Source organism: Eulemur rufifrons, chromosome 2 (assembly GCF_041146395.1).
Source record: "Eulemur rufifrons isolate Redbay chromosome 2, OSU_ERuf_1, whole genome shotgun sequence".
Taxonomy (NCBI): Eukaryota; Metazoa; Chordata; class Mammalia; order Primates; family Lemuridae; genus Eulemur; species Eulemur rufifrons.
This window is the reverse complement of record NC_090984.1, coordinates 13,750,731-14,039,088: the sequence shown is the minus strand read 5'-3', so window position 1 is coordinate 14,039,088 and position 288,358 is coordinate 13,750,731. Positions and strand designations below refer to the sequence as shown.

Below are 288,358 nucleotides of genomic sequence, written 5' to 3'. Positions count from 1 at the left end.
CAGAGTGCTAGGATTACAGGTGCGAGCCACTTATTTCTTATCTATTTTAAGTGAATAGGGTTAAGATAATGAAAGATGACATTACAATCCCTCTTCTCTCTTACTGGTTTTAAAATAGCAAGATGACCGTAGGTTAAGAAAGTTCATACAGAAGTATTTAACAAGAGAGAACAAAAAGTGGATAAACACATGAAAATATTGAATTCTTTGGAAATGAATTTTTTTTATTTCAGCATACTATGGGGGTACAAATGTTTAGGTTATGTATATTTCCCTTGCCCCCCCCAAGGCAGAGCTTCAAGCGTGTCCATCCCCCAGATAGTGCGCATTGCACTCTTTATGTGTGTATACAGCCATCCCCTCTATCCCATCCCATCTGCCCAATGCCCGATAAACGTGATTCCTATATGTGTACTTAGGTGTTGATCAGTGAAACCAATTTGATGCTGAGTATATGTGGTGCTTATTTTTCCATTCTTGGGATACTACACCTAGTAGAATTAAATATCTTTTTTCCCAAATAAACCTTTTGCACTCCTCTAAATTAAGTATCAATATGGAATACCCTCTCCATGTATTAAAGGATGGGTGAAATCCAACTAAATATACTGAGATTATACTTATACACTAGTGCTTTGTCATGACATTGTAATTTCTCAGAATTCTATTAAAAATCAAGGTTTCGGCCAGGTGTGGTGGCTCATGCCTATAATCCTATCCCTCTAGGAGACAGAGGTGGGAGGATCGCTTGAGGTCAGGAGCAAGAGTGAGACTCCATCTCTACAATAAAGAGAAAAATTAGCTGGGCGTGGTGGCGCATGCCTATAGTCCCAGCTACTCAGGAGACTAAGACAGGAGGATCGCTCCAGCCCAGGTGTTTGAAGCTGCAGTGAGCTATCATGATCCACTGTATTATAGCCCAGGGGACAGAGGAAGACTTTAACTCAAAAAAATATTTAATTAATTAATTAATTTAAAAAGTCAAGATCTATAATTTCAACCCATAGCCCCTGAAAGTGAAGAAAAATGTATATAGAAATTATGGTGATGAAATTTTAAAGGATGATTATGATGTATGCAGATCTGTCTGGATTGATCAGAGACAGAATGGTCACAGAGAACTGGTTAGACTCTGCTGTATAAAGTATACCTAGCAAAGATTAAGGTTCAGGGAACATTTAATGACTCTTAGAGAGGAAAGCCCTGTGTGTTTGCTTTTTAAAATAACATACCTATATTTTTAAATAAATTATTTATACACACACATATAAATTCTATGTTCACACCAAAAATGGGTTTTGGACTACTTAGATATCATGGATATTATACAAAGATGACTTTGTTCACACCTAAGAAGACTGGAAGACAATTAGAGAACAATGATGTGTCCAGGTGTGCAAGGTATATGAAATGCAGATGGGCAGACACAGACGGAGAACAGCGCATGGTGTGCACCTGGCCTCTAGGGTCAGGGAGCAGCTATCCCACATTGCTCCCTTTTAGAGTCTTGGTCTGTAAGGATTTAAGTGTCTGGGGATCACAGTGATGATAAAAATTCCTTGGCTAATGAGGAACATTGGAAATGAGCCCCTAGGGATACAAAGTCAGCAATGTCTCTATGACCACCTCATTCGTCAGTTCTTCCCTAGCAAAGAAATAGCACACCTTAGCCCAGGCCTGCAACCCCGTCACTTTGGGAGGCTGAAGCAGGAGGATCACTTGAGGCCAGGAGTTTGAGACCAGCCTGAGCAACATAGCGAGACCCCATCTCTACGGAAGAAAGAAAGAAAGAAAGAAAGAAAGAAAGAAAGAGAGAAAGAGAGAAAGAGAGAAAGAGAGAAAGAGAGAAAGAGAGGAAGGGAGCAAGGAAGGAAGGAAGAGCCCACCTCAGCCTCTTCCAATAGCTGATTGCTCTTGCCTGGGATCCCAGGGTCTCATTCAGTTCCTCTGTCCTTCGTGAAGACATCTCTTCCATATGATACATCTAGAGCTACCAAGCAACATTCTACTGTGATGCCAACCAGGTACCCTAAGACACCCTTCGTAAATGTTCAGACATGAACTGGGTGTTCTACTATAATTTCATCCAGATGGGAAACTGTGAAAACAGTACATATATTGAATGATCAGTTCCTAGTTACCCTTGTGTCTCCTGCCGAACTGTCCGTGATTCTCTTCATATGATTTCTTGTATCTTTGCACTGATACTCAAGGTACTTGTCAACTTCTAATCTCATACCTCAGTTTCTACCATGGCCAAGACCATTTCTGTCCTGAGTAAAAATCTGCCTCTTCTAAAGCAGAATGACTGTTAGGAAATTCTCTGACACATACCAGCAGTCCTGTGGCTGCAGGGAGCAAGACATTTGGTCAACGTCAGCTTGTCTTCCCATTCCTGGTTCTTGATATATCTTCCTAGTATCTCTGTTTCCTGGCTGTGTGGTCTCTGGGGATCCATGTAGAATTTTAAAGCTGCCTCCCTAGTCTGTTTCTCTTTATAAAATTACCAAACGTTTTATATAATCAGAACAGCAAGGATGGTGTTATTTTATTTTAGAGACAGAGTCTCGCACTGTTGCCCCACACTGCAGGGCAGTGGTGTCATCACAGCTCACAGCAACCTCAGACTCCTGGGCTCAAATGGTCCTCTGCCACAGCTTCTGGAGTAGCTGGGACTACAAATGCTCACCACTACGCCCACCTAATTTTTCTATTTTTTTTAGAGATTGGGTTGGACTACATTGTCCAGACTGGTCTCCAACTCCTGAGCTCAAGCAATCCTCCCAGAGTGCTGGGATTACAGATGTGTACCAGTGCACCCAGCCAAGGATGGTGTAATTTTAAAAATAATCACTCCTTAACCCTTTCCAGAATTTACATTGTTGACCCTCTGCTATTTAAGCTTTACGTTTTGCAAAAACAACAAAACATTATACAGAAAAAAGGCTTTTGTATCCCTCTCTACTAGGTCTCCTTCACTTGCAAAGACTGTGTTTCTGTCTGGGGCTGTTTCATCTGCTGCTGTAATAAGTGCACATATTACGGTCCTGTTCTCCCATCTTTTCATCAGATTCATCAGTAACATGGAACCCAGAAATGAAACGACTGTTTCAGAATTCCTTCTGCTGGAGCTGACGCAGGATGCAGAACTGCAGCCCGTCCTCTTCAGCCTGTTCCTGTCCATGTACCTGGTCACTGTCCTCGGAAACCTGCTCATCATCATGGCTGTCATCTCGGACTCCCACCTCCACACTCCCATGTACCTCTTCCTCTCCAATCTTTCCCTCACTGACATCTGTTTAAGCACAGCCACCGTCCCAAAGATGCTGGCAAACATCCGAACTCGGAGTCAGAGCATCACGTATGCAGGCTGCCTCACCCAGATGTGCTTTGTTCTGGGTTCTGCTACTTTGGAAAATTTTCTCCTGGCAGTAATGGCTTATGACCGCTTTGTGGCCATCTGTCATCCTCTGAGATACGCGGTCATCATGAACCTTCGTCTCTGTGGCTTCTTGATCCTTTTGTCCCTGTCTGTTAGCATCATGGATACCCTGCTCCATGATCTGATGATCTTGCGGCTGTCCTTCTGCACACACCTGGAGATACCCCTCTTCTTCTGCGAGGTTGTGCAAGTCATCAAGCTCGCGTGTTCTGATACTCTCATCAATAACATCCTGATATATTTTGCAGCTGGCGTGTTGGGAGGTGTTCCTCTGTCTGGGATCATTTTCTCTTATACTCAGATTGCCTCCTCTGTTTTGAGAATGGCATCTTCAAGTGGAAAGTATAAAGCTTTCTCCACCTGTGGCTCTCACCTCTCGGTTGTGTCCTTGTTCTACGGGACAGCTTTTGGTGTGTACGTCAGTTCTGCATTTACGCCCTCTCCCAGGAAGTCGGCAGTGGCTTCGATGATGTACACTGTGGTCACTCCCATGATGAACCCCTTCATCTACAGCCTAAGGAACAGGGACATGACAGAAGCTATAAGGAAACTCTTGGGTAGGAGACCTTCTCTTCTATGATTGCATCATCTGTTTGGGTCTAGGGTTTCCAGAACGAGTCAGAGCGAAATGCATACTGGTGGCTGACTCTTCTCATCACCAAGTTATTCTAAAAGGACTAGTTCACATAATGGGTAAGCACATTTTAACTTGCCTTGAAACCTGATCTGCTTTTTGTATAGCTCTGGGATGTTTCGAACATGAGTTCTATTCCCTATCCTGAGTGTGTTTGGTCATTGCCCATAGAAACCAAACCTGATCATGAGTTCTTGTGATAGTGATTTTGTGGGGAATGGACTCGATAGAAGGGACATGGGAGATGTTGGATGGGGCAGGCAAAGGATCAAACTGAGGCTGTGGTTAGCAGAGACCGGATTCTGCCTGATCTCATGAATAGGGCCATGCGGATTGCACCCCAGGGTTACGGCTACTATGAGATATGGGTGCTGATCTTTTGTTGCCCAATTCAGTAATTGCTATGACTGGTCTCTGTGCAGGGCAACGTGAACATCAGCAATACTGAGCTTCATTGTCAATAAAGCTGCTATAATTAGATTCTTATGGTGGTTTGGGATATTTGGACTTGATCAGTGGGGAAGCTCCTATTTCTAAGAAAGAAACCCTGTTTCAATCATGCATACGCAATAACAGCACTGTCTTTCATTACAAGGATGTCAGAGTAGGCAATGTACAGGAACAATAGTGTAGGGGTTTATCCTGTCCTTCCTGATGCAGTTTCACGCTAGGACTGGTTTTCCCATGGACCCACACAGCTGTGAAAGATGCATCATGATGCCCGGAGACAGAAAACTGACTGTCCTTCTGTGGGCCTGCAAGGAACAGAAACTCTATGTAGAACAGACATTTTTTTTTTTTTTTTTTTTTTTTTTTTTTTTTGGAGACAGAGTCTCACTCTGTCACCTTGTGTAGAGTGCAGTGGTGTCATCATAGCTCACTATAACCTCCAGCTCCTGGGCTCAAGTGATCCTCCTACCTCAGCCTCCCCAGTAGGTACACTACAGTCTACACCCAGCTAATTGTCCTATATTTTGTAGAGATGGCATCTTGCTCCTCCTCTGGCTGGTCTTGAACTCCTGGACTCAAGCGATCCTCCTGCCTCGGCCTCCCAAAGTGCTGAGATTACAGGCGCAAACCACTGTGCCCAGCAGGTATATTCATAATCTTATACTCTCATTGGTCTCCCATATTTTTACCACTTACTTCAGCAATTAAATTTGTTTTATTGTTTTACCAGCTGCTTTTTCTGTTCTGAGCAATAGAATGTAACAAATAATTTCTAGGTAGTCTGGGCAAAAGCTGGTATATGCTTCTGACATATTATTGACTTTGAAAACTTCTCATTGATTTTTGCTAAGAGTATATCTGAGTTTGCCCTTTTCCCCTAAGCTGTCTTCCCTTATATTTCTTTCTGATCTTAAGTAGAGTCCACACAGACAAATATAATTGAAAAAATTCATCATGTGTTTGACATCTTTGAGGATTGGCTGATGTCTTAGGACTCTCCAGTAAACTTTTTAATGTTTCTTTATGAGAAGAGTTATTTTCTGGTGAACTACTTTGCTTTGAGAAGGAGATGTTGAGTGTAGCACAAGAGACAAATAAAGGAAATTAAGTTAGGAAGATTTGGGGCAATACTTTCTCCATTACCTCAAAAAAAGTGGAGCCATAACAAGAATGATCTGTGTGGGTATGGGTTAAACAGTAGAGTCTCAAAGAGGCATCAGTGTGATGGCTGGAGATGGCTGCTGTGGTCTTCAGGGGAGATTTATCCGGCTGTGTTATTTTTAGCACCACGCCTGGGAAACATCTCTCTGCAGGTCACTCAGTGTCTTCTTGCACCATTTCTTGTTTGGTGTCCTTAGAGCAGCTTTAGACATGAATCACCTGAGCCCTTTGTACTGCAGGTTCTCTTAGGTCACTCAGGAACTACACACACTAAACCTCTGAGAGACACGTGAGGGATGAGAATTTTTACTAAGCTCCTTGTAAGACTCCGATGACTTCTGAAGTCTGAGACTTGTGATTTTACTATAAGAACACATGAAACTGGGAATACAGAAGGCCTTTCCTTAATTTTACTTGTTAATTGTCGCACACAAAATAGTGCATAAAATCGATCTGCAGTTCTGAGGGAAGCCACTGCACTCTAACACAATGGTTGGGCATGGTGCCTCACACCCGTAATCCTAGCACTCTGGGAGGCTTAGGTTGGAGTATCCCTTGAGCTCAGGAGTTTGAGACCAGCCTGAGCAAAACTGGAGACCCTGTCCGTATAAAAAATAGAAATATTAGCCAGGCATGGTGGTGCATGCCTGTAGTCACAGCTATTGGAGAGGCTGAGGCAGGAGGATCGCTTGAGCCCAGGAGTTTGAGGTTCCTGGGAGCTATGGTGATGCCACTGCACTCTAGCCAGGGCAACAGAATGAGAACTTGTCTCAAAAAGAAGAAAAAGAAGAAGAAGAAGAGGAAGAGGAAGAAAGAAGACTAGCACAATAATGATAATTATACCTATTTGAGGTTTAAAAAAAAAATAAAACAATGCTGTCATCACAGAACCCACCTGAAGGGTCTCCCACTGTTATCTCCCTATTCCCTCCCAGTGGAAAACACCATCTTGAGTTCCATTTTATCATTCTCTTTGATCTTCTTTAGGTTGATTTCTATGCAATTGCCGGTATTTGAGAATATTTGCTGTATAAAACTGGCAATAGGATTAAACCTCGTTGTCTTAGCACCTTATCATTGTTTGTACTCTTACCCAATATATAAATTTGCCTCTTACCAAACTGGTGAAATGTTAAATCTTAATGTATGAGTTTTTTGTTCTGATTCTTTTTTTCATAATTGTACTTTTGGCCTTCAATCATATTGTTGGGTGTAGCAGTAACTAACTTATTTCCAACACTCTGTATGTTTACTTATGTGCAATAATTCTCCAATCAGGTAGCTTTTCTGATATTGGTGGAAATTTTATTTATTTATAGCTATTTTTCTACTATGAATAAAGCTGTTTGAACATTCTTACATATACCTTCTTCTAAAATGTGTGAGAGTGTTTATGGATGAGATGGGATTATTGGGTATATAGGAATACGTATGCTTCCTGGGGTAGTTCCAAAGGGTTTTCTTAAGTGGTTGAACCAATTTATATGAAAAGTTCCTGTTGACACAATACCTTGACCAACACATTTTCATACGTACTGAGCATCTATCAGGTATAAAAATTATTTCATTGATTGACATATTTCTTGTTATTATAAGTTCTTTTCACTGATTTTGGGAACGTTTATTTTCCTCTTTGTTAGATATCTGATTGTGGTATTTCTACTGAGCTATTTATGTTTTTCTTATTAATTCATGAGTTCTTTATGTAATCAGAGTATTAGTTTTATATGCATTGAAAATTTCCTTATGTTTGTGGATTTTTTGGATATCTGTTTTTAAAATTGAAAAAGTATTTTTTTGTTTTTTATGTTCTTAGAGACAAGGTCTTGCTCTGTTGCCCAGACTGGAGTGCAGTGATGTGATTATAGCTCACTGTAACCTCAGATTCGTGGGCTCAAGGAATCCTCGTGCCTCAGCCTCCTGATTCGCTGGGACTACAGGTGTGTGGCACCACGCCCAGCTAATTTTTAAATTTTTTTTTTGTAGAAACAAGGTCTCACTTTGTTGCTCATGCTGGTCACAAACTCCTGGGCTCAAGCAATCCTCTAGCCTTGGCCTACCAGAGTACTGAGATGTTCTTTTTTAAATGCTTAGTTTTCTGTTCAGAGGCTCTGAGAATGCTAAATATACTCATGTTTAGCACTTTTAAAACTTTATTTAAAAAGTTAGCACACGTGCACTTCCACGTTTATTACAGCATTATTCACTTAAGCCAAGAGACGGAATCAACCTAAGTGTTCATCAACAAATGAGTGGATAAGGAAAATATGGTCAACTTTTAAAAAGAAAGATATTCTGTCATTTGCCATAATATGGGTAAACATGCAGGGCATTACACTAAGTGAAATAAGCCAGGCACAGAAAGACAAATGTCATGTGATCTCACGTATATGTGAAATCTAAAAAAAAGGTTAATTTTGTAGAAGTGGAGAGTAGAATGGTGATTACCAGAGGCTGGGAGGATGGGGAAGGTATAGTTAAAGGAGAGATGTTAGCAAAATGGTACAAAGTTTTAGCTAGACAAAAGTAATAACTTTTTCAAATCTATTGCACTGCATAACTATAGTTAATAATTAGGTAATTTCTATTCCAAAATCAGTAACAGAGTATATTTTGAATGCTCTCACCACTAAAAAAAAATTATGCGAGGTGATGGATATGTGAATTAGCTTGATTTAATCATCCTATAATGTACACACATATCAAAACATCATGTTGTGCTCCATACATACATACAATTATTATTTGTTTATTAAACATAAAATAAAAAATTATCCTGCAGTCAAATGTGGGTTTTGAGTAATGTTCTTTGAATTGCAACATATGGATAAATTCCTGTAACTCCCACCACAATCGGGATGTAGAGCAGTTACATCACCCCTGGATAAATCACCCCATGCCCACTCTTCTCAGGAACACACTCTGCGATGTCTCATGCCTGGGAACTATTGACTTGTTCTCCATACCTACAGTTTTGTCTTTTTCATAATATCCTATAAGTGGCTCCATATGTTCCCCAAATCTGCTCAGGGATACTTATGGCAGCTTCATTCATAATTGATAAAATATGAAACAACCCAAACGTTCTTCCATGGGGAATGGATGAATACATCGTGGTCTATTCTAATCGAATACAACATAGCAAGAAAAAGGCAGGAGCTACTGATACACGCAGCAACTTGTATGAGTATCAAAGGCAGACTCCAAAAGCAGACATTTTAAAATCATTATCATGCCACTTTTATAAGTGTAATGTCACCCAGAATGGATTTATGTTGTGATGATTGAGTTTGTAGATTCATCCTTTGAGAATCATTTTCCCCCTGGGTGTTTAAATTTTGATTTGCAGATTCTACTTGAATTACTATAGGTGTTTCCCTCTCTCTCTTCCCATGCATGCGTTTGCTATTTATCAGCTAACGGATTCACAGTTATCTTTATCAGTCACCAGTCCTTTAAAATCGAGTTCCACCTAATGACTGATCCTGCTACTTGGTGACATTTGACACTATCAAAGGATTCAGCCATGGAGCCAGCAGGGAGCTTGGTTCAGTTCTTCCTTGAAGGATTTTCTTTAAACTCCCAGCCATTCTAGGTCCAGTTGTAAGTCAGGGCAGTGTCCACAACCATTGTGATCACTCACACTTCTTTTTTTAAAATTTTTATTTCAGCATATTACCGGGGTACGAAGGTTTAGGTTACATATATTGCCTTTGCCCCACCCGAGTCAGAGCTTCAAGCATGTCTATCCCCCAGATGATGTGCACCTCAACCATTAGGTGTGGGTTTACTCATCCCCACCTCCCTGCTAGTGGTAACACTCAAATTTCTTTTATTTAAAGTTTTTAATTTTTAATGATTATAGGTACATAGTAGTTGTATATATTTACAAGGGACATATGAAGTTTTACAGAGGAATGGATAAAGAAATTGGGGTACATAAACACAATGGAATATTATATAGTCATAAAAAAGAATGAAATTCTGCCATTTGCAACACCATGGTTGGAACTGGAAAACATCATGTTAAGCGAAATAAAACAGGCACACAAAAACAAATCTCACATGTTCTCACTCATAAGTGGGAGCTAAATATTAAAAACAATTGATCTCACTCACATTTCTGAATTACAAAGCTCTACCTGTGCTCTTGACTTTTTATATTTTATATCTCTATGTCTTTTTCTATTTTATTTCCTATCTATTTGAAGTGGATAGGGTTAAGATAATGAAAGATGACATTACAATGCCCTCTCCTCTCTTACTGGTTTTAAAATAGCAAGACTACCATAGGTTAAGAAAGTTCATACAGAAGTATTTAATAAGAGAGAACAATAAATTGATAAATTTTCATGTGTTTATCAATTTATTGTTCTGTCTTGTTAAATACTTCTGTATGAACTTTCTTACCATTCGATCCAGCAATCCCATTATTGGGCATCTACCCAGAAGAACAAAAGTCATTCTATAAAAAAGACACCTGCACCCGAATGTTTATAACAGCACAATTCACAATTGCAAAGATGTGGAAACAACCCAAATGCCCATCTATTCATGAATGGATTAGTAAAATGTGGTATAAGTATACCATGGAGTATTACTCAGCTATAAGAAATAACGGTGATATGGCAACTCTTTTGTTCTCCTGGAGAGAGTTGGAACCCATTCTATTAAGTGAAGTATCCCAAGAACGGAAAAATAAGCACCGCATGTACTCACCAGCAAATTGGTTTCCCTGATCATCACCTAAGTGCACATTTAGGAATAACAACAATTGGGTATTGGACAGAGGTGGGGTGGGGGCAGGGGATGGGTGCATACCTACATGATGAGTGCGATGTGCACTGCCTGGGGAATGGACACGCCTGAAGCTCTGACTAGGGGGGATGGGAGGGGGATGGTCAATATATATAACCTGAACTTTTGTACCCCCATAATAAGCTGAAATTTACAAAAATGAATAAGTAAACAAAAAAGAGAAAATATTGAATTCTTTCAAAATAAAATTTTCTTAATTTCAGCATATTATGGAGGTACAAATGTTTAGGTTATGTGTATTGCCCTTGCCCCCGCCTCCCCCGCAACCAAGTCAGATCTTCAAGTATGTCCATCCCCCAGACAGTGCGCATCACACTCTTTGTGTATGTATACACCCATCTCCTCCTCCCCCGTCCCATCTGCCCGACGCCCAACAAATGTGATCCTATATGTGCACTTAGGTGTTGATCAGTGAAACCAATTTGATGCTGAGTACATGTGGTGCTTATTTTTCCATTCTTGGGATACTACACCTAGTAGAATTAAATGTCTTTTTTCCCCAATAAACCTTTTGCACTCCTGTAATAAAGTATCAAAATGGAATACCCTCTCCATGTATTACAGGATCAGGAAAATCTAACTAAATATACTGGCATTATACTTATACATGAGTGCTTTGCCATGATATTGTAATTTCTCAGAATTCTACTAAAAATCAAGGTCTAGGCCAGGTGTGGTGGCTCAAGCCTGTAATCATGGCACCCTGGGAGAGAGAGGCAAAGGATCATTTGAGGTCAGGGGCAAGACTGAGACTCCATCTCTACAAAAAATACAAAAATGAGCAGGGCATGGTGGTGCATGCCTATAGTCCCTCCTACTCAGGAGGCCAAGGCAGGAGGATCACTGGAGCTCAGGAGTTTGAAGCTGCAGCGAGCTATGATGATGCCACTGTACTCTAGCAAAGGGGACAGAGCAAGATCTTGTCTCAAAATATTAATTAATTAATTAATTAATTAAAAAAAAACAACATCTATAATTTCAACCCATACTCCCTAAACATGAAGAAAAATGTATATGGAAACTATGGGGATGAAATTTTAAAAGATGATTATGATCTGTGCAGATCTGTCTCGATTGATCAGAGACAGAATGGTCACAGAGAACTGGTTAGACTATGCTGTATAAAGTATACCCAGCAAAGATTAAGGTTCAGGGAACATTTAGTGACTCTTAAAGAGGAAAGCCCTGTGTGTTTGCTTTTTAAAATACCGTACCTATATTTTTAAATAAATTATTTATACACACACATAAACTCTAGGTTCACACCAAAAATGGGTTTCAGACTATTTAGATATCATGGATATTATACAAAGATGACTTTGTTCACATCTAAGAAGACTGGAAGACAATTAGAGAAGAATGATGTGTCCAGGTGTGCAAGGTATATGAAATGCAGGTGGGCAGACACAGACGGAGAACAGCACATGGTGTGCACCTGGCCTCCAGGGACAGGGAAGCAGCCATCCCACATTGCTCCCTTTTAGAGTCTTGGTCTGTAAGGATTTAAGTGTCCGGGGATCACAGTCATGATAAAAATTCCTTGGCTAATGAGGAACTTTGGAAATTGAGCCTCTGGGGAAAAAATGTCTGTAATGTCTCTATGACCACCTCATTCGTCAGTTCTTCCCTAGCAAAGAAATAGCACACCTCAGCCCAGGCCTGCAACCCCACCACTTTGAAAGGCTGAGCAGCAGGATCGCTTGAGGCCAGGAGTTTGAGACCAACCTGGGCAACATAGCGAGACCCCATCTCTATAAAACAAAGAAAGAAAAAAGAAAGAAAGATCCCCGGAACAGAGTGAGGTAGGAGCTACTGATACACGCAGCAACTTGTATGAGTATCAAAGGCAGGCAGACTCCAAAAGCAGACATTTTAAAATCATTATCATGCCACTTTTATAAGTGTAATGTCACCTGGAATGGATTTATGTTGTGATGATTGAGTTTGTAGATTCATCCTTTGAGGATCATTTTTCCCCTGGGTATTTAAATTTTGATTTGCAGATTCTACTTGAATTACTATAGGTGTTTCCCTCTCTCTCTTCCCATGCATGCGTTCGTTATTTCTCAGCTAACGGATTCACAGTTATCTTTATCAGTCACCAGTCCTTTAAAATCGAGTTCCACCTAATGACTGATCCTGCTACTTGGTGACATTTGACACTATCAAAGGATTCAGCCATGGAGCCAGCAGGGAGCTTGGTTCAGTTCTTCCTTAAAGGATTTTTTTTAACTCCCAGCCATTCTAGGTCCAGTTGTAAGTCAGAGCAGTGTCCACAACCATTGTGATCACTCACACTTCTTTTTTTTAATTTTTTTTATTTTAGCATAATACCGGGGTACAAAGGTTTAGGTTACATATATTGCCTTTGCCCCATCCGAGTCAGAGCTTCAAGCGTGTCTATCCCCCAGACAATGTGCACCGCAACCATTAGGTGTGGGTTTACTCATCCCCACCTCCCTGCTGGTGGTAACACTCAAATTTCTTTTTTTTTAAAGTTTTTAATTTTTAATGATTATAGGTACATAGTAGTTGTATATATTTACAGGGGACATATGAAGTTTTACAGAGGAATGGATAAAGAAATTGGGGTACATAAACACAATGGAATATTATATAGTCATAAAAAAGAATGAAATTCTGCCATTTGCAACACCATGGTTGGAACTGGAAAACATCATGTTAAGCGAAATAAAACAGGCACACAAAAACAAATCTCACATGTTCTCACTCATAAGTGGGAGCTAAGTATTAAAAACAATTGATCTCACTCACATTTCTGAGTTACAAAGCTCTACCTGTGCTCTTGACTTTTTATATTTTATATCTCTATGTCTTTTTCTATTTTATTTCTTATCTATTTGAAGTGGACAGGGTTAAGATAATGAAAGATGACATTATAATGCCCTCTCCTCTCTTACTGGTTTTAAAATAGCAAGACTACCGTAGGTTAAGAAAGTTCATACAGAAGTATTTAACAAGAGAGAACAATAAATTGATGAATTTTCATGTGTTTATCAATTTATTGTTCTCTCTTGTTAAATACTTCTGTATGAACTTTCTTACCATTCGATCCAGCAATCCCAATATTGGGCATCTACCCAGAAGAACAAAAGTCATTCTGTAAAAAAGACACCTGCACCCGAATGTTTATAGCAGCACAATTCTCAATTGCAAAGATGTGGAAACAACCCAAATGCCCATCAATTCATGAATGGATTAGCAAGATGTGGTATACGTATACTATGGAATATTACTCAGCTATAAGAAATAACGGCGATATGGCATCTCTTTGGTTCTCCTGAGGAGAGTTGGAACCCATTCTATTAAGTGCAGTATCCAAAGAATGGAAAAATAAGCACCACATGTACTCACCAGCAAATTGGTTTCCCTGATCATCACCTAGTGCACATTTGGGAATAACACCAATTGGGTATTGGACAGAGGTGGGGGTGGGGGGAGGGGATGGGTGCATACCTACATGATGAGTGCGATGTGTACTATCTGGGGAATGGACATGCTTGAAGCTCCAACTCGGGGGGATGGGAGGGGCATGGTCAACATATATAACCTGAACTTTTGTACCCCCATAATAAGCTGAAATTTACAAAAATGAATAGATAAACAAAAAAGAGAAAATATTGAATTCTTTCAAATTAAAATTTTCTTAATTTCAGCATATTACGGAGGTACAAATGTTTAGGTTATGTGTATTGCCCTTGCCCCCGCCTCCCCCCCCACCAAGTCAGATCTTCAAGTATGTCCATCCCCCAGAGAGTGCGCATCACACTCTTTGTGTATGTATACACCCATCCCCTCCTCCCCTGTCCCATCTGCCCGACGCCCAACAAATGTGATCCTATATGTGCACTTAGGTGTTGATCAGTGAAACCAATTTGATGGTGAGTACATGTGGTGCTTATTTTTCCATTCTTGGGATACTTCACCTAGTAGAATTAAATGTCTTTTTCCCCCAATAAACCTTTTGCACTCCTGTAATGAAGTATCAAAATGGAATACCCTCTCCATGTATTACAGAATCAGGAAAATCTCACTAAATATACTGGCATTATACTTATACACGAGTGCTTTGCCATGATATTGTAATTTCTCAGAATTCTACTAAAAATCAAGGTCTAGGCCAGGTGTGGTGGCTCAAGCCTGTAATCATGGCACTCTGGGAGAGAGAGGCAAAGGATCACTTGAGGTCAGGGGCAAGACTGAGACTCCATCTCTACAAAAAATACAAAAATGAGCAGGGCATGGTGGTGCATGCCTATAGTCCCACCTACTTGGGAGGCCGAGGCAGGAGGATCACTGGAGCTCAGGAATTTGAAGCTGCAGCGAGCTATGATGATGCCATTGCACTCTAGCCCGGGGGACAGAGCAAGATCTTGTCTCAAAATATTAATTAGTTAATTAATTAATTAAAAAAATCAAGACCTATAATTTCAACCCATACTCCCTAAACATGAAGAAAAATGTATATGGAAACTATGGGGATGAAATTTTAAAAGATGATTATGATCTATGCAGATCTGTCTCAATTGATCAGAGACAGAATGGTCACAGAGAACTGGTTAGACTATGCTGTATAAAGTATACCCAGCAAAGATTAAGGTTCAGGGAACATTTAGTGACTCTTAAAGAGGAAAGCCCTGTGTGTTTGCTTTTTAAAATAACATACCTATATTTTTAAATAAATTACTTATGCACACACACAAACTCTATGTTCACACCAAAAATGGGTTTCAGACTATTTAGATATCATGAATATTATACAAAGATGACTTTGTTCACACCTAAGAAGACTGGAAGACAATTAGAGAAGAATGATGTGTCCAGGTGTGCAAGGTATATGAAATGCAGGTGGGCAGACACAGACGGAGAGCAGCGCATGGTGTGCACCTGGCCTCCAGGGTCAGGGAAGAAGCTATCACACATTTCTCCCTTTTAGAGTCTTGGTCTGTAAGGATTTAAGCGTCTGGGGATCACAGTGATGATAAAAATTCCTTGGCTAATGAGGAACTTTGGAAATTGAGCCTCTGGGGAAACAAAGTCCGTAATGTCTCTATGACCACCTCATTTGTCAGTTCTTCCCTAGCAAAGAAATAGCACACCTCAGCCCAGGCCTGCAACCCCACCACTTTGAGAGGCTGAGCAGCAGGATCGCTTGAGGCCAGGAGTTTGAGACCAGCCTGGGCAACATAGCGAGACCCGTCTCTATAAAACAAAGAAAGAAAGAGCGAGCCCACCTGAGCCTCTTCCTATAGCTGATTGCTCTTGCCTGGGATCCCAGAGTCTCACTCAGTTCCTCTGCACTTCGTGAAGACATCTCTTCCATACGATACATCTAGAGATATCAAGCATCATTCCACTGTGATGCCAACCAGGTACCGCAAGATACCCTTAGTAAATGTTCAGGTATCAACTGGGGGTTTTACTGCAATTTCATCCAGATGGGAAACTGTGAAAAAAGTACACATATTGAATGATCAGACCCTATTTACCCTTGGGTCTCCTGCTGAACTGTCCATCATTGTCTTCATATGTTTTCTTGTATGTTTTCACTGATAATCAAGGTACTTGTCATCTGCTAATCTCATACCTCAGTTTCTACCATAGCCAGGACCACTTTTGTCCCGAGTTAAAATCTGCCTCTTAAAGCAGAGTGACTATTAGGAAATTCTCTGATATGTACCAGCAGTCCTGTGGCTGCAAGGAGAAATACGTTACCTGGTCTTCCCATTCCTGGTTCTTGATATATCTTCCTATTATCTCTGTTTCCTGGCTGTGTGGTCTCTGGGGATCCATGTAGAATTCTAAAGCTGCCTCCCTAGTCTGTTTCTCTTTATAAAATTACCAAACATTTTAGATAATCAGAGCAGCCAGGATGGTGTTACTTAATATTATTTTAGATACAGAGTCTCACTCAGTGGATTCATCACAGCTCACAGCAACCTCAGACTCTTGGGCTCAAAGGATCCTCCTGCCTCAGCTTCCTGAGTAGCTGGGACTATAGGTGCTAACCATCACACCCAGCTAATTTTTTATTTTTTTTTTTGCGATGGGGTCTGACTATGTTGTCCAGGATGGTCTCCAACTCCTGAGCTTATGTCAGCCAGCACACCCAGCCAAGGATCATGTAATTTTAAAAATAATCACTCCTTAACCCTTTCCAGAACTTATATTGTTGACCCTCTGCTATTTAAGCTTTAGGTTTTGCAAAAAAAACAAAAAAAACAAAAACATTATACAGAGAAAAAGCTTTTGTATCCCTCTCCACTAGGTCTCCTTAACTTGCATAGATGGTGTTTCTGTCTGGTGATGTTTCATCTGCTGCTCTAGAAAGCGCACATTTTACGGGCTTGTTCTCCCATCTTTTTCATCAGATTCATCAACAACATGAAACCCAGAAATGAAACGACTGTTTCAGAATTCCTTCTGCTGGAGCTGACACAGGATGCAGAACTGCAGCCCGTCCTCTTCAGCCTGTTCCTGTCCATGTACCTGGTCACCGTCCTCGGAAACCTGCTCATCATCTTGGCTGTCATCTCGGACTCCCACCTCCACACCCCCATGTACCTCTTCCTCTCCAATCTCTCCCTCGCTGACATCTGTTTAAGCACAGCCACCGTCCCAAAGATGCTGGCAAACATCCGAACACGGAGTCAGAGCATCACGTATGCAGGCTGCCTCACCCAGACGTGCTTCCTTCTGGTATCTGCTAGTTTGGAAAGTTTCCTTCTTGCAGTCATGGCTTATGACCGCTATGTGGCCATCTGTCACCCTCTGAGATACACAGACATGATGACTCCTCGTCTGTGTGGTCTGCTGGTTTCACTTTCCCTGACCATTTGCTCCGCGGATGCCCTGCTCCACAGCCTGATGCTGCTGCGGCTGTCCTTCTGCACAGACCTGGAAATCTCCCTTTTCTTCTGCGAAGTCGTTCAGGTCGTCAAGCTCGCGTGCTCCGATACCCTCGTCAACAACCTTCTGATCTATTTTGCAGCTTGCACCTTGGGTGGCATTCCTCTGTCTGGCATCATTTTTTCTTACACTCAAATAGCCTCCTCCATTTTGAAAATGCCAGCGTCGGGCAGAAAGTATAAAGCCTTTTCCACCTGTGGGTCTCACCTGTCAGTTGTTTCCCTGTTCTATGGGACAGGTTTGGGGGTGTACATCAGTTCTGCAGTTTCTGACTCTTCAAGGAGAACTGCGGTGGCTTCAGTGATGTACACTGTGGTCACTCCCGTATTGAACCCCTTCATCTACAGCCTGAGGAACAAGGACATGAAGGGAGCCCTGTGCAAACTCGTAGGCAGGAGACCTTCTCTTCTCTGATTGTCTTGTCTGCTTTGGACGGGGTTTCAAAATGAGTCAGATGGACCAAAATACGAGTGCGCTAGAATGCCTGATTCTTCCATCTCTGTGTCCTTCTATATTAACGAGATAACAAAATGGGTAAGTAAATTTTAACTTGGGGGTTGAAACCTCATGTGCTCTTTGTACACCTATGTGATTTTACAAAACTGGGTTCCATTCTCTAAGCTCAGTTTCTTTGGTTGGAGTCCATGGACACTGAACACTGGGCAAGGCTTATAGTGATGCTGCTGGAATGTTCTCAGATAAAAGAATAGTTGAAGAAGTTGGATAAACAAGCCTGGGATCATAGCAGAGATTCAATTCTGGCCCCCCTCCCCCCCCCCCCCGCGGTTACAGCCATGTGCATTGCACCCCAGATGTAAGCTATCGTGAAATGTGGGAGATGTTCTTTTGTGCCTCGAATCAGTAATTCTCAAGATCTGTCACTGGTAAACCATATCTGTGCAGGGCCACCTACCCCAGTATCCACAACACTCAGTCTCATCACCTAAAACGCTGCTATAATTAGATGATCTCAGTGGTTTGAGATGCTGGTGAGACATTTGACCTTGATCAGTGAGAAAGCCTTTGTTTCTAATAAAACAAAGAGACTATAATAGTTCACAAACAAAAAGGAGAATTATCTTTTATTACAAGGACTTCCGAGGTAGGGAATGTAAAGGAAAATTCATTTAATCCTCCATGGGGTGGCTTTGTGCTAGGATAGCTTCCCTCCTAGACCTGTATTGCTGCAGGAATCCCACACCCAGACTTAATGTCCAGAGACAGAAATCTGACCGACTTTCCCTTGGGTCTATTGATAATTAAATTTGTACAGAGTCATTCAGAACATAGGCCCTCCAAATCTTATTACTGACAATTGGATTATATACCCCCTGTTTAATCTAATTCCTGGTGTGGGGAAAGCCTTACCCTGAACATACGTAGTGTGCAATGCCTGTTGCATAGTCCACTCCTGTAAGCAGTATAAACACTTAGCACGATGTCTGTAAACTTAGTACGTACTCATTAAAATTTATCTGGTATTGTTGGATTCCATATTTGCCTGTATTCATACTCTTGAAAATCTATAGTCTTATGCATTTTTCCTACATTCTTCAGCAACTAAATTTGTTTCCTTTTATTGTTACATTAATTAGGTGCCATTTCTAGTCTGAGTAATATTAAATATGTATGGTGGGCAGGGCAAATGTATGTAATCCTTTTCTGGCATTTTTATCTGCTTTCAAATCTTCTCACTGATTTATTTCTAAGAATGTGTCTGGGTTTTCACTTTTTTAATTTCAAAATATAAAGGGGGTACAAAAGTTTTAGGGTACATGATCGATTTTGTAATGCTTGAGTCCCAGCTGTAACTGTGCCCATCACCCAAGTAGTGTTCATAGTACCCATTAGGTAGGGTTTTTTCTCCTCTCCTCCTCCCCCATCTCCCTTGGTTGATTTCCAATGAGTTTTCACGTTTTTTAGTCATCTTATCTTGCTGTGTTTCTTACTCATTTCTGGTGGAGTTCACACAGAGAATCATAGTTAAATAAAATTGATTGTATCATTGTTGTCTTAGAGAAACGCAACTCCTCAAATAAGGTCTCATTTCTTCAACCAATTATCATGATAATCTTAGTAATAATAACAAGGATTTCATATTTACCAAGTATAACTTCCCTGCTAAACATTTGTACCAAGTGTTTTCAGTCCCACAAATGTAAAGGCTTTGAGGTGTTAGGTGGACTTTGCTCGATGCTCTTTCTTCTTCCTCTTGTTACTCCCACGGCTACCAAGAAGCCTGGACACTTGTGTTGGCAGATGTGTCTTTGTCGTTCTGCAATTCAGGTTAGGACATGCTAACAAACTGTTGCTCTTTTTTTCTTTGTTTTTTTAGTTTTTTCAATCCGCACATATTTCATCTTTCTTCCTATGCCTCCATTTTGCTAAAAAAATATATATGCAAGATATCACCTTAGGAGGGAAAGATTTAATCTCAAGCAATTTTGTAGAAAGAAAGCATCATTGAAATATTAATCATAGTGCCTTGAGGTTTTCAGAAGCATATTGCCAGGTCCTGAGTGTGAGCTCTGTTTTGATGTTGTCACTTGCTAGATTCTACCCATGATGCGGTCAGAGTGTTGATGACCTTGAATATTGGGAAAAGCATCTGTGGCTTTACTGAGGTGGACGTTTTCAAATGGTAAGTAATGGAATTTTTTTGACCCTTCCGTAGGCCTAATTCTATACTACTCAGAGGTTGCATCTCCACTGGGTGCTGTGGCTCACGCCTGTAATCCCAGCACTCTGGGAGGCTGAGGCAGGACGATCACTTGAGCTCAGGAGTTCAAGACTGACCTGAGCAAGAGTGAGACCCTGTCTCTACTATAAATAGAAAATTTGGCCAGGCGTGGTGGTGCATGCCTATAGTCCCAACTACTGGGGAGGCTGAGGCAGGAGGATGGCTTGAGCCCAGGAATTGGAGGCTGCAGTGAGCTGTGATGACACCACTGCACCCTACCCAGGGCGACAGAGTGAGACTCTGTCACCAAAAAAATTTAAAAAAGGAAACAGAAGGCACATCTCATGGTGGCATATGATCAAGTGCAAAGTCTGACATCCTGACTTCAAATATATGAATTTTTATTTAAAAAATTAAAAAACCGTCTCGAGCTCTCTCATCCTGCTGTAACTATAGTCTCATTCTCTTATCCTTTTATAGCAAAACTCCTCAAAGGAGATCTCTCTACTCACTCTCTCCAATTCTTCTCCTCCCAGATATTCCAGAGGTTAATCCAGTCAGGCTTTGACAAGATTTCTCATCCAGTACGTTAATATTTGTCCTCACTAATCAGCAGTCAGGTGTCTACTCCTGAACTCAGTTTGCTGACTTCTGCTGCTCTATGATGTGCAGAATATTACAAATCCATCCCAATCCAAGAGTCAGCTTGGCTAAATTCTTCCTGGGAGGCTTTTCTCAAACTTCCAGGTGTTCTAAGTCCACAGTCATGAGTTTAGGCAGTGTTCAACACTTGAGTTGGCCCATATTTCTCAAATAACAAGTTCTACCTCTGCCCTTGGTGACAAATCTCCTCCTGTGACATTTAGTTCTCATTACCTAGAAAGAGTAAGTGCTTTCTTGCTGATGGACATAAATTCATAGACCCCTTGGCTTCTGCCCACTCACCAAGTTATGTTTGAGTTCTATTTTATTTATTTATTTTTTTTGGTGCCTAGAACATTTTGTCTTATTTTTACATATTAATATTCTCTTTGTGGTATATGTAAATTTTACCTTGTTTTATAAATCCATTGATTTCTTTGTGTACCTTATTATCCGTGTTTTTCAAAATGAAGGAATTACGGTGGTGAACAAAGTCATTACAATTCCATCTTGTCATGTTTCAAATAATATATCTTATAAATTAGAAACTCACATAGAGTTAACAGGTTGTAAAATAAATTGATCCACATGATACTAGTGAAGTCCTTAAGTATAAAAAGTTTTAAAATAAATATTAACATGGAGTACCTTCTCTACTTATTAAGTGATGGTTGAAGTCTAGCCAAATCTAAATATTTGCAAACTATACATTCAACAAAGGACTAACATCCAGAATCTATGAAGAACTCAAACAAATCAGAAAGAAAAATTAAACAACCCCAAACAGAAAGTGGACAAAAGACATGAACAGAAGTTTTTCAAAAGAAGATAGACAAATCACCAACAAATACTTAAAAAAATGCTCAACATCACAAATCATCAGGGAAATACAAATTATTAATAAAGCCACCATGGGCTGCCACCTCACCCCTGTCAGAATGGCCACTATTAAAATATCAAAAAACGGTAGATGTTGATGTGGATGCAGAGAGAAAGGAACGCTTATACACTGTTGGTGGGACTGCAAATTAGTACAAACTCTGTGGAAACCAGTATGGAGATTCCTTGAAGAAATAAATGCAGGCTTGCTGTTCAATCCAGCAATTCCCCTAGTTGGTGTCTATCTAAAGGAAAAGAAGTCATTTTATGAAAAAGACACTTGTACTCCAATGTTTATCGCAGCACAATTCACAATTGCAAAGATGTGATTCAACCTAAGTGCCCATCAGTTCCTGAGTGCATAAACAAAATGTGGTATGTATATACCACGGAGTACTACTCAGCCATGAAAGGAATGAAATAATGTCATTGGCAGCAACTTGGATGTATCTGGAGACCATTATCCTAAGGGAAGGATCTCAGGAATGGAAAACCAAACACCGTATGTTCTCACTAATAAGTGGGAGCTAAACACATGGGCACAGAGAGATATAAGGAATCTTGGAAACCAAGAAGGAGGAAGGGTGAGAGAGGGGTGAGAGATAAAAACTTACCTATTGGGTACAATGAACACTATTCTGGTGACAGGCACACCAAAAGCCCTGAGTTCAGTAGCATACAAGGTATCTGCGTAACAAAATCATATTTATCCCCTTGATATTTTGAAATATAAACAAATAAAAATAAATCTCTCCAAATATACTGAGAGAATGAACATATTTCTATACTACTGCCTTTCAATGATTTTGTAATTGAATTATACCCTAACTAAAAATGCAGAACTCGGCCGGGCGCGGTGGCTCACGCCTGTAATCCTAGCACTCTGGGAGGCCGAGGTGGGCGGATCGTTTGAGCTCAGGAGTTCGAGACCAGCCTGAGCAAGAGCGAGACCCCACCTCTACTAAAAATAGAAAGAAATTATATGGACAGCTAAAAATATATATAGAAAAAATTAGCCAGGCATGGTGGCGCATGCCTGTAGTCCCAGCTACTCGGGAGGCTGAGACAGGAGGATAGCTTGAGCTCAGGAGTTTGAGGTTGCTGTGAGCTAGGCTGACGCCACGGCACTCACTCTAACCTGGGCAACAGAGTGAGACTCTGTCTCAAAAAAAAAAAAATGCAGAACTCTAATTTCAAATCAAATCTCCTAATGTGAAGAAAAATGTACATTGAAACCATTGTGACAAAACCCTGAAAAAGTATTTATTAAACTCTAAATAGGGAATAATGGTCCTGTCTATATTTTTGGCAGTCAGTATTGATCAAAGAGAACATATTAGAATATATTAGACAATATATTACAATTTACCCTGTAAAATATAAAGAACAAAAATTACAGTTCAGCAAACATTCAATGACTCTTAAGAAGAGACACCCTAATGTTTGCATTTTTACAATATCTTAGCTAATGTTTGTGATTACAGTTGACCCTTGGACAATACAGAGGTTAGGGGTGCCAACCCCCTGCACAGTTGAAAATCTGTATTTAACTTTTGGCTCCCCCAAAACTTAACTACTAATAACCTACTGTTGATTGGAAGCCTTACCAATAACATAAAAAGTCAATTAACACATATTTTTTTTCCACTCAGTCTTCCAATGAAACACGTATTTTGTTTGTTATACGTACTACATACCATATTCATACAATAAAGTAAGCTAGAGAAAATGTTATTGGGAAAATCATAAGGAAGAAAAATATATTTACTCTTAATGAAAATATATTTCATTAAGTGGAAGTGGACCATCATAAAGGTCTTCATCCTCATCATCTTCACATTGAGTAGGCTGAGGGGGAAGAGGAAGAGGAGGGTTGAACTTGCTGTCTCAGGGGTGGCAGACAGGGAGGAGGGGGAAGGGGAGGCGGGAAAGACAGGCACACTCAGTATGACTTTCCTGAAAAAAAAAAAATCCACATATAAATGGATCCACACAGTTCAAACTGGTGTTGTTTGGTGTTGGTCAACTGTATGTTATCTGGACTCATACATGTACTCACAAACACATAGATAGATAGATAGATAGATAGATATTTTCAGACCTGAAATGGGAACCAGGCATCCTGATATCATCAGACAGAGATGCCTTTGTGTGTAACTAAAAGGGACACTGGTATTTATTAGGGAAGTAGTAGGTGTGCAAGATCCAAGGAGCAGAGCTGAGCGGTAGCAATGGAAAGAATGAGATGGTGCACACCCCGTCTCTGCCATCCTGGACTCCTCACTTCTATGGTCTTTAAGGATACACACTCTGGGGATCAGAATGATGGTAAAATAGCTGCTGTAATGAGGAGCTTTGGATATTGAGCCCTCAGGGACACAGAGACTGCTGTGAGTGAGCCTGTGACCACCTCCCTTAACAGCACTTGCCCAATCAAGGATCCACAGCAGAGCCTCCTTCCAGAGATGATGCTTCATGACCAAGAGCACCCCATTGACTCATTCAGTCTGTCCACCCTCCCCGAGGCTAGATCATCCATCTTCAATATCCAGGTGAGATGTGGAGCATCATTCCTCCTGAAGCCACCTAGCTAACCTAAAGTCCTTTAGCTAATGCTTTGGAAATGAGGGCAGGTTTTTTACTAGAATTTCATTCTGGGGCAGCAGTGAAGAGAGTACATGCATAAGATGATTAGAAACAAGTCTCCCATGAGCCTCCTATCTTTTTTTTCTCCCTTTCTTTTGTCTTTTTTTTTGTTTAGAGACAGAGTCTCACTCTGTCACCCAGGCTGGAGTGCAGTGGCATGATCATAGCTCACTGCAGCCTCCAACTGTTGAGCTCAAGTGATCCTCCCACCTTAGCCTTCCAAGTGGCTGGGAGTACAGGCACATACCACCACACTCAGACACTTTTTAAAATTTTTTTGTAGAGATGGGATCTCGCTATGTTGTCCCGCCTGGTCTTGAACTCCTGGCCTCAAGCCATCCTCCTGCCTCAGTCTCCCAAAAGTGCTGGGATACCAGGCTCACATGAATATCAATATCATCGATGCTTCTTTCCTTATTTTTCTACACAATCAAGGTTCCCAGAAGGAGTTTTAGTAAATAAACTCTTCCCTGATATTGGCATTTATCCTGTTAGGAATATGGTCTCTTTCCTCAACTGACCCAAGGTATCCTTTCCTTCTCAGGAGTAAAGAGTGCCACCTGCAATTATTCACGATAAAAAAATAAAAAGACACAAAAGGAAATGTCAGTGTGCAGGTCTGAAGTGCCAAGCACCATGTTGGTTGCTTTGGTTTTATTCATTTCTCATCATGAAATGTCCCCGAAGGTGTTTTTCTCCACCTTCATTATAAGTATAATTGATGATTAAAATGTGTCTATATTTAAGTTATTGAACGTGATGGTTTGATATATGTGTACATTGTAAAATGATTATCACAATCAGACTAATTAATACATCCATCATGAGGTTTCCTTTATAAAGGATTAGGACAAATAGGACACCTGGGCTTCTTATACAGTTGAATTTTTTCCCCACTCACAAAGCAAGTGCTGGATCTTGGACTAAATTCAGAATGTGTGAGTCTAATATTACACCAGACCATAAAAGCCGTCAGAGCTACTTCTGACTCCCCCTGGAAAGGGAGACCAATGCTGTACAGAAACACTTCGGCTTGGGTGCCTGATTATCTTATAAGTAACTTATAAGTTCGTGTTATCAGTCTCTATCTTCTGAAGACCAACAAATTGTTTTTATTTTCATGTGCTTTCTTAGGAGTCGATGTAGTTCATTCTTTCTCTCACTTAACTGCTTTCTAAAAAGAGGATATAGGACCCATCACCTTAAAGGAAGACATTCCTTGGGATGAGACAGAGAATCTCATAGATACAGTTACCCGTTTTCTCTTAGAATTAATTGCTAAAAGGTCAGGTGCAGCAGCTCACACCTGTATCCCCAGCACTTTGGGAGGTGGAGGTGGGAGGCTCGCTGGAGGCCAGGCACTCGAGACCAGCCTGGGCAACATAGTGAGACCCTGAGTCTACCAAAAACAAAAATTAAAAAAATGAGCTGGATGTGGTGGCGCACACTTGTAGTCCCAGGTACCTGAGAGGCTGAGTGAGGAGGATCGTTTGAGCCCAGGGGTTCAAGGCTGCAGAGAGCTGTGATCTTGCCACTGCACTCTAGCCTGGGTGACAAAAGGAAACTTTTCTGTAAAAAAAATTAAAAATTAAAAAAATTAATTGCTAAAGGAGATGACTTGAATTTCCACAAAAGAGTCTTATGAACTTCCAATTTAAAGGCCACATGTTCTAATCTTTGCTCAGGTTCACCTGGATGGCTACCATCCACCTGCTACGACTAAGTTCATGGATAGATAGGTGAGCATGCCTTCTAGGCAAGGGAACTACTTGGGGCTTTGTTCAGGAAGAAAATATTGAAATTATAAAAGGAAATTATGAGATCTGAGTGATCATTAGAAATACTAATTCTGTACTCTTCAGAGAGGCATTAACAATGATTGGTCAAGAGAGTCAACTCAGTAGTTCAATGACTGGAGCTCAAACCCAGTCTCTGCCAATCTGTGTATTTCACATGCGTGATGTAACCTCACCTTACCTAAATGATAAAGGGTAAAGGGTAAAGGGTAGGGGTGAGGGTACACACCTGTCATTTGACAAGGTCTTCGGATGCTTCTGAGACAATTCAAAGTTTCGGAACCCTTACTCTAGAAGACAGATCTCAAAACTTAATTTTCATCCTTGTGTTTGTTTGGGGGCTTAGGATAATTCTGATTGACAAGTCATGTCTTAGACTTTGTTTCACCCTCAGCACATAGAACAATGCGTGAAACAGATTTAGAGTTTAATAAAATCTTGTTTCAATAAAGGAAATGGAGGAAAGAGCAGAATGCATCAGAAAAAAAAATCTAGAGAGTTTGCGAAAGCACAGACCGATGGTTCTCATCCCCCGTGTGTATCCACAAGAAGTCTGGATTTGGAACTAAAATTTGCATTTCTAACATGTTTCCAAGTGATGCTGCTGGTTCTTACATTTTATTGTGTTTTGCTGCATCTTTTTGTCAGATTCATCAGTAACATGGAACCCAGAAACCGAACAGCTGTTTCAGAATTCTTTCTCCTGGGACTGACAGAGGATCCAGAACTGCAACCCCTTTTCTTCAGCCTGTTCCTGTCCACGTACCTGGTCACGGTGCTCGGAAACCTGCTCATCGTGCTGGCCGTCAGCTCTGACTCCCACCTCCACACCCCCATGTACTTCTTCCTCTCCAACCTGTCCTTGGCTGACATCAGTTTAAGCACAACCACCATCCCAAAGATGCTGGTGAACATCCAAGCTCAGGACCAGAGCATCACATACGTGGGCTGCATCACCCAAGCCTGCTTTGTCTTGGTTTTTGCTGGCTTGGAAAATTGTCTCCTGGGAGCAATGGCCTATGATCGCTATGTGGCCATTTGTAACCCCCTAAGGTACACAATCATCATGAACACCCGCCTCTGTGGCCTGATGATTCTACTCTCTCTGTGTCTCAGTGTCGTGGATGCCCTGCTGCTCAGTGTCATGGTCTTGCCACTGTCCTTCTGCACACGCCTGGAGATACCCCTCTTCTTCTGTGAGCTTGCCCAGGTCCTCAAACTCGCCTGTTCTGATACCCTCATCAATAACATCCTGATATATTTTGCAGCTGCCGTGTTCGGAGGTGTTCCTCTGTCTGGGATCATTTTCTCTTATTTTCAAATTGCCTCCTCTGTTTTGAGAATGGCATCAGCAAGTGGAAAGTATAAGGCTTTCTCCACCTGTGGGTCTCACCTCTCAGTTGTGTCCTTGTTCTATGGGACAGGTTTGGGGGTGTACGTCAGTTCTGCATTTACACACTCTCCCAGAAAGACTGCAGTGGCTTCGATGATGTACACTATTGTCACTCCCATGATGAACCCCTTCATCTACAGCCTAAGGAACAGGGACATGTCAGAAGCTATAAGGAAACTCTTGGGTAGGAGACCTTCTTTTCTATGATTGCATCATCTGTTTGGGGCTAGGGTTTCCAGAACGAGTCAGAGCGAAATGCATACTGGTGGCTGACTCTTCTCATCACCAAGTTATTCTAAAAGGACTAGTTCACATAATGGGTAAGCGCATTTTAACTTGGCCTGAAACCTGATTTCCTTTTTGTACAGCTCTGGGATGTTTCGAACAGGAGTTATTCCCTATCCTCAGTGTGTTTGGTCATTGCCCATAGAAAACAAACCTGATCATGAGTTCTTGTTATAGCGATTTTGTGGGGAATGGGCTTGTTACAAGGGACATAGGAGATGTTGGATGGGGCAGGGAAAGGATCAAAATGAGGCTGTGGTTAGCAGAGAACGGATTCTGCCCGATCTCACGAATAGGTCCATGTTAATTGCACCCAGATTTAAGGCTACTATGAGATATGGGTGCTGATCTTTCATTGCCCCATTCAGTAATTCCTGTGGCTGGTCTCTGTGCAGGGCAACATGAACACCAGCAATACGGAACTTCATTATCAATAAAGCTGCTGTAATTAGATTATTATGGTGGTTTGAGATATTTGGACTTGAACAGTGGGAAAGCTCCTGTTTCTAAGAAAGAAACCCTGATTCAATCATGCGTATGCAGTAAGAGCACTGTCTTTCATTACAAGGATGTCAGAGTAGGGAATGTACAGGAACAATAGTGTAGGGGTTTATCCTGTCCTTCCTGATGCAGTTTCACGCTAGGACTGGTTTTCCCAGGGACCCACACAGCTGTGAAAGATGCATCAAGATGCCCGGAGACTGTCCTTCTGGGGGCCTGCTAGGAATAGAAACTCTATGTAGAACAGACATTTATTTATTTATTTATTTATTTTTGAGACAGAATCTCACTCTGTCACCTTGGGTAGAGTGCAGTGGTGTCATCATCGGTCACTGCAATCTCCAGCTCCTGGGCTCAAGTGATCCTCCTGCCTCAGCCTCCCCAGTAGCTAGGACTAAAGGCATGCGCCACCACACCCAGCTAATTTTCCCATATTTTGTAGAGATGCGGTCTCGCCCCTGCTCAGGCTGGTCTCGCACTCCTGGCCTCAAGCAACCCTCCTGCCTTGGCCTCCCAAAATACTGGGATTACAGACGCAAACCACTGTGCCCAGCAGGTACATTCATAATCTTATAATCTCATTGGTCTCCCCTATTTTTACCACTTAGTTCAGCAGTTAGATTTGTTTTATTTTTTTACCAGCTGCTTTTTCTGTTCTGAGAATTAGGATAAAATAAATAATTACTAGGTAATCTAAGCAAAAGGTGGTATTTTATTCTGGCATATTTTTGGCTTTGAAATCTTTTCATTGATTTATTTGTTAAGAATGTGTCTGAGTTTACCCTTTTCCCCTAAGCTGTCTTCCCTTGTTGTGTTTCTTACTGATCATTAGTGGAGTCCACACAGAGAAACAAAATTGAATAAAATTCATCATGTGTTTGACATCTTAGAGGGTTGGCTGACGACTTAGGACCCTCCTGTAAACTTTTTATTTTTTATTTTATTTTTTATTTTTAGACAGAGTCTCACTCTGTTGCCCAGGCTACAGTGCCATGGCATCAGCCTATCTCACAGCAACCTCATACTCCTGGGCTCAAGTGATCCTTCTACCTCAGCCTCTGAGTAGCTGGGAATAAGCACATGCACCACAATGCCCAGCTAAGTTTTTCTATAATGTTTTTAGTTGTTCATATAATTTCTTTCTATTTTTATTTTATTTTATTTTTTACTAGAGATGGGGGTCTCACTCTTGCTCAGGCTGGTCTTGAACTCCTGAGATAAAACGATCCAGCCTCCACTGCCTTCCAGAGTGCTAGGATTATAGGCATGAGCCACCGAGCCAAGCCACTCCTGTAAACTTTTTAATATGTCTTTATGAGGAAAGTTATTTTCAGGAAAACTACTTTGCTTTGAGAAGGTGATGTTGAGTGTAGGACAAGACAAAAATAAAGGGAATTAAGTTAGCAAGATCTGGGGCAATACTTTCCCCATTGGCTCAAAAGAGTGGAGCCATCGATAAGAATTATCTGCGTGGGTATGGGTTAAACAGTAGGGACTCAAAGAGGCATCAGTGTGATGGCTGGAGATGGCTGCTGTGGTCTTCAATGGAGATTGATCCGGCTGTGTTATTTTCAGCACCACGCCTGGGAAACAGCTCCCTGCAGGTCACTCAGTGTCTTCTTACACAGGTTCTTGTTTGGTGTCCATAGAACAGTTTCAGAGATGAATCACCTGAGCCCTTTGTACTGCAAGTTCTCTTAGGTCACTCAGGAACTACACACACTAAACCTCTGAGAGACACTTGAGGGATGAGAATTTTTACTAAGCACATGATAAGACTCTGTTTATCTCTGAATTCTGAGACCGGTGACTTTTACATTAGAACACATGAAAACGTGCGTAGGTAGAATTAGGAATACAGAAAGCCTTTCCTTAATTTTACTTGTTAATTATCATACACAACATAGTGCATAAAATCGACCTGTAGTTCTGAGAGAAGCCACTGCACTCTAACATGATGGTTGGGCATGGTGCCTCACACCTGTAATCCTAGCACTCTGGGAGGCTGAAGAGGGAGGATCACTTGAGCTGAGGAGTTTGAGAGCAGCCTGGGCAAAAGCAGAGACCCTGTACATACAATAAAATAGAAAAATTAGCCAGGCATGGTGGTGCATGCCTGTAGTTGCAGCTACTGGGGAGGCTGAGGCAGGAGGATCACTTGAGCCCATGAGTTTGGGGTTGCTATGAGGTATGTTGATGCCACTGCACTCTAGCCAGGGCAACAGAATGAGACCTTGTCTCAAAAAAGAAAAGAAGAAGAAGAAGAAGAGGAGGAGGAGGAGGAGGAGGAGGAAGAGGAGGAGGAAGGGGAGGAAGAAGAAGACGAAAAAGAAGGCCAGCACAATAATGATAATTATACCTATCTGGGGTTTAAAAAAAAATAAAGCAATGCTGTCATCAAAGAACCCACCTGAAGAGTCTCCCACTGTTATCTCCCTGTTCCCTCCCAGTGGTAAACACCATCTTGAGATTCATTTTATCATTCTTTTTGATCTTCCTTAGGTTGATTTCTATGAAATTGCCAGTATTTGAGAATATTTGCTGTATAAAACTGGCAATAGGATTAAACCTCATCGTCTTAGCACCTTATCATTGTTTGTATTCTTACCCTATTTATAAATTTGCCTCTTACCAAACCTGTGAAATGTTGAAACTTAATGTATGAGTTTTTTGTTCTGATTCTTTTTTTCATAATTGTAATTTTGGCCTTCAATCATATTGTTGGGTGTAGCAGTAAGCTAACTTACCACCAATACTCTGTATTTTTACTTATGTGCAATAATTCTCCAATCAGGTAGCTTTTCTGATACTGGTGGAAATTTTATTGGTTTGTAACTATTTTTCTACCATGAATAAAGCTGTTTGAACATTCTTATATATACCTTCTTCTAAAAATGTGAGAGTTTTTATGGATGAGATGGGATTATTGGGTATACAGGAATACGTATGCTTCCTGGGGTAGTTCCAAAGGGTTTTCCTAAGTGGTTGAACTGCTTTATATGAAAAGTTCCTGTTGACACAATATCTTCACCAACACATTTTCATATATACTGAAAATCTATCAGGTATAAAAATTATTTCATTGATTGACATATTTCTTGTTATTGTAAGTTCTTTTCACCTATTTGGGGAACATTTATTTTCCTCTTTGTTACATATATGTTTGTGGTATTTCTACTGAACTATTTATGTTTTTCTTATTAATTCATGAGTTCTTTATATAATCAGAGTATTAGTTTTATATGCATTGAAAATTTCCTTATGTGTGAGAATTTTTTGGATATCCTTTTTTAAAATTAAAAAAAAAATGTATTTTTTGTTTTTTATGCTTTTAGAGATAAGCTCTTGCTCTGTTGCCCAGACTGGAATGCAGTGATGTGATTATAACTCACTCTAACCTCAAATTCGTGAGTTCAAGGTGTCCTCGTGCCTCAGCCTCCTGAGTGGCTTGGACTACAGGTGTGTGCCACCACTTTCAGCTAATTTTTTAATTTTTTTGTAGACGGGGTCTCACTGTGTTGTTCAGGCTGATCTGGAACTCCAGGGCTCAAGCAATCCTCCAGCCTTGGCCTCCCAGAGCACTGAGATGTCCTTTTTGAAATGCTTAGTTTTCTGTTCAGAGGCTCTCAGAATGCTAAATGTACTCATGTTTAGCTCTTTTAAAATTTTATTTTAAAAGTTAGCATAAGACAAAAACATACTCTGGGGAAAAGATTCCTTATTCAGTAAATGGTGCTGGGAAAACTGGATAGCCACATGTAGAAGACTAAAACAGGACACACAGCTTTCACCTCTTACAAAAATCAATTCACGGTGGATAACAGACTTAAACCTTAGGTCGGAAACTATTAGAATTCTAGAAGAAAACGTAGGAAAGACTCTTACAGACATTGGCCTAGGCAAAGAATTTATGGAGAAGACCCCTAAGGCAATCACAGCAACAACAAAAATAAATGAATGGGACCTGATCAAATTAAAAAGCTTCTGCACAGCCAAAGAAACAGTCACGAGAGTAAACAGACAACCTACAGAATGGGAAAAACTTTTCACATCCTACACATCAGATAAAGGACTGATAACAAGAATCTATTTAGAACTCAGGAAAATCAGTAAGAAAAAATCAAACAACCCTATCAAAAAGTGGGCAAAGGACATGAATAGAAATTTTTCAAAAGAAGATATAAAAATGGCTAACAAACATATGAAAATATGTTCAACATCTCTAATCATCAGGGAAATGCAAATCAAAACCACAATGAGATATCACTTAACTCTAGTGAGAATGGCCTTCATCAAAAAGTCGCAAAACAATACATGTTTGCGTGGATGCGGAGAGACAGGAACACTCATACACTGCTGGTGGGACTGTAAACTAGTGCAACCCCTGTGGAAAACAATATGGAGATACCTTAAACAGATTCAAGTAGACCTACCATTCGATCCAGCAATCCCATTATTGGGCATCTACCCAGAAGAACAAAAATCATTCTATAAAAAAGACACCTGCACCCGAATGTTTATAGCAGCACAATTCACGATTGCAAAGATGTGGAAACAACCCAAATGCCCATCAATTCATGAATGGATTAGCAAAATGTGGTATATGTATACTATGGAATATTACTCAGCTATAAGAAATAACGGCAATATGGCATCTCTTTGGTTCTCCTGGAGAGAGTTGGAACCCATTCTATTAAGTGCAGTATCCCAAGAATGGAAAAATAAGCACCACATGTACTCACCAGCAAACTGGTTTCCCTGATCATCACCTAAGTGCACATTTGGGAATAACACCAATTGGGTATCGGACAGAGGTGGGGGCTGGGGGGAAGGGATGGGTGCATACCTACTTGATGAGTGCGATGCGCACTGCCTGGAGAATGGACACGCATGAAGCTCAGACTCGGGGGGATGGGGGGGCATGGTCAATATATATAACCTGAACTTTGTACCCCCATAATGAGCTGAAATAAAAAAAAAGTTAGCATACGTGCACTTCCACGATTATTATAGCATTATTCACAGTAGCCAAGAGACAGAATCAAACTAAGTGTTCATCAACAAATGAGTGGATAAGGAAAATATGGTCAACTTTTAAAAAGAAAGAAATTCTGTCATTTGCCATAATATGGGTAAACATGGAAGGCATTATCCTAAGTGAAATAAGCCAGGCACAGAAAGACAAATATCACATGATCTCACATATATGTGAAATCTAAAAAAAGTTAAATTCATGGAAGTGAAGAGTAGAATGGTGATTACCAGAGCTGGGAGGACGGGGAAGGTATAGTTAAAGGAGAGATGTTAGCAAAATGGTACAAAGTTTTAGCTAGACAAAAGTAATAAGTTTTTCAAATCTATTACAGAGCACAACTATAGTTAATAATTATGTAATTTCTATTTCAAAATTGGTAACAGAGTACATTTTGAATGCTCTCACCAAAAAAAAAATATGCGAGGTGATGGATGTGTGAATTAGCTTGATTCAATCATCCTATAGTGTACACATATATCAAAACATCATGTTGTACTCCATACATATATGCAATTATTATTTGTTTATTGAAAAAAAAATAAAAAATTATCCTACACTAAAATGTGGGTTTTGAGTAATGTTCTTTGAATTGTAACATATGGATGGACTCCTGTAACTCCCACCACAATCGGGATGTAGAGCAGTTACATCACCCCTGGATAAACCACCCCGTGCCCCCTCTTCGCAGGAACACACTCTGCGATGTCTCATGCCTGGGAACTATTGACCTGTTCTCCATACCTACAGTTTTGTCTTTTTCATAATATCCTATAAGTGGCTCCATATGTTCCCCAAATCTGCTCAGGGATACTTATGGCAGCTTCATTCATAATTGATAAAATATGAAACCACCCAAATGTTCTTCCATGGGGAATGGATGAATACATCGTGGTCTATTCTAATCGAATACAACATAGCAAGAAAAAGGTAGGAGCTACTGATACACGCAGCAACTTGTATGAGTATCAAAGGCAGGCAGACTCCAAAAGCAGACATTTTAAAATCATTATCATGCCACTTTTATAAGTGTAATGTCACCCAGAATGGATTTATGTTGTGATGATTGAGTTTGTAGATTCATCCTTTGAGGATCATTTTTCCCCTGGGTATTTAAATTTTGATTTGCAGATTCTACTTGAATTACTATAGGTGTTTCCCTCTCTCTCTTCCCATGCATGCGTTCGTTATTTCTCAGCTAACGGATTCACAGTTATCTTTATCAGTCACCAGTCCTTTAAAATCGAGTTCCACCTAATGACTGATCCTGCTACTTGGTGACATTTGACACTATCAAAGGATTCAGCCATGGAGCCAGCAGGGAGCTTGGTTCAGTTCTTCCTTAAAGGATTTTTTTTAACTCCCAGCCATTCTAGGTCCAGTTGTAAGTCAGAGCAGTGTCCACAACCATTGTGATCACTCACACTTCTTTTTTTTAATTTTTTTTATTTTAGCATAATACCGGGGTACAAAGGTTTAGGTTACATATATTGCCTTTGCCCCATCCGAGTCAGAGCTTCAAGCGTGTCTATCCCCCAGACAATGTGCACCGCAACCATTAGGTGTGGGTTTACTCATCCCCACCTCCCTGCTGGTGGTAACACTCAAATTTCTTTTTTTTTAAAGTTTTTAATTTTTAATGATTATAGGTACATAGTAGTTGTATATATTTACAGGGGACATATGAAGTTTTACAGAGGAATGGATAAAGAAATTGGGGTACATAAACACAATGGAATATTATATAGTCATAAAAAAGAATGAAATTCTGCCATTTGCAACACCATGGTTGGAACTGGAAAACATCATGTTAAGCGAAATAAAACAGGCACACAAAAACAAATCTCACATGTTCTCACTCATAAGTGGGAGCTAAGTATTAAAAACAATTGATCTCACTCACATTTCTGAGTTACAAAGCTCTACCTGTGCTCTTGACTTTTTATATTTTATATCTCTATGTCTTTTTCTATTTTATTTCTTATCTATTTGAAGTGGACAGGGTTAAGATAATGAAAGATGACATTATAATGCCCTCTCCTCTCTTACTGGTTTTAAAATAGCAAGACTACCGTAGGTTAAGAAAGTTCATACAGAAGTATTTAACAAGAGAGAACAATAAATTGATGAATTTTCATGTGTTTATCAATTTATTGTTCTCTCTTGTTAAATACTTCTGTATGAACTTTCTTACCATTCGATCCAGCAATCCCAATATTGGGCATCTACCCAGAAGAACAAAAGTCATTCTGTAAAAAAGACACCTGCACCCGAATGTTTATAGCAGCACAATTCTCAATTGCAAAGATGTGGAAACAACCCAAATGCCCATCAATTCATGAATGGATTAGCAAGATGTGGTATACGTATACTATGGAATATTACTCAGCTATAAGAAATAACGGCGATATGGCATCTCTTTGGTTCTCCTGAGGAGAGTTGGAACCCATTCTATTAAGTGCAGTATCCAAAGAATGGAAAAATAAGCACCACATGTACTCACCAGCAAATTGGTTTCCCTGATCATCACCTAGTGCACATTTGGGAATAACACCAATTGGGTATTGGACAGAGGTGGGGGTGGGGGGAGGGGATGGGTGCATACCTACATGATGAGTGCGATGTGTACTATCTGGGGAATGGACATGCTTGAAGCTCCAACTCGGGGGGATGGGAGGGGCATGGTCAACATATATAACCTGAACTTTTGTACCCCCATAATAAGCTGAAATTTACAAAAATGAATAGATAAACAAAAAAGAGAAAATATTGAATTCTTTCAAATTAAAATTTTCTTAATTTCAGCATATTACGGAGGTACAAATGTTTAGGTTATGTGTATTGCCCTTGCCCCCGCCTCCCCCCCCACCAAGTCAGATCTTCAAGTATGTCCATCCCCCAGAGAGTGCGCATCACACTCTTTGTGTATGTATACACCCATCCCCTCCTCCCCTGTCCCATCTGCCCGACGCCCAACAAATGTGATCCTATATGTGCACTTAGGTGTTGATCAGTGAAACCAATTTGATGGTGAGTACATGTGGTGCTTATTTTTCCATTCTTGGGATACTTCACCTAGTAGAATTAAATGTCTTTTTCCCCCAATAAACCTTTTGCACTCCTGTAATGAAGTATCAAAATGGAATACCCTCTCCATGTATTACAGAATCAGGAAAATCTCACTAAATATACTGGCATTATACTTATACACGAGTGCTTTGCCATGATATTGTAATTTCTCAGAATTCTACTAAAAATCAAGGTCTAGGCCAGGTGTGGTGGCTCAAGCCTGTAATCATGGCACTCTGGGAGAGAGAGGCAAAGGATCACTTGAGGTCAGGGGCAAGACTGAGACTCCATCTCTACAAAAAATACAAAAATGAGCAGGGCATGGTGGTGCATGCCTATAGTCCCACCTACTTGGGAGGCCGAGGCAGGAGGATCACTGGAGCTCAGGAATTTGAAGCTGCAGCGAGCTATGATGATGCCATTGCACTCTAGCCCGGGGGACAGAGCAAGATCTTGTCTCAAAATATTAATTAGTTAATTAATTAATTAAAAAAATCAAGACCTATAATTTCAACCCATACTCCCTAAACATGAAGAAAAATGTATATGGAAACTATGGGGATGAAATTTTAAAAGATGATTATGATCTATGCAGATCTGTCTCAATTGATCAGAGACAGAATGGTCACAGAGAACTGGTTAGACTATGCTGTATAAAGTATACCCAGCAAAGATTAAGGTTCAGGGAACATTTAGTGACTCTTAAAGAGGAAAGCCCTGTGTGTTTGCTTTTTAAAATAACATACCTATATTTTTAAATAAATTACTTATGCACACACACAAACTCTATGTTCACACCAAAAATGGGTTTCAGACTATTTAGATATCATGAATATTATACAAAGATGACTTTGTTCACACCTAAGAAGACTGGAAGACAATTAGAGAAGAATGATGTGTCCAGGTGTGCAAGGTATATGAAATGCAGGTGGGCAGACACAGACGGAGAGCAGCGCATGGTGTGCACCTGGCCTCCAGGGTCAGGGAAGAAGCTATCACACATTTCTCCCTTTTAGAGTCTTGGTCTGTAAGGATTTAAGCGTCTGGGGATCACAGTGATGATAAAAATTCCTTGGCTAATGAGGAACTTTGGAAATTGAGCCTCTGGGGAAACAAAGTCCGTAATGTCTCTATGACCACCTCATTTGTCAGTTCTTCCCTAGCAAAGAAATAGCACACCTCAGCCCAGGCCTGCAACCCCACCACTTTGAGAGGCTGAGCAGCAGGATCGCTTGAGGCCAGGAGTTTGAGACCAGCCTGGGCAACATAGCGAGACCCGTCTCTATAAAACAAAGAAAGAAAGAGCGAGCCCACCTGAGCCTCTTCCTATAGCTGATTGCTCTTGCCTGGGATCCCAGAGTCTCACTCAGTTCCTCTGCACTTCGTGAAGACATCTCTTCCATACGATACATCTAGAGATATCAAGCATCATTCCACTGTGATGCCAACCAGGTACCGCAAGATACCCTTAGTAAATGTTCAGGTATCAACTGGGGGTTTTACTGCAATTTCATCCAGATGGGAAACTGTGAAAAAAGTACACATATTGAATGATCAGACCCTATTTACCCTTGGGTCTCCTGCTGAACTGTCCATCATTGTCTTCATATGTTTTCTTGTATGTTTTCACTGATAATCAAGGTACTTGTCATCTGCTAATCTCATACCTCAGTTTCTACCATAGCCAGGACCACTTTTGTCCCGAGTTAAAATCTGCCTCTTAAAGCAGAGTGACTATTAGGAAATTCTCTGATATGTACCAGCAGTCCTGTGGCTGCAAGGAGAAATACGTTACCTGGTCTTCCCATTCCTGGTTCTTGATATATCTTCCTATTATCTCTGTTTCCTGGCTGTGTGGTCTCTGGGGATCCATGTAGAATTCTAAAGCTGCCTCCCTAGTCTGTTTCTCTTTATAAAATTACCAAACATTTTAGATAATCAGAGCAGCCAGGATGGTGTTACTTAATATTATTTTAGATACAGAGTCTCACTCAGTGGATTCATCACAGCTCACAGCAACCTCAGACTCTTGGGCTCAAAGGATCCTCCTGCCTCAGCTTCCTGAGTAGCTGGGACTATAGGTGCTAACCATCACACCCAGCTAATTTTTTATTTTTTTTTTTGCGATGGGGTCTGACTATGTTGTCCAGGATGGTCTCCAACTCCTGAGCTTATGTCAGCCAGCACACCCAGCCAAGGATCATGTAATTTTAAAAATAATCACTCCTTAACCCTTTCCAGAACTTATATTGTTGACCCTCTGCTATTTAAGCTTTAGGTTTTGCAAAAAAAACAAAAAAAACAAAAACATTATACAGAGAAAAAGCTTTTGTATCCCTCTCCACTAGGTCTCCTTAACTTGCATAGATGGTGTTTCTGTCTGGTGATGTTTCATCTGCTGCTCTAGAAAGCGCACATTTTACGGGCTTGTTCTCCCATCTTTTTCATCAGATTCATCAACAACATGAAACCCAGAAATGAAACGACTGTTTCAGAATTCCTTCTGCTGGAGCTGACACAGGATGCAGAACTGCAGCCCGTCCTCTTCAGCCTGTTCCTGTCCATGTACCTGGTCACCGTCCTCGGAAACCTGCTCATCATCTTGGCTGTCATCTCGGACTCCCACCTCCACACCCCCATGTACCTCTTCCTCTCCAATCTCTCCCTCGCTGACATCTGTTTAAGCACAGCCACCGTCCCAAAGATGCTGGCAAACATCCGAACACGGAGTCAGAGCATCACGTATGCAGGCTGCCTCACCCAGACGTGCTTCCTTCTGGTATCTGCCAGTTTGGAAAGTTTCCTTCTTGCAGTCATGGCTTATGACCGCTATGTGGCCATCTGTCACCCTCTGAGATACACAGACATGATGACTCCTCGTCTGTGTGGTCTGCTGGTTTCACTTTCCCTGACCATTTGCTCCGCGGATGCCCTGCTCCACAGCCTGATGCTGCTGCGGCTGTCCTTCTGCACAGACCTGGAAATCTCCCTTTTCTTCTGCGAAGTCGTTCAGGTCGTCAAGCTCGCGTGCTCCGATACCCTCGTCAACAACCTTCTCATCTATTTTGCAGCTTGCACCTTGGGTGGCATTCCTCTGTCTGGCATCATTTGTTCTTACACTCAAATAGCCTCCTCCATTTTGAAAATGCCAGCGTCGGGCAGAAAGTATAAAGCCTTTTCCACCTGTGGGTCTCACCTGTCGGTTGTTTCCCTGTTCTATGGGACAGGTTTGGGGGTGTACATCAGTTCTGCAGTTTCTGACTCTTCAAGGAGGACTGCGGTGGCTTCAGTGATGTACACTGTGGTCACTCCCGTATTGAACCCCTTCATCTACAGCCTGAGGAACAAGGACATGAAGGGAGCCCTGTGCAAACTCGTAGGCAGGAGACCTTCTCTTCTCTGATTGTCTTGTCTGCTTTGGACGGGGTTTCAAAATGAGTCAGATGGACCAAAATACGAGTGCACTAGAATGCCTGATTCTTCCATCTCTGTGTCCTTCTATATTAACGAGATAACAAAATGGGTAAGTAAATTTTAACTTGGGAGTTGAAACCTCATGTGCTCTTTGTACACCTATGTGATTTTACAAAACTGGGTTCCATTCTCTAAGCTCAGTTTCTTTGGTTGGAGTCCATGGACACTGAAGACTGGGCAAGGCTTATAGCGATGCTGCCAGAATGTTCTCAGATAAAAGAATAGTTGAAGAAGTTGGATAAACAAGCCTGGGATCATAGCAGAGATTTAATTCTGCCTCCCCCTGCGGTTACAGCCATGTGCATTGCACCCCAGATGTAAGCTATCGTGAAATGTGGGAGATGTTCTTTCGTACCTCGAATCAGTAATTCTCAAGATCTGTCACTGGTAAACCATATCTGTGCAGGGCCACCTACCCCAGTATCCACAACACTCAGTCTCATCACCTAAGACGCTTCTATAATTAGATGATCTCAGTGGTTTGAGATGCTGGTGAGACATTTGACCTTGATCAGTGAGAAAGCCTTTGTTTCTAATAAGACAAAGAGACTATAATAGTTCACAAACAAAAAGGAGAATTATCTTTTATTACAAGAAATTCCAAGATAGGGAATGTAGAGGAAAATTCATTTACTCCTCCATGGGGTGGCTTTGTGCTAGGATGGCTTCCCTCCTAGACCTGTATTGCTGCAGAGATGCAGGAATCCCACACCCAGACCTAATGTCCAGAGACAGAAATCTGACTGTCTTTCCCTTGGGTCTATTGATAATTAACATTGTGCAGAGTCATCCAGAACTTATTACTGACAATTGGATTATATACCCCTTTTTTAATCTAATTCCTGATGTGGGGAAAGCCTTAGCCTAAACATACAGAGTGTGCAATGCCTGTTGCGTAGTCCACCCCCGTAAGCAGTATAAACACTTAGCAAAATGTCTGTAACTTAGTAAATACTCAATAAAATTTATCTGGTATCATTGGGTTCCATATTTTGCCTATATTCATAATCTTGAAAACCTATAGTCTCACATATTTTTCCTACATTCTTCAGCAACTAAATTTGTTTCCTTTTACTGTTATAATGTTAGGCGCCTTTTCTAGTCTGAGTAATATTAAAAATATAAATACTTAAGAGGTGGGCAGGCCAAAGGTTGGTAATCCTTTTCTGGCATTTTTATCTGCTTTGAAATCTTCTCACTGATTTATTTGTAAGAATGTGTCCGGGTTTTGCCTTTTTTAATTTCAAAATATTAAGGGGGTACAAATGTTTTAGGGTATCTGATCGATTTTGTAATGCTTGAGTCCCAGCTGTAACTGTGCGCATCACCCAAATAGTGTTCATACTACCAATTAGGTAGGGTTTTTTTCTCCTCTCCTCCTCCCCCATCTCCCTTGGTTGATTTCCAATCAGTTTTCACGTGTTTTAGTCATCTTATCTTGCTGTGTTTCTTACTCATTTCTGGTAGAGTTCACACAGAGAATCATAGTTAAAGAAAATTGATTGTATCATTGTTATCTTAGAGAAATACAATTCCTCAAATAAGGTCTCATTTCTTCAACCAGTTATCATGATAATCTTATGTAATAATAACAATGACTTCATATTTACCTGCTAAGCAATTTGTATCAAGTGTTTTCAGTCCCACAAATGTAAAGGCTTTTGAGCCGTTAGGTGGACTTTGCTCGATGCTCTTTCTTCTTCCTGTTTTTACTCCCATGGCTACCAAGAAGCCTGGACATTTGTGTTGGCAGATGTGTCTTTGTCGTTCTGCAATTCAGGTTAGGACACGCTAACAAACTGTTGCTATTTTTTCTTTATCTATTTTTTTTTTAGTTTTTTTCAATCCCCACATATTTCATCTTTCTTCTATGCCTCCATTTTGCTAAAAAATATATATACAAGATATCACTTTAGGAGGTAATGATTTAATCTCAAGTAATTTGGTATAAAGAAAGCATCATCGAAATATTAGTCATAGTGCCGTGTGGTTTTCAGAAGCATATTGCCAGGTCCTGCATGTGAGCTCTGTTTTGATGCTGTCACTTGCTAGACTCTACCCATGACACAGTCAGAGTGTTGAAGACCTTGAACATTGGGGAAAGCATCTGTGGCTTTACTTAGGTGGACGTTTTCCAATGGTAAGTGATGGAATTTTTTTGACCCTTCAGTAGGCCTAATTCCATACTGTTCAGAGGTTGCATCTCCACTGGGTGCAGCGGCTCACACCTGTAATCCCAGCACTCTGGGAGGCTGAGGCAGGAGGATCACTTGAGCTCAGGAGTTCAAGACCGGCCTGAGCAAGAGTGAGACCTTGTCTCTACTGCAAATATAAAATTTGACCAGGCGTGGTGGTGCGTGCCTACAGTCCCAGCTACTTGGGAGGACAAGGCAGGTTGATCGCTTGAGCCCAGGAGTTGGAGGCTGCAGTGAGCTGTGATGACACCACTGCACTCTGGCCAGGGCAACAGAGTGAGACTCTGTCACAAAAAAAAGTTTAAAAAAGGAAACAGAAGGCACATCTCATGGTGGCATATGATCAAGTGCAAAGTCTGACATCCTGACTTGAAATGTACATGAATTTTTATTTAAAAAATTAAAAAAGCCTCTCCAGTCCTCTCATCCTGCTCTAGCTATTGTCTCATTCTCTTATCCTTTTATGGCAAAACTCTTCAAAGGAGATCTCTCTACTCACTCTCTCCAATTCTTCTCCTCCCAGATATTTCAGAGGTTAATCCAGTCAGGCTTTGACAAGATTTCTCATCCAGTACGTTAATATTTGTCCTCACTAATCAGCAGTCAGGTGTCTACTCCTGAACTCAGTTTGCTGACTTCTGCTGCTCTATGATGCGCAGAATATTACAAATCCATCCCAATCCTAGAGTCAGCTTGGCTAAATTCTTCCTGGGAGGCTTTTCTCAAACTTCCAGGTGTTCTAAGTCCACAGTCATGAGTTTAGGCAGTGTTCAACACTTGAGTTGGCCCATATTTCTCAAATAACAAGTTCTACCTCTGCCCTTGGTGACAAATGTCCTCCTGTGACATTTAGTTCTCATTACCTAGAAAGAGTAAGTGCTTTCTTGCTGATGGACATAAATTCATAGACCCCTTGGCTTCTGCCCACTCACCAAGTTATGTTTGAGTTCTATTTTATTTATTTATTTTTTTTTTTTGGTGCCTAGAACATTTTGTCTTATTTTTACATATTAATATTCTCTTTGTGGTATACGTAAATTTTACCTTGTTTTATAAATCCATTGATTTCTTTGTGTACCTTATTATCCGTGTTTTTCAAAATGAAGGAGTTACGGTGGTGAACAAAGTCATTACAATTCCATCTTGTCATGTTTCAAATAATATATCTTATAAATTAGAAACTCACATAGAGTTAACAGGTTGTAAAATAAATTGATCCACATGATAAAAGTAAAGTCCTTAAATATAAAAAGTTTTAAAATAAATATTAGCATGGAGTACCTTCTCTACTTATTAAGTGATGGTTGAAGTCTAGCCAAATCTAAATATTTGCAAACTATACATTCAACAAAGGACTAACATCCAGAATCTATGAAGAACTCAAACAAATCAGAAAGAAAAATTAAACAACCCCAATTAGAAAGTGGACAAAAGACATGAACAGAAGTTTTTCAAAAGAAGATAGACAAATCACCAACAGACATTTTAAAAAATGCTCAACATCACAAATCAGCAGGGAAATACAAATTATTAATAAGACCACCATGGGCTGCCACCTCACCCCTGTCAGAATGGCCACTATTAAAAAATCAAAAAACAGTAGATGTTGGCATGGATGCAGAGAGAAAGGAACGCTTATACACTGTTGGTGGGACTGCAAATTAGTACAAACTCTGTGGAAACCAGTATGGAGATTCCCTGAAGAAATAAATGCAGGCTTGCTGTTCAATCCAGCAAAACCACTAGTGGGTATCTATGTAAAGGAAAAGAAGTCATTTTATGAAAAAGATACCTGTACTCCAATGTTTATCGCAGCACAATTCACAATTGCAAAGATGTGATTCAACCTAAGTGCCCATCAATTTCTGAGTGCATAAACAAAATGTGGTATGTATATACCATGGAGTACTACTCAGCCATGAAAGGAATGAAATAATGTCATTGGCAGCAACCTGGATGTATCTGGAGACCATTATCCTAAGGGAAGGATCTCAGGAATGGAAAACTAAACACCGTATGTTCTCACTAATAAGTGGGAGCTAAACACATGGGCACAGAGAGATATAAAGAATCTTGGAAACCAAGAAGGGGGAAGGGTTAGAGAGGGGTGAGAGATAAAAACTTACCTATTAGGTACAATGAACACTATTCTGGTGACAGGCACACCAAAAGCCCTGAGTTCAGCAGCATACAAGGTATCCATGTAACAAAAACATTTGTATCCCCTTAATATTTTGAAATATAAACAAATAAAAATAAATCTATCCAAATATACTGAGAGAATGAACATATTTCTATACTACTGCCTTTCAATGATTTTGTAATTGAATTATACCCTAACTAAAAATGAAGAACCGTAATTTCCACTCAAATCTCCTAATGTAAAGTACAATGTACATTGAAACTATTGTGACAAAACCTGGAAAAAGTATTTATTAAACTCTAAACAGGGAATAATGGTCCTGTCTATATTTTTGGCAGTCAGTACTGATCAGAGAGAACATATTAGAATATATTAGAGAATATATTACATTTTACCCTGTAAAATATAAAGAATAAAAATTGCAGTACAGCAAACATTCAATGACTCTTAAGAAGAGACACCCTAATGTTTGCATTTTTGCAATATCTTAGCTAATGTTTGTAATTATAGTTGACCCTTGGACAATGCAGGGGTTAGGGGTGCCAACCCCCTTCACAGTTGAAAATCTGTATTTAACTTTTGGCTCCCCCAAAACTTAACTACTAATAGCCTATTGTTGACTGGAAGCCTTACCAATAACATCAGAAGTCAATTAACACATATTTTTTCCACTCATTCTTCCAATGAAACACATATTTTGTATATTATATGTACTACATACCACATTCATATAATAAAGTAAGCTAGAGAAAACGTTATTAGAAAAATCATAAGGAAGCAAAAATGTATTTACTCTTAATGAAAATGTATTTCATTAAGCAGAAGTGGACCATGATAAAGGTCTTCATCCTCATCATCTTCACATTGAGTAGGCAGAGGAGGAGTAGGAAGAGGAGGGTTGGATTGCTGTCTCAGGGGTGTCAGACGGAGAGGAGGGGGAAGGGCAGGCAGGAAAGACAGGCACACTCAGTATGACTTTTACTGAAAAAAAAAATCCACGTATAAGTGTATCCACACAGTTCAAACTGGTGTTGTTTGGTGTTGGTCAACTGTATGTTATTTGGACTCATGCATGTACTCACAAACACATAGATAGATAGATAGATAGATAGATAGATAGATATTTTCAGACCAGAACTGGGAACCAGGCATCCTGATATCATCAGACAGAGATGCCTTTGTGTGTAACTAAAAGGGACACTGGTATTTATTAGGGAAGTAGTAGGTGTGCAAGATCCAAGGAGCAGAGCTGAGCGGTAGCAATGGAAAGAATTGAATGGTGCACACCCCGTCTCCGCCATCCTGGACTCCTCACTTCTATGGTCTTGGTCTTTAAGGATACACACTCTGGGGATCAGAATGATGGTAAAATAGCTGCTGTAATGAGGAGCTTTGGATATTGAGCCCTGAGGGATACAGAGATTGCTGTGAGTGAGCCTGTGACCACCTCCCTTAACAGCACCTGCCTAGTCAGGGAGCCACACCAGAGCCTCCTTCCAGAGATGATGCTTCATGACCTAGAGCACCCCGTTGACTCACTCAGGCTGCCCGCACTTCCCAAGGCTAGATCGTCCATCTTCAATATCCAGGTGAGATGTTGAGCATCATTCCTCTTGAAGCCACCTAGCTAACCTAAAGTCCTTTAGCTAATGCTTTGGAAATGAGGGCAGGTTTTTTACTAGAATTTCATTCTGGGGCAGCAGTGAAGAGAGTACATGCATAAGATGATTAGAAACAAGTCTCCTATGAGCCTCCTACCTATCTTTTTTTTTTTTTTCTCCTTTTCTTTTGTCTTTTTCTTTGGTTAAAGACAGAGTCTCACTCTATCATCTAGGTTTTTTGGCAGTGGCATGATCATAGCTCACTGCAGCCTCCAACTCCTGAGCTCAGGTGATCCTCCCACCTTAGCCTTCCAAGTGGCTGGGAGTACAGGCACACACCACCACACTCAGACACTTTTTAAATTTTTTTGGTAGAGATGGGGTCTCACTATGTTGTCCCACCTGGTCTTGAACTCCTGGCCTCAAGCCATCCTCCTGCCTCAGCCTACCAAAGTGCTGGGATTCCAGGCTCACATGAATATCAATTTCATCGATGTTTCTTTTCTTATTTTTCTACACAATCAAGATTCCCAGAAGGAGTTTTAGCAAATAAACTCTTCCCTGATATTTGCATTTATCCTGTTAGGAGTATGGTCTCTTTCCTCAACTGACCCAAGGTATCCTTTCCTTCTCAGGAGTAAAAAGTGCTACCTGCAATTATTCATGATAGAAAAATAAATAGACACAAAAGGGAATGTCAGTATGCAGGTCTAATGTGCCAAGGACCTTGTTGGTTGCTTTGGTTTTATTCCTTTCTCATCATGAAATGTCCCTGAAGGTGTTTTTCTCCACCTTCATTATAAGTATAATTGATGATTAAAAAGTGTCTATATTTAAGATATAGAACGTGATGCTTGGATACATGTGTACATTGTAAAATGATTATCACAATCAGACTAATTAATACATCCATCATGAGGTTTCCTTTATACAAATACGACACCGAGGCTTCTCATACAGTTGATTTTTTTTCCCCACTCACAAAGCAAGTGCTGGATCTTGGATTAAATTCAGAGTGTGTGAGTCTAATATTACACCAGATGATAAAGGCTGTCAGAGCTACTTCTGACTCCCCCTGGAAAGGGAGACCAATGCTGTGCAGAGACACTTCTGCTTGGGTGCCTGATTATCTTTTAAGTAACTTATAAGTTGGTGTTATCAGTCTCTATCTTCTGAAGACCAAAAAATTGTTTTTATTTTCATGTGCTTTCTTAGGAGTCGATGTAGTTCATTCTTTCTCTCACTTAACTGCTTTCTAAAAAGAGGATATAGCACTCGTCACCTTAAAGGAAGAAATTCCTCGGGATGAGACAGAGAATCTCATAGATACAGTTACCCGTTTTCTCTCAGAATTAATTGCTAAAAGGTCAGGTGCAGTGGCTCACACCTGCATTCCCAGCACTTTGGGAAGTGGAAGCGGAGGCTCGCTTGAGGCCAGGCACTTGAGACCAGCCTGGGCAACATAGTGACACCCTGACTCTACAAAAAATAAAAATAAAAAACATAAGCTTGGTGTGGTGGCACACACTTGTAGTCCCAGCTACCTGGGAAGCTGAGGCAGAAGGATCATTTGAGCCCAGCGTTTCAAGGCTGCAGAGAGCTATGATCTCACCACTGTACTCTAGCCTGGGTGACAAAGGGAAACCTTTCTTTAAAAAAAATTAAAAATTAAAAAAATTAATTGCTAAAAGAGATGACTTGAATTTCCATGAACGAGTTTATGAACTTCAAGTTTAAAGGCCACATGTTCTAATCTTTGCTCAGGTCCACCTGGATGGCTACCATCCACCTACTACGACTAAGTTCATGGTTAGATAGCTGAGCATGCCTTCTAGGCAAGGGAAAGACTTGGGGCTTTGTTCAGGAAGAAAATATTGAAATCATAAACGTAAATTTATGACATCTGAGTGATCATTAGAAATACTAATTCTGTACTCTTCAGAGAGGCATTAACAGTGATTGGTCAAGAGAGTTGACTCAGTATGCAATGACTGGAGCTCAAACCCAGTCTCTGCCAATCTGTGTATTTCACATTCGTGATATAACCTCACCTTACCTAAATGATTAACGGTAAAGGGTAAAGGCTAGGGGTGATGGTACACACCTGTCATTAGACAAGGCCTCCGGGTCGTTCTGAGATAGTTCAAAGTTTGGGAACCGTTGCTCTAGAAGACAGATCTCATAACTTCATTCTCGTCCTTGTGTGTGTTTGGGGGCTTAGGATAATTCTGATTGACAAGTCATGTCTTAGACTTTGTTTCATCCTCAGCACTTAGAACCATACATGAAACAGACTTAAAGTTTAATAAAATCTTGTTTCAATAAAGGAAATGGAGGAAAGAGCAGAATGCATCAAAAAAAAAAATCTAGAGACTTTGCGAAAGGACAGACCGATGGTTCTCATCGCCCGTGTGTATCCACAAGAAGTCTGGATTTGGAACTAAAATTTGCATTTCCAAGTGATGCTGCTGGTTCATACATTTTATTGTGTTTCGCTACATGTTTTTCATCAGATTCATCAGTAACATGGAACCCAGAAACCGAACAGCTGTTTCAGAATTCTTTCTCCTGGGTCTCACAGAGGATCCAGAACTGCAACCCCTTTTCTTCAGCCTGTTCCTGTCCATGTACCTGGTCACGGTGCTCGGAAACCTGCTCATCGTGCTGGCCGTCAGCTCTGACTCCCACCTCCACACCCCCATGTACTTCTTCCTCTCCAACCTGTCCTTGGCTGACATCGGTTTAAGCACAACCACCATCCCAAAGATGCTGGTGAACATCCAAGCTCAGGACCAGAGCATCACATACGTGGGCTGCATCACCCAGGTCTGCTTCGTCTTGGTTTTTGCTGGCTTGGAAAATTGTCTCCTGGGAGCAATGGCCTATGATCGCTATGTGGCCATTTGTAACCCCCTAAGGTACACAATCATCATGAACGACCGCCTCTGTGGCCTGATGATTCTACTCTCTCTGTGTCTCAGTGTCGTGGATGCCCTGCTGCTCAGTGTCATGGTCTTGCCGCTGTCCTTCTGCACACGCCTGGAGATACCCCTCTTCTTCTGTGAACTTGCCCAGGTCCTCAAGCTCGCCTGTTCTGATACCCTCATCAACAACATCCTGATATATTTTGCATTTTGTATATTTGGAGGTGTTCCTCTGTCTGGGATCATTTTCTCGTATACTCAGATAGTCTCCTCTGTTTTGAGAATGGCATCAGCAAGTGGAAAGTATAAAGCTTTCTCCACCTGTGGGTCTCACCTCTCTGTGGTGTTCTTGTTCTATGGGACAAGTTTGGGGGTGTACATCAGTTCTGCTCTTACTGACTCACCCAGGAAGACTGCAGTGGCCTCAGTGATGTACTGTGTGGTCCCTCAAATGGTAAACCCCTTTATCTACAGTCTGAGGAACAAAGACATGAAGGAAACCTTGAGGAAACTTATGGGGAGGATACCTTCTCTTCTGTGATGTGACATTTGCTTTGGACTTGGGTGCCAAGAGCTAGTCAAAGTGACAGAACACCCGGTGAGCCAGAATGTCCGAACCTTCCATCGCCAAGTTCTTGTACAATGTCTAGATGGCATAAGGAGTAAGTACGTTTCTACGTTGGCTGGAAATCTGACTTTGCTTTTTTGTCTGTGTCAGGTTTCAGTCTGCAACTGTCGGTTCTTGGCTGAAGAATGACCAGACACACCACAGTTAGGCAAGCACGAAAATGAGGTTTATTAAGGAGAGAAAGATAGGATTCTAGGGCAAGAGCAAGATATAGGTTTACAGAGCATGGTACATACGCCATGAATGAGGACTGGACCCACTGTCACAGCTGGGCAGGCAACAGGAAGGGCAAAGAAAAAGACATTGGCTATGGTCTGCATCTGGTTTTATAATGCCTGGATAGGGACCTCCCTCGTGGTTCAGAGGTCACCATGGAACCACTTTGATTGGAGAGTTGGGAGTCACAGGACCTGAGCCTTAACTACACATGTGAGTTCTAGGTCACTTTCCAGACTTTATGGTACCCATGTGGCTTGGCCCGTGGGCTAGCGAGTCCTCCGCATTCTTTTGCAGCTGGCGTGCCAAGTTCTGATCCGCAGATCCACAGGATATTCCCTCCTCCCCCAGGCATGGAGAATCAGCGTTGGGCAGGACCCAGATGGGGGCAGCAGCACCCACTTTTGTCCTTAGGAGAGCCGGAATCCCTTGCTATCTACCTAACATCTAGATCTGTGATGATTGACAAATGATTTCAATTCTCTAGACTTAATTTCTTTCCTGGGGTCATAGAATCAGAGTCTGAGCCTGATTGGTTTTTTTTTCCATAGGCCAGTCTCAGAAAAAGAAAAGTTGCAGAGGGTGGGTAGCTCAGGAAAAAGATCTAAGTGAGCCTCTTGTTGTATCTTCCACCTTATTGCATAATTAGCGTCATGTCAATTGCACACCAGCTGCAGGTCTGCGGTGGAGCCATGGAGCTAAGATTTTATGCCCAATTTAGCAATTAGCAGGGCCAATCACTGGAAAACTATATTCTTCTGAGACAACATTAGCATCTGCCATACTCAGTTTTATCATCTAAAAATTAGCACAATTGGATTAGCTCACTGGTTTGAGATGATTGTAAGATATTTGAACATCATCGGTTTGAAAATCCATCAGTTTACGATTCCAGTTTTAAAAAACGAGCCCTAAGTCTTCTTTTGTTGTTGTCGTTTTGTTTTGTTTTAACTTCTCTTACTGTCCCTCCCAAAGAAGCTTCACTCTTACTCGAACAATAGAGTTACCTCTCGTTACAAGGACTCCAGAGGTAGGAAATGCACCAGAATAGGGAGGAGGACTTTATTCAGTCCCCATGCGGTGGTGTCACCATACTACTGATTTTCTTCAAGGCCACCGGGTGCTTGCAGCAGATGCAAGTGTCATATCCAGAGGTGATTCCCAGAGACCAAAAACGGAGCGCCCTTCCCTGGGTCAGCTGATAATAGTTTTTTCTAAAGAGTCAACCAGAAGACACCTGTGTCATGAGTTGAATGTCGGCCCTTGACACTATATATCCACATCCTAATGCTTTCACTTGTGAATATTAACTTATTTGACAAAAGGGCGAATGTTACCTCTTTGGGAAAAGGGTCTTTGCGTAGGAGTCCTGGATTACCTAGGTGGTCCCTGAAAGGATGGTGGGTCTCCTGAGAGGAAATAAATCAGCTCTCTTCCTCCCTCTCCACCTAGCTAACAGGGGCCCTGCTGAGCTCTGAACATCTCAAAGGAGCCCAGCAGACAAAAAAAGGAAATGTAAATTTTTTACAATTGCTAAACCCATTGCCTAAAACTGCCTGTTAGTGTCTGTTTCTATAGCCTGGAGGAGTTCCTGAGAAGCTCCTGGATGACACCATGGGGGACAATCTCCAGACATCAAACCCAGCCCAAAATCATATCTTTAGGGCAAGGTCACTTTATCCCTAAATCAAAAGGAACAGGATGCAGCAGTTTCACACAGCAGATTCCATTGTCATCTGCTTGCAGTTAAGAAGAAGAGAAGGAGCAGATACAGTAATTTACAACAATTAACTATTTTTCTCTTCATCCCTGTAAGAGCAGCAAGCCACCCACCTGGCCTCACTGCTGGCATCCCCCTTCTCTTTCCTTGGGATGCCGTGCCCTCTATCTGCTCTCCCCCACCCCCCAATAAAGTGGCATAAATAAATATATATAATTTAAAAATAAAATACAGGTTCTATAGTTTTGCCTTTTATGTTTGAGGCATGAAACCGTTGGAGTTTGTTTTGTTCTGCCTTTGATGTGAGACAGGAATGTAAATTCATTTGATGGTCTGGCCCTTTTATTAAACAGTTCAAGCATTGGCTGCAATGCCCATTCAACAATAAATAAACTGTTTATGTGTGCATATTTTTTGGACTCTCTTTTCTGAAAAATAGTGCAGTGGAATCTATCCCTGCACTAATATCACACGTCTTAATAATTGTAGCACACCAGTCAGTGAGTTGTGGTAACAAACAAACCCCAAACTTGTTTTAATTAGAAGCGCAAAGGTCCATTTATTACGGAATATTGACTATATTATCACTTTTTTTAAATTTCAGCATACTATAAGGATACAAACGTTTTGGTTACATTTTATGTCTTTGCCTCACCCAAGTGAGGTTTAGAGGCTTGCTCTTCCCCTCTACAAAGCACACTGCGTCCATTAGTTGTGAGTTTACCCCACCCCTCACCCCCCTAATCCCTAGAGAATATTACTACCGTGTGAGCACCATAGTGTTGATCAGTTAGTGCCAATTTGATGGCGAGTACATGTGGAGGCTATTCCTCCGATCTTGTGATACCTCACTGCGGATAATGGGCTCAAGCTCAATCCTGGAAAATATAAGAGGTGCTAGATCACTGTCGTTTGTTATAATTGAGTAATATTCCATTGTATACATATACCAAATTTTAGTAATCCACTCACGGATTGACGGGCACTCGGGTTGTTTCCACATCCTTGCAATAGTGAATTGTGCTGCCATAAACATTCAGGTGCAGATATCTTTATTATAGAGTGACTTTTGCTCTTTGGGGAAGATGCCTAGTAGTGCTATTGCTGGATCAAATGGTATTTCTATTATTTATTACTTTTATTCATGCAGTAATATATATATATACACACACATTTATAAATTAATTATATTTTAAGCTGAAATGTAGTGTAAGTCTTACTGCTATTGCTTGCTAGGATAGGGTGCCTTTAAAGGTATCTAGAGAAAGAGGTGTAGGGTCTAGTACGGAGGGAAGGTGTGTCCAGAGGTGAAGGCATACGTGATGGATGTGTATAAAAAGAGATGAGAAAAGAGGATGGCAGGCTCCTAGTATTTCAGGGTGAGGGAATGAGCCAGCACCAAGTTGCTAAAGGTAAGGAACTTATGAAATTCAAGTCCATTTCCTCTGGCCAGGCACTGTGGCTCACGCCTATAACCCTAGCACTCTGGGAGGTTAAGGCGAGAGGATCCCTTGAGGTCAGGACCTTGAGACCAACCTGAGCAAGAGCAAGACCCCGTCTCTACTAAAAATAAAAAGAAATTAGTCAGACAACTAAAAATAGAAAAAATTAGCTGGGTGTGGTGGTGCATGCCTGTAGTCGCAGCTACTTGGGAGGCTGAGGTAGGAGGATTGCTTGAGTCCAGGAGTTTGAGGTTGCTGTGAGCTAGGCTGATGCCACGGCACTCTAGCCCAGGCAACAGAGCAAGACCGTGTCTCAAAGACAAACAAACTCAATAATAAAAATCACACACAAAAACTGGCAAATATTTGAACAGATACTTCACCAAAGAAGGCATACATGGCAAATGAACACATGAAAATATGCCCAACCCCATTAGTCTCTAGGCAAACACAAATTAAAACCACAATGAATATAACTATGCACTTTTAGACAGGCTATAATTAAAAAGACTAACAACACCAAATGTTATCAAGGATGCGGAGGAACCCAGATTCTCATACAATGCTGGTGAGGATATTTACCGGCACAGCCGTGTTAGAAAACACTTAGGCCATTTCTGAATCGGTTAATCTAACACTGACCTTATGATCCAACCATTTCACTCCTCAGTATTCACCCAAGAGAAATGAGAATGTAGGTCTCTACAAAAGATTTGTTCACAAATGTTCATAGCCATTTTATTTATAATAATCCAAAACTGAAAATGTCTATCAACAGGTGAATGGATGTACAAATCATAGAACAGCCAAGCAATGGAATATTACTCAATAATAAAAAGTAATAAACTTATTGATACAACAAAATGGATGAATCTCAAAACAAGTATGCTCAATGAAAGAACATAGGCAAAAAAGAGTTCTACAAAGAGACAAGAAATTTTTTGCAGGTGATGATACGCCCATTATGAATTTTGACAATTTCTGAGAGAGAGAGAGGCATCAAAATATATAAAATTGTACGGTTTAAATATATGCAACTTACTGTATATCAGTTAGATCTCAATAAAGCTGTTAACAACAGCAACAAAAATGCCATTCTGCATTTGATTTCACAATATATTATTAACTGTTGAATATAATATGCACAAGCATAATTAACGTATCACAAGCAATCCATAGAATTAGCCCTTAGTGTTTACATTTTTAGCATACATTCATTATATTGTCACGTGTATTTATAGAGGTTATATATGTCTGTATTTGCACCTATATTTAAATAAACATAATTATGAGCTTAAAAGTGGTGTCAGTCTTCCTGATATTATTGTTAGGATACGGCTGCCTTTAAATATACCAAAAAGAAAGAGTAGAATACAATGACAGAAGGAAGGTGTGCTGAGATGAGCAAAGTACTTGAAATGGGTGTAAGCCAAGGATCGTTCGGGGAAGAAAATAACAGCTACTTGGCCTCTTAGGGTGAGAGTTTCAGCCAAAGCAAACTTCTTCATCTCCCAGGCTTGCTCCTTAAGGATTTGTACTGCCCTGTAACCACATGAGAGTCAAAGCGTTCGACTAATGAGGAACTTTGGATATTGAAGTCCCAAGGGCCACAGAGACCGCAAATAGTCTGCCTGTGACCACCCGCTCAACGTCCGTGTCCACACCAGTGTGCAGCACACCTGAGCCTAGACCCAAGGACCCTCATTTCTGCACAAGAGCCAGGAGCTTCACTGTCCTCCTGGGCTCCCCGAGTGCAGAGCTTCCCTCGCTCTCCTCCACATCCAGGGAAGAACTGGATGTCATTCCTTGGTGTTGACACCCAGGTAATCTGAAGTCTCCTAGTTTATGTTTTGCAAATAGTGGTGAGGTGAGGCCATGCCAAAGACAGACAAAACTAGGTCACCTGTGAGGTGTCTGCCTAATTGTCCAACATCTTCTTCACATGATTTCATTTGCACCAAAACCTAAGCAGCTCTCATTCTGCTCATCTCCTGCTCTGACCCTAAAGTCCAGGGACCTTTTCTAACCTCAACAGCAATCGACTCTTGCTCAAATTTGAAGGGATGTTCTAGAATTCTCTAACATTTTCTTCAATTTATTTGGCAACGGGCAAATGTATGTGGCCAGCTTCTTTTTACTTGTCCATAAGGCTCGTACTACGCCTTATTTTTGAGAGAGAGGAGGTTGGGAACCAGGTAGATCCCAAGACCACACTCCATTCTACTTTTTTTTCATTATTAATCTATGAAATATTTAAAATTTCAAAAGGCAGATCAGCACAAATAGAACAGCTAAGCATGTCTCCATGCTTCCAGAATTAGCAAATGTTGATATTATGCCTACAGAGTTCTTTCCTTAAAGTAACAAAATAGCATGTGTAAATATAGCATACACTTTGTGTTTCCTTCCTTTCTCTTTCCTTTCACAGGGGAGTAGTTTTTAATTTGATTGTTCTCCGTATGTTGTTTTAAATCATTAATGGGGGGGGAAGGAGGTGGGTGTATACATACATAAAGAGTAGATGCGCACCATCTAGTGGATGGACACACTTGAAGCTCTGATTCGGGGTTGGGGGGGAGGGGGGAGGAGCGAGGGCAATATATGTAACCTAAACTTTTGTACCCCCACAATATGCTGAAATAAAAAAATAAAAATAAATTGTTTCATACACGATACATTTACATGTGTGTATGTGTGCATGACAAAAATGCTTCTCAGTTGGAGAAAAGATAGTGATATAGTAAGATATTGGAATAAGGTAAAGTAGTTAAAGTTAATGGAGCAAAGAAAAATGTACCAAGACCGAAAAGTGTTTAAACCTATTTTTTAAAACCAGCTAGAAAATGCTATGTACAGTGTAGAAAGTTTTAATGTGCAAAACAAGAATATGGTTTATAGATAAATGCATACTCAATGTATTGAAAGCACAAGGAAATAATGCCTCCAACTGCAGTTTAGTAGTTCTCTCGGGGGAAGGGAAAACATACAATTCTTGTAGGATTGAGGATATGGAAAAATAAATATGTATTATTTTATTTCTTTAACAGTGTCTAACACAAAAATGGCAATATGTTTTAATCCAATAGTGAGTGATGGATACCCAGGTCTTTAATGTCTTCACCATAATTTTTAAAAATTCAAAATTTTTTATAAGAAATTAAAACTTTATTATCTGTGGTATCTTAAAATTTATTTAAACTTTGTCATTTCTTTTTTTTTTTCCACTACAACATGGGCTTTAATAAAAAAACAAACAAACAAAAAAACTCAGAAACAACCCAAATGTACATTAATGATGAAATGGTTTTAAAAACACACAGTACATCCTTTTAACAGAATTCTATGAAGTTTTTAAAACGAGAGAAGACCACACGCACTGACCTATAGAGATTTCCAGGGCATAGTAAATAAAAGTGAAAAGTACTACTAATAGTATAATAAAAAAATAAATAAACTTTGTCATTTCTATGATGTCTTCTTAGGCAAATTACTTTTTTAAGTTTGTTTTTTGCTTGTTATTTTTAATTGACATGTAATAGCTGTATATATTTGTGGGGTACAGAATGATATTTTGATACATGAATACAATGTATAATCATCAAATCAGGGTAATTAGCATAATGATCACTTCAAACATTTCTCATTTCTTTGTCTTAGAAACATTCAAAATTCTCTCTTCTAGCTATTTGGAAATATACAATAAATTATCATTAATTATAGTCTCCCTGAAGTGTTATAGGATACTAGAACTTATTCCTCCTATCCAGCTATAAATTATGGCAAATTACTTTTCTCTTTTAGGTTTTCATTATTTGTGTTGCTCTATCTAGGTCTAATTTATTTATTTTAGTGGCTGGACATTTTATCACATGTCCATGAGAAACAAACATGAATGTCACTGATGTTCATTGGGGGGTTCGCTCTTCCTGCTTCACGGTGCCTGCACGGTTCTCTGTGGGAGTTTCAGTCCGTCAGTTCTTTCCTGAAACGTGCAGTTATTGAACTAAGGATGTTCTTTCTTTTATACATCTTGCCCTTCTTTACGGCCACCGCTTCCCTTCTACAATATAATGAACATGCCGGGTAGCTCATTCACGTCCATGGCAGAACCAAGTCACAATTGAATATGTTAAGAGTCCTGCATATAACAAGCACTGTGCTTAATGATTTTGTCTTCTCATTACTCACCCTCATAACATTCCCATAAGGTTTTATGATCCTTTCCCATTCTACAAATAAGGAAACTGAGACTTCTTGCAGAGTTGAAAAAAAAAAAAACACATTTTCTTATTTACAAAGTAAGCACTGGAGCTGGAATTAAACTCAGGCATGTGTGTCTGGCTCGAAATCTTGATTGACACTGTTACTGCTGATTCAGATTTTTTTCCTTTTTTTTTTTTTTAATTTCAAAGGATTACAGGGGTACAATTCTTTCCCGTTACATAGATCACTTTGTATAATGCTTGAGTCACACTTATAAGTGTGCCTGTCACCCAGATAGTGTTCACTGTGCCCGTTTGGTAGGATTTCTCCCATCCCGTCCTCCCCGCTGCCCCCTGCTCCGTTTGCGTTGAGTTTTACTTCCCTCTGTGCACAGGTGGGCTCTTCATTTGGTTTTCCTGCCTGTTTGAGGCTTCGGAGAATTCTCAAGGAAAAAGCTATATGTTGTTTCCTATTTGATTCCTAATAGTTGATACAATGTGGGAAAAGAGTAGACATTCGATAGATAAAATTTGGGTAATGGAGTAGTGTATGAAAGTAGACAGAAAGAAAAGTGGTTGAGGAAGGAACAGAGAGGGACAGAGGGCAGAGGGCATGGTTAGTATTATTGACTTCTCGATATAGAGAGTGAAGGTTTCTAAAGTAAGGGATCTTTGTACCTCTGTTATCTGTTCCATCACCTGTTTTTCCCCCCTGTCAGATTCCTCAACAACATGGAAGCAGAAAACCAAACAGCCGTCTCAGATTTCCTCCTCCTGGGACTCTCAGATGACCCAGAACTGCAGCCCGTCCTCTTCGGGCTGTTCCTGTCTGTGTACCTGGTCACGGTGCTCGGGAACCTGCTCATCGTCCTGGCTGTCACCTCTGATGCCCACCTGCACACGCCCATGTACTTCTTCCTCTCCAACCTGTCCTTCATTGACATCTGTTTCAGCAGTACCACCGTCCCTAAGATGCTGGTGAACATTCGGAGACAGAGCAAATCCATCAGTTACACGGGCTGCCTCACCCAGGTCTGCTTTGTCCTGGCTTTCGCGGGATTGGAGAACTTTCTCCTTGCAGCAATGGCCTATGACCGCTATGTGGCCATCTGCCATCCACTGAGGTACACGCACATCATGAATCCCTGGCTGTGTGGGTCGCTGATGTTAAGCTCTCTGATCGTCAGCGTTGGAGACGCCCTCCTCCACAGCCTGATGGTCTTGCAGCTGTCCTTCTGCGCAGACCTGGAGATCTCCCACTTCTTCTGTGAACTTGCGCAAGTCCTCAAGCTCGCCTGCTCCGATACCTTCATTAACAACGTCCTGGTGTATGCAGTGACTAGCGTATTGGGGGGCGTTCCTCTCCTCGGCATTATTTTCTCTTATGCTCAAATTGTCTCCTCCATCCTGAGGATGCCATCCCCGGGGGGGAAGTATAAAGCTTTCTCAACCTGTGGATCCCACCTCTCGGTTGTTTTATTGTTCTACGGGACGGCTTTTGGGGTGTACATTAGTTCCGTAGTTACAGATGCTTCCACCAAGACTGCAGCAGCCTCGGTGATGTACACGGTGGTCCCTCCAATGATGAACCCCTTTATCTACAGCCTGAGGAACAGGGACATGAAGGGCGCCCTGAGGAAACTCATCGGAAGAACATCTTTTTGGTGATTGTGTGATCTGCCTTGAACTTTGGCTTCTAGAATGAGAGAACATACAGGGACACTGAAAGAGCCCAGATGGTGGATCTTCTGTCACCAAGTTATTGTTCTCAATAGTGAGACACGATTGTGGCATAGGACAGTTTAACTTAGGCTTCAGAGAACCATGGTCCTCTCTAGCTTTGGGGTTTTTGACAATTTATGTCACCTCTCTGTGCTTGATTTTTTGGGGGGGTCAGGATGCATAAAAGCTAAATCTCAGAAAAGGATTCTTGCTGTAGTGACTTCGGGAAGCATGTTTATAGGACGGCACTAGTGCCAATGGGAGGATAAGACAGGGAAGGAAATCAGGAAAGACATGATCAAGTAAATAAAACAATAAAAGGTGGCTTAGGTGATATTGCTGTCCAACTGGAGGAAAACCAAATTAGACCTCTCCATACCAGCATGTACAGAAGCCCATTCTTAATAGGTTAATGTTTCCAATAATCAACATACTGTAATCAAAACTTAGATTATACATAAAACTAAATTCAAATAAAATTTAAGAGCACATAGGAATAACTTTTGGGTTGTGGAGACTTTTTCAGGTAAGACATGAAATCTGCACCTGTAAGTTTACAGATGGATCTATGTAACGCAGGTAACTCAGGTAATTTAATATGTTCAGTATGGAAAACACAAACCAATACAATATGACAAAGCCAAGTTTGGGAAGATAGTATGTATTACAATAACTGATAAAATGTTAATATCTCTGCTATGCAGATAGCTGCACAAATAGACAAGTAAAGGGAAAACAAATATTAAAATGCACAAAAGCTATAAATATGCAATCTGTTTGGAAGAAATCCAAATGCCCAATAAATATGTGAACATTAAGACAGACAGTGCAAACTAAAATAATTTTCAGAATATAGAAAGAGCTTATATAAGACTGGGCAACAGAGCAAGACCCTGTCTCAGAAAAAAAAAACACTCAGAGCTTATATAAATCAAGGAAAAAATACAAACCACCTATGACTGCCTTAATAGGTTGCCCCAAACTTGGTGACTTAAGACAACAGAAATTCATCCTTTCTCAGCTCTGGATTCCAGAAGCCCAAAATCAAGGTGTTGGTAAGGCTGAGTTACCTCCAAAGGTAATGGAGGAGAATCTTTCCTTGTCTCTTCTGACTTCTGGTGGCTCCAAGCATTCTTTGGCTTGTGGCTACAAAACTTGAATTTCAGCACCCATTTTTACACGGCCTTTCCTTTTCTCTGTGTCTTATAAGGACACGTGTCACCCAGATGATTCAGGATGACCTAGTCTCAAGGTCGTTAACTTAATTACTTTTTTTTATTATTTCAGAATATTATGGGGGTACAAAGGCTTTGGTTACATAAATTGCCTTTGCACCACCTGAGGGAGAGCTACAAGTGTGTCCATCCCCCAGACAGCATGCCCTGCACCGGTTAGGTGTGAATTTACCCATCTTCTCCTCCCCCCCCACCTGCCTGACACCTGACGAATGTTACTTCCATATGTGCACATAAATGTTGATCATTTAGTACAAATTTGATGGTGAGTACATGTGGTGCTTGTTTTTCCCTTCTTGTGATACTTCACTTAGAAGAATGGGCTCCAGCTCCATCCAGGATAATACAAGAGGTGTTAGATCACCATTGTTTTATGGCTGAGTAGAACTCCATGGTATACACATAATACCACATTTTATTAATCTACTCATGCATTGATGGGCACTTGGGTTGTTTCCACATCTTTTCATCTTTCCACATCTTTAATGACCTTTTTTCCAAATAAAGTGAAATTCACAGGTTCCAGAGGTTAGGATGTGGACATGTGTTTTTGGGGGGGGCCACCATTCAACTCACACCACCCTCTAGAAAAATAAACAAAAAACAATAGACTGTTCACACAAGAGAAAATGCAAATGGAATAAACATGAAAAGATAGTCAACCCTAGTAATCAGCAAATGCAAATTTAAACAACGATAGAGATCCTATTTGGAGATTCTATTCCAGTTCTATCAGCTTGCCAGAAGATAGACTCTTAATGCTCACTGTGGGGAAAAATGTAACTCTAAAGTATTACTGGTAAGAATTTTTATAGCTGCTTTGGGAAACAATTTGGCAGTATCCATTAAAATAAAAAATACATGTAACCTTGGACAATGTTATGGACTGAATGTTTTTGTCACCTCCAAAATTCGTATGTTGAAGCCCTAATCTCCAATGTGATGGTGTTTGGAGATGGGGCCTTAGGAGATAATTACATTTAGATGAATTCATGACAGGTGGGACCCCCCCCACCCCCGCAAGATGAGATTAGTGTTCTTATAAGAAGGGAGAGACCACATCTACATATAATGGCCAACCAAAAGCACGGAATACAATTGGCACCCAAATTTTGTGATTTGACGTATCATTTTTCCAGGATCTAGAGCTCTTGGAGAAATAGATACTGCCAGGTCTGAGACAGAAAATATTCTAGATGAGCCCAGGATACCTTGTAGTGGCAGATATCACTAACCAGTTCTACCGATGTCACGTCAAAAGGATTCAGGGGCCAACCTGGAAGACTCCTACTGACAACATATCAGACAATATTAACATCAACAGGAATAATAGCTGTCATGGAGAATCAGTAAAAATGTTAAAAATCCACGTATTTATAATGATGGTTTAAAAAAGAGAAAGGAAACTCATTCATTGATCACCTTGGGGGATGCTAGGGAACCACGTTATTATTTTGAAAGCCAATCAATAAAAGAATTTAAAGATTCAAGCATTCTTGCTAACTTTCCTATACAAACAGTCCTTCAGGATAATCAGAAGTTTCTTTTTGTAGAAATATTCCAGCTAATACGTGAAAGTCTCCTAGAATATCCTCATTTTGTAATCCATCATGAAATTATGAATCAAGGCCATGATCCTCAATGGCTGGTAATGTCACGAGACAAGGGACAACAGAAAACGCCAGTTATTGAGGAAAGTCTACAACACAATCTATCCTTTCCCCTCAAAACTCAAGCCTCAACCTAATCTAGTATCTAGATCTAAATGTCAATGTGCAATTACAATTAAAAGAGGCAAGTGTCAAACGATGGCAAACAAAATCAACCAGGCAAATTTAGACCATTTCTTCAAAAAATAAATTTCAAAGGGGATAAACAAAAGGGAAGAGAAACATAAAGATTGAAAAAAACCCTGAAGCTGGGCTCAGTGGCTCATGCCTATAATCCTAGTGCTCTTGGAGGCCAAGGCGGGAAGATCGCTTGAGCCCAGGAGTTGGAGGTTACAGTGAACTAGGATGGTGCCACTGCACTGCAGCCTGGGTGACAGAGCAAGACGCTGTCTTAAAAAAAAAAAGAAAGAAAGAAAGAAAAGAAGAAGAGGAGGAGGGGGAGGGGGAGAGGGAGAAGGAGGAGGAAGAAGAAGAAAAAGAAAAGAGGCTTTACTTTTTTAGAGACATCCCCAAATCATATGATATATGGAATTTGCTCTGGAATGACCCTGGGGAAGAAGTTAAAGTAGGTAGAATACTGACAAAACAAGACCTTGATTTGATAATTGTTGAAGTTGAGGGGATAGTTGCACGGGGTTTTGATATATTAAACCAAGGCGTGTGAAAAAGTAGCCAACTTTCTTGGCTAAAAATGATAGAATACTGGCAATTTCACATGGCTCAACCTAGAACTTATGCTCTTTACTTGTATTTATATTTGGGGTAGTTACATAACTAAAGGCTTTTAAAAAACGGGTCCTTAATGTATCCATGAGATCCGTGAGTGTTTATTGAATAGACACCGAACCCAATCTGGGCATGACCTCATACAACTGAATCCCTAAAAATGCAAAGGTAAAGACTCGTAATAGTGGCACCATGGTACCAAGAACCTTCAGTGAGAATCTGGTGGCAGACGTGGTCAGTGACCACTCTCTTTGTGCACGCCCATCTGGGTAAAGTCTAGTTCATCTCTTTGCAGAACCAGAAGGAAGCCGTGGTGCCATTTGCAGAAAGTTGCCTATGTGGGTTCCGTGGCAGCAGCCTTGTTTCTTGGTGACACATCGCTAGCCGAATGGAGGGAGATATCTAGACTGTTTCTTGGTTATTTAAGTGCTGAGGAATTCTGGCTTCAGATAAGAATGGGGTCTTCCAATATGAGAAGCCCCAGGCCTTGGAAAGACAGAGTTTAGGAGACAAAGAGAGTTTGTTCCCAGAGGAAAGAGGGCAGCAGAGAAAGTTGGGAAACATGCAGCGGAGCCCTAAGTTGCCTTGTTGCCTCCAAAAGACCTAAAATGGTCCATACAGCCTTCTTACTGCCATGTCCCAGCCCCCACAGGAAACTGAACTATTCAGGGAATAGAGGTGAAATTGGACAATTTGTCTAACAAGGACCCTTGGGAACTGACTTCTCACTGGTCTCTAAATTGTAAATATTCCCTCAGTTCCTACAACGTATCCCCCACCCTAGCTTTTCTTCTCTGGGCCAGGAGGACACCTTACCTGTGCTTCTGTGAGGCATCAGTCTGGCCCAAAGATCTAACTTCATCACCTGGTACTTTCCTGGAGGCAGAGTCAGCTTCCTTCTTGTCTATCACAAAGAAGGAAACTGAGCCAGTTTAAGTCATGCCTGAGTGATGTGTCAAGAGAAACAAAGACAGCCCAGTAAGTGACTTGGGGGGTTGTGGGGGAGGCTGAACAAATGTTGGCAGAATTAGTAAGGGGCAAGCTCTGTGATCCCAGAGACCCTAGAAGAGTATATCCAAATCAGCACCCACTTGTCATAGGGCAACATCATAGCTCACTGCAGCCTCAAACTCCTGAGCTCAAGAAATCCTCCTGCCTCAGTCTCCTGAGCAGTTGGGACTACAGGTACATGCCACGATGCCCGGCTAATTTTCTATTTTTTGTAGAGATGGGGAGGGTCTCACTCTTGCACAGGCTGGTCTCAGACTCCTGAGCTCAAACAATCCTCACATCTCGGCCTCCCAAAGTGCTGGGATTACAGGCGTGAGCCACCGTGCCCAGCCAAACATGATTTTTTAGTACCGTTCTTTTTAGCGACCGGACCTTCTTTTCCAAGCCGACTTGAGTGCCTGAAGGAACAGAGGAGTTCCCACAACACTTCTGTAGGCAGAAGTTTGGTTTCTTCTCATGGTTGGGTCTCCGAAGCCCTTGGAGATGTCTGATCTCTTCAGGCTGAGAGAACTTAGATATAGAGTCTGGGGGTCCGGATGGGATAGGAGTGGTGCTTCCTTGAGCAGAGGCTCATCAGGATTAAGGGAACACACAAATCGGCCAGTTCCTGAGACTCAAAGTTTCCTCAAGAGCTGTGGAAGAACAAGGAATAACAGAGTAAGTCAGCGAAAGTTTAGGTGTCAGGGCAGGAAATTGTCTGAGATCAATTCATGGGTCGTGGAGCATTCGATAGCTTCTCTTGGGATATTAAAAAAAATTCTGACTCTTTTCAAAGTTTTTATTTGACATGATAATTGCACATTTTCAATGGGTTACACAGGGATGTTTCAATACATGCAATGTGTAGTGACCAGATCAGAGGTAATTAGCATATTCAACATCTCAAATATTTATCATTTGTGTTGGGAACATTCAGTATCCTTCTTCTAGCTATTTGAAACTGCGTAACATACTATTGTTAACTATAGTCATCCTACAGTGGCATAGAGCACTAGAACTTATTCCTCCCATCTAGCTCTAATTTTGTGTCTTTTTATGGCTGAATAGTATCCATCGTGTATCTACACCACATTTTCTTTATCCATTCATCTGTTGTTGGACATCTAGGTGGATCCCATATCTTGTCTATACTGAATACTGCTGCAATAAACATGAAAGCGCAGACATCTCCTCAATATACTGGTTTCCCTTCCTTTGGATAAGTGCCCCATAGTGTGATTACTGAATTATACGGTAGTTCTGTTTGTAGTTTAAACTTCTGACTCTGAGTTGGATGATGATACTCAGAGGTAGGATGTTGTCAGTGCCACAGGGCGGCATGAGCCTCCAATGTGATGTCAGGACAGAGAATAAAAAACTACCTCTGACATGTAGTGAGTGCCCTCTGCCCGCTGGAGAGGGGAGGTTTGACGGAAGATGGTTAGGGGGCAAGAAACTCCAGAAACTCCAGAAAGAGAGGCACCATGGCTCTGTGGAAAGGCTGTGAACTTTGGACTCAGGCAGATGCACATTTGGAACCCAGCCCGATCAGTTGATATTGGTGGGAGCCTGCCCACATCCGAGCTCCTCTCAAGGCCTCAGACATCTCATCTGTAAAATGGGGACCACAACACTTGTCTCACTGTTTGTTATTAGGATGACATGTCATTTATGCAAAGTGTCTAGGACAGCATTTGGCACATATTAGGATTTTATTAACTATTACAGAATGTGTAGAAAGATGGACACAGGAAGTAGCAGGAAAGCATAGGTTTTGAGGGGTCCCAGCATATCGCCCCAAATAGCTGGGGTAAAATATACTTGTGGGAGGGTTATCGGTAGCTAAAATAAGTACAGATTTGCAAAAAAGATGAAGGAGACTTTTTTGGGGTTCCCAGATCTTTTTTTTTTAATTTTTTTTTAATTTCAGCATATTACGGGGGTACAAATGTTTAGGTTACATATATTGTCTTTGCCCCACCTGAGTCAGAGCTTCAAGCATGTCCGCTCCCCAGACAGTGAGCACCACACCCATTAGGTGCAGGAGATTTTTTGGGGTGCAGGTAAACATTTGTTCAAATTTTGTTCAGTAGGCAAGTGTGAGCAACTCAGGGCTCTTGTGTAGATACCAGATTTTCCAGAAATCACCGCCTGATGCAACTATGTTTTCTGAGTGCTCTCAGAATCCCCAGAGCAAATCTCTATTAAGGCCACTTCCCCATAATCTGATGCATGTGACTTAGAGTCCTTCTCCCTCACTAAACCGTGAATTCATTAGTTCACTCACAATTCATGAAATACAGAGATTAGGAGGAGCATATGGTATAGATTTAGACTGGTTGGGTTAATGCTGCCACCTACTCTCATTTGATTTTTTTTTTTTTTTTTTTTTAGAGGCAGAGTCTCTCTCTGTCACAAAGGCTGGGAGTACAAACGGTTAGGGTGCATATAATTGCCTTTGCACCACCCAAGCAGCTCTTCTTATCTTGGACTTTAAGCTATGCATAAACCCTGAGAAGGCATGCAAAGAGATTTTTATCTCTTTGCTTCTTTTTAATCTCCATTCCTGACTTCAAGTAGTTTGACCAAAATCTCTATTTCTCTTGTACCCCTGACTACCAATATAAAATATATGCAGTCCATGTCCACCACTTTAGTGGTTACATCTGAACTTTAATCACGTACACTCAGTGTAGGAAGTCCAAAATACTCAATAGATCTAGTCTTCTGCAAATCGATATAAAAACCTTACTTTTTCATTCTTATTCTGCTTCTTACATATCACTGTTGCTTAGTATTTTAATCTGCCTTGTTTACATACTCTGATTGGTATTAAGAAGTTATTTATTTATTTATTTGAGACAAAGTCTTGCACTTTTGCCCAGCCTGATCTTGAACATCTGGGCTCAAGCGGTCTTTCTGCTCAGCTTCCCAAGTAGCTGAGACTATAGGTGCGCACTTGCACACCTGGCTAATTTTTTCTATTTTTAGTAGAGACCAGGGTCTTGCTCTTGGCTCAGGCTGGCCTCGATCTCCTGAGCTTAGGTGATCCTCTCACCTTGGCCTCCCGGAGTGCTAGGGTTGCAGGCGTGAGCCACCTCACCGAGCCAACTTCCCCCTTTCAATACTTCCAGAGGAACCACACCCATGGAATCAAGGAACCAAACCAGCGCATCTGAATTCATCCTCCTCGGACTTTCAGAAAAGCCAGCGCAAGAGACCCTTCTCTTTTCCCTGTTCCTCTGCACGTACGTGGTCACAGTGGTGGGGAACTTGTTGATCATCCTGGCCGTCAGCACAGACCCCCAGCTCCACACGCCGATGTATTTCTTCCTGGCCAACCTCTCCCTGGTTGATTTCTGCCTGGCCACCGACACCGTCCCCAAGATGCTTGTGAACATCCAAACCAGAAGCAAGTCCATCTCTTATCCTTGCTGTCTGATCCAGATGTACTTTTTCCACTTCTTTGGCATCATGGACAGCGTCTTAATCGCCGTGATGGCTTATGACAGGTTCGTGGCCATCTGCCACCCCTTGCACTATACCACCATCATGAGCCCCGGCCTCTGTGGCCTGCTGGCCGGCGGTCCGTGGGTGTTTTCTTGTTTCATCTCCTTCACCCACGTCCTCCTGATGGCCCGCCTGGTTTTCTGTGGCAACAACGAGCTTCCCCACTACTTCTGCGACCTTACTCCCCTTCTCCGACTCTCGTGTACGGACACGACGGTGAACAGGGTCTTTGTACTCGTCGTGGCGGCGATGGTGATAGCCACACCTTTCATCTGCATTTTGGCCTCCTACGCTCGCATCATCATGGCCGTGATGAAGGTCCCCTCCGCAGACGGCAGGAAGAAAGCCTTCTCCACCTGCAGCTCCCACCTGTCCGTGGTTGCCCTCTTCTACGGGACCACCATCGGGGTCTATCTTTGTCCCTCTTCCGTCCGCACAGCTGTGAAGGAGAAAGCCTCTGCCGTCATGTACACGGCGGTCACCCCCATGCTGAACCCCTTCATCTACAGCCTTCGGAACAGAGACCTGAAGAGAGCCCTGAGGAAGCTCGTCAACAGAAAGATCGCCTCCTCTTCCTGACCTCGAGGTGGCTGGGGGAACCTCCAGGGAGTAGAATCTAAACATCTGGGGGTCTTGGGCTAACGTTGGAAGAGTGAATCACCATCGGATTGGCATATGTCTTCTTAGCCAAAGAGAAAGTACCAACCAATTGAGTCACAAGTCTCTAAGCCAGAAGGAAACTGAGGCACGTCTCAATCGCCATATATGTCCATGCAACGCAGCTAAAGAGTGGCGTTGCTTGTAATAGATGTGACATCTATGCATTGCATGTTTTAACCACCTGACCGTGTTTCTTCAAATTGTCTCATTTCATCATTCTAAAGTCCCCAGGAAAGAAGGAAATTATGTTTATGTCTTTTGTGGAGTAATCCTCATCTTTGAAGATTTACAACTAAAATGAAGTGAGCAGTGACTTTGAAGGGGCCAGGAATTTTCAAGTGGTGCTAAGGGGCTGACATCATCTTAAGCAGAATGGCTTTGAGTCATTTTATATCTTGTTTGCTTTTGTAACTTTTCTTCTAAGATGATTAAATTCTAATTTCTCAGATGAACAGACCTCCAGACTTGGCCTTGCTCTAGATTGCTCTCTCTCTCTCCCTCTCTTTAAGAAAGACAGTGTCTTGCTCTGTCACCAGGCTAGAGTGCAGTATTGTCATCATCACAGCTGACTGCAGCCTCGAACTCCTGGGCTCAAGCAATCCTCTGACCTCAGCCTCCCAAGTAGCTGGGACCACAGAAATGCACACCACCATGCCCAGCTAATTTTTAAAATTTTTTTGTAGAGATGGGTTTTTGCTATGTTACTTATGCCGGTCTCAAACTCCTGGGCTAGAGCAATCCTCCTGCCTCAGCCTCCCAAAGTGCTGAGCTTACAGGCATAAGCCACTGAGCCCAGCCGGATTTCTATCAATAAAAACGTAGGTCAAAGAGACAAAGAAAATCCACTTTCTTGTGGATTTTCTCGTGACTAAAATGCAGAATTTAACAATCTTGGAAGGTGAGAGGATCGCTTGAGCCCAGGAGTTTGAAGCTGTAGTGAGCTATGGTTGCACCTGTGAGTAGCCACTGTGCTCCAGCCTGAGCAATATAGCAAGATCCCAACTCAAAAAAAAATTAAATAATTTTAAAAATAAAATAAAAAAGAATATTGGAGTTTGCCACAGGGAGTCCAGGAGTAACCAAAAATCACATGAAAATGGAACCACAGCTCTGTCTCCTTGCAATTTCTCTAGATCCTACTGCTACATGCATGGGAGTGGTTACAGGGCTGGTTGTAAGAAGGTTGGAATTGCCAGAGACTTGGGAAATCATTACAACTTCGAGGGTGCATCCTAGAAATGTGTGAAAACCTCTCTTTCTGTATCCAGCTCAAGCTGAAGCATTTATTTAGCTCCTTCCTCCCCTGTGGGACAAGAAATACCACAAGCATCAATAAAAATCTCTTAAGATTTTGTCAGCCAAACAAAAAGACCTCTGTCTTGTTCTGTGTTAGGAAATAAAAACACAACTCCAGCAGAGGTTCATTCTGGTAGCTCTTGCAAGAAAAATCTAGGGATGATGAAATATTTGAGGAATGCTAGGCGGAGAAGTGTTTTAGAACCAACCTGAGAGTTTGACCTTCCTTCTAAGAGCCAGGCAGTTAATTTGAGACCTCCAGGGACCACAGTCAGGGAGCAGGTGGACGCAATGCATGCCCCGCCACCCTTGCCACCACCATGAACTCTAGGGGAGTGAGATGGGGTATGCTAGCAAAAAGTTGTGGGGACACACGGAGGAAGGGAAGAAAAAGATTTAGACTATGCACCAAGAGACCAAGAAATCACCATCAACTTCCATCATTTGTTGGTATTGATATACGTTTCATTCAATCACTCAACAAATATTTACCATGTTTCTACTCTACGCCAGCCATTATTCTAAGCCCTGGGGGTAACATGGTACACAGGAGAGACAAAACCCTCACCCCGGTGACTATAGAGGGGTGGCACAAGAAAGTTTTGTGGATGATGGAACTGTTCTATAGCCTGATGGCAGAGGAGCAACTTTGAAGGAGCCGAAATTTTTTTAATACACATATTTTTTTAGGAGATGGGGTCTCACTTGGTCACCCAGGCTAGAGTGCAGTGGCATCATCATAGCTCTCTACAACCTTGAACTCCTGGGTTCAAGCGATCCTCCTGCCTCAGTCTCCTGAGTAGCTGGGACTATAGGTGCATGCCAGTATGCCTGGCTAATTTTTTTTTTTTTTTTTTTAGAGATGAGGTCTCAGTATGTTGTCTGGGCTGGTCTTGAACTCCTGGCCTCAAGCGATCCTCCCAGCTCAGCCTCCCAAAGTGCTGGGATTACAGACATGAGCCATTGCGCCCAACCATAGGAGCTGAAAATTTTAAATGGCGTTTTTGCCCAGATTGCAGAAATGTCTGCATGGGCTCAAATTCCGAGAACTGTATACTCATACCAAGAAAAGTCAGTTTTACTGATGTTAATGCTTAAACATAAAGTTATTGAGCAATACAAAACAACCCTTCCCAATCCAATAGGGAAAATGACAATAAACAAAGAAATACATAAATGAGCCAGATAATTACCAACATGGGAGAAGGACTTCAAAGGCAAGATGCAGGGTGGTATGACAGTTGCTAAGGGCCTCTCTGCTAAGGTGCCTCCTGAGATCAGACCTGGATCTGGCCAAGAAAGGACTATTTCTGCGAAGGAGGTGGCAACAGGGTAGCAGAGGAAGAAACTACACACGCAAAATTAAGAACAAGATGGCATCGAAATACGTTTTCAGGAGTGGCCCATTTTTAGTTTTTTTTGTTGTTGTTGTTTGTTTTTTGAGACAGAGTCTTGCTCTGTTGCCCAGGCCGCAGTGCAGTGGCATCATCATAGCTCACTGTAGCCTCAGACTCCTGGGCTCAAGCGATCCTCTTGCCTCAGCCTCCCGAGTAGCTGGGACTACAGCCACAGGCCACCATGCCTGGCTAATTTTTCTATTTTTTGTAGAGATATCATCTCATTCTTGCTCAGGCTGGTCTCGAACTCCTGGCCTCAAGCGATCCTCCTGCCTCGGACTCTCAGAGAGCTAGGATTACAGGCGTGAACCACCACACACAGCCCACAGTCTTTATAATTTAATATCAGAAGTGACATTCCTTCACAAATGGGTACAGAAGATGTGATCTAGATACACAAAGGCCATAAAAATGAATGAAATCCTGTCATTGGCAGCAACATGGATGGAACTGGGGGTCATTATATGAAGTGAAATGAGCCAGGCACAGACAGACAAATGTCACATGTTCTTACTCATAAGTGGGAGCTTCAAAAGTGGCTCTCATGAAGACAGAGAGTGGATTGGTGGTTCCCAGAGGCCTGGAAGGGTATGGGGGTGGGGAGGACAGGATGAAGGGAAGTTGCTTAAGGGGTGAAAAAAATGCGATTAGATAGGAGTGCATTCTAGTGTCCGATAGTACACTAGGGAAATAGTAGTTAACAATAATTTATCGTACATTTAAAAATAGCTAGAAGAGAAGATTTGGAATGCTCCCAGCAGAAAGAAATGTTAACACAAGAGGTGCTAGATCACCATTGTTTTTTGTGGCTGAGTAGAACTCCATGATATACATATACCACATTTTATTAATCCACTCATGTATTACAAGAATGGAAAAACTAGCACCACATGTACTCACCATCAAATTGGTACTAACTGGTCAACACTTAAGTGCACCTATAGTAGTAACATTCATCGGGTGCTCAGCAGGTGGGAGGGGGAGGGGGAGATGGGTATATTCACACCTAATGGGTGCAGTGTGCAGCGTCTGGGGCATGGACACGCTTGAAGCTCTGACTTGGGTGGGGCAAAGGCAATATATATAACCTAAACATTTGCACTCCCGTAATAGGCTGAAATAAAAAAAAAAATTTTTTTTAAAGGATAGGCATTAGTTCTTCTCTGTAGGTGTAGTAAAACTTGGGTGTGAAACTGTCTGGTCCAGAACTTTTCTTTTTAGGAAGGATTTTTATTGCTGTTTGAATTTCAGTTCTTGATATTGGTCTGTTCGGGAATTCTGTTCCTTCCTGGTTGAGCCTAGGGAGGCTGTGTGTTTCTAAAAATTTGTCCATTTCCTCCACATTTTCCAGTCTGTGTGCATAAAGGTTTTTGTAGAATTCATAGATGGTATCTTGTATCTCCGTGGCATCAGTTGTAATTTCTCCTTTCACGTTCCTGATGGAGCTTATTAGAGATTTTTCTTTTCTGCCCTTAATTAGTCTAGCCAAAGGCATGTCGATTTTGTTAATCTTTTCAAAGAACCATTTTGTTTTATTAATCTTCCGTATAGTTTTCCTGTTGTCAAGAAATGTTAAATGTTTGAGGTGATGGCTTGCCTACATGTCCTGACATGATCATTACACATTGCATGTATATATCAAAACGTCACATGTATCTGATAAACACACACAACTATGATGCATCCAGAAAAACTAAAAATTAAAAAGAAAAGTGACATCCTTTCACTTTTTCTGAATTCTATTTGCTGGAAGCCCACCCTCAAGGAGAGGAGATCACACAAGCAGTAAACGTCAGCAGATGAGGGTCTCTGGGACCCCAGGCATCTCAGAAGCTGTCTGCCACCCAACATTTTCCAGGCTGGAGTCTTTGTGGGTGGATAGACCCAGGGTGTCACGGTTGCTGGTTGGACACATCCACAAAAAATTGCTGAAAAGAATGGATTTTAATTTATTTCATTTCATTTTATTTTTATTAGTGATTCGGGGACAGACTGAATAAAAATGCTCTCACCACACACACACACACACACACACACACACAAATGTGAAGTATTACGGATTTGTTCATTAGCTTGATTTAATCATTCCAAAATTGAAACATTTATCAAAACATCCCATTGCACTTTATAAATATATACAATTACTATTCATCCATTAAAAATGAAACCAAAAAAATTAAAAAAAAAAATTAAAAGCCTGGCGGACTCTGGGTTTGGTGCAGTTCCAAATAGAGACACACGGGGGCAGCAGACACATGTAGCTAGGATGTCTCGGCACCACCCCCACCCCACCCCCATCCCCCGCCCCAAGCCCTGTGGACACAGGTAGTTTAGAGACAGCATCCCTGTGCCTGGCACAGACATTTTGCTTAATCCTGGTTCCTTGTCCTCCCCCCCCCCAACCTCAGTCACTTTCGACACTGGGGAACCTCAAGCCCACAGCCCAGGGGCTTCCCAAGTTGGAGCATATTAGGAAAAATTGAAAAATTGAGTGTTCCAAATTTCCCAGCCTACTCTCTGGGCTCTCTGAATCTTTGTCTCACCCAGGAAGGGGCTGTCTGGGGTCCAGAAAGGAAAAATTAGCTGGATGTGGTGGCACGGAACTGTGGTCCCAGCTACTCGGGAGGCCAAGGCAGGAGGATCACTTGAGGCCAGGAGTTTGAGACCAGCCTGAGCAAGAGCCCCAGTCTCTACAAAAAATAGAAAAATTAGCCAGTTGTCATGGCATGCACCTGTAATCCCAGCTACTGGGGAGGCTGAGGCAGGAGGATCACTTGAGTCCAGGAGTTTGAGGTTGCTGTGAGCTATGATGATGCCACTGCACTCTAGCCAGGGCAGCAGAATGAGACTCTGTCTCAACAAAGAAAAAAAAAAAAGGAAATTTAAAAGCATAGAGTCCACAAATATAATAAACAGGTAAATCAAAGAAGACATTAGATCACATTTTTTAAGAAGGAAAGTAGGGAAGAGGGTTAAGAGTACAAGGAGTGGGCCGGGCGCGGTGGCTCACGCCTGTAATCCTAGCACTCTGGGAGGCCAAGGCGGGCGGATTGTTTGAGCTCAGGAGTTCGAGACCAGCCTGAGCGAGAGCGAGACCCTGTCTCTACTAAAAATAGAAAGAAATTATATGGACAGCTAAAAATATATATAGAAAAAAATTAGCCGGGCATGGTGGTGCATGCCTGTAGTCCCAGCTACTCGGGAGGCTGAGACTGGAGGATTGCTTGAGCCCAGGAGTTTGAGGTTGCTGTGAGCTAGGCTGACGCCACGGCACTCTAGCCTGGGTAACAGAGTGAGACTCTGTCTCAAAAAAAAAAAAAAAAAAAAAGTACAAGGAGTGAAGGGGTAGCTTGTAGATTTCTTTTCAGCAGCTCTGTTGACATAGAGTTCACGTGTCCTACAATTCACCCATTCACAGTGTGCAATTCAGTGGTTTTTAATGTGGTGTGTTCACAGAGCTGTCCAGCCATCGCCATTATCTATTTTGGAAATATTTTCATTATCCCCCAAAGAAACCCCATACTTAATGGTAATCACTTCTGCTACCTCTAAGTCCAGGTGACCACTAATCTGCTTCCTGTCTCTATAGATTTGCCTGCTGTGCACATTTCAGATAAATGGAATCATACACTATGTGGCTTTTTGTGTCTGGCTTCTGTCTCTGAGCACTATGTCCTCAAAGTTCGTCCACGTAGTAACATGTGTCAGACCCTTGTTCCTTTTCATGGCTGTGTGATATTCCACACTGTGGATGGACCACAAAGCGTTTGTTCATTTCTTCCATGGATGGACATCCGGGGGGTTTCCACTTTGTGGGGGGCTCTTGTGAATAATGCCCCCTACAAACATTTGTGTCTGAATTTTTGTGCAGACAAGGTCACAGTTTTAAATTAAGCGGTTTGGGGAGGGCTCACGGAGAAGGTGACATTGGATTAAAGACCTTCCAAAGTGCAAGGGGACTCAGGGTGGACAGGCACGGAACTGCTGGTGTGGTCACAGAATCGCTCTGAAAATAAAGCCCAGATGACGTTAGCAGGGCTAGATAATGACCTGTTTTCTTCTTGGGTCATTATTCTTCCCGTAAGAAATTGGGAGGCACTCCCAGAGATGACTAAGACCTCGTGGAGGGCAAAGGAAGGTGGGGAAGGGGAGGGCGGAGAACAGTGAATTCAGGGGAGCTACTGGGTCACCAGCAGTGGGGACAATGCATGGTTGGACAGAGGGAGGGAGGGAGAGGAGGGTGTCACTGTGACAGGGGCAGATCTCCTCTTCAGAAAGCGAAACTGGTGCCGCCTTGCCTGCCTGGGGAGGCCGGGAACTCCCCTAGGGGAGCTGCAATCTCGCCACCCCTCCTCTTCCTCCCTCTAGTCTTTCTGGGCAGCTCAGGAGGGAGTTAAAAAAAATCCCGCTTTCTGCAGGACGACAGGCCACGCCCCCCTCACCCCACTGCCTGCAGAGTGCAGGTGTCAGGTGACATCACCAACTACTTAAAGATCTGCGGAATGTCAGATTCCCCTGCTCGTCTGGAAATCTTGCAAGGAGGGTCTCAACTGTCTGTCTTCCTGATCCCTGCGCCCCCAGCCCCCGGCGAGCCTAAAACACAACGTTCTCTCTGTGGACGGTGGACTGACTTTCTCTCTCAGGGCCTGGGAGTCAGGGAAGGGGCTGGGCCTCCCCCGAAGACAGCTGAGGAATGTTTGCATTGCCAGGAGAGAGTCAGGTTTCATGGCAGATTTAAGGAAGATCCTACAGGAAGCATCTTAAACTAGGTGAGAGGCAGGGGAGGAGGAGTTTTCCTTTAGAACAGAGCATGGATTCCTTAGGAGACACTGCCCCGCTGAGATGTTTAGCAATGAACTCTGTAACCAGGTCTTTGAGGGAAGGAAGGAAGGTGGTCCTCCTGAGAAATAAGTCACCTTAAAGCAGCTGTCTGTGCCCTCCTGGGGGGTCCCAGATTCCACCTAGAATTGCACAAAAGCAGGCTCCAAGCTCAGGTTGTCCGCACTGAAATCCTGGATCACTCCCTAGTTGGGTCACCCCTGGGCAAGGTCCTTAGCTTGCCTGTGCCTCACTTTTTTTCTCTGTAAAATGGGCCTAATGATATTAATATTTGCCCTCACTGAATTACCGGCTGATGAGATACGACAAGGTGTGTGGCTGGCTTAGAGCAGTGCGTAGCAAACAGTGAGTGCTCAATTATTTTTATTATTTGTGCTGAGCCCCGTCCGTGGGCTTCTTAGGAGTAGAACATGGCTCTCTTTAGGCCCTGTTGTAGGGTCAGGGAGAAAGAGTCAGAATTCTAAACATTCTGAGTTAGAATCTGTCGTTTTTTTCCCTTACCTGAGCCACGAAGGCTGGTTCCCATGGAGACACCTTCCCTCCTGCAGGAATACAACGTGGCAAGATTGATACTCACCCAGGCCTGAGCAAACGGACAATGTGGTGTGTACACAATTAGGAGCACAGGCAGTTGAGACCCTCCCTGGAAGATTTCCAGACTAGCAGGGAAATCTGACATTCCACAAACCCTTAAATAGTTCACGATGCCACCTGCCACCTGCCTTTTCTATTGTATGCCTCATTCATTCCTTCATGGAGCACCCGTGAAATTCTCTGGAATGTGCCAGAAGTGATGGAGCTATGCCCGTGGCAGGGGCTTGCACAGAGAGAGAGGGTCTCAGCCCAGTCTGGATGTGGGGAGCTGGGGGGAGACAGAGGAGGCTTTCTGGGAGATTGTCCCGGAGCTGAGTTAGCTAGGTGAAGTGGGGATGGATCGTTAAAGAGAAAGAGCATTCTATGCAGCACGCAGAGGCTGGAAATGATCTCTGCACGCTGTCTGGAATTATCTCCATGTTGCAGATAGGCAACTGAGGCCCAGAGAGGTTAAGTAACTTTCCCCAGGTCACACAGCAGGATTGAAACCCAGGCCTTCCTGACCATGACCCACTACTCCAGGCATTGCACCTCACCCACTTCAGCTCTCTAGAATGAGTGTCATAATCAAGTTCTGCCCTGGGGAACCAGCCTGGTCCTCCACGGCCCTGGAACTTACTGCCCATGTGACCAGGAACTCTGAGCCTCAGTTTCCTGACATGCAAATGAGCTTGCACTGGGCTCTGCCTTCCTGGCCATGTGGTGAGAAGTCAAACTGTATTTCCAGCAATAAGGGCGGGAAGGGAAGAGTTCGAGGCTTCTTGGCTTGCTCTTGCTTTTGGTTTTTAAAACACATCCACAGAGCGGGCGCGGTGGCTCACACCTGTAATCCCAGCACTCTGGGAGGCTGAGGCGGGAGGAGCACTTGAGGCCAGGAGTTTGAGACCAGCCTGAGCAAGATTGAGACTCCATCTCTACTAAAAATAGAAAAATTAACCGGGCACACCTGTAGTACCAGCTACTTGGGAAGCTGAGGCTGGAAGGTCTCTTGGGTTCAGGAGTTTGAGGTTGCTGTGAGCTGTGATGATGCCACTGCACCCTAGAAAGGGCAACAGAGCGAGACCCTGTCTCAAGAAAAAATGAAAAACACACCAACAGACCAGGCCTACTATGTGCCAGGGAATCCTGACTGCTTTACACAGCACCCCTTTACAAGGTAGATTCTTTCTGACCCTCATTGGCAGGTGAGGAGACCTGAGGCTCAGAGAGGTTGATTAACTTGGCAGAGGTCACCCAGCCAGCAGCTGACCAAGTCATCCAACTCTGTCACTGGCTTCAGAAACCGTACTCTGAACCACTGGGCTTATCTGGGACCTTCTGTGTGTGGCAAATACATCAGAATATGAGGAGACAGACCCAAACCCTGAGAATCCATTTCCCCTTAGCCTGACCCTGGGGTCCTGGCTTCTTGCAGACAGACCAGATATTTACACCAGCAGCAGCTAAAGCAGCACCAGGCCCCCTCCACCACCACTCCCAGGACATTTTCCTTGGTCACGTGGGAGAAGAGATGGAATGGCAGCTTAAGAACAATGGCACAGCTCAGTTACTAAAGCCACTTCCGGGCAGGGCTGTGTTTCCCAGGCAGGAGGGGAGCTGCAGCATTACCAGTGGCCTCGAGGGGGCTCGAGGAAGACCCAGGAGCCAAGATCTCTGCTCAGATCCTCTGGGCTGAGGGCCTGGTTTTCCTAAAAAAAAAAAAAAAAAAAATCAATCCATGCTGAGAGACACCAGCCACCCCTGCCCGTGCCTGGCCAAGACATTCAACTTTTATTTGTCGATCGTGTCTCAATAAAGCTGGGGGTGGGGGGTGGAGAACTGCAGACAGCAACAGAAGAGCATTCGACTATGCCAACCCTGCCTGCAAAGTCTTGTTTTCCAGCTAAGAACCAGATTTTGTCCTTGGGGTCATGAGACACCACGGAAGGCTTTTAAGTTGGGCCAAGTGGCCAGGTACAAAGTTGCGTAGGGATGGACTGAGGGGAAGGGCACGGGGCTGTCACCAGCCCTTCAGGCCAACGGAACTCCCTTCCTAGAGGCCTCCTCCTCTCTCCTGCCGCAGGTGCAAGGATGCAGTTTGAGGTGGCTGTCCCTCTGCAAGCCATGTTCCTAGCGTCTGTTTCCTTCCCTCTGTTCTCCCCACTGGGACTCAAATTAGGTTTCTCTGAATCACTCAGGTGGCTCCCTGATCAGCCCCTTTTGCTGTGAGTATCTCTCTTTCCACGCCTTTCTTCCCAAAGCCATCAGAGGCTTTTTCTAGAATTCCAACCTCACTCTGCTATTGCTTCATTTAAAACTCCCTAGCACCTGTCCAGTCTTCAGGGCAAAGGGCAATTCTTCTGCCTGGGCTACTGGCTCATTCCAGCCCTGACCCTCGTTGGCTGTGCACAACCCAGGGCAGGCCATTTAACCTCCCTGTGCCTCAGTTTGCCTCCTCTGAAAAGTGGGAACAACTGGCTACCTCAAACGTGATCCTTGGACCAGCAGAATACCTGGGAGCTTGTCAGAAATGTAGATTCTCCTGAGCCAAGTGGCTCACACCTGTAGTCCCAGCACTTTGGGAGCCCGAGGCAGGAGGATCACTTGAGGCTGGGACTTTGAGACTAGCCTGGACAATATAGCAAGACTCCATCTCTTAAAAAATAGATAAATAAGAAAAAATTGCCTGGATGAGGTGGCACACATCTGTAGTGCCAGCTGCTCAGGAGTCTGAGGCAGGAGGATCGCTTGAGCCCAAGAGTTCGAGGCTACAGTGAGCTATGATGACACCACTGCACTCCAACCTGGGCAACAGAGTGAGACCCTGTCTCAAAAAAAAAAAGCGATTGCAAGATCTGCCCCTGACCTATTGAATCAAAACCTGCACTTCAACAAGATCCTCAGGTGATGCGTATGCACGTCAAGTTTGAGAAACCCTGGTCTACACAACAGGTTCTGGTGAGGGTTAAAGGAAGAACAATATCATGTCAAAGGTTTTCCCTTAAACACCTTCATTGGTGCCTCTGTCTACTCCCATAACACGGGACTCATCACATTTTCTGAACAATTATTTCTGAACTGTTTATTTCAGTGTTTAACAAATGCTTCTCTGTGGTGCTTATTATAGCACGACGGACTCTTCTAAGGGTTTTAGGAATAGCCTCACTGCAACTCTAGAAGGTAGATACTATTATTATGCCCATTTTACTGAGGAGGAAACAGGTTTAAAAAGGTTGAGCTGCCTAGGAGCGCACAGGGCCCCCACACCCCTCTGCTGTGTGCCAGCAGGAAGGTGGCCAAGGACAGTGACTCTGTGCTCTTTCTGTGTTCAAACTAGCTGTGTGACTTTGGGCAACGTACTTGACCTCTCTGTTCTTAAAAACAATCCCAGGTCAAACAGGTTTGGAAAACACCTGTTTTAATGGGTTCACTCACTTGTGAAGTTTGAACATACATTCCGAGCCTCTAGGAGGAGGCCCTGGGATTTCCCGAAGGTGTTGCCTCCCTTTCTTTCTTCGAAGGGAACATTTCTCAGGACTCATGATCTGGGCAGAGCTGACTCATTCTTTAGGCACAGAAGGTACAGTGCCTGGGCCCCCCAGTACTTTTAGGGGCTCACAAAAAATGTTTTCATTTCTTTTAAAACCAGAAGGAAAAAACTAATCGAGCCTTGATTACATTTACTTTTACACCAAAACAGTTGAAAAAGAAAATATATATATACGTTTTTACAATTTTTTAATGGGGAAATTGCAAAAGTGTCCGTGGCCCGCCAAAGTCACAGTGCATCTCTGGGTCTGGGAGGCTTTTCCTGACACCCCCAGCTGAGCCTGGCAGCCGAACCCCATCCCCTCCAACGCCCACGGGTCCCTGTCTTCCTGGGAACCCAGGCAGGCTGAACCAAGGGCCGGGAGAGCCAATCTGGGCCTGGGAACAGGCAAAAGCACCCTTCCCAGCCCCGCCCGGCCTCTGAGGGATTAGGCCAACCCGGTGCATTTGATACCTGCAGGATCTCAGTCACCTGGCCGGGAGGCCGCGGGGAGGGGTTGCTGGACACGTCTGCGGGCTCCGCTGGGGGGCTGAACCGAGGAAAAGGAGTGGCCCCCAAGCCCTCCTGATGCCGTGAATGGCTGGCCCGCGGCAGGGTCCCCCTGGAGGCCGGCGGTGGTTTCTGGTGCTGTTGACCCTGCCATACCTGCTGCCGACAGGTAAGGGTCCCCTGCCAGTGCAGATCTTCCTGGGAGGAAGGAAAAGGAGTGTACAGCCTTGGACAACCTTGAGTGCCAACCCCGCTGCATCTCCCCTTTGCAGCTTGGGTCCCCACCCAACTGTCACTTCTTCCGTGTCCCCAAACACAGCACCCCAAAGAGCCCACCCTCCTGTGTCCCTTTTTCTCTGGTTTTACACCCTTTGTCACCACTGAGCATCACATTTGATCTTCCCCTCTAGCCTGTGCGCCCGGTGAGTGTGGGGGACCTGGTTTTATATTTGCTGATGTGTCCCCAGCAGCATCTAGAACAAAGCTTCACACACGGGGGACGAGGGGGGCTCACTAAATATTTATCTTGTAATCCACATCCAGGCTGGCTGGCAGGTGGGAAGCGTGGGCCCCGAAGGCTCGAGTTCGGAGCTTAAATGCCATCTTTTAACTCTCACTGGCTGTGACTCCCTAGGCCGCTGACTTGGTGTGTCTGAGGCTCAGTTTTCCCCATCTGTTAAATGGTATGATAGTAATAACAGCACTGAGCTCTCAGGGCACTCTGAGAGGATTTGATGGGATCTCATAGGTCATGCCTGGCACAGTGACAGCTTCAGGGAGCGAGTGACCACTGCTCTTATGAAGTGGGAAGAGCATAGGAGGTTTGAACATCATGGAAGGGACCTTCTCTCTCTCTGTGACATCCAGAAGAAACCTCATTTTCCCATACAGGCTTGAGGGGAGGTGACGTGTAGGATTTAGGATCCCACAGGGAGCCTAGGGATATCGCCTGGTCTGTTGGCCCCATTTCATTGAGGAGAAAACTGAGGCTGAAGGGTTCGGGATTTGCCCAAGGTCATGCAGTGGGAGAAACGGGGCCAGGTCCCAGTTTCTTCTAGATTAACTAGGTCCTGCATTTTTCCTGCCTCCCCTGGGAGGGTCATTCGGTCCCTCCATGGGCATTTATTTGTAGAGCCCCTGCTAGCTTTTAGGGCTTCCAAGGGAACACAGTTGTAAAAGTAGAGGCACAACTGAAGACAGGAGGGAGGTGGAGATTGTTTCCTGGGACTGCTGTAACAATGTATCGTGGACTGCAGGGGCTTCCACCACAGAAATGCATCATCTTACAGTTCTAGAGGCTGCAAGTGGGTCATCAAAGTGTTGGCAGGTTTGGTTCTTTTGAGGCTACAGGGGAGAATCTGTCTCAGGCCTCTCTCTGCAGTGTCTGGTGGTTTGCTGGCAATCTGTGGTGCTCCTTGGCTTGTAGAAGCATCACCCCGATATCTGCCTTTATATTCTTGCTGTGTCGTCCCTGTGCGCATGTCTGTGTCCAAATTTCCCTTTTTACTCCAGGAAGGAGAGGGGCTGAGGAAGGTAGCGGGAAGGGGTTTGGAGAGAGGTTGATCAAAAGATACATAATTGCAGTTAGATAGGAGAAATAAATCCAAGAGCTCTTTTGTGTAGTAAGGTGACTACAGCTAATGACGATTTATCGTAGTCTTGAAAAATGCAAAGAGAGCGGATGTTAAATGCCCTCATCACGGAAATTATAACTATGTGAGGTAATGCAATTGCTAATTAGCTGGATGTCACTATCCCAAAATGTATATATACTTTAAAACATCATGTTGTACATGAGAAATATATGTAATGTGATCTGCCAACTTTTAAACAAAGTAAATAAATGAATCCATGCAGGTATGAGAAGTTACCCACCCCCCAAAAAAACACAAATTTCCCCTTTTTATGAGGACATCTGTTATGTTGGATGGGAGCCCAGCCCACTCCAGGGTGACCCCCTCTTAACTAATTATACCTGTAAGGACTCTATTTCCAAGTAAGGCCACACTTTCAGAGATACGGTGTCAGGACTTCAATGCGATCGTGTGTCACATAATGACATTTTGGTCAATGACTGTCATACATTTACAAGGGTTATCACTGAGATTATAATAACCACATTTTTTTTTCCTGCACCTTTTCTATATTTAGATATGTTTAGATACATAAACACTTACCATGGTGTGACAGTTATCTGCAGTATTTGGTTCAGGAACGTGCTGTCCAGGTCTGTAGCCCAGGAGCAATCGTCTATGCCACAGAGCCTGGGTGTGTAGCAGGCTATACCGTCCAGGCATGTGTACGTACATTCTGGGACGTTCACACGGTGACAAAATCGTGCGACGACACGTTTCTCAGAATGCATCCCGTTGTTCAGTGAGGACTGACTGTGTGTAAAATCTGGGGGAAAGAATTCAACTCCTAAGGGAAGTGTTGGAAAAGAAAGGAAAGATGGTTGAGCGATGCTGGGGGATGGGTTGGGAGGTGACCCTCCCCCAAGGTGAGGTTTCAGGTGAGACTTGGAGGAGACACCACTGCGAGGGGTGGGGGTATTTTATTTTATTTTGTTATTTTTTTTAAAGAATGTATAGAAATTTATTGAAAGTTTCTCAGGGATGAGGAGGAGGGCATAAACACTCTATATTACAACAAAAACTTTATTTTGGGATATTCTCTCTCACCCCAAAATTCTACTTATATATAGTGGCCCCAAATCTTTTTTAATAAAAAATCTGAAAACTTCCATCTTTCTCCTTACCACCCCTCCCCTCTCATCCTGGGCCTCAGTTCTTGCCCTCTGTGTCCCTTTATTCCTTTATGTAGAAGTAATCTTGTCCTGTAATAGACTTTTTTCTGTCATTCTCGATGTTTGGGTGGAGAAGGGGAGAGAAAGGCACAAGGAACGGAGGACAAAGATGCATTGAGGAAGATTTATCTGATAATATTTGCACGATATTTTAGAAAAAAACGTTGTGCTTTTGAGACCAGCCTGGGCAACATAGTGTTAACAGAAAATGAGCCAAACTCTGTAAAATAATTTTAAAGAGGTTTATTCTGAGTCAAATTTGAGGACCATGACCCAGAGTCATGCCCAAGAAGCCTTGAGCACGTGGACTCCGTGTGGCTGGGTTACAGTTTGGTTTTATACATTTCAGGGAGACAGGGGTTACAGGTAAAGTCATAAATCAATACGTGGGAAAGGTGGGACATCTGGAAGCTGGGGCTTACAGGTTATAGGTGGGTTTAAAGATTCTTTGACTTGTAATTGGTTAAAGACTTGAAGCTTTGTCTAAAGGCTTGGAAGGTTTTAAGATAAGGAGTTGTCAGCCAGAGACAAGCCACTGGACATAGATTTGGTGTGTAAATTGAGGACCTGCAGGTTTGTCTTGCATACCCTTTGGTCTGTTAATGGGTTACAAAGGATGTCCCCAAGAAGGGAGGGGGCATGATGAGGCATGCCCTGCCTCCCTCTTTGTGACAGGCAATTTAGTTTTAGGATATCCTCTTGGCCAAGAGGGGGTCCATTCAGTCAGCTGGTGGAGAGGAGACCCTTAAGATTTTGTTTTAGTTCACAACTCAAAGGGCAGATAAAAAGGAGAGAAACAGTGTTAACAAACATGATCTGGTCTGCCTTTGAGGAACTGCAATCTCGAAAACTGAGTTTAACTTTAAGCCAGCCAGGCTGACTCAGTTCTCTGCAGCCCCTGGGGAAGGCACGGCCCCTGGCTCAAAGCCAGAGAATTACCATGGTAAAGCCTCTGTTTGTTCCAACTCACATTTTTGCTCCCCTCCAATTTGTAAAGGAAAAAAAAAATTACTCCAGGCAGGGCAAGCCCCACCCACCCGCCAGCCCCCACCCCAGGTCCACACAGTTTTATTGTCCACACCCCGCCCAGGGCTGCTTCCTTGGTCTGGAAGCAGGAAATGGTCTGGAGGCTTCCTCTGCGGGCTGAGCCTCCTGGTGGGTCTTGTTTGTCGAGGATTAGCAAGTGTCAAAACTGCTGGGCTCAAGCCTCGCCAGGCCTGCCTGCTGGGAAGGTATTTAAATACTCCAGGCTTAATAGGAGATCTTAATGCACAGCCAGGACTGAGAACCATTCATTTAAGTCAGATGTTTCCATGGGATGGCATAGGGCCCCATTCAAGTTCAAGGATGTGTTTGTTTTGCTGCACGACTTAAACATATTTGCGTTCCTTGTCAATATTTAAAGATCTCGGAGTTCACAAAAGTTTCAGGTTTCCAACTTCTTTTAACAAAGCTGGAACATCCAGCCACCCTGGGCCCGTGTTCCAGCAGAAGCGGAATAGCAGCTGGCCCTTCAGTTTGCCCCTGTCCTCACTGCTCCCTGTTGCCTCCCATGCAATTGCCTTCACCCTCATAGCTGTGCTGCTTGCTGTGTCTTCTTGGAATAAAGTTTAGCGGAAGGTGAAATATTGGCCGAGAGTTGGCATCTGCAAGTCAAGTGGGAAATAAGAGGCCATCCTCTCATAGTCCCTGAAGCACAGGAAGAGGTATTTCTTAATGGAAGTTGAGATTATTTCTCTGCATCTGCTGTACCAAGAATGCTTTTCTTACAGCTTTTAGGCATGGACATTTGTATGTCTGAAGGTAAAGCGTGATGATTAGAAGAAAGGGATCCTTAATACAATAGCCGCTAGACACATGTGGCTAATATAAATTTAAATTAATGAAAATTAAACAAAAATTAAGTTCTTCAGCCATAATACAGAGTGCTATGGGTACAGCTGTAGCAGCTGCACTCCAATAACTCAATAGCTGTGTGCAGCTCTTGGCTACCATATTGGATGGTACCAACTACATCCATGGCTGCAGACACGTCCAGTGGTCCATTGGTCATGGATGACTGACAGCAAGGTTTCCAGGTTCGAAACTCTGCTTTGTCATTCACTAGTGACGTGGCCTTGGTGGATTATTCTACTTCTCCTCACCTCAGTTTCTTCATCTGCAAATCAAAGGGCTGTTGTGAGAATTCTATGGCTTAATATATGTAGAGGTTTCAGAAAGGTGCCTGGCACATAGTAAAGGTTTGTTAACATTATAATAAGCCCTTAATATTTATTTCATATTATTCACACTATTATGTATTCCTATAATTATATTATTGATATTAATAATATAGCATGGATTAACATCTATTACTAACATTAATATTATTATGTAGTTTATGACAATATGATTATTATTATTTCTACACCTCCCTCTTTTAGATGAATTGCCCATTACCTTTTTTTTCTTTTTTCTTGAGACAGGGCCTCGCTCAGTCACCGGGGCTAGAGTGCAGTGGCGTCATCATGGCTCCCTGCAGCCTCAAACTCCTGGGCTCAAGCAATCCTCCTGCCTCAGCCTCTTGAGTAGCTGCGACTACAGGTGCATGCCATGACGCCCAGCTAATTTTGCTATTTCTTTTGTAGAGACGGCATCTCGCTCTTGCTCAGGCTGGTCTCAAACTCCTGAGCTCGATCAATCCTCCCTCCTCAGCCTCCCAGAGTGCTGGGATGACAGGCGTGAGCCACCGCGCCCAGCCTGCCATGACCTTTAGTCCTCATTCCATGCAGTCATGTGCTATATATGATGTTTCTGTTAACAACGGACCACGTATGTAGGACAGTGGTCCCATGAGATTATAATACCATATTTTTACGATCCCTTTTCCACGTTTAGATCTGTCAGATACACAAATGCGTACCACTGTGCTACAATTACCTGCAGCTGCAGTGTAGTAGCTTGCCCAGGTTTGCAGCCTGGGAGCCACAGACCACACCACACAGCCTGGGTGCGTGGCAGGCTGCGGCACCCGAACGCTATGGTGCTCACACTCGCACGACAAGATCACCAGGTCACACATTTCTCAGCCCTCTTCCCCATCATTAAGGGACGCATGACTTGTATCTATCAGATACACATTGTTCACTCCATACCGTACAAGGGCAAACTGAAGTTCGGAGAGGTTTTGTCCCTCACTAAAGGTCAACAGCTTTCAAGAAATGAAACTGAAACTGCCCTTTATAAAATTAATGAAAGGCCGCAAGCTGGGAACTGTGGTAGGGGAAATATATATGCACCCTGCCACTGTCCCCTGGCTTGCTTTCCTGTAAGTGCTTACGACTCAGGAGTCACACAGCAAATGGTGACAAAGATTGACTTTCTTCATTGCTCCCGTAGATAACGTCACCCTGTGAAACCTAAGGCTAGTTTTTGAGATATCTTCCAGGCCCCGCATTGCAGTGGATCGGCTGACCCACCGAGACCAGTGGCCCACACCAAGGAACTAACTCAACTGGTCTTGCCGCCCCCACCCAGGACTGACTCAGCACAAGAAGGCAATTTCTACACCCCTGTGGCTCCACCCCGAGCCCAGCCAAGCAGCAGACCCCACTGCCTAGCCCTTTGCCTGCCAAACGATCTTTAAAAACCCTTTCTCCCAAATTCTTGGGGAGATGGATTTGAGAACTTCCTCCCTCCTCCTCGTAAGGTGCCTGCGATATTAAACGGTTTCTCTGCTGTAACCCCTGCTGTCCCCATGTATTGACTTCCTCTTGAACCTGCTAAGGCGGTAACAATACTAGGAGATGGTCAAAGGTTGTTAGACTCCAACGCCCATGGGCATGAGCTCTCTTGAGGCAGAAACACATGCAAAGGCCCTGGGGTGGACACTGCTGGGTGTGTCCGGCATGTGATGCATTGGTCAGTTTTGCTGGAATGCAGGGTATGTAGAAGGGAGATACGTGACAGGGAGGGCTGAAAATTAATGCCAGAAGAGTGGGTAGGGGCCAGCCAGACATTGAGCAACAGCTTGAGGATTCACAGCTATATTTAGGGAGCAACAGAGTACTCTACAAGAGCATCTGATCTGAGACAACCAACCCCTTATTCCTCCTCCTTCTAAACATCTCACTCAGAGAAATCCTTAAAGGTTCGTTTGAGGATTAATAAACGTGTTCATATGTGCAGAAGGGCTTAGATCAGGAACTGCCAAGTTAGTGCCTGAAAACAGCTGTTGTTGGTGATGGTCACTGAGTTGTGATCATTAACATCTCTGTCTTCACAGAGGTGACAAGACCAACTCTAGTTTCAGGAGACCGGGTGAGGGGAGAGTGGTGAAAGGTGCCTTATGTTAGGAAGAGGCTGAGACATAAAACCTTTGAAGGGGGCAAGGGCCCTTGTGTCTAAGAAATCCTGTAATGTTTGAGAAGGTAGAAACGTCTTCCCCTGGTGGAAAAAAATCATGTAAAGGGTAGAGAGAGTATGAAAGGAATCTTGAATCTTCTGAAGTGCGTGTGACGTTATCTGTTTGCTTTCGTTGTTTTTAAAGAAAAGGGGACATGGTTTTCACAGTTCTCACAAGGAGTCTGTGATCTCTCCCTCAACAAAAGTCCAATAACCATTCATTCATTCATTAGTTCATTCAATAAATGTCTGTGGATGACTTATCATGTGGTACGGAGAGAATCATAGGTCAATAGAAGAGGTGAAGCTGGGTGCCGTGGCTCACACCTGTAGTCCCAGCACTTTGGGAGCCCGAGGTGAGAGGATCCGTTGAGCCCAGGAGTTTGAGACCAACCTGGGCAACATAGCAAGACCCCATTTCTAAAAAAAAATACAAAAACATATAAGAGGTAATACAACTATGATTATTAATGATTATATTAAGCATTACAATTCTTAGCCATATTTAGGTAAGAGTTATTATTGCAACAGCCCATTCTGCTGTTTATTTGATGTTTACATTGTAACATCACATGCTGAAAGCTTTGCATTAATAACCCCATTTAATCCTCTCAACAGCTCTGTGAGATCAGGTTTTCTTTTTTAAATCAACTTTATTGTGTATATTGGAGGTTTACAAAGTGATGTTATGGGATACATATAGATAGTAAAATGGTTACTATAGTGAAACAGATTAACACACCAATTTCTGTTTGCGTATGGTTTGTAGTTGAGGAAACCAAGTCTTAGAAGGATTAAGCAAATTGCCCAAGGAAATAAAGCCTGTAGGTGAAAGAGATCGGCCATGGGGAGTTAGATACTGGGGTGGCAGGGTTCACAGCCCCTCATCAGCAAGTTGATGGTGATTTTTCAATGGAAGGAGACAGGGTGAGGAGAATATTTGTGGTTAGCTAAGGCGAGGAGAAAGATTTGGGGTAAGGGAAAGAGAGAGGGCAGGAGACAGAGATTTGAGAAGAAGCTGTTTTCCATCACTTTTTCATTTCACATTTATTGAGCAACTATGACAGCAAGAGATTTAGTGGGGGACAGGGGGTTCAGGAGTGGGATGGGGGTAGTCCTTGAAGAGGTAATATCTGGGAAGAGGACTTAATGAAGTGAAGATGGGCTATTTAGATATTTAGTGGAAGGGTGTTCCAATCAGTGGGAACAGCATGTGCAAGGGCCCTGAGGCAAAAGTGAATTTGAGAAACAGCAAAAAATCAGAGAGAGAGAGAGTGTTAGTTTTATTATAAGGAAACGGCTCATGTGATTGGAGACTGAGAGGTCCCAAAACCTGCAGTAAGCAAGCTGGGGACCCAGGAAAATTGACGGTGTAAGTTCAAGTTCAAGGCAGAAGATTGATGCCCCAGCTCTAACAGCCAGGCAGGGGAAACTTATTATTCCTCAGCCTTTTTGTTCAGTTCAGGTCTTCAGTCGGTTGTGTGAGGTCCCCTCTGACTCTTGAGGGACCCACCTTACCACCCTTGTGACTTCTTCCAACTCTAATTACTTCCAGAGGCCCCACATCCAAGTATTATCCCATTGGGAGTTCAACATATAAATTTGGGGAGGACACAAGCATTCAGTGCCTAACACTGAAGCTGTGTTACAGCACTCTTGGAAGCTGGGCAGTGGCCTGGTTTTGTCCCCAGGGCCACACTCAGGGAGAGAGAGAGAGTTTCGTTTATTTGAAACTCAACCATCCAGAAACACAATTGTTCCACACCTTACTTTTTCTTCCGCCTGATGCCCACAAACATTTTCCTCTTGCTGTGTGATGAGGCTGCACATGAAGATTGGCATCCTCCCTGAATGAGAGTTTGTAGGGCAGAGGGAGACAAGTCCAAACGTGTCACTCAACTCCTGTCCGGTGTAGACAATCGAGGTGCAAGGGCTCCCTTGGGTAGGGGGAGGGGGAGTTTCTCTGATCTTCAGCTGGCCCCTCCTACAACGATGTATGAGGGACATGGCGGTCATGACACTCAGCCGTGTAACCTAGTGCCCAAGGGCACTGGCTTTAGAGCCACACGTTCTGGGTTCAAATCCTAGCTCCACTACTCATCAGCTGTGTTACACTGGGAAGTTAATTAGCCTCTCTGTGCCCCAAATTTCCTCCTCTGTAAAATGAGGAGAATTATAGTATAGCACTGTCCATTAGAAATACGATGTGAACCACATGCATAATTTTAATTTTTCTAATAGTCACAGTAAAAAAAAAAAAGTGAAAAGAAACAGGTGAAATTAGCCTTAATATTATTTTATTTAACTCAGTTTATCCAAAATATTATCATTTCAACTTGCAATCAAAATAAAAATTTATGGATGAGACACTTTACATACATTTTTTTTTTTTTCCCACATCAAGTCTTCAAAATCAGGTGCATATTTTCTTCTTACAACACATCTTGATTTGGGCTAATCACATTTTTTTTAAAATACTTGATCTTACAGTTGAACATGTAGATCCACATACCCAAGTTGTCCCAAACACACTGAAAACTTTTCCAATAATGGGATTTGAGAATCTGTTTTTGAACTTAAATCAATGAAAATAAAAAATTCAGTATTTTAATTGCACCAGCCACATTTCAAGTACGAACCACCACACCAGGCCCATCATTTTAAACAATCCCTCTGGTTGCTTGAGGACAGCATGGACTTGGGGTGGGAAGTCTGAAGGCCGGTATGGTGATCAAAGCCAGGAGTGGGGCGAAGCACAGTGGCATTGCCTTCGGCCCAAAGGTCCTTAAGCCAAAGAGGCATATTTTAGGGTGGCATAATCTGGTCTCCCACACACCTTTTTTTTTTTTTTCACAGAGCTAAGGGACAGGGGAGCGGTCCACCTCGTAGCACCCATATTGGGCTTGAAGTTGGTCAGGTATCCTCACTGGGCAGCCGGGTGTTTGATTCCGGACCTCAGGAAAGAGAAAGGGGTGAGCTGGAGTTACAGGTTTGCATGTGCCAAGCATATGGGAGGTCACTGAGGCCTTGTGATGACCAGGGAGAATATTTGGTGTACATGAGCTCAAAGGGCCAAGATCAAAATTCTTGCATTGTTTGCACCAGCTCACAAGAGACGTTTGGTTCAATGTTCAGGAAATTTTGCAGGCAGACCAATCAAAACACACTGCCATTATTAAAAATGATATGACATTATAATCAAATTGCATAAACAACAAAAGTAATACTCAAAAAACTCAAGGCCGGGCGAGGTGGCTCACGCCTGTAACCCTAGCATTCTGGGAGGCCAAGGCAGGAGGACCGCTTGAGCTCAAGAGTTCGAGGCCAGTCTGGGCCAAGAGCCAGACCCCATCTCTACAAAAAATAGGAAAAATAGCCAGGCATGGTGACACTCGCCTGTAATCCCAGCTACTCGGGAGGCTGAGGCAGGAGGATCGCTTGAGCCCAGGAGTTTGAGGTTGCAGTGAGCTATGATGATGCCACTGTACTCTACCCAAGGCGACAGAGCAAGACTCTGTCCAAAAAAAAAAGAAAAAGAAAACAAAAAACCTCATCACTTACTAATTATTTAAGGACATTTTTACTCTGTTAAGGTCACATAGATCAGGAGACTTGAGCCTCCCAGAAGAGGACTCTTCTGCTCCGTTTGAATGGTCATTATCTGAGTTCGAAGCAGAAAGAAAGAGTTTTCCAGGCTCTCATTTTGACCGTATTTTCTTCCCTCAGAGAACCGAAGTCTCAGTTGAAACATATAACACTAAAAATATCTTCCCTTGGTCACTCAGGAAGTAGGTACGGTGCACCAAAACTGCCCCAGGGGCTGAGCAGGGCTGGACTCCCCTCATCCTCAGTGAGTTTCTGGAGTTTAAGAAAAATCGACTCTTGTAGCAATTTGGAAATATGCATCACACTATTATTAACTGTGGTCACCATGCTGAGAAATAGATCACTAAAACTTATTCCCCATAAATATATACAATTATTATTTGTCAATTAAAAATATTAAAAAGGGCCGGGCGCGGTGGCTCACGCCTGTAATCCTAGCACTCTGGGAGGCCGAGGTGGGCGGATCGTTTGAGCTCAGGAGTTCGAGACCAGCCTGAGCAAGAGCGAGACCCCACCTCTACTAAAAATAGAAAGAAATTATATGGACAGCTAAAAATATATATAGAAAAAATTAGCCGGGCATGGTGGCGCATGCCTGTAGTCCCAGCTACTCGGGAGGCTGAGACAGGAGGATCGCTTGAGCTCAGGAGTTTGAGGTTGCTGTGAGCTAGGCTGACGCCACGGCACTCACTCTAGCCTGGGCAACAGAGTGAGACTCTGTCTCAAAAAAAAAAAAATATATATATATATTAAAAAGTAAAAAATGAGGGAAAAAATTCCAAAAGCAAACAAAGAGGAAAAAAATTCACAATCACATTATCCAAGGTCAAGCAACTGTTGTTACTTTATGATGTATTTCTTTTGTGGATACTCAGGTCTTTCCAGTATTTGAGGGTGTTTTATTTTTCATATTTTACCAAAAAATTACATATTTATTATGACACCATAAAATCATTTTGCATTATTTTTTTTCCACTGACATTGATGACATAAGTTTTTAAATTTCTCATCAGAAATAGAATGTGTCTCTTTGAAATTAACAATGAGACGGCAAGATTGTCTCCTTTCTCTTCCCCTCCCAAAGGGTGAGCCTTGATTTGTTCCAGTTCCTCATCTCCTCCTTTCTTCTGAACAAGGGTAAATTCAGTCATGATCCAGAAGTGAAGGCAATAATTTTTTTTTTAGATAAGGTCTGGCTGTGTCACCCAGGCTGGAGTGCAGTGGTGTCATCATAGCTCACTGCAGCCTCGATCTCCTGGGCTCAAGTGATCCTCCTGCCTCAGCCTCCCAAGTAGCTGGGACTACAGGCACACGCCACCATGCCTGGCTGGTTTTTAAGTTTTTGCAGAGACGAGGTCTCACTATGCTGCCCAGGCTGATCTCAAACTCCTGGGCTCAGTCGATCCTCCTGCCTTGGCCTCCCAAAGTGCTGGGATTACAGGTATGAGCCACCATGTCCAGCTTCAATAATTAATAAAATAACAATATTCTATGCTGAGCACTGACTAGACATTGTCTTAAACCCCGTTGTGTAAATAATCTCTCTCAAATCCTGCACCCATTGCAGGCAACACATATTATGGGGAAATCACATGAAATTGCCTACATTGGTTTTTGATTACAAAAATGGTAATTTAATATGTATTTTTCTATTTTTGATTTTGATTACTGCAGCTTCCGGCAGAATTGGGCTGATTGGGACTGGGGTAGCTCTTCGTTTGCTGGGGCCATTTATAATTATGGGTGTTCTTCAGAGGTTACTTACAGAGAAATGCCTCTTCTGAAGTACATTTGTGGTTCAGGATTTTCTAAATTACTGAATGGCTCTTTTCTCCCCAGGAGGAATTACTCACCTGGACGCCAGAGCCCTGCTAAGCCTGGTTACAGCCACAGAAATCGTGGGTGATCGTCATGTGCCCACGTCTGATGTGCCCATCTCCCCTGGGAGACCCCCACAGACACGCTTGCTGTCCGGAGTTGGGAACGTGAGTGATGCTTTTGTGGATGGCAAGAGAAAGCTAACTGGAAGGGCAGCGTCCAGCCCAGTCCCTTCAAGGTCACCTGTGAGGCCAGAGGGTCCTATGAGTTCCTGGAGTCCAGGCACCAGAGGCCAGGGATGGGACCCGGGAGGCTCCGGACCCCAGATGCATCCAGTGCCCCCTGCCCAGCCACACCCTCCACACTCAGGGCTGCGGCACTGGCCACATTCACACACCAGGACCGGCAACGGTAAGTCCTTCCCTTTTGAATCTTCCAACTGGACATTGGCCATGCAAGTGTTTAATTACCTTTGATTCTTTATCCATTGGTTGAATAGATGTTGCAGCTGTGCCCGATGCCAGTGGATAGCCTAGTCGGTCCCAGCCTCATACAGCTCAGAGTCAGTGAGGACAGGCGTCAAAGAAGTTGTCACAATAAAATACAATGATCTGGAGGATAGGGGAAGCAGACAGTGTGCAGGAAGGGTAACTGCACCTGGGGTAGGGGATCAGATAGGGTTTTCTCTGTGAGAGCCTGAAATTTAAGCTATGATGAGAAGGTGTTAACCAGCAAAGAGGGCGTGCAAAAGATGTGAGGCTTAATGGATGTTTCTGCTCCCTTTTTCTTTCTTCCTCCTCCCTGCTCCTCCTCCCTTCCTTTTCTCTCCTCCCCCTCCTCCTCCTCTTTCAATCATTTTAAAATGAATTATCTCAGGTCACGGACAAAGGCCCTGGCATCCTTGTTTTTGGTAAAGACCTCAAGCTGAGGCTGGTTTTTAAACGTATAAAGGGCTGGGAAAATCAAAAACAATCACCACAATAACAAAAGAATAGCAACAGAGCCCACTTGGCCCATGAAACCCAAGATACTTGCTCTGGCCCTAACAGAAAAAGTTTGAACACTTTTTCTTTTTAAGAGATGGGATCTCGCTTTGTCGCCCAGGCTGGAATGCAGTGGCGTCATCATAGCTCACCGCAGCCTCCAACTCCTGGGCTTAAGTGATCCTCCTGCCTCAGCCTCCCGAGTAGCTGGGACTACAGGCATGTGCCACCACGCCTGGCTAATTTTTTATTTTTTGTAGAGAGGGGATCTCACTATGTTGCCCCAGTGGGTCTCAAACTCCTGGTCTCAAGTGATCCTCCCACTTCAGCCTCCCAGAGTGCTGGGATTACAGGTGTAAGCCATCCCTCCTGGCTCTTAAGAAAAAGAAAAAAAAAAAAGCTTTTGTTTGACTGGTTGCCAGAAAATTTTAAACCATATATATGGCTTGCATTGCCTTTCCATCAGAAGAGCTGTTTTAGAGGGGTCTGTCACAGAGGGGGAGTCACATGTTCCCTCTGAGTTTTTTTCTCTTTGTTAACCCTCCATGCTGTGCTAGGAACGTGCTGGGGAGGCCAGTGGTTTCTTGTTGGTCTCTGGCTTCTGACTTTCTGGGTTTGAACCCCGGCTGTGAACACACCACTGAACCCACTGATTCTTAGCAGCCTCACCTATGCAAGGTGGATCTAAGAGCATTTAATGCCCCAGTGTGTAGCAGACACTTAACACGGCACCTGGCTCATGCAAAGTACTGGGAGAAGGATGGCTCTTTTAAGTCATTTGCTGGGGACCCTCCAAGTCCCTACCTCCAGGAACCCAGCCTGCTCTTTGCATATTTCAGGAGAGCCCACCTTGGCCTTGGCTTTTCTGGTCTGGCCCCACCCGAGCACTTCCTTGCAGCCCTTCTCAGCTGCTTCTGTGGACACTTGAGATTAGCAACCCGTCATGGTGTTACCTGAGCTGGCTGACGCCACAGGTGTACCCAGGGGACCATGAAGACCAGTAGGGTGTGGCTGTCATTAGCCAACTATGCAGCAGGAAGGGGTCCTCCCGGCCACTGGGAAGTGCCACATACAGCCTCTGCTAGGGCTGGAGGAAGAGGAGGCTGGCCCCTGCCCCGCCAGACAGAGAGATCTGGACAAGGCATTGGTGCTGGACATTTGGGGACGTATGTGCCGCCAGCTCCCACCTGTCTGCTTTGGTTTTTGGCTCGAAGGATTTAACGGACCTGTCTAGCCTAGGTGACAGAGAGAGACTCTGTCTCAAAAAAAAAAAAAAAAGTCCATTTATGAAATTTGAAATTGCAATTATGGCAATTTATGGCAATTGAAGAATTGGATAGTCTAGCAACTCTACCTCATTCCCACTGTGACTAAAGCAGAAAGGTTTGCCCCATTTTGGTGGAGTTAGCTCTCCCCAGTGCGGTCATTCCAGTCCCTACCAACTCCTTCCCTCTCTTAAGTTACCTGCCTGGTTTAAGAAGGCCTGGGAATCCGGACCCTACCCTAGGGGGCTTCGTAGTCCAATCTGAGCATTTTCATGTAATTAAAATCTGCCCTGTTGGCACGATTGAAAAGACCACTCTCCCATATGATCCACCAATCTCACTTCTGGGTGTTTATCCAAAGGAAAAAAAAAAAATCAGGATTCTAAAGAGATATCTACACGCCCATATTGCAGATACCTCTGCAGCCTTACACCACAGCCAAGGTATGGAGACAACCTCAGTGTCCACCGACAGATGGATATATAAAGAAAATCTGATATATACATCCAATGGAATATTATTCAGCCTTAGAAAAGGAAGGAATCCTGCCATTTATGACAACATGGATGAACCTGAAGGACCTTATGCTAAGCGAAACACCCCAGGTGCAGAACGACAAATGCTATAGGATTTAAGTGATATCTCATTGTGGTTTTGATTTGCATTTCCCTGATGATTAGAGATGTTGAGCATTTTTTCGTATGTTTGTTGGCCATGAGTCTGTCTTCTTTTGCAAAGTTTCTGTTCGTGCTTTTTGCCCACTTTTTAATGGGGCTGTTTGATTTTTTTCTTGTTGATTTTCCTGAGTTCTATATAGATTCTAGTTATCAGCCCTTTATTGGATGTGTAGCATGCAAATGTTTATGGCAGCACCATTCACCGTTGTAAAGATGTGGAAACAAACCAAGTGCCCATCAATACACGAGTGGATTAATAAAATGTGTGTATGCATACCATGGAGTTCTACTCAGCCACAAAAAACAACGGTGATCAAGCACCTCTTGTACTATCCTGGATGGAGCTGGAGCCCATTCTACTAAGGGAAGCATCACAAGAATGGAAAAACAAGCACCACACGTACTCACCGTCAGATTGGCACTAACTGATCAACACTCATGTGCACATATGGAAGTGACACTCATCAGGTGTAGGGCAGTTGCGTGGGGAGGAGGGGATGGTGTATACTCACACCTAATGGGTGTGGTGTGCATGGTCTGGGGGATGGACATGCTTGTAGCTCTAACTCGGGTGGGGCAAAGACAATATATGTAACCTAAACATTTGTACCCCCGTAATACTCTGAAATTTTTTTTAAAAAGCAAATACTATAGGATTCCACTTGCTTGTAGAATCTAAAATAGTTAAACTCATAGAAGCAAAGAGCTGAATGGTGGGGGCCAAGGGCCACCTAAGACAGCAGAGAAAGGCCAGGGAAGGGGGATGGAGGGAGAGATGCTCGTCAAGGCATACGAAGTTTCCAGTTTTAAGATGAATAAGTTCTTAGAGCCTGGGCATCCGTATCCCTCTGTGCTTCCCGCCAGCTGGATGTGCGTGGGGAGTGAGTGTCACTCCTCTGATTCTCCCCGTAAAGTCCCTAATTGGTCCTCGGGTGAATGAGTTTCCTGTGGCTGCCGTCACAAATCACCACCAGCTCAGTGCCTTCAAACAACACAAATTTACCATCCGACAGTTCTGGAGGGTGGAGTCTGAAAAGGGGTCTCCCTAAATATCAAAGGGTTGGCAGGGCTGCCATCCCTCCAGAGGCTCCAGGGGGAAAAAATCTTCTTGCCTTTTCCAGCTTCTAAATCACGACCCCTTCCTACGGTATCAAAGCCAGTGGTGTAGCATCTTCAAATCTCTCTCTGACTCTCTGACTTCTGCTTCCATCATCCCGTCTCCCTCTCTGACTCTGACCCTCCTGCCGCCTTCTTCTAGGGACCTTGTGATGACACTGGGATAATCTCCCTGTCTCAAAAGTCATCACCTGCATCCTGTCTGCAAAGCCCTCTTTGCCAGCGGAGGTAACACCTTCACAGGTTCCCGGGGTTAGGACGGGGATGTATTCTGAGGGGGGGAGGGGCTCTCTCCCCTCACCTGCTCTTCCCATCCCAGCTTTCTCTGGTCTTTGGGAAATGGCATGTGCACGGATCTCAAGCGTGCATTTGCTAAGTTTGCACAAACCCACATATCTGTCTAACCCAAATCCCTACTGAGAGATACAGCACCAATATCACTCCAGAAAGATAAACAATATTAGCTTCTTCTTTTTTTCTTTTTATATGGAGGTGTATTTTATACTAAAATCTACACACTTTAAGTATATAGCTCAGAGAATTGTTACAAGAGCCATACCTTTTATAATAACCAATGAGCTGTACTTGGAGTCACTTCTTTTTTTTTTTTTTTTTTTGAGACAGAGTCTCACTCTGTTGCCCAGGCTAGAGTGAGTGCCGTGGCATCAGCCTAGCTCACAGCAACCTCAGACTCCTGAGCTCAAGCAATCCTCCTGTCTCAGCCTCCCGAGTAGCTGGGACTACAGGCATGCGCCACCATGCCCGGCTAATTTTTTTTTTTCTATGTATATTTTTAGCTGTCCATATAATTTCTTTCTATTTTTAGTAGAGATGGGGTCTCGCTCTTGCTCAGGCTGGTCTCGAACTCCTGAGCTCAAACGATCCGCCCACCTCGGCCTCCCAGAGTGCTAGGATTACAGGCGTGAGCCACTGCGCCCGGCCTGGAGTCACTTCTTGATAATCGGATTGTGTCTTTGGGCCAGACTCTTTGATATTGATATAAATCAGTGATTCTCAATTAGGAGACATTTTGATTGTCACCCCTGGGGCCTGGGCTGGGAATACCACTGACATCTCATGGGTAGAGAACAGAGAGGCTGCTAACCCTACAACATACAGGACAGCCCCTCTGCCCCAGAGCAAAGAATTAACCGGCCCCAAATGTCAATAGCATCAAGATATCAATAGACCTCGAATCCTCCAATCCGTCCATCATTCTGCAGAATTGCTCAGATGTGTCTGGATTTGAGATTGAGCTGGCTTAGCCTCCATCAAGGGGTCCCACTCACCATATGCAAAGAACTGCACATCAAGATCAAAAGGGGGATGCCCGCGCCAAAGGGGTACAGAAAACACACAGTCGGTGCCATGTGGGTAGAATTCTATTTGAGTTTTCAGCCACCTCTACCCATTCATCTCTTTATCCCCAGAGCTTGGTGCCTGGTGAGTGATCAGTATATGAATGAATCAGGCAGCAAACATTTTTGTGTGTGTGTGGCACACCTGTTGTGTGCCAGGTACCCTCTGCGCTACTCGGGAATTCAGAGGGAGTTAAGAAATGAAAACACAGATATGTGATCATGTGGTCATGCACTTTCAGGGAAGAAGTTACAAGGTGCGCTGGAAACAGGGAGGGGGGTTTTGCATTCTCTCTGAAAAGGGAAGCAAAGAGCCCTTGAGAGTCAGGAGAGGCTACGTCAGGTGGAGGGAGGGAGGGAGGGAGGACAGTCCCGGCACGGGGAACCGCGGCAGGGGCCAAGGTTTGCAGCTGAGGCGCCAGGATGTATGTCAGGTGAATGGGGGGGCAGGTCCCGGCTCAAGGTGGGACTTAAACGCCAGGCTGGAGGGTTTGGACTTGATCCTGAGGGTGGTGAGAAGGCACAGAAGAATTTGGACAAGAGGCGGGGCATGGCCAGGCTTGCATTTTTGAAAGGTCACTCTGTTGGCTAGGTCGACAGGAACTCGAAGAGGGTGGGGCTTTCCCACAGGGAATGGGTACGAGTGAAGATGTTTCGGAACGTCAGAGCAGAGAGAGGACGAGGGCATGGACTAAAGTGAGGGGGCGGGCAGAAGGTCAAGAATGACTTAGAAGGTTCCAGAAAGGAAGGAGTCCAAGACAGCATCTCACAGAATGTGACCCTCAATTAAATGGAATAGGCTTCCCTTCTCAAGCCCACTGACGAAATCCTAGGACTTTATTTTTTTTCCTAATTATTCAACAAATATTTGAGAGCCTAATGGGTGGCAGGCAGGGGGGACATAGTCATGAATTAGACACTCCTGCCCGTGGAGGTAAATAGAGACTGTAGACAAGGGAACAAATGAATGACGGAATCATGAGAGATTTAGAAAATCAACATGCACTAGAAAGGCAGTAAAGAGCAGGATGAGATGGAAACAGGGAAGAAGGCCGGACAGTCTGGAAGGTGGTGAAGACAGTAGAAGCTTGAAGGGTGGGACGAAGCCAGTTGTGTAGACAGCCGGGCAGAGGGAAGCGCAAGTGCCATGGCTCTGGGGTGGGCAGAGCTATCCACTTCCGATGTGTGGACTTCACTGGGTATAAATTATACGTAAAAGAAAAAAAAGATGAGGGTGACATTCTCTATCTTTCCGGGGGTGATGCTGATGTTCTATATCTCGGTAGGGCTCTGGGTTAGACCAATGTATGTATTTGTACACACCCGGCAAATGCACACTTGAGATCAGTGCATTTCATGGAATGTAAACGTGGGATCTTAGAAGATAAATTCTATGCACAAATATGGAACTCCAGTTACTGCTCTGCATGATGAGCTCTGCAGAGGGCATGGGACGGATGGATGCAGCTTCCTTCCAATGCAAGTGTGCGCACGGTCCAGCGAAGAGGCCAGCGTGGTGGAGAAGAGAGAGAGAGAGAAGGGAAGAGCTCCAGGAGGTGGCTGGAGCCAGAAGCCAGGGCTATGCAGGTTGCAATGAGAAATTTGGATTTTACTCTCGGTGCGGTGTGAGGCCATTGACGAGTTTTTGTTTTTCTCTGTTTTTCATTTCATAATATTACGGGGGTAAAAACGTCTTGGGGACATAATTTGCATTTGTACCATTAGAGTCAAAGTTTTAAGGGTGCCCGTCACCCAGACAGTGTGCGTTGCCCTCCACTGACGAGGTTTGAACAGGTGAACTGCACAGAATGGTTTGGAGGAGGGTGAGGAGAGAAACATCCAGTGAACAGGGTGTTGTCATTATTCAGGTGAAAAAAAATCGTGGGTTCAAAATTGTGCTCTGCCAAGGGCATTTTTTTTAAATTTTAGATTAATTAAAAAACCCCTTTTTGGTGCGGTATACCATACACACGGTAAAGTGTGGATGAATTTTTACGTAAGTGTAACCGCTGCACACAGCTCAAGGTACGGAGCATTCCCTTCCTCTAGAACCGTGCTTGACGTTTGAGGCTGGCTCATTCTTTGTTGGGGAGGAGCTGTCCCAACCCCTGGAAGATGGTGAGGTGCCACCCACTAGATGACAGCATTTCCCACCTCTGTGACAACCCAAAAGGTGTCCAGACATTGCCACATGTCCCCAGGAGACATAATTGCCTTCACTGGAGAACCACTGTTCTGGAAGTTTCCCTCATAGCCCTTTTTCAGACAGTGCCCCCCAGCCCCACAACACTATTCTGACTTCTCTCCTCTTCTGTTAGTCTTGCCCGTCCTTGAACATACCAGGAATGGAAATATCCAGTGCCCAGCTGTGCGATTTTGTGTGAGTTAAATCACTTCTTTGTGCCTCAGTTTCCTCCTCTGTAAAACGGAGCAATGGAATACACCACCTCCTGGAGATGCCTCGAGAACTGAATGAGTCATTGAGCTCTGTGAAGGGCGTAGCTCAGAGAAAATATGGAATGAACGTCATTTGCGGATTCTGTGATTGAATGTCAGTGCCCTTAGCCCTGGCAACCTTCCGGGTTCCTGCATGGCTGCCTTGCATACATTAATTGCTCAGTAAACATTATCATCATAGTAAAATGATAGCATCAAATATAATAGCATTATTATTATAGTAAAAATTGTTATATTATTATCATTGTCATTATTGCTGCTGTGGGGATTCAAACTCTGGTTACCTCAGCCATCTCTTCTTGACTTCTGAGCCCGACAATCTGGTCTCGTCTGTTCTCCTGTGTGGAAACTCCCTTACCAAGGACTGTCAACGGCTTCTGTCCAGTTTTCTCTACCTCTAGTTTTTTTTATGACGTTTGCTGTGGGGGACTTCCTCTCCTACTTGTCCTTTTTTTTAGAGACAGGGCTCACTCTGTCACCCTGGCTGAAGTGCAGTGGTGTCATCACGGCTCACTGCAACCTCAGACTCCTGGGCTCAAGCGATCCTCCTGCCGCAGTCTCCCGAGTAGCTGGGACTATAGGACAGATGTTCTGCCACCAAGCCTGGCTAATTTTTCTTTTCTTTTTTCTTTTCTTTTCTTTTTTTTTTTTTTTTTTTTGAGAGATGGGATCTCGCTCTGTTGCCCAGGCTGGTCTCAAATTCCTGGCCTCAAGGGATCCTCCTGCCTCACTCTCCCAAAGTGCAGGGATTACATGAACCATGGCACCCAGCCTGAGGATCACTTTTTAAATTAAGATGAAATAAAGTTTAAAAATCAGTTTCTCAGTGACACTGGCCACATTTCCAGTGCTCACTCACTACTCGCATGTGGCTGGCGGCTCTGGTATCGGACAGCACAGACACAGACCACAAACGTCACCCTAGAAAGTTCCATCGGGCAGACCTGCTTTAGACCAGGGTTTCTTAACAGCGGCACCATGGATATTTGGGGCCTGGTAATTCATTGCCGTGGGGCGGGTGGGGCTGCCCTGTCGACTGTGGGACAATTGCCAGCACCCCTGCCTTCCACCCACTAGACACCAATAGCAGCAGCTTCTCCACTGCCCAGTTGGAAATGACTCCAGGTATTGCCAAATGTCCCCTGCGGGGAAAAACCACCCTTGAATGTGAGAACCGCAGGTCCCACTCAAAAAGTGAATTCAAATCCTAGCTTTGTTCTGTTCTAGCTGAGTGACTTTGGGCAGGTCCTTGGGCCTCAACTTTCTCACCTGTGCAATGGAGCCATGAACAGCAACTGCCTTATAGAGTAGCCAAGAGGGAAAGCCTATAGCTTGGTGATGACTGGAAACCATGCCCAGCACACAGGAGGTGTTTGACACACGGTAGCTGTGATTACCCATCGTGAACTTAAACTCATTAACCCTGGCACACCCCTTGTAAGGACAGCGCAGACTGATGGCACTTGGGGGATCCTAGACAAAGAAGATTTGAATTACTTAAAAAGGAAGAGCACTGGTTGGGGAGTCCAGGCTCCTGGGGCCTGTTTCCAGCTCTGCCATTGAACTTGCAGGTACTGGTGCTTTCTGGCGGAGGTGGGGGGGGGGTCCAGTTTTCCCATCTGTGAGGTGGCGGGAGTTGAACACCGTCATTGCCCAGAGGGGCCCACTGGCTTGGCTTCTGTTTCCCTGCAATCATTTTACTTAAGACAGGAAGGGGTGCCTTGGTAGAGAACTAGAGTGGGAGTTTGGACAAAAGCCAGGCTCAACTTCCCCCTTCTTGTCTTCCTTTCTGCTGCCTCTAGCTACTGTCTTCCCCCCTGGGAAAATTTCCTTCTCCTCCCTTCTACCTCCCCTGGCCCGGTTGACCCCAATTTATCCTTCCATCTTGATGTATGGTGTAACACCTCCTCCAAGAAGTCTTCCCTGATTCCCTGCCCCTTCCCAGCCTGGATCTGGTGTCTCCCACCAATGTCTTGATCTGGCCAGGATGCTGCCAGGGGCTGCTCAAGGCTGCTTAGTGTTTGTGTACTAAGAGAGATGGGGACATTGCAAGCAGAGAGCAGAGTTGGTTAACAAGAAATTGCACAGAGCATGATAAGCCCCTAGGAGTTGTAGATGAGGTTGCTCAGGCCACGGGTCCATGGAGTTTGGCTCCAGCTACAAGACCCAGGAGAGGTGGGTGGCCCCGTGGCACTCCGAGGTCCAAATCCACCGCCAGCCTCTTTTCCACTGGGCACCTGCAGGGTGAGTGATGATAAAGCCACCTCGTCTGGCTGTTAGAGGCTGGAGGGAGGGGGTCTCCTGAGTGTCTGAACCCAGGAGAATTCGGGGGGGTGGGCACTGAGCAACATGGCACGTAAGAAAAATCACCCTGCAATCTGTGCTGGGAAGATTGGAAGGGGGGAGTTCGTTTCTAGGATGGATGTTGTAATAGCCTAGGCCTCGGGCCATAAGCAACCGGCGGGGTTGGTGAGAAGGAGGCACAGCCCCAGAAGCCCTCCCTGCACCCTGCACCAGCCCTTTGCACACCTCTGCCACTGTCACGTGCAGCTGAAGGGCTTGGCTGGGGAGTGAGGGACTCTAGCCCCCATGGTGACCTTGTGTGGTCCGGAGGGGGTCAGGGGTGATGTGCAGGTAGCTTCATGGGGCTCTGGAAGGGTACGAAAAGCCCAGCCCTCAGCTCCCCTGGCAGCTAGGGAGTTCCTGCGTGGGAATGCAACCTCCCCTGCACTCCCCAACATTCCAGAACCCTCCAGAAGCAGGCATGGCTCCCCCCGCAGGGAAGGTCCACCCAGCTCCAGTCTGGTGGGGCCAGCCCCTGAGCAGGAGGGGGTCAGGTAGAACTTGGGGGCTTTGCAGAATGGAACATATCTATGCCTGGGCCCCCTGTCTTCCTTTAAGCCCAGACAGACCCCGTATGGGGGGGTGGGTCTCTCCATCAGGCAGCAGACTCCAGGGTCAGCCTCTGTCTGGGGTGGGGGCTCCTCTGAGCCCCTCCTGTCGGAGGGCATCAGGCTGCAGGTGTTAGTCACCGCTCGGGCACTGAATAATGCCATCTGACCTTTGCCGGCAGCAGTGGCACCCACTGCTTCCCCCTAGGGCAGGCCCTGCCCCTCTCGGGACGCTCAGCAAGGTGTGTCCTTGCTGCCCTCCCTGAAGCCAGGGCCAGGCTGGGCTGGGTTCAGTCTCAGGGACTCTCTCGGGGGAGAGGAGCACAGCCCAGCTGGGCAGGAGGATGGGCCGGGAGGGCCCTGCACACCCCGGGCAGCGTCGCAGGCACCTGCTGGCACTGGCCGTGAACCTCCTCCTCACCTGCTGGCCAGGTAAGTAGGGCTGGGCTGTTAAGAAAATTCCTGGAGGACAGGGGCTGATAGGTGGGGCTGTTAAGAAAATTCCTGGAGGACAGGGGCTGATAGGACAGGTGCCTGGGGCTTCTCAAACCCCGAGGGGGACAGCCAGAGATTCTCTTTGGCTTTTCTGTAAATGCCTTCTTCATTCTGCTGACCCGATAAAGCTGCTTTTTCTGGACTGGGGCAAGTTCACACCGGAGACGGAGACACCCAGGCATTCTTTCCTTCAGTGGCACATGCACACACTCCTCCCCTGGGGGGGTTGCATGGACACCTCTATCCCCAGCACCTGTGTCCAGCTCTCAGGGAGGGGAATGAGCGAGCCACCATCCCAGCCTTCCTGGACGAGACAGACAGGTGCCGGCTCGCTCAGGGCTCACGGCTGAGCACAAGCTCTGCTGTCTTAGAGGGACCGATGAGGGGGTGTTCGCCTAAACTCGCAAGTGGCATCGGATTTTTTTTTACAGAGGTTGGAAGTTGACAGGCACCCAGTTCGTGGAAGAAGGGAAGAGCATTGCCGGCAGGGGGAACTGTATGGGCAAAAGCCAGGAGGAGGCAGAGAGCCGCCAGATGAATTTGGGGAGTTTAGTGGGAGCTGAGTGTATCTGGGCTGTGTGATTGGGGGTGCAGAGCAGATGCTCGGGCAACAGCAGAAGCACAGAAAGGCGTCTTGGGAGGGTCAGGGGAGGCACGTTCCTCCATCCAAAGGGGGACTTTCCAGGGCTATCGGTCATTTGGGGGATTAGCTGGGGTCTTGCTGCCCAGAGGAAGCCCCCAGGCCTCGGGGAAGGGCTGGGGTCCAGCTTGGTGCCTATGTGCATTGTTGGGGGCAGGACAGAGCCAGGCTCTGTTCCCTGCAAAGAGAGGGTCCCAGATCCTCCATACCTGGCCCCAGGGCTGCCCAAACCCACCCACTGATTTTTTTTTTTTTTTTTTTTTTTTGCTAATTTTTTTCAGAATATTACAGGGGTACAAACATTTGGGTTGCATATATTGCCTTTGCACCCCGTGAGTCAGAGCTACACGACAGGTGCCCATCCCCGAGACAGTGGGCATCTCCCCCATTAGGTGTGAATACACAAAGGCCCTCCTCCCGGCGCCCACCCCCCCCCCACCCCGACTGATTTATTCTAGCTGCTTCGGGGGGCAGGAAATTGGGGCTTTCTAGCCAACCTCCCCAGCCCCGTGTCCACGACAAACTGAGGCTCGTAGAAGGGGGTTGCCCATGATATGCCAGGTGCTTAGATGTCAGTTCCTTTACTCCTCGGAGGAGGAAGGACTGTTTCTCATGGCTTCGCCTGGAAACTGAGGCCAGGAGGGTTGGAAAGGGGAGACTCATTGCCTCCCCCCACCCTGAGAAGGGGAGCAGCCCTGGGTGAGACCCGCCTGTGAGCCACTCTGGTGGACCCGCTGCCACCGCCCCGCCCCCTCCCCTGCCTGGGCCAGGCTGCAGCCCTCAGGGCAGGAGGGGAAGGCGCCCCATCCCCCCAGCCCTGAGTCACCGAGGAGCCCCGGTGGCCCCAGTGGCCCCCGGGAAGAGCTTTGCGGTTGGACGCCTTTGTGAGGCGCCCACACAATGGTCTGAATGGTGGGCGGGTTTGCACCGGACAACCCCACCACCTCCGATGGGGCGTGTCCCCCAAGCACTGTCGCCACAAACACAGGCTGTTTGCTTTCCTCCCCAAGGCTTACTCAGGGCCTGACGCTGGGGGCTTATCACACTGGGCAGACCCCTGCTCCTGTCCCAGGGAGGGCTGGTCGCCTGTGCTTTGGGCTGACACCCCTTCCCTGCTTCCGTCACTCCCAGGTCCCCGGGACAACCCCTCAGGCCACACCAGACCCTCCCCAAAAGGGATTCCCCTGGAATCAGTCCAGACACCCCACAGGACTTTTGACGTAAAACACCAGAAAAGACTTCCTTAATCCCAGGACAGAAATCTGAGTCCATTGCTGGCAAGCTGTGTGTCCTTGGGACAGACACCTAACCTCTCTGAGTTTCCATCTCCCCAAAGAGCAATTTTTAAAAAATATTCCAAAGCTAGGGTAAATTCACCTCCCGCTCACCTCTCTCTCTCCCCTGGACCCCCAAACTCTTGTGCCCTTTCCCTCCTCGCCCCTGTGGCTGAGACACTCCAAGATCCCGGAGGACCTCTGTAACCATCACGCTGTATTGCGCAGCTACTGCGTGCCTGGGTGTTACCTGCGTTATCTTGACTGAGCCTGTGTGATGAGAGGTAATGAAAATCATCACACATGGTGAAAATGACTTCCCATTTTACAGAAGACAAAACTGAGGGTCAGAGAGGTTAAGCCTTTTGGTATGCCAACCTTCTTCACCCTTTACCTAGGGAAGAGACTGCGGATTGATGAAGAGTCCTCCTCTCCTGGTGGTCTCTGGGTATATGAATCCTCCCCACCCCGAGGAAATGATTTCTCCTCTACTTCCCTTCCCGGCAGAAGGGCTGGGATAGCATAGAACATCCGAATCTCTCTCCGTGCCCTGCCGAGACGCATCCTGTGTCCCTGGACAGTGGTCACTGCCCCAGCCCAGGAGGAGTAGGCAGCACTGGTAGAGGAGGCGTTGCCAGAAGTAGATGTGTGCGGTCAGGGCTGTCTGGAACTGTGAGGTGGTCCCCTGAGTCTAACCTGCCCTGGCCGGAATTTCAGTTTATCTTTCACCGCTTTGAACTCATCTTGTAGAGAAGTGGAAAGGTTTGCTCTCTGTTTCCCCTAATCCTGGAGAAACAAAGTCACCTTTGTTCCCAGTTGCTGGGTGAAAGGAAGGCGATGGTCCAGGCGGGACAGCCCTGGGTGTTGTTGTTGCCCAAAGGGTTCTTCTGGTCACTCGGTTCTTCCCAGGTGGGCAGTTTGAGCAGGTAAAGGAGCTTTCTCCCATCTCCCAAGAGATCCAAGGAGGAGGTGGCCAGTCATGGTGGTTCATCCAGGGACACACGGTCATGCTGACCATGGATTGGTGGTGCAGATGACTGTCCTCATCTCATCTTACAGATGTAGGGACAGAAGCTCAGAGAGGAAGTAGCCAGGGGGTGGCTCAGAGCTGAGCTTTGAACTCACACCGTGCCTGGGTCCGGCTGCCATAGCCAAGCCTGGCCTCTGGTCTCAGGTACAAGCCTTTCTCTCCCCTCCCTGCCCCCTGGAGCCTGTCCTCACTCCCGCATTGCAGAGCTGTCCCCTCCAAAGCCCAGAGCTGTGGAGGCAAACACCAGCCCAGGAGGTCACATCCCAGGAGGCTGGCCAGCTCTCCCACTTTGCCCGAGACAGAGGGAGTTCTGGGATTCAAGACTTTTTCAAAACTAAGTCCTAGGTAAATCAGGCAAGTTGGTTACCTGCCCTCCACCCAATCCCACATCCCATCCTATACTTAACTCCCTTCCTGGCACTTCCTGTCTGCAGCCTGTCCCAGCACCTGGCGCGTAGTCAGTGCGTGATAAATATTTGCTGCTTGAATGAGTGAAAAGGTAATGGACTACTTTTCTTCCCCAGCTTTAGTGAGGTATGCTTGACAAAAAAAAAAATTATATATATTTGTATAGAACATGTACAACACAATGGTTTTTTATTTTATATTTATTTATTTTATTTATTTATTTTGAGACAGGGTCTCACTCTGTCGCCCAGGCTGGAGTGCAGTGGCATCATCATAGCTCACTGCAGCCTTCAACCCCTGGGCTCAATCGATCCTCCTGCCTCAGCCTCCCCAGTAGCTGGGACTACAGGCACATGCCATCATGCTGGGATAATTTTTTAAAAAATTTGTTGTGGAGACAGAATCTCACTATGTTGCTCAGGCTGGCCTTGAACTCCTGGCTTCAAGCCATCCTCCCACGTCAGCGTCCCAAAGTGCTGGGGTTACAGGTGTGAGTCACCTCACCCCAGCCACAACACAATGTTTTGATATATATACACATTGTGAGATAATTACCACCTTCAAGCTAATTAGCATATTCATCCCCTCACAGAATTACTTTTTTTTTTTTTTTGGTCATGAGAATGTTTAAGATCAACTCTCTGAGCAAATTCAAGTATACAATACAATGTAATTAACTATCCTCACTGTGTTGTATATAGGTCTCCAGAATTTATTCATCCTACGTGACCTCAAGTTAATACCCTTGAACCAACCAACACGTCCCCATTTCTTTCGCCGCCTACAGCCTCTGGTAACCACCATTCTATGAATAGTTTAACTTTTTTTTTACATTTCACATATAAGTGAGATCATGTAGTGCTTGTCTTTCTGTTATTTCACTTAGCAGAATGTCCTCCACCTTCATCTATGTTGTCACAAATGGCAGAATCTCCTTCTTTTGGGGGAGACTGAACAATATTCTACTGTATGTATAGACCACATTTTCTTTATGCATTTTCTTTTTTTTAATTTCATCATATTACAGGGGTACAAATGTTTAGTTTACATATACTGCCTTTGCCCTGCCTGAGTTAGAGCTGCAAACATGTCCATCCCCCATTAGATGTGAATAAACCCATCCCCTCCTCCCCCTCCCAGCTGCCCAACACCCAGTGAATGTTCCTTCCATATGGGCACTTAAGTGTTGATCAGTTAGTATCAATTTGATGGTGAGTACGTGTGGTGCTTGTTTTTCCATTCTTGTGATACGTCGCTTAGTAGAATGGACTCCAGCTCCATCCAGGATAATACAAGAGGTGCTAGAACACCATTGTTTTTTGTGGCTGAGTAGAACTCCATGGTATACATGTACCACGTTTTATGAATCCACTCATGTATTGATGGGCACTTGGGCTTTTTCCACATCTTTGCAATTGTGAATTGTGCTGCTATGAACATTTAAGTACAGGTGTCTTTATTATAGAATGTCTATTTTTCCTTTGGGTAGATGCCCAGTGGAGGGATTGTTTACATTTTCTTCATTCATGCGTTGATGAACACTTTGGTGGTTTCCATTTCTTGGCTGTTTGTGAATAAGGCTTCAATGAACATAGGGGTACGATATCTCTTGGGGGTACTGATTTCATTCCCTTTGCATATGCCCCCAGAAGTGGGATTGCTGAACCCTATGGTAGTTTTATTTTTAATTTTTTGAGGAACCTCCAGGTAATTGACTACTTCTGGGGCAGGAAGTGAGGAGGGTCTCCATCTCACCCCACATGGGATGCAGTATTTATTTTTAATTTCAAAATATTTATGGGGGTACAAATCTTTTTGGCTACATGGATCGCTTTTATAATGCTTGCATCGTGGTTGTAAGTGTGCCCATCACCCAGATACTGTTCAGTGTACCCATTGCTTAGGTTTTCGCCCATCTTGTCCTCCACCCTCCCTCCTGGTTGATTTCCATTGAGTTTTACTTCTCTCTATGCACACGTGTGCCCATCAATTAGTTCCAATTTAATAGCGAGTACATGTGGTGTTTGCTTTTCCATTCTTTAGATACTTCACTTAGGAGAATGGTCTCCAGTTCCATCCAGATTGTTGCAAAAGGCATTAAGTATTCCTTCTTCATGGCTGAGCAGTATTCCATGGTGTACAAATACCACATTTGTTAATCCATTCATGAACTGATGGGCATTTGAGTTGACTGGACATCTTTGCAATTATGAATTGTGCTGCAATAAACATTCCAGGGCAGGTGTCATTTTGATAAAATGACTTCCTTTCCTTTGAGTAGATAACCCGTAGTGGGATTGCTGGATCAAATAGAAGGTTGACTCTTAGTTCTTTGAGGAATCTCCATGCTGTTTTCCAGGCATCCTTCAATCTCGCTAGGAGATGGGACAACTCCCTCACTTCTCACCCTCTTAAAGGAGGACTCTTCATTCTCCTTTGGGTGTGGGGGGGGGAGGTCTTCCTTTTCCTGACATTGAGGGAAGGGCCCCTATGCACTTCCACTCTGTCCAGAAGGGCCCTTGCCTCTTTATTCAATACTTACTACACTTGGAGATCGGTTCATTCATTTGTTCAATGAATAAGTTTTGAGCACCTACTGTGTACTAGGAACTGTTCTGGGGAATGGGGAGATGGGTGTGAGCAGAAGAAACATCCCTGCTGAGCTGACATTCCTAGCAATGGCACACGGACCATAAGGCATAGCAATAGTTAGTGAAACATGCAGTGTTAACAAGGTGATAAGGAGAAAAGAAAGAGGGTGGAGAATCAGGGTGCTGGAGTGTGTTGGAGGGCAAGTTGCTCTTTTCAAAAAAGTGAGATCAGAAGCAAAGAGCTGAGGGGGCCAGGCCTGATATCATACAGCCACGACTAATTCATCTCAGTTGAACCTTGTTGCAGCACCCAGAGGGGTGTATGCTGTTGTGATTTCTGCTTTCACCATGGGGAAACTGAGGCTCAGGGAAGTGAGTTGGCATGTGTGTGTGTCCATGTGTGACTTTCCAACTGACTGTGCACGTAAGTGCAAGTGCGGATGAATGAATGCGTGTTTGCGGCTATGCATATGTGCCCATGTGTGAGTGTTTTTGAGTGTTTATTGTGAGTGTGCTACTGAGTGGATGTGTGTGAGCATGTGTGCAGGGATGGGTGTTTGTATGTGCTTGTGTCAGCGTGTGCATGAGTGTGCATGGATATTTGTGCATGTATATCCACATATGTGAGTGTGTGACTGAGTGTGTGCATAAGTGTGAGACTGTACATGAATGACAGTGTGTGTTTGTGTTTGTGCACTTGAGTCCCTGTGTCAGTGTGTGTGAGTACTTGTGTGTGATATGCATAAATCCATGTAGAGATGTGTATGTATGTGTGGGTAAGTGTGTGCATGGCTGTGTGTATGCATATGTTCCTTCCTCTTACTGAGGGTGGGGGTCATCTTCTTTTGTCACACCTGCCAAAATATTCTCACATCCCTCATGAGGGGAGGAAAGCCCTAAGCTCTCCTCCCAGGGCAGTACCAAGACAAGGGAGCAGCTGGTGCCACAAGCACCCAAGGACACCCAGCAGCCTCTGTGGGAACAGATGAACTGGGAGGAACCACTAGAATCTGTCCTGTCTGAGGTGGCTCAGCCCTTACTGGGTGGAAGGCAAGAGGAAGGTCCCACATTCCCACTGCTTTCCTGGACAGGGTGGCCCCTCCCTATAACCCTTCCCACTCCTGCCTGAAATGAGACGTCCAGGGGCTATTCCCGCTAGTGTAGCCACATACTTATGAGGCAGGATGAGGGCAGCCAAACTTTCAAGGAAGCGAACGCTATCACTTGTGGTGGGGAACCATGGCAAAGCTGAAAAGTTAGAGACAACTATGCCAGTAATAATCTTCAAAATAGGGCAGCAGAGGCCAGGCAGATTGTTAGGGAAGGAAAGAAAGATCGATGACACCGCGCTCAGTCAGGGAGGGGAGATAAAACACGACCGCATGCTAGACGATGACCACATTAAAGCAAGAGCTCATATTTGCTCTGCAACACAGCATACAAAAATAACATATGGTAAGAGATACAAAGGGAACTAAGACGAAAAACGGTTCTATCTGCGAAATGTAAACCTTTGAACACACATCCTCAGGAACGGAGTCAAGCAATGTCTCTTGGAAGGTATCCACTGCTGTTACACACAATGACTTCATAACACACAGCAGCCTCTATAGCACCACATCCACCCCACAGCCTGCTGGGTCCACGGCACCGCCAGACATCTCCACCGAAGCCATCACCGGGCCATGCACCTCCACCATGACGCCTGGCTCAGCGGAAGCCACCCTCAGCAGCCCAACAGGTCCTGCCGGCTCCACGTCACAGGCTAGCCCGACCCTGCACACCACGACCACCTGGGCCCGGGACGGGAGCCCCTCGGCTGGGAGCCAGGGATTGCCTCACTCGGCAGGGGCCACCCTCACGAGCAGGGGGCCCGGGAACGTGTCATGGACCACGCATCCCTCCGGGCAGGAAACCAGCTCTGTCTCTTCCCTGCTGCCCTCTTTCCCTCCCACGTCCTCACCTGCTCCTGCCTCCTCCATGTCACCCGAGGCTGTTCCCGCCACCTCTCTCCCCCTGACTTCTTCCCTCCTCACCCCAGGCCCGGGGAAGACCACAGGCGTGTTGGCCACGAGCTCAGGTCCCCAGGGCAGCTCGCCTCCGTCTCTGAGCAGTGCCCCGGCTGACGTCCTGGCCACCGCGGGACAGACCACACACACAGGGAGCATCGCTCCGTCCTCGGACGCAGCGGTGACCCAGGTGGGGACCACCACTTCCGGACCTGGACACCACACCTCTCTCCCGGCCACCTTGCCGGCAACGGAAATCACGTCTGCACCGGGCGCCTCCTCCACCACGGGGGAGGAACCTCTTGCCACACCCACCGCCGCCTCCCCCACGAGCGGGCGCGCTCAGACCCGGCCAGGGCCAGGGCCAGCCTCCGCCGCCGTCAGCCCTGGACCGAGCCCGGCCAGCACCCCCGAGGAGACAAGCCCAGGCTCAGGGACAAGCGCTGGCCTTTCTCAGGGGCCCAGCGGTGCTGCCACTCAGGTCGCCGGGACAGAAGGCAGCTCCTCCAGCGCCACATCCACCCCACAGCCTGCTGGGTCCACGGCACCGCCGGACATCTCCACCGAAGCCATCACCGGGCCACGCACCTCCGCCATGACGCCTGGCTCAGCGGAAGCCACCCTCAGCAGCCCAACAGGTCCTGCCGGCTCCACGTCACAGGCTAGCCCGACCCTGCACACCACGACCACCTGGGCCCGGGACGGGAGCCCCTCGGCTGGGAGCCAGGGATTGCCTCACTCGGCAGGGGCCACCCTCACGAGCAGGGGGCCCGGGAACGTGTCATGGACCACGCATCCCTCCGGGCAGGAAACCAGCTCTGTCTCTTCCCTGCTGCCCTCTTTCCCTCCCACGTCCTCACCTGCTCCTGCCTCCTCCATGTCACCCGAGGCTGTTCCCGCCACCTCTCTCCCCCTGACTTCTTCCCTCCTCACCCCAGGCCCGGGGAAGACCACAGGCGTGTTGGCCACGAGCTCAGGTCCCCAGGGCAGCTCGCCTCCGTCTCTGAGCAGTGCCCCGGCTGACGTCCTGGCCACCGCGGGACAGACCACACACACAGGGAGCATCGCTCCGTCCTCGGACGCAGCGGTGACCCAGGTGGGGACCACCACTTCCGGACCTGGACACCACACCTCTCTCCCGGCCACCTTGCCGGCAACGGAAATCACGTCTGCACCGGGCGCCTCCTCCACCACGGGGGAGGAACCTCTTGCCACACCCACCGCCGCCTCCCCCACGAGCGGGCGCGCTCAGACCCGGCCAGGGCCAGGGCCAGCCTCCGCCGCCGTCAGCCCTGGACCGAGCCCGGCCAGCACCCCCGAGGAGACAAGCCCAGGCTCAGGGACAAGCGCTGGCCTTTCTCAGGGGCCCAGCGGTGCTGCCACTCAGGTCGCCGGGACAGAAGGCAGCTCCTCCAGCGCCACATCCACCCCACAGCCTGCTGGGTCCACGGCACCGCCGGACATCTCCACCGAAGCCATCACCGGGCCACGCACCTCCGCCATGACGCCTGGCTCAGCGGAAGCCACCCTCAGCAGCCCAACAGGTCCTGCCGGCTCCACGTCACAGGCTAGCCCGACCCTGCACACCACGACCACCTGGGCCCGGGACGGGAGCCCCTCGGCTGGGAGCCAGGGATTGCCTCACTCGGCAGGGGCCACCCTCACGAGCAGGGGGCCCGGGAACGTGTCATGGACCACGCATCCCTCCGGGCAGGAAACCAGCTCTGTCTCTTCCCTGCTGCCCTCTTTCCCTCCCACGTCCTCACCTGCTCCTGCCTCCTCCATGTCACCCGAGGCTGTTCCCGCCACCTCTCTCCCCCTGACTTCTTCCCTCCTCACCCCAGGCCCGGGGAAGACCACAGGCGTGTTGGCCACGAGCTCAGGTCCCCAGGGCAGCTCGCCTCCGTCTCTGAGCAGTGCCCCGGCTGACGTCCTGGCCACCGCGGGACAGACCACACACACAGGGAGCATCGCTCCGTCCTCGGACGCAGCGGTGACCCAGGTGGGGACCACCACTTCCGGACCTGGACACCACACCTCTCTCCCGGCCACCTTGCCGGCAACGGAAATCACGTCTGCACCGGGCGCCTCCTCCACTACGGGGGAGGAACCTCTTGCCACACCCACCGCCGCCTCCCCCACGAGCGGGCGCGCTCAGACCCGGCCAGGGCCAGGGCCAGCCTCCGCCGCCGTCAGCCCTGGACCGAGCCCGGCCAGCACCCCCGAGGAGACAAGCCCAGGCTCAGGGACAAGCGCTGGCCTTTCTCAGGGGCCCAGCGGTGCTGCCACTCAGGTCGCCGGGACAGAAGGCAGCTCCTCCAGCGCCACATCCACCCCACAGCCTGCTGGGTCCACGGCACCGCCAGACATCTCCACCGAAGCCATCACCGGGCCACGCACCTCCGCCATGACGCCTGGCTCAGCGGAAGCCACCCTCAGCAGCCCAACAGGTCCTGCCGGCTCCACGTCACAGGCTAGCCCGACCCTGCACACCACGACCACCTGGGCCCGGGACGGGAGCCCCTCGGCTGGGAGCCAGGGATTGCCTCACTCGGCAGGGGCCACCCTCACGAGCAGGGGGCCCGGGAACGTGTCATGGACCACGCATCCCTCCGGGCAGGAAACCAGCTCTGTCTCTTCCCTGCTGCCCTCTTTCCCTCCCACGTCCTCACCTGCTCCTGCCTCCTCCATGTCACCCGAGGCTGTTCCCGCCACCTCTCTCCCCCTGACTTCTTCCCTCCTCACCCCAGGCCCGGGGAAGACCACAGGCGTGTTGGCCACGAGCTCAGGTCCCCAGGGCAGCTCGCCTCCGTCTCTGAGCAGTGCCCCGGCTGACGTCCTGGCCACCGCGGGACAGACCACACACACAGGGAGCATCGCTCCGTCCTCGGACGCAGCGGTGACCCAGGTGGGGACCACCACTTCCGGACCTGGACACCACACCTCTCTCCCGGCCACCTTGCCGGCAACGGAAATCACGTCTGCACCGGGCGCCTCCTCCACCACGGGGGAGGAACCTCTTGCCACACCCACCGCCGCCTCCCCCACGAGCGGGCGCGCTCAGACCCGGCCAGGGCCAGGGCCAGCCTCCGCCGCCGTCAGCCCTGGACCGAGCCCGGCCAGCACCCCCGAGGAGACAAGCCCAGGCTCAGGGACAAGCGCTGGCCTTTCTCAGGGGCCCAGCGGTGCTGCCACTCAGGTCGCCGGGACAGAAGGCAGCTCCTCCAGCGCCACATCCACCCCACAGCCTGCTGGGTCCACGGCACCGCCAGACATCTCCACCGAAGCCATCACCGGGCCACGCACCTCCGCCATGACGCCTGGCTCAGCGGAAGCCACCCTCAGCAGCCCAACAGGTCCTGCCGGCTCCACGTCACAGGCTAGCCCGACCCTGCACACCACGACCACCTGGGCCCGGGACGGGAGCCCCTCGGCTGGGAGCCAGGGATTGCCTCACTCGGCAGGGGCCACCCTCACGAGCAGGGGGCCCGGGAACGTGTCTTGGACCACGCATCCCTCCGGGCAGGAAACCAGCTCTGTCTCTTCCCTGCTGCCCTCTTTCCCTCCCACGTCCTCACCTGCTCCTGCCTCCTCCATGTCACCCGAGGCTGTTCCCGCCACCTCTCTCCCCCTGACTTCTTCCCTCCTCACCCCAGGCCCGGGGAAGACCACAGGCGTGTTGGCCACGAGCTCAGGTCCCCAGGGCAGCTCGCCTCCGTCTCTGAGCAGTGCCCCGGCTGACGTCCTGGCCACCGCGGGACAGACCACACACACAGGGAGCATCGCTCCGTCCTCGGACGCAGCGGTGACCCAGGTGGGGACCACCACTTCCGGACCTGGACACCACACCTCTCTCCCGGCCACCTTGCCGGCAACGGAAATCACGTCTGCACCGGGCGCCTCCTCCACTACGGGGGAGGAACCTCTTGCCACACCCACCGCCGCCTCCCCCACGAGCGGGCGCGCTCAGACCCGGCCAGGGCCAGGGCCAGCCTCCGCCGCCATCAGCCCTGGACCGAGCCCGGCCAGCACCCCCGAGGAGACAAGCCCAGGCTCAGGGACAAGCGCTGGCCTTTCTCAGGGGCCCAGCGGTGCTGCCACTCAGGTCGCCGGGACAGAAGGCAGCTCCTCCAGCGCCACATCCACCCCACAGCCTGCTGGGTCCACGGCACCGCCAGACATCTCCACCGAAGCCATCACCGGGCCACGCACCTCCGCCATGACGCCTGGCTCAGCGGAAGCCACCCTCAGCAGCCCAACAGGTCCTGCCGGCTCCACGTCACAGGCTAGCCCGACCCTGCACACCACGACCACCTGGGCCCGGGACGGGAGCCCCTCGGCTGGGAGCCAGGGATTGCCTCACTCGGCAGGGGCCACCCTCACGAGCAGGGGGCCCGGGAACGTGTCATGGACCACGCATCCCTCCGGGCAGGAAACCAGCTCTGTCTCTTCCCTGCTGCCCTCTTTCCCTCCCACGTCCTCACCTGCTCCTGCCTCCTCCATGTCACCCGAGGCTGTTCCCGCCACCTCTCTCCCCCTGACTTCTTCCCTCCTCACCCCAGGCCCGGGGAAGACCACAGGCGTGTTGGCCACGAGCTCAGGTCCCCAGGGCAGCTCGCCTCCGTCTCTGAGCAGTGCCCCGGCTGACGTCCTGGCCACCGCGGGACAGACCACACACACAGGGAGCATCGCTCCGTCCTCGGACGCAGCGGTGACCCAGGTGGGGACCACCACTTCCGGACCTGGACACCACACCTCTCTCCCGGCCACCTTGCCGGCAACGGAAATCACGTCTGCACCGGGCGCCTCCTCCACCATGGGGGAGGAACCTCTTGCCACACCCACCGCCGCCTCCCCCACGAGCGGGCGCGCTCAGACCCGGCCAGGGCCAGGGCCAGCCTCCGCCGCCGTCAGCCCTGGACCGAGCCCGGCCAGCACCCCCGAGGAGACAAGCCCAGGCTCAGGGACAAGCGCTGGCCTTTCTCAGGGGCCCAGCGGTGCTGCCACTCAGGTCGCCGGGACAGAAGGCAGCTCCTCCAGCGCCACATCCACCCCACAGCCTGCTGGGTCCACGGCACCGCCGGACATCTCCACCGAAGCCATCACCGGGCCACGCACCTCCGCCATGACGCCTGGCTCAGCGGAAGCCACCCTCAGCAGCCCAACAGGTCCTGCCGGCTCCACGTCACAGGCTAGCCCGACCCTGCACACCACGACCACCTGGGCCCGGGACGGGAGCCCCTCGGCTGGGAGCCAGGGATTGCCTCACTCGGCAGGGGCCACCCTCACGAGCAGGGGGCCCGGGAACGTGTCATGGACCACGCATCCCTCCGGGCAGGAAACCAGCTCTGTCTCTTCCCTGCTGCCCTCTTTCCCTCCCACGTCCTCACCTGCTCCTGCCTCCTCCATGTCACCCGAGGCTGTTCCCGCCACCTCTCTCCCCCTGACTTCTTCCCTCCTCACCCCAGGCCCGGGGAAGACCACAGGCGTGTTGGCCACGAGCTCAGGTCCCCAGGGCAGCTCGCCTCCGTCTCTCAGCAGTGCCCCGGCTGACGTCCTGGCCACCGCGGGACAGACCACACACACAGGGAGCATCGCTCCGTCCTCGGACGCAGCGGTGACCCAGGTGGGGACCACCACTTCCGGACCTGGACACCACACCTCTCTCCCGGCCACCTTGCCGGCAACGGAAATCACGTCTGCACCGGGCACCTCCTCCACCACGGGGGAGGAACCTCTTGCCACACCCACCGCCGCCTCCCCCACGAGCGGGCGCGCTCAGACCCGGCCAGGGCCAGGGCCAGCCTCCGCCGCCGTCAGCCCTGGACCGAGCCCGGCCAGCACCCCCGAGGAGACAAGCCCAGGCTCAGGGACAAGCGCTGGCCTTTCTCAGGGGCCCAGCGGTGCTGCCACTCAGGTCGCCGGGACAGAAGGCAGCTCCTCCAGCGCCACATCCACCCCACAGCCTGCTGGGTCCACGGCACCGCCAGACATCTCCACCGAAGCCATCACCGGGCCACGCACCTCCGCCATGACGCCTGGCTCAGCGGAAGCCACCCTCAGCAGCCCAACAGGTCCTGCCGGCTCCACGTCACAGGCTAGCCCGACCCTGCACACCACGACCACCTGGGCCCGGGACGGGAGCCCCTCGGCTGGGAGCCAGGGATTGCCTCACTCGGCAGGGGCCACCCTCACGAGCAGGGGGCCCGGGAACGTGTCATGGACCACGCACCCCCCCGGGCAGGAAACCAGCTCTGTCTCTTCCCTGCTGCCCTCTTTCCCTCCCACGTCCTCACCTGCTCCTGCCTCCTCCATGTCACCCGAGGCTGTTCCCGCCACCTCTCTCCCCCTGACTTCTTCCCTCCTCACCCCAGGCCCGGGGAAGACCACAGGCGTGTTGGCCACGAGCTCAGGTCCCCAGGGCAGCTCGCCTCCGTCTCTGAGCAGTGCCCCGGCTGACGTCCTGGCCACCGCGGGACAGACCACACACACAGGGAGCATCGCTCCGTCCTCGGACGCAGCGGTGACCCAGGTGGGGACCACCACTTCCGGACCTGGACACCACACCTCTCTCCCGGCCACCTTGCCGGCAACGGAAATCACGTCTGCACCGGGCGCCTCCTCCACCACGGGGGAGGAACCTCTTGCCACACCCACCGCCGCCTCCCCCACGAGCGGGCGCGCTCAGACCCGGCCAGGGCCAGGGCCAGCCTCCGCCGCCGTCAGCCCTGGACCGAGCCCGGCCAGCACCCCCGAGGAGACAAGCCCAGGCTCAGGGACAAGCGCTGGCCTTTCTCAGGGGCCCAGCGGTGCTGCCACTCAGGTCGCCGGGACAGAAGGCAGCTCCTCCAGCGCCACATCCACCCCACAGCCTGCTGGGTCCACGGCACCGCCAGACATCTCCACCGAAGCCATCACCGGGCCACGCACCTCCGCCATGACGCCTGGCTCAGCGGAAGCCACCCTCAGCAGCCCAACAGGTCCTGCCGGCTCCACGTCACAGGCTAGCCCGACCCTGCACACCACGACCACCTGGGCCCGGGACGGGAGCCCCTCGGCTGGGAGCCAGGGATTGCCTCACTCGGCAGGGGCCACCCTCACGAGCAGGGGGCCCGGGAACGTGTCATGGACCACGCATCCCTCCGGGCAGGAAACCAGCTCTGTCTCTTCCCTGCTGCCCTCTTTCCCTCCCACGTCCTCACCTGCTCCTGCCTCCTCCATGTCACCCGAGGCTGTTCCCGCCACCTCTCTCCCCCTGACTTCTTCCCTCCTCACCCCAGGCCCGGGGAAGACCACAGGCGTGTTGGCCACGAGCTCAGGTCCCCAGGGCAACTCGCCTCCGTCTCTGAGCAGTGCCCCGGCTGACGTCCTGGCCACCGCGGGACAGACCACACACACAGGGAGCATCGCTCCGTCCTCGGACGCAGCGGTGACCCAGGTGGGGACCACCACTTCCGGACCTGGACACCACACCTCTCTCCCGGCCACCTTGCCGGCAACGGAAATCACGTCTGCACCGGGCGCCTCCTCCACCACGGGGGAGGAACCTCTTGCCACACCCACCGCCGCCTCCCCCACGAGCGGGCGCGCTCAGACCCGGCCAGGGCCAGGGCCAGCCTCCGCCGCCGTCAGCCCTGGACCGAGCCCGGCCAGCACCCCCGAGGAGACAAGCCCAGTCTCAGGGACAAGCGCCGGCCTTTCTCAGGGGCCCAGCGGTGCTGCCACTCAGGTCGCCGGGACAGAAGGCAGCTCCTCCAGCGCCACATCCACCCCACAGCCTGCTGGGTCCACGGCACCGCCGGACATCTCCACCGAAGCCATCACCGGGCCACGCACCTCCGCCATGACGCCTGGCTCAGCGGAAGCCACCCTCAGCAGCCCAACAGGTCCTGCCGGCTCCACGTCACAGGCTAGCCCGACCCTGCACACCACGACCACCTGGGCCCGGGACGGGAGCCCCTCGGCTGGGAGCCAGGGATTGCCTCACTCGGCAGGGGCCACCCTCACGAGCAGGGGGCCCGGGAACGTGTCATGGACCACGCATCCCTCCGGGCAGGAAACCAGCTCTGTCTCTTCCCTGCTGCCCTCTTTCCCTCCCACGTCCTCACCTGCTCCTGCCTCCTCCATGTCACCCGAGGCTGTTCCCGCCACCTCTCTCCCCCTGACTTCTTCCCTCCTCACCCCAGGCCCGGGGAAGACCACAGGCGTGTTGGCCACGAGCTCAGGTCCCCAGGGCAGCTCGCCTCCGTCTCTGAGCAGTGCCCCGGCTGACGTCCTGGCCACCGCGGGACAGACCACACACACAGGGAGCATCGCTCCGTCCTCGGACGCAGCGGTGACCCAGGTGGGGACCACCACTTCCGGACCTGGACACCACACCTCTCTCCCGGCCACCTTGCCGGCAACGGAAATCACGTCTGCACCGGGCGCCTCCTCCACCACGGGGGAGGAACCTCTTGCCACACCCACCGCCGCCTCCCCCACGAGCGGGCGCGCTCAGACCCGGCCAGGGCCAGGGCCAGCCTCCGCCGCCGTCAGCCCTGGACCGAGCCCGGCCAGCACCCCCGAGGAGACAAGCCCAGGCTCAGGGACAAGCGCCGGCCTTTCTCAGGGGCCCAGCGGTGCTGCCACTCAGGTCGCCGGGACAGAAGGCAGCTCCTCCAGCGCCACATCCACCCCACAACCTGCTGGGTCCACGGCACCGCCGGACATCTCCACCGAAGCCATCACCGGGCCACGCACCTCCGCCATGACGCCTGGCTCAGCGGAAGCCACCCTCAGCAGCCCAACAGGTCCTGCCGGCTCCACGTCACAGGCTAGCCCGACCCTGCACACCACGACCACCTGGGCCCGGGACGGGAGCCCCTCGACTGGGAGCCAGGGATTGCCTCACTCGGCAGGGGCCACCCTCACGAGCAGGGGGCCCGGGAACGTGTCATGGACCACGCATCCCTCCGGGCAGGAAACCAGCTCTGTCTCTTCCCTGCTGCCCTCTTTCCCTCCCACGTCCTCACCTGCTCCTGCCTCCTCCATGTCACCCGAGGCTGTTCCCGCCACCTCTCTCCCCCTGACTTCTTCCCTCCTCACCCCAGGCCCGGGGAAGACCACAGGCGTGTTGGCCACGAGCTCAGGTCCCCAGGGCAGCTCGCCTCCGTCTCTGAGCAGTGCCCCGGCTGACGTCCTGGCCACCGCGGGACAGACCACACACACAGGGAGCATCGCTCCGTCCTCGGACGCAGCGGTGACCCAGGTGGGGACCACCACTTCCGGACCTGGACACCACACCTCTCTCCCGGCCACCTTGCCGGCAACGGAAATCACGTCTGCACCGGGCGCCTCCTCCACCACGGGGGAGGAACCTCTTGCCACACCCACCGCCGCCTCCCCCACGAGCGGGCGCGCTCAGACCCGGCCAGGGCCAGGGCCAGCCTCCGCCGCCGTCAGCCCTGGACCGAGCCCGGCCAGCACCCCCGAGGAGACAAGCCCAGGCTCAGGGACAAGCGCTGGCCTTTCTCAGGGGCCCAGCGGTGCTGCCACTCAGGTCGCCGGGACAGAAGGCAGCTCCTCCAGCGCCACATCCACCCCACAGCCTGCTGGGTCCACGGCACCGCCAGACATCTCCACTGAAGCCATCACCGGGCCACGCACCTCCGCCATGACGCCTGGCTCAGCGGAAGCCACCCTCAGCAGCCCAACAGGTCCTGCCGGCTCCACGTCACAGGCTAGCCCAACCCTGCACACCACGACCACCTGGGCCCGGGACGGGAGCCCCTCGGCTGGGAGCCAGGGATTGCCTCACTCGGCAGGGGCCACCCTCACGAGCAGGGGGCCCGGGAACGTGTCATGGACCACGCATCCCTCCGGGCAGGAAACCAGCTCTGTCTCTTCCCTGCTGCCCTCTTTCCCTCCCACGTCCTCACCTGCTCCTGCCTCCTCCATGTCACCCGAGGCTGTTCCCGCCACCTCTCTCCCCCTGACTTCTTCCCTCCTCACCCCAGGCCCGGGGAAGACCACAGGCGTGTTGGCCACGAGCTCAGGTCCCCAGGGCAGCTCGCCTCCGTCTCTGAGCAGTGCCCCGGCTGACGTCCTGGCCACCGCGGGACAGACCACACACACAGGGAGCATCGCTCCGTCCTCGGACGCAGCGGTGACCCAGGTGGGGACCACCACTTCCGGACCTGGACACCACACCTCTCTCCCGGCCACCTTGCCGGCAACGGAAATCACGTCTGCACCGGGCGCCTCCTCCACCACGGGGGAGGAACCTCTTGCCACACCCACCGCCGCCTCCCCCACGAGCGGGCGCGCTCAGACCCGGCCAGGGCCAGGGCCAGCCTCCGCCGCCGTCAGCCCTGGACCGAGCCCGGCCAGCACCCCCGAGGAGACAAGCCCAGGCTCAGGGACAAGCGCTGGCCTTTCTCAGGGGCCCAGCGGTGCTGCCACTCAGGTCGCCGGGACAGAAGGCAGCTCCTCCAGCGCCACATCCACCCCACAGCCTGCTGGGTCCACGGCACCGCCAGACATCTCCACCGAAGCCATCACCGGGCCACGCACCTCCGCCATGACGCCTGGCTCAGCGGAAGCCACCCTCAGCAGCCCAACAGGTCCTGCCGGCTCCACGTCACAGGCTAGCCCGACCCTGCACACCACGACCACCTGGGCCCGGGACGGGAGCCCCTCGGCTGGGAGCCAGGGATTGCCTCACTCGGCAGGGGCCACCCTCACGAGCAGGGGGCCCGGGAACGTGTCATGGACCACGCACCCCTCCGGGCAGGAAACCAGCTCTGTCTCTTCCCTGCTGCCCTCTTTCCCTCCCACGTCCTCACCTGCTCCTGCCTCCTCCATGTCACCCGAGGCTGTTCCCGCCACCTCTCTCCCCCTGACTTCTTCCCTCCTCACCCCAGGCCCGGGGAAGACCACAGGCGTGTTGGCCACGAGCTCAGGTCCCCAGGGCAGCTCGCCTCCGTCTCTGAGCAGTGCCCCGGCTGACGTCCTGGCCACCGCGGGACAGACCACACACACAGGGAGCATCGCTCCGTCCTCGGACGCAGCGGTGACCCAGGTGGGGACCACCACTTCCGGACCTGGACACCACACCTCTCTCCCGGCCACCTTGCCGGCAACGGAAATCACGTCTGCACCGGGCGCCTCCTCCACCACGGGGGAGGAACCTCTTGCCACACCCACCGCCGCCTCCCCCACGAGCGGGCGCGCTCAGACCCGGCCAGGGCCAGGGCCAGCCTCCGCCGCCGTCAGCCCTGGACCGAGCCCGGCCAGCACCCCCGAGGAGACAAGCCCAGGCTCAGGGACAAGCGCCGGCCTTTCTCAGGGGCCCAGCGGTGCTGCCACTCAGGTCGCCGGGACAGAAGGCAGCTCCTCCAGCGCCACATCCACCCCACAGCCTGCTGGGTCCACGGCACCGCCAGACATCTCCACCGAAGCCATCACCGGGCCACGCACCTCCGCCATGACGCCTGGCTCAGCGGAAGCCACCCTCAGCAGCCCAACAGGTCCTGCCGGCTCCACGTCACAGGCTAGCCCGACCCTGCACACCACGACCACCTGGGCCCGGGACGGGAGCCCCTCGGCTGGGAGCCAGGGATTGCCTCACTCGGCAGGGGCCACCCTCACGAGCAGGGGGCCCGGGAACGTGTCATGGACCACGCATCCCTCCGGGCAGGAAACCAGCTCTGTCTCTTCCCTGCTGCCCTCTTTCCCTCCCACGTCCTCACCTGCTCCTGCCTCCTCCATGTCACCCGAGGCTGTTCCCGCCACCTCTCTCCCCCTGACTTCTTCCCTCCTCACCCCAGGCCCGGGGAAGACCACAGGCGTGTTGGCCACGAGCTCAGGTCCCCAGGGCAGCTCGCCTCCGTCTCTGAGCAGTGCCCCGGCTGACGTCCTGGCCACCGCGGGACAGACCACACACACAGGGAGCATCGCTCCGTCCTCGGACGCAGCGGTGACCCAGGTGGGGACCACCACTTCCGGACCTGGACACCACACCTCTCTCCCGGCCACCTTGCCGGCAACGGAAATCACGTCTGCACCGGGCGCCTCCTCCACCACGGGGGAGGACCTCTTGCCACACCCCACCGCCGCCTCCCCCACGAGCGGGCGCGCTCAGACCCGGCCAGGGCCAGGGCCAGCCTCCGCCGCCGTCAGCCCTGGACCGAGCCCGGCCAGCACCCCCGAGGAGACAAGCCCAGGCTCAGGGACAAGCGCCGGCCTTTCTCAGGGGCCCAGCGGTGCTGCCACTCAGGTCGCCGGGACAGAAGGCAGCTCCTCCAGCGCCACATCCACCCCACAGCCTGCTGGGTCCACGGCACCGCCGGACATCTCCACCGAAGCCATCACCGGGCCACGCACCTCCGCCATGACGCCTGGCTCAGCGGAAGCCACCCTCAGCAGCCCAACAGGTCCTGCCGGCTCCACGTCACAGGCTAGCCCGACCCTGCACACCACGACCACCTGGGCCCGGGACGGGAGCCCCTCGACTGGGAGCCAGGGATTGCCTCACTCGGCAGGGGCCACCCTCACGAGCAGGGGGCCCGGGAACGTGTCATGGACCACGCATCCCTCCGGGCAGGAAACCAGCTCTGTCTCTTCCCTGCTGCCCTCTTTCCCTCCCACGTCCTCACCTGCTCCTGCCTCCTCCATGTCACCCGAGGCTGTTCCCGCCACCTCTCTCCCCCTGACTTCTTCCCTCCTCACCCCAGGCCCGGGGAAGACCACAGGCGTGTTGGCCACGAGCTCAGGTCCCCAGGGCAGCTCGCCTCCGTCTCTGAGCAGTGCCCCGGCTGACGTCCTGGCCACCGCGGGACAGACCACACACACAGGGAGCATCGCTCCGTCCTCGGACGCAGCGGTGACCCAGGTGGGGACCACCACTTCCGGACCTGGACACCACACCTCTCTCCCGGCCACCTTGCCGGCAACGGAAATCACGTCTGCACCGGGCGCCTCCTCCACCACGGGGGAGGAACCTCTTGCCACACCCACCGCCGCCTCCCCCACGAGCGGGCGCGCTCAGACCCGGCCAGGGCCAGGGCCAGCCTCCGCCGCCGTCAGCCCTGGACCGAGCCCGGCCAGCACCCCCGAGGAGACAAGCCCAGGCTCAGGGACAAGCGCCGGCCTTTCTCAGGGGCCCAGCGGTGCTGCCACTCAGGTCGCCGGGACAGAAGGCAGCTCCTCCAGCGCCACATCCACCCCACAGCCTGCTGGGTCCACGGCACCGCCGGACATCTCCACCGAAGCCATCACCGGGCCACGCACCTCCGCCATGACGCCTGGCTCAGCGGAAGCCACCCTCAGCAGCCCAACAGGTCCTGCCGGCTCCACGTCACAGGCTAGCCCGACCCTGCACACCACGACCACCTGGGCCCGGGACGGGAGCCCCTCGGCTGGGAGCCAGGGATTGCCTCACTCGGCAGGGGCCACCCTCACGAGCAGGGGGCCCGGGAACGTGTCATGGACCACGCATCCCTCCGGGCAGGAAACCAGCTCTGTCTCTTCCCTGCTGCCCTCTTTCCCTCCCACGTCCTCACCTGCTCCTGCCTCCTCCATGTCACCCGAGGCTGTTCCCGCCACCTCTCTCCCCCTGACTTCCCTCCTCACCCCAGGCCCGGGGAAGACCACAGGCGTGTTGGCCACGAGCTCAGGTCCCCAGGGCAACTCGCCTCCGTCTCTGAGCAGTGCCCCGGCTGACGTCCTGGCCACCGCGGGACAGACCACACACACAGGGAGCATCGCTCCGTCCTCGGACGCAGCGGTGACCCAGGTGGGGACCACCACTTCCGGACCTGGACACCACACCTCTCTCCCGGCCACCTTGCCGGCAACGGAAATCACGTCTGCACCGGGCGCCTCCTCCACCACGGGGGAGGAACCTCTTGCCACACCCACCGCCGCCTCCCCCACGAGCGGGCGCGCTCAGACCCGGCCAGGGCCAGGGCCAGCCTCCGCCGCCGTCAGCCCTGGACCGAGCCCGGCCAGCACCCCCGAGGAGACAAGCCCAGTCTCAGGGACAAGCGCCGGCCTTTCTCAGGGGCCCAGCGGTGCTGCCACTCAGGTCGCCGGGACAGAAGGCAGCTCCTCCAGCGCCACATCCACCCCACAGCCTGCTGGGTCCACGGCACCGCCGGACATCTCCACCGAAGCCATCACCGGGCCACGCACCTCCGCCATGACGCCTGGCTCAGCGGAAGCCACCCTGAGCAGCCCAACAGGTCCTGCCGGCTCCACGTCACAGGCTAGCCCGACCCTGCACACCACGACCACCTGGGCCCGGGACGGGAGCCCCTCGGCTGGGAGCCAGGGATTGCCTCACTCGGCAGGGGCCACCCTCACGAGCAGGGGGCCCGGGAACGTGTCATGGACCACGCATCCCTCCGGGCAGGAAACCAGCTCTGTCTCTTCCCTGCTGCCCTCTTTCCCTCCCACGTCCTCACCTGCTCCTGCCTCCTCCATGTCACCCGAGGCTGTTCCCGCCACCTCTCTCCCCCTGACTTCCCTCCTCACCCCAGGCCCGGGGAAGACCACAGGCGTGTTGGCCACGAGCTCAGGTCCCCAGGGCAACTCGCCTCCGTCTCTGAGCAGTGCCCCGGCTGACGTCCTGGCCACCGCGGGACAGACCACACACACAGGGAGCATCGCTCCGTCCTCGGACGCAGCGGTGACCCAGGTGGGGACCACCACTTCCGGACCTGGACACCACACCTCTCTCCCGGCCACCTTGCCGGCAACGGAAATCACGTCTGCACCGGGCGCCTCCTCCACCACGGGGGAGGAACCTCTTGCCACACCCACCGCCGCCTCCCCCACGAGCGGGCGCGCTCAGACCCGGCCAGGGCCAGGGCCAGCCTCCGCCGCCGTCAGCCCTGGACCGAGCCCGGCCAGCACCCCCGAGGAGACAAGCCCAGTCTCAGGGACAAGCGCCGGCCTTTCTCAGGGGCCCAGCGGTGCTGCCACTCAGGTCGCCGGGACAGAAGGCAGCTCCTCCAGCGCCACATCCACCCCACAGCCTGCTGGGTCCACGGCACCGCCGGACATCTCCACCGAAGCCATCACCGGGCCACGCACCTCCGCCATGACGCCTGGCTCAGCGGAAGCCACCCTCAGCAGCCCAACAGGTCCTGCCGGCTCCACGTCACAGGCTAGCCCGACCCTGCACACCACGACCACCTGGGCCCGGGACGGGAGCCCCTCGGCTGGGAGCCAGGGATTGCCTCACTCGGCAGGGGCCACCCTCACGAGCAGGGGGCCCGGGAACGTGTCATGGACCACGCATCCCTCCGGGCAGGAAACCAGCTCTGTCTCTTCCCTGCTGCCCTCTTTCCCTCCCACGTCCTCACCTGCTCCTGCCTCCTCCATGTCACCCGAGGCTGTTCCCGCCACCTCTCTCCCCCTGACTTCTTCCCTCCTCACCCCAGGCCCGGGGAAGACCACAGGCGTGTTGGCCACGAGCTCAGGTCCCCAGGGCAGCTCGCCTCCGTCTCTGAGCAGTGCCCCGGCTGACGTCCTGGCCACCGCGGGACAGACCACACACACAGGGAGCATCGCTCCGTCCTCGGACGCAGCGGTGACCCAGGTGGGGACCACCACTTCCGGACCTGGACACCACACCTCTCTCCCGGCCACCTTGCCGGCAACGGAAATCACGTCTGCACCGGGCGCCTCCTCCACCACGGGGGAGGAACCTCTTGCCACACCCACCGCCGCCTCCCCCACGAGCGGGCGCGCTCAGACCCGGCCAGGGCCAGGGCCAGCCTCCGCCGCCGTCAGCCCTGGACCGAGCCCGGCCAGCACCCCCGAGGAGACAAGCCCAGGCTCAGGGACAAGCGCCGGCCTTTCTCAGGGGCCCAGCGGTGCTGCCACTCAGGTCGCCGGGACAGAAGGCAGCTCCTCCAGCGCCACATCCACCCCACAGCCTGCTGGGTCCACGGCACCGCCGGACATCTCCACCGAAGCCATCACCGGGCCACGCACCTCCGCCATGACGCCTGGCTCAGCGGAAGCCACCCTCAGCAGCCCAACAGGTCCTGCCGGCTCCACGTCACAGGCTAGCCCGACCCTGCACACCACGACCACCTGGGCCCGGGACGGGAGCCCCTCGACTGGGAGCCAGGGATTGCCTCACTCGGCAGGGGCCACCCTCACGAGCAGGGGGCCCGGGAACGTGTCATGGACCACGCATCCCTCCGGGCAGGAAACCAGCTCTGTCTCTTCCCTGCTGCCCTCTTTCCCTCCCACGTCCTCACCTGCTCCTGCCTCCTCCATGTCACCCGAGGCTGTTCCCGCCACCTCTCTCCCCCTGACTTCTTCCCTCCTCACCCCAGGCCCGGGGAAGACCACAGGCGTGTTGGCCACGAGCTCAGGTCCCCAGGGCAGCTCGCCTCCGTCTCTGAGCAGTGCCCCGGCTGACGTCCTGGCCACCGCGGGACAGACCACACACACAGGGAGCATCGCTCCGTCCTCGGACGCAGCGGTGACCCAGGTGGGGACCACCACTTCCGGACCTGGACACCACACCTCTCTCCCGGCCACCTTGCCGGCAACGGAAATCACGTCTGCACCGGGCGCCTCCTCCACCACGGGGGAGGAACCTCTTGCCACACCCACCGCCGCCTCCCCCACGAGCGGGCGCGCTCAGACCCGGCCAGGGCCAGGGCCAGCCTCCGCCGCCGTCAGCCCTGGACCGAGCCCGGCCAGCACCCCCGAGGAGACAAGCCCAGGCTCAGGGACAAGCGCTGGCCTTTCTCAGGGGCCCAGCGGTGCTGCCACTCAGGTCGCCGGGACAGAAGGCAGCTCCTCCAGCGCCACATCCACCCCACAGCCTGCTGGGTCCACGGCACCGCCAGACATCTCCACCGAAGCCATCACCGGGCCACGCACCTCCGCCATGACGCCTGGCTCAGCGGAAGCCACCCTCAGCAGCCCAACAGGTCCTGCCGGCTCCACGTCACAGGCTAGCCCGACCCTGCACACCACGACCACCTGGGCCCGGGACGGGAGCCCCTCGGCTGGGAGCCAGGGATTGCCTCACTCGGCAGGGGCCACCCTCACGAGCAGGGGGCCCGGGAACGTGTCATGGACCACGCACCCCTCCGGGCAGGAAACCAGCTCTGTCTCTTCCCTGCTGCCCTCTTTCCCTCCCACGTCCTCACCTGCTCCTGCCTCCTCCATGTCACCCGAGGCTGTTCCCGCCACCTCTCTCCCCCTGACTTCTTCCCTCCTCACCCCAGGCCCGGGGAAGACCACAGGCGTGTTGGCCACGAGCTCAGGTCCCCAGGGCAGCTCGCCTCCGTCTCTGAGCAGTGCCCCGGCTGACGTCCTGGCCACCGCGGGACAGACCACACACACAGGGAGCATCGCTCCGTCCTCGGACGCAGCGGTGACCCAGGTGGGGACCACCACTTCCGGACCTGGACACCACACCTCTCTCCCGGCCACCTTGCCGGCAACGGAAATCACGTCTGCACCGGGCGCCTCCTCCACCACGGGGGAGGAACCTCTTGCCACACCCACCGCCGCCTCCCCCACGAGCGGGCGCGCTCAGACCCGGCCAGGGCCAGGGCCAGCCTCCGCCGCCGTCAGCCCTGGACCGAGCCCGGCCAACACCCCCGAGGAGACAAGCCCAGGCTCAGGGACAAGCGCTGGCCTTTCTCAGGGGCCCAGCGGTGCTGCCACTCAGGTCGCCGGGACAGAAGGCAGCTCCTCCAGCGCCACATCCACCCCACAGCCTGCTGGGTCCACGGCACCGCCAGACATCTCCACCGAAGCCATCACCGGGCCACGCACCTCCGCCATGACGCCTGGCTCAGCGGAAGCCACCCTCAGCAGCCCAACAGGTCCTGCCGGCTCCACGTCACAGGCTAGCCCGACCCTGCACACCACGACCACCTGGGCCCGGGACGGGAGCCCCTCGGCTGGGAGCCAGGGATTGCCTCACTCGGCAGGGGCCACCCTCACGAGCAGGGGGCCCGGGAACGTGTCATGGACCACGCACCCCTCCGGGCAGGAAACCAGCTCTGTCTCTTCCCTGCTGCCCTCTTTCCCTCCCACGTCCTCACCTGCTCCTGCCTCCTCCATGTCACCCGAGGCTGTTCCCGCCACCTCTCTCCCCCTGACTTCTTCCCTCCTCACCCCAGGCCCGGGGAAGACCACAGGCGTGTTGGCCACGAGCTCAGGTCCCCAGGGCAGCTCGCCTCCGTCTCTGAGCAGTGCCCCGGCTGACGTCCTGGCCACCGCGGGACAGACCACACACACAGGGAGCATCGCTCCGTCCTCGGACGCAGCGGTGACCCAGGTGGGGACCACCACTTCCGGACCTGGACACCACACCTCTCTCCCGGCCACCTTGCCGGCAACGGAAATCACGTCTGCACCGGGCGCCTCCTCCACCACGGGGGAGGAACCTCTTGCCACACCCACCGCCGCCTCCCCCACGAGCGGGCGCGCTCAGACCCGGCCAGGGCCAGGGCCAGCCTCCGCCGCCGTCAGCCCTGGACCGAGCCCGGCCAGCACCCCCGAGGAGACAAGCCCAGGCTCAGGGACAAGCGCCGGCCTTTCTCAGGGGCCCAGCGGTGCTGCCACTCAGGTCGCCGGGACAGAAGGCAGCTCCTCCAGCGCCACATCCACCCCACAGCCTGCTGGGTCCACGGCACCGCCAGACATCTCCACCGAAGCCATCACCGGGCCACGCACCTCCGCCATGACGCCTGGCTCAGCGGAAGCCACCCTCAGCAGCCCAACAGGTCCTGCCGGCTCCACGTCACAGGCTAGCCCGACCCTGCACACCACGACCACCTGGGCCCGGGACGGGAGCCCCTCGGCTGGGAGCCAGGGATTGCCTCACTCGGCAGGGGCCACCCTCACGAGCAGGGGGCCCGGGAACGTGTCATGGACCACGCATCCCTCCGGGCAGGAAACCAGCTCTGTCTCTTCCCTGCTGCCCTCTTTCCCTCCCACGTCCTCACCTGCTCCTGCCTCCTCCATGTCACCCGAGGCTGTTCCCGCCACCTCTCTCCCCCTGACTTCTTCCCTCCTCACCCCAGGCCCGGGGAAGACCACAGGCGTGTTGGCCACGAGCTCAGGTCCCCAGGGCAGCTCGCCTCCGTCTCTGAGCAGTGCCCCGGCTGACGTCCTGGCCACCGCGGGACAGACCACACACACAGGGAGCATCGCTCCGTCCTCGGACGCAGCGGTGACCCAGGTGGGGACCACCACTTCCGGACCTGGACACCACACCTCTCTCCCGGCCACCTTGCCGGCAACGGAAATCACGTCTGCACCGGGCGCCTCCTCCACCACGGGGGAGGAACCTCTTGCCACACCCACCGCCGCCTCCCCCACGAGCGGGCGCGCTCAGACCCGGCCAGGGCCAGGGCCAGCCTCCGCCGCCGTCAGCCCTGGACCGAGCCCGGCCAGCACCCCCGAGGAGACAAGCCCAGGCTCAGGGACAAGCGCCGGCCTTTCTCAGGGGCCCAGCGGTGCTGCCACTCAGGTCGCCGGGACAGAAGGCAGCTCCTCCAGCGCCACATCCACCCCACAGCCTGCTGGGTCCACGGCACCGCCGGACATCTCCACCGAAGCCATCACCGGGCCACGCACCTCCGCCATGACGCCTGGCTCAGCGGAAGCCACCCTCAGCAGCCCAACAGGTCCTGCCGGCTCCACGTCACAGGCTAGCCCGACCCTGCACACCACGACCACCTGGGCCCGGGACGGGAGCCCCTCGACTGGGAGCCAGGGATTGCCTCACTCGGCAGGGGCCACCCTCACGAGCAGGGGGCCCGGGAACGTGTCATGGACCACGCATCCCTCCGGGCAGGAAACCAGCTCTGTCTCTTCCCTGCTGCCCTCTTTCCCTCCCACGTCCTCACCTGCTCCTGCCTCCTCCATGTCACCCGAGGCTGTTCCCGCCACCTCTCTCCCCCTGACTTCTTCCCTCCTCACCCCAGGCCCGGGGAAGACCACAGGCGTGTTGGCCACGAGCTCAGGTCCCCAGGGCAGCTCGCCTCCGTCTCTGAGCAGTGCCCCGGCTGACGTCCTGGCCACCGCGGGACAGACCACACACACAGGGAGCATCGCTCCGTCCTCGGACGCAGCGGTGACCCAGGTGGGGACCACCACTTCCGGACCTGGACACCACACCTCTCTCCCGGCCACCTTGCCGGCAACGGAAATCACGTCTGCACCGGGCGCCTCCTCCACCACGGGGGAGGAACCTCTTGCCACACCCACCGCCGCCTCCCCCACGAGCGGGCGCGCTCAGACCCGGCCAGGGCCAGGGCCAGCCTCCGCCGCCGTCAGCCCTGGACCGAGCCCGGCCAGCACCCCCGAGGAGACAAGCCCAGGCTCAGGGACAAGCGCTGGCCTTTCTCAGGGGCCCAGCGGTGCTGCCACTCAGGTCGCCGGGACAGAAGGCAGCTCCTCCAGCGCCACATCCACCCCACAGCCTGCTGGGTCCACGGCACCGCCAGACATCTCCACCGAAGCCATCACCGGGCCACGCACCTCCGCCATGACGCCTGGCTCAGCGGAAGCCACCCTCAGCAGCCCAACAGGTCCTGCCGGCTCCACGTCACAGGCTAGCCCGACCCTGCACACCACGACCACCTGGGCCCGGGACGGGAGCCCCTCGGCTGGGAGCCAGGGATTGCCTCACTCGGCAGGGGCCACCCTCACGAGCAGGGGGCCCGGGAACGTGTCATGGACCACGCACCCCTCCGGGCAGGAAACCAGCTCTGTCTCTTCCCTGCTGCCCTCTTTCCCTCCCACGTCCTCACCTGCTCCTGCCTCCTCCATGTCACCCGAGGCTGTTCCCGCCACCTCTCTCCCCCTGACTTCTTCCCTCCTCACCCCAGGCCCGGGGAAGACCACAGGCGTGTTGGCCACGAGCTCAGGTCCCCAGGGCAGCTCGCCTCCGTCTCTGAGCAGTGCCCCGGCTGACGTCCTGGCCACCGCGGGACAGACCACACACACAGGGAGCATCGCTCCGTCCTCGGACGCAGCGGTGACCCAGGTGGGGACCACCACTTCCGGACCTGGACACCACACCTCTCTCCCGGCCACCTTGCCGGCAACGGAAATCACGTCTGCACCGGGCGCCTCCTCCACCACGGGGGAGGAACCTCTTGCCACACCCACCGCCGCCTCCCCCACGAGCGGGCGCGCTCAGACCCGGCCAGGGCCAGGGCCAGCCTCCGCCGCCGTCAGCCCTGGACCGAGCCCGGCCAGCACCCCCGAGGAGACAAGCCCAGGCTCAGGGACAAGCGCTGGCCTTTCTCAGGGGCCCAGCGGTGCTGCCACTCAGGTCGCCGGGACAGAAGGCAGCTCCTCCAGCGCCACATCCACCCCACAGCCTGCTGGGTCCACGGCACCGCCAGACATCTCCACCGAAGCCATCACCGGGCCACGCACCTCCGCCATGACGCCTGGCTCAGCGGAAGCCACCCTCAGCAGCCCAACAGGTCCTGCCGGCTCCACGTCACAGGCTAGCCCGACCCTGCACACCACGACCACCTGGGCCCGGGACGGGAGCCCCTCGGCTGGGAGCCAGGGATTGCCTCACTCGGCAGGGGCCACCCTCACGAGCAGGGGGCCCGGGAACGTGTCATGGACCACGCACCCCTCCGGGCAGGAAACCAGCTCTGTCTCTTCCCTGCTGCCCTCTTTCCCTCCCACGTCCTCACCTGCTCCTGCCTCCTCCATGTCACCCGAGGCTGTTCCCGCCACCTCTCTCCCCCTGACTTCTTCCCTCCTCACCCCAGGCCCGGGGAAGACCACAGGCGTGTTGGCCACGAGCTCAGGTCCCCAGGGCAGCTCGCCTCCGTCTCTGAGCAGTGCCCCGGCTGACGTCCTGGCCACCGCGGGACAGACCACACACACAGGGAGCATCGCTCCGTCCTCGGACGCAGCGGTGACCCAGGTGGGGACCACCACTTCCGGACCTGGACACCACACCTCTCTCCCGGCCACCTTGCCGGCAACGGAAATCACGTCTGCACCGGGCGCCTCCTCCACCACGGGGGAGGAACCTCTTGCCACACCCACCGCCGCCTCCCCCACGAGCGGGCGCGCTCAGACCCGGCCAGGGCCAGGGCCAGCCTCCGCCGCCGTCAGCCCTGGACCGAGCCCGGCCAGCACCCCCGAGGAGACAAGCCCAGGCTCAGGGACAAGCGCTGGCCTTTCTCAGGGGCCCAGCGGTGCTGCCACTCAGGTCGCCGGGACAGAAGGCAGCTCCTCCAGCGCCACATCCACCCCACAGCCTGCTGGGTCCACGGCACCGCCAGACATCTCCACCGAAGCCATCACCGGGCCACGCACCTCCGCCATGACGCCTGGCTCAGCGGAAGCCACCCTCAGCAGCCCAACAGGTCCTGCCGGCTCCACGTCACAGGCTAGCCCGACCCTGCACACCACGACCACCTGGGCCCGGGACGGGAGCCCCTCGGCTGGGAGCCAGGGATTGCCTCACTCGGCAGGGGCCACCCTCACGAGCAGGGGGCCCGGGAACGTGTCATGGACCACGCATCCCTCCGGGCAGGAAACCAGCTCTGTCTCTTCCCTGCTGCCCTCTTTCCCTCCCACGTCCTCACCTGCTCCTGCCTCCTCCATGTCACCCGAGGCTGTTCCCGCCACCTCTCTCCCCCTGACTTCTTCCCTCCTCACCCCAGGCCCGGGGAAGACCACAGGCGTGTTGGCCACGAGCTCAGGTCCCCAGGGCAGCTCGCCTCCGTCTCTGAGCAGTGCCCCGGCTGACGTCCTGGCCACCGCGGGACAGACCACACACACAGGGAGCATCGCTCCGTCCTCGGACGCAGCGGTGACCCAGGTGGGGACCACCACTTCCGGACCTGGACACCACACCTCTCTCCCGGCCACCTTGCCGGCAACGGAAATCACGTCTGCACCGGGCGCCTCCTCCACCACGGGGGAGGAACCTCTTGCCACACCCACCGCCGCCTCCCCCACGAGCGGGCGCGCTCAGACCCGGCCTGGGCCAGGGCCAGCCTCCGCCGCCGTCAGCCCTGGACCGAGCCCGGCCAGCACCCCCGAGGAGACAAGCCCAGGCTCAGGGACAAGCGCCGGCCTTTCTCAGGGGCCCAGCGGTGCTGCCACTCAGGTCGCCGGGACAGAAGGCAGCTCCTCCAGCGCCACATCCACCCCACAGCCTGCTGGGTCCACGGCACCGCCGGACATCTCCACCGAAGCCATCACCGGGCCACGCACCTCCGCCATGACGCCTGGCTCAGCGGAAGCCACCCTCAGCAGCCCAACAGGTCCTGCCGGCTCCACGTCACAGGCTAGCCCGACCCTGCACACCACGACCACCTGGGCCCGGGACGGGAGCCCCTCGGCTGGGAGCCAGGGATTGCCTCACTCGGCAGGGGCCACCCTCACGAGCAGGGGGCCCGGGAACGTGTCATGGACCACGCATCCCTCCGGGCAGGAAACCAGCTCTGTCTCTTCCCTGCTGCCCTCTTTCCCTCCCACGTCCTCACCTGCTCCTGCCTCCTCCATGTCACCCGAGGCTGTTCCCGCCACCTCTCTCCCCCTGACTTCCCTCCTCACCCCAGGCCCGGGGAAGACCACAGGCGTGTTGGCCACGAGCTCAGTGACCCAAAGCACCTCACCTTCATTTTTCTGGGGCACTAAGTTTCAATTACCTTCCACCTCCATAATCACCATGTATTTGAATACATCTCTTACTTCTTCAAACACAGCAGTAGGCAAGATTAGCTCCTCTTATTCCATTTATAATTCTCATTCTTCTGTGTTAACTTACTCTGAAACAACCAGGGCAACTTTTCCCATGGACATCACCTTTACTTTGGGGAAGAAACGTGTTTCCTCATCAAGTCCTGCCGTGTCTCAAACTGAGGGCATCCTTAGAGCGACTCCTTCCTCACCGACCATTGGATTTAAGGAGACAGGTACGTTCAAGTTTACCACTTCAGGCACAGTTCATCTGGGAGTTGTTTCCGGGCCAAGCCTTCCCTCTTCGGAAAAAACCAATTCTACATCTTCCGTCATATCGTCACCTGCCACGACCTCACCGTCTCCTCTTTCCTCCACATTACTCACGGCCTTCCCCTCTTCTCCTTCTGTTACTTCTCTTCTCACCACAGGGCTGGTGAGGAGTACAGATGTATTGGCCACAAGCTCGGAACCTGAAACCACTTCCCCTTCAAATTTGATCAGCACCTCAGTTGAAACCCTGGCCACCTCCAAAATCACCACAGACACAGAGAAAATTCATTCTTTTTCAAACTCAGCAGTGACCAAGTTGTGGACCAGGAGTTCTGGACATGAGCTATCTTCCTCTCTCCCCATCCACTCTGTTCTATCCTATACTTCATATCCAGTCAGCACTGACTACTTGAGGGTAGACACTGGTATATCCACGGCAATGCCTGCCTATTTTAAGACCACAGAGAGTGTTGAGTTGGGAATGCTGACACGTGCTTATCAAGTTTCTCTACTTTCAACACTGTTGACAAGTAAGGACCCACAACCCTCATAATTCCCTTTTTGTGATCTCTTAGTAAATGACCCTTTCCTAAGAGGTAAAAAAAAAGTGTGAGTTATGAGGTTATTCCTGGACCACTAATTCTTTTAGCAAATATTTGTAGGTCTAACTTCAATTCCAGGTGCTAGGCTAGCCATTGGGGAAACAAGAATAAATAAGCAAGTAGTTGAATCATTATAGTATCATGATAGGTGCTCTAGTATTATTACTAGTGATGATGATGACAATGATATTAACAACAGTGATTATTTATACAGCACTTCGTATGTGTCAAATGCTCTTTTATTAAATTATTTGATACTCATTATACACTATTTAGAGACTATTATAAGCCTATTTTAGAGTTGAAGAAATTGAGACACAGAGAAACTAAATAATTTTCTTAAGGTCATAACGCTGGTAAGTGACAGAACTAGGATAAGAACTATGTGTCATGAGGAATCCATGCTCCTAAACCTAAGCAGGAGTGGTCAGAGAGGTAGCAGAAAAACAAGAGGTTCTGGCATCACAGATGCCATAGGACGGGACAGTTTTAGGAAGGAGAAAGGTAAATTCTGTCAAATACTACAGAACAGCCAAGTTAAAATGAGTTGAGAAGTGCTTTGACAACATAGGGGGCTTCAGGAATTGTAGCTGTGCAAGTACCAGTGAGGTGTAGGGCACTAAAAAAGCAGCTAATATAATGCATAGATGAGGGAGTGTTTCACCCTTTGAATTGAGTATGTTTCTATATTGAAAACAAAGGGTCAAAGCAAAGGATAAGTAAAAGAAAAAAGTGAGTGATTGAAAATTAAGGGAACAAAGTTCATGAGGAGGCAAGAGGGACCCAGACCTCAGGAGGAAGAAACACTACTTCCAAGTCATCAGTAGATGAGAAAAGGAACCTCTTGGCATTCCACTCCTCTGAAAGGGTTGAATCTGGCCCCAACTTTTATTCTGGACACAAGTCCTAAGAGGTCCTCCAACTACTCAAGAAGCTCCTGCTTCCCTAGATGATATCTACATTGGGATGATTTGATCCCTCTGACCCAGCTAGTTTTACAATTCACAATAAGTTTAGATGAATTTGCTGAATGTTAACTCCCGTGTTAAAATGTAGCTCAGAAGTTGAGTCATTGGTATTCCATGAGCAAGTGGTGAGTGAGATGGTGACAAAGCAGAACTGTAGTTGGGTTGATGGAAGGGTGGAAGGAAGGATGAAAAGATGGATGAATGGAAGAAAAGATGAGTAGAATGATTGAAGTATAGAAGTAAGAATGAAAAGGAAGAATGATGGGAGGGAGGATTCAGGGAAACATAAATTGAAGGAAAGAAGGGAGGAAAGATGAAATGAAGGATGGATTGTAGGAAGAAAGAATAAAAGGAAGAAAATATGGAAGAATAGATGGTCAGATCTAGGAATGAATGAGAGGGAGGACAGATGCATATATGGGTAAGTAGATGGAGATGGATCTATGGATGAGTGTAGCCACTTATGGCACATTGTCCTGGCTCAAGTTCATACAGATGGACTTGGCAGGAGGAGTGTTGTGTGGTCAATTAACTGGATCCATTTAGACAGTGCTCTTTTTCTAGATGAGATGAGTTACCCCAGTTTTCTTCTCCATCCTCACCTGTAGGAACTGATGACATGATGGAGCACATCACAAAGATACCCAACGGAGCAGCACATGAGGGGACCGGAGGACCAGTCAAGGGGCCTCTGGTGTCCACATCACCTGCTGGTCCCAGAGGTAGGTTCCACTTTGCTTACTTCCAAAGAATTCCACTTGTGACCGTATTTCCTGCTGCAGAGAGACAAAATGCTTGTTTTCTTTAGAGAGAGAATTGTGTGTGGTTGTCACAGGTTTCCCTTTCTGAGCTGGATCTTTGTGTAGCCAGGTGGATTACCAGGTGGATGCTACCACTTTTCTGTCCCTCATAGCATGCTCAGTCAGCTTTGTTCAAAGTCAAATATGTCAACTTCATAAATTTGATCTAGTTTCACTGAATCCTAAAAACATGTATTAATAACTTAATATGTGTCACAGACTGTGCTATAAACTGAGGATGCACAGATGAAAATACTTTGCAATTGTACCCATGGAGCACTCAGTTCAGTAGGAGACACATCAAAGGAATGAAAAAATTATGATGCAACTCTAAAAGTATTTGATGAAGATATAATGGAATTGTAGGAGGAAGGCTTCATGGAAGAGGTGATATTTGAATTGGGTTTTAAAGGATGAATAGAGTCTACCGGGAAGATAGAGGGAGTTGATAGAGACATTCTGGATAGAATCGAGAACAGCATGCAAAGGTACAGAAAGAGGTGAAACCCAGGAATGTCTAGGAGGTAAAAATAATTCACAAACATGTTGCTTCTTCTTAGAGAGTAGTAGCGCGCATAAGCCTATTAAAGGCTTTGAGAAATCTTACTATAAAGAAACTTGTTCAGCTTTGTTCAACTTGGGGTTTAATACAAATATTTGACTGTGTAATCTTTTTCTCAGAATGGTACCTACTAACATTTCATATTATTATTGTTTTGCATGACAATTTAAGAGTCATAGGTATATACAACGAGGGGTCCTGCTCTCTGGGTGGCTAAAAGTGTAGGATTTCCCACACCCATTAAGTTTTTCCCAAATAGAGTCTAGACTATTTTACCAGCTCATTTTGGAGGATTTTGCAAGATCTAGGCTTTGGGTGGAGTCACCTCCAGTCAGGTTATTAGTCTTAGACTGTGACGTATCTCAGGTTGGGTCTCCCCAGAAGCAGACCTTGATTCAAGGATGTGGGGGCAAGTAATTTATCTTAGGTGGGGGATGATCCCAGGAAGCACTGGTAGAGGAGACAGAAAAGAAAAGGAAAGTAAGTTAATGCAAAATGCATCCATGAACAGGTCACAGTAGTGGGTAAGAGAATGTCATTCCCACCAGGAACTTCTGGGAGGTAGTGTAGAGCACCTCAGCATTGTCCTATCCAAAGGACGAGGTGGCTGGGGTATTTGTCATCTAATTCCCTTCTATCACCGCCCGTGAGCTGCTTATTCCTGGAGGTGCTAACACCCAGCCCTTCCATCCTGTCCCCAGTGCAGGCTGAGTGAAAGCTCTTAGGTGTGGAGTCACAGGAGCTGTAGTAGGAACCCATTGAAGTCACTGTACTGAATCAGTGAGTGCTAATGGAATGTGAGTGGGGCATTGGGGCATTGGCCACAGCTAGATCTCTGGAAAAGGGATCACTGGGTTTCAGGTGATAACCAATATTCAGATGGCAAAGTTTATGAGAGCTAGCCAACAGTATCCATTGGCTCTTTTTTTTGTATAGATATGAGTTTCTCAACCTCCGCACTACTGATATTTTGAGCAGATAATTCTTTGTACCAGGGGGCTGACCTGTGTATTGTAGGATGTTTAGCAGCATTCCTGGCTTCTACTCTAAATGCCTGTAGCACTCCCCCCACATACAGACACACAGTTGTGACAACCAAAAATGTCTCCAGACATTGCTAAGTGTCCCCTGGGAACAAAACTGCCCCTGGTTTGAGAACCACTGAACTAGACTGTGCTTGTTAAAGTTTCTCCCTCCAGATAGACATTTTCTCCTCATTTCTTTCTCTTTCCATGGTGCACCCCACCCCACAACAAGATCCTGAAAAATGCAGTTAGGGAATTAATATTAGGCAGTGGTTAAGAGTATGTGTTTAGGATTTAGAGAGAACTGTGCTCAAATTTCCACACCATGGGTCATGCCAAGGCTGCATGACCTTGGCAAATCACCACCTCTGAGTTTCTGTCATTTTCTCCCAATTCACACACAGGAGGGACAGAAAGAGCAGAGACCACTGCCGCAGCTCTGAAGACCACCTCCACAGCCGCACTGACCACCAGAGTCTATACTGCCACTTCAGGAACACTGACTCCCCTCAAGACATCAGCGCAAGTGGCCACCACAAGCACAGCAGGAATGATGATCACAACCCCAGATCTTTCCCCTGATGTTTCAGAGATGACATCCTTAGTGGCCACCAGACTTGGAGCAGAGACCACCACAGCTGCTCCCAGTATAATCCCATCTGTTTTCAATAGAGAACCAGAACCCACAGCTTCACCTGTGCCCAGTTCTGGGGCAGAGACCAGTCCAGCTGTTCCAACTGTTGCCTCTGGTGAGCTGGATACAACAGCCTTGTGGATGACTCACTCGGCAAAGACCACCTCAATTGCTTCCAAGGCAACATTAAATGTTTTCCATGGTGAATCATATACCACTTCCTCAACAGCCACCACTCCTGGGGCAGAAGTCAGTTCAGCTGTTCCAAAGCCAACTGCCTCCCCCAGTATACCAGATACAGTGACCTCACTGACTGCTAGTTCTATGGCAAAGACAAGTATGGTTATTCCAACTCTGACAGATTCTCCAGATAAACCAGAGACCACAGCCTCAGGGGCTGCCCATCCAGCAGAGAAAAGCCCAACTGCTCCCAGGACAATTCCAAATATTTCCCATAACGAGTCAGACACCACAACTTCAATGGCCACCAGTCCAGGGGCAGAAGCCATTTTAGCTATTTCAACTATGACTATCTCACCTGGCATAGCAGACATGGTAACCTCACAGGTCACTAGTTCTGAGACAGATGCTGATATGGCTTTTCCAACTCTGACTCTTTCTCCCGGTGAACCAGAGACCACAGCCTCATTGGTTACCCATCTTGGGACACACACCAGTTCAGCCATTCCAACTCTGACCACCTTGCCTGGTGTGCCAGGGCTGGTGACCTCACTGGTCACTAGTTCTGAGGCAGGAACAAGTACAACTGTTCCAACTATGACAGTCTCCTCAGGTCAACTGGATACCAGAGCTTCATGGATCACCCATCCTGGGGCAGAAATCAGTTCAACTGATCCAACTCTGACTTTTTCCTTTGGTGAGCCAGATACAACAGCCTCATTGGTTCCTCATCCTGCAGAGACTGACACAACAGTGCCCAGGACAACTCCCAATTTTTTCCATAGCAAATCAGACACCACACCTTCAACATCCACCAGTAGTGGGACAGAAGCCAGTTCAGCTGTTCTAACTCCAACTGTTTCACCTGGGGTACCAGGGGCAGTGACCTCTCTGGTCACTAGTTCTAGGGCAGTGACCAGTACAACTATTCCAACTCTGAGTCTTTCTCCTGGTGAACCAGAGACCACAGCCTCACTGGACACCCACCCTGAGGCACAAACAAATTCAGCCATTCCAATTCTGACTGTCTCCCCTAATGTACCAGGGCTGGTGACTTCACCCGTCACTAGTTCTGGGGCAGAGACCAGTACATTTCCAACTCTGACTGCTGCCCCAGGCCAACTGGAGACCACAGCCTCATGGGTCACTCATCCTGGGATGGAAGACAGTTCTGTTGTGACTTCTTTGACTGTCTCTCCTAGTGAGCCAGATACAACAGTTTCATTGGCTACCCATCCTACAGAGAATAGCCCAGTCATTGCCAGGACAACTCAAAGTTTTTCCCATAGTAAATCATACACCACACTTTCCACAGCCACCAGTCCAGGGGAAGAATTCAGTTCAGCTATTTCAACAACTATTTCAGCTGGTACACCAGACATGCCAACCTCACTAGTCACTAGTTCTGGGGCAGACACCAGTACAACTTTTGCAACACTAATTGCGTCCCCACATGAATCAGAAACAATAATCTCATGGGTTACTCATCCTGAAAAGACGAGTCAAATGGTCCCCAGGACAATCTCCCATAGTGAATCAGACACCACAGTCTCAGTGGCCACCAGTCCTGGGGTAGAGACTGGTTCAGCTGTTCCAACAATAACAATATCACCTGATGTACCATACATGGGGACCTCACAGGTCACTAGTTCTGGGGCAGTGACAAGGATTATTCCAACTCTGACTGTTTCTCCTGGTGAACCAGATTCCACAGCCTCCTTTGTCACCCATCCTGGGACACAAACAAGTTCAGCCATTCCAACTCTGGCTGTCTCCCCTGGTGTATCAGAGATGGTGACCTCACTGGTCACTGATTCTGAGACAGACACAAGTACATTTCCAACACTGACTGAGTCCCCACATAAACCAGAGACAACAGCCTCATGGGTCACTTACCCTGCAGAGATAAGCACAACAGTTTCCAGGACAACCCTCAGTTTTTCCCAGAGTGAATCAGACACTGCACCCTCAATGGTCACCAGTTCGACTGTTTCAACTGCAACTATCTCACCTGGTGCATCAGATCTGGTGACTTCACAGGTCATTACCTCTGGGATTGATACTAGTACAACTTTTCCAACATGGACTGAGTCTACACATGAACCAGAGACAACAACTTCATGGATCACTCATCCTGAAGAGACCAGCACAACAGTTCCCAGGACAACCACTAATTTTTCCTATAGCGAATCTGACACCATACCCTCAATGGCCACCAGTTCAACTGTCTCAACTATGACTCTCTCACCTGGTGTACCAGATATGGTGACCTCACAGGTTGCTAGTTCTGGGACAGATACCAATATGTCTCTTCCAACTCACACTCTTTCTCCTGGTAAACCAGAGACCACAGCCTCATTGGCTACCTATCCTGGGACACAGACCAGCTCTGCTGTTCCAACTCTGACTGTTTCCTCTGGTGAACCAGATACAACAACCTCATGGGCCACCCATCCTGCACAGACCGGCACACCTGTTTCCAGAACAACCCCCAATTTTTCCCATAGTAAACCAGATACCACACCTTTAACAGCCACCAGTCCTGTGCCAGAAGCCAGTTCCATTGTGCTAACAATGACTATCTCACCTGGTGTACCAGATATGGTAACCTCACAGGTCACTAGTTCTAGGGCAGTGACTAGTACAACTATTCCAACTCTGACTCTTTCTCCTGGTGAACCGAAAACCACAACCTTATTGATAACCCACCTCAGTGCAGAAACAAGCACAAAATTTCCTGCATCGACTGTTTTTCCTCATGTATTGGAGACCACAGCCTCACTCTCTACCCATGCTGGGACAGACACCAGCACAACTATTCCAACTTCAACTTTATCCCCTGGTTTACCAGAGACCACAAGCTTATTGGCTACCAGCCCTTTGGCAGAAGCCAGTACAGATATTCCAACTCTGACGATTTCCCCTGGTGTCCCTGGGCTTGCTGGTGCCCCTATGACAACTGGTAGGCCTAATACTGTAACTTTTTGGAGCACAGAAACCTCACCACCCATAACTTCAGTTGGACTCCCAGAATTTTCCAGGATTGTCACAGGTACCACTATGACCTTGATACCATCAGAAATCCCAATGCCATCTAAAACCAGTCATGGTGAAGGAGTTAGTCCAACCAGTATCCTGAAAACTACGGTGGTGGAGACCACTAATTTAGCTGCCAGAAGTTCAAACCCCACCATGGCTGAGACCACAACTGCCTTCAGTACACTGGCTGGAAGTCCCTTTGCCCCTCTGACCACACCTGGGATGTCCACCTCGGCCTCTAAGAGCATGACTTCAGGAACAAGTAAGAATAACTTATGTATGTATGTATTTATTTATTTCGAGGTAGAGTCTCGCTCTGTCACCGTGGGTAGAATGCAGTGGGGTCATCATAGTTCACTGCAATCTCAAACTCCTGGGCTCAAGCAACTCCTGCCTCAGCCTCCCAAGTAGCTGGGACTACAGGTACCCAACACCACACCCAGCTAAATTTTCTATTTTTGGTAGAGATGGGATCTCAACTCTTGCTCGGGCTGGTCTCGAACACCTGAGGTCAAGCGATCCTCTCCCCTCGGCCTCCCAGAGTGCTAGAATTACAAGCGTGAGCCACTGTGCCCAACTGAATAACTTTTTAATTGTGACAAAATAGACGTAATATAAAATTTGCCATTTTAACCATTTTAGGTATACAATTTGGCAGCCTTATTGATATTCATACTTTTGTGCAACCACCATCACTATCTTTCTCTAAAACTCTCTCTTACCACCCAAACAGAAATTCCGTACCCACTGAGCAATAATTTCCCATTCCCCTAGACCTTGGTAACCTTTAGTCTGTTTACTGCATCTATGAATTTGCCTGTTGTAGCTATTTCATATGAGCGGAATCATACCATATTTGTCCCTTTGTGTCTGGCTTATTTCAATTAGCATAATATTTTCAAGGTTCATCTACATTGTAGAATCTATCAGAACTTCTTTCCTTTTTTTATTTTATTTCAGCATATTATGGGGGTACAAAAGTTTAGGTTACATACATTGCCCTTGCCTCCCCTTCCCCCCAGTCAGAGCTTCAAGCGTGTCCATCCCCCAGACTGTGTTCATCGCACTCATTATGTATGCATACACCCATTCCCTCCCCGCCTCCCATCTGCCCGACACCTGATTAATGTCATTCCTATATGTGCACTTAGGTGTTGATCAGTGAAACCAAATGTCCTTCCTTTTTATGGATGAATAATATTCTATTGTACAGATATATCACATTTTATCCATTCATCCATGGGTGGACATTTGGGCTATTTCCACCTCTTGACTATTGGGAATAAGGTTGCAATGAACATTGGCGTACAAATAACTGTTTGAGAAACTCTTTTCAATTCTTCTGGCTATGTACTTAGGAAAAGAATAGCCGGGTCATATGATGTAATTGGTTTGCTAGGGCTGCCACAGAAAAATACCACAAACTGAGTGGATTAAGCAACATAAATTTATGGTCTCACAGTTTTGGGGACTAGAGGAGAACCCTGGGAAAACGCAGACAGCGTGCACCTTGGAGACATCCTTCTGAGGGGTGAGGGAGCTGGGGTGTTTATCCACCAACTTCCGTCAGCCATGGCTGGAGGGTGCTCTCTGGGCCTGTTAATTCCCCCAAGACAAAGAGATGCAGGTGCTGGTGCGTGTTGGAGTAGTAAGAACCAAGGGGATATGGGAGAGCCCAGACACTTATCCTAGTGTGCCCAGGACTATCTCACTTTTAAAACTGAAAAGTTTGCCTCCCAGGAAGGTCCCGAGCAAACTAGAATAGTTGGTCACCCTACGCAGGAAGGTCTTGGACAGTGATTCCTACACAAGGACTTTCAAGTAGGGCAGCCCAGGCTGGACCTCAGCTTGGCACTGGAGTTAAAGTGTGTCCTCAGAGCCCTTCCTCCCACCCACCCCCAACCCAGGACCTGACTTAGAACTGGCCTCTTTTTACCTCCCGCTGCTGCAGCCGAAGTTCCTCTGTTGATGCCTTTTACCCTCAACTTCACCATCACCAACCTGCACTACATGGAGGACATGGGACAGCCGGGCTCTGAGATATTCAACACCACTGAGAGGACCCTGCAGCACCTGGTGAGAGCCCCCCACCCATGCTCATGTCACCTCAGCCCTGCCACGCCCTTCTGTCTCAGCAGTGCCTCCCACTCACCCCTTTCATTCCTTCCCAGCTCAAGCCCTTGTTCCAGAACAGCAGCATCAGCTCTAGCTACTCCGGCTGCAGACTGATCATGCTCAGGTGAGACCTCCTTCCCACATCATGAGGGCTGCACTATCACAGACAAGCTCTCTGGGAGGTGAGGACCTAAGCATGACACCTAGAAAGCAAGGATTGTAAACGACCAGGGCCTTCCAGGAATTCAGACTTGGAAGTCACCCCACTGTATGAGTGTATCAGAGAGAGCTTCCTGAAAGAGGTAGCCATCAAAGATCTTATATTATCTGGATACTCAGAGGCATGGAGCATTTAGGCTCACCAGTTAGAAAGGGCAGCATTGACTCATTGAGCAATTGTGGAATGAGGCATCTCTGGCCATACCTTGTGACAGATGCTAAGGACACTGAGAGTCATCCATGGGCCCTCCCTTCAAGGTGCTCATAATATAAAGAAGGCAGCGACCACATGGATGTAAAGCCATAATAGGAACAGGGTTAGTTCAATGGCAACGCTCTATACAGGTGCCACAGGAGAGCCCAGAGAAAGGACTTTTAGCTCAACCTGGGGGAGTTGGGTGGAAGCTGTCTGGAGATGGTGATACCTGACTCAAGTGTTGACAGCTGAGTGTATATTGGCCAGAAGAAACACTGGCAAAGGTGCATTCAAGGTGTAGCCCATCTTAAGGAATGGGACAGTTGGGAGAAATAGCATGATACATGAGACAGATTCTATGAAATTGGAGAATAGAGAGTGGAGCAAATAGCAATTAAATGAATGAATAAAAAAGGAAAGAAGAAAAAAGGGAAGGAAGAAGGAAGGAAGGAAGAAAGGAAGGAAGGGAGGGAGGGAGGAAGAGGAGCAGAGTTTCAGGAAGGGGGGAAGATGGTAAGATTAATTTGGCATCTATGAAGTCCAAGCTGTCCCTGAGGCAGCTGGTTACATGGGACAGAGCTCAGGAGAGCAGTCCCATCTAGACAAGAGTGAAATTGGACCTCACAATAATGGAGTTGGTAGTTGAAAGGATGAATATGAACCAAATGATCCTAGAAGAATTGGGCAGCAAAAGAAGAGAAGTCAGTTGAGGTTGAGACCCTGGAGATCAACCTCCACTTTACAGAGTAGGGTGGGAGCTGGACAAAGAGGTCCCAGAAAGAAATGTATCTGAGATACCAGACAAGACCCAGTAAAGAAAGATGTCATAAAACCCGGGGAGTGGGCGGTTCAATTTTAAAGAGACAGTTGAACAAAGTATTTAACTCTTCTACATCAATCTCTGGCTGTCCCCATTCCTACATTCCAATCACTCCAGGACTGAGAAGGATGGGGCAGCCACCAGAGTGGATGCCTTCTGCACCTACCGCCCTGACCCTGTGAGCCCTGGGCTGGACAGAGAGCAGTTGTACCAAGAACTGAACCAGCAGACCCACGGTGTCACCCAGCTGGGCCTCTACACCCTGGACAGAGACAGCCTGTATGTCAATGGTAAGTGTCCATGCTGCAACTGGGGTCTTCTACAATCTCAAGTCTCTCTGCATCAACTAGGGGTGATTTTGCACCCCAGGAGATGTTTGAAAATGTCTGGAGACATTTTTGTGTCACGATCAGAGGGATGCTAATGGCATCTCGTGGGTAGAGGGCCAGGGATGCTGCTAAACATCCCACAATGCACAAAGCAGTGCCCACCACCACCATAAAAAATTATCTAGACCAAAATGTCAATAGTTCCAAGGCTGAGAAAGTGCTGTGCACAGATTTGTAGTTCTGGTACAAACCTAACATTTCCTTGGGGATTCATTTTTGAATGCTTAACACATCAAGGGAGGCCAAATTTCCTTTTCTCTTTTACCTCCTGGGATGAAATGTTTCCTCTTTCATCGTCTCAAAAAAGTCCAACTGGGACATGCACATGCTGGCTGGGGAAAGCAGAGAGTGATACAAGGCCCTGCGGTCAAGTCTTCCCCAATGGGCAGCAGGTTCCCACTTCATTCTCATGACAACTTAAGGCAAACTCTCAGTTTCCACAGGCCAGCCGAAATGACACTGACATCATGGAACAAACGCCAACCACCCTTAGCAAATACGCCACAAATAATAACTGTTCACACAACCCCTTTAGCAACAAGGCCCTTAACAGCAATGCTACCACCAAGAATAGCAACCATATTGTAACTTCCTAAGCTAGAAAAAAAAAAATCACACTATCATAACATTTTGTGAATGAGAGGGAAGCTATGAGAGCAAGAATATAATTAAATTATCTTTATGGATGAAGAGAACAGTTGTACCAGGATGGATGGATATAACCAGTTGTGTGGATAAGGCTGGAACACACACTCCTTCACCAATGTGTCTTTTTACCCTTGTAATGTGTTTAGCGTTGTTGCTGGTACATAGTATATTCCCAATACATTGGGGAGGCTGTTATTATTGTATTTTTATTTTAGTGATAATTATGGTGATAATGTTCATCCTTATTATCAAAGGACAAAGTGCATAACAGGTACCAAATAAAATGTAGTTGTTCTTATTTATTTATTAATATAAATCTTGGAAAGTTTCTTGGTAAATTTCCATTGCTAGGTCTACCCATTTTCCCCCCTTTTATCTCTTACCTATCATAATAATGCTTCTTTATTCTTTCATCCCTATCTGCAGGTTATAACCATCGGTACCTACCACCTACCACCAGCAGTGAGTATTCAAAGCTGTGATACCCGAATGCCCACAAGACCCTTCCTCCCCAAAGTGCATTTCCTCAGTAGAGAAACCAGCAATGCTCCTTCTCTAAGGGCTCAGCCGCAGCCTCAGAGCAACCCTAACCCAAGACCAAGGTCTTGGTCTAAGTCAAGATGGAAGCCCAAATTCCAATTAGAAACTTCTGCTTCCCATCCCTTTAGGATGAGACCTAATCATTTTTCCCATGTTCTTTTTTTATTAGCTCCAGTGACTTCTACATTTTCTCCAGGGGTTTTCACATCCTCCATTTCCAGCTCTACAGGTAGGAACCTGCTGCCTGGAGTCTATGACATTTCAGCACCGTATGGTCTTGTTCAAGATGACCACCCAACCTCAGCCTGTTCTCTCTCTCTCAGCTTCAGCCACCCTAAACACCTGCCTGTTCTTCTAGGACCTAACCTCTGTCCAATCTCAGGATCTATACACTAGCTATTCCTGGAGACTGGCTATCATTGGTACCTTCTCATCTTTCAAACCTCAGTTCAAGCCTCACCTTTCTAAAAGACCTTCCCAGACCACCTTATATGAAATAGTACTTTCCCCACATATGCACCCAGCATGAGAGTTTCTTCTATCGTGTCATTGTGATTATTTCCTTCATAGAACTGACTGCTAAAGACTGGTTTATTCACTCTTCATGTACTTGTCACCTGGAAACTGACCACCCAGCCAGCACTCAATAAATTATATTTATTGATTGAATGAGCCAAGGGATGAATGAAGCAATCCCTGCATATGCCCACAATTTGTGCATTCTATGTGAACATCCATAAAACCATTAAATATCTTAGTCATGAGTCTGATTCCCACCCTGTCTCCTCCTCTTGTCCAGATGTGAGTCTGAGGACTCCTGAGGCTCCAGGACCCTGCCACAGGACCCTGACTTATGCCATGAAATCTGTCCTTCCCTGGCCTTTAAGATTTATTTTTAAAGTTGTGTCTATGGTTCTTTTTCATGCTTACATCACTGTGCTGGTTGGGCATCCCTAACCTTTAACCTTGCCTTGAAATTCTAGAGTTATGGAATGCAAACTGGTGTCCTGTACTTTAAATTCTGCCTTCAGGACCTCTGTGTTTTGTGAGTCAAGACACTGAAAACTTTTTACATGCTCCAGAAAGCACACACATTCTCCGTTTCCTCCCTGTTCCACCCTGATCAATTCACCCATTTATGTTACATGCCTAGCTCCTGTGAGCTTTTAAATGTGTGACATGTGTTGCACAAACCAAGTCATTGTTTGATGGATGATGTCATTTTTCTCCAGATATGTTCAATATTTGTTCTTTCTCTTTGGTTTTCCTCTATGTTAACATGTTTGGGGATAGTTTTCTTTGAGTTTATCCTGTCTGGGGTTTTTTTAAGCTTCTTGATTCTGAAACTGTATGTTTTTTAAGAAATCTGGGAAATGTTCAGCCACTATTTCTTCAACTTGGTTTTTCTGCCCTAATACCTTCCTCTCCCTCTGGGCCTCCAATGAAATGATATTGTCCCACAACACACTGAGGCTCTATTAATTTTTTTTGTAAATCTTTTTTTTTCTCTGTCCTTCAGATTTAATAATTTTTACCGATGTATCTTCAAAATCACTGTCTTTTTTCTATCGGCTCCATTCTGCCCATCCATTGAATTCTTTCTATCTCAGATAACGTATGTTTGAGTTCTAAAACTTTCATTTGGTTCATATATATATTATACATAGTACATATATAGTAAACACAGTCTACATAGTGTACACATATATATGCACATAGTGGTACACATATATATAACATAGTGTACATAGTATATACATATATATTTATATATACACACACATAGTTTCCATTTCTCTGCTGATAATGTCTATCCTTACATTTATGTCAAGTGTGGTTACCTTTACCTCATGAGCATAGTTATAATAGCTGCTTTAAAGTCTGTGTCTGGTAATTCCAACATCTGAATCACCTTGGGGTTTGCATCTGTCATTTGTCTTTTCCTTGAGGATTGGACACACTTTTCCTGTTTTGTTTGTTTGTTTGTTTGTTTTTTGTTTTGTTTTGTTTTTTTGTTTTTTTGGTTTTTTTTGGTATGTCAAGTAATTTTGGATAGTAAATATTATCTATGTTTGTGTAGACTTTGGATCCTGTTATCCTCTTAAGAATTTTTTTGCTTGTTTTTATCTGTTTGTTTTAGCAGATCATCAGCCCTTTCCTCACTGTCTCACAGGGACCCCATTTCCTAGTGCCATTTGGTCATAAATGCAGTGGTTCCCCCCCCCCTTTATCCACAGGGCATATGTTCCAAGACCCCCAGTGGATGCCTGAAACCACAGATAATACCAAACCTGATATATACTATGTTTTTTTTCCCTATACAAAACATACCTATGATAAAGTTTAATTTATAAATTAGGCACAGTAAGAGATTAACAACAACTAACAATAAAATAGAACAATTATAACAATATGCCAGCATCACTACTCTTGTGTGTTGGGGCTATTATTAAGTAAAATAAGGGTTACTTGAACACAGCACTATGATACTGCAAAAGTTGATCTGAGATGGCTATGAATTGACCAGCAGGCAGGTAGCACATACAGCATAAATATTCTGGAGAAAGGGATGATTCACACTCCAGATGGGACAGAGCAGAGTGGTGCAAGATTCCATCATGCTACTCAAAACAATGAACAATTGAAAACTTATGAATTACTTATTTTTGGAATTTTCCATTTAATATTTTTGGACCATGATTGACTGTGCATAACAGACCATGGAAAGCAAAGCTGAGAATAAGGGTGGACTACTGTATGGGATTTCTATCAGAATTTTTATCTACCTGTGCCTTCATTCTGTCACACACAGTTCCATGCCTGGGACCTACCCTCAGAATAAATCTATGATTAAAAAAAGAGTAAAATTCATCCTTGTACAAGTCACTTCTCCAAGTTTTGACTCCCTTCCACAATCTGCCTGCTTTTGTTTACTTTTCAGAATCCTGGGTAGTTGCTTTTTTGTATTTTGTCTAGAAGTTTTCATTGTAATCAATGTAGACAGGCTGTCATGGGCTTATTCTACCTTGTCCAGAGTTTTAATTCATTTAATATACACCAAAACCCTAGCAGTTAGCTACTACCATTACCACCATTTTATAGAGGATGAACTGGGGCACAGAGATGTTAAGTAACTTGTCCAGTCAACCATCTAGTAGAGTAGCAGAGCTGTGATTCCAATGTAGGCAGCCAAGCTCCAGGGCCCAACCCCTAAACTTATGTCATGAGGTGGGGGACATGGATTTCTCTGGAGAATGATATTGACTTTTGTGTATATTATTGGTTTTTAACATTTTTAATTGTGGTAACATACACATAACATGAAATTTACCATCTTAGCCATTTTTAAGTGTACCGTTCAGTGGTGTTAAATACATTCATGTTGTTGCACAGCCAATCCGAAGAACTTTTTCATCTTACAAAACTGAAACTCTGTACCCATTAAACAACAATCTCCAGCTGCTGCATTTTAGGAACATCTGCTTTACTCCCCACCTGGTTTCAGTCTTTGGTCCTAAGGTAGCCCTCCCAAGCTCAGAGGTTGACTTAGAGCCCAGTCAAGGTCTGACTCAGGCGTGGCCTCCTCTTCTCCTCCCTTGATGCAGCAGAGGTCCCTTTCCTGGTGCCATTCACCCTCAACTTCACCATCACCAACCTGCAGTACGAGGAGGACATGGGGCGTCCGGGCTCCTGGAAGTTCAGCACCACGGAGAGAGTCCTGCAGGGTCTGGTGAGAGCACTGCCCACCTCGCCCCGCCCACTGATAGCAGTCATGCCCACAGCCACCCTGCCCTGCCCATGGATGCCGGCCACGCCCACCTCACCCTGGCCTGTCCACCTCTCATCTGCCTGATATGCCCCTCCAGTGTCCCGGTCCTCCTCCCCTCCCTCAGTGATTCTTTCTCACCTCCATTCTTCCTCACAGCTCAAACCCTTGCTCGAGAATAGCAGTCTAGGAAACCTCTATTCAGCCTGCAGACTAGCCTCGCTCAGGTGAGACCCTTCCTAAGAAAAGTACAGCCCAACAGGTGGGTGGAATCCTAACCTGTGGGATCCCTGACCAGGGATGGGTGCTGAGACATGAAGGCTTCTGACCCCACAATGGACCAGACACAGTTTCAGACAAACCCACCAAAAAAGCATCTCTCCCAAGCCATTTAGCACCCTTGAGTTTCCATAGAAATCTGCTAGCCCTGCTGGTCCGTAGGATCTAGAGCAGATGAGATGAGCCTTCTGATGCTACCATCTGAAAACACCAACTCTCTGGAGGACCATATCACTCATCACGCCGTGGTTACCTGTATGCAGGCCACTACCACCCATCAGAGTTTGACACTAAGAACCTTGGTGTGTCTATCAGAGCTTGTGACAGGACTTGGCTTTGGTGGCATCATCTGACATCTCCCAGGATCTTCCACCCCATTAATAGTACCCTCAGTGTATCTGTCACACATCCAGTACTTTAGGAAGCTTCTTCTGGAGTATGCAGGGGGCTGGCATTATTTTTTTATTTTTGAGAGAGAGGGTCTCACTCTGTTGCCCAGGCTGGAGTGCAGTGGTGTCATCATAGCTCATTACAGCCTCAAACTTCTGGGCTCAAGTGATCCTCCCATATCAGCCTCCTGAGTAGCTGGGACTACAGGTGTGCCCTACCTTGCCAGGATAACATTTAAAATTTTTTTTTAGAGACAGGGTCTTGCCATACTGCCCAGGCTGATATCAAACTCCTGACCTCAAGTGATCGTCTGGCCTCGGTCTCCCAAAGTACTAGGATTATAGGCGTGAGCCACTGTGTCCAGCCTGAGGGCTGGTATCATTATCCTAGTTATTTGTTTATAGTAGGCATGTACATGAAAACAGCAGCTTCCTTGTTAACTAGGTTTCCACAGTGTCTGCCATAGGGGCTGACGGTGGGGGGTGAGGACGAAAACAGAGAGAGAGAGAGAGTTGGATCAACCATGTGGAAATTCTTACCCAGGTCCGAGAAGGATGAGACAGCCACCAGAGTGGATGCTATCTGCACCTACCGCCCTGATCCTGAAGGCTTCAGACTGGACAGAGAACAGCTGTACTGGGAGCTGAGTGAGATGACCCATGGAATCACGGAGCTGGGTCCTTACACCCTGGACAAGGACAGTCTCTATGTCAATGGTGAGGAGCTCTGATGTGCTTGGAGTCCTGCCTCCTTGCTGGGCAGCCTCTGTTCTCTGGCTTGAAGTCACACTACTTTCTTGGCCATTGAAGGCTTGGCTAGGCTATGTGTTCTGTATTTGAGGGCTGAGATCAGGATTTCATGGTTTCCTCTTCTTCTTGGACTGAGTTGGTCCTCAGTACCTTCTTCTATGATGTGGGGGTGCTGATAGGGAATCATCCATAAAATCTCATCCATTGCACCAGGATAGCCCTAATCCCCATTTGGTACCCAATTCTCCCTTAACTCTTACCCATTATGTTCCCTTCCTCTCGCTGCAGAATTCACCCATCAGAGATCTGTGCCCATCAGCAGCAGTGAGTATTCAACAGACAATCCATGTCCCCAACCCTACACCAATAAGAACACGTGTGCACACCCCCTCATATCCTCTTCAGGAGGGAAAGAGCTGGGAGGGCATATTTTATTCCCTTTTCCCTCTGCCCCAGCTCCAGAGAGGTCCAGGTTAAAACCCCTCATACAGCAAGCATTATCAATAGTCTCTACTGCTAGCATTCCTGCCATGAGAATGTTGGCTTATGTCACTAATGAGGGTTTCTCCTCAGCGCCTGGGACATCCACAGTGAACATGGAAAGCTCTGGGACTCCATTCTCCCTCCTCAGCCCCACAGGTGAGTACAAGTCAGTGGCACCTCTATCAGAGCATGCACCATGAAGGTAACTATTTCTGTAATTTTCACACAAGTAAAGACAGGAAGTCATAGAAAATCAGTGATGAGGAGTCAAACAACAAACCTACTCTGTGCCAGGCCCTGGGAACACAGTAGGGAAGAAAAACAGATACATATCTCTGCCCTTGGAGAGCTAATCTTGTGTTGATAGTGATGGGGGTGGTGGTGGTGGTGGTGGTTATGATGTGAAAATGGTGATGATGATGATGATGATAATGACGGTGATGTAGATAATAGTGATGGTGATGCTGATGATGAAGATGGTGATGATTATGAGGATGATGGAGATGGACATGGTTATGATGGAGATGATGGTGGTGGTGGTGGTGGTGGTGAGAAAAATGATGGCTATGCTGACCATGATGATGATGACAATGACTGATGGTGATGATGATGATGATGATGATGGTGGTGGTGGTGATGATGATGAAAATGATGGAGATGGTCATGGTTATGCAGAGATGATGGTGGTGGTGATGGTGAGAAAAATGATGGTGATGCAGATAATAGTGATGGTGATGATAATGAAGATGGTGATGATGGTGAAGACAATAAAGATGGTGACGGTTATAATGGAGTTGATGGTGGTGGTGGTGACAGTGGTGGTGGTGAGAAAAATGTTAGTGATGTTGACCATGATGATGATGACAATGACTGATGGTGAAGATGATGATGATCGGAAGGGTAGTTATGATCATAATAATGTGACGATGAGTTTGATGATGATGCTGGTGATGGTGGTTTTGGTGATGATCACAATAATGATGGTGATGGTGACAATGATGGTGACAGTGATGATGAAAATGATGGTGATAACAAAGGTAACAGATAACATCTTGCATTATTGAACACTGAGTATGCACCAAGAGCTATGCTAAGCTTCTAACTACTATTATTTAATATGATTTTTAAAAACTTCTATCATTATAGTCAAAGGAGGCATGAAAACCTATTATTTTATCACTTTCTTTAATCCTGTTGCATATATTTAAAATTAAGTCTACTGCAAACTCTTCTATGTCCTCCACGTTTGAACATAGTGCTTATTTCCCAACCCCACCAGTCACTGAACCTCTCTTGCTGCCGTTCACCCTCAACTTCACTATCCTGAACCTGAAGTATGAGGAGGTCATGCATCATCCTGGTTCCTTGAAGTTTAACACGACAGAGAGAGTCCTGCAGGGTCTGGTGAGAGTCCCTCCCACTGCATCCTGCTGATCTCACCAGATCCCCAGCCAACCTATGCCAGGACCACAAAAGAAGACCACACCCAGATCAACAACTACCCCAGAGATGCAACTCCCCCACAACTGATTCTAGCCCCACCTGCCTCACCCTGCCCTGCGCTGCTCTCCCCAGCCCTCCTATTCACCTCCCTGTGTTTTCCCCACAGCTCAGGCCCTTGTTCCAGAATACCAGTGTCAGCCCTGTGTACTCTGGCTGCAGACTGACCTTGCTCAGGTAAGACATTAGAATAGCTAACCAGGGCTGCCCTGGTGCTCCCAAGCCCAAGGAATTTGGTTGGCTTCCTTCCTGCCCTCCCTATGGATGTCCTCAGTAGAGGTGGAGTTCAGGAGATGCTGGATCCAGGACAAAGGCATCTTCTGATCCTACCATTCACCCTCTGCTGAGAGATTCTGCAGAGTCAGTATTGGGCCCCAGCCTCAGTCACCCCTCTAAAGTCTCACTTTTCCCCGACCTTGCATTTCTTCAGATTTTCCATTCTGTCCCAAAGAAGTCTACCAAGACAGATGTTCCTTCTCCACCTACTTTAATGATCATTTCTAGTTCTTCACCTGTCTCAAGTATGAGCTTTTCTGGCCTCATGCTGTGAGAAAGAGAATTCACCTGTGATTTTATAAAAATTCTTGTGTCCATGACTCTGTTCACAGTCTCAAACTAGCTCAGTGTCAGTGCACTCAATCTAAGTGTGGGCTTCTCACTTCACTGCCAGGTTTCTCATTTCCTGTGGCCCCTTCCTGTCTTGCACAAAGGAATTTTAGAACCTCTATCTATCTAGGTAATTTATTTATTGTCATCCCCCTTACCTGCCCTCCCCAGGCCTGAGAAGGATGGGGCAGCCACTGGAGTGGACGCCATCTGCACCCTCCGCCCTGACCCCAGAGGCCATGGGCTGGACAGAGAGAAGCTGTACTGGGAGCTGAGCCAGTTGACCCATGGCATCACTGAGCTGGGTCCCTATGCCCTGGACAAGGACAGTCTCTATGTCAATGGTGAGGAGCACTGATGTGGCTGGTGGCACTTCCTCCTTGCTGGGCAGCCTCTGCTTCCTGGATTGAGGTCACACTTACTACAAGGCCATTGAGGCTAGTACTTGTTGTCTATATGTGATTATTGAGGTCTCAACTTTCTGGTTTCTTCTGCATCTTGGACCGAGTTCACCCTCAGGACCTTCTTCTCTGATGTGAGGATGCTGATATAGAATCTTCAATAGCCCCTGCTCCGTGGACCTCTTTCCATTGCAGGGGTAGTCCTCACCCCCATTTCCCCCCTTCCCAGGTCTCCCTTAGCCCTTACCCACTATCCTCCCTCCCTTTTGCTGCAGGTTTCACCCACAGAAGCTCTCTGAACATCACCAGCAGTGAGTATTCAACTGATGTTCCCATGTCCCTGATCCTACACCAGACAAGGCAGGAGCTGATCCCTCCTCATACCCCCTTATGTCCTCATAAGCTATTCCCTTTGCACTGTGCTCCATCTCCAGAGAGTCCCAGCTCAAGCCCCACATAAAACAAGCCCCATACCCTATAAATAGTCTCTCCTGCTAGCATTTCTGCCATGAAAGTGCTTGCTGATTTCACTGATGAGGCCATCTCCTCAGCTCCTGGAACTTCCACAGTGGATATGGGAGCCTCTGTGATGCCTTCCTCTCCCCCAAGCCCTATGAGTAAGTACTGGTCAGTGGCACTTCTGTTAGAGCATGTCTGATGAGGGTAAACATCTCTGCCACTTTCTCTCAAATAAATATGGCGAGTCATATTAAATCTAGTGATGAAGAGCCAATCCACAAATGGTATTGAGCACCTCTTTTGTGTTAATGCCTGGGAATATAGTAGGGAAGACAAAAAAGATAAAAATCTCTGCCCTCATGGGCTGATGTTCTTGTGCTGATGATGAGGATGGTGATGATGATGGTGACAGTGGTGATGGTCGTGGTGGTGATGAAGGTTATGATGAGGATGATGATGTGATGATAGTGTTGATGGTGGTGGTGGTGATGATGGAGACGATGATGAAGAGGAGGATGATGAATATACTGGTAATGATGGTGGCGATGATCATGATGGTGATGAAGGTTATGATGAGGAGGGCAATGTGATGATAGTGTTGATGGTGGTGGTGGTGGTGATGATGGAGATGATGATGAAGAGGAGGATGATGAATGTGGTGATGAAGGTTATGATGAGGAGGAGGATGTGATGATAGTGATGATAGTGGTGGCAGTGGTCATGATGGAGATGATGATGAGGAGGAGGAGGAGGATGAATATGTTGATAATGATGGTGACAATAGTGGGGATGATGGGGATGAAGGTGGTAGTGCGGTGGTGGTAGTGATAATGACAATGATGGTGATGGTGACAATGATGGTGATGATGCTAGTGATAACAAAGTAACAGATAACCTGTGTCATTACTGAGCACTGAATATGTAACTAGAGCTGCATTCGCCATCTAACTACTATTATTTAATATGCTTAAAAAAACACTCCTAGGCCGGGCTCGGTGGCTCACGCCTGTGATCCTAGCTCTCTGAGAGGCCGAGGCGGGTGGATCGTTTCAGCTCAGGAGTTCGAGACCAGCCTGAGCAAGAGCGAGACCCCCATCTCCACTAAAAATAGAAAGAAATTATATGGACAGCTAAAAATATATATAGAAAAATTAGCCGGGCATGGTGGCGCATGCCTGTAGTCCCAGCTACTCAGGAGGATGAGGCAGAAGGATCACTTGAGCCCAGGAGTTTGAGGTTGCTGTGAGCTAGGCTGACGCCACGGCACTCTAGCCCAGGCAACAGAGTGAGACTCTGTCAAAAAAAAAAACTTCTATCATCACAGATAAGGAAGGCATGAAAACCATTTATTTTATCATTCCATTTAAATCCTGTGGCATGAATTTAAAAATAAGTCTATAGGAAAGTCTTATATATTCTCTACTTTTTAACATAGTGCTTGTTTTTGCCCTGACCACAGCCACTGGACCTCTCCTTATGTCATTCACCCTCAACTTCACTATCATGAACCTGAGGTATGAGGAGGACATGCTTCACCCGGGCTCCTGGAAGTTCAACACCACAGAGAGGGTCCTTCAGGGTCTGGTGAGAGCCCCACCCACTTCACTCTGCCCTGCCCATATCCCCTCAACCATGAAACTCACCTCTGTCTCCCTCCTTCACAGCTCAGGCCCTTGTTCCAGAACACCAGTGTCAGCCCTCTGTACTCCACCTGCAGACTTACCTTACTCAGGTGAGACTTTAGACTAGCTAATCAGGTTAGCCACAGGTGCTCCCAAGTCCAAGGAATTGGTCGCCTACCTCCCTGCCCAGGCTGAGCATGTCCTCAGCAGAAGTAGAACTTAGAAGGCTCTGGCAGCAGGATCAAGGTGTCTCCTGAGCCTACCTCCTCCCCTCTCAATGGAGAAATTCTACAGGGAACCTCAGCAGGATTGGGCCCCTATCCCTGTCATCCCTCTGAATTCCCACCTTTCCCTCACCTCCCATTCCTTCAGGTGTTAAATACTGTCCCCCGGATTGCTCCCAAGCAAAATGTGCCTCCTCCACTTGCTTTAATGCCCATTTCCAGCTCTACACCTGTCTCAAGTCTGAGCTTTCCTGGCATTATACTATGAGAAAGCAGGTTTCGCCTTGTGATTTTATAAAAATTCTGGGATCCGTGAATCTGCTCACAGTCCCAGACTAGTTGGGTGCCAGTCCACTCAAGCAATCTAAGAGTGGCTTTACAACTGAATACCAGGTTTCTCAGTTTCTCTGTCCTTTTCCTGTACTGCCCCCAGAAATCTCAGCACCTCTAGGAAACCCATGTATTGTCCTTCCTCTCACCTCCTCTTCCCAGGCCCGAGAAGGATGGAGCAGCCACTGGAGTGGACGCCATCTGCACCCTCCGCCCTGACCCCACAGGCCATGTGCTGGACAGAGAGCAGCTGTACTGGGAGCTGAGCCAGCTGACCCACAGCATCACCAAGCTGGGTCCCTACACCCTGGACAAGGACAGTCTGTATGTCAATGGTGAGGAGCTCTGATGTGAATGGAGTCTCTTCCTCCTCGCTGGGCAGCCTCTGCTCTTTGGCTTGAGGTCAAACTACCTGCCTGGCCATTGAAGGCTTAGCCATGCTATTTATATGTAAAGATTGAGGTCTGAACTTCCTAGTGTCTTCTTCATCTTGGACCAAGTTCATCCTCAGGGTCTTCCTCTCTGTTGTGAGGATGTTGATAGAGAAACTCCAACAGCCCCTGCTCCATGAAACTCCTTTTATTGCACCAGGGTAGTCCTCGCCCCTGTTTGTTTACCCGAGGTCTACCTTAACCCTTACCCACTATCCTCCCTCCCTCCTGCTGCAGGTTTCACCTATAGGAGTTTTGTGCCCATCACCAGCAGTGAGTATTCAACTGATGTTCCCAGGCCCCTGATCCTATACCAAGCAGGGCAGGAGCTGACCCGTCCTCATACCCCCTCATGTCCTCATCACAAAAGAAGGAGCTGGGAAGGCACAAGTTATCCCCTTTCCTCTCTGCCCCAGCTACATAGTGGCCAGCTTAAGCCCCACACACAGCAAGCCCCATCAGTATTCTCTCTTGCTGCCATTTCCACCATGAGAGTGCTACTGTTTTCACTGATGTGGCTTTTCTTCAGCTCCTGGGACTTCCACAGTGAACCTGGGAACCTCCAGGGCTCCATCCTCCCTCCCGGGCCCCATGAGTAAGTACCAGTCAATGGCGCTTGTGTTAGAGCATGCCCCGTGAGGGTCAACATCTCTGCCACCTTCACTCCAATAAAGATGGGAAGCCATAGAAAATCTAGGGATGCGGAGTCAACCCACAAGCTGTACTGAACACTGACTCTGTGTCAGGGTGTGGGAATACAACAGGGAAGGCAAAACAGATAAAAGTCTCCTCCCTCAGAGAGCTGATATTCTTGTGCTAATGATGGGGATAGTCATGATGATGGTGATGGTGGTGGTGGTGATCATGAGGATGATGACAATCATGGGGACCATGTTTATGATGATGATGGTGATGATGATGGTGATGGTAATGGTGATGGTGGTGGTGATGATGATGAAGACAATGACAGTGGTGGTGGTTATGATAGTGATGATATTGTGATGATGGTGATGATGATGATGGTGGTGGTCTTTCTGTTCATGAGGATAATGATGGTGATGATGGTGATGGGCATGATAGTGGTAGTGATGGTGGTGGTGATGATGACAGTAATGGTGGTGTTTTGACCATGATGAGGATGCTGCTGCTGATGATGATGATGATGACTGTGGTGGTGGCTTGCTTGTAAAGATTATGTGATGATGGTTTCGATGATGGTGGTGGTGTTTACAGTGACAGGAATGGTGATGGTAATGGTGGTGGTGCTGGTGACGATGATGATGATGATGATAGTGGTGGTAGTTATGATGGGGATAATGATGTGATGATGGTGACAATGATGAAGATGGTGGTGGTGATGATGGGGATGAGAATGATGTTAGTGGTGATGATGACAATAAGGATGGTGATGGTGACCATGACAGTGATGCCTAACATGATGATGATGATGTTTGTGGTGGTAGTTATGACCATAATGATGATAGGAGGATGGCCTTGATGAAGATGGTGTTGGTGGTGAAGATAGGGATAATGATGGTGGTGGTGGTTGGTTTTGATGATATTGACAATAATGATGATGATGATGATGATGACAATGATGGCAATGCCGATGATAATGATGATGGCAGTGATAACAAAAGTATCAGAAAACATCTGGCATGACTGAGCACTGAATATGCACCAAGAGCTATGCTCAGCTTCTAGCTACTGTTATTTAATATGCTGTTTTTTAAAAAAAATATTCTATCATTATAGTCAAGGGAGGCATGGAAATATTTTGTTTTATCACTCACTTTGAATCCTGTTGCATATGTTTAAAAATAAGCCTACTGAAAATTCATATATGTTCTCTACTTTTGAACATAGTGTTTATTTCCCAACCCCACTACAGCAGCTAAACCACACCTGATACCATTCACCCTCAACTTCACCATCCTGAACCTGCAGTATGAGGAAGTTATGCATCACCCTGGCTCCTGGAAGTTCAACACCACGGAGAGAGTCCTGCAGGGTCTGGTGAGAGCCCTGCCCATGTCACTCTGCCCTAGCCACCTCACCTATGTCAAGGCCATGGAAGAGGATGCGACCCACCTCACCCTTGCCCCACGAGATGAAAGTACCACCCAATGCACTTCTTCCCCACCCCTACTCACCTCTCTCTCTGTCCTCCACAGCTTGAGCCCTTGTTCAAGAACACAAGTGTTGGCCCTCTGTACTCCAGCTGTGGATTGACCTTGCTTAGGTGAGACCTTAAGAATAATCAACAGGGATTTCCAAAGTGCTCCCAGGCCCAAGGACTTTGGTCTGCTTCCTTCCTGACATCTCTGTGAATGTCCTCCGCAGAGGTGGAATTAGGAAGCACCAGCTCCATGACCAAGATGTTCTCTGATCATACCACCATCCCCATAAACTGAGAGATGCTGCAGGGATCATCAGGAGAATTTAGCCCCGATGCTGGTCATCCCTCTGAATTCCCTCATTCCTTTTTCCTTTTAAACAAGAATAGCACTTAGTTTAGGTTATAACTTCTGCCTTTGGGATTTCTCTCCACACAAATGTGCTTCCTCCCATTGCTTTTATCCCCAATTTCAGCTGTTAATATGCCTCAAATATGAACTCCCCTGTCCCCCATCCCATAGGAATATGGGTGTGACCTTGTAGTTTTATAAAAATTCTTGTATCCATGACCTGTGCTCATAGTCCCAGGCTGGCTGGGATCAATGCACTCAGAGAATCTAAGGGTTGCTTCTTGCTTCCCTACCAACTGTCTCATTTACTCTGGGCCCTTCCTTTCCAAACCCCAGGGATCTCAACACTCTTCCCTGGGTAATCTACTTATTGTGATCCCCATACACTACCCTCCATAGGCCAGAGAAAGACGGGGCAGCCACCGGAGTGGATGCAATTTGCACCCACCACCCTGACTCCATGGGCCCTGGGCTGGACAGAGAGAGGCTGTACTGGGAGCTGAGCCAGCTGACCCATGACATCAGTAGGCTGGGCCCCTACACCCTGGACAGAGACAGTCTATATGTTAATGGTGAGGAGCTGTGATTGGTTGGGCTCTCTTCCTCCTTGCTGGACAGCCTCTGCTTTCTGGTCTGATGTAATGTTCCCTGCATGGACAATGAGGGCTTAACCATGTTGTCTACATGTGATGATTGGGTTTCCTGCTTTCTCCTTTATCTTGGACTAGGTTCATCCTTGGGACTTTCTTCTCAGATGTAAGGGGGCTGACATAGACTCTCCAACAGCCCTTGCTGCATGAACCTTTTTCCATTGCACCAGGGTAGCCCTCATCCCCGTTTCTCTCCTTCCCAGGTCTCCCTCAACCCTTACCCACTGTCCTCCCTCCCTCTTGCTGCAGGTTTCACCCACAGAAGCTCTCTGCATATCACCAGCAGTGAGTATTCAACTGATTTTCCCATGTCCCCAGTCCTACACCAAGCAAGGCAGGAGCTGAGCTTTCCTCATATGCCTTTATGTCCTCTTCATGAGGGACAGAGCTGGGAGGGCACACGTTATTCCCTTTCCCCTCTGCCCCAGGTCCACACTGTTTTAGCTCAAGCCCCACATGCAGCAAGCCCCATAAATAGTCTCTCCTACTGGCAATTCTTCCATGAGAATACTTACTGATTTCACTGATGTGGGCTTCTCCTCAGCTCCTGGGATGTCCACAGTGAACCTGGGAACCTCTGGGACTCCACCCTCCCTCCCTGGTCCCACCGGTGAGTACCAGTCAGTGGCACCTCTGTTAAAGCATGCCCCAGGAGGGTAAACATCTCTGCCATTTTCATTCAATTAAAGGTGGAAAGCCATGAAAAATCTAGTGATAAGTCAACCAACAAACTTTGTTGAGCACCTACCCTGTGCTAGTCCTGGGATTACAGCAGGGAAGAAAAAACAATCTCTGGCCTCAAAGAGCTTTTATTCTCATGATGATGATGATGATGGGGGTGGTGGTGATAATGACAATAATGACCCTGGTGGTCAAAATGATAGTGATGATGATAACAAAGATAACAGGTAACATATGACATCACTGAGCACTGAGTATGTACCAAGTGTTATGCTCAGCATGTAACTCTATTATTTTGTATGCTTTTTAAAAATTTTCATCATTACAGGCAATGAAGGCATGAAAACCTTTTCTTCATTCATTTTTAATCCATTTGCATGTGTTTAAAATTAAGTCTCTTGCAAACTCATATTTTCTGTTCTTTTGAGCATAATGTTGATTTTCCATCTTCACTATAGCTGCTGGATCTCTTCTGGTGCCATTCACCCTCAACTTCACCATCCTGAACCTGCAGTATGAGGAGGTCATGAGTCACCTGGGCTCCTGGAAGTTCAACACCACGGAGAGGGTCCTGCAGGGTCTGGTGAGAGCCCCGCCCACTGATACCAGCCACGCCCAGTTCACCCTGCCCCACCCACTGACATAAACCATGCCCACCTCACCCTGCCCCTCCCAACTCACCCATTCCCTCCTATCTAACCTATGCCAGGGCCATGAAAGAAGATCCCACCCAACTCACCCCTGTCTCCAGAGATGCAAGCCCAGCCTACTAATGCCAACCCTGCCCCCTTTATTTCTGCCTCACCCCTACACCCTCAGCTGCCCTATTCACCTCCCTTCTCCTCCCACACAGCTCAAGCCCTTGTTCCAGAACACTAGTGTCGGGCCTCTGTACTCTGGCTGCAGACCGACCTCGCTCAGGTGAGACCTTAGAATAGCTAATCAGGGTCCCGCAAGTGTTTCACAGCCCAACAGATTTGGTCGGCTTCCCTCTGGCCCTCGCTGTGGATGTCCTCAGCAGAGGTGGAGCTCAGGGACTGCTCGCTCCAGGATTAAAGTGTCTCCAGATCATACCACCTCCCCTCTCACTGAAAGATTCTGCACAGCTCATATAGAGGATTGGGCCCCTGCCCTGGTCTTCTCTCTATATTCCCACTTTTCCCCTGACCTCCTGCTACTTCAGGTGTAAAAATCTGTCTCTAAGATTTCTCCCACAACAAATGTGCCTCCTCCACTTACTTTAATGCCCATTTCCAGCCCTGCACCTGTCTCAAATCTGACCTTTCCTGGCCTCATGCTGTGAGAAAGAAGCTTTCACCTTGTGATCTTGTAAAAATTATCGCATCCATGACTCTGCTCACAGTACTAGGCTGCCTGGATGTCGGTGCACTGGAACAGTCTAAGTGTGGGCTTCTCACCTCACTGCCAGGTTTCTCATTTACTCTGGCCCCTTACCATTCTGTCCCCAGGAATCTCAGCACCTTCTCCAGGTAATCCATTTATTGCCATTTCCCTCACCTTCCCTCCCCAGGCCCAAGAAGGATGGGGCAGCCACTGGAGTGGATGCCATCTGCACCCACCGCCCTGACCCCACAGGCCATGTGCTGGACAGAGAGCAGCTGTACTGGGAGCTGAGCCAGCTGACCCATGGCATCACCAAGCTGGGTCCCTACACCCTGGACAAGGACAGTCTCTATGTCAATGGTGAGGAGCTCTGATGTGCTTGGAGTCTCCTCCTCCTTGCTTGGCAACCTCTGCTCTCTGGCTTGAGGTCAAACTCCCTGCCCAGCCATTGAGGCTAGGACATATTGTTTATATATGGTGATTGAGGTCCCAACCTCAATGTGAGGGTGCTGGTAGAGAATCTCCAATTGCCCCTGCTCCATGAAACTCCTTCCATTGTACCAGGGTATTCCTCACCCCTGTTTGTTTCCCCCAGGTCTTCCTTAACCCTTACCCACTGTCCTCCCTCCCTCTTGCTGCAGGTTTCACCCACAGGAGCTCTCTACACATCACCAGCAGTGAGTACTCAACTGATGTTCCCATGCCCACAATCCTACACCAAGCAAGGTGGGAGCTAACCCCTCCTCATTCCCCGTCACATCCTCATCAGGAGGGAGGGACCTGGGAGGGAACAAGTTATTGTGCCTCTGCCCCAGCTCCAGAGAATCCCACCTTAAGCCCCACAAGGATTCATCCCCATACCCCATAAATAGTCTCTCCTTCTGGCAGTCCTGCCATGAGAGTGCTTGCTGATTTCACTTACAAGGACTTGTGTTCAGGTCCTGGGACATCCACTGTGAACATTGGAATCTCTGAGACCCCTTCCTCCTTCCCGGGCCCCATGGGTAAGTATCACTCCATGGCACATCTGTTAGAGCCTGACATCTGAGGATAAACGTGTGTGCAGTTTTCACTCAAATAAAGATGGGAAGTCATAGAATATCTAGTGTTGAGAAGTCAACCCACAAACTTTTTTGAGCACCTACTCTGTGCCAAGCCCTGGCAATGTACAAGGAAGATGATGATGATAATGATGATGATGAGTTGGTGGTGATGATGACTGTAATGATGGTGGTACTTAAGATGGTGGTGGTGATGGTGATAATGATGATGGTGGTGCTGGTGATGAAGACAATGGTGGTGGTCATGGTTATGATAGCGATGATGGTGGCAGTGGTGATGACAATAACATTAATGATGGTGATGGTGACCGTAATGGTGATGACTGCAGTGGTGATGATGATGATGAGGGTGATGGTTGTGGTAGTGGTTATGATCGTAATAATGAGGCGATGATTGTTTTCATGGTGGCAGTCATGGTGGTGATGACGTGGATGATGGTGGGGCTGGTCGCGGTGACCATAACAGTAATGATGGTGGTGATGACAGTAATGGTGATGATGATGATGATGAAAATAATAATGATGGTGATAACTGAGATAACATATTAACATTTGTACATGATTGAGCAGTGAATATGCACCCAGAGCTATGTTCAGCATGTAACTACTCTTATTTAATAAGCTTTATTTTTTAACAAAAATATTTATCATTATATGCAAGGGAGGCATAGAAACTTTTTATCACTCACTTTAAATCTGTGTGCATCTATTTAAAAATAAGTCTGTAGCAAACTCTATTCTTTTCCCATCCCCACTACAGCTACTGAACCTCCCCTCATGCCATTCACCCTGAACTTCACCATCCTGAACCTACAGTATGAGGAAGTCATGCGTCACCCTGGATCCTGGAAGTTCAACACCACGGAGAGGGTCCTGCAGGGTCTGGTGAGAGCCCCACCCACCTCACTCTGCCCTGTTCACTCACTTCACCCCACCCCACCCCTCCTCTATGTCAGCAACAAGGAAGAAGATCTCACCCACCTCACCTTCACCACCAGAGATGCAAGCCCCACTTACTGGTGGGAGCCCTGCCCATGGGTACCAGTCTCTCGCTCACCGCACTTCTGTTCCAACCCCGCTCATCTATCTCTCCCTTCTCCACAGCTCACACCCTTGTTCAAGAACACCAGTGTCCGCCCTCTGTCTACCGACTGCAGACTGACCTTTCTTAGGTGAGACCTTAAAGTAACAATCAGGTCTTCCCAAAGTGCTCCCCCAGGCTGGGAGATTTTGATCTGCTTCCTTCCTGACATCTCTATGAATGTCCTCAGTAGAGGTGGAGTTCAGCAGGCACTGGCTCCAGGTCCATGGTGTCTTCTGACCCTACTGTCCCCTGCTTCAATACTGAGGGATTGTCCAGGGGCCATCAGAAGGATAGGGCCCCTATTCTGTTCGTCCCCTGAATTCCATTCTTCCCTTATCCCACTGAAGAAGAAGAGCATTGCCTTTAGGTTTTATATTCAGTCCCCAGGATGTCTCTCAACACAAATGTGACTCCTCTGATTGCTTAAATCTCAAACCCCAGCTCTTTATCTGTCTCAAGAGTGAGCTCTCCTGTCTCTGTGCCCATAGACTTCAGGTTTCCCCTTGCAGTTTATAAAAATTCTTGTACCCATGACTCTGCTCACAGTTCAGGCCCAGCTGGGAGTCAGTGCACTCAGAGATTCTAAGTGTGGCTTGTTCCTCACTACAAACCTCCTCATTTCCTCTGGAGATGTCCTGTCCTGCCCTTCCTGCCCTTCCTGTCCTGACCATAGGTATCTCCAGACACCTCCCTAGGCAATCCCTGTATTGTCATTCCTTTCACCTGCCTTCCCTAGACCCAGGAAGGATGGGGCAGCCACAGGAGTGGATGTTGTCTGCACCCTCGGCCCTGACCCCTGGGGTGCTGGGCTGGACAGAGAACAGCTGTACTGGGAACTGAGCCAGCTGACCTACGGTGTCACCAAGCTGGGCCCCTACACCCTGGACCAGAACAGTCTCTATGTCAATGGTGAGCTGCTGTGATTTGGTTGGAGTTTCTTCCTTCTTGCTGTATAGCCTGGGTTTTCTGGCCTGACATGATACTCCCTGCCTTGCCAATGAAGTCTTGGCCATGTGCTTTATATATAATAATTCAGGTCTAGACATCATGGTTTCTTCTTCATCTTGGACTGAGTTCCTCCAAGGGGTCTTTTCCCTTGATGTGAGGGTGCCACTACAGAATCGCCAATAGCCCCTGCTCCATGAACCTCCTTCATTGCACTGGGGTAGCCCTCATTCCTACTTGGCTCCCCCACCTCTTCCTTAACCCTGACCAAGTATGTTTCCTCCATCTCACTTTAGGTTTTACCCATCAGAGCTCTGCACCAACTACCAACAGTAAGTATTCAATTGAGGTTCCAGTGTTCCCAATCTTACAACAGGCAGGACAGGAGCTGAAGGTTCCTCATAAAATCTTATGTCCTCTTCAAGACGGAAGGAGCTATGAGAGGCACTAGTTATTCACCTTTCCTCTCTGCCCTAACTCCAGAAAGAGTCCCCGTAAAATCCCCCTACACAGAAAGGTCCATAAGTAGTTCCTCCTGCTGGCATTTCTGCCATGAGAGTGCTTGCTGATTTCACTGATGTGGGCTTCTCTTCAGCTCCTGGGACCTCCACGGTGGACCTGGGAACCTCTGTGACTCCATTGCTCCTCCCTGGGCCCACGGGTGAGTATTAGTCAATGACACCTCTGATGGAGGTAAACATCTCTGTTGTTTTCAGTCTAATAAAGATGAAATGTCATAGTAAAGTCTAGTGATCATGAGTCAACCAACAAACTTTCTTGAGCACCTACTCTGTGCCAGGCCCTGGGAAGCCAGCATGGAACACAAAACAAATTTAAAAAATCTCTGACCTCAAAAAGCTTATATTCTTGTGATGACAATGATGGCAGCGGTGGTGGTGGTGATGGTGATGGTAATGATGATGATAATGATGATGGTGGTGGTGGTTATGTTGGGGATAATGATGGTGGTGGTGGTGATGTTGGTGATGATGATCATGAGGATGATGAAGATGATGATGGTGGTGGTGGTTATGTTGGGGATGATGATGGTGGTGGTGGTTATGTTGGGTATGATGTGGTGGTGGTGGTGGTGGTGGTGATGATGATGATGATAAGGATATGAAGATGACGATGGTGGTTATGTTGGGGATGATGATGGTGGTGGTGGTGGTGGTGATGGTGGTGATGATGATGATGATAAGGATATGAAGACGATGATGGTGGTGGTGGTTATGTTGGGGATAATGATGGTGGTGGTGATGGAGATGATACTGGTGGTGGTGATGATGATAAAAATGATGGTGATGTTGACCATTATAATGATGACAATGATGATTGTGGCGGTGATTATGTTGGTATTGATGATGTCATAATGGAGTGATGGTGGTGTTGGTGGTGATGATGACAATGATGGTATGATGTTGATGGTGATAACAAAGGTAACAGATGACATCTGACATTGTTGAGCACTGAATAGGCAGGAAGATTTATGCTCGGCATCTAACTATTATTTAGTATGCTTTTTTAAAGAAAAAAATTCTACCTCTATAAGCAAAGGAGGCATAGAAACGTTTTATTTACCACTCATTTTAAATTGATTTGCAACTACTTAAACCTAAGTCTATTGCAAACGCTTATATTTTCTGTACTCATGAACATAGGGCTTATTTCCCAACCCCTCTCCAGCCACTGAACCTCTCCCAATGCTGTTCACCCTGAACTTCACCATCTTGAACCTGCAATATGAGGAAGACATGCATCTCCCTGGCTCCCGGAAGTTCAACTCCACAGAGAGGGTCCTGCAGGGTCTGGTGAGAGCCCCACCCACCTTGCCCTGCCCACATACCCTGTCCTGCCTTATATAAGTGCCACGGAAGAAGATCCCACCCACCTCATCCTCACACCCAGAAATGACAGCCCCACCCACTGTTGCCAGCCCGACCCACCTCCCTCTCTTCCTCCACAGCTCACACCCTTGTTCAAGAATACCAGTGTTGGCTCTCTGTACTCTGGCTGCAGACTGACCTGGCTCAGGTGAGACCTTAAAGTAACCACCGGGTCTTCCCAAAGTGCTCCCAGGCTGGAAGATTTAGGTCTACTTCCTTCCTGACATCCCTGTGGATGTCCTCAGTAAAGCTGGAGTTCAGTAGGCACTGGCTTCAGGACCAAGGTGTCTTCTGATCCTACCACTTCCCCTCTATACTGAGGGATTCTCTGGGGGATCATCAGGAGAATTTATCCCCTATCCAAGTCATGACTCTGAATTTCTTCCTTCATATCTCCGTTTGAATAAGAACATTTTCTGTAGCTTCTAAATTCTGTCTTTAGGATTTCTCTCATGATACGTGTACCTCCTGTAATGGCTTTAATCTTCAATTCTAGCTCCTCACCTGTCTAAAAGTCTGAACTCTCTTGTCACTATACACTGAGAAATCATGTTTCCCCTTGCAATTTTATAAAAATTCTTGTGTCCATGGTGCCGCTCAGCAGCCCAGGCTGGAGTGGAGTTGGTGCACTCAAAGAATAGAAGTGTGGGCTTCTCATCTCTCTGCCAAGTTTCTCATTCCCTCTGGCCATTTCCCAGGAAGCTCAGGACACCTCCCTGGGCAATCTGTTTATTGTCATGCCTCTCTCCTGCTCTCCCCAGGCCAAAGAAGGATGGGGAAGCCATTGCAGTGGACGCCACCTGCACCCACCGCCCTGACCCCACAGGCCATGCACTGGACAGAGAGCAGCTGTACTGGGAGCTGAGCAAGCTGACTCACAGCATCACCAAGTTGGGTCCCTACACCCTGGACAAGGACAGTCTCTATGTCAATGGTGAGGAGCTGTGATGGTTGTTGGAGTCTCTTCCTCATTGCTGGGCAGCCTCTGCTCTCTGGGTTGAGTTCACACTCCCTGGATGGCCACTGAAGGCTTAGCCTTGGTATATATATGTGATAATTGGGTTTCCTGGTTTCTTCCTCATCTTGGACTGGTTCATCCTTGGGACCTTCTTCTCAGGTGTGAGGGTGCTGAGAATCTCCAACAGCCCCTGATCCATGAAACTCATTTTATTGCACCATGGCAGCCCTCACCCCTATTTGGTTCTACCACTTCTCCTTAACCCTCATCCACTATCCTCCCTCCCTCTTGCTGCAGGTTTCACCCATAGGAGCTCTCTGCACATCACCAGCAGTGAGTATTCAACTGATGTTCCCATGTCCCCGATCCTATACCAATCAAGGCAGCAGCTGACCCCTCCTCATACCCTCTTATGTCCTCTTCATGAGGGAAGGAGCTGGGAGGACACAAGCTATTCCCTTTCCCCTCTGCCCCAGCTCCAGAAAGAGTCCAAATTCAAGCTGCACATGCAGTAAGCCCATTAATATTCCCTCCTTCTTACATTTCTGCTATGAGCTGTGCTACTGATTTCACTGATGTGGGCTTCTCCTCAGCTCCTGGGATGACCACAGTGAACCTGGGAACCTCTGGGACTCCATCCTCCCTTCCCATCCCCACTGGTGAGTACCAGTCAGTGGCATCTCTGTCAGAGCATGCCCCATGAGGGTAAACAGCTCTGCCACTTTCAGTCAAATAAAGATGAAAAGTCATAGAAAATCTAGTGATGAGGGGTCAAACGACAAACTGTATTGAGCACCTGCCCTGTGCCAGGTCCTGGGAACACAGCAGAGAATACAAAACCAATGAACATCTCTGCCCTCAGAGAGCTTATATAATTGGGATGATAATGATGAGGGTGGTGATGTAGATGAACATCATGATGATGGTCATGATAATGAAGATGATGATGGTAGTGGTGGACATGATGGGAAGGATCATGAGATGATGGCAACAATGATGGTGGTGGTAGAAGTGATGATGAAGGTGATGATGGAGGTGACAGTGTTGGAGATGGTACTGGTGGTAGTGCTGGTGGCGATGATGATGATGGCATTGACCTTCATGATGATCATGATGATGATGATGATTGGTGATTGTGATTTTGTCAGGAATGATGATGTGATAATTGTTTTTATGGTGGTGATGGATGATGGTGGGGTTGTGGTGCTGGTGGGGATGGTGACAATAGTGATGATGATGGGGATGATAATGAGGAAGGTCATAAGGTCAATGACCATAGTGATAACTAAGGTAGCAGCTTTCATTTGACAAGGTTGAGCACTGAATATGCACCACAAGCTACACTCAGCTATAACTAATACTATTTAATATGCTTTTTTAAGAAAAATAAACTTCTATCATAGCCAATGGAGGCATGGAAACTTTTTATTTTATCAATCACTTTGAATACTGTTGCACATGATAAGAAATAGGTTTCTTGCAAATTTTTAGATTTTTCTCTACTTTTTGACAGTGTGTTTATTTTCCACCCCAACTTCAGCCACTGAACCTCTCCTGATGCCTTTCACCCTCAACTTCACCATCCTGAACCTGCAGTATGAGGAAGTCTTGCGTCACCCTGGCTCCTGGAAGTTCAACATCATGGAGAGGGTCCTGCAAGGATTGGTGAGGACCCTTCTCACCTAACTCTGTCCCTCCCAACTCATACATTCCTGCCCACCTAGCCTAGGTCAAGACCATGGAGGAATACCCCACCCACTTTGCCCGCTCATGGATGCAAGCCTCACCCACCTCACCTTTGCCCCACCCATGGAAGAAGATCCCACCCACCTCATCTTATTCCCTACAGATGCAAGCCCCACCCACTGATACCCGCCCCACCCCCCTAACATCTGCCTCATTCTATCTCCTCACTTCTCACCTCCCTCTCCCTTCTCCACAGCTCAGGCCCTTGTTCAACAATACCACTGTCAGCCCTCTGTACTCTGGCTGCAGACTGACCTCGCTCAGGTGAGACCTTAGAAAAGCCACCCATGGCTACCCCAAAGTTTCCAGGTCCAAGAGGTTTGGTAGGTCTTATTCACGCCCTCGCTGTGGACATCCTCAGTAGAGGTGGAGTTCAGGAGGCACTGGCTCCAGGACGAAGGTGTCTCCTGATCCTACCACCTTCCTTCTCCACTGAGAGATTCTGCAGAGACCATCAGCATGACTGAGCTCCTACCCTGGTCATCCTTCTGAATAACCTTCTTCCCATTTCACTTTAAACAAGAAGAGCAATTCTTTTAGATTTTAAATTCTGTCCTTACAATTTCTCTCAAGATAAATGTGCCTCTTTTCATTGCTTTAATCTCTAATTCCAGCTCCTCGGCTGTCTCAACTATGAACTCTCCACTCCCCATGCTATGAAAATTCAGGTTTCACCTTGCGATTCTCTAAAAGTTCTTCTATACATGACTCTGCTCATGACCTCAGGCTGGCTTGGAGTCTATGTATTCAGAGAATCAAAATGTGGCTCCTTACTTTTCTACCAGGATTCTCATTTGCCCTGATACCTTCCTGTCCTACCCACAGGAATCTCAGGACCCTTCCCTAAGCAATCATTTATTGTCTTTCCTCTCGCTTGCTCTCCCCAGGCCAAAGAAGGATGGAGCAGCCACTGGAGTAGATGCTACTTGCACCCTCCACCCTGACCCCACAGGCCATGCGCTGGATAGAGAGAAGCTGTACTGGGAGCTGAGCCAGCTGACCCATGGCATCACCAAGCTGGGTCCCTACACCCTGGACAAGGACAGTCTCTATGTCAATGGTGAGGGGCCCTGATGTGGTTGGAGTCTCCTCCTCCTTGCTGGGAACCCTCTGCTCTCTGGCTTGAGGTCACACTCACTGCCTGGCCATCGAAGGCCTGGCCATGGTATATGTATGTGATGACTGAGGTCTTAGCTTCCTGGTTTCTTCTTCATCTTGCACTGAGCTCATCCTTGGGACCTTCTCTGATGTGAGGGTGCAGATAAAGGATCTCCTAGATCTCCTGCTCCATGAACCTCCTTCCATTGCACTAGGGTAGCCCTCACCCCTATTTGGTTCCCCTACCTCTCCCTTAACCCGTACAAACTCTCCTGCTTCCCTCTCTTGCAGATTTCACCCATCAGACCTCTCTTCACATCACCAGCAGTGAGTACTCAACTGACTTCCCAGTGTCCCCAAGCAGGGCAGTAGCTGATCACTCCCCATTCCCCCTCAAGCCCTCATCAGGAGGGAAGGAGCTGTGGGAGCAGACAAGTTATTCCTTTTCCCCTATGCCCTGTCTCTAGAGAGACTCCAAATTCAAACCCCACATGCAGCAAGCCTATTAATAGTTCCTCCTCCTGACATTTCTCCCACAAGAGTGCTTGCTGACTTCACTGATGTGCATTTCTGCTCAGCTCCTAGGACCTCCACAGTGAACCTGGGAACATCTGGGTCTCCATCCTCCTTACTCAGTCCCTTGGGTTAGTACTCATCAGTGGCACCTCTGCTAGAGCATCACTGATGAAGGCAAACATCTCTGCCATTTTCACTTTAATAAAGATGAAACATCATAGTATATCTAGTGATGAGTATTCACCTGACAATGTATTGAGCACCTACCTTGTGCCAGTATTGGACATACAGCAGAGAACACAAAAGAGTTAAAAATCTCTGCCCTCAGAGAGTTTATATTATCATGGTGATGATGGTGGCAGTGATGGTGATGATGGTGGTGGTGATGATGATGATGATGATTGTACTGGTTATGATGGTTATGATAAGGTGATGATGGTAGTGATCAGGATTATGATGGTGGCTGTGTTGGAGCTGATAATGGTGCAGTGACAATAAGCATAGTGATGTTGACATTAATGATAATAGTGTTTATTACAGACATCACAGATAATCTCTGAAATTATCCAGTACTGAAATGTACCCAATGCTATGCTCAGCATCTAACTAGTACTCCTTAATATGCTTTTTTAAAAAAAATCCATCATTATAGGCAATGGAGGCATAAAAAGTTTTATTTTATCAATCATGTTAAATACTGTTCCAGTATTGATAAAAAAAAAATAGGTCTATTGCTAACTTTTATATTTTCTTTACTTTTTAATAAAGTGTTTATTTTCCACCCCAACTGCAGCCACTGAACCTCTCCTGACGCCTTTCACCCTCAACTTCACCATCCTGAACCTGCAGTATGAGGAGGTCATGCAACACCCTGGCTCCTGGAAGTTCAACACCATGCAGAAGGTCCTGCAGGGATTGGTGAGGATCCTGCTCACCTAATTTTGTCCCTCCCAACTCATACATTCCTGCTCCTCTCACTTAAATCAGAGCCATGAAAGATCTCAGCCACCTTGTCTGCCCCACTCATGGACTAAGCCCCAGCCACCTCACCTTTGCCACGCCCCTGGAAGAATATCCCACCCACTACGCCTCATTCCCTACAGATGCAAGCCCCGCCCACTGGTGCCAGCGCCGCCCACCTCACATCTGTCCTGCCCCTATCTCCTCATTTCTACTCACCTCCCTCTCCCTTCTCCACAGCTCAGGCCCTTGTTCAACAATACCAGTGTCAGCGCTCTGTACTCTGGCTGCAGGCTGACCTCGCTCAGGTGAGACCTTAGAAAAGCCACCCAGGGCTACCCCAAGAGTTTCCAGGTTCAAGGACTCTCGTTCATGCCCTCGCTGTGGATGTCCTCAGCAGAGGTGGAGTTCAGGAGACACTGGCTCCTGGATGAAGGTGTCTCCTGATCCTACCACCTTCCTCCTCAACTGAGAGATTCTGCAGAGACCATCAGCAGGACTGAGCCCCTACCCTGATCATCCTTCTAAATTCCCTTCTTCCCATCTCACTTTGAACAAGAAGAACATTTCTTTTTTGAGACAGCTCTTCCTGTCTTACCCCCAGGAATCTCAGGACCCTTCCCTAAGCAATCTATTTATTGTCCTTCCTCTCACCTCCTCTTCCCAGGCCCGAGAAGAATGGGGCAGCTACTGGAGTAGATGCCACCTGCACCCTCCGTCCTGACCCCACAGGCCATGGGCTGGACAGAGAGCAGCTGTACTGGGAGCTGAGCAAGCTGACCCATGGCATCACCAAGCTGGGTCCCTACACCCTGGACAAGGACAGTCTGTATGTCAATGGTGAGGAGCTATGCTATGGTGGAGTCTTTCTCCTTGCTGGGCAGCCTCTGCTCTCTGGATTGAGGTCACACTCCCTGACTGAGTTCATCCTCAGAATCTCTGCTCTGATGTGAGGGTGCTGATAGAGAAACTCCATCAGTTCCTGCTCCATGAACCTCCTTGCATTGCATCAGGGGAGCCCTTACCCCTATTTTTCCCTCTGGGTCTCCCTTAACCCTTACCCACTATCCTCCCTCCCCGTTGCTGCAGGTTTCACTCATTGGAGCTCTTTGCACATCACCAGCAGTGAGTATTCAATGATTTCCGAGTGTCCCCAAGCAGGGTAGTAGATGACCACTCCCCAGTCCCCCTAATGTCCTTATTAGGAGGGAAGGAACTGGTGGGGCAGAAGCACAAGTGATTCCCTTTCCTTCTGCCCCAGCTCTAGGGAGACTCCAAATTCAAACCCCACATGCAAGCCCCATCAATAGTCTCTCTTGCTGTCATCTTTGCCCTGAGAGTGCTTGCTGATTTCACTAATGTGGGCTTCTCCTCAGCTCCTGGGACTTCCACAGTGAACCTGGGAACATCTGGGACTCCACCCTCCTTGCCTGGTTCCTCAGGTGAGTACCAGTCAATGGCACCTCTGCTACAGCATGCCTGATGAAGGCAAACATCTCTGTCGTATTCACTCTGATAAAAATGAAATGTCATAGTAAATTTAATGATAAGTAGTCAACCAACAATCTATTGAGCATCTACCCTGTGCCAGTACTTGGCATTCGGCAGAGAACAAAAACCAGATAAAAATCGCTGCCCTCGGAGAGCTTCTATTATTGTGGTGATGATGATGATGGTGATGATGATAATGACAGTCCTGGTCATGATGGTTATGATGAGGTGATGATGGTGATGGTTCTGGAGATTATGATGGTGATAATGGAGATTATGATCATGGTTTTGTTGGAACTGTTGATGGTGTTATGACAATAATCATAGTGATGGTGATGTTAATGATGATCATGATTTTTACAAACATGACATATAATCTCTGACATTGTTGACTACCAAAATGCACCAAATGCTGTGCTCAGCTTCCAATTGGTATGATTTAATATGCTTTGAAAAAATCTTCTATCTTATGGACAAGGGAGACATAGTAACCTTTTATTTATCACATGCTTTAAATCTGTTGCATATTTTTGTTTTTACAAATGGCTGTTGCAAACTCTTCTATTTTCTCTGGTTTGAAGATTGTGTTTATTTTTGTTGAGCCCAATATCAAGTAGACCTGCTAGATGGAGCAACCCTGTCTTACTTACTGTTACTTCTGCAGTGTCTGCCTTACGAATGGTAGATCTACAAGAAATACACAAAACCCCCCATAGAAGAAAGAAAGGAAGTAGGCTTTCTTGTAATGTAGGGAAACACCACTTTGCCTTCCCTGGTTCAAATCTTTAATGATTCTGTCAGATTCTACCCAGGACAACCATATAGTGTCTATGTCGCCCATCCTTGACAGACTTCACTAATTGATAATAGCATCCATTCTTTCTGATTTCATAACAGCTCCAGAATCCTTCAACCTTATACCCCATGTAGTCGCTCCCAATTCAGTTGAAGTTGTCACAGGATTATGGAATATAAGGCAAGGGAATTAGGCCCTTGTTTCTTACTGGTTTTCCTAGGAAGCCATCTGCATGTTGGAAGGCTCAGCTCAGCCTCTGCTGGGTCATGACTGATACCATCAGTTTGATCCGAGCCTGCCCACAGCTCCCCAGATGAATGACAGGAAAAGGTCAACAGCTAGTCCCGGCTGCAACACCCCAGATTTATTTCCATCTGTTGACATTCCATTTACCTTCCTTGTGGTACAGTTGCTCCTTGGTAGAAATTTCATCATGAAATGGAAAAGGCACTGGGTCTAGGGCCCCTACGTCCTTCTATTCAGCCAGTGACCCTGATAATTTTCTTATATTTGGATGGTGGGTGCCTCGGAGCCTGCAGGGAACTCTTCCTCACAGGTCTCTGGGAAAGGCCATGTGATGTCAGGATTAAGAGCACAGATGCTGGAGTTTGGTCACCTAGGGGATGGGTTTCAGCCAGAACCTGGCACGTGGTCAGCTCTCGACATGTGGAAACTGTCCGTTATTGAGAAAGAGTAGGATTCCAGAGGTAGAACACAGATGGAATTTGATAGCAGTGGACGTTCACAGTCCAGAGGGACAGAAGGAAGCCTGTTTGGGTCCCTGCCAGCAGCAGGAGGGGTGGCAGTGGGCATCCCCATCACAGAGTAATGGGAGATAATCTGAGCAAGGGAATTAGTTACAAAAGCAAGATATATCTGGCCCCTCCCTTTGCTTTCAATCCATTTTTTAAGCATCAGACCATATCAGAAGATGTCCTGGGTCCATCCATTCTTCCCCATTACCTCTCCAGCCTTAGTCCAAGCCACCACTGTCTCTTACCCAAACCCCAGCAATGGTTTCCATGTTGATCTCCCTGCTTCCATTTCTGCCCCTATAATCTGCTCCCCATATAGGAGCCAGAGGAAGATTTTGGAAAAAAAAAAAAAAAAACATCAGAGCACATCTCTCCCTTGGGTAAAATCTTCCTGCCACTTCCCACTGTTATTACAATAAAATCCATGTTCTCATCCATGAGCCACAAGTCCCTAAAGGCTATCATTCCTTTCTGACCTCATCTTCTTCTACACCTGGTGCATTGCAACATGGACATTGCGCAGACACAGCAAGCTGTTCCCAAACTCATGGACTTTGCACTTGCTACTTCTTTCCTTGGAAGCACTTCCTCTGGCTGGCTGCTTGTATAGCTGGTGCCTCTTCCTCCTTCAAGTTTCAAGCAAATCCCAAGTTTTAATAGGGAACTCGTCTGAATCCTCTATCTAAATCAGACCCTGTTTTCTTTTATTAAATAATCCTTCAATGGACTTACCACACTTTTGTTGTGCTTGTTGGTTTACATATCTGTTGTCTGTTTCCCCCTTGCGGGAATGTAATTTCTTATGGGCTTTATCAGCCACGTTCTATATTATACTCCGTCTAGGTCACTAGTTTTTTGTCCTCTGATACATTCTCCACCCTTTCAGAATGCTGTTGTGTGGACTGGACGTCTGACCCCTGAAAACTACATTTTGCAGGCTCCCTTGCTAACTTCCCCCTTCCTGTTAGGTTCAGCCAATAGGAAGCATTGATGGGAGAGTGGTGGGAGGGGCAGGGGAAGAGCCAAGGTACTTCTTCACCTCTCTCTGCTTCAGGTAGCATCTCCAGCAGGTGCTGTGTCTCTGCCATGGTCTCAGCAGTCTCTGGTGTGCCACTCCCTGTCCCTTTGTCCCTTCAGCCCTATGTGACCAGAGACTTTTTGATTTTGCCAATTTATCTGTTACCCTTCCAGGTTTTGGAGTATTTGTTTGTTGGAAGTTTTTTTTTTTTTTTTTGGTATGAAAGTCCCTGTATTGAAAAGGCTGGCATGAAGTCTATTTTCCTACCTAAAAATATAGGTGGCAATGTCATGAGGATGCCTCATCACAGCTGGTGCTTGAAAAATATTTGTTGAAGGAAGGAAGGAACTAAAATTGCAACCAGGGACCTGAGACATGAGTCTAGTCACATAATTGGGCCAGTACAGGGGGAAGTCTTGGGGCCCCTGTAAGTGACCCCAAATCAGGGCGCCTGGGAGAAGAACCAATTCCAGAGCTGGGTGTGGTGGCTTGCACCTGTAATCCTAGCCACTCTGCAGGCTGAGGCGGGAGGATCACTTGGGTCCAGGAATTTGAGACCAGCCTGGGCAACATAGCAAGACGCTACCTCAAAAAAATAAAAAAAATACATAAAAAGTGAACCAATTCTGGATATCGAGTAGGGTATGACTTAAATGATGGTAATGACTTAATAAATGATAAATTACTTAAATGATGGTCCCTGCCTGTGTCAGATCAAGAATGAAACCAAGTGGAAACTTCTGGTGGAGAGAATCGGAGCCCATATGTGGGAAGGCTGGAGGGAGGGCTGGACAGGGAACTCTAGCAGGCTCATGACAGATACTGTTTTCTGCCTCTCCTGTTGCAGCCACAATCCCTACCTTGGTACCCTTTACCCTTAACTTCACCATCACAAACCTGCAGTACGTGCCAGACATGAAGCACCCAGGCTCTGCAACATTCAACACAACCGAGCAGATCCTGCAGCACACGGTGAGAGACCCAAGATGCCCACTGCCCTCTCCTCCTCACTCCTGCAGAGCTCCTCAGCTCTCCGACTCACCTCCCTCTCCTTCCTCCCTAGCTCGGTTCTTTGTTCAAGAACACCAGTATTGGCCCACTATATGCTGGCTGCAGACTGATCTCCCTCAGGTGAGACACTGTAGGGGCCAAGGGCGCTGAAAAATCAACTTGCAAACAGCAGATTAATCACAGACAGGGCATACAAATTTATTTAACATGCAAATGGGGGAGGGGCTTCAGAATGAAAATCCACAGATACAGGGGAAATTGTCCATTTTTACGCTTCGGTTCAACAAAGTGTGGACAGCCACGTAGAATCTAATCATGATTAGACAAAAAGTATATAATCTAATGCTAGTAGACCGAGTACAGAAACCCAGCAAGGCCCGTCTGTCTAGATTCTTCTTGGCCTCTCTGAGCAGCATTCCTTCCTTCTGGCTATGGGGCAGATCACTTTCTGGAATGGGGTAGTGGGTCTTATGACCTACAGTCAAAGAAGGTAGGTCAGATAGTTTCTCAATGACCAGTTTTTACATAGGAAGGCAGAGGTGAAAGGTAGAGTAATATTTTTAAGGTTTATAGCTGGCTTTGCAGAAAATGGGTTCTGGTTTCTATGACCTATGGTGGAGAAGAGGGATTCTAGTTTCTGTGGCCAGTCTGGCAGGGTGGGGGGACGGGATGGGATGGAGAGACAGGAGGGTAGGAGAAAATTAGAGAAAATAGTTTGCTTCTGAGGCTACTTCGAGGGCTTCGTTTTGGGGTATTGTTTTCTGAGCCTCCAATAATGCTCGGGAGGGAACACACACACTCCCACCCCTTCCAGATTTGGTTCCTGAATCTCCCCTTTTCCCCACCTGCCTGGTGTATCAAGGTGAGCCCTCTCCCTTGTTCCTACCCTCAGGGATTCCTTCCTGTTCCCCTTCTGGTCCTAAGCCACATGGAGTGAATGACCTTACAATTTCAAACATCATTCTGTTGTAAGGAAACTTCAAAACGCAATACTGAACAGCCTTTGCGACACGCATATTTCTTCCCCTACATTTAAAGTGCTCAAAGATGACGCACCTAAGAGATTTGCAAGGTCTGGTGGCTGCCCTCATCTGATTTTACTCCCCGCTGGCTTTATCCGGGAGTGGAGAGATAGTGGCTGCTATGTGGATGCTGAACAAACACTGGGGCAACTTTAGTGCCATTTCACCTTGTTCATAATGATCGTTTATAAAGTCTAGGTTTTTTTTTTCTTTTTTGGTTTTTTTTTTTTCTTCTTTTTTGTCTCCTTTCCCTCTACCCCTTCCCCCACCCCCCCCGCCCACCTTCTACAAAAACTGATTTCAGCTTTGTGGCTTTTCCAAACATTATCATTCCTGCAAGTCACTCTCATCATTCATCCTACATATGTTCCCATCTCTCTGTCTCCCTCCCCACCCAGGCCAGAGAAGGACGGATCAGCCACCAGAGTGGACACCATCTGCACTCACAGTTCTGAGCCCACAAGCCCTGGGCTGGACAGAGAGCAGCTGTACTGGGAGTTGAGCCGGGGGACCCATGGCATCACTCAGCTGGGCTCCTTCAGCCTGGACAGGGACAGCCTCTATGTCAATGGTGAGGGGCAGCGTACTCCTTCCCTGGATCTGCTTGCAGACCATGTGCTCTGGGTTTATGACACAGAGCACGTGGTGTCTATTCGCAGCTTTTCTGGACATATAATGAGAGATCAATCACAGGAGGGGATGCATGAATAGCAGAGGGACGAACTGCAGATAACCTGATGCAGAAATTCCACCCTGTGCTCCAGCAATATGGTCTCTGGGTCTTGTCTTCAGGGTCTGCCCTTGGAGGGCACTCTTTAAATCTGACTTCGATAAATGGATCTGTAGAAACCCAGTGGGTCCGAGATTCTTACCACTTCTTCCCATCCCCGATCCTTACAACCCCTCACCTTCTCTTTCTTCAGGTTACACTCACCGGGCCCTGACCTCTACCCCCAGCAGTGAGTAATTTGGGGCCTTGTACCTCTTGCCTTAGGGGCCCGTCCCTGCTCTGCTCTTTCGCCACCTTCATTCCCCAGCTCAGAAAAGACAGGCCAGCACAGGCTCGAGGCCAAGTAAAATAAGGGTCTCGGTCTCGAGGGCCTGTGATGGGCAGTCCTTGGCTGGGGAGGCTCTGCCTCTGCCCACGTTTGCCTCACTTTGTTTTCTCCTGCATCGCAGCAGCCTCGACCATGTCTTCGGGGACCTCCGTGCCACTCTCCGCAGGTAAGAGCTTCCTCTGTGTCTCCTCCCTAGAAAAGTCCAGTGTCCTTGGACAGGGTGGGTATCACCCTGGTGAGCCACAACTCCCCACTCATTCCACCGACAAGCATTTATTAAGCACTTACTGTAGGAAAGGCTTGAATTAGAAAGGAGCTCTAGTCTTGGATGGGGTCCCAGCAGGAAAGACAGGAGTGTGGCTGTATTGATAAGTATTGAATAATAATCAGGATTTTCCTGGGGTGAGTTTTGCAGGTGTGTGGAGGGGTTTGTTTTGCACAGACTTAGGAAGGAAGGGAGGGAATGGCATGATCTGTGGTCATGCTCGGTGACTTGGGCAGGCTTTGGTTGGACCAAAGGCCACCTTTTCATTCCCGGCTTCTCGCCAGTTCAAGGAGGATTGCATACCACCCACCGGCCCTGCTGAGGGTCCCGGACGAGCCGGCATCTTGAGCCTTTGGTTTCTCACCAGCTAGGGCCTCCTGACGGCATTGTGACCACTGGCCACTCAGGCCACAACAGGTGGTCACTGCCCGCGGACCCAGGCGGACCACAGATCCTGGGGCCACAGTGCCTGGGTTCAAGTTAGACTCTGCCATTTAGAGATTTGGTGACTTGGGAAAATGATTTGACTTCCCTTTGGCTACGTTTTTACGTCTTGAAAATGGGGATAATAATGTTATCTCCCTCTAAAGATTTTGCCTCAGACGTAGATGAGTTAAAATGTAAATAAAGCGCTTGCAACAGGGCCTGACACCTAAAAACGCAATATAGGTGTTTCTTCAAACAAATTATTTTAAAAATCAATAAATGCATGGATCTCAAAGAAACAGTTGGGGTGGGGAGACCTTAGAGAAGAGGGAAGTCTGTCCGGAATTTTAGCCACGTGAAGGATCAGATACGTTTGCTTTCTGCTTCAGGATGTATTTACCTCGAGAGGCCAATTTTTCATACTAGCCTTAGTGCGCCTCAGTTAGTGCTGATGTCTGGGCTGTCCTCTCTGAGGAAGTTGCCCATCTGGAGGGAAACCTTCCCCAACGCTTGAAGACGCACAAGCGGGGTGCCCCAGACTCGGGTTCACAGAGTAACAGGCTCACAGAACGTATCTTTTCCACTCTCACTGCAGCCTCTGGCTCTCTCCTAATGACTTTCACCGTCAACTTCACCATCCTGAACCTGCAGTACATGGAGGACATGCATAACCTGGGTTCCTGGAGGTTCAACACCACAGAGAGGGTCCTCCAAAATTTGGTAAGAGCCCCGCCCCATCTGCTGATGTAAGCCCCGCCCACCTCACCTGCGCCATGCTCATGGAGGAAGACCCCACCCATCTGATCTCAGTCCCCAGAGACACAAGCCCTGCCCACTGGTGCCTGCACCGCCCACTGGTGTAAGCCCCGCCCACCTCACCTGCACCATGCCCATGGAAGAAGACCCCACCCATCTGATCTCAGTCCCCAGAGACGCAAGCCCTGCCCACTGGTGCCTGCACCGCCCACTGGTGTAAGCCCCGCCCACCTCACCTGCGCCATGCTCATGGAAGAAGACCCCACCCATCTGATCTCAGTCCCCAGAGATGCAAGCCATGCCCACTGATGCCAGCCACACCCACCTGGCTTCTGTTCACTTCTACTCACCTCCCTCTCCCTCTGCCGCAGCTCACACCCTTGTTCAAGAACACCAGCATCAACCGTCTGTACTCTGGCTGCAGACTGACCTCGCTCAGGTGAGACCATAGAATATCTAACCAGGGCTGCCCCAGGTGCTCCATGGCCCTGAGAATTTGGTCGGCTTCCTTCCTGCCCTCCCCGTGCATGTCCTCAGCAGGTGTGGAATTCAAGAAGCGGTGGCTCCGGGATCAAGGTGTCTCCTAAGTCTACCATCCTCCCCACCTCAAATGAGAGTTTCTGCAGAGCCCATATGCAGGATTGGGCCCCTGCCCTGGTTGTCCCTCTGATCTGAAATTCCTCCTTCTGTCCCTCCCTTTGAATAAGAAGGGCATTTCCTTTAGGTTTTATATTCTGTCCCTAGGGTTTCTTTCAAGACAAACTTGCCTCCTCCACTTGCTTTAATCCCCAGTGCCAGCTCTTCCATCTGTCTCACCTGTGAGGATGCAGCTTTCACCCTTGCCATTTTAAAAATTCTCGTATCCGTGACTCTGCTCACAGTCCAAGGTTGGCTGGGAGTTGGTGCACTCAGAGAATCTAAGGGTTGCTTCTCACCCTTGCACCAGGCTTCTCATTTCCTCTGACTCCTTCCTGTTCTACCCCAGCCCTGCCGCCCCCAGGAACCTCAGGACCTGTCCCTAGGCAATGCATTTATCATCCTTCCTTTCACCTGCCTTCTCCTGGTGCCAGGAGAAATGGAGTGTCCCTTGTTCCTCAGCTGGGATGGAAGTGACCTTGAGCTAAGCTGCTTCTAGCTCTGGTTTCCTAGCAACTTGATAAAGGTGCAATGTCAGTTGTGTTGCCTAGTGATATTGTGTATGGTGAAAATGACTCACATCTTTTCTGGGAGGACTATAAATGGACATCAATACCTAGCAAGAAGCTGTCACTTTGGGCTGCCTTAGGTGTGGTGATTTTGTTCACTGCGTGGAATTGTTAAAGAAATATTGGTTCCCCTTTGGGACATGGCACTCCTAAGCCAGGAGAAAGCCTTGACTAGTCTTTGGAGGTCTTATTTCCTTGCACACAGGCTGTCACCTGAGATGCCAAAGAGAACGGCCTTGGACTGCCAAAAGGGCTCTTGCAAAAAAAGATAAATGCCCAATGCTGTCCTGCTCTTATCCTTCTAAGTGAACCGGAAGCCCCACACAGCCTATTCAGGTCTTGCAAGTGTGAAAATTGTCAAATCAAAATGCAGTCACTCATGTTAAGAAAACGCCGACAAGTAGAGCCAGGGAAGACCAGGTTCTCATGCTTGTATGCCCGACGACAAAACTATCACAAAAGACTGCAAAACCCACAACCTTGCACAAAGCCTGTCACAACCTTATACAAAAAACTACTTCTGCAAGGACATCTGCCCAGCAACTGCCTGTCCAACCTCAGATGGGCATCACTCTCGTCACTGATCTTTGTCGCTAAGGATAATTATGACAAAACAATTACATAATTGTCTTCATTTCTTTTTCCGTTAAAAACCTTTGTCTTCCTTCACCTCTCTGAATAGGTTCATATTTCACTATGGCGCATGTGCTCCCGTTGCAAGGCACCATCCCCTCATAAACGTCTTTTCTTTTGGAGAGCCTCTTGCTCTTGTTATTTAGGTTGACAAAAGTCTGGCCATCTGATTGGATTAGGATGATCTGAAGAGAGCCAGCACAGCCAGCTTATACTTTACTAGACCTAAGGCAAAACCAAAGGGAGATCTCACCTCAGTGCAATTAGTCTGCAACGAGTATACAGTGATCCGATGCTGCTGTTGGTGAACAAGTTCTTGAGCTGGGGAAGGAGTGAGTGAAGGAAATGGTGGGTCAAGGAGGAACGTAGAATGAAGCTCATACCTGGAGAGGGGTAGCTGATGGCCAGGATGTCTGTTGCAAGGAGAGGGAACAGAAGGGGGAAGAAAACAGAGCCAGAGGCAGAGAGGTTGTGCAGAAAAGAAATACTCACCTGCAAGGGAGAGAGGGGAGGAGTGTGCAGAGCAGGCTCCGGGGGCCCTGAGATTCGTGTTGGGACATTGTGGCTTCATCCACAGCCAGCATGGAGCCATGGAGTTTAGCAAATAGCTAACTGGGGGAGATTTCCATCGAGAGTGAGAATTGGCTGCCATGGTGAGGATGAATTGCAAAGGACGGGAGGCCCGTGATGGGGACCTGGAATGAGGAGGCAGAAATGTAGCCAGTTCCCTCCATGATGAAAATGAGGTTGTGCTGACAAGAGCCCACCAGTGTCTAGCTTTCCCATAATCATTGCAAAGCACCTTCTATCACTCTGTCTCCATCCCTCTGTCCCTCCCTCCGTAAGCATGAAAAACGGAGCACCCCCCAGAGAATGAGTGTGACTTCTCACCTCTCTACCAAGCTTCTCATTTCTTCTGGCACCTTCCTGTCCTGCACCCAGGAATCTCAGGACCCCTCCCTGGGCAACCCATTTATTGTCATTGCCTTCACTCACTCTCCCCAGTTCAAAGGAGAATGGGGCAGCCACTGAAGTGAATGCCATCTGCACCCACCGCCCTGACCCGACAGGCCCTGGGCTAAACAGAGAGCGGCTGTACTGGGAGTTGAACCAGCTGACTGATGGCGTCACCAGGCTGGGCCCCTACACCCTGCACAGGGACAGTCTCTATGTCAATGGTGAGCATGCCCACCTGTGTTTTGCTGTATCTTAGAGACTGCATCCTACCCTTCCAAGCTTCCTCTATTCCTTCTCCTCAAGCATCACCTGCTCTCCCACTTTCCCTCTCTCTACAGGTTATACCCACCAGCCTTCAGTAACCACCATCAGCAGTGAGTACTTAATCCCCCTCCCCAGAACCCCCCAGCCTCAATCCAGGGAAGGAAGCAACAGGCCCCTGCCCACGTGTCCAACTGTCAGGGAGGGAAGGAGTCTGGCTCACAGGCTGGGAAGTCATTGCAATGAGACTCAGCTGGGAATCACCTCTGCATGGTTGCCTAGACACAGAGAAATGCCACTAAATGTTGGTTGGGTGGCTGGATGGAGGAGCATAAGTGAACAACTCATAAATGTAAATTAGAATGCTAGGCTGACTCCTTCAAGCTTTGCAGCTTCCAAAGATTTCCCACCTTCACCTGCAGCATGTGATGATCTAACATTGCTCACAGCTGGTGATGCTGGTATCAGACCCCAGGGTCCCTTAGCCATTGCTATGGATGCCAGTGAGAGGATCACTGGTCTCAGGCCTGTGGCCTCAGTCCCTGTCTACTCCTCTGTCCCTCCCAGGCCTGACTCAGCACCACCTCTCCTCTCCCTCCCCTGCTGCAGCCACAAAAGCACCTCTGGTGAACTTTACCCTCAACTTCACCATCACCAGCCTGCGCTACAGGAAGGACATGCAGTCTCCAGGCTCTTGGAAATTCAAGGATGTGGAGAAGGCTCTGCAGATTCTGGTGAGAGCCCTGCCCACCTCACTTTGCCCTGCCCACGAGTGCCCACTCCACCCACTCTGCCTTCCCCATGCTGGTGTGGCCCCACCCACTCATCAGGCCCCACCCACTGATGGAGATCTGGCCCCTGCCTCTCAGACCATTTTCTCTCTTCCTTCTCCCTCTCCCGCAGCTGGATGTGCTGTTCTGGAACACCAGTATCCGCCCACTGTACTCTGGCTGCAGACTCATTTTGCTCAGGTGCGACCTTACAACAGCCAGCCAGGGCTGCCCCAGGTGCTCCCAGGCCCAAAGGGTTCAGTTGGCAACCATCCTGCCCTCCCTGCAGATGTCCTCAGCAGAGGTGGAATTCAGGAGCAAGGTGTCTCTTCATCCTACCACCTTCCCACCAACTGTCCCCAGACTCTGCAGAGCCCGTCAGCAGGACTGAGCCACTACCCTCCTCATCCCCCTGAATCCCTCCCTCTGCCTCTTTACAAATGAAGTCATTGCCTTTGGGTATTAAATTCCGTGTTAAGGATTTCTCTCAAGACAACCACGCCTTACCACTTACTTTAATTCCCGCCTGCAGCTCCCTACTTGTCTTCTCCTGCCCCCATGCCATGAGGATGCAGGGTTGTGTCATCCAACTTAATAAGAATTCTTGGATCCATGACTCTGCTGACAATTCCAGCCATGGGACCCCATGAATCTCAGGACGCCTCCTTGGGCAATCCATTTATTGTCACTCCCCTCACCCACCCTCCACAGACCGGAGAAGAACGAATCAGCCACTGGAGTGGACACCATCTGCGCCCTCCGCCGTGACCCAGCATACCATGGGCTGGACAGAAAGCGGCTGTACTGGGAGATCAGTAAGCAGACACAGGGCGTCACCCGGTTGGGCCCCGCCACCCTGGACCCAGACAGTCTCTACGTCAACGGTGAGAAGCTGCCATCCTTGTGTAGCACAATAGACGCCACATCCTTCCTCTTTACTCTTCTCTCTCCCTCCTCGCACACTCTACTCAAACTTTTTCCCTCCACCTGCACAGGTTACACCAAGAGGAAGCCCCCGACCTCCAGCAGTGAGTATTCTGGCACTTAAGAAGTGTTGACATCTCTGTAACCTGCTTCCACCTGAGACCCATCCTGAGGGATGGAAGAGGCCAAGAGCTCACTGCCTCCACTGCACACCCCTCCCCCATCTCCAGCCCTGAATGAACAGGGACCTGTACCCGCCAGAACACTTCCATGTAGGCACCTCCTCCCAGCATCTCCAAGATGATGGAGTCTCCAACCCAACCACTTCGGCAGTTTTCTCCCCAGCTTCTGCACTGACCATGTCAACATCTATGGTGCAGGGCCATGTTGGGGTGTCGCTCTCCTCTTCCTCACTGGGTGGGCTCTGCTGCAGAAGGTTCCTGCACCTAGTTCACACTTCCATCTGGGCCTCCCATCAGAGTACTTTGAGCAAAGCCTTTGTGTCTCTGGGGTCAGGGGGTGGGCACTGATTCCTGCCAGAAGGAGGTCCTGTCTTCCTTTCAAAGACTCTCAGGTGTGATGGTCCAGCTGCCAAAGGACCATCTATCCAGCTGCCAACTCCCAGTATCCCTAGTTGGCTCTTCATGGAAGATCTCTGCCTTCCCCCTTCCCCTCCCCTCTGCAGGTCACACCCATCCAGCCTCAAGCACATCCACCAGTAGTGAGTAGTCCAGATCGCTCTGTGTGTCTGGGACCTCCTACCTCCCTTCCCCTGAGAAATAGGAGGCCCTGAAATGGCCATCCCTGACTCCTGTGACCCACCCTTTGGATGGGAAGGGGCCAGTGGAGGTGTACAGAAATGTGACCTGGCACTGGGATAATCACTTGAGGGCAGGAGTGTGCGACCAGCCTGGACAAGATAGCAAGACCCCCACATCTACAAAATATTTTAAAAAGTAGCCAGGCATGGTGGCCCACCCCTCTAGTCCCAGCTACATGGGAGGCTGAGGCAGGAGGATCACTTGAGCCCAGGACTGTCCGTCTGCACTGAGCTATAATCTCACAACTGCACTACTAGGCAATAGACTCAGACCCCATCTCTAAAAAAAAAAAAAAAAGACATAAAGTAATGTGACTGAGTTGGGGGTGACAGGAATCACCTGCCCTTCCTCAGCACACATGCTTGAGAATAGTGTCTTCCCTTCAGGCCAATACGGCATAAGGGGCACAAAAGTTTATAAATAGAGCCTCCACCATTGCCAGCATTCCCTTAAAGGTGGAAAACACCTGGGATTTCATTCTTGGTGTTTTGGGTTTTTTTTTTTCTCTCACCAGCTATCACCACCACAACCCTCAAAGCATCCTCTCTGCTTCCCTCACCTGCCGTTAAGACCACAGGTAAAAACAATTTTACTGGTACCCAAATCATTTCTACAAATAAATCATACCAAATCACTTCCTCTGTCATTAATAACTCACGTGCTCCAAGGAACTCATCCATTATTGAGGATTTCATCTAGCTGCTCGAGATCCAAACCCTGGGTACGCCAGAGATCACACAGCAGCTTCCTGTTCCTCCACTGTATCTATGTCCATGTCATTCTAGTCTTGTTGACAATCTTTGGAGGACTCCATCGGGTCTACAAGTCACGTGAAAACCCCTGTGCTGCCTCGCTCTTCTGCACTCAAAGGATCCCTCCATTCTCACATCTGTGTTCCTATAATGAAAGACCATCCCTATCCTTCAGCTTACCCTGCTCTGTCCTCCTTTGAAGGCTTTGCCCAGGCTGTTCCTTCTGCCTGGAGGGCCCTCCCGACTTCTTAGCTCCTCTTAACATAACCCTTCTTGATGCTTTTGGCCACACCTGAAATGAGGTTTCCTCTGGGAGGCTTTCCTCCGTCATTGGTTGAATGGCTCTCCCAGATTGGCCAAGCCACGCCCTGCCCCAGGCTTCCCCTTAAGGTCACCACCCTTCGACAGCATCAGAAGACTACGCCATATTCATCTTCAGACCCACAGCTCAGCACAGAACCTTGCACACATTAGATGCTCCATAAATGCTCACTGAATGGATGGACAGAGATTTGTGAAGTCTTAGAATTCTAGAATGTTTTTTGCTGGTGCCCCACAATTACAGCCACAACAGCCTTAGTCATTATTGCTAAAACCCAAACTGAACATATCTGTTTCCTTCCCTGACTGCAGCCACTAGACCTAACCTGGTGACCTTCACTCTCAACTTCACCATCACCAACCTGCACTACAGGGGACACAGGCAGCCACCAGGTTCTATGAAGTTCAACACCACAGAGAAGGTCCTGCAGGCTCTGGTGAGAGCTCCGCCCACTTCAAGCCCCACCCACTCATGTAGCCCCACCCCCCAATCACCACCTTGCCCCTCTCTCTCACATCATTTTCTCTCCTCTCTCCTCTGCAGCTTGATCCCCTGTTCAGGAACACCAGTGTTGGCCCGCGGTACTCTGGCTGCAGACTGACCTTGCTCAGGTGAGATTGGGAATACCCAGCCAGGGCTGCCTCCATGCTCCCAGGCCTGAAGAGTGTGGTCGGCTTCCTTCCTGCCCTCCCTGTGCGTGCCCTCAGCTGAGGTGGAATTCAGGAGGCCCTGGCTCCAGGGTCAAAAGGTCTCCCCATCCTGCCACCTCCCCCATGCACTATTTTCAAATTTTCAGAGCCCGGCAGCAAGATGTGACTCTACCACTAATCATCCTTTCTGATTTCCATCCATTCCTTAGAACAGGAAGAGCATTTCCTTCAGGTTTTCAATGCTGTGCCCAGATGTTCTCAGAAGGCAAATGTGCTTTCACCTCTTGCTTTAATGCCAGTGGCAGCTGTTCACTTGTGTAAAGTCTGAGTTCTCCTGTGCCCAAGCCCTGAGGATGCAGGGTTGGGTCTACCAACATAATAAGAGTTCTTGGACCTACGTCTCAGCTCACAATCCCAACCAGGCTGCAAGTGTGTGCACTCAGTGAATCTCAGGCCTGCTTCTCTCCTCTCCACCAGACTTCACCTTTCCTCTTGCCCCTTTCTGTCCTGGCCCCGAGTCTCAGGACCCCTCCCCGGGCAATCCATTTATTGTCATTCCCCTCACCTGCCCTCCACAGACCTGAGAAGAACGGATCAGCCACTGGAGTCGACGCCATCTGCACCCTCCACCCTGACCCTGCACACCATGGGCTGGACAGAGAGCGGCTGTACTGGGAGATCAGTCAGCAGACACAGGGCGTCACCCGGCTGGGCCCATACACCCTGGACCCGGACAGTCTCTATGTCAATGGTGAGAGGCTGCCACCCCTTTTTCTGCAGCTCAGCAGATCCAACATTCTCCTTATTTATTGTTTTCCCTTCCTCTTCCCACCCTCTACTCAACCTTTCTCCCCCACCTGTGCAGGTTACACCCACAAGTCGAAGCCCCCGACCTCCAGCAGTGAGTATTCTGAGGTTTCCAAAGTCTTTCCATCTCTGTGCGATGCTTCCACCTGAGACCCAGGTTTAGGGATGCCCACTGCCTCCACTGCACACCTCGACCCCACCTCCAGCCCTGACTGAGCAGAGATCTGTACCCCACAAATCCCTCAAAACTAGGCAGCTCCTCCCAAGATCTCCAAGATGATGGACTCTGCAAGCAATGCACTCGGGGTGTTTTCTCCCCAGCGTCTGCAGTGACAGTGTCAACATCTACGGTGTAGGGCCAGGTTGGGCTACAGGTCTTCCCTTCCTCATTGGATGGGCTCTGCAGCAGCAAGTCTCTGCGCCTAGTTCACAATTCCGCCTGGGCCTCCAATCACAGTACTTTGAGCAAAGCCTTTGTCTCTCTGTGGTCAGGGGGCAGACTCTGATCCCTGCCAGAAGGGGGCGGCGTCTCCTTTCAAAGACTCTCAGGTGGGATGGTCCACTCCCCAAAGGAACATGTTTCCAGCGGCCAACTCCCAGTATTCCCGGTTGGCTCTTCATGGAAGATCTCTCCCTTCCCCCTTCCCCTCCTTGTCTCTGCAGGTCACACCCATCCAGCCTCAAACGCATCCACCGCTGGTGAGTATTCCAGATCTCTGTGTGTCTGTGACCTCCTACCTCCCTTCCCCTGAGACACAGGAGCCCGAGAATGGCCATCCCTAACCCCTGTCACCCATTCTTTAGATGGGAAGGGGCCAGTGGAGATGTACAGAAATGGGACCTGGAGGTGGGTTGATCCCTTGAGGGCGGAGTTTCAGAACAACCTGGGCAACACAGCAAGACTACATCTCCACAAAAAATTTAAAAAATTAACCAGGTGTGGTGGTGCTCACCTGTAGTGCCAGCTACTTGGGAAGCTGAGGCAGAAGGATGATTTCAGCCCAGGGCTGTGAGGGTGCACTGAGCAATGATCCCACAGCTGCACTCCAGCCCTGGGAATGCATTGTGACCCTGTCTCAAAAAAAAAAAAAAAGACAAAAATTAACATACCCAGTTGTTGGAGGCAGGAATCACCTATCCCTTCAACGCACACAACCCTCTAGGACAGTGGCCTCACTTTGGGATCACTGGGCATATGTATGCACAAATGTTTATACTTAGAGCCTCCACCACTGCCACCCTTCACTTAAGGTATAACACACTTTGGATTTCATTCCCTGTGAGGTTTTGATTTGTTTTTCAGCATCTATGGCCACTACTTCCTCCAAACCAAACCCTCAGACTACATCACCCCCAACAAGCCCACAGGCAAAAAGGCTGTCATTGGTGCCCAAATCCTATGGGCAAACTCATTCATACCTGATCACTTCTTCTCTCACTGCTCACTCCCCATCTCCAAAAACTCAACCATTAGTAAGGATTCCAGGGACCATCTTGTGGCTCAGGACCCAAATCCTGGGTCCCGCCCAGACCACACAGCAGCTCCTGGCCCGTGGTCCACACACCTCCTGGACATCACTCATGTCCCTCGTTCTCATGCTCCAAAACCCCACCTTCCTCTTCCTCATCAAGGCAGAGGCACAACACTGACATTCACCTTTCTTCCAGCTCACCTTGCACCTCATCCATCACAAAATCACACCTGTAACCCTTCGGGATATCTCTCAAGCCCCTCATTTGCATCAATCAACTTCACTCAGGACACCAGCATTTTTGCTAGACGATTGCAGTAGCCTCTCCTCTGGCCTCCTTGTGTTCTCCACACAACAGCTTCCTGTCTTTACCACTGTATCTTTTCCACATCATTCCTGTCTTCTTGACAATCATTGGAGGACTCCATCTGGTCTACAAGTCACATCCAAACCCCTGTGATGCCTCCCTCTTCGGGGTTCAAAGCATCTCTCCATTCTGAAACCAATGTCCCTGTACTGAAAGAGTATCCGAAGCCTTGAGCTTACCATTCTCTGTCCTCCTTCGAAGATTTTGCCCAGGCTGTTCCTTTTGCCTCGAGTGCCTCCCCTCTTGCTTAGCTCTTCGTAACCTAACGCTTCTTGCTGCTTTTGGCCACAACAGAAAGGATGTTTCCTCCAACATTGGTTCAGTGGCTCTTCTGGACTTACACAGCCAACCCCCAAGCCCAGACTTCCCTGAAGGTCACCTTCATTCCACACCATGAGGACACTATGCTCTATTGGTCTTTGGGCTCAAAGAGCTCAGCACAGAACCTTCCACATGTTAGGTGCTCTATAAATACTCACTGAATGGATTAACAGAGTTTCTTGAAGTCTTGGAATTCCAGGATGTTTCCTGCTGGTGCCCCACAGTTTAGGCCACAACAGCCTTGGTCATTATTGCTGTGGCCCAAACTGGACAGTTCTGTCTCCTTCCCCCTCCTGCAGCCACTGTCGCTACCCTGGTGACCTTCACTCTCAACTTCACCATCACCAACCTGCACTACAGGGGGCACAGGCAGCCACCAGGTTCTATGAAGTTCAACACCACAGAGAAGGTCCTGCAGGCTCTGGTGAGAGCTCCACCCACTTAACCAAGCCCCACCCACTCATGTAGCCCCACCCCCCAATTACCACCTTGCCCCTCTCTCTCACATCATTTTCTCTCCTCTCTCCTCTGCAGCTTGATCCCCTGTTCAGGAACACCAGTGTTGGCCCACGGTACTCTGGCTGCAGACTGACCTTGCTCAGGTGAGATTGGGAATACCCAGCCAGGGCTGCCTCCATGCTCCCAGGCCTGAAGAGTGTGGTCGGCTTCCTTCCTGCCCTCCCTGTGCGTGCCCTCAGCAGAGGTGGGATTCAGGAGGCCCTGGCTCCAGAGTCAAGGTGTCTCCCAATTCTACTGCCTCCCCTATGCAGTGTGTTCACATTTGCAAAGTCCGGCCGCAGGATGTGACTCTACCCCTAGTCATCCTTTCGGATTTCCCTCCATTCCTTAGAACAGGAAGAGCATTTCCTTCAGGTTTTCAATTCTGTGCCCAGATGTTCTCAGAAGGCAAATGTGCTCTGACCTCTTGCTTTAATGCCAGTGGCAGCTGTTCACTTGTGTAAAGTCTGAGTTCTCCTGTGCCCAAGCCCTGAGGATGCAGGGTTGGGTCTACCAACGTAATAAGAGTTCTTGGACCTACGTCTCAGCTCACAATCCCAACCAGGCTGCAAGTGTGTGCACTCAGTGAATCTCAGGCCTGCTTCTCTCCTCTCCACCAGACCTCACCTTTCCTCTTGCCCCTTTCTGTCCTGGCCCCGTGAGTCTCGGAACCCCTCCCCGGGCAATCCATTTATTGTCATTCCCCTCACCTGCCCTCCACAGACCTGAGAAGAACGGATCAGCCACTGGAGTCGACGCCATCTGCGCCCTCCTCCCTGTCCCTGCACACCATGGGCTGGACAGAGAGCGGCTGTACCGGGAGCTGAGCCAGCAGACACAGGGCGTCACCCAGCTGGGCCCATACACCCTGGACCCGGACAGTCTCTATGTCGACGGTGAGAGGCTGCCACCCTTTTTCTGCCGCGCAGCAGATCCAACCTCCTCCCTGTGTTTTGCTCTCTCTCCCTCCTCCCATCCTCTACTCAACCTCTGTCCCCCGCCTGCGCAGGTTACAACCCCAGGAGGACGCCCCCGACCTCCAGCAGTGAGTATTCTTAGCCTTCAGAAGTCTGTAACCTGCTTCCACCTGAGTCGCATCCCTTAGAAATGGAAGAGGCCAGGAGCCCACTGCCTCCACTGCACACCCCCACCCCACTTCCAGCCCTGAGTCAACAGGGACCTGTGCCCTCCAAAACGCTCACATGTAGGCAGCTCCTCCCTAGCATCTCCAAGATGAGGGAGTCCCGAGCACTTGCTTTGTTTTTTCCCTTCTTAGCAGTGACAATGTCAATATCTATGGTGCAGGGCCATGGTGGGCTGTGGGTCTTCTCTTCCTCCCTGGGTGGGCTCTGCTGCAACTGGTTCCTGCACCTGGTCCCCATCCCCATCTGGGCCTCCCAACACAGATCTCTGAGCAAAGCCTGGGGTCAGGGTGGACTCTGATCCCTGCCAGCAGGGGGCGCTGCCTTCCTTTCAGTCACTCTCAGGTGTGATGGTCCAGCCAGCAGTGGACCATCTTTCCAGCTGCCAACTCCCAGTATTCCCAGTTGCCTCTTCATGGAAGATCTCTCCCTTCCCCCTTCCCCTCCTTGTCTCTGCAGGTCACACCCATCCAGCCTCAAACGCATCCACCGCTGGTGAGTATTCCAGATCTCTGTGTGTTTGTGACCTCCTACCTCCCTTCCCCTGAGACACAGGAGCCGGAGAATGGCCATCCCTGACCCCTGTCAGCCATTCTTTAGATGGGAAGGGACCAGTGGAGATGTACAGAAATGGGACCTGGAGGTGGGTTGATCCCTTGAGGGTGGAGTTTCAGAACAACCTGGGCAACACAACAAGACTACATCTCCACAAAAATTTTAAAAATTAGCCAGGTGTGGTGGTGCTCACCTATAGTGCCAGCTACTTAGGGAGCTGAGGCAGAAGGATGATTTCAGCCCAGGGCTGTGAGGGTGCACTGAGCAATGATCCCATTGCTGCACTCCCGCCCTGGGAATATGTTGTGACCCTGTCTCAAAAAAAACAAAGACAAAGAGTAACGTACCCAGTTGTTGGTGGCAGGAATCACCAATCCCTTCAACGCACACAACCCTCTAGGACAGTGGCCTCACTTTGGGATGAATGGGGCATATGTATGCACAAATGTTTATACTTAGAGCCTCCACCACTGCCACCCTTCGCTTAAGGTATAACACACTTTGGATTTCATTCCCTGTGAGGTTTTGATTTGTTTTTCAGCATCTATGGCCACTACTTCCTCCAAACCAAACCCTCAGTCTACATCACCCCCTCCAAGGCCACAGGCAAAAAGGCTGTCATGGGTGCCCAAATCCTATGTGCAAACTCATTCATACCTGATCACTTCTTCTCTCACTGCTCACTCCCCATCTCCAAAAACTCAACCATTAGCAAGGATTCCAGGGACCATCTCGTGGCTCAGGATCCAAATCCTGGGTCCAGCCCAGACCACACAGCAGCTCCTGGCCCTTGGTCCACACACCTCCTGGACATCACTCATGTCCCTCGTTCTCATACTCCAAAACCCCACCTTCCTCCTCCTCATCAAGGCAGAGGCACAACACGGACATTCACCTTTCTTCTAGCTCACCTTGTACCTCATCCATCACAAAATCACACCTATAACCCTTCGGGATATCTCTCAAGCCCCCTCATTTCTCTGCATTTGCATCAATCAACTTCACTCAGGACACCAGCATTTTTGCTAGACAATTACAATAGCCTCTCCTCTGGCCTCCTTGTGTTCTCCACACAACAGCTTCCTGTCTTTACCACTGTATATCGGCCATATCATTCCTGTCTTCTTGACCATCTTTGGAGGACTCTATCTGGTCTACAAGTCACATCCAAACTCCTGTGATGCCTCCCTCTTTGGGGTTCAAAGCATCTCTCCATTCTGAAACCAATGTTCCTGTACTGAAAGAGTATGCGATGCCTTGAGCTTACCATTCTCTGTCCTCCTTCGAGGATTTTGCCCAGGCTGTTCCTTCTGCCTCAAGTGCCTTCCCCACCCCCCTTGCTTAGCTCTTCGTAACCTAACGCTTCCTGCTGCTTTTGGCCACACCGGAAAGGATGTTTCCTCCAACATCGGTTCAGTGGCTCTTCTGGACTTGCACAGCCAACCCCCAGCCCAGAATTCCCTGAAGGTCACCTCCCTTCCACACCATGAGGACACTATGCTCTATTGGTCTTTGGGCTCAAAGAGCTCAGCACAGAACCTTCCACATGTTAGGCGCTCTATACTCACTGAATGGATTAACAGAGTTTCTTGAAGTCTTGGAATTCCAGGATGTTTCCTGCTGGTGCCCCACGGTTAGGGCCACGACAGCCTTGGTCATTTTTGCTGTGGCCCAAACTGGACATCTCTGTCTCCCTTCCCACCGCCCCCCTGCAGCCACCGTCGCTACCCTGGTGACCTTCACTCTCAACTTCACCATCACCAACCTGCACTACAGGGGGCACAGGCAGCCACCAGGTTGTTTGAAGTTCAACACCACAGAGAAGGTCCTGCAGGCTCTGGTGAGAGCTCCGCCCACTTCAAGCCCCACCCACTCATGTAGCCCCACCCCCCAATCACCACCTTGCCCCTCTCTCTCACATCATTTTCTCTCCTCTCTCCTCTGCAGCTTGATCCCCTGTTCAGGAACACCAGTGTTGGCCCACGGTACTCTGGCTGCAGACTGACCTTGCTCAGGTGAGATTGGGAATACCCAGCCAGGGCTGCCTCCATGCTCCCAGGCCTGAAGAGTGTGGTCGGCTTCCTTCCTGCCCTCCCTGTGGGTGCCCTCAGCAGAGGTGGGATTCAGGAGGCCCTGGCTCCAGGGTGAAGGTGTCTCCCAATTCCACCGCCTCCCCTATGCAGTGTGTTCACATTTGCAAAGTCCGGCAGCAGGATGTGACTCTACCCCTAACCATCCTTTCTGATTTCCATCCATTCCTTAGAACAGGAAGAGCATTTCCTTCAGGTTTTCAATTCTGTGCCCAGATGTTCTCAGAAGTCCAATGTGCTTTCACTTCTTGCTTTAATGCCAGTGGCAGCTCTTCACTTGTCTAAAGTCTGAGTTCTCCTGTGCCCAAGCCCTGAGGATGCAGGGTTGGGTCTACCAACGTAATAAGAGTTCTTGGACCTACGTCTCAGCTCACAATCCCAACCAGGCTGCAAGTGTGTGCACTCAGTGAATCTCAGGCCTGCTTCTCTCCTCTCCACCAGACTTCACCTTTCCTCTTGCCCCTTTCTGTCCTGGCCCCGTGAGTCTCAGGACCCCTCCCCGGGCAATCCATTTATTGTCATTCCCCTCACCTGCCCTCCACAGACCTGAGAAGAACGGATCAGCCACTGGAGTCGACGCCATCTGCGCCCTCCTCCCTGTCCCTGCACACCATGGGCTGGACAGAGAGCGGCTGTACCGGGAGCTGAGCCAGCAGACACAGGGCGTCACCTGGCTGGGCCCATACACCCTGGACCCGGACAGTCTCTATGTCGATGGTGAGAGGCTGCCACCCCTTTTTCTGCTGCGCAGCAGATCCAACCTCCTCCCTGTGTTTTGCTCTCTCTCCCTCCTCCCATCCTCTACTCAACCTCTGTCCCCCGCCTGCGCAGGTTACAACCCCAGGAGGACGCCCCCGACCTCCGGCAGTGAGTATTCTTAGCCTTCAGAAGTCTATAAGCTGCTTCCACCTGAGTCGCATCCCTTAGAAATGGAAGAGGCCAGGAGCCCGCTGCCTGCACTGCACACCCCCACCCCACTTCCAGCCCTGAGTCAACAGGGACCTGTGCCCTCCAAAACGCTCACATGTAGGCAGCTCCTCCCTAGCATCTCCAAGATGAGGCTCGAGTCCCGAGCACTTGCTTTGTTTTTTCCCTTCTTAGCAGTGACAATGTCAATATCTATGGTGCAGGGCCATGGTGGGCTATGGGTCTTCTCTTCCTCACTGGGTGGGCTCTGCTGCAATTGGTTCCTGCACCTGGTCCCCATCCCCATCTGGGCCTCCCAACAGAGATCTTTGAGCAAAGCCTTGGGTCAGGGTGGACTCTGATCCTCGCCAGCAGGGGGCGCTGCCTTCCTTTCAGTCACTCTCAGGTGTGATGGTCCAGCCAGCAATGGACCATCTTTCCAGCTGCCAACTCCCAGTATTCCCAGTTGGCTCTTCATGGAAGATCTCTCCCTTCCCCCTTCCCCTCCTTGTCTCTGCAGGTCACACCCATCCAGCCTCAAACGCATCCACCGCTGGTGAGTATTCCAGATCTCTGTGTGTCTGTGACCTCCTACCGCCCTTCCCCCGAGAAACAGGAGCCCGAGAATGGCCATCCCTGACCCCTGTCACCCATTCTTTAGATGGGAAGGGGCCAGTGGAGATGTACAGAAATGGGACCTGGAGGTGGGTTGATCCCTTGAGGGCGGAGTTTCAGAACAACCTGGGCAACACAGCAAGACCACATCTCCACAAAAAAGTTTAAAAATTAGCCAGGTGTGGTGGTGCTCACCTGTAGTGCCAGCTACTTGGGAAGCTGAGGCAGAAGGATCATTTCAGCTCAGGGCTGTGAGGGTGCACTGAGAAATGATCCCACAGCTGCACTCCAGCCCTGGGAATGCGTTGTGACCCTGTCTCAAAAAAAAAAAAAAAAAAAAAAAGACAAAAATTAACATACCCAGTTGTTGGAGGCAGGAATCACCTATCCCTTCAACGCACACAACCCTCTAGGACAGTGGCCTCACTTTGGGATGAATGGGGCATATGTATGCACAAATGTTTATACTTAGAGCCTCCACCACTGCCACCCTTCGCTTAAGGTATAACACACTTTGGATTTCATTCCTTGTGGGGTTTTGATTTGTTTTTCAGCATCTATGGCCACTACTTCCTCCAAACCAAACCCTCAGACTACATCACCCCCACCAAGCCCACAGGCAAAAAGGCTGTCATGGGTGCCCAAATCCTATGTGCAAACTCATTCATACCTGATCACTTCTTCTCTCACTGCTCACTCCCCATCTCCAAAAACTCAACCATTAGTAAGGATTCCAGGGACCATCTTGTGGCTCAGGATCCAAATCCTGGGTCCAGCCCAGACCACACAGCAGCTCCTGGCCCTTGGTCCACACACCTCCTGGACATCACTCATGTCCCTCGTTCTCATGCTCCAAAACCCCACCTTCCTCCTCCTCATTAAAGCAGAGGCACAACACTGACATTCACCTTTTTCCAGCTCACCTTGTACCTCATCCATCACAAAATCACACCTGTAACCCTTCGGGATATCTCTCAAGCCCCCTCATTTCTCTGCATTTGCATCAATCAACTTCACTCAGGACACCAGCATTTTTGCTAGACGATTGCAGTAGCCTCTCCTCTGGCCTCCTTGTGTTCTCCACACAACAGCTTCCTGTCTTTACCACTGTATCTCGTCCCTATCATTCCTGTCTTCTTGACAATCATTGGAGGACTCCACCTGGTCTACAAGTCACATCCAAACCCCTGTGATGCCTCCCTCTTCGGGGTTCAAAGCATCTCTCCATTCTCAAACCAATGTCCCTGTACTGAAAGAGTATCCGATGCCTTGAGCTTACCATTCTCTGTCCTTCTTCGAAGATTTTGCCCAGGCTGTTCCTTCTGCCTGGAGTGCCTCCCCCCCTTGCTTAGCTCTTTGTAACTTAACGCTTCTTGCTGCTTTTGGCCACAACAGAAAGGATGTTTCCTCCAACATTGGTTCAGTGGCTCTTCTGGACTTACACAGCCAACTCCCAGCCCAGACTTCCCTGAAGGTCACCTTCATTCCACACCATGAGGACACTATGCTCTATTGGTCTTTGGGCTCAAAGAGCTCAGCACAGAACCTTCCACATGTTAGGTGCTCTATAAATACTCACTGAATGGATTAACAGAGTTTCTTGAAGTCTTGGAATTCCAGGATGTTTCCTGCTGGTGCCCCACAGTTAAGGCGACAACAGCCTTGGTCATTATTGCTGTGGCCCAAACTGGACAGTTCTGTCTCCTTCCCCCTCCTGCAGCCACTGTCGCTACCCTGGTGACCTTCACTCTCAACTTCACCATCACCAACCTGCACTACAGGGGGCACAGGCAGCCACCAGGTTGTTTGAAGTTCAACACCACAGAGAAGGTCCTGCAGGCTCTGGTGAGAGCTCCGCCCACTTCACCAAGCCCCACCCACTCATGTAGCCCCACCCCCCAATCACCACCTTGCCCCTCTCTCTCACATCATTTTCTCTCCTCTCTCCTCTGCAGCTTGATCCCCTGTTCAGGAACACCAGTGTTGGCCCACGGTACTCTGGCTGCAGACTGACCTTGCTAAGGTGAGATTGGGAATACCCAGCCAGGGCTGCCTCCATGCTCCCAGGCCTCAAGAGTGTGGTCGGCTTCCTTCCTGCCCACCCTGTGCATGCCCTCAGCAGAGGTGGGATTCAGGAGGCCCTGGCTCCAGGGTCAAGGTGTCTCCCAATTCTACTGCCTCCCCTCTGCAGTGTGTTCACATTTGCAAAGTCCGGCCGCAGGATGTGACTCTACCACTAATCATCCTTTCTGATTTCCTTCCATTCCTTAGAACAGGAAGAGCATTTCCTTCAGGTTTTCAATTCTGTGCCCAGATGTTCTCAGAAGGCAAATGTGCTCTGACCTCTTGCTTTAATGCCAGTGGCAGCTGTTCACTTGTGTAAAGTCTGAGTTCTCCTGTGCCCAAGCCCTGAGGATGCAGGGTTGGGTCTACCAACGTAATAAGAGTTCTTGGACCTACGTCTCAGCTCACAATCCCAACCAGGCTGCAAGTGTGTGCACTCAGTGAATCTCAGGCCTGCTTCTCTCCTCTCCACCAGACCTCACCTTTCCTCTTGCCCCTTTCTGTCCTGGCCTCGTGAGTCTCAAAACCCCTCCCCGGGCAATCCATTTATTGTCATTCCCCTCACCTGCCCTCCACAGGCCTGAGAAGAACGGATCAGCCACTGGAGTCGACGCCATCTGCGCCCTCCTCCCTGTCCCTGCACACCATGAGCTGGACAGAGAGCGGCTGTACTGGGAGCTGAGCCAGCAGACACAGGGCGTCACCTGGCTGGGCCCATACACCCTGGACCCGGACAGTCTCTATGTCGACGGTGAGAGGCTGCCACCCTTTTTCTGCCGCGCAGCAGATCCAACCTCCTCCCTGTGTTTTGCTCTCTCTCCCTCCTCCCATCCTCTACTCAACCTCTGTCCTCCGCCTGCGCAGGTTACAACCCCAGGAGGACGCCCCCGACCTCCAGCAGTGAGTATTCTTAGCCTTCAGAAGTCTGTAAGCTGCTTCCACCTGAGTCGCATCCCTTAGAAATGGAAGAGGCCAGGAGCCCACTGCCTCCGCTGCACACCTCCACCCCACTTCCAGCCCTGAGTCAACAGGGACCTGTGCCCTCCAAAACGCTCACATGTAGGCAGCTCCTCCCTAGCATCTCCTAGATGAGGGAGTCCCAAGCACTTGCTTTGTTTTTTCCCTTCTTAGCAGTGACAATGTCAATATCTATGGTGCAGGGCCATGGTGGGCTATGGGTCTTCTCTTCCTCACTGGGTGGGCTCTGCTGCAACTGGTTCCTGCACCTGGTCCCCACTCCCCATCTGGGCCTCCCAACAGAGATCTCTGAGCAAAGCCTGGGGTCAGGGGTGGACTCTGATCCCTCCAGAAGAGGGCGCTGTCTTCCTTTCAGTCACTCTCAGGTGTGATGGTCCAGGCAGCAATGGACCATCTTTCCAGCTGCCAACTCCCCAGTATTCCCAGTTGGCTCTTCATGGAAGATCTCTCCCTTCCCCCTTCCCCTCCTTGTCTCTGCAGGTCACACCCATCCAGCCTCAAACGCATCCACCGCTGGTGAGTATTCCAGATCTCTGTGTGTCTGTGACCTCCTACCTCCCTTCCCCCGAGAAACAGGAGCCCGAGAATGGCCATCCCTGACCCCTGTCACCCATTCTTTAGATGGGAAGGGGCCAGTGGAGATGTACAGAAATGGGACCTGGAGGTGGGTTGATCCCTTGAGGGCGGAGTTTCAGCACAACCTGGGCAACACAGCAAGACCACATCTCCACAAAAAAGTTTAAAAATTAGCCAGGTGTGGTGGTGCTCACCTGTAGTGCCAGCTACTTGGGAAGCTGAGGAAGAAGGATCATTTCAGCCCAGGGCTGTGAGGGTGCACTGAGAAATGATCCCACAGCTGCACTCCAGCCCTGGGAATGCGTTGTGACCCTGTCTCAAAAAAAAAAAAGACAAAAATTAACATACCCAGTTGTTGGAGGCAGGAATCACCTATCCCTTCAACGCACACAACCCTCTAGGACAGTGGCCTCACTTTGGGATGAATGGGGCATATGTATGCACAAATGTTTATACTTAGAGCCTCCACCACTGCCACCCTTCGCTTAAGGTATAACACACTTTGGATTTCATTCCTTGTGGGGTTTTGATTTGTTTTTCAGCATCTATGGCCACTACTTCCTCCAAACCAAACTCTCAGACTACATCACCCCCACCAAGCCCACAGGCAAAAAGGCTGTCATGGGTGCCCAAATCCTATGTGCAAACTCATTCATACCTGATCACTTCTTCTCTCACTGCTCACTCCCCATCTCCAAAAACTCAACCATTAGCAAGGATTCCAGGGACCATCTTGTGGCTCAGGATCCAAATCCTAGGTCCCGCCCAGACCACACAGCAGCTCCTGGCCCTTGGTCCACACACCTCCTGGACATCACTCATGTCCCTCGTTCTCATGCTCCAAAACCCCACCTTCCTCCTCCTCATCAAGGCAGAGGCACAACACTGACATTCACCTTTCTTCTAGCTCTCCTTGCCCCTCATCCAACACAAAATCACACCTGTAACCCTTCGGGATATCTCTCAAGCCCCCTCATTTCTTTGCATTTGCATCAATCAACTTCACTCAGGACACCGGCACTTTTGCTAGGAACTTGCAGTAGCCTCTCCTCTGGCCTCCTTGTGTTCTCCACACAACAGCTTCCTGTCTTTACCACTGTATCTCGTCCATATCATTCCTGTCTTCTTGACCATCTTTGGAGGACTCTATCTGGTCTACAAGTCACATCCAAACCCCTGTGATGCCTCCCTCTTTGGGGTTCAAAGCATCTCTCCCTTCTCAAACCAATGTCCCTGTACTGAAAGAGTATCCAATGCCTTGAGCTTACCATTCTCTGTCCTCCTTCGAAGATTTTGCCCAGGCTGTTCCTTCTGCCTCAAGTGCCTTCCCCACCCCCCTTGCTTAGTTTTTCCCTAACGCTTCCTGCTGCTTTTGGCCACACCGGAAAGGATGTTTCCTCCAACATCGGTTCAGTGGCTCTTCTGGACTTGCACAGCCAACCCCCAGCCCAGACTTCCCTGAAGGTCACCTCCCTTCCACAGCATCAGGACACTATGCTCTATTGGTCTTTGGGATCAAACAGCTCAGCACAGAACCTTCCACATGTTAGGCGCTCTATACTCACTGAATTGATTAACAGAGTTTCTTGAAGTCTTGGAATTCCAGGATGTTTCCTGCTGGTGCCCCACGGTTAGGGCCACAACAGCCTTGGTCATTTTTGCTGTGGCCCAAACTGGACATCTCTGTCTTTCTCCCCCGCCCCTGAAGCCACCGTCGCTACCCTGGTGACCTTCACTCTCAACTTCACCATCACCAACCTGCACTACAGGGGGCACAGGCAGCCACCAGGTTGTTTGAAGTTCAACACCACAGAGAAGGTCCTGCAGGCTCTGGTGAGAGCTCCGCCCACTTCACCAAGCCCCACCCACTCATGTAGCCCCACCCCCCAATCACCACCTTGCCCCTCTCTCACATCATTTTCTCTCCTCTCTCCTCTGCAGCTTGATCCCCTGTTCAGGAACACCAGTGTTGGCCCGCGGTACTCTGGCTGCACACTGACCTTGCTCAGGTGAGATTGGGGATACCCAGCCAGGGCTGCCTCCATGCTCCCAGGCCTGAAGAGTGTGCTCGGCTTCCTTCCTGCCCACCCTGTGCATGCCCTCAGCAGAGGTGGGATTCAGGAGGCCCTGGCTTCAGGGTCAAGGTGTCTCCCAATTCTACCGCCTCCCCTCTGCAGTGTGTTCACATTTGCAAAGTCCTGCCGCAGGATGTGACTAATCATCCTTTCTGATTTCCATCCATTCCTTAGAACAGGAAGAGCATTTCCTTCAGGTTTTCAATTCTGTGCCCAGATGTTCTCAGAAGGCAAATGTGCTCTGACCTCTTGCTTTAATGCCAGTGGCAGCTGTTCACTTGTGTAAAGTCTGAGTTCTCCTGTGCCCAAGCCCTGAGGATGCAGGGTTGGGTCTACCAACGTAAGAGTTCTTGGACCTACGTCTCAGCTCGCAATCCCAACCAGGCTGCAAGTGTGTGCACTCAGTGAATCTCAGGCCTGCTTCTCTCCTCTCCACCAGACTTCACCTTTCCTCTTGCCCCTTTCTGTCCTGGCCCCGTGAGTCTCAAAACCCCTCCCCGGGCAATCCATTTATTGTCATTTTCCTCACCTGCCCTCCACAGACCTGAGAAGAACGGATCAGCCACTGGAGTCGACGCCATCTGCGCCCTCCTGCCTGTCCCTGCACACCATGGGCTGGACAGAGAGCGGCTGTACTGGGAGCTGAGCCAGCAGACACAGGGCGTCACCCGGCTGGGCCCATACACCCTGGACCCGGACAGTCTCTATGTCGACGGTGAGAGGCTGCCACCCCTTTTTCTGCCGCACAGCAGATCCAACCTCCTCCCTGTGTTTTGCTCTCTCTCCCTCCTCCCATCCTCTACTCAACCTCTGTCCCCCGCCTGCGCAGGTTACAACCCCAGGAGGACGCCCCCGACCTCCGGCAGTGAGTATTCTTAGCCTTCAGAAGTCTGTAAGCTGCTTCCACCTGAGTCGCATCCCTTAGAAATGGAAGAGGCCAGGAGCCCACTGCCTCCACTGCACACCCCCACCCCACTTCCAGCCCTGAGTCAACAGGGACCTGTGCCCTCCAAAACGCTCACATGTAGGCAGCTCCTCCCTAGCATCTCCAAGATGAGGGAGTCCCGAGCACTTGCTTTGTTTTTTCCCTTCTTAGCAGTGACAATGTCAATATCTATGGTGCAGGGCCATGGTGGGCTGTGGGTCTTCTCTTCCTCCCTGGGTGGGCTCTGCTGCAACTGGTTCCTGCACCTGGTCCCCATCCCCATCTGGGCCTCCCAACAGAGATCTTTGAGCAAAGCCTGGGGTCAGGGGTGGACTCTGATCCCCGCCAGAAGGGGGCGCTGTCTTCCTTTCAGTCACTCTCAGGTGCGCTGGTCCAGCCAGCAGTGGACCATCTTTCCAGCTGCCAACTCCCCAGTATTCCCAGTTGCCTCTTCATGGAAGATCTCTCCCTTCCCCCTTCCCCTCCTTGTCTCTGCAGGTCACACCCATCCAGCCTCAAACGCATCCACCGCTGGTGAGTATTCCAGATCTCTGTGTGTCTGTGACCTCCTACCTCCCTTCCCCTGAGACACAGGAGCCCGAGAATGGCCATCCCTCACTCCTGTTACCCACCCTTTGGTGGGAAGGGGCCAGTGGAGATGTATAGAAATGTCACCTGGTCGTGCGAAGATCATTTAAGGACAGAAGTTTGAGACCAACCTGGGCAACATTGCAAGACCCCAAGTCTAGAAAAAAATTTTCAAGATCGCCAGATGTGGTGGCACAAGTATATATTCCCAGCTGCTTTGGAGCGTGATGCAGGAGTATCTCTTGAGCTGAGATGATTGGGCTCCATTCTCCCATCTCTGTCCCCATAATGAAAGACCATCTAATTCCTTGAGCATGCAGTGGTTTGTCCTCCTCCCAAGACTTTTCCCAGGGTATTCCCTCTGCCTTGAATGGCCCCCAATAGTTGGTTAGCTCCTTTTAACCTAGCTCTTACTCGTGCTTTTGGCCACACCAGAAATAATGTTTCTTCTGGGAAGCTTCCCTCCCTCATGGGTTCAATTGCTCTCCTGCATTTGCACAGCCACCCCTCGTTCCAGGCTTCCCCTGAAGGTGACCTCCCATCCCCAGCATGAGGAGACTATATCCTCTTCATCTTCAGACGCACAGCACTCAGCACAGAACGTTGCACACCTTAGGCGCTCCATAAATGTTCACTGAATGAATGCGCAAATTTTCCTGATGTCTTGGGAATTCCAGAATGTTTCCTGCTGTTGCCCCACTGTTAGGGCCTGAACAGCCTTGGTCATTACTGCTATGGCCCGAGCTCGACATCTCTGTTTTCCTCCCCCACTGCAGCTACTGCCCCTACCCTGGTGACCTTCACCCTCAACTTCACCATCACCAGCATGGAGTACACGAAGGACATGGGGCGGCCAGGTTCCCCAAAGTTCATCTTCATCGAGAGTGTCCTACAGAGCTGGGTGAGATGACCACCACCGGCCCCACCTCACAGCTGCCCACACGGCCCCTCAGCCCCTCCTCAGCCACCTCCCTCTGTCCTCCCACCAGCTCTCGTTCTTGTTCAAGAGGACCAGTGTCCACTCCATCTATGCTGGGAGCAGACTGGCCTCACTCAGGTGAGACACCTCCCCCAGCCCCGGGTGAGAACCATTCCTCAGATTGAGTGAACCCTTGTGCACTGGCCAGCAGGGCCCAGGGACCACTCACAGCACAAGGGCTTCCAGTGCCCACCACAAGAGATGCCTCCATGCCTTCTTCATGTGTAGGTGGTGCAAATACTCAAGGCTTTAGACGAGGAAATGTGTTTGGTTTATGGGATCCAAATGATATTGTTTTAAATGAGGGCTCTCCTCTTAGAAAAAGTGCAACACTCATACATCCTGTCTGCAAATTCGAATTAGAATGTTTTCCATCCCCAGTGTGCCTGGGATGAGAGACACTTATCAGAGCCCCTTCAACATCCTTTAGCCTCCTCCCACCCTCTCTCTTGCTTCCCACACCCAGTTGTCAGTATTCCATGTCCCTATGTCCTTCCTTCCCCAGGCTTGCAAAGCATGGATTGGCCACCAGAGTCGATGTCATCTGCACCTTCCACCCTTACCCCGGGGGCCCTGAACTGGACCGAGTGCGGCTGTACTGGGAGTTTAGCCAGCTGACTCAGGGCATCTCCCACTTGGGCCCCTTCACCCTGGACAAGGACAGCCTTTATGTGAACGGTGAGGAACTGTGTTAGAGTCATGGGTCTCTCCTAGGTGGAGTCTTGTATTTTCCCAAACCTGTGAGCAAAGTTCCCAACTCTCTCAAAGAAGCTTTGTCCCATGTTTTTACCTTTGAGCTGGGTTCGGTCTTCATTGTGATGTGTCAAAACCATCAAGGAGACTGGGCACTGTGACTCACGCCTATAATCCCAGTGCTTTGGGAGGCCAAGGCAGGAGGATCGCTTGAACCAGGAGTTTGAGACCAGCCTGGGCAACATAGCAAGACCCTCTCTCTACAAAATATTTAAAAAATTAGCCAGGGGTGGTGACACACACCTGTAGTCCCAGCTACTCAGGAAACTGAGGCAAGAGGATTGCTTGAGCCCATGAGTTTGAGGCTGCAGTGAAATATGATCATACCTCTGTACTCCAGCCTGGGGGACAGAGCTAGACCCTGTCCTTTAAAAAAGAAAAGCCATCATGGGGACAATGATGAGGTCTGGCCACCTTCAGTCTCGTTGCCTGGTTGCCCCTTCCCCGAGCATCTCTCCACTGCCTCTTCCCCTCTGGTTTTCCAAAAAGCAACCCTGAAATCCTCCCTTCCCACATTCCTTTACACTCACCCGAACTCTCACTCAGCTCCTCTTCCTCTCTCTCCACAGGTTACACTCATGCAGTCCCAATTAACCCAAGTGAGTATTCTTGGCCCTGCTTTCCTGGGTCTCATTTGCACTTTTGGATTAGAGACCAGATGTTCTTCTTCTCCTCTTTTCCTAAGTTGAGGGGAGCATCTGGAAGGGTCCTCAACTCATCCCTTCTCTCTCTCTCCTGGGTAGAGAGTTCCAGCTCAGGGTGAGGAAGGCTCAAACACACATATGTTCTCCCACCCCATTCTAACCCTCATGTGGTTGTTATTTTGATTCTCTTAAAAATCTGCTCTTGGGGTCCTGTGCCTGTAATCCCAGCACTTTGGGAGGCCAAGGTGGGAGGATCACTTGAGTCCAGGAGTTTGAGACCAGACTGGGGAACATAGCAAGACTCCATCTCCACAAAATATATTAAAAAAATTAGCTAAGGGTTATGGCACATGCCTGTAGTCCCAGCCACTTGGGAGGCTGAGGTGGGACGTTCACTTGAGCCCAGGAGTTCCAGGCTGCAGTGAGCTATGATCACACGATGGCACTCCAGCCTGGACAGCACAGTGAGACCTCATCTCTAAAAAAAAAAAAAAAAAAGAAAGAAAGAAAAGAAAGAAGGAAGAAAGGAAGTGTGGGAATGAGGGAGGAAGGAAGGAAGGAAAAACGAAAAAAAAAAGAAAAGAAAAGAAGACCTCGTTGGGGGTGGCAGAACCATCTTCCCTCCCCACACACACACCTGAGGATAATGCCCTGAATCCAGGCTGAATGGGGCACACAAATTTTTATGGCTAGAGCCTCCAGCACTGCCAGCCTTCCATTAAAGGTATAACACACTTTGGATTTCATTCCTAGTAGTTTTTTTCTCAGTAGCTCTGACCACCACATCCTTCAAAGCATCCTCCAGCCAGGCCCACAGACAAAAAGGCTCTTATTGGTGCCAAATCATTTCCACAAAATAATTCACACCCCATCACTGTCTTTCTCATTTCCCACTCAACCTTCTCCAAGGAACTCAGCAGCCAAATCCTGGGTCCAGCCCAGACCGCACAGCAGCTCCTGGCCCTTGGTCCATGCACCTCCTGGACGTCACTCATGTCCCTTGTTCTCATCCTCCAAACCTGTTCCTTCCCCTCTTCATCAAAGGCAGAGGCAGAGCACTGATGCTGACCTTCCCTCCAGCTCCCCTCCAACATCATCCATCACAAAATCTCACCTCGTTTCCCTTTGGAATATACCTCAAGCCCCTCATTTCTCTGCATCTGCATCACTCAGCCTTCTTTCAGGCCACCAGCATTTGTCACTAGGATGACTGCCGTAGCATCTATTCTGGCCTCCTAGTGTTCTCCACACAGCAGCTTCCTGTCCCTCCCACTGTATCTATGCCCACATCATTCCTGTCTTCTTGACAGTCTTTGGAGGACTCCATCTGGTCTACATGTCACATCTGAACCCTTGTGATTCCTCCCTCTTCTGGACTCAAACAATCCCTCCATTCTCATACCTGTGTTCCTATAGTGAAAGACCATCTGATGCCTTGAGCTTACCATGCTCTGTCCTCCTTCCAGGACTTTGCCCAGGCTGTTCCTTCTGCCTGGAGTGCCTTCCCGCTTGCTTAGCTCCTCTTAACCTAACTCTTCCTCATGCCCTTGGCCACACCTGAAATGATGTTTCCTCTGGGAACCTTTCCTCCGTCATTGGTTCAGTGCCTCTCCTGGACTTGCACAGCCACCCCCCGCCCCAGGCTTCCCCTGAAGGTCACCTCCCTTCCCCAGCATCGGGACACTATGCCCATTTCATCTTTGCACCCACAGAGCTCAGCACAGAACCTTGCACACATTAGGTGCTCCATAAATGCTCACTGAATGAAAGAACAAAGGTTCCTGATGTCTTGGTAATTTCAGAATGTTTCCTGCTGGTGCCCCACGGTTAGGGCCACAGCAGCCTTGGTCATTATTGCTATGGCCTAAACCGGACATCTCTGTCTCCCTCCCCCACTGCAGCCACTGCCCCTACCCTGGTACCCTTCACCGTCAACTTCACCATCACCAACCTGAACTACACGGAGGACATGGGGCAGCCAGGTTCCTCAAAGTTCAACTTCACCGAGAGGTCCCTACGGAGCTGGGTGAGATGACCACCACCGGCCCCACCTCACAGCTGCCCACACGGCCCCTCAGCCCCTCCTCAGCCACCTCCCTCTGTCCTCCCACCAGCTCTCGTCCTTGTTCAAGAAGACCAGTGTCCACTCCGTCTACACCGGCAGCAGACTGGCCTCGCTCAGGTGAGACACCTCCCCCAGCCCCGGGTGAGAGCCATTCCTCAGATTGAGTGGACCCTTGTGCACTGGCCAGCAGGGCTCAGGGACCACTCACAGCACAAGGGCTTCCAGTGCCCACCACAAGAGATGCCGCCATGCCTTCTTCATGTGCAGGTGGTGCAAATACTCAAGGCTTTAGACAAGGAAATGTGTTTGGTTTACGGGATCCAGATCAGAGTTTTTTATATTATCATTTCAGCATATTACAGGAGTACAAATGTTTAGGTTGCATATATTGCCTTTGCCCCACCTGAGTCAGAGCTTCAAGCATGTCCATCCCCCAAATGATGCGCACTGCACCCATTAGGTGTAAATATACCCATCCCCTCCTCCCCCTCCCAGCTGCCCAACACCCGATAGATGTTACTACTATATGTGCACATAAATGTTGATCTGTTGATACCAATTTGATGGTGAGTACGTGTGGTGCTTGTTTTTCCATTCTTGTGATACTTCACTTAGTAGAATGGGCTCCAGCTCCATCCTGGATAATACAAGAGGTGCTAGATCACCATTGTGGTTTGTGGCTGAGTAGTACTCCATGGTATGCATATACCACATTTTATTAATCCACAGATGATATTGTTTTAAATGAGGGCTCTCCTCTTAGAAGAAGTTGGACAACCCCACATCCTGTCTGCAAATTCTAATTAAAATGTTTTCTATCCCCAGTATGAGGAGGTTGTCTTGGGTGAGAGACACTTGGCAGAGCCCCTCAACATCCTTTAGCCTCCTCCCTCTTATTCTTGCCTCCCAAACCCAGAAGACTCAGGACCCCTCCTCAGTATTCCATGTCCCCATGTCCTTTCTTCCCCAGGCTTGCAAAGGGCGGAGCGGCCACCAGAGTGGACATGATCTGCACCTTCCACTCTTACCCCGGGAGCCCTGACCTGTACAGAGAACGACTGTACTGGGAGTTTAGCCTGCTGACTGGGGGCATCTCCCACCTGGGCCCCTACACCCTGGACAGAGACAGCCTCTATGTCAATGGTGAGGAACCGTGTTAGAGCCACGGGCTCTCTCCCAGTCAGAGTCTTATATTTTCCCAAAGCTCTGAGCACAGTTCCAACTCTCTCAAGGGGGCTTTTTCCCATCTTTTTCTCTTTTGGGGTCTGGGTTCGGTCTTCATTGTGATGTATCAAAACCATCAAGGAGGCTAGGTGTGGTGGCTCATGCCTGTAACCCCAGTGCTTGGGGAAGCTGAGGTGGGAGGATCACATGGGGCAGGAGTTTGAGACTAGCCCAGCCTGGGCAATGTAGCAAGACCCCATCTCTACAAAAATTTTAAAACTTAGCTGGGCATGGTGGTGCATGTCTATAGTCCCAGCTGCTCAGTAGGCTGAGGTGGGGGGATCATTTGAGCCCAGGAATTCAAGGCTGCAGTGAGCTATAATCACACCACTGCACTCCAGCCTGAGCGACAGACAGAGGCCTTGTCTCTATAATTTTTTTTTTTTTAAAAAAAAGCCATCATGGGACAATGACAGGGTCCAGCTACCTTCAGTCTCGTTGCCTGGTTGCCTGAGCATCTCTCCACTGCCCTTTCCCCTCTAGTTTTCCAAAAAGCAGCCCCCAAATCCTCCCTTCCCACATTCCTTTACATTCACCCCAACTCTCACTCAGTCCCTCTTCCTCTCTCTCCACAGGTTACACCCATGCAGTCCCAATTAACACAAGTGAGTATTCCTGCCCCTGCTTTCCTGGGTCCCATTCACACTTTTGGATTGGGGACCAGCTGTTCTCCTTCTCCTCTTTTCCTAAATTGAGGGGAGCATCTGGAAGGGTCCCCAACTCATCTCTTCTCTTGCTTTCCTGGGTAGAGAGTCTCAGCTCAGGGTGAGGAGGGCTCAGACACAGATATGTTCTCCCACCCCATTCTGACTCTCATGTGGTTGTTATTTGAATTCTCTTAAAAATCTGCTTTTGGGGTCTTGTGCCTGTAATCTCAACGTTTTGGGAGGCTGAGGTGGGAGGATCACTTGAGTCCAGGAGTTTGAGACCAGACTGGGCAGCATAGCAAGATGCCATTTTGGAAAAAAAAATGTTTTTAATTAGCTGGGCTTGGTGATGTGCACATGTCGTCCCAGCTGCTCAGGAGGCTGAGGCAAGAGGATCGCTTGAACACAGGCTTTCGAGGCTGCAGTGAGCTATGATCACTCCACTGCACTCCATCCTGGGTGACAGAGGGAGACTCTGTCTCAAAAAAAAAAAAAAAAAAAATCTGTTCTTAGTACTGTTAAAAGGTAAACTGAGGCACAAGAAAATTTTTTTTAAAGAATTTGCATGTACCAGCAGCAATTCATGAATCAGGAAGCACCAAACCAAAGCAGGGGTGGTTTGGGGTTCCCCCAAAGGAATACAGTGGAAAGGATTTTATAGGGTAAATGTGCAAAGAAAGCAAAGCAAGCACTGGATTGGTTACAATTACATAGGTGTCTTATTTGGTCCATCTTGTTGGAAAGTGCCTAGTTATAGAACCATAAGTTAGTTGGTAGCTTCTGATTGGTTGAGTTTAAATTTCATTTTTCTTTAATTTAGGCATTTAAAAGAAATAGCACCCCCTCCCGAAAAAAAGAAAAAGAAATAGCCCGCGATAAGTTTAGCTTATGTTTGCAAATAGCTTGTTAAGTTTTGCTTATGTTTGCAAATCAAGCAGGGTCAAGGTTGCTTCCACTGCTTAACTGGCATTTGTCAGCTCAGGAAACTCTCAATCCTGATCTCTAGTTTAGTTTATTTTAACAGTCCGCTCTTCTTATTCTTTTTTTCGTATCTCTATTCATTGTTCTGAGCATGTCTTAACATCAGAGTAGCACTTGTTGTGTTGGGGCTTTCAGAAAACACTCATTGAAACTGACTACGTTGCAGGCACTGTGCTAAGTTTTTTGCTCCGGTAGTTTTCTAGGGTTTCCATAACAAAATAGCATAGACAGAGTGGCTCAAACAACAGATTTATTTTCTCATGGTTCTTGAGGCTGGAAGCCCATGGTCAAGGTGTCAGCGGGTTGGTTTCTTCTGAGGACTCTCTCCTAGGTTTGTGGATGGACATTTTCTCCCTGTGTCTTCATGTGGTCTTTCCTCTGTGTGTGTCTGTGTCCTACTATCCTGTTTTTATAAGGTCACCAGTCATATTGTATTAGGATCCAACTTAATGACCTCATTTTAACTTAATTGCCTGCTTAAATGCCTTATTTCCAAATGTCTTATCTCCAAACATCATATTCTGATATTCCGTGATACTAGAAGTTAAGGCGTCAACGTATGAACTGAGGCAGGGGGATGTCCCAACTCATTCCATAGCACACACACACTCTCTCCTTAAACTCACACTACAGCCACGTGCCTTAACTCTGTTTTACAGATGAGGGAACTCAGGCTTAGAGAGGCTGCCAAAGCCACACAGCAAATAAATAATAGAGCCAGGAGTTCCTATGACTCTGAAACTCATGACCTAACTCTCCACACGATCCATGCCTCTGTTCCTTTATCTCAAAAGACATGCTGATTTGGGGGCATACACCTATTATATTCAAGTTCAAGGTCAAACTCCCTTGGTATCCCCAGAAAACCTGTGTGTGGTGAAAAACCTTGTAGGTTTTCAAGAATTAGGGAATTGAATGTGTATGGGAAGAAGGCAAGAGGGGTAGATGGAAGGAAGGAGGTTGCAGGGAAGTGTGGACAGAAAGAAGCTTAGAAGGAGGTATGAATGGGAAGGAAAAAGGGAAGGAATGAGGGAGGAAGGAAAGATGGATGACTGGATGATGGATGGATGGAAGGAAAGATGGATGGATGGAAGGAGAGAAGAAAGGAGGTAAGAGCCTCCCAAACCACCCTTGCTTTGGTTTGGTGCTTCCTGATTCATGAATTGCTGCCTGCACATGCAAATTCTTAAATTCTTTGTTTTAAAAATCAGCTCATATTTATACTAAAGCTCCACACATAGTAAGGTGGTCAGAAAGCAGTTGCTTATTTATTTTATACAATGAGCATAAGCACATCGTGTTTACTCCCTGCTGAGCGGTGCTTGTGCACTGTACAAAGATTAACTTGTTTAAGCCTCATAGAAACCTTTGAGGCAGGAACTGTCACTTTGGACCATTTTCATTAGCCCATTTCATGGATGAGTAAATGGAGGTGCAGAGAGGGCAGTCGTGGTTGCTAGGATTGTTGGCTCTTTTGAGCGATGCATGGAAGGAGGAGGGGAGAGGGGACAGGGCTAGGGGAACAGAGGCAGGAGAGAGAATATGAATGACAGTGTTTGAATGTCTGGGATCATCAACTCTGTATCAGTAAGGTAATATGAAATCTCTCCTCCTTGGAAAGAACAAAACCACCAGAATTTTTTTATAGGGTCCTTCCTTCCAGCATCTGGGTGGAAATGGTTCATCTGGACCCACCTCCCACAAACCATTAAGCACACTCTTACTGGGGTTGTCTCCATTAACAAGTCACCCTCCCCCCAGGTTTATGGGGGAGGCAGACACGGGGCCTTGGAAGCACCACCCAGGGTACACGCTACCCCCACCCCACCCTGCGCCACCCCCCCACACACACACTCACTCACTGTCCTCCCCATGAGCGAGCGATCTTCGACTCTCTCTCTCTCTCTCTCTCTCTCTCCCCCACCTCTGCCGTAGCTGGGGAACTCAGCGAGGAGCCCTTCACGCTGAACTTCACCATCAGCAACCTGCGCTACTCGTCGGACATGGGGCGCCCTGACTCCCTCAAGTTCAACATCACCAGCTCCCTCATGCAGCACCTGGTGAGAGGCCTGTGTCCCCCTCCCACCTCACCCTCCCTATCCTAGGGCTGCTGCCTGCCTCTGACCAACACTGGCTCCCCTTTCCTTCTTCAGCTTGGCCCTTTGCTCCAGAGGAGCAGCCTGGGTGCACTCTACGCAGGCTGCAGGGTCACCTCGCTCAGGTGAGAACCCCCCGCCTCCGCGCCCAGCCCCCCGCTGCCCACCACCGAACAACTTGGGAATTCTCACCACGGGTGCTTCCTTGGGTTGGGGTGGGCTCCTTTCATTTATTTTCTTTTTGGTCTTTTCAAATCTTTGTTTTGAGACAGTTCGATTTTTGACGAAGAAACATTGTGCACATTTTTTTTATTCCAATAGACTTAGGGGGCTACAAGTGTTTTTGGGTACATGGATACATTGTATCATGCTGAAGTCAGGGCTTTCAGTGTACCTGTCACCAGAATTGTGCATATGGCACCCGACAGGTAGATCTTTATCCCTCACCCCTCTCCCACCCTCCCCCTTCTTGGTCTCCAATGTCCTCTGCACCACTTTATGACTGTATATACCCCTCGATTAGCTCTCACTTACAAGTGAGAACACCTGATATTATTTTTTCCATTCCTGAGATACTTCACTTAGGATAATGGTCTCCAGTTCCATCCAAGTTACTGCAAAAGACATTATTTCATTCCTTTTTATGGCTGAGTAGTACTCGATGGTATGTATGTATATCAACCTTAGTTCCCATCAACAGATGAGTGGATACATATATATACACGACATTTTCTTTATCCACCCATCTGTTGATGGGCATTTAGGTTGATTCTGTATCTTTGCAGTCATGAATGTATCTATATCGTTGCAGCTGCGATAAACATGCAGGTGCATGTGTCTTTTTTTATAAAATGACTTTCTTTTTTCCTTTGGGTAGATACCCAGTAGTGGGATTGCTGGATCAAACGGTGGGTTTCCTGTTTGTTCTTTGAGGAATCTCCATACTGTTTTCCATAGAGTTTGTACCGTTTTACATTCCCACCAACAGTGTATAAGCATTCCCTTTTCACCACATCTGCACCAACATCTGTTGTTTTTTGACTTTTTAATAATGGCCATTATCAATGTGTATTATCGGGTGTAAGGTACGGAAGCTACAAATGCTTCAACAAGGCTGCATCACAGGCTGTGGGTGTGCAGTGACCACAGGCAGAGAGGTGCCAGGTGGCCCGCCTCCCCCAAAGGTACATCTCTTCCTCCTCAGATCTTCAAAGACCGGCACCGAGACACAGGTGGACTTCCTCTGTGCCTACTGGCAGCCACCCGGTGCCCCAGTTCTGCTTGCCAAGCGGGTGTTCCATGAGCTGAGCCAGCAGACCCATGGCATCACCCAGCTGGGCCCCTACTTTCTGGACAAAGACAGCCTCTATGTTAACGGTGAGCAGCCCTCAGCCCCACCTCCTAGGCCCACCCCCTGCAGCTCAGGATGGTGTTACTGGTTCTCTAGAGGAAGACTTAGGATTTGAATCCAGCTCCAACACACACACACACACACACACACACACACACCCCTACCCTGCAAGGTTGGTCTTTGCTTAATCCTATTTTACAGATGAAGAAACTGAGGCTTAGACAGCTTAAGCAATTTGCTGAAGTGGGTGTAGCTTGAGAGTGGTGGATGCAGGGCATGAGTGCCACTTGTCAGCGCCCAGTGCCATGCTCCACTCTGGCTGTGGAACTCACAAAAAAGTCTTTCCAGGGGAGACCTGGGGAAAGAAATACATCTGTCTCCTCCCTGCCTTCTTCATGAAGTGGGTGCCACATATCATTTATACGAGGTACCTAGGTGTAGGTACCAGGTGTAGGGAGATACCCTGAGCCTTCATTACTCCAATTTTAGCAAAGGGGGAAACCAAGGCACAGAGAAGGGAAGGCACCTGCCAATGCCTTGCACAGTGTTTGTGGCTAGTCTAGGTCTTGATGTTCTTTTTTTATTGTTATTTGTTTAAATGTATGGGGTACAAGTGCGATTTTGTTACATGCATATGTAGTGGTGAAGTCAGGGCTTTTAGGGTATCCATAACCCAAATAACATACATTGTCCCCATTAAGTAATTTCTCATGCTCCATCCCATCACCCCCTCACCCTTCCATGTCTCCATCGTATATCATTCCACTCTCTCTACATCCATCCATACACATTATTTCATTCCCGCTTATGAGTGAGAACATGCGATATTTGTCTTTCTGCATCTGACTTGTTCACTTAAGACAGTGGACTCCAGTTCCATCCGTGTTGCTGCAAAAGACATGACTTCATTCTTTTTTATGGCTGAATCTTATTCCATTGTGTATGTATAGCACATTTTCTTTATTCAATCCTCTGTCAGTGGCCACTCAGGTGGGTTGCATATCTTGGCTGTTGTGGATAGAGCTGCAAACAAACGAGTGTAGGTTGGGTCTTGATGTTCTGAGTTTACATCTGGTCCCTTTGATGTGGCCATTGCGGGAGCCTGATTAGGGTTTTCCCCCCTTGTAAACCACACAGTTTATATGTTTCATTTCGTGCGTTTGTTCAGATTTACTAAGCGTATACGCCAGGACTTGTCCCTGGCTCCAGGGACGGAGCTCGATTGCATGTGCATCTTGTCCTAATGGAAACTCCAGTGGGGCAGAGATTGTCTTTGTTCGGCACTATGTTCCCAAAATGTAAACGGAGCCTCCCACATAGTAAAGCGGGCAATATATATACATTGGATGGAGGGATAGATTGGAGAGAGGGTGGAAGGTGAGATGGTGGGGTGGATGAACGAATAGGTAGAGGGACAGATGTGTGGACATAAAGGTAAGAGCCTCTTGTTGGGAGCACGCCGGAGAGGTGGGTCAGGAAGAGTCAGTTCAAGTGAAATATCAGGAAATTCTTTTTAGTGGAGGTGACATTTAAGTCAGATCTTAGGAGGTGTATAAATGCTCACTAGGTATACAGAGAAGAAAGTGTCTAGGCAGGGGCCCCACGTGGACAGAGGCAGAGAGTATCTGGGACTGTTGTGTCACCTCCCTTTATGTGCGACTTCTTTGTTTCCAGGTTATCACGAACGTGGTCCGGATGAGCCTCCTGCAAGTATGTGTCCTTCAATCCAGTGCCCATTTCAGCCTCCATGGGTCTTGGACCAAGCTTTCCCCCTCATTCATAAAGGGAGCTTGCCCCAGACTCAGGCCAGTCTCCTGAGTGCAGGCAGTGTCTCGGTGGGAAGAAGAATGCTGAGTCCTAGGGATTTTGGGGCCTGCGGGCATGGTGTTATTGGCTTTCTGAATTTTCCACACCCCTCTGGGTTGGAGGAAGAAGTTTGAACAAGCGTTCCCTACAGGGATGAGGGTTGAGGTCAGAAGATGACCTTGTAGTCCCTGCTTCCTGATGACAAAGTCTCCTAAGGGGACTCCAGCAGGGGCCTTTGTGGTCAAGCTGCAAATTCTGGTGGCTACTTGAGTAGTATTGGCTAAATTTGCCCATTCTCTCATCAGTGGTCCACTCATCTGTCTTTCTAGCCATCTCTCTCCTCAGAAAGCATCCACTCATCCATCCATCCACTCACCCATCCATCCATCCACCCATCCTCATAGCCATTCACCTTCTGTCACCATCCACCCACCCATCCACCCACCCATCCACCCATCCATCCACCCACCCATCCACCCACCCATCCACCCACCCATCCACCCATCCATCCACGCATCCATCCATCCACTCATCCTCATAGCCATTCACCTCTGTCACCATCCACCCACCCATCCACCCATCCAACCATCCATCCATCGACCCACCTACCCATCCATTCATCTACCCACTCATCGACTTATCCATCTTTTTCATCCATCCACCTATCCATCTGTCCACCCATTCTTCTGCCCATTCACCTGTTTTTTCTTCCTCTGTCCTCCTTTCTGTCCTTCCATCTGTCCAACTTCTCCTTGTTTTTATTCTTCTTGCCTACTCTTCCTACCATTTGTCCATTCTTCCTTCTGTCCATCCACCTCACCTTCCATTTTTCTGCCTGTCCATCTATCTATCCTCTTTGTTCAGCCTTGCTCTATTCACCCCCCTCTCACTCTCTTGGGTTAATGTCATTCAAAGGCTTGCTCACCCTCTCCACTCACACAGTCACTCTTTCCCTCACTCTCATTCCTGGCCCACTTGTGAATGTTTGTCCTGGCTTGGACCACTGTTGTGTCCCAGGTGAGGGGGCGTCTCCCACTATGTGGGAGCCTCTGTCCCTCTCTGATGACTTACCTTTCCACAGCTCCTGAGCCAGCCACCACATCCCTGCCTCCTCCAGAATCCACCACAGGTATCTGGGTTCTTTTTCCTTCCCAAGAGAGGCTCCTCAGCTCCACACCCCCACCAGCTGATTGTCACATACAAGCTGGGAAGGAAGGGTGTGAAGATTATAGTGTCAGGGTGATCATTCTGGTCGCAAAGATTATACTAGCCGTTCAATCAGGCGCCTGCCCTCATAGGCCACCCAGTCTCATGTGATAAACAGACCCTTATAACACAATGTGGGATGTTTTGGGGAGAGACGCTGGGCATAGTTTGGAGGGAGGAGGGCTTTCTGGAGAAAGTTTCACCTAAACTGAGTCATTAAAGATGACTAAGAGTGATCCAGGCAGATGGGGCATGAAGAGTGTTCCTGGCAGAGGGGATTCCGTGAGCAAAGCCTAAGGAGCCAGCAACAGTATACAGTGTATGGGGGGAGTTGAAAGGAATTTGGTTTGCATGAAACCTAAACCTTAACCCAGAGTGGATGGATAAATGAGGCTGAATGGTTCTCTGGAGCCAGATCAGGAAGGACCTTGAATGCCAACTCAAGAAGGTTGAACTTAACACAGAAGGCCATAGGGAACCATGGGTGGTCCTAGAGCAAGATGGGCCACTGCTCTCCTGGAGCTCCACCTCACTGGGCTCTTGAAACATGAATAGGAGTTTTCCAGGAAAATAAGAGGATGGAAGAGCATTCCTAGAAGTGGAGCTGCATAGCAGGGACACAAGCAGGAAAGCTCACCCCAGGAGAATTCCAGTCCCCCACCCCTTCGGGGTAACTTTCCATTTAGGAGACCCCATACCCCCCAGCATGTGGATCTGATTTTGGTTACTTCTGGCAGTCAGTAGGGGGCCCCTGGGACATCTTGGCTCTGTGCAAGAAAAAAAAAATGCTAAGGGCCCCACCCTTTTTTCTTCTCTGCAGCTCCAGGTTATATACCCCAGAACATATCCATCCCAAGTGAGTACGAGCTGACTTTCCGCATCATCAACTGGAACTTCAGCAATCCAGACTTCACCTCTTTGGAGTGCACCACCCTACTGAGGGACATCCAAGACAAGGTGGGGCCCCTCCCCACTCCTTTCCCCCCAGCTGACTTATATCTATTAAGTGATTGTTTCAGCGACTCTCCGCTTTACCTATGTGTAATGGGTTTTCTCCACTTCCAAAGGTGGTACCAGGGCTGCCTTTCTCATTTCCCATATGGGAAACTGAGGCTTAGAAAGGGGCATGGTGTGCCTATGGTCGCACAGTGAGTTAGGGACAGAATCAGGATTCGAACTCAGGCCTCCTTTGCCCCAGTGGCCCTGCCAGCCCCAAAAGACCTTCATCCCTCCCTCCCTTTCCTTCTAGGTCACCGCACTCTACGCAGGCAGCGAGCTACGGGGCACATTCCGCGACTGCCTGGTCACCAACCTAACGTAAGTTCAGAAGGTCGGACGTGTTGGCCAAGTTGGGAGCTTGGCTTCTGACACGTCCTTGAGCTGGAAGTCCCCAGCCTGGTGTCGATTAGTCCCCGTCGACGAATTCTACCATCTGCTTCCATAATAAACCTGCAGGGCAGGGGGTGAGGATTCACCTAATGGGGCCACTGACTTCCAGCATCCACCTCCTTTTTCTCTGGACATTTGGGAAAGACAACTTTTTGATGTAGGATTCAAAATATCAGCCCAATAATAATATTCAGCACCAGCCAGGCTCCCCAGTGAGCATTTGCATGCACAGTCACCTCATTTGATGCTCACGGGGAAGCCCTTGTGAGGTGGGTACATCCCCCTTGTTCAGATGGGAAAAGTGAGGCTTGGAGAACTGTCAACATTGGGATTTGAACCCAGGAGGGCTGGGCAAAGGAACTAAGATACCTGTATCGGGGAAAAGGACACAGGGCTGACTTTGAAAATTTCCAAATATCAGGGGAATTTTTGTCTTTAAGATGTGGATAATTATAATAATACCTTTCATCAGAGTAATGGTGTGGGAATGTGTAAATTGCTTCTTTGGGGTCCAGATCTACAGCAAGTGCTCAATAAATGTCCATTATTGGTTAGGGTCCATTTTGGTCAGGGTCTCTTCTCTAGACAGGAGGAGGAGGCAGCTAGACAACCCCCAACCCATGACTTGTTTCCATGTGTCTGCCTTTTTTTTTTTTTTTTTGAGACAGAGTCTCACTCTTTTGCCCAGGCTAGAGTGCCATGGGGTCAGCCTAGCTCACAGCAACCTCAAACTCCCGGGCTCAAGCAATCCTCCTGCCTCAGCCTCCCGAGTAGCTGGGACTACAGGCATGTGCCATCATGCCTAATTTTTTCTATATATTTTTAGTTGTCCAGATAATTTCCTTCTATTTTTAGTAGAGACGGGGTCTTGCTCTTGCTCAGGCTGGTCTCAAACTCCTGAGCTCAAACGATCCACCCGCCTTAGCCTCCCAGAGTGCTAGGATTACAGGCATGAGCCACCGCACCCGGCCCATGTCTCTGCCTATTGAAAGACAGCAACCCGAGACACTGCTGGTGTTGAGTGCTGGCTGAATTCCCATGGTTTCTGTCCTTAGGTTGAACCCCATGTGGGTCACTGTCAGAGCACTGTTCTCCTCCAGTCTGGATCCCAACCTGGTGAAGCGAGTCTTTCTGGATAAGACCCGGAATGCCTCATCCCACTGGCTGGGTGCCACCTACCAATTGGCAGACCTGGATGTGACAGGTACACGGTGGGGTGGCTGGTTTCATAGCTGGAAGAGATGCGGTTATGTGATGAAGGATGGGGTACCTGAATAGTAGGGGAGTAGGTGGTGGCTCTAGAGGGAGAAACAGGACTTTCTTGAGGCCCATGTTGGTGACCCCTGGCAGCGGGCCATCCCACAGAGGCAGGAAGAGAACATGCAGCAGTTGCACCCAATGGAAAAATGGTGCTTTTTATGTGTAAATTTTTCCAGCCCAAAATGTAGGAAGATCCTGAGTTGCCTGCTTAGGCCCCTTAATAATCAGTAATGTGGCTGGGTGTGGTGGCTCAAGCCCATAATCCCAGCACTTTCGGAGGCCGAGGTGGGAGGATCGCTTTAGGCCAGGTGTTCAAGACCAGTCTGAGCAAGAGTGAGACCTTGTCTCCACCAAAAATAGAAAAATTAGCTGGGCATGGTGGAGTGCACCTGTATTCCCAGCTACTTGGGAGGCTGAGGCCGGAGGATCACTTGAGCCCAGGAGTTGGAGGCTGCAGTGAGCTATGATGACACCACTGCACTCTAGCCAGGTCAACAGAGCAAAGCTGTCTCAAAAAGAAGAAAAGAAAGTGAAATGTGTTCTGCTCATCCTCTGGGTGCTGTATGGAGAATGGGGTGGGAGGACAAGACCAGAGGTGGGAAGACCCACTGGGAACCTACTCATCAAACAGAAGTTTCAGCAAAAGGGTGTGACAGATGCCCACCAGGTGGTTAGCACCCGCACGTGCTAACTGCTCCCCAGAGAGACACAGTCTCCTTTCCCCACATCGTAGTGAACTTTTATAACACTTGGTGGAAAGAGAACTGAACAGGTAGACAGGTGGTTGGATGCAAGCTGGACAGGTGGATGGAAGGTCTTCTGTAGCCCACCCTTAAAAATCCAGCTCAGTTCACACTGCCAGGAATAAGTAGGCTGGCTGGAATGACCGCTTTCTTAAAACCCTCTCTTTTTTTATGAATTCTTTTTTTTTTTAATTTCAACATATCAAGGGAGTACAAATATTTTTCTTACATGGATACCTTGTATAATGCTTAAGTTAGGGATTTTGGTGTGCCTGTAACGAGAATAGTGTTCATTGTACCTGAGAGGTAAGTTTTTATCCCTCTCACTGTCCCCCCTTCTTGGTTTCCAATGTCCTTTTTGTACACAGAGCTAAATGCCTCTGTGTACCCATCATTTAGCTCCCACTTATAAGTGAGAACATGCAGCATTTGGTTTTCCATTCCTGAGATACTTCGCTTAGGATAATGGTCTCCAATTCCAGCCAGATTTCTGCAAATGACATTATTTCATTCCTTTCTATGACTAAGTAGTACTCTATGGTTGGGGTGTGTGTGTGTGTGTGTGTGTGTGTCTTTTCTTTAGCCACTTGTGAATTGATGGGCACTTAGGTTGATTCCACATCTTTGCAATTGTAAATTATGCTGCGTTAAACATTCAAGGGCAGGTGTCTTTTCACTAAAATGACCTCTTTTCCTTTGGGTGGATACCCAGCAGTGGGATTGCTGAGTCAAATGATAGGTCTACATTTATTTCTTCGAGGAACTTCTGTACTGTTTTCAATAGAAAAACCGTCTCCTGATATGGGATTTTTACACACTTTATTTTTTTCTAATTCTAGAAATAGACCTAAGCAGACCCAGCCCCCAGCACTTCCAGTTGAATTTCACCATCACCAATCTACCATATTCCCCGGACATAGCCCAGCCAAGCACTACCAAATACCAGCAAAGCAAAAGGAGTATTGAGAATGCGGTGAGAATGGGGTGATGTGCCCACTCTCTGCCCATGCAGAGACTGACCTATGGATACCGGGTAGTCAGAGCGTGACTTTTATAACAATTCATGAAGACAGATTCTTATTCCCATTTTACAAATTAAGACACAGGCACAGAGAGGTTCAGGACCCAGGCACAGCATCCTACAGCTAAGTTGTACTGTGGAACGGGACATCCTTTGGTACACACGCCTGGGCTAGTGTTTGTCATGGCAAGAAGAAAAATAGATGAGGAATATACTCAGTGGCTGAAAATTCTCTGAAGCTACTGGGCGTCGGATGCTGACCTGAGAAATGTTACCCTGTCTTCCAGCTCAACGGACTCTTCGGAAACAGCAGCATCAAGAGTTACTTTAGTAACTGTCAAGTTTCAGCATTTAGGTGAGTTACAACTTAGGACCTCATGACTCTGGGGATTTCTGTTGTGCTTTAAATAAAAGTGTCCCCAAGCCATAGCTATGGATGAGAGCCATAGGAATATAGAGCTGTCACCTAAAAAAAATAAATAAATAAACAAAAACAAAAAACCAGGGAGCCAACCAACTGGCTTAGAAACTCAAGAAAGCATCTACAGACTGGGTGTGGTGACTTATGCCTGTAATCCCAGCACTCTGGGAGGCTGAGGAGGGAGGATCACTGGAGGTCAGGAGTTTGAGACCCGCCTGAGCAAAAGCGAGACCCCATCTCTACCAAAAATAGAAAAATTAGCCAGACTTGGTCAGGCACACCTGTAGTCCCAGCTACTCGGAAGGCTGAGGCAGGCGGATTGTTTGAGTCCAGGAGTTTGAGGTTTCAGTGAGCTAGGCTGATGCCATGGCACTCTAGCCCAGGCATCAGAGTAAGACTCTGTCTCAAAAAAAAAAAAAAGAGAGAGAGAGAGAGAGAGAGAGAAAGAGACTGTCTCCAAACCTCAGCAGACATAGAGGTGCCTGCCTGGTGCTGGGAGCCGTGGTGTCTAGAGTGTAGAGTCCACTACATTAAGAAATCAGGATCCATAGACTATGGGATGGGAGTAAGGGGTGAACAGCATGACTTAGAATCCAGCAGTCTAACTGTGCTATCCAATAAGGTAACCCACTAACCATGTCAAGCAATTTAAATTTTTATACAGCTATTGAGATATAGTTCACATACCATAAAATTCACCCTTCCAAGTGCAAAATCTAATGGTGATATGTTCGTAGAGTGGTGCAACTATCCCCACTATCTAATTTTGAAACATTTTAATCACCCCAAAAAGAAACCCTACACCCGTTAACATTCACTCATTCTTCCCTCCTCTCCTCCAGCCCCCTGACAACCGTTAATCTACTTTCTGTCTCTGTGGCTTTGCCTGTGCTGGACATTTCATATTAATGGGGTCATCGTACAGTATGTGGTCTTTTGCGACTGTCTGGTTTTCCTTAGTGTAATGTTTTTGAGGTCCATCCATGTCGTAGTGTTGCCATCCAACCAGATTCATTTGCCTGATGTCCAAGAGGAAGCAAATACACTGAGACAGCAGGGTTTACAGCAGAGACAGAGTTTATTCCACATAGCGCTAAGCTGGGAGGTGGGAGAAATTTCTCCAATCTGCCTCCCTGAGAATTTAGGAGACAGGGTTTTTCAAGACAGTTAGTATAGGCAATTGAGTCTACTAATTGGCTTGGTTCGGGGTGGAACCTTAGGGCTGTAGAAATTGTCTTCTTTGCTGACCAGGTTCTTGGATGGGGATCACAAGACCAGTTGAGTCAGTTCCTCAATATGGGCCACTGGTCTGGGTAGGTCAGCTGTTCCACTGGAATTCATGACCTGGAAGATATCTCAGAAACTACCCCTAGGTTTCAAAGAGGTGATATTATCTATGCAGAAAGCTAAGCATCCTTACTTATGACCACCAGCTATGTGGCTCCTAGTGTGACAATTACCGGGAAGCAATCAGGGGGACAGTGGCTAATAATTATCATTATTTTTAGCTAGGCCTGTGCCTTATTTTTAACTAGGCTTTTACCATAGTTATCACCTAGCACCCTGTTATTGATTTGTGTAAAGGGCGGTTTCAGTAGCATGTATCAGTACTTCATTTCTTTTTTAAGACTGAATAAGTGATATTCCATTGTTTGGCTCTACCCTGTTGTGTCTATTCATTCATCCATTGATGGACATTTGGGTTGTTTCCACTTTTTGGCTGTGATGAGGAAGTATGCTATGATCATTCCTGTACAAGTTTTTGTGTGAATTTATGTTTTCAATCATTTTGGTCCGATACCTAGGAGAGTGGTATTGCAGGGTCATGTTTAACTCATATTAACTTCTGGGGAACTATCAATCTGTTTTCCACAGAGGCTGCACCGTTTTATATTCCTACCAGCAATATATGAGGCTTTCAAATTCTCCACATTCTCTCCAACTTGTCATTGTCCCTTTTTTTTTAAATAGCCATTCTAGTTAGGTGGAAAGTGGTATCTCATTGTGGTTTTGATTTGCAATTCCATAATAACTAGTGAAGTTGAGCATCTTATCCTGTGCGTAGTGGCTAGTTGTGTATCTTTGGAGAAGTATCTATTCAAGTTATTTCCCATTTTTAAACTGGGTTCTTTGTCCTTTATTGTTGGGTTATAATAGTTCTTTACATATTCTGGATACTAGAAACTTATTAGATACATGATTTGTAAATCTTTTTCCCATTTGGAGAGTTGTCTTTTCAGCTTCTTGATAGCATTCTTTGAAGCACAAAAGCTTTTAATTTTGATGAAATACAATTTATTTACTTTTTTCTTTTGGTTGCTTACACTTTTAGTGCCACATATAAGAAACCATTGCCTAATTTAAGGTCATGAAGATTTACACCTATGTTTTCTTCTAAGAGTTTTATACTTTTATCTCATACATTTAGATCTTTGATATATGCTGAGTTAATTTTTGTTCATGTTGTGCAGTAATGGTCCAATTTCATTCTTTTGTATGTGGTTACCTAGTTGTCCTGGCACCTTTGTGAAAAAGACTATTCTTTCCCTATTGTCTTGCCATACTTGTTGAAGATCAGTTGTCTGTTAATTGTATGGGTTTGTTCATGGACTCTAAATTCTATCCCATCAATCTATATGTCTATCCTTATGCCAGTAGCACACTATTTTGATTACTGTAGCTTCATAACAAGTTTTAAAATTGGAAAGTAGAGTTCTCCAGCTTTGTTCTTTCTCAGTATGAGTTTGGTTATTCATGGTCCCTTGCAATTCCATATGCATTTTAGGATCCGTTGTCAATTTCTTCAAAAGAGCTAGCTGGGGTTTTCGTAGAGACTGCATTGAATCCATAGATCAATTTGGGGAGAGTTGCCATTTTAACAATATTAAATCCCCAATCCATGAACATGGGGTGCCTTTCTATTCACTCAGATCTTTTAAAATTTCTTTCAACACTGTTTTGCAGTTTTCAGTGTACAGGTCTTGCACTTATTTATTAAATTTATTCCTGAGTATTTGTAATTTATTCTTTGATGCCATTGTAAATGGAATTTTTTTTCTTAATTTCATTTTTGGAATGTTAATTGCTGGTGTATAGAATCACAATTGATTTTTGTGTTTTTGTTTTATATCATACAATCATCCTGAATTAATAGGTTTTAGTAATCTGTATGCGTATTTCTTAGAATTTTTGAGTATGTAATATCATGCCATCTACAAATGGAAATGGTTTTAAATCTTCTTTTCCAATCCAGATGCCTTTTATTTATTAATTTTCTTGCCTAATTTTCCCCACTGGAACTTCCAGTACAATGTGGATAACATATGGGTTGAAGGCAAACATCCTTGTCTTGTTCCTGGTCTTAGGGGGAAAGTTTTCAATCTTTCACCATTAAGTAGGATATTAGCTGTGGATTTTTCATAGATGTTCTTCATCATGTTGAGAAAATTTCTTTCTAGTTCTCATTTGTGGACTATGATGGGGTTTTTTAAATCATGAAAGGTTGTTATATTTTATCAAATGTTTTTTCTGTGTGTCTATCAACATCATGTGGCTTTGTCGTTTGTTCTGTTAATGTGACATATTATGGTGATCTTCCAATATCCAACCTTACAACTAGAGGTGAGAGATTTAAGGCCTTCTCAAGTCTCTTGCACTTTTGATACCTTCTAGATCCCAGAAATATATCAGAGCTTTTCAAAGCCCCCTGTGGACCGTTTATTCCCCCAGATTTTCCTTTTAAGCTTTTGACTCACCTCTTGCCTTCCCCAGCTGGTATCGCCTCCTCAGCCAGCTGTAATGTTAAACAGTTACCATTGATAGTTTTTGACAAGCACCTTGGAAACAGATTTTCCTCATTGAGAAAAGCTCTGAGTCAAATCAAATGAAGACAAGCCCTGAGAATAGGGCTTTTTCAAGGAGCTTTCAGATAGATCAAATAGTGACATTTATCTGGGGATATGTGTTTGGGGACCTCCGAACCCATTGTGGCTGCTTGGCAGCTGGCTTCACAGCTACCATGGTTCTGAAACTGCTTGTTTTCAAAATTACTGAGGACCTTGGGGAGAGCTGTATGGAAATAATACAAGTTAAAATGCCAAAAATCTTGTTTTCTTTACCAAGATCCAACACTTTTCTTAACTATACACTCCTCAGATTGTCACAATCCTTTGGTTAATTTCCAGACTTCCAAAAAAAGTTGATTTTGACCATTTTGGCCAGTGTTCTCATTGTTTATATGGATGTTCAAAAGTCCTTACTCCAACAGTTCAGAAACGTTCTCCCCTGTGGTTGTTTTTAAATTAATTAAATAAAATAAAATTAGCAATTCAGTTCCTCACCCACACTGGCCACATTTTAAGTGCTCAATAAAAACAAGAGGCTACTAATGACTGTATTGGACAGTGCAGACACAGAACATTTACATCACTGCAGAACGTTCTCTTGTGCAGGGCCTAGCAGAGAGGAACCTAGAATCAGGATAGAATTCCAGATACCTTTGTTCATGCCTCATCCCCTTCCAGGTCTGTGCCCCCCAGCAGTCACACTGGAGTGGATTCCTTGTGTTACTTCTCACCATTAACTCGGAGACTAGACAGAGTTGCCATCTATGAGGAATTCTTACGGATGACCCAGAATGGTACCCGGCTGCAGAACTTCACCTTGGACAGGAACAGTGTCCTTGTGGATGGTAAGACTCCCTGGTCACTGGGGCAAGGATAGAGGCTCCAACTTCCACACCAGGGGCCTTCCCTGGGAATCTGGAGGCTTGGGGATGACTCTGCATTTTACTTTTTCAGACTAGGAAAAGGTGGCAAGGTTCTCCTAGGCTTTCTCCACCACTGAAGGAAAGAAAAAGAAACACCCAATGGGATATGAAAGGCATTTTCCCTGTCCTGTTTGGCGCTGTGACCTCAGGCTAATCACTTCTCCTCTCTAGACTTCTTCCTTATCTCTGCACTGCAAGCCACTGGGTGATGTGGTTAGCGAGGGCTTCCAGTTCCAATTCGTATGTGATCCAGCCTCGACAAATGTGGCATAATAAAGCTATTCTCCAACTCCAGAGGTGCCTCCAAGGTGGCTAAACCTTGCATATCCAAACTTGTCCCTTCAAAGAACAGTTATGTACATTGCACCGTGCACTGGGAACATAGCAGGAGAGAGTGACTGCTTGCATCTTCACCATTATATCCCAAGAACCCCATATTCTTCCTGGCACTTAATGAACACTCAACACGTATTTGTAGAAGGAATAACTAGATCTCGTACAAGGTCCCTTTTAGGTCACATGTGAATAACATAAGATAGGGACATTTCCAAAAAAAAGTTGATTTTGACCATTTTGGCCAGTGTTCTCATTGTTTATATGGATTTTCAAAAGTCCTTACTCCAACAGTTCAGAAACATTCTCCCCTGTGGCTGTTTTTAAATTAATTAAATGAAATAAAATTAGCGATTCAGTTCCTCACCCACACTGGCCACATGGTGCTTGTGTGCACTGTATGCACTGGTGCCTGTGTGCCGCTGTCCTTGGTTCTGAATTGTTGTACAAGAAGACACTGTGGGTTCTCTGGAATCAACATATCTTTCGCATGTCTGTCACATGTTTTTCATTGTCTTGTTTTATCAATTCTTTTTTAAAAGATGAAAACTAGGCCGGGCGCGGTGGCTCACGCCTGTAATCCTAGCACTCTGGGAGGCCGAGGCGGGTGGATCGCTCGAGGTCAGGAGTTCGAGACCAGCCTGAGCAAGAGTGAGACCCCATCTCTACTAAAAATAGAAAGAAATTATATGGACAACTAAAATATATATACACAAAAAAATTAGCCGGGCATGGTGGCGCATGCCTGTAATCCCAGCTACTCGGGAGGCTGAGACAGGAGGATCGCTTGAGCTCAGGAGTTTGAGGTTGCTGTGAGCTAGACTGACGCCACGGCACTCACTCTAGCCCGGGCAACAGAGTGAGACTCTGTCTCAAAAAAATAAATAAAAATAAATAAATAAATAAATAAAAGAAAAAAAAAAAAAGATGAAAACTACTGTTGACTCACAGGCTGTATAAAAACAGGCCATGAGCCCGACATGGCTGTCGTTTGCCAAACCTTGCTCTGAATTTGGCACTAGCCAATAACAATTTCTGCAATGATAAAATAAAAAAACTTATATCTGTGCTATCCAGCACAGTAGAGCCACATGTGGCTATTGAAGACTTGAAGTATGGTTCGTGTGACTGAGGTACTGGAGTTTTTATTTAATTTAATTTAATTTAAATTAAATAAAGCCACTTGCAGCTGCCCCATATTGCACATATCTTTAAGAAGTTGGGGCTGGGGAAATGGTTCACACCTATAATCTCAGCACTCTAGGAGGACGAGGCTGGAGGATGGCTTGAGCTCAGGAGTTCAAGACCAGCCTGACAAGAGTGAGAACCATCTGTACTAAAAATAGAAAAATTAGCCAGGCGTGGTAGTGCTCGCCTATAGTCCCAGCTACTTGGGAGGCTGAGGCAGGAGGATCGCTTGAGTCCAGGAATCTGAGGTTGTAGTGAGCTATGATGACACCACTTCACTCTACCCAGGGTGACAGAGCAAGACTCTGTCTCAAAAAACAAAACAAACAAACAAAAAAGAAGTTGGCTAGAAAGAGTTGGTAGATGTAGAGGAACCTGCAACCCTTCCCACCATGCCCAATGGTTGCTACCCACCCCTGTCCTCATGGAGTTTGTGCCGTACTTAGGAATAACCAGAATAGGTAGCTGTCAGTTATAAGTTATTTGATGCAAATGTATCGCTACTTTGGGGTGATCATCAGAGAATGCTTCCTGGAGGAAATGACATTAAAGGTGAATCCTGCAAGATGAGACTAAAACAACAAAGGAATGGAGAAGGGTTTAAATGTGTTTCTAGGCAGAGGGGGAAAATAAAGCTTTTGATTGAGAATTTACAAATTTAGAGAGATCCAGTGGGTTCCCGACTGCGATGACCTGTTCTCTCCACCACCCACCGCCATGAGATGGCTGAGCCCAATTTAGGTCCTCTGTGCCCAGAGGCACAAACTAAATTTATTACACCCTCGTAGTGTGATAATGGCCTTGAGCTCATGTAGCAAAGTGTTCTCATTTTTTGTTTTAGAGAGCTACAAATTGAAGTATTCAGGATGAAATGTCCTTGACTCCTTGATGTCTACTTGATTCTAAAAATGTCAATGAAAACATCGGATGAATCAAGGGCAGCAAATGTCAATAATTCATACATTAGATAGAATATTGTTTTTCATTGGATGAGATATAAATCATTCCACTGAAGTGATGGATGTTGCTTATACTGTCCTCTCTACTTCTCTGTAGGTTCGAAAAGTTGCCTTTAAAAGAGTAAAACACACTCATGAACAGTCTCCATTTCTTTCGTTTCTAGGCTACTCTCCCCAGGAAAGTCATGCCTTGACTGAGAAGATGGGTAAGCCTCAAAGAAGCTCCAGCCTAGGGGAGGGTGGAGGCCACCCCATGCTTTGCCTTGTCGAAGGGCACCGTGCACACAGGGTCTTGAATGATGATGGACATTGGCCAACCCATGGCAAGGACTCTTGAGGCACAGTGAAGGGAGAGCGGAGTCCCAGCCTGCTGGGGGCCCACTTCTTTGGGGTTTCTGGACCATGAAGTGTTGAACTGCTAAGCTTTGCTCCACAGGGCTGTGCCCATCCTCAGGCAACAAAGGGTCCAAAAAGGAGCCCTGAGAGGTGGCAGGAGGTGGCTCACTCTAGCTCTTATCTCCCCAGACCTTCCCTTCTGGGCCATCATCCTCATCTCGCTGGCAGGATTCCTGGGATTCATAGTATGCCTCATCGCCTGTTTCCTGGTGAGCAAGGAAGGGGTGCTTGTCTTCTTACCATTGGGTTGTAAGAATTTTTAATATATTACCAATACAAGTCCTCTTCTGGGTATATGTTTTGCATATTATTTTCTCCCAGTTTGTCTGTGGCTTGCCTTTTTTTCTTTTTCTTTAAAAAAGTTCTTTTTAATGGGCAAATAATAAATGTATCTATTCAGGGGGTACAAGGTGGTCCTTAGATACATGACATTATGGGTTGAGTAAGTCAAGCTCATTAACATATCATAACATAATAAATCACATGTCTATGATTTATTCGTGGTGCAAATATCTGAAATCTACTCTCTTAACAATTTTGAAACATGCATTCCATTATTATTAACCACAGCCCCCATGTGGTGCAATAGATCTCAAAAACTTGACAGCATTAGTCATTAGAGAAATGTACATGAAGCCACAAGGAGATGCCACTACACACAAGAATGGCTAAGATTTAGGACTGACTATAACAAGTGCTGACAAAGATGTGGGGTAGCTGCAACTCTCATAGAGTGCTAGTGGAAAATAGCTTGGCCATTTCTTTGAAAATTACATATGAAAATTACATATTTTCTTTGAAAATGCCATATGACTCGGCTGTCCCATTCCTGGTAATTTATCCAAGAGAAATAAAAGCATATGTCCATACAAAGACTTGTATACAAATGTTCATAACACCTTTGTTTTTAATAGCCAAAACCTGAGAACAGTCCCAATGTCTGTCAACAGGTATATCTGAACAATAGAATACTATTCAGCAATAAGAAGGAAGAAATTATTAATATGTACAACAATATGCATAAATTGCAAAATAATTATGCCAAGTGAAAGAAATCAAGGAAGAGTACATACCATATGATTCCATTTATTAAAAGCTCTAGAAAATGCAAATGACAGTAGGGACAGAAATCAGATCCGTGGTTGCCTGGGAATGAAAATGTGTTTGCAAGTGTCGGGGCAAAGGAATTATAAGGGAGCAGGAGGAAACTTTGGAGGATGATGAATGGGCATCCCTTATCTTGATAGTGGTGGTGGTGGTGATTCAATTAAGTTATAACTGAAAGTTGTTAAATCGTTCATGTTAAATGTGTGCAGCTTATTGTATGTCAGTTACACCTCAGCTAAGCTGGAGGGGTGTGGGAAAGGCAGGGAGGGAGAGAGAGAGAAATGAAAGGATATCAGAGGGGGGAAAGTTAAAAAAAAAAATCAAGAATGAAAGAGGAGAGAGAAGAAGAGAAAGAGGTGAGAAGAGGATAGAAGGTGAGGAGGAGAAAGACCAAGGGAAGTAAGAGCTCTCCTGACAGGAAGTGTCAGGTCTCCGGCTCTGGCCATGTTCTCGCCCCCAGGGGTCGGCCTCGGTGGCCGACAGTCCATTCTGAGCCCTTCTCTTTACCCTTGCAGGCGATCGCCTGCCTGCGGAGGAAGAAGGAGGGCGACTACGAGGTCCAGCAACGCCACCTGGGCTACTACCTGGCACTCCTAGACCTGAGGAGACGGCAATGACTGCATCTTCCTTGGGTCCCTTTTCCCCAGCCAGGCTCCAGAAAAGCTTGGCTGGGGCAGAAATAAACCACATTGGTCAGACACAGTCGCTGAGCCTTTCTTGACTTGGCCCCGGAGTGGTTCCCAGGGAACTAAGAGAAAAGTCCTCCTTCATTAAGTCTAGAAGGCAACTATCAGTTCTGTCTCTCTTTTTTTCCACAGTAACAAATTTATACAACAAAATTATTTCTCACTCATCCAAAGGTTGAAGGACTCTCCAAGATAGCTCTCCTCCACATAGTGACCCATGGAACCAAGCTGCTTTTATTTTGGGGTTATGCCACTTATAACATTTAGCTTCTATGGTTGCTAAGACAATGGAAGCAGCAGTTGGAATGTCATCTACTGGATCTTAAATCCAGGAGTGACACAAATTACTCTCCTTATAGCACGTTGCTAAGACCAACTAAACAATGCCTGCCTAAATGCAAGGGGAGTATATATACCAGGTCCATAGCATCTCATCCCTCAGAGACACCAGAATTGGTGAAACTGGTATAGAAATTGGCACCACTTAAAATGGACATCCCACTTCTGTGTCAATTTTCCCGTCTTAATCACACTGCACCCATTAGGTGTGAACTTACCCATCCCCTCCCCCCCATCTCCCCCCTGCCTGACACCCGATGAATGTTACTACTATATGTGCACTTAATTGTTGGTCAGTTAAGTCAGTTAATACCAATCTGATGGTGGGTACATATGGTGCTTGTTTTTCCATTCTTGTGATACCTCACTTAGTAGAATGGGCTCCAGCTCCATCCAGGATAATACAAGAGGTGCTAGATCACCATTGTTTTTCGTGGCTTGAGTAGAACTCTATGGTACACATATACCACATTTTATTAATCCACTTATGTATTTATGGGCACTTGGGTTGTTTCCACATCTTTGCAATTGTGAATTTTGCTGCTATAAATATTCAAGTGCAGGTGTCTGTTTTATAGAATGTCTTTTGTTCTTTGGGGTAGATTCCCAATAATGGGATTGCTGGTCAACCTCTGTGTAAAGTAATATGGAAATACCTCAAAGAGCTACAAGTAGATTTTCTTTTGAACTTAGAGATATAGATGAAAAGCAAGGAAGCAGAAAGAAATCCAAAGTAGAAAAGGCATTCTTAAGTAACTCCTTTTGTGGATATGGCCATAAATCTGATGACCAGCATAAACTGTTTTAAGCTGCCTTACTTATCTTATGGTAGCCGCTGATTGTAATACTGAAGTCCCCGCCTAATGGGAAGTACTGTGATGCTTAATCTGTATCTTATGTAAATATGTGATGACAACACATACAGAAAACTCTGCATCACTTGCCAGAAAGAAATTTAAGGCTCCACAAACAGGCAGTGAGCATCTTACTCTCTGAAGAATTCCTGCCGTGGCCCAGGAGTGAGTGCCCGGTGGATTCGTGTCTTGACTAGGAGTGGACGCCCTGTATAAATAGCCTCTAATAAACTCACTGACTAGCCACGCTGGACTTAACCCGCAACACTCTTTGGTCTCTCGCCACCATCCCAGTTTGGAGGGTGGTTTTTTTTATACCATCCTGGGATTTTCCTGAAACAAGGTTTTATCATGTGAGGCGGACAAAGCCCTGAATAATTCCATGATTTTGTTACCTCCCTATTTACTTTGAAATGAGCCAGGTAAGCCAGACACAGAAAAAAAAAAATACCACATGACCTCACTTATAGATGGAATCTTTACAAAGTCGCATACGTAGAAACAGAGTTTATCTGAGACAAGACCCACCCCTCCTCTTCCTCCTCCTCCTCCTCAGCCTACTCAACGTGAAGATCATGACGAACGATGGAAACCTTCATGGTGATCCACTTCCACTTAATGAATGCTAAATATATTTCCTCTTGTTTATGATTTTCTTAATAAGAGTTTCTCTTTTCTAGCTTACTTTATTGTAAGAATACAGTGTGTGATACATATAACATACAAACTACGTGTTCGTCAACTGTTTATGTTATCAGTAAGACTTCCATTAAACAGCAGGCTATTAGTAGTTCAGTTTGGGGAAAGTCAAAAGTTATATGAAGATTTTTGACTGCACGAGGGCTGGGTGCCCCAACCCTAGTGTTGTTCAAGAGTCAACTGTGTGCATATATACACACACACAAACATCAGGTCATACATCTTATATATATATATAAAATATGTTTTTTAAAAAAATAAAGTAAAATAAAATACAAATAAGTTATGTAAATAGTAAATGAAGATGGAAGTATAACATCAAAAAGAAAAATCTCCTTTCTGTACTCACCTGAAACCCTACCTCTCACCTCAAAAAGAAATTACTATCTATGTTCTCTTATGTCATGCCAAGGAGTTTAATGAAGAAAAGTATTCGCATATTTTAAAGTTTCAAGAGCTCAAAGCATTACAGAAATCATTTATGGGCACTGCAAAGAGATGTTCATAAAGGGTCGTGTTTCATTTCATTTTCACTATCTTCTCTTTTTTTCATAGTGTTTTTCAGGACCCCCTTCTTGGTCTTGCATTTTCTCTGCCTCATTAGCAAGTCCATCTGCAATCAATGCTATGGCCAGTCTCTCTCTTACCAACTTCACTTTCCTTTCCTGTTTCCTAATATCTTCCTCCGTGACCAGAAATTGTTTGCAGAGGATCTGCGAGCTACCCAGACTCCCTCCAGGAAAAACCTCCGCCAAATCTGAAGACTGGGCAAAGGTCGGCGTGGAACTGGGACACAGACCGCCAGCAAGAGCCCCTGGCAGGGATCCACCTGTACAACCAGGTGCGAGCTTTTGCAAGGATTTGGCAAGATCCAAAGTACTTAAAAGTTCTCCTGAACTGCTGTAGGCCTGGAGTCCTTGAAGTCTCTTCTGCCAGCAGACCTGTTGGGGCTTTTCCAGGCTCTCTTCCCATTGGTGGTATCTAACCTCATTGCCAGGATGGGATGTGATTTTAGTAACTGGCCTTTTGAATATGTAGCTGGACATCCTCAAAGGGTTGGAGATGCTTAAGCCAGGCTTTGATTTGGATTGGTTCACACAGTCACGTTGCTTTCTCTGCAAACTCTTAGCCATCATCGTTCTTTGCCTCTTACGCTATAAAAATAAAAATCATGAAATTGGATCAAAATGATAAATAAAGCCTGCCTTCTCAGCTGACAATGATCTCAGCTCTTTTGGACTTACATCCCTCCTCCTTCCCTCGGAGACAGGTTTCACCTGCCTCCTTGCAACATCCCCAAGCAGATTTGAGTCGAGGACAGATAGCTCAAAGTCAAAACATTCCTCCACCATCCTGCAAACCACCTCCTTGTTCGAGTATCATTTTATTCTCTTTTTGTCCTTGTCATTCCTAAATGCACAAGTCCTGATACCCTCTCTTGTAACACACATGACATGTCTTTTTCTAAATCTCAAATCCTGCCATTCCAATGTTATACTAATCTTTGCTACATTTCTAATTCATGCATTGTGTCTTACATACCTCATTTACCCATTGTGCACAATAAATGCTATAGATATTTGAATATTAAAAATATTTTTATTTTTAAAAATCCTGCCATTCTTCCGTGTGACGACTATTCATTTGGTTAACCCATTGATCTCTTGGGTTTTATAGCACCTGCGGCGTGTTCATCGCTAGTGAAATTACTACCTGCTCCACTCTTACGGACTCACTCTCATACCCAAATGGCCATGCCCCAAAATAAATAATTCAGAAAGCTTGTTCACCCACCACAAGTTTCTCATTTCTACGCAAACACCCATATAATAGATATCTGTTTCTCAAGAACAAAAGTTACGCCAGACTACCATATCTGCACCTTCCTCGTTCTCCTCCCATTCCTGTTACTCTTGGATTCCATGGTCTGTGACCTCAGTAATCCCCTTGGAATAAGCCATAATTCCTTACTGCTCATCATATATTCCTTGTAAACCTTTAAACCTGGGAGATCCCCGTTGATCCTCAACACCACAGCTACTGTTAGTCTTACGCTAACCACTGAACAAAACACACAACATACTATTTTGGTACCACTATAAATACAAAATAGTCAGCATTAACTGGGGTAATGCCCGGAAATTTCACTTTCTTTTATGTGTTGCCATATTAACTCCTTGATTTTCCCCAAAGCCTGTTTCAAATGTTCTCCACTTTTCTTTTTTCCTCATATATACTCAAGTTGCTTTCACTTGCCTGATATTGCACAGAGGAATTGCTAAGTACTGGGCTGAAATGTTATGGGTCTAGTTGCCAAATCTGCAAATACCCCTGATAAACTTCCACAGCTTCCAAATTTCCTCTAATTTTATTCAATGAGATGTCCGTTACCCTCCAATGGTGATCTACACCTCATCTCTTCTTCCTTCGTAGTGATCTTATGCTGTCAATATTCCCATTTAACCCCTGTATCTTCAACTTCTCTTTTTCTACTGAATCTTTCCTTCGGCACTTAAATATGTTCAAATTTCTCCTAACTACACAGATATGCCTCACCTGACTTTCATGGGACCTCTCCTCAACCACCGATTTCTATTCCTTCCCCTTAGCTGTGCCATTGAGAGAAGATCATCTTCACCCTCTGTCTCTGTCTTCTCACCTCCAAGCAACTCTTCAGATCACTCCAAACTTCTATCTGCCTTCAACATTCTATGGCTACTTCCCCCACTAAGGTCACAATGGCCCCTCTGTTATTAGATCCAAAAGGAACTTTTATTATTCATCTGACATGATTTTTTTTTTTTTTTTTTGAGACAGGGTCTCTCTCTCTGTCACCCAGGCTGGAGTGCAGTGGCATCACCTTAGCTCACTGCAGCCTCCAACTCCTGGGCTCAAGTGATCCTCCTGCTTCAGCCTCCCGAGTAGCTGGCCTACAGGCACACATGCATGACCCCCTGGTCATGCCAGCAAATGGAAGGAAATAATGAAGATTAAAACAGAGATAAATAAAACAGAGAAGAGGAAAAAACATTATCTTTTGTCCTCAGGCCAACTTGAGAAGTGACATCTCATCCGTAAGTTCTTGGTTGTATATGCACATGTATGCACACACATGTGTGAGCATGTGTGTAATCCCCCTGAAAATTATCTAAGGTGCCTGCAAACATGGCAAAAATGCAGACCGATGAATCCTGAATGTTCTCTCCCTTCTTCATCCCTCTAGGACCTTCTTTTTCCTTTTTCTCTCCACTCCCTTCAAGAAGGAAAAGAGAGGCTGGGCGCAGTGGCTCACGCCTGTAATCCTAGCACTCTGGGAAGCTGAGATGAGAGGATCACTTGAGCTCAGGGTTCGAGACTACCGTGAGCAAGAGTGAGACCCCCCCATCTCTAATTTAAAAAAAGAAAAGAAAAAGAAAAAAAAGATGGAAGAGAGAAATCTATATCTTTTATCATCCACTCTGTCAGCTTAATCCCCATGGTCAGTCCTTGGGGGGGCTTGGAATGAGTGAGACTTCCGGGACGTCAACCCCTTCTTACCACCAGGACCCATGGAGTGAGGCACACAAGCATTCTGAGAGGCTGACCGCCAGCCTGAGGTCACCGTTGGGATCAAAGGGTTCATGGCCACTGCTGACAAGCGCATTGTTGAAATGTGCCTCATAGAGAAGCCGTGGGTGTCTGAGATCCACCACCCTAAACAGACCGTGTCCCTCTAAATATCAATAATTTAGTCCTATAGGAACAAGGCATTCTAGCCTGCAATCCTAGAAGTCAAAAGATTAAAAAGTAGATAATCTTTCAGAGAGGTTAATGCCCTGTTCTTTGATCCTTATCAGTTTTTCTAGGAAAAATGAAAATACTGTTTTAAGACTGGACTTTAATCCAACTGTGTGGCATAGGTGTCTGTGACTGAGCTACTGTACTGGTTCTTATCTAGTTTCCCATAACACAGCCTGTGTTCTGTGCATGCTTTGCTGATTGCAACAGTTGCGTTGTGTATGCTTCTAAAACACTCAATGTATCAACACAATCATGTCCTCAGAAGAGGTTTAGGCAGTATGCAATTGTTTCCATGGGGTGTCTCCATCTTTAGCAATTCCTTCTGGGATTATTTAATAATGCTTGTCTTTTCTGCAGGTGGCCTTGCACTGGAGGGAGGTGATAGAGGAACTGCTGGGTTTTGGGGTGGAATTTCAGCCTTGTCTCTCTTGTGTACGGGGACCTCTATGTGTTCAATCTTTGTCCCTTCCAGCTGTTTCCACTGAGTTTCCTCGCCTCTTTCTCTGCCATGAATCAAAACATGGAATGGAATAGTTTATGGCAATTATTTCATTTTCTGATTAGGCACAAGCCACTGGTTGTTTTCACTGTACCAGAGAGAGTTAGGGTGGCAGGAAGTGACTATCAGGGCACAAAAGGTCTTCTGATCTCAGACATTCTGCAGGGAAATTGAGAACCTGCCTCGTCCATGAGGCTGGTGTAGGCTGCAGAGTGAGAGAGTCTTTAGTCCATGTCACGAGGCTGGAGGCAAAACTTTGCACTGTACCTTCAGTTGTCCAGCCAGAGAAATTTCAGGTCACCTTCATTCTGGGCAGAAAGGGTCCAGGCATCATATGATTGTTAAGCCCTGGAATTTTGTATTCCTAGACCTTGTCTGTTACAGTGTCAACACACTGTCAACCTCATTCTGTAACCAGCTTCTCATATCTAACCTCATAACCTGAACATAATTCTATGTAACTAAATGTACATTGACATTATTGTTTTAATGCCTACAAACATTTCATACAGATGCCAATACCTATTTAGCCATTGTTACTACTCTTCTGTGACAATAAATAAAAAGTAGATGATGAATTCTCTTTAACAAACTTTGAACGTTTCTCTGATGTGGGTCATTGTAAAATTGCTGGGTTGATAAATATGTACATTCACACAGTTTTTAGTATATGTTGCTGCCAAGAAACCAGCACTTTACAACGCCACTAGCAGAGGGTAGGATCATTCATTTCCTAAACTGTTGCCAAACTGAATATTCAATTTTTTTCATTACTTGAAAGGCACCACTATAATGCCATTAATTTAATTCGTACGTACTTCTTTGCTGATTAGAAAATCTCAATATTGTTGTCTATGTTTATAAGAAAAAATGAAATGTAAAATCAGAATAAAAATGTAGCAAAGTAACAATTTTTTATTATTTTTAAATTTCACAATATTATGGGGGTATGAACATTTTGGTAAAAATATATTTTTTAAAAATTCTGAAATAAAGATTTATTAGATGAGAATGCCCAGAAATGGACATGGGGTATTTTTTTCCTTACTAGACCCCTTGGTTTTACTTTCTTATTCACACCCTATGTTAAATTGAAAGCATAAATCATTTGAACACATCTCAGGCTTACTAACACATCAAGCTATAAATCTCCTCTTGGGGAGATTTATGTGTCATGTTTAGATTTTTTCCTTATTCTAAATAATCATTAATGGAGGCTAGTGTTCCTCTTTGGCCTAAGGGCAACTTGCAAAAGATCTTACTTTTTTTTTCTCCACTTGATCCAAGGAAAGCCCCGCCTTCAGCCCTCCCACCGCCCGGAGCTGAGCTCCCACAGCGCCAGCCCGCTGAACATATCTGAACTCCACCCCACAACTTACACACGCTTTATTCGCATCTGTATCCCGGTCCCGGGAACTTGCCTCCGCCCACTCAGCCCCGCCCCCTGGGCCTGGTACCGCCCACAGCCCCGCCCCCGGAGCCGGTCTCTGCCCATCGGCCCCGCCCTCCAGGCCTGGTACGGCTCACACTGGTCCCCGCCCCGCGCCCGTTCCTTGGCCTGATCCTGCCCTGGGGACCGACTCTGCCCCTGCAGCTGACTCAGCCTAAGGCCCAACCTTGTTCTTACTAAGAAAACTAGACTACCTCGGCCGCCCCGCTCCCCGCTCGTCCGCTGCTTCAGTCCCAAATCCCCCACATCCTCCTCTCTGCCGCCGCCAGCCCGAGACCGGAAGCGGACGTGCGGGGCGGCCCGCCCGACACCGGAAGCGGAAGCGCGGGGCGGTGCCGTGGGAGGAGCCGCGCCTAGCGCGCCGGGAAGCGAGTCTCTTCGTCTCCGCGAGTCGGCGCATTTGGCCCAGCGGGAGGGGTCGGATTCGGTGAGCGGCGGGCGGGGGCTCGGGTCCGAGTCCAGGGAGGGGCGTGGGCCGCGGGCACCCCCAGCCGCGGACCCTACATCCCTTCCGGGAGCCGTGTTTCCTCCTCGGAGGCCTCGGGGTGTTCGCTCAGGTCAGCCCAAAGCTGCTGTTTCCTCCCGGGTCGGGACCCAGCGCCGCCGTCGCCTCCTCAGAGAGCCCCCATTGCCCTCACCCGGGGCGATTCTGTGCCCCGGGGGACTCTTGGCCACGTCTGGAGACCTTTTTGGTTGTTACCAATTGTGGGGGAGGGGAGATTGTTACTGTCATTTAGTGGGTGGAGGCCAGGGACGCTGCTTAGTGTTAAACATCCTACATTACACAGGACAGCCCCCCACAACAAAGAATTATCAGTAGTGCCTAGGTTGGGACACCCTGCTCTAGGGCCTTAAAATCTATGAAGTTCCGAATAAACTATACAAATTGTTTAAAATTAATCTGAGTCACTTGTAGGGCCTCTAAATGAGAAGATAGTTTAAAGTGTCTAGAGTCACCATAAAATCTGTCTCCAGCGAAATGAGTTGTCAAGTGTCAAACGTACAACACAGCATTTAGCTGCTTTCTCCCATCTTGAATAGCAGGTAGCTGGGTAGGAATCAGGTAAATCCAGTTACAGCCAACAGGCTGGCCTTTATTACAAATTAAATCAGTCAGTAAAAAAAAAGTGAATGGCGTGGTCCTTTTAGCTAACAACTGTATCCAGTAACTGTACAAAGTATAAAAAGCCTCAAAAGCACTTTTTGTGCCTTTTTTTTTCAGAAGAGAAGAGCATCTCTCAAGCTCAGATGTGTGTTCAAACCAGCCTCAGAGTCCATCTGTCCTCACTGATCCGTGGGTTTCTGTGGGACTAGGTGAGTGTCACGTGGAATGTGGAACAACAGGGTTCCAGCAGTCTCTCCTGTGGAGAACTGCTCCTGGGCTTGTCTTCTGCTCAGATTATAACCACAAGGAGTCACTAAGAGTGAGGATATCTTAAGAAAAATTATTTATGTTTGATGGCTTATATTAAGGGAAAGATACTACTAAGGTGTTTATGGTTATATGCATGTAAATAAGTCAGTAAATACAGTTAAATGCAAATAGATACAGAGCACACATAAGCATAAATATGTCTAACTGTAGAGAAATATAGATTTTCTTTTATGTCATCATACTAAAAATTTCAGGATTTTATGTAAAATATTTACGTGGATATGTAGCATTACAAGTCTTTTCACTAAAGACTAGCAGAACTCCTCAGCAACATTCCTCAGGCCTGTTTGATTTGAATTTTAAAGGCCTATAAATCCTCCATGAAACTTCAAAATACAGGAGCACTCACAACAAAGATGACTTGAGCTTCCTTATTGGTAACAGAAATTTAAAATTGAATTGCCCAGCAACTAGATGTGTTTTGAGCAATTAGATTTTTTTTTTCCTAATGAGATTTTAAATCACTTGGGAGAATATTAAGCAACAACTTATAGATTGAAGGGTAGGGCTCTAGTTTCCAAAAAGATTGTCCTCTGCATCTTGCCTTGTAATAGTAATCAACTTTGTTGCTTAAAACTTTCCTGAAATAACAGTATGGTGATTTTTATTTTAGAGAACCATGTGGAATAATCTTATATTTAATTGTGGGATTTTGCTAATTGCGTATGTATGTGTGCCTTTTTCATTCTAGCTTTCCTATAACATTCTCAAGGGAATGTTTGCTTATCATGCAATAGATAACGCTTTGAGTATACAATTTATGGTTACCAACTATCCCCATTTATTAAGGACTAAGGGATTTGCCGGGACACAGGACATTCAGGGTTTTTTTGTTTTTTGTTTTTGTTTTTATTTTTTGAAACAGAGTCTCACTCTGTTTCCTGGGTTAGAGTGCCATGGCATCACCTTAGCACACAGCAACCTCAAACTCCTGGGCTCAAGCAATCCTTCTGCTTCATCCTCCCCTAGTAGCTGGGACTGCAGGCATGCGCCACCATGCCTGGCTAATTTTTTCTGTATATTTTTAGTTGTCCAGCTAATTTCTTTCTATTTTTAGTGGAGATGGGTGTCTCGCTCTTGCTCAGGCTGGTCTCAGACTCCTGAGCTCAAGCGATCCTCCCGCCTCAGCCTCCCAGAGTACTAGGATTACAGGCGTGAGCCACTGCACCCGACCCAAAATGAAGACTTTTTAAGAGGCAAGATGGGAGGTGTTAGGAAGAAGTTTAGGAATCAGATGATTGTTCCCTAGGCCCAGATAATGGTCGCAGAGTGGGGAAGAAGAGATCTGGATGTTTAGAACTGGGAGAATGTGGTGACACTCTCATTCATCCCTGAATTTTTCTGATGGCACAGAGCACTCCTGGTGCTCCCAGCTCCTGTCTGTGCAAACCTGCAGGCAGCCCCCTCAGCCAAACCTAAAGGATCCTCTTCCACATCCTAAAGGAAGTGAGGCCTGAGCATGTCTGGGGCTGCTCCGTCCGCTGTGGTAGCCGTTAGCCACATGGAGCTATTTCAGTTAAACCAATGAAAATTAAACACAATTTAAAATCAGTTTTCACAGTCATACTGGCCACATTTCAAGTGCTCAGTAGCCACATGTGGCTGCCCTATTAGAGCAGAATTATGGCACATTTCTGTTGTCACCAAAAGTTCCATGGGGCAACTCTGGTATAGAGTGGCCCATCCGCTGTGACCCTCTTCCAGCCCCACCACCTACATCTAGGGCAGGGCAGGAGTCACCAGATCTGTAAACTGAACAGAGACCCTTCCTGTCCCAATAGGAGATTGCAGTTGCCAGGCAACCTTGAAGGGGCACATGGGGGCTGCAAATGGACCCGGCACCTTCTCTGCTTGCGTTCCTCTTGGGGGCCAGTGAGCTGGCTGGATCCCAACCTTCTCACTCCTCTGCAACTACTGCATACCTAACTGCAGATTGGGTCTTGGGTCGGGGAAAAGGCGGTATCCTGCACTTGTAGAGAATGGGGAAGTTCTGCAGCTGTTGCCAAATTCACACAAAGGCCTCAGGGAAGATTTGATACTAGAGGCAATATTAGCTTCCTGTTGCTACTGTAACAAAGTATAACAAATTTAGTGACTTAAAGCAACACAAGTTTATTCCCTTGCAGTTTTGGAGGTCAGAAATCCTAAATGAATCAGCAGGGTGGCGTTCCTTCTAGAGGCTCTGGGGAGAGTCCACTACCTGCCTTTTTCATCTTGTAGAGGCTCCTTGAATTCCTAGGCTGTGGCTCCTTCCTCCACCTTCAAAACTAGCAGGGTAGCATCTTCAAACCTCTCTCTGTCTCTGTTCCCCGCCTGCCCTCCCCGCACACTCACCCCCCTGCTTCCATCATCACATCTCCTTCTCTGACTCTCCCTTCTACCCTGTGATGACACGGGGCCAACCTGGATAGTCCAGGATAATCCCCCATCTCAAGATCCTTACCTTGGCCGAGTGCAGCATCTCACACCTGTAACCCCAGCATTTTGGGAGGCTGAGGAGGGAGGATCGCTTAAGGCCAGGAGTTCGAGACCATCCTGAGCAAGAGCGAGACCCTGTCTTTACTAAAAATGGAAAAATTAGCCAGGCATGGTGGTACCTGCCTGTAGTACCAACTACTCAGTAGGCTAAGGCAGGAGGATCACTTGAGCCCAGGAGTTTGAGGCTGCAGTGAGCTATGATGATGCCAGTGCACTCCAGCTTGGGCAGCAGAGTAAGACCCTGTCTCAAAAAAAAAAAAAAAAAAAATCCTTATCTTAATCACATTTGCAATGTAAGGGAGCCTGTTTACGGCTTCTGGGGACTAGAACCTGTTGGGGGTGGGGAGGCGGAAGCTATTAATCTGCCTACCACAGAGGCCCAGGAGTCAAAGACTCCCTGCAGCTCTGCCCAAACTCACTTTTCATGTCCAATGCCCCAGTCCCTGCCCACACACAGCCTTCACTGCTTTTACCTTTAGGTTCAGGGAGGTCACACATAGATACCCCTAGAAGCCGGTTTTATGAAGTTAAATTTTATTCTATAACCCCAGGGAAGGGAGGCCTTCAGTTGTTATAAAAAGGAAACATTGCACTGCTTTGTACCCTGATTTTTTTTTTCATTTAATTTTTGGGGGATGATAATCTCTATCAATACCTAGAGATCTTTTCGGGGTTTGGGTTTTTTTGGGGACTTATTTGGGGGAGGGGTTCTGGCTACATGTTTCGTCATTACATAGATTTCCCATAGGTTTTCCATCAGTCCCCACTGATGGTCATTTGTGTTGTTTTCAGTCCTTTGCTGTTTGACACAGTGAATAACCTCACGGGTGTCTTTTAGTATTTGTGTGTCTTTGAGATAGATTCCTGGAAGTGCACTTGGTAGGGAAAGAGTAAACATTTTTGCAGCTTTGCTGGATGCTGGATCAGGCTGTGGTGGTATAAGGAAGAGTCCGGTCCCGTGGGAGCGCTGGCAGGGAAAGGGCAGATGAGGGCACATCGAGCACAAGAGAGCGACCCCGGCCTAGAGCCCCAGCCCAGAGCCGAAGAGCAGGGGCCTGCAGAGTAGGGAGGCAGCTCCTGGTCTGTGGCAGGAGGGAGGGAGGAGAGCAGGGTGCAGACTGCACCGTTGGCCACAAGGCAGGAAGGTGGACTCCTTCTCTTGACTGTTACTCTGAGAAGTAGGATGCAGGCTCATCTGCGCAAAGTGAGATGATTTGCTATCTGTTGCTGCCTGGTCCATGATCCCAAACCTTAGAACAACAGTAATAATTTTTCATCTCCCACTGGTTTTGTGGTTCAGGAACTCCGGAGTGGCCTGGCAAGAAGGTTCTGGCTTGGAATTTTCTGGAGGCTGCAGGAGGCTGTCAGCTAGGCTGTGTCATCGGAAGGCTCAACTGGTGCCCCAGATTCGCTCCCATGGCTGGAAGGTCGGAGCTGGCTGTGGGCAGGAAGCTGCAGCTCCTCAGCACTTAGGCCTCTCCGCACGGCTGCGTTAGTGTCGTCCCACCATGGCAACCGGCTTCCCCTAGAGCAGCATCCAGAAGACCAAGACAGCAGCTGCAGTGCCTTCTAGGACTTGGCCTTGGAAATCACCCACTGTCACCTCTGCCGGATCTGCCGGTCACACAGGTCAGCCCTAATTCCGTGTGTGTCGGGGGCTACGCAGGGTGCAAACACCAGGAGGCTCAGACCCCCGAAGGCCATTTAGGAAACCGCTCAGCACAGACAGGAAAGGTGAGGCCGTGTGAGGTTTAAAGAGATGAGAGATCTGAGGAATTAGAAGCCACACGGACCTGTAAGATCCTCCTGCAGGGCTGAGGGCTCTTTTCACAGTGGTGACCATGTTCTTCTAGAGGCGGCGGCGTTACTGCCCTGGTGCAGGCTGCTCTGCCCAAATGTCGCCACGGAGCAGGCGGGTGGTTGGAGTCGTGCCAGGCTGGAGTTCGGCTAGGCCGGCATGAGGCGTGGATAGGGATGAGGGAGGCAGCTGAAGTGAGGGACAGTGAGATCCGAGCTGGATGAGTAGGAAACGAGGAGGGAGGGGTGGAGGCCTCTGTGTGGTGCAGGGACACACGTGGTGAGAGAGACACGTGAGCAATCGCACTGGAAGCAGAGGAGGGAGGTTGGGTTCAGAGAGAGGGGAATTTCTGAACTGCTGTCCCAGATGGTGGGACAGTGCCAGGCGATAACCAGAGCTGGTGGGGGACCCTGGAAATGTGTGGCCAAAGGGACAAAGGGCCCCAGAGCTGAGGGTCTCCTGTTGACCATGAGGCCCTCTGGCATCGTCCACATGAGGGAACCCTGGTGGTGGAAGGAAAATGGGAGTCAGGGGCCCGAGTACCCAGGGAATGAGGGGGTGTAGCCGGGAATGCGTCTGTGACCATAACTTGGGCAGGAAGAACGTGGCATGAGACGCGCACAGCTGAGGTTCTCGGGGTGGAGCAGTGGTACATTGGTCGTGGTGCTGGGGACAGAGGAAGGCAAGTGTTGCCATCAGGTGTCCCTGCATTCATCACCTGCTCAGCAAGATAAAGGCGCAGCGTGGAAGGCGGAACTTGGGTTTGAAGGAGGACGTGTGGACAGGCTGAAGAAGACACGTCCTGAGCGGCCTGAGACAACTCGAGGCTGTGGAGACGTGGAGTTTCCCCATTTCTTCCAGAGCACGGTCCCAAGCGTCCTGCTCCTCCACTTCCCTGTCTGTTGGTGTCGGGGTCACAAGATGGCGGCCGTCCTCCTACCCGCCGCTGGTGGTGAGTCTTGGGGTCCCAGCAGCCCTCAGAGTCCAGGCTTGAGAGCCCCCCGACCCACAGCCTGGGACAAGGAGGGGTCCGGACAGAGCAACCGGGGTGGGATGCAGCGGCAGGGGCCCAGAGGTCCCAGCGTCTGATTCGGCAGCTCTTAGGACTGAGGACTTAGGGGTTGGGGTGTCTGTGGGGATGCTACCTGTGTGGTGAGTGTGCGGGAGCTCTTGAATTCTACCTGTCATTTTGTCTGTAACACACACTAAAAACACAGTGATGGTTTTCTCATTTCTCAGTGAAATGAGAATAATCTCTTCCATCAAGTGCAGTGCTTTTTTATGGTTTGGATGACAGACAACTGTGCCCTGGTTTCATAGTAAAGTTGGTGGGGGTTGTCTGTGGGGTGTAGGCATGTGCTGGGGCTGTGCTCGTGTGGGTGTCTGTGGGGTGTAGGCATGTGCAGAGGGGTGTACACGTGTGGGTGTCTGTGGGGTGTAGGCATGTGCAGAGGGGTGTACACGTGTGGGTGTCTGTGGGGTGTAGGCATGTGCTGGGGGTGTGCTCGTGTGGGTGTCTGTGGGGTGTAGGCATGTGCAGAGGGGTGTACATGTGTGGGTGTCTGTGGGGTGTAGGCATGTGCTGGGGCTGTGCTCGTGTGGGTTTCTGTGGGGTGTAGGCATGTGCAGAGGGGTGTACACGTGTGGGTGTCTGTGGGGTGTAGGCCTGTGCTAGGGGATGTGCTCGTGTGGGTGTCTGTGGGGTATAGGCCTGTGCTAGGGGGTGTGCTCGTGTGGGTGTCTGTGGGGTATAGGCCTGTGCTAGGGGTTGTGCTCGTGTGGGTGTCTGTGGGGTGTAGGCCTGGGCTAGGGGGTGTGCTCGTGTGGGTGTCTGTGGGGTGTAGGCCTGTGCTAGGGGATGTGCTCGTGTGGGTGTCTGTGGGGTATAGGCCTGTGCTAGGGGGTGTGCTCGTGTGGGTGTCTGTGGGGTATAGGCCTGTGCTAGGGGGTGTGCTCGTGTGGGTGTCTGTGGGGTATAGGCCTGTGCTAGGGGTTGTGCTCGTGTGGGTGTCTGTGGGGTGTAGGCCTGGGCTAGGGGATGTGCCCGCGTGTGTGTTGACATGGTCAGTCACAGGCAGATAGGAAGCCCCCAGATTTGCGAGTCTAGACACAAGGCAGGCCTGGATTCCTATGACTCACTTCTTCCCCTCCAGCTCGGTCTACCCTATACCCAGCCTCCCAGCAGAAAGGACACACAGAGGAGGAAGAGCTGGTTAATGAGTTCCTGACGAGCTGGTTACAGGTGAGTTGTAGTCCTTTTTCTAAATCATTATTACTTTGGCCAGAAATTGGACTTGTTACCTTTCAGCAGCCCTCACTGAAAGGAGCCTCACAGCCAGCCTAGGTCCCCGGGCACCCCAAGGTCTCCAGGCATCCGATGGAAGGTGAGGGCTGCCCAGAAAACGTCAGCGTGTGTCAACTGTCATTGCAGTTTCAAAGCCCCTCCAGGCTCCCTAATTACATCATGTTTCCTGAGTGTTTTAAGGGAAAGCCAAGTAAAGACATGACTGTGTTCTAAACTCAAGCAATTCATAGTAGCCATGGGGAAGTCATGCATTGATTTACCAAGTATTTCTCTGATTTCTGCAATGTCCCAGGCCACGCTTATCTCTGGTTGTTGAGGGAAATAAGATTGCGGTCTAAGTGGAAAAAGACAGGCACTCTGTAGGTTTCTTTTTTTTTTTTTTTTTTTGAGGCAGTTTTGCTCTGTTGCCCCAGCTACAGTGCCATGGCATCAGCCTAGCTCACTGCAGTCTCCAGCTGTGGGGCTCAAGTGATCCTCCCACCTGGGCCTCCCAGAGTGCTGGGATTATAGGCGTGAGCCACATTGCCTGGCCTAGGTACTCTGTTACCACTGCATTGAACCTGGGGAGTGGCCTAGGTAAACAGGAGACATGAAAGGCTGAGCCCAGGACCCAGTGAGAGTTACTTTCAGAACCCTGCCTCCATCCCTGGTTCTGTCACCCTGAGCCCTCTTCCTGTTCATGTTGGTGGGGGTGGCCCTGGGCTAAGCCATGGTGTTTATGATGGTCTAGGACTTGGTGACCTTCAAGGATGTGGCAGTGGAGTTCACCCAGGAGGAGTGGGCATTGCTGGACCCCTCTCAGAGGACGCTGTACAGAGACGTGACACTGGAGAACTGCCGGAACCTGGCCTCGCTCGGTAAGCCCATCATTCCTGCATCCGTTCTTGTTTTTTTTTTCTTTTTTTTGAAAGAGAGTCTCAAACTCCTGAGTTCAAGCAATCCTCCTGCCTCAGCCTCCTGAGCAGCTCGGACTACAGGTGTGTGCCACCACGCCTGGCTAATTTTTCTATTTGTCGTAGAAATGGGGTCTCACTCTTGCTCAGGCTGGTCTTGAACTCCTGACCTCAAGCAATCCTTCCTCCTTGGCCTTCCAGAGTGCTGGGATTACAGGTGTAAGCCACGATGCCTGACCCTTATTTCTTTATTGTATTAAAATTCATAGAACACAAAATTCGCCATTTTAAAATGTATAATTTGGTGGCCTTTAATGTAGTCACGGTGTTGTACAACCATCAACACTATCTAATCTCAGAACATTTTCATCACCCCTAAAAGAAACCTCCTCCCCATTAAGCAGTCAGTACTCTTTACCTTCCCCATCCCATGCTGCCAGCAAGTACTGATCCACTTTCTGTCTTTATGGATTTGCCTGTTGAGAACATTTCATATAAATGGAATTGTAAAGAAATGATCTTTTGTGCCTGATTTCTTTTATGTAACATCATGTTTGAAAGGTTTAGCTATGTTATAGCACTCCTTTTTATGACTGAAATAATATTCCATTGTATGGGCAAACAAATTTTGTTTATCCATTCATCAGTTGGTAGACGTTTGGGTAGTTTCCACTTTTTGGCTATTATGAATACTGCTGTGACTATTTGTGTACAAGTTTTTGTTTAAACCTCTGCTTTCAGTTCTCTTGGGTATACACCTAGGAGTGGAATGCTAGGTCTTCTCTTTGTATGTCGAGGTCTTTGAGAAACTACAAAACGTTTCCACAGTAGCTGCACCATTTTACACTTTCCCTGGTACATGAGGGTTCCAGTATCCTCCACATCTTTCTGATTGTAGCCATCCTAGTGTGTGTGAAGTGATAGCTCATTGTTTTGATTTGCATTTCCTCGATCACTAATGACATTGAGCATTTTTCATGTATTTGTTGGCTATTTGTGTATCTTCTTTGGAAGACTTCCAAGTCCTTTGCCCATTTTTTAATTGGATTGTTTGTCTTTTTGTTGTTGGGTTGTAAAAATTTATTTTATATTCTGAGTACTAAGCCCTTATTCAAAATACAATTTGCAGATAATTTCTCTGTGGGTATCTTTCCTTTTTCTTGAATGTGTCCTTTGGGCACAAGAATCTTAATTTTGATGAAGTCAATTTATCTAGGTTTTCTTTTTGCTTGTGCTTTTGGCGTCATACCTAAGAAACCACTGCCTAAGCCAAGGTCACGGAGATTTACCCCTGTGTTTTCTTCCAAGAATTTTCCAAGAGTGTTAGCTCTTACATTTAGGTATTTGATCCATTTTGAGTTAATTTTGCATATGATGTGGAGAAAGGGTCAGCTTCGTTCTTTTGAATGTGTATGTTCAGTTGTCCCAGCACCCTTGTAGAAGAGACTGTTCATTCCCCATTGATAATCTTGGCACCCTTGTCAAAAATTATTTGACCGTGGACACCAGAGATTATTTATCTACTCTCACTTCTATTCCATTGGTCTGTATGTCAGTCCTTATGCTAGTACATTATCTTGACAATCATTGCATTGTAGTAATTTTTGATATCAGGAAATAGGAGTCTTACTACTTTGTTCTTTTTTAAGATTCTTTTTTTCTATTTGGGAACGCTTGCAATTCTGTGAATTTTCAAATCAACTTGTCCATTTTTGAAAAAAAAAGAAAGCTATTGGAATTTCGTTAGTGATTGCATTATCTCTGTAGATCCATTAGGATAGTATTATCTTAACTATGTTAAGTTTTCCAATACATATCTTTCTGTTACTCATTTTTAATTTTATTCCATTGGGGTTAGAGAAGATACTTTGTATTTCATTGTTTCTAAATTTGGTGAGACCTGTTTTGTGGCCTGACAAACAGTGTGTCCTGGAGAATGCTCCATGTTCCTTTGAGATGAACGTGTATTGTCTTGCTGAATGGAGGGTTCTTTAGATGTCTGTGAGGTCTAGTTAGTTGATAGTATTTTTTAAGTTCTCTGTTTCCTTACTAATCTAATTAGTTCTATCCATTATTGAAAGTGGAGTATTAATGTCTCAAACTATTATCATAGAACTCTATTTTTCCCTTCAATTATGGCAGCTTTTAATTCATATGTTTTGGAGCCTTGTTGTTAGATACATGTACTATGTACGTTTATAAATGTTACATTTTCTTGCCGAATTGATCCTTTATATAAAATGTCTGTGTCTTATAGTAATTTTTGTTGTATGAAATATCTTTTGCTATCAACATATTTGTGTCTTTGGATGTAAAGTGAGTCTCTTATAGGCAATATATGTAGCTGGTCCTTGACTTACAATGGGGTTATGTCCCAGTAAACCCATTGTAAATTGAAAATATCTTAAGTAGAAAATGTATTTAATATACCCAACCTACCAAGCATCATAGCTTAGACTACCTTAAACATGCTCAGAACACTTAACATTAGCCTACGGTTGTATAAAATCGTGTAACATGAAGCCTATCTTATAATAAAGTGTTGAGTATATCATGTAATTTATTAACTACTGTACTGAACATGAAAAACAAAATAGTTTTATGGGTACTTGAAGTATGGTTTCTACTGAATGTATATGGCTTTTGCACCACCATAGGGTCAAAAAATTGTAAGTTGAACCATTATAGGTCTGTAATTGGGTTATTTTTTAAATCAGTTCAGCCAAAATCTACCTTTTAATTGAAGAATTTAATTCATTTTCATTTAATGTAATTACTATTAATTGGGCTCTATTTCTGCCTACTTATTATTTGCTATCTACCTGTTTTCTATTTGTTTTCTATATGTCATGTCATTTTTGCATCTCAGTTCTTTTATTATTGTTTCCTTTCATGTTAGATATTTTCTAGGGGACTATTTTGATTCTCTTCTAATTTCTTTTTATGTTTTTTAGTTATTTTCTTCATGGTTGCCCTAGGGATTTTAGTTAACATTTTAATGTATAAAAATCTAGTTTTATTTTAATATCAACTTAGTTTTAATAATATGCAAAAACTTGGCTCCTATATAGGTGCATTCCCCCCTTTAGTTATTTTGCCAAAAATTACATCTTTATGCATTGTGTGCCCATTAATATAGATTTATAATTATTGGTTTATGTATTTGTCTTTGAATTGTGTAGGAAAAAAAGAGGAGTTACAAACCAAAAATATACTGTCAGTGACTTTTATTTTTACCCTTGCATTTACCTTTATCATTTGTCTATGTGGATTTCAGCCATTATGCATTGTCCTTTCATTTCAGCCTGAAGGTCTCCCTTTAGCATTTTTTGCAGTGTAGGTGTTCTAGGGACAAACACTCAGCTTTTGTTTATGGGAATGTCTTCATTTCTAATTTATTTTTGAAGGACAGTTTTGCCAGGCATAGAATTCTTAATTGACATTTTTCTTTTAGTACTTTGAATATATCATCCCAAATGCCTGGTGGCTCCATTGTTTTTGATGAGAAATTGGCTGTCCATACATTGACTGCCACACTAGGAAAAAAAAAAATTCCCTGGGGCCACAGTGTTTTATTAAAACAAAATGATCCTTTCTGGTTTTTTTTTTTTATTGTTTTCTGTGCATGAGTTATGTGCAACATAATCCACATTTTTAGAATTAAATTGTCAATTATAACAATAAGAACATCAACAAGTAAGATTTTCACAAACCAACTGCAAGTTTTTGCTTCACAAAGCCCCGGGGTTAAAGCTAGCCTGAGTTAAATACAACTCACATGGCAGTCAATGTGTTAATCTTACTAAGGTTCCTTTGTACACAATGAGTCACTTCCCTGTTGCTGCTTTTAGGCTACTGTCTTTCTCTTTCAATTTGATTAATACTACCAGTGTCTTTCAGTTTGATTAATGTGTGCTTCAGTTTGGATATTTATCTCTTTGAGTTTGTCCTATTTGGGTTTATTGAGCTTTTTGCGTTTGTACATTTGTGGATTTCATCAGATTTTGGAAAGTTTTTAGCCATTATTTCTTCAGATATTCTTTCTGTATCTTTTTCTCTCTTCTCTGCATCAGGGACTCTCATTGTGTGCATTTTGGTGTGGTTGATGGTATCCCACAGGTCTCTTAGGCTCTTTTCTTTTTTTTTTTTTTTTTGTTCTCTTTTTGTTCTTTTCAGACCGAATAATATAAATTGCCGTTATCTTTCATGGTCAGTAATTCCTTCCTTTGCCTGCTCAAATCTGCTGTTGAATTCCTCTTCTGAATTTTTCATTTCAGTTATTATACTTTACAACACAAATTTCTGTTTGGCTTCTTTTTATAATTTCTATCTCTTTATGATGTTTTGTGTTTGATGAGAATTTGCACTCACAGTTGCCTTAAGTTTTTTGTATGTGGTTTCCTGTAGATTCTTTGAACATATTTAAAATAGTTGATATATTTTATTTGTCTAGTAAATCTAATATTTGGGTGTCCTCGGGGACAGTTTCTATCAATTTCATTTTTCTTTTAATGGGCCATGCTTTTGTTTCTTTGACAGCCTCATAATTATTTTGTTGAAAACTGGACATTTGGAATATTATAATAAGCAATTCTGGAATCTGATTTTTCCCCATCTCCGGGGTTTGTTGTTGTTGCCTGTTGTAGTTGGTGTGTATGTATCTTCAGTGATTTTTCAGATCTAATTTTGTATTTGTCTGTATCTGTCACGTATGGCAACTGATATTTTTTTTTCTCTTAGCTTAGTGGTGTTGTAGTGATATGTCAGATACTTCTTTGAAGGCCTGGAACCAAAAAACAAAACAAAACAAAAAAACTCCCAGTCTGTTCAGATGGAGCTCTGTGTGTACGTAGGGACATGTCTTCAAAACTCAGCCAGGGACTTTACAACTCTGCCTTGGCCTTCTCCTCCTGCTTGCACAGAGATTGGAGGTCAGCCAGAGGTGAAGGCTTGGTGCCTTCTCAGGTGCACACCCGGCCCCACGGATGTGCTTGGCATTCTACATTCCTGGGAATATGAGAAAGCTTTTCAAAGCCAAACATCTTTTCCCTTATTTTTCCTTCCAGCTTTTGGTTAATCTCTGCTTCTACTCTTTTCTCTGGCCTCAGGTAGTACTAACACATTTGCCTTTAAATGTATCGGTCATATGTGTCCCAGTAGCCAGCTCATCCCCCCAAAATTTGGAGTCTGATAAATAAAGCCAAGCCATTTGAGCCAGTCTTTCAAGGAGCCACGAGACAGATCAGAAAAAAACAACCACAGAACAAAGTCTGTTTTGCTTCCCCAGCCCCAGTGTTAGGAATGCAGGCTGCTGTCTTCAAGGTTGCAGCCAAAGCAAAGGAAAGAAAATGAAGCCAGAGTCAGTTAAAATGTCATGCAGCTCTCTTACCCAGATTTGGGGGGGGGGTTTTGATTAGACATTCTATTGATTGCTGTTAGCTTGTGGTAAGTTTTTGGGGTTCCCATTAATTTGATTCTGAAAGTTTTTGCCAGCTTATTCACTGTTTATGCAAAGGAGATGGCCTTTTGAAGTTCTCTACTCCAGCATTTTCACTGACATCATTTCTCACAAGTCTTTCTTAAGCACCTCCGTGTTCCTAGGTCTGTGCTGGGGTTTGGCAGTACAGAGATGAATGCGACAGACACGTTCCCCACTCTCATGGAGCTGTCTGACACCCTCTTGTGAACTGAAGATCTGTTTCTTGCCCTGACTTTATATTCTCCATGGTTAAAATTTTTGGGGCATCTGAAGTGTGTATTTGAACTTAGGCATGGGCTTCTGGGACTGTTTATGCCCTATCACCCTGAATATTGAGTTGAAGATGCTTGCATTTTTGTTCCTTGTGAGAGTTACTATAGGGGTAATTCTAACGTCTAAAGGTGTAATGCACCTAAAGTCACATTTGGCCATCTTCAGAAATGTTGGCTGCAGTTTCGTGGAGTTGCTTGTCCCTGACACTGATCTCCATCGTGTGTATTTTCTCTATTAATAGGGTGTCATGTTGACAAACCCAATCTGATATCCCAGTTGGAACAAGACGACAAGGTGATGACAGAGGAGAGAGGAATTCTCCCAAGCACTTGTCCAGGTGAGCTCCAGGTAGATGTAAATCTTATGAAGAATACCTCTGGCCAGTGACTCGGGGGTCAGGAGTATTGCATTATTTAATGTCAATCAGGGAACTTTTTAGAATTACCCTTGTTCTGACAAAGGTGGACAAGAACATTGGTATGAACTTCCTCATATGCTTTTTTCTTTCTTTTAGCTCTCTGTTCACCATCTCATTTTTGACCTTGGCCTCAGAGGACAAACAGAAGACACAGTTCTTTTCCTTTTAAAATTTCAGTCCAGTTCCTTCCCACTGTGCATTCCTGATAACTCCTTCTTTTATCACTCTCTGAGCAATCTCAATTTTTCTAGAATCCCTTTTTTAAATTAATACCTAAAAATTTTCATAACCAAATCCTGTTCATTGCAGACCTGCTGAAAATCCTAATCCCTTGGAGTCTGCTTTCACTCATGCATGCAGTTTAATGTTTCTTTTCTCCATCAGCCTAAATTTCTTTGCAATTTGTTTCAGATGTGGGGACTCTACTTAAAGCCAAATGGCTACCTCCTAAGAAGCATGTTTTTAGAAAAGAACAATCTAAAGGTGTAAAAGCGGTAAGACTGACGTGTATGATTTCTGGTTTTCCACAGTAAGAGAATGCCATAAATTCAGAAAGGGCATGAAATAACCAGGAGAGTCATTAAAAGAAAGTGCCATTTTATACTCCAGAAAGTAGTGTCCCCAGAGAGGCACTGAAACTTGGGAATTTAGAGAAAGTTATGTTAGTTCCAAACTTTTTTCTTCACTGAGAGTTCCCACAGGTAAATATTTCCCTAAATGTGACTCAGGTATTGACTGTTTGAAACACAAATTTGTCCTAAACTTACCATAAAATGTTTTGTGAATATGATAAGGATTTTTGACCAAGCATCTGTCTTTTTTAACTTCCTAAGAGCTCAAACTGGGCAGAAACCATCTATAACCACTGAAAGTAGCCAAAACATCGATTATAATAATATAACAGAATTCCTGGGAAAGAGAATTCCTATGGAAGCATTCAGTATTAACAATATTTTGAACTATAGTTATCATTCATCTCTTAACCAACAGGAAAGAAGTCATCGTGGAGTGAAACTCAATGAATGTAATCAGTGTTTTAAAGTCTTCAGCACAAAATCTAATCTTACTCAGCACAAGAGAATTCACACTGGAGAAAAACCCTACGACTGTAATCAATGTGGAAAGTCTTTCAGCAGTAGGTCTTACCTCACTATTCATAAGAGAATCCACAATGGGGAGAAACCCTATGAATGCAATCACTGTGGGAAAGCATTTAGTGATCCGTCATCTCTTAGACTGCATGTGAGAATTCACACCGGAGAAAAACCCTATGAATGTAACCAGTGTTTTCACGTCTTCCGCACTAGTTGTAACCTCAAAAGCCACAAGAGAATTCATACAGGGGAGAATCACCATGAATGTAATCAGTGTGGAAAGGCTTTCAGCACAAGGTCCTCCCTTACCGGGCACAATAGCATTCATACAGGGGAGAAGCCTTATGAGTGTCATGATTGTGGGAAAACATTTAGGAAGAGCTCATACCTGACACAGCATGTGAGAACTCATACTGGAGAAAAACCCTACGAATGTAACGAGTGTGGGAAATCCTTCAGCAGCAGCTTTTCTCTTACTGTGCACAAGAGAATACATACCGGAGAAAAACCCTATGAATGCAATGACTGTGGAAAAGCGTTTAATAATCTCTCAGCTGTTAAGAAACATGTGAGAACTCACACTGGAGAAAAACCCTATGAATGTAATCAATGTGGAAAATCTTTCACTAGTAACTCTTACCTTTCTGTGCACAAGAGAATACATAATAGGTGGATATGAATTTCTGTGGGAAAGGGCTCACTGATCGCTCATCTCTAAGACAACTTGAGAGAATTCACACTGGATATAAGTTATCGGTCACAGCATAACAAATTACCCTCCCCAAAACGTTGTGGCTTCAAACAACAAATATTTATTATCTCACAATTTGTGTAGGTCAGGAATTCATGAATGGCTTGGCTCTGTAGTCATGCCCCAAGATCTCTCATGAGGTTGCAGTGGAGATGTGGGCCAGAGCTGCCGTCATCTGAAGTCTTTACTGTTAAAGGCTCCACTTCCAGGATGGCTCATTCACATGCCCGGAAGGTTAATGTTGGTTGTTTCAGGGGACCTGCAGTTCCTCACCATGTAGGTGTCTCCACGGGGCTGAGTATCTGATTTGGCAGTAAGTTCCCCCTAAAGAAAGTGATCCAATAGAGGGTCAATACAGAAGCCATGATGTCTTCTATGAACCAGCCTCAGAAGGACATATTTTCACTTCTTTCCTTTTGTATTGGTCACACACCAATCTCGATACAGTGTGGGAGAAGACTACGCAAGGTGTGAATGCCATGATACAGATCACTGGGAACCACCTGGGAAACTTGCCATTAAATCAATGAAGAAAAGCCTCCAGCTCACCTTCATCTTTTTAATCTAATCAATGTGAAATAGCATTCAATAACTCTTCTGTTAATTCAGTCTGGAAAGAAAACTTAATGAGTACAATCTGCATGGTAAAGTTTTCAGCTCACACTCCTACCCTAATGTGCCCAAAAGATTATATACTATAAAAACCTGAAGAATGGAACAGCTATAGGAAAGCCTTCAGTGATATCTCCAGGGATTCACATGAGCATTCACACAGAGAGAAACCCTATGAAGGTCATCAGGATGCAAAGGCCTTCAGGGACACTCATACCTTATGATGTGCACAGGAAATCACCCAGCAGACAAACACTCATAAAAAAATGTGGAAAACCCTATAGCAAAAGTGTTCACATTACTGAGCAGAAGATAGTTTTTAAGAGACATGACAATTAATTCTGGAGAGAAAGTCCCATTGAATGTCATCAGTATTGGAAACTTTCCATTTTTCCACATGTACTAGGAAACTTGTGGGAACTCACACTGCAAACAAACTTGCAGATACAAAGAATGAGAGAAAGTCTTCAACGATGCTTCTTTGTTAGGAAAAATATGAAAATCCTCCGTGGATGTAAAACCTGTGAGTGTATGTGTCAATTTTGGGAAAATGTTCAATGATTCTCTCTTGTATGGAGGAAACCCTAGAAATGCACTCAGTGTTGGGACACCTCAGCCCACCTCTTTTCTGAGTGGCCACAAGGTAATTTATACTGGGAACAAAAAGTGTAAATGTTGAGAGTGTGGGATTAGTGTTATCCATGTCTCATTTGTAGGTTGGGCCACTAGGTCATTAATTTTTAGTCTTTTTGTTTTAATATAAACATTCATTAGTTAGTCCCTAAAATAAACCTTAACTTACATTCATTCCATAATTTTAATGCAATATATTTGTTACCATTTACTCTTTAAGAACATCAATACATTGTATATTCAAAAAGTTATTTTTGAGTAGTTCCTGAGTGATTTAGTTTCTCATAATGGAAATTAGACATTTATGACATAATTTTTTCTAATTTAATGGTATTTTTGTCAGAGTATCTGGGCTTTATGATATTGATTTTTTTTTTTCTCTCTTTCTATCCTAATGTGGCAAATGCTGTTAGCTTCCTTCTCAATGTCCATTATTCCCGTTTTGTTCAGGTTGTCTGTGAGCAGTACTGAAAATACTCAATCTTCCAGGCTTTCCTGAAGCCCAGACAGGCTTTGTCCCACTCTACTGGCCATGAGAAGTAGGTAGAAGCCATGTAGGGTTGGTGAGGGAAACACCATGTGGTTTCTTCTCACTTGCCATGTGTTCATTTTACCCATTCTTTCCTTTGGCCTCTAGAGTTTGAAAAGCTATTTTTTTAACCATGATGACAAAAACCACAGTGCAGCAAAATTAAAAAAAAAAAAAATCACAATGATCTAGACTCCCCAAAGTCTGTGACTGCCTACATCAACTCTGAGTTGTTTATTCCTAGACTTCTGCTTACATGATTAAAAGAAACCCCCAACCGGTTGAAGCCAAAGTGATTTGTTGTTTTTGAGGTGGTCGTCTGTTAACTCCCAGCTGAATGCAGTCCCCTAACTGGTAGACCTATCAATTAGTCAAATTTTATCCCTGTTTTATGTTTCCTTGAAAACAGCATATATTCTGTGATATTTGGATATAGGGTATATGCACATTAATGCAGCCTACTTGTATTTTCAAATATAGTACATATATTTAGACTTTTTTTCTCTTGACCTTATTTAGTGGTAGAGGTGCAGTAAAGTCTTTCATTGTGATTATGGATTGACATATTCTTTTTGTAATTCTGTCATTTTTTATTTATATATTTTGATGTAATGTTACTAGCTGTTTACAGGATTAGGTATTTTTCTTGTGAATTGTTCTCTTTTACATAGAACCCATATATTTACGTAGCAAGATATTATAATGCATTAATAATAAATGGTCAGACATTTATATGACACTTCCAATAGACTAGGCACTCTTCTAAATGCCATGTGAGTATTCACTAATTAAGTACTTACTAAAAGCATAGGTTATGTACTGTTATTATCTCCAGTTTACAGATGAGAAAACTAGTATAAGTTACTTCCCTGAATTTTCTGGCCAGTGAACAGTAGAGCCCAGATTTGAACCCAGTCAGTCCATGCACTTAACCACAAGCGTATTTATTGAGTACATTCCATGTGCCGGGTGACATTTTGCCATTGAAGCACTTCATTTTAATGAAGGAGGGGCACACTATAGAAAAAAAATCAGGAAAATATGATAACATAAATGTTATACAGAAAAGTAAAACATCTTAAGAGAGGTAAGGGGCATTGAGGACTTGTGATTTTACATAGGATAGGAAAGGAAGGCCTCTCAGTAAGGGGAGTTTGAGCAGAGACCTCAGTGAGTCATATGGGTCTGCATTGGAGAGAGCAGTCTTGCCATGTGGAGTCCTATGACAAGAAGGCCAGTACGACTAGAGTAGAACAGGGGTGTGGTAAGGGAGTGACAGAAGATGATGTGGTCAGAGATGTGGTGGATCCTCATCTTGTTAGGTTTTCTGGGTCACTGTTAGGACTTTTCCTTGTTTTTTTGTTTTGTTTTCTTTTTTTTCCCCAGTGAGTTGGCATATCTGTCAGAGTCCCAGCAGGAAATAGTCGACACCCTCAGACTAGGACAGTTCAAGTAGAGTTTCATGAACGTTCTACTCACAGAGTTGTGGCAGGGGAACCACAAAAGCCTGTGCAGTATACCCAGGAGCTGGGACAGGCAGAGCTCTGTTGACACCCCTAATCCTGAACAGGCAAGAGGGAGGAAACCACTGAGATCTGGAGACAGATGGGGAGAGGGCTGCGTTCCAGGAGCTGAGAGGTCAGTCAGGGGTAGCATCCAGCCCCAGGTTCTCCTGCAGGAAAGAGCCAGGGTCAGACCTCTCTCTCCTTCATCCTTCTGTTTCATGCATGGGCTTCCCCTTGGCTAAACCCAGCCGGGAGCCTTCAGGCAAGGAAGCCCACTGGTGTCATTCACATAAGCTAACCTCCCTAGGTTTCCAGGACAGCAGGGTAGAGGAAGTGGATCCACTGGGGGCAAAGGGAAGATACCCAGTATTGGTCACCCTTTTCATTTCTGAGAACCTGATGTTGCCCCTCACCTGGGTGAAAAGTGCATATCCCTGACCAGGAATTCCATCTGCTGTACTTTCCTGAAGTGCTGTCTGTGCACTGATACTCCCACCTGAAGCCTAAAATAGTTGCCACCACCAGGGCTCCTCATAGAGGTTGGAAGATGGGGGTGTTGGGGGGAGACTACAAGAAAAAAAAAATTGCCTCAAGGGCCTGATTCCCAGAAGGAGAACACTTCCATCAGGAAACACAGAAAGATTCCCGTTGGACTTGAAGCCCTGACTGCTATGAGACCACACAAGGGAAGAAGTGGTCATAATGGCATGGGTAATTAATCCTACCATCTGGAGGATATGTGGCCACCATTACACAATGAGGGCAAGAGGAAAACATTTGGCACTCAGGTGATCCATTGAAAATCTCTTGATACTCTTTCCCCAATTTTGATGACAAGTTCAGCATCCGCGGCCTGAGAAGAGTGTTGAGACCCCTTCAGCATGAGGATGTGGAGCAACCCTCCAGGTAAGCCTCTTAGGCAAGAACATATGATCTATAGTCTATAACCACTTGCGGTCACAAAATTTAATTTTTAGAGGAAGATAATTAAGAGCCTCTACAAGAAATTATTTACAGCACACAATAATAAGATTACTGGACATGCAAAGAATCAAGAAACTTCTCAGTTGTGATTATGCAAATCAATAGAAGCAGACGCAGAGGGCCGACTCAGCTATTGGAGTTAGCAGACAAGGACATTAAAATAACTGTGGGTAATATGTTAAGAAAAATGGACGGAACCTTGGCAAACCACAGAAAGTGAAAGACAAACTACAAATCTTCAAAGCAACCAAAGAAAAAAGACATGTTGCTCTCAAAGGAGCAATGGTAAGGCTAAAGATGACTCCAAAGGAAACTCTGGTGGCAAGAAAACAATGACATCTGGCCTCTAAAGGGTTAAATGGGAGGGGCAGGGACTGGGGTGGGGGGCCTGCCCATCTAAAATTCTATAAGCTAAGAAAATATTCTTCAAAAATGAAGAAAAATGAAAGATACTTTCCTGTGGGAGTTTTTGTTTTTGTTTTTGTTCTAAGCCGAAAGAAATAACAGTGTAACTGCACTTCAAGAAATGCTAAAGAGAATTCTTTGCACTGAAGGAAAATGACTCTGTGTGGACATAACTTAACTCCAGGAATTAAGATCACCAGGAAGCATAAAATGCAAGCAAATATAAATGACTGTATAAAAACAACCCTGTATAGTTTTACAAGTTTTATGTACATCCAGACTTTTTCCAAATAAAATGCTTTCAAAAACACATTGATCTGATCCCCCAAAACTTAGAGGTGTTGGGAAGCCCTGTGAGAGATCCGTCACTCCACCCCATAAAACTAGAGATCATGGGAGCCCCGGAAGTGACTCTAACGGTCTGTGTCCAACAGTAGAGCTCACAGAAGTCCTAGTAAATGACCACCAGGACCCCCGCCCCCCGCCCTGCAATATTAGAGACAACAGGACCTCAGCAAGTGTCATCTCCAACACAAAAGATGGGGTCTAAGCAAGCAAGACCTTTTGTTGAAATACTCTTATTTGCTTTCCTACTCAAATATCAGGGCGTCAGTTAGTCTTTCCCTAATGTCCTCAGTCTTTTTCCACTGCCTGGAGAGTTGAACCGAACAAGGGAAGTCACTTTGTTACGTTTATTTCTGACTCAGGAGTTTTTGTGCATCTTTACACATATACATGCTCCATGAAGAAGCAAACAGAATGATTTTCTCACACTGGAACATCTTGAAGAAGGGAAAGGAGTATTAGTAAAAATGATGATGATACAACAAGAATAAATGGGATGAATGGTATCCCATCCTACAAATACCTGCTGAAGATGGAAATGAAGTATTTCAAGGGAAGGTGCACTGGTTAGGTTTGCATTTTTTTCTTTGAAACAGTCTCATTCTGTGGGCTCAGTAGAGTGCAGTGGCATCATCACAGCTCACTGCAGCCTCAAATTCCCAGGCTCAAGTGATTCACCTGCCTCAGCCTGCCAACAACCTGCAACTACAGGTGTCCACCACCACACCAAGCTAATTTTTTCTATTTTTTGTAGACATGGGGTCTCCCTCAGGCTGCTTTCAAAGTCCTCGGCTAAAGGGATTCTGCTGCCTCGGCCTCCCAGAATGCTAGGATTGCAGGCGTGAGCCACCACACCCGGCCCCAAAAGATTCTTTACAAGTGCAAACTGATGGCGTGTGATGAACACTTACAGAAACTTGAAGATAACCTGATGTGAAGTTATGAGTGGATTTGAGAATGTTTGTAATAGAGCATGTGTGTGTGTGTGTGTGTGTGTGTGTGTGCCCATGCTCCTGCTGCTGCCTTCTGTGGGCTGGAGAGACTCCTTTGCCTTGGGACACTCTGTTCTTGTCTACTCACTCCAGGCTTTGCCATCTCTGTCTTAGCCCAGGTCTGCCCAAAAGAAATATAACAATGTGCCCCAACTATCTCAGCCAGGAAGACAATATCCGCTTCCCCACCCTATGAGTTCATGCACACCCAATCAGCAGACACGTTTCTTGAGCCCTGTGTTCACCAAGCCACCTTTAAAAAACCTTAGCCTGAAAAATCTTCAGGAGGATTTGAAAAACTCCCACCTCCTCCCTCAGCTTCTTCCAATGTGAAACTCTTTGCTACAAACAAAACAAACCCAAGCAGAAAAAGAACATGCCCTACAAAAGTGTACTTTTGAAAAAATACATTAAACAAAATGAATAAAACTCATTTTTAACATTTTTTTGTTTAACCCAAGTAATACAAATACATTTAACAAAAATACAATGTACATCACATTGATGAATAAGAAATGGCATATCCAATTTTTCACCCTGAGATTCAAATATACAGTGTATCATACACACTTTTACCTTATCTCAAATTTTTCATCTTGGCTACAGATACTAAATGCATGTGTTACACAACACATCATCATGAGAATATTAAATTTGATCAGCTATGCTTCATATGAATGTACATTTCCTAAGATGGACAATCCCCAAATAAGTTTTAACCATCTCTGTGGTACAGAGAGAGCACCTTCAAGTGTTCCCGGAAGGGGAAAACCTATCGATGGATGGGATTGACTTCAAAGCCAAAAATCACTCAATCCCAAAGGTTAAAGGAGAATGACACACCATGTCTCAACTTCTGGAGTCTCTCCAACATCTCAGTCTCCCAATGTGCGGTAACATCTCTTCAGGGAGATAAACCAGGAGAAGGAGGTGTCCATGGTGTGGAAACCAAACACCTCTCCTGCTCGTTGGGGGCATGATGTCCACCTACTTCTCATTTTAGGTGTAAACATCCAACAGCCTTGGAAGAGACACCTTCACACCTTGGTCTTTGGCCCACGATTGACTTTGTGGCAAACTCTGGGTGTTGGCTGGGTGAGGGAGGCAGAGGTATAAGGTCAGAGCCTAGCAAGGACCCCAGATCATGCAGGTGAAGTTGAAAACCCTCTGGCAGGACTAGACTCCAACAATTGGCCTGGGGCAATATGGCAGATCACACATAGACATACACACACACACACTCATGGGAAAGTAACCCCAGATACTTCCCAGACGGCCGGCCCCCAACTCACCTACTCACCCTAGCCTTCTCCTCCTCAGAGCCTGTCGAGTCATCGCTGGGGCTTCTAGGGCACTGGCAATGGAACATGGTCAAGGCTCTCTGGGCTCCTCTGTGTCAGCAAACGGCAGTCTCGCTCTACCTCCTGCAGAGATCCATGTGAGGGAGAGGCGTCAGCCCCACAGCTGCTCAGGCAGAGCTTGAGCCCTGGACAGATGCTCCTCGGGGCAGGTGGATCTTGCTCTGCCAGGGTGAGCTCTGGTGCGAGTCCTTTATGTGTGTGCAAAGGGGCGGAGACGGGGAGACTGGTAAGCAAGGATGGTTGTGATTGGTGGTTCCTGGCATTCACCTAGCAGGGGCCTGCCAGAGGGTGGGGGCATCGGACCCAGCAGAAGATCCTGCCATCAGAACCTGGGGAATCCCAGCCAAACCCACCCTGTTCCTGGCGTCTCCCTCCCATCCCGTGGGCCTTGCCTAAGAAGGAGGCGCGCTTTCTCTTACATCCACTTCATTCCTTGCCTGGAGTATTGTCTGTGAGCAGTGTATGTCACACACATTGAATTTTCACAGACGAACCCCCCTGGGGACTCTCTTCCATAGGAAAGCAAGTCGTAAGGGCACAGAGTCGGAGAGAGCTGCACGACACATCTTCAGAGACACTCTGGATGGATTCCCAGGGAGTTCTCTGAGGACACTGGCTTCTGCCTTGCCACCGTGAGAGCAGCGAGGAGGGTTCTTCAGAAGGTCAACTGACAGCGTGTGTGAACATCACCGAGGAACATTCAGGGAAGAGCTGCTGGAAGATTTCCCTGCATCTGAGGATATCCCTGTGTCACCGTGGGTCTGTGAGTGCGGGCGGATGAGCGTGTGTGCATCCCCAGGGTAGGGCGGCACTCCCTAGGGTGTGAGGAGCCTTCTCTATTGGCTGAGAAAGTCCTTTCCTGTAGAATCACCGCGGGCTCTGTGAACACTCTCCGATTCTACGGGAAACACCTGCTACACGTAAACATTCTTCAGGCAAATATGGCATCGCCGTCCAAAAGTGTGTCCACTAATCCTCTGTCTCTTGTGCCCTCCTAATTCTCCACAACAAGTCTGTGAAAAAAAAAGGGCCCTAGGGTGAAGTGAGGGCGAGCAAAGTGTACGAAGTGGAAAGAAACAAAACAAATTGGAAAACAAATACACGGAAAGTGGGCGGGGCCGGTGGCTCACGCCTGTTACCCTACCAACCTGAAATCCCAAGGCCAGGGGATGGAAGAAATTTCTCCCACCTCCTCACCCAGCAGCTTGGGAGATGAAAGCCTTGGCTGCAAAGAGAGGAAGGCAAAAGCAAAGAGAATAACCGTGTGCTGAAGACATGTAGAGCTTTGAGCGGTGCGTGAAAGTAAACACAGACAAATGGAACTCAGTTTTAAGAATTTTACTGACCCGAAGCAATAGACATAATATCAACAGAAATACAATCCACACGACAATGTTGATGGAGACATATGACGTGCAATTTTGGAGCGTCAGCTTTGAAAACCCAGGGTAGGTTTCCCACTTACAACTTATCTGTGTGGGAAAGTTAGTATGGATCAGACATGCTGGATGCGTAGATAGATTTCCTAAGACGGACAGTCCCCAAAGCAGTTTGACCCATCCCTGGGGTGCAGACAGAGCACCTTCAAGTGTTCCCGGAAGGGGACCACCGGTCAATGGATGCCATTGACTTTACAGACCAAAATCACTGAACCCCAAAGGTTTGAGGGGGAGGACACAGCCTTTCTCAACTTGTGAAGCGCCTACGACGCCTCAGGCTCCCGAGGGGCAGGAAGATCCGCTGAGGGAGACAGCCCGGGGGAAGCAGGTGTGCACGGCGCCAACGGAGCGCCTCTGCTTCTCGTTGGGGGCGTGAAGGTCCGTCAGCGAGGGAAGAGACACCTTCGGACCTTGGTCGTTGGCCGGCGACGGCCCTTGTGGCAAACTCTGGGTCCTGGGCTGGGCGAGGGAGGCAGAGGTCTGAGGGCAGAGCCTGGCAGGGGCCCCAGACCGTGCAGGTCCAGCTGAAATTCTTCGGGCAGGGCTCGGCTCCCACAGCTGGGCTGGGGCATCAGGGCGGATGCCTTGGGGGCAGTGTTTGGGTAGCGAGGTCGGAGGTAGAGGATGCTCTGGGAGGAAGGGCTGACGGCAGGCACTAGGTTTGTGGGTTGCGCCACGAATGGCTGGGGGCCTTGGGGAGCCCGGCCCTCCTCTTCCGCTGGCGGGACACACACGTTGTGTGCCGGCTGGGCTCTCACAGACCCACTTTGGATATCAATCTCCCAGGTGGTATCCGTACCGGAGAAGCGGAGCCAGCGGGCCCGGGCGGACTCCCAGAGACGCTCTGAGGACTCGAGGCCCTTCTCAGGGACCACGAGCAGGAGCACGTTGAGGAGGCTGAGCTCCAGGGCTTCCTGTGGGCCCAGGACGAGGACCTCGTCTCCCAGGCGCAGCTGGAGCTGCGTTCCTGCTTCCAAGAGCACGACGATCATCTGTGTGCCCGGAATCTGTTGGCCCTGGGGGAGAAAAGCCAACAGTCACTGTCATGCAAGGGAGGCTCTGATGGGGGACAGACCCGGGGAGGGAGATGCCAGCAACCCTAGCAGAGCCAAATGAAACTAAGCACGCCCCCTCCCCGAGAAGCTGCCCTCCCACTGACACCCCTTTGGAAGGTCACCTGCTGGAGGCCATTTGGGGCCTCGAGCTGGGGGAGACCGGTCCCGCCCATCCCTTTGGCAAGACATGGGAACTTACCTGGGGTATTCTCAGGGACTGCCACAAGCCGGGGTTGGGAGGTCGATTCACTGGGGCCGGTCGTGCACCTGCGGAGAGTCCAGAGTGTGGAGGTGAGGGCCCTTGTCAAGCCCGATCCACTGGGTCTTAAGGGAATGCCGTGGACACAGCCTAAACCCAGCTGACACCTGCCCCGGGACACCTGCCCACAGGCCTGCAGGATGCAGCCCCGGACATCTTGGAGAGAGCAACCAACTGCTCCTCTCAAGGGGTAATGAGACCCTGGTTTCCCAGCCAGGGGCCCTTACGGGCAAAGGAGGGGAAAATGCCTTACCTGCCCTGGGACCCGAGTCCACTCTAGGACGTTTCGGGGGATTCCACTGGGTCGTGCTGGAGCTGTAGGGCAGAGAGGACCCCAGTTAGATCTCGTGGACAAGAAGCCCGTGTCCTCTACTAAAACAACACACAAACCTTCCCCTTGAGCTCGGGGTCCCAGGCACATCCCTGTGCCTGAAGGCAGCAGAGCCTCTCCTCTGCCCTTTGCTCCTGGAGAAACACACATCGATGAGCACGCGCACACACACACACACACACACACACACATCCCCCCACACGGGCAAGTCAGCCCACAGCCCTCCCGGCCCCCCTGCCCCACCCCCGCCCCACTCACCTGCTCTCCCCAGCCTTGTCCTTCTCAGAGCCTGTCGAGCCATCGCTGGGGCTTCTAGGGCGCCGGCAATTGGACATGGTCAAGGCTCTCTGGGCTCTTCTGTGTCAGCAAACGGCAGTCTCGCTCTACCTCCTGCAGAGATCCACGTGAGGGAGAGGCGTCAGCCCCACAGCTGCTCAGGCAGAGCTTGAGCCCTGGACAGATGCTCCTCGGGGCAGGTGGATCTTGCTCTGCCAGGGTGAGCTCTGGGGCCAGTCCTTTATGTGTGTGCAAAGGGGCGGAGCCTGGGGGACTGGTAAGCAAGGATGGTTGCGATTGGTGGTTCCTGGCATTCACCTAGCAGGGGCCTGCAAGAGGGTGGGGGCATCGGACCCAGCAGAAGATCCTGCCATCAGAACCTGGGGAATCCCAGCCAAACCCACCCTGTTCCTGGCGTCTCCCTCCCATCCCGTGGGCCTTGCCTAAGAAGGAGGCGCGCTTTCTCTTACATCCACTTCATTCCGTGCCTGGAGTATTGTCTGTGAGCAGTGTATGTCACACGCATTGAATTTTCACAGACGAACCCCCCTGGGGACTCTCTTCCATAGGAAAGCAAGTCGTAAGGGCACAGAGTCGGAGAGAGCTGCACGACACATCTTCAGAGACACTCTGGATGGATTCCCAGGGAGTTCTCTGAGGACACTGGCTTCTGCCTTGCCACCGTGAGAGCAGCGAGGAGGGTTCTTCAGAAGGTCAACTGACAGCGTGTGTGAACATCACCGAGGAACATTCAGGGAAGAGCTGCTGGGAGATTGCACTGCATCTGAGGATATCCCTGTGTCACCGTGGGTCTGTGAGTGCGGGCGGATGAGCGTGTGTGCGTCCCCAGGGTAGGGCGGCACTCCCTAGGGTGTGAGGAGCCTTCTCTATTGGCTGAGAAAGTCCTTTCCTGTAGAATCACCGCGGGCTCTGTGAACACTCTCCGATTCTACGGGAAACACCTGCTACACGTAAACATTCTTCAGGCAAATACGGCATCGCCGTCCAAAAGTGTGTCCACTAATCCTCTGTCTCTTGTACCCTCCTAATTCTCCACAACAAGTCTGTGAAAAAAAAAGGGCCCTAGGGTGAAGTGAGGGCGAGCAAAGTGTACGAAGTGGAAAGAAACAAAACAAATTGGAAAACAAATACACGGAAAGTGGGCGGGGCCGGTGGCTCACGCCTGTTACCCTACCAACCTGAAATCCCAAGGCCAGGGGATGGAAGAAATTTCTCCCACCTCCTCACCCAGCAGCTTGGGAGATGAAAGCCTTGGCTGCAAAGAGAGGAAGGCAAAAGCAAAGAGAATAACCGTGTGCTGAAGACATGCAGAGCTTTGAGCGGTGCGTGAAAGTAAACACAGACAAATGGAACTCAGTTTTAAGAATTTTACTGACCCGAAGCAATAGACATAATATCAACAGAAATACAATCCACACGACAATGTTGATGGAGACATATGACGTGCAATTTTGGAGCGTCAGCTTTGAAAACCCAGGGTAGGTTTCCCACTTACAGCTTATCTGTGTGGGAAAGTTAGTATGGATCAGACATGCTGGATGCGTAGATAGATTTCCTAAGACGGACAGTCCCCAAAGCAGTTTGACCCATCCCTGGGGTGCAGACAGAGCACCTTCAAGTGTTCCCGGAAGGGGACCACCGGTCAATGGATGCCATTGACTTTACAGACCAAAATCACTGAACCCCAAAGGTTTGAGGGGGAGGACACAGCCTTTCTCAACTTGTGAAGCGCCTACGACGCCTCAGGCTCCCGAGGGGCAGGAAGATCCGCTGAGGGAGACAGCCCGGGGGAAGCAGGTGTGCACGGCGCCAACGGAGCGCCTCTGCTTCTCGTTGGGGGCGTGAAGGTCCGTCAGCGAGGGAAGAGACACCTTCGGACCTTGGTCGTTGGCCGGCGACGGCCCTTGTGGCAAACTCTGGGTCCTGGGCTGGGCGAGGGAGGCAGAGGTCTGAGGGCAGAGCCTGGCAGGGGCCCCAGACCGTGCAGGTCCAGCTGAAATTCTTCGGGCAGGGCTCGGCTCCCACAGCTGGGCTGGGGCATCAGGGCGGATGCCTTGGGGGCAGTGTTTGGGTAGCGAGGTCGGAGGTAGAGGATGCTCTGGGAGGAAGGGCTGACGGCAGGCACTAGGTTTGTGGGTTGCGCCACGAATGGCTGGGGGCCTTGGGGAGCCCGGCCCTCCTCTTCCGCTGGCGGGACACACACGTTGTGTGCCGGCTGGGCTCTCACAGACCCACTTTGGATATCAATCTCCCAGGTGGTATCCGTACCGGAGAAGCGGAGCCAGCGGGCCCGGGCGGACTCCCAGAGACGCTCTGAGGACTCGAGGCCCTTCTCAGGGACCACGAGCAGGAGCACGTTGAGGAGGCTGAGCTCCAGGGCTTCCTGTGGGCCCAGGACGAGGACCTCGTCTCCCAGGCGCAGCTGGAGCTGCGTTCCTGCTTCCAAGAGCACGACGATCATCTGTGTGCCCGGAATCTGTTGGCCCTGGGGGAGAAAAGCCAACAGTCACTGTCATGCAAGGGAGGCTCTGATGGGGGACAGACCCGGGGAGGGAGATGCCAGCAACCCTAGCAGAGCCAAATGAAACTAAGCACGCCCCCTCCCCGAGAAGCTGCCCTCCCACTGACACCCCTTTGGAAGGTCACCTGCTGGAGGCCATTTGGGGCCTCGAGCTGGGGGAGACCGGTCCCGCCCATCCCTTTGGCAAGACATGGGAACTTACCTGGGGTATTCTCAGGGACTGCCACAAGCCGGGGTTGGGAGGTCGATTCACTGGGGCCGGTCGTGCACCTGCGGAGAGTCCAGAGTGTGGAGGTGAGGGCCCTTGTCAAGCCCGATCCACTGGGTCTTAAGGGAATGCCGTGGACACAGCCTAAACCCAGCTGACACCTGCCCCGGGACACCTGCCCACAGGCCTGCAGGATGCAGCCCCGGACATCTTGGAGAGAGCAACCAACTGCTCCTCTCAAGGGGTAATGAGACCCTGGTTTCCCAGCCAGGGGCCCTTACGGGCAAAGGAGGGGAAAATGCCTTACCTGCCCTGGGACCCGAGTCCACTCTAGGACGTTTCGGGGGATTCCACTGGGTCGTGCTGGAGCTGTAGGGCAGAGAGGACCCCAGTTAGATCTCGTGGACAAGAAGCCCGTGTCCTCTACTAAAACAACACACAAACCTTCCCCTTGAGCTCGGGGTCCCAGGCACATCCCTGTGCCTGAAGGCAGCAGAGCCTCTCCTCTGCCCTTTGCTCCTGGAGAAACACACATCGATGAGCACGCGCACACACACACACACACACACACACACATCCCCCCACACGGGCAAGTCAGCCCACAGCCCTCCCGGCCCCCCTGCCCCACCCCCGCCCCACTCACCTGCTCTCCCCAGCCTTGTCCTTCTCAGAGCCTGTCGAGCCATCGCTGGGGCTTCTAGGGCGCCGGCAATTGGACATGGTCAAGGCTCTCTGGGCTCCTCTGTGTCAGCAAACGGCAGTCTCGCTCTACCTCCTGCAGAGATCCACGTGAGGGAGAGGCGTCAGCCCCACAGCTGCTCAGGCAGAGCTTGAGCCCTGGACAGATGCTCCTCGGGGCAGGTGGATCTTGCTCTGCCAGGGTGAGCTCTGGGGCCAGTCCTTTATGTGTGTGCAAAGGGGCGGAGCCTGGGGGACTGGTAAGCAAGGATGGTTGCGATTGGTGGTTCCTGGCATTCACCTAGCAGGGGCCTGCAAGAGGGTGGGGGCATCGGACCCAGCAGAAGATCCTGCCATCAGAACCTGGGGAATCCCAGCCAAAGCCACCCTGTTCCTGGCGTCTCCCTCCCATCCCGTGGGCCTTGCCTAAGAAGGAGGCGCGCTTTCTCTTACATCCACTTCATTCCGTGCCTGGAGTATTGTCTGTGAGCAGTGTATGTCACACGCATTGAATTTTCACAGACGAACCCCCCTGGGGACTCTCTTCCATAGGAAAGCAAGTCGTAAGGGCACAGAGTCGGAGAGAGCTGCACGACACATCTTCAGAGACACTCTGGATGGATTCCCAGGGAGTTCTCTGAGGACACTGGCTTCTGCCTTGCCACCGTGAGAGCAGCGAGGAGGGTTCTTCAGAAGGTCAACTGACAGCGTGTGTGAACATCACCGAGGAACATTCAGGGAAGAGCTGCTGGGAGATTGCACTGCATCTGAGGATATCCCTGTGTCACCGTGGGTCTGTGAGTGCGGGCGGATGAGCGTGTGTGCGTCCCCAGGGTAGGGCGGCACTCCCTAGGGTGTGAGGAGCCTTCTCTATTGGCTGAGAAAGTCCTTTCCTGTAGAATCACCGCGGGCTCTGTGAACACTCTCCGATTCTACGGGAAACACCTGCTACACGTAAACATTCTTCAGGCAAATACGGCATCGCCGTCCAAAAGTGTGTCCACTAATCCTCTGTCTCTTGTACCCTCCTAATTCTCCACAACAAGTCTGTGAAAAAAAAAGGGCCCTAGGGTGAAGTGAGGGCGAGCAAAGTGTACGAAGTGGAAAGAAGCAAAACAAATTGGAAAACAAATACACGGAAAGTGGGCGGGGCCGGTGGCTCACGCCTGTTACCCTACCAACCTGAAATCCCAAGGCCAGGGGATGGAAGAAATTTCTCCCACCTCCTCACCCAGCAGCTTGGGAGATGAAAGCCTTGGCTGCAAAGAGAGGAAGGCAAAAGCAAAGAGAATAACCGTGTGCTGAAGACATGCAGAGCTTTGAGCCGAGCGTGAAAGTAAACACAGACAAATGGAACTCAGTTTTAGGAATTTTACTGACCCGAAGCAATAGACATAATATCAACAGAAATACAATCCACACGACAATGTTGATGGAGACATATGACGTGCAATTTTGGAGCGTCAGCTTTGAAAACCCAGGGTAGGTTTCCCACTTACAGCTTATCTGTGTGGGAAAGTTAGTATGGATCAGACATGCTGGATGCGTAGATAGATTTCCTAAGACGGACAGTCCCCAAAGCAGTTTGACCCATCCCTGGGGTGCAGACAGAGCACCTTCAAGTGTTCCCGGAAGGGGACCACCGGTCAATGGATGCCATTGACTTTACAGACCAAAATCACTGAACCCCAAAGGTTTGAGGGGGAGGACACAGCCTTTCTCAACTTGTGAAGCGCCTACGACGCCTCAGGCTCCCGAGGGGCAGGAAGATCCGCTGAGGGAGACAGCCCGGGGGAAGCAGGTGTGCACGGCGCCAACGGAGCGCCTCTGCTTCTCGTTGGGGGCGTGAAGGTCCGTCAGCGAGGGAAGAGACACCTTCGGACCTTGGTCGTTGGCCGGCGACGGCCCTTGTGGCAAACTCTGGGTCCTGGGCTGGGCGAGGGAGGCAGAGGTCTGAGGGCAGAGCCTGGCAGGGGCCCCAGACCGTGCAGGTCCAGCTGAAATTCTTCGGGCAGGGCTCGGCTCCCACAGCTGGGCTGGGGCATCAGGGCGGATGCCTTGGGGGCAGTGTTTGGGTAGCGAGGTCGGAGGTAGAGGATGCTCTGGGAGGAAGGGCTGACGGCAGGCACTAGGTTTGTGGGTTGCGCCACGAATGGCTGGGGGCCTTGGGGAGCCCGGCCCTCCTCTTCCGCTGGCGGGACACACACGTTGTGTGCCGGCTGGGCTCTCACAGACCCACTTTGGATATCAATCTCCCAGGTGGTATCCGTACCGGAGACGCGGAGCCAGCGGGCCCGGGCGGACTCCCAGAGACGCTCTGAGGACTCGAGGCCCTTCTCAGGGACCACGAGCAGGAGCACGTTGAGGAGGCTGAGCTCCAGGGCTTCCTGTGGGCCCAGGACGAGGACCTCGTCTCCCAGGCGCAGCTGGAGCTGCGTTCCTGCTTCCAAGAGCACGACGATCATCTGTGTGCCCGGAATCTGTTGGCCCTGGGGGAGAAAAGCCAACAGTCACTGTCATGCAAGGGAGGCTCTGATGGGGGACAGACCCGGGGAGGGAGATGCCAGCAACCCTAGCAGAGCCAAATGAAACTAAGCACGCCCCCTCCCCGAGAAGCTGCCCTCCCACTGACACCCCTTTGGAAGGTCACCTGCTGGAGGCCATTTGGGGCCTCGAGCTGGGGGAGACCGGTCCCGCCCATCCCTTTGGCAAGACATGGGAACTTACCTGGGGTATTCTCAGGGACTGCCACAAGCCGGGGTTGGGAGGTCGATTCACTGGGGCCGGTCGTGCACCTGCGGAGAGTCCAGAGTGTGGAGGTGAGGGCCCTTGTCAAGCCCGATCCACTGGGTCTTAAGGGAATGCCGTGGACACAGCCTAAACCCAGCTGACACCTGCCCCGGGACACCTGCCCACAGGCCTGCAGGATGCAGCCCCGGACATCTTGGAGAGAGCAACCAACTGCTCCTCTCAAGGGGTAATGAGACCCTGGTTTCCCAGCCAGGGGCCCTTACGGGCAAAGGAGGGGAAAATGCCTTACCTGCCCTGGGACCCGAGTCCACTCTAGGACGTTTCGGGGGATTCCACTGGGTCGTGCTGGAGCTGTAGGGCAGAGAGGACCCCAGTTAGATCTCGTGGACAAGAAGCCCGTGTCCTCTACTAAAACAACACACAAACCTTCCCCTTGAGCTCGGGGTCCCAGGCACATCCCTGTGCCTGAAGGCAGCAGAGCCTCTCCTCTGCCCTTTGCTCCTGGAGAAACACACATCGATGAGCACGCGCACACACACACACACACACACACACACATCCCCCCACACGGGCAAGTCAGCCCACAGCCCTCCCGGCCCCCCTGCCCCACCCCCGCCCCACTCACCTGCTCTCCCCAGCCTTGTCCTTCTCAGAGCCTGTCGAGCCATCGCTGGGGCTTCTAGGGCGCCGGCAATTGGACATGGTCAAGGCTCTCTGGGCTCCTCTGTGTCAGCAAACGGCAGTCTCGCTCTACCTCCTGCAGAGATCCACGTGAGGGAGAGGCGTCAGCCCCACAGCTGCTCAGGCAGAGCTTGAGCCCTGGACAGATGCTCCTCGGGGCAGGTGGATCTTGCTCTGCCAGGGTGAGCTCTGGGGCCAGTCCTTTATGTGTGTGCAAAGGGGCGGAGCCTGGGGGACTGGTAAGCAAGGATGGTTGCGATTGGTGGTTCCTGGCATTCACCTAGCAGGGGCCTGCAAGAGGGTGGGGGCATCGGACCCAGCAGAAGATCCTGCCATCAGAACCTGGGGAATCCCAGCCAAACCCACCCTGTTCCTGGCGTCTCCCTCCCATCCCGTGGGCCTTGCCTAAGAAGGAGGCGCGCTTTCTCTTACATCCACTTCATTCCGTGCCTGGAGTATTGTCTGTGAGCAGTGTATGTCACACGCATTGAATTTTCACAGACGAACCCCCCTGGGGACTCTCTTCCATAGGAAAGCAAGTCGTAAGGGCACAGAGTCGGAGAGAGCTGCACGACACATCTTCAGAGACACTCTGGATGGATTCCCAGGGAGTTCTCTGAGGACACTGGCTTCTGCCTTGCCACCGTGAGAGCAGCGAGGAGGGTTCTTCAGAAGGTCAACTGACAGCGTGTGTGAACATCACCGAGGAACATTCAGGGAAGAGCTGCTGGGAGATTGCACTGCATCTGAGGATATCCCTGTGTCACCGTGGGTCTGTGAGTGCGGGCGGATGAGCGTGTGTGCGTCCCCAGGGTAGGGCGGCACTCCCTAGGGTGTGAGGAGCCTTCTCTATTGGCTGAGAAAGTCCTTTCCTGTAGAATCACCGCGGGCTCTGTGAACACTCTCCGATTCTACGGGAAACACCTGCTACACGTAAACATTCTTCAGGCAAATACGGCATCGCCGTCCAAAAGTGTGTCCACTAATCCTCTGTCTCTTGTACCCTCCTAATTCTCCACAACAAGTCTGTGAAAAAAAAAGGGCCCTAGGGTGAAGTGAGGGCGAGCAAAGTGTACGAAGTGGAAAGAAGCAAAACAAATTGGAAAACAAATACACGGAAAGTGGGCGGGGCCGGTGGCTCACGCCTGTTACCCTACCAACCTGAAATCCCAAGGCCAGGGGATGGAAGAAATTTCTCCCACCTCCTCACCCAGCAGCTTGGGAGATGAAAGCCTTGGCTGCAAAGAGAGGAAGGCAAAAGCAAAGAGAATAACCGTGTGCTGAAGACATGCAGAGCTTTGAGCCGAGCGTGAAAGTAAACACAGACAAATGGAACTCAGTTTTAGGAATTTTACTGACCCGAAGCAATAGACATAATATCAACAGAAATACAATCCACACGACAATGTTGATGGAGACATATGACGTGCAATTTTGGAGCGTCAGCTTTGAAAACCCAGGGTAGGTTTCCCACTTACAGCTTATCTGTGTGGGAAAGTTAGTATGGATCAGACATGCTGGATGCGTAGATAGATTTCCTAAGACGGACAGTCCCCAAAGCAGTTTGACCCATCCCTGGGGTGCAGACAGAGCACCTTCAAGTGTTCCCGGAAGGGGACCACCGGTCAATGGATGCCATTGACTTTACAGACCAAAATCACTGAACCCCAAAGGTTTGAGGGGGAGGACACAGCCTTTCTCAACTTGTGAAGCGCCTACGACGCCTCAGGCTCCCGAGGGGCAGGAAGATCCGCTGAGGGAGACAGCCCGGGGGAAGCAGGTGTGCACGGCGCCAACGGAGCGCCTCTGCTTCTCGTTGGGGGCGTGAAGGTCCGTCAGCGAGGGAAGAGACACCTTCGGACCTTGGTCGTTGGCCGGCGACGGCCCTTGTGGCAAACTCTGGGTCCTGGGCTGGGCGAGGGAGGCAGAGGTCTGAGGGCAGAGCCTGGCAGGGGCCCCAGACCGTGCAGGTCCAGCTGAAATTCTTCGGGCAGGGCTCGGCTCCCACAGCTGGGCTGGGGCATCAGGGCGGATGCCTTGGGGGCAGTGTTTGGGTAGCGAGGTCGGAGGTAGAGGATGCTCTGGGAGGAAGGGCTGACGGCAGGCACTAGGTTTGTGGGTTGCGCCACGAATGGCTGGGGGCCTTGGGGAGCCCGGCCCTCCTCTTCCGCTGGCGGGACACACACGTTGTGTGCCGGCTGGGCTCTCACAGACCCACTTTGGATATCAATCTCCCAGGTGGTATCCGTACCGGAGACGCGGAGCCAGCGGGCCCGGGCGGACTCCCAGAGACGCTCTGAGGACTCGAGGCCCTTCTCAGGGACCACGAGCAGGAGCACGTTGAGGAGGCTGAGCTCCAGGGCTTCCTGTGGGCCCAGGACGAGGACCTCGTCTCCCAGGCGCAGCTGGAGCTGCGTTCCTGCTTCCAAGAGCACGACGATCATCTGTGTGCCCGGAATCTGTTGGCCCTGGGGGAGAAAAGCCAACAGTCACTGTCATGCAAGGGAGGCTCTGATGGGGGACAGACCCGGGGAGGGAGATGCCAGCAACCCTAGCAGAGCCAAATGAAACTAAGCACGCCCCCTCCCCGAGAAGCTGCCCTCCCACTGACACCCCTTTGGAAGGTCACCTGCTGGAGGCCATTTGGGGCCTCGAGCTGGGGGAGACCGGTCCCGCCCATCCCTTTGGCAAGACATGGGAACTTACCTGGGGTATTCTCAGGGACTGCCACAAGCCGGGGTTGGGAGGTCGATTCACTGGGGCCGGTCGTGCACCTGCGGAGAGTCCAGAGTGTGGAGGTGAGGGCCCTTGTCAAGCCCGATCCACTGGGTCTTAAGGGAATGCCGTGGACACAGCCTAAACCCAGCTGACACCTGCCCCGGGACACCTGCCCACAGGCCTGCAGGATGCAGCCCCGGACATCTTGGAGAGAGCAACCAACTGCTCCTCTCAAGGGGTAATGAGACCCTGGTTTCCCAGCCAGGGGCCCTTACGGGCAAAGGAGGGGAAAATGCCTTACCTGCCCTGGGACCCGAGTCCACTCTAGGACGTTTCGGGGGATTCCACTGGGTCGTGCTGGAGCTGTAGGGCAGAGAGGACCCCAGTTAGATCTCGTGGACAAGAAGCCCGTGTCCTCTACTAAAACAACACACAAACCTTCCCCTTGAGCTCGGGGTCCCAGGCACATCCCTGTGCCTGAAGGCAGCAGAGCCTCTCCTCTGCCCTTTGCTCCTGGAGAAACACACATCGATGAGCACGCGCACACACACACACACACACACACACACATCCCCCCACACGGGCAAGTCAGCCCACAGCCCTCCCGGCCCCCCTGCCCCACCCCCGCCCCACTCACCTGCTCTCCCCAGCCTTGTCCTTCTCAGAGCCTGTCGAGCCATCGCTGGGGCTTCTAGGGCGCCGGCAATTGGACATGGTCAAGGCTCTCTGGGCTCCTCTGTGTCAGCAAACGGCAGTCTCGCTCTACCTCCTGCAGAGATCCACGTGAGGGAGAGGCGTCAGCCCCACAGCTGCTCAGGCAGAGCTTGAGCCCTGGACAGATGCTCCTCGGGGCAGGTGGATCTTGCTCTGCCAGGGTGAGCTCTGGGGCCAGTCCTTTATGTGTGTGCAAAGGGGCGGAGCCTGGGGGACTGGTAAGCAAGGATGGTTGCGATTGGTGGTTCCTGGCATTCACCTAGCAGGGGCCTGCCAGAGGGTGGGGGCATCGGACCCAGCAGAAGATCCTGCCATCAGAACCTGGGGAATCCCAGCCAAACCCACCCTGTTCCTGGCGTCTCCCTCCCATCCCGTGGGCCTTGCCTAAGAAGGAGGCGCGCTTTCTCTTACATCCACTTCATTCCGTGCCTGGAGTATTGTCTGTGAGCAGTGTATGTCACACGCATTGAATTTTCACAGACGAACCCCCCTGGGGACTCTCTTCCATAGGAAAGCAAGTCGTAAGGGCACAGAGTCGGAGAGAGCTGCACGACACATCTTCAGAGACACTCTGGATGGATTCCCAGGGAGTTCTCTGAGGACACTGGCTTCTGCCTTGCCACCGTGAGAGCAGCGAGGAGGGTTCTTCAGAAGGTCAACTGACAGCGTGTGTGAACATCACCGAGGAACATTCAGGGAAGAGCTGCTGGGAGATTGCACTGCATCTGAGGATATCCCTGTGTCACCGTGGGTCTGTGAGTGCGGGCGGATGAGCGTGTGTGCGTCCCCAGGGTAGGGCGGCACTCCCTAGGGTGTGAGGAGCCTTCTCTATTGGCTGAGAAAGTCCTTTCCTGTAGAATCACCGCGGGCTCTGTGAACACTCTCCGATTCTACGGGAAACACCTGCTACACGTAAACATTCTTCAGGCAAATACGGCATCGCCGTCCAAAAGTGTGTCCACTAATCCTCTGTCTCTTGTACCCTCCTAATTCTCCACAACAAGTCTGTGAAAAAAAAAGGGCCCTAGGGTGAAGTGAGGGCGAGCAAAGTGTACGAAGTGGAAAGAAGCAAAACAAATTGGAAAACAAATACACGGAAAGTGGGCGGGGCCGGTGGCTCACGCCTGTTACCCTACCAACCTGAAATCCCAAGGCCAGGGGATGGAAGAAATTTCTCCCACCTCCTCACCCAGCAGCTTGGGAGATGAAAGCCTTGGCTGCAAAGAGAGGAAGGCAAAAGCAAAGAGAATAACCGTGTGCTGAAGACATGCAGAGCTTTGAGCCGAGCGTGAAAGTAAACACAGACAAATGGAACTCAGTTTTAGGAATTTTACTGACCCGAAGCAATAGACATAATATCAACAGAAATACAATCCACACGACAATGTTGATGGAGACATATGACGTGCAATTTTGGAGCGTCAGCTTTGAAAACCCAGGGTAGGTTTCCCACTTACAGCTTATCTGTGTGGGAAAGTTAGTATGGATCAGACATGCTGGATGCGTAGATAGATTTCCTAAGACGGACAGTCCCCAAAGCAGTTTGACCCATCCCTGGGGTGCAGACAGAGCACCTTCAAGTGTTCCCGGAAGGGGACCACCGGTCAATGGATGCCATTGACTTTACAGACCAAAATCACTGAACCCCAAAGGTTTGAGGGGGAGGACACAGCCTTTCTCAACTTGTGAAGCGCCTACGACGCCTCAGGCTCCCGAGGGGCAGGAAGATCCGCTGAGGGAGACAGCCCGGGGGAAGCAGGTGTGCACGGCGCCAACGGAGCGCCTCTGCTTCTCGTTGGGGGCGTGAAGGTCCGTCAGCGAGGGAAGAGACACCTTCGGACCTTGGTCGTTGGCCGGCGACGGCCCTTGTGGCAAACTCTGGGTCCTGGGCTGGGCGAGGGAGGCAGAGGTCTGAGGGCAGAGCCTGGCAGGGGCCCCAGACCGTGCAGGTCCAGCTGAAATTCTTCGGGCAGGGCTCGGCTCCCACAGCTGGGCTGGGGCATCAGGGCGGATGCCTTGGGGGCAGTGTTTGGGTAGCGAGGTCGGAGGTAGAGGATGCTCTGGGAGGAAGGGCTGACGGCAGGCACTAGGTTTGTGGGTTGCGCCACGAATGGCTGGGGGCCTTGGGGAGCCCGGCCCTCCTCTTCCGCTGGCGGGACACACACGTTGTGTGCCGGCTGGGCTCTCACAGACCCACTTTGGATATCAATCTCCCAGGTGGTATCCGTACCGGAGACGCGGAGCCAGCGGGCCCGGGCGGACTCCCAGAGACGCTCTGAGGACTCGAGGCCCTTCTCAGGGACCACGAGCAGGAGCACGTTGAGGAGGCTGAGCTCCAGGGCTTCCTGTGGGCCCAGGACGAGGACCTCGTCTCCCAGGCGCAGCTGGAGCTGCGTTCCTGCTTCCAAGAGCACGACGATCATCTGTGTGCCCGGAATCTGTTGGCCCTGGGGGAGAAAAGCCAACAGTCACTGTCATGCAAGGGAGGCTCTGATGGGGGACAGACCCGGGGAGGGAGATGCCAGCAACCCTAGCAGAGCCAAATGAAACTAAGCACGCCCCCTCCCCGAGAAGCTGCCCTCCCACTGACACCCCTTTGGAAGGTCACCTGCTGGAGGCCATTTGGGGCCTCGAGCTGGGGGAGACCGGTCCCGCCCATCCCTTTGGCAAGACATGGGAACTTACCTGGGGTATTCTCAGGGACTGCCACAAGCCGGGGTTGGGAGGTCGATTCACTGGGGCCGGTCGTGCACCTGCGGAGAGTCCAGAGTGTGGAGGTGAGGGCCCTTGTCAAGCCCGATCCACTGGGTCTTAAGGGAATGCCGTGGACACAGCCTAAACCCAGCTGACACCTGCCCCGGGACACCTGCCCACAGGCCTGCAGGATGCAGCCCCGGACATCTTGGAGAGAGCAACCAACTGCTCCTCTCAAGGGGTAATGAGACCCTGGTTTCCCAGCCAGGGGCCCTTACGGGCAAAGGAGGGGAAAATGCCTTACCTGCCCTGGGACCCGAGTCCACTCTAGGACGTTTCGGGGGATTCCACTGGGTCGTGCTGGAGCTGTAGGGCAGAGAGGACCCCAGTTAGATCTCGTGGACAAGAAGCCCGTGTCCTCTACTAAAACAACACACAAACCTTCCCCTTGAGCTCGGGGTCCCAGGCACATCCCTGTGCCTGAAGGCAGCAGAGCCTCTCCTCTGCCCTTTGCTCCTGGAGAAACACACATCGATGAGCACGCGCACACACACACACACACACACACACATCCCCCCACACGGGCAAGTCAGCCCACAGCCCTCCCGGCCCCCCTGCCCCACCCCCGCCCCACTCACCTGCTCTCCCCAGCCTTGTCCTTCTCAGAGCCTGTCGAGCCATCGCTGGGGCTTCTAGGGCGCCGGCAATTGGACATGGTCAAGGCTCTCTGGGCTCCTCTGTGTCAGCAAACGGCAGTCTCGCTCTACCTCCTGCAGAGATCCACGTGAGGGAGAGGCGTCAGCCCCACAGCTGCTCAGGCAGAGCTTGAGCCCTGGACAGATGCTCCTCGGGGCAGGTGGATCTTGCTCTGCCAGGGTGAGCTCTGGGGCCAGTCCTTTATGTGTGTGCAAAGGGGCGGAGCCTGGGGGACTGGTAAGCAAGGATGGTTGCGATTGGTGGTTCCTGGCATTCACCTAGCAGGGGCCTGCAAGAGGGTGGGGGCATCGGACCCAGCAGAAGATCCTGCCATCAGAACCTGGGGAATCCCAGCCAAACCCACCCTGTTCCTGGCGTCTCCCTCCCATCCCGTGGGCCTTGCCTAAGAAGGAGGCGCGCTTTCTCTTACATCCACTTCATTCCGTGCCTGGAGTATTGTCTGTGAGCAGTGTATGTCACACGCATTGAATTTTCACAGACGAACCCCCCTGGGGACTCTCTTCCATAGGAAAGCAAGTCGTAAGGGCACAGAGTCGGAGAGAGCTGCACGACACATCTTCAGAGACACTCTGGATGGATTCCCAGGGAGTTCTCTGAGGACACTGGCTTCTGCCTTGCCACCGTGAGAGCAGCGAGGAGGGTTCTTCAGAAGGTCAACTGACAGCGTGTGTGAACATCACCGAGGAACATTCAGGGAAGAGCTGCTGGGAGATTGCACTGCATCTGAGGATATCCCTGTGTCACCGTGGGTCTGTGAGTGCGGGCGGATGAGCGTGTGTGCGTCCCCAGGGTAGGGCGGCACTCCCTAGGGTGTGAGGAGCCTTCTCTATTGGCTGAGAAAGTCCTTTCCTGTAGAATCACCGCGGGCTCTGTGAACACTCTCCGATTCTACGGGAAACACCTGCTACACGTAAACATTCTTCAGGCAAATACGGCATCGCCGTCCAAAAGTGTGTCCACTAATCCTCTGTCTCTTGTACCCTCCTAATTCTCCACAACAAGTCTGTGAAAAAAAAAGGGCCCTAGGGTGAAGTGAGGGCGAGCAAAGTGTACGAAGTGGAAAGAAGCAAAACAAATTGGAAAACAAATACACGGAAAGTGGGCGGGGCCGGTGGCTCACGCCTGTTACCCTACCAACCTGAAATCCCAAGGCCAGGGGATGGAAGAAATTTCTCCCACCTCCTCACCCAGCAGCTTGGGAGATGAAAGCCTTGGCTGCAAAGAGAGGAAGGCAAAAGCAAAGAGAATAACCGTGTGCTGAAGACATGCAGAGCTTTGAGCCGAGCGTGAAAGTAAACACAGACAAATGGAACTCAGTTTTAGGAATTTTACTGACCCGAAGCAATAGACATAATATCAACAGAAATACAATCCACACGACAATGTTGATGGAGACATATGACGTGCAATTTTGGAGCGTCAGCTTTGAAAACCCAGGGTAGGTTTCCCACTTACAGCTTATCTGTGTGGGAAAGTTAGTATGGATCAGACATGCTGGATGCGTAGATAGATTTCCTAAGACGGACAGTCCCCAAAGCAGTTTGACCCATCCCTGGGGTGCAGACAGAGCACCTTCAAGTGTTCCCGGAAGGGGACCACCGGTCAATGGATGCCATTGACTTTACAGACCAAAATCACTGAACCCCAAAGGTTTGAGGGGGAGGACACAGCCTTTCTCAACTTGTGAAGCGCCTACGACGCCTCAGGCTCCCGAGGGGCAGGAAGATCCGCTGAGGGAGACAGCCCGGGGGAAGCAGGTGTGCACGGCGCCAACGGAGCGCCTCTGCTTCTCGTTGGGGGCGTGAAGGTCCGTCAGCGAGGGAAGAGACACCTTCGGACCTTGGTCGTTGGCCGGCGACGGCCCTTGTGGCAAACTCTGGGTCCTGGGCTGGGCGAGGGAGGCAGAGGTCTGAGGGCAGAGCCTGGCAGGGGCCCCAGACCGTGCAGGTCCAGCTGAAATTCTTCGGGCAGGGCTCGGCTCCCACAGCTGGGCTGGGGCATCAGGGCGGATGCCTTGGGGGCAGTGTTTGGGTAGCGAGGTCGGAGGTAGAGGATGCTCTGGGAGGAAGGGCTGACGGCAGGCACTAGGTTTGTGGGTTGCGCCACGAATGGCTGGGGGCCTTGGGGAGCCCGGCCCTCCTCTTCCGCTGGCGGGACACACACGTTGTGTGCCGGCTGGGCTCTCACAGACCCACTTTGGATATCAATCTCCCAGGTGGTATCCGTACCGGAGAAGCGGAGCCAGCGGGCCCGGGCGGACTCCCAGAGACGCTCTGAGGACTCGAGGCCCTTCTCAGGGACCACGAGCAGGAGCACGTTGAGGAGGCTGAGCTCCAGGGCTTCCTGTGGGCCCAGGACGAGGACCTCGTCTCCCAGGCGCAGCTGGAGCTGCGTTCCTGCTTCCAAGAGCACGACGATCATCTGTGTGCCCGGAATCTGTTGGCCCTGGGGGAGAAAAGCCAACAGTCACTGTCATGCAAGGGAGGCTCTGATGGGGGACAGACCCGGGGAGGGAGATGCCAGCAACCCTAGCAGAGCCAAATGAAACTAAGCACGCCCCCTCCCCGAGAAGCTGCCCTCCCACTGACACCCCTTTGGAAGGTCACCTGCTGGAGGCCATTTGGGGCCTCGAGCTGGGGGAGACCGGTCCCGCCCATCCCTTTGGCAAGACATGGGAACTTACCTGGGGTATTCTCAGGGACTGCCACAAGCCGGGGTTGGGAGGTCGATTCACTGGGGCCGGTCGTGCACCTGCGGAGAGTCCAGAGTGTGGAGGTGAGGGCCCTTGTCAAGCCCGATCCACTGGGTCTTAAGGGAATGCCGTGGACACAGCCTAAACCCAGCTGACACCTGCCCCGGGACACCTGCCCACAGGCCTGCAGGATGCAGCCCCGGACATCTTGGAGAGAGCAACCAACTGCTCCTCTCAAGGGGTAATGAGACCCTGGTTTCCCAGCCAGGGGCCCTTACGGGCAAAGGAGGGGAAAATGCCTTACCTGCCCTGGGACCCGAGTCCACTCTAGGACGTTTCGGGGGATTCCACTGGGTCGTGCTGGAGCTGTAGGGCAGAGAGGACCCCAGTTAGATCTCGTGGACAAGAAGCCCGTGTCCTCTACTAAAACAACACACAAACCTTCCCCTTGAGCTCGGGGTCCCAGGCACATCCCTGTGCCTGAAGGCAGCAGAGCCTCTCCTCTGCCCTTTGCTCCTGGAGAAACACACATCGATGAGCACGCGCACACACACACACACACACACACACATCCCCCCACACGGGCAAGTCAGCCCACAGCCCTCCCGGCCCCCCTGCCCCACCCCCGCCCCACTCACCTGCTCTCCCCAGCCTTGTCCTTCTCAGAGCCTGTCGAGCCATCGCTGGGGCTTCTAGGGCGCCGGCAATTGGACATGGTCAAGGCTCTCTGGGCTCCTCTGTGTCAGCAAACGGCAGTCTCGCTCTACCTCCTGCAGAGATCCACGTGAGGGAGAGGCGTCAGCCCCACAGCTGCTCAGGCAGAGCTTGAGCCCTGGACAGATGCTCCTCGGGGCAGGTGGATCTTGCTCTGCCAGGGTGAGCTCTGGGGCCAGTCCTTTATGTGTGTGCAAAGGGGCGGAGCCTGGGGGACTGGTAAGCAAGGATGGTTGCGATTGGTGGTTCCTGGCATTCACCTAGCAGGGGCCTGCAAGAGGGTGGGGGCATCGGACCCAGCAGAAGATCCTGCCATCAGAACCTGGGGAATCCCAGCCAAAGCCACCCTGTTCCTGGCGTCTCCCTCCCATCCCGTGGGCCTTGCCTAAAAAGGAGGCGCGCTTTCTCTTACATCCACTTCATTCCGTGCCTGGAGTATTGTCTGTGAGCAGTGTATGTCACACGCATTGAATTTTCACAGACGAACCCCCCTGGGGACTCTCTTCCATAGGAAAGCAAGTCGTAAGGGCACAGAGTCGGAGAGAGCTGCACGACACATCTTCAGAGACACTCTGGATGGATTCCCAGGGAGTTCTCTGAGGACACTGGCTTCTGCCTTGCCACCGTGAGAGCAGCGAGGAGGGTTCTTCAGAAGGTCAACTGACAGCGTGTGTGAACATCACCGAGGAACATTCAGGGAAGAGCTGCTGGGAGATTGCACTGAATCTGAGGATATCCCTGTGTCACCGTGGGTCTGTGAGTGCGGGCGGATGAGCGTGTGTGCGTCCCCAGGGTAGGGCGGCACTCCCTAGGGTGTGAGGAGCCTTCTCTATTGGCTGAGAAAGTCCTTTCCTGTAGAATCACCGCGGGCTCTGTGAACACTCTCCGATTCTACGGGAAACACCTGCTACACGTAAACATTCTTCAGGCAAATACGGCATCGCCGTCCAAAAGTGTGTCCACTAATCCTCTGTCTCTTGTACCCTCCTAATTCTCCACAACAAGTCTGTGAAAAAAAAAGGGCCCTAGGGTGAAGTGAGGGCGAGCAAAGTGTACGAAGTGGAAAGAAGCAAAACAAATTGGAAAACAAATACACGGAAAGTGGGCGGGGCCGGTGGCTCACGCCTGTTACCCTACCAACCTGAAATCCCAAGGCCAGGGGATGGAAGAAATTTCTCCCACCTCCTCACCCAGCAGCTTGGGAGATGAAAGCCTTGGCTGCAAAGAGAGGAAGGCAAAAGCAAAGAGAATAACCGTGTGCTGAAGACATGCAGAGCTTTGAGCCGAGCGTGAAAGTAAACACAGACAAATGGAACTCAGTTTTAGGAATTTTACTGACCCGAAGCAATAGACATAATATCAACAGAAA

At 48.4% G+C, this 288,358-nt stretch overlaps 10 protein-coding genes across 10 annotated transcripts; 9 read left to right on the top strand and 1 right to left on the bottom strand.

Annotated features, from left to right (window-relative positions):
• The first annotated feature begins 3,083 nt into the window (after positions 1-3,083).
• On the top strand, positions 3,084-4,022 carry LOC138401183 (olfactory receptor 7G2-like). Its single transcript, XM_069496507.1, has one exon. It carries the CDS (start codon positions 3,084-3,086, stop codon positions 4,020-4,022), a length of 939 nt encoding a protein of 312 aa, XP_069352608.1.
• Positions 4,023-16,910: 12,888 nt separating this feature from the next.
• Positions 16,911-17,849, top strand: LOC138397453 (olfactory receptor 7G2-like). Its single transcript, XM_069491508.1, has one exon. It carries the CDS (start codon positions 16,911-16,913, stop codon positions 17,847-17,849), a length of 939 nt encoding a protein of 312 aa, XP_069347609.1.
• An 8,890-nt stretch (positions 17,850-26,739) lies between these two features.
• On the top strand, positions 26,740-27,678 carry LOC138401179 (olfactory receptor 7G2-like). The gene has a single exon (XM_069496495.1). It carries the CDS (start codon positions 26,740-26,742, stop codon positions 27,676-27,678), a length of 939 nt encoding a protein of 312 aa, XP_069352596.1.
• Positions 27,679-38,822: 11,144 nt separating this feature from the next.
• On the top strand, positions 38,823-39,761 carry LOC138397448 (olfactory receptor 7G2-like). The gene has a single exon (XM_069491494.1). The coding sequence runs from the start codon at positions 38,823-38,825 to the stop codon at positions 39,759-39,761; it is 939 nt and encodes a 312-aa protein (XP_069347595.1).
• Positions 39,762-48,297: 8,536 nt separating this feature from the next.
• LOC138401173 (olfactory receptor 7G2-like) lies at positions 48,298-49,236 on the top strand. The gene has a single exon (XM_069496480.1). The coding sequence runs from the start codon at positions 48,298-48,300 to the stop codon at positions 49,234-49,236; it is 939 nt and encodes a 312-aa protein (XP_069352581.1).
• An 8,399-nt stretch (positions 49,237-57,635) lies between these two features.
• On the top strand, positions 57,636-58,571 carry LOC138401167 (olfactory receptor 7G2-like). Its single transcript, XM_069496468.1, has one exon. The coding sequence runs from the start codon at positions 57,636-57,638 to the stop codon at positions 58,569-58,571; it is 936 nt and encodes a 311-aa protein (XP_069352569.1).
• Positions 58,572-66,393: 7,822 nt separating this feature from the next.
• Positions 66,394-67,335, top strand: OR1M1 (olfactory receptor family 1 subfamily M member 1). Its single transcript, XM_069496454.1, has one exon. It carries the CDS (start codon positions 66,394-66,396, stop codon positions 67,333-67,335), a length of 942 nt encoding a protein of 313 aa, XP_069352555.1.
• A 12,312-nt stretch (positions 67,336-79,647) lies between these two features.
• MUC16 (mucin 16, cell surface associated) lies at positions 79,648-234,540 on the top strand. The gene is given in 113 exon segments (XM_069491483.1): positions 79,648-79,729; positions 92,195-92,584; positions 111,400-134,984; positions 135,798-135,870; positions 137,519-137,635; positions 139,693-143,431; positions 145,070-145,226; positions 145,322-145,389; positions 146,618-146,790; positions 147,964-147,999; positions 148,247-148,326; positions 151,688-151,807; positions 152,003-152,070; positions 153,056-153,228; positions 153,550-153,585; positions 153,835-153,900; positions 155,024-155,148; positions 155,354-155,421; positions 156,022-156,194; positions 156,527-156,562; positions 156,803-156,868; positions 158,170-158,294; positions 158,375-158,442; positions 159,049-159,221; positions 159,555-159,590; positions 159,847-159,912; positions 161,209-161,333; positions 161,492-161,559; positions 162,185-162,357; positions 162,685-162,720; positions 162,980-163,045; positions 163,575-163,699; positions 163,970-164,037; positions 164,648-164,820; positions 165,102-165,137; positions 165,399-165,464; positions 166,282-166,406; positions 166,626-166,693; positions 167,342-167,514; positions 167,847-167,882; positions 168,146-168,211; positions 169,237-169,361; positions 169,517-169,584; positions 170,198-170,370; positions 170,692-170,727; positions 170,988-171,053; positions 171,935-172,059; positions 172,337-172,404; positions 173,028-173,213; positions 173,543-173,565; positions 173,817-173,882; positions 174,548-174,672; positions 174,955-175,022; positions 175,382-175,554; positions 175,804-175,839; positions 176,091-176,156; positions 179,622-179,746; positions 179,838-179,905; positions 181,206-181,378; positions 181,731-181,766; positions 181,990-182,015; positions 182,062-182,089; positions 183,152-183,276; positions 183,684-183,751; positions 186,156-186,328; positions 186,446-186,481; positions 186,978-187,102; positions 187,272-187,339; positions 187,850-188,022; positions 188,134-188,166; positions 190,254-190,393; positions 190,501-190,568; positions 191,186-191,358; positions 191,473-191,508; positions 192,078-192,113; positions 193,874-193,998; positions 194,109-194,176; positions 194,796-194,968; positions 195,082-195,117; positions 195,674-195,709; positions 197,485-197,609; positions 197,717-197,784; positions 198,404-198,576; positions 198,691-198,726; positions 199,286-199,321; positions 201,101-201,225; positions 201,336-201,403; positions 202,023-202,195; positions 202,903-202,938; positions 204,707-204,831; positions 204,940-205,007; positions 205,616-205,788; positions 205,903-205,938; positions 207,363-207,487; positions 207,576-207,643; positions 208,071-208,243; positions 208,888-208,917; positions 210,864-210,988; positions 211,077-211,144; positions 211,998-212,170; positions 212,827-212,856; positions 215,815-215,939; positions 216,033-216,100; positions 217,180-217,352; positions 221,165-221,295; positions 221,588-221,655; positions 222,783-222,931; positions 224,099-224,142; positions 224,599-224,703; positions 225,039-225,106; positions 229,696-229,862; positions 232,946-233,025; positions 234,439-234,540. Coding segments are annotated over 113 exon segments (38,169 nt in total).
• Positions 234,541-237,034: 2,494 nt separating this feature from the next.
• MBD3L1 (methyl-CpG binding domain protein 3 like 1) lies at positions 237,035-237,634 on the bottom strand. Its single transcript, XM_069491467.1, has one exon. The coding sequence runs from the start codon at positions 237,632-237,634 to the stop codon at positions 237,035-237,037; it is 600 nt and encodes a 199-aa protein (XP_069347568.1).
• Positions 237,635-242,583: 4,949 nt separating this feature from the next.
• ZNF558 (zinc finger protein 558) lies at positions 242,584-260,077 on the top strand. The gene is made up of 9 exons (XM_069496440.1): positions 242,584-242,657; positions 243,453-243,544; positions 247,444-247,877; positions 248,803-248,893; positions 250,095-250,183; positions 250,977-251,103; positions 257,133-257,228; positions 257,721-257,803; positions 258,300-260,077. The coding sequence occupies exons 4-9, from the start codon at positions 248,863-248,865 to the stop codon at positions 259,080-259,082; spliced, it is 1,209 nt and encodes a 402-aa protein (XP_069352541.1). The 5' UTR covers positions 242,584-242,657; positions 243,453-243,544; positions 247,444-247,877; positions 248,803-248,862; the 3' UTR covers positions 259,083-260,077.
• Positions 260,078-288,358: the final 28,281 nt, after the last annotated feature.

Coding starts and splice junctions, on each gene's coding strand:
- OR1M1 (XM_069496454.1), top strand. CDS start 66,394: ATGGAATCAAGGAACCAAACCAGCGCATCTGAATTCATCCTCCTCGGA.
- MBD3L1 (XM_069491467.1), bottom strand. CDS start 237,634: ATGGCTAAGAGTTTGCAGAGAAAGCAACGTGACTGTGTGAACCAATCC.
- LOC138397448 (XM_069491494.1), top strand. CDS start 38,823: ATGAAACCCAGAAATGAAACGACTGTTTCAGAATTCCTTCTGCTGGAG.
- ZNF558 (XM_069496440.1), top strand. CDS start 248,863: ATGGCGGCCGTCCTCCTACCCGCCGCTGGTG. Junction 248,894..250,094: donor CCTCCTACCCGCCGCTGGTG/GTGAGTCTTGGG, acceptor CTTCCCCTCCAG/CTCGGTCTACCCTATACCCA. Junction 251,104..257,132: donor CCGGAACCTGGCCTCGCTCG/GTAAGCCCATCA, acceptor CTCTATTAATAG/GGTGTCATGTTGACAAACCC.
- LOC138401167 (XM_069496468.1), top strand. CDS start 57,636: ATGGAAGCAGAAAACCAAACAGCCGTCTCAGATTTCCTCCTCCTGGGA.
- LOC138401179 (XM_069496495.1), top strand. CDS start 26,740: ATGGAACCCAGAAACCGAACAGCTGTTTCAGAATTCTTTCTCCTGGGA.
- LOC138401183 (XM_069496507.1), top strand. CDS start 3,084: ATGGAACCCAGAAATGAAACGACTGTTTCAGAATTCCTTCTGCTGGAG.
- LOC138397453 (XM_069491508.1), top strand. CDS start 16,911: ATGAAACCCAGAAATGAAACGACTGTTTCAGAATTCCTTCTGCTGGAG.
- LOC138401173 (XM_069496480.1), top strand. CDS start 48,298: ATGGAACCCAGAAACCGAACAGCTGTTTCAGAATTCTTTCTCCTGGGT.